The following is a 239,152-nucleotide window of genomic DNA, read 5'->3' as shown; positions in this document are numbered from 1 at the left end:
CTTTTGAATGTGTAAATATTCATTTAGTATCACACTAATATATAGATGGCCTTAAAGCTGAATTATGATTAAAAACAACAAAACTCTAATTCTGATTTCACTTTAACTTTTAGTATTTCTTTGCAAATCAACTGTACAGACTAGTCATGATGCTAATCTGTCCCTCTCAGCCAACAGTTGTTTTGTTCTAAAAAAAATAATCTGCACCAGGCTTTACTGAGCCTCTGCCAATGACCCACTTATTAGATGAGAGAGAAACAGGATGAGATGGAGAAAGGGAGAGACAGTGAAGCTAATAAAGATGAATAAACAAGATTTGTGTGTGTGTGAAGTGAGAAATACATATAAAACTTTTCTTTTTAAACAGCTACTTCGATATCAGAGGGAAATACACTATTTTGGTATATATTTGCTATTTTTCCAGTCTCTCCACTTTAAACACTTGAGCTAACAAAGAATGGACATTACAGTGAGTGAGCACCATTTTGCAGATTATTATTATTTTTTAAATCTGTGGTCAAAAAAATAAATAATAATCATAAAAAATAAAAAAGGCCAACTGTGGTTGCCAGAAATTTACCATAAAAAAATATTATTATATTACAGGCATTAATGGATGGCATTTTGGTTAATGTATATTGTCAGTTTCTAACTGTATATGGGCAGTTGATGGATAACGTTTTTTAATTTATTTATTTTTTATTCAACATCATGATTTTAGGTTACATTTTATATAAATGTATGAGAGAAAGTGTTTTTCTTAGGCCCTTGTAGCGAAGGGCTACCTTATACTGTTAGGGCTAGCTTGAATCGCAGTGAACCAGGCGTGTCGGTCAGAACACCACAGAGGGAAGTAGCAGTTTGAACAGGTTTATTTTCACAGATGCGGTATAATCAAATCAGAGAGGGGAGTCAGCCTTTACATGCACATCAGTCAGTTCCTACTAACAGGATGTGGACAGATAGACTTGAGGACTGCAGTGGGCCCAAAGTGGTGTATGTGATAGAGACAAGGAGGCCTCCTTGGAAACATCCAGAGGAATGAATACTCTCTGCTCAGTATAGGCTCTGGGACCACTGCTAATAAGCATACACGGGTTGCTGAGAATGATGGGAGGCGTGGGCCAGTTAGAGGGAGAACTTAAGTACTGTCTTTCACAGATCTTGTCTTCTTGAGAGGGCTGGGTACATATCAGTAGAAGCATGAGATGTATGATTGTGGTGGACGGTGTGGTTTCTCCTGCCAGAAACAAAGAGCAATATTCTAATAAAACCACCATTACAAGTATTATTATGCATACACAACTATAGGCTGCTCCCCTCTTACAGTAACATAATGATGTATAAACACTTAGTATAACAGTGCATCCACTATTATTAATTATCCAAACGACTTATAGCATTATAAACATTATAACTCAGAACATTGTAAATCAACAGGTGTGTTACAAGAATAGCATGTAGATAATAGAATTATCACGCAACATTGAACTGCTAATAACTGCGTCATCACTGATAAAGCCGAGCATCAATCAGTTAACATTGCAGGTTTATATGTACTCACTCTTATAGGACGCACACAACACAGATTACATCCAAACTGTGGCTGATATTAATGACGATGCACGTCTTCAACACTAGTTTAAGCAGAAAACCCGATCGCGAGCAGTGGCGGAGGCAGTCTGCCGATCTCCGAGTAATGAACAGCGTTTCTTCCGGCTATCCGCGATAAGCGCGTTTTCATGATAAATGTCCCCATACTGGCTAGCACGACAGCGCTCTGACACTCTCTTTATCGACTTTTGCACAGCCCTGAAACTGGTCACCATTTATATATTAAGTTTTTCACTATTTTATAACCTTTTTTTCCCTTAACTTGTTCATTTTAAATGCAATAATACATTTTAAAAAGTACAAATATTCTAAGTAGTCTCTCAATTTATATTCAGTTCATTAAGTGACACAGCTCTGTACTGCAGTGGTCATGCGATGACTGATCAGTGCTGATGAGGAGCAAGGGTGTATGATAACAGTGGATCATGCAGAAGGACTTGTGTTTGGATCTGTGCTTGTCAATTACTAAAGAAGAGAGACAGAGAAATTGAAAGTTATGGACAGATTGAGGCACTCACTTTATGTATATTGCCAGGGCAGACATAAATATGAATGGAGGAGTAGTAGTGTAACTCCAAGTACAAGTAAAATAATTTGAAAATGCTTCTTTCAAAGATGCAATTTAAAGTTGCATTTAAAATTTATAATAATGATTTATTATAAAGTTTATTATTTATTTGTTTTTTTTATTTATGAATTTTTAAGTGGCACTCATGGTCCTTCATATGCACTCTTACTGTATGAATGCTAGGTAGAAGGGCAAAGGTTTGGGCCCTGTTGTAGTCAACAGATTGTAAAAAAATAGCTAACATTGGTCTGGTAAGCAGGGATAACTGTCTTACTCCAGTAATCAGCTCCAGGGAGGCTAACCACACATGCACACATGCACGTAGCATTGTGTGCGTTTACCAAGAAGGAAGAAATTGTCTACATCATTATTACAACTATGGTTATTGACAAGATATTTCATGTCCAAATATTTTTTCCAAATACTGTACTGATTCTGCCAAATTCTCGGTGCTTTGTTGTCAGGTATGAGTCAGCTCTATAAGCCAGTTGTTCAGTTTGTCACACCAAGCAGAGACTTGCCCTGTGAATGATGTTGGTTGCCAAGGAAACAGGCTAATTGTTAGGTAAATTACTCTACTTGGCACTTGACAAAAGTGCAATTAGCTCAGCAGTGGCCTGAGCTGAAGCACAGTTAAAACCCAGAGGAGATTTGAAGGAGCAAAGAGGATCATGGGTATCTGACAGCTTGCTTTTTTCCTAATCTCCTTGTTGCAGGGGGTCCTTTTTTGTGTAGTTCTCTCTAAAGACATGCAGTGAGAAGGAGATAGCTTTAATTATGCAGTTTGATCCAGAATATTCTGCAAAGAACACTTCGGGCCTTACCTTGTTAAATAATGACTTCTGAAAGAACATTTCTCATAATTGTCATTTTCCTTCTTAAAATTCCTATTTCGACTTAGCTTCATTTTATTTTATTTTTCATCTGGTGATGTTTTCTCACAACCTTTCCACTATTTTTAGTCTTTTGCTTCAGTGGTTCTCAACTGGTTTTGCTTTGGACATCAAGTGCTGACCAAACACAGAACCAACATTGTTTATCCTACAAAATATCAACCAAAATGTCCTTAAAATCAAACATTGATTTTTGCACAGACCCAACAATATGCAAAATGTTTAACATGAAGCATAGAAAAATTGAATTTTTTTTTATAATGCATAAACAACAGCAGAAGTGCAATTTACCAGCCAAACATATGGAACATACACTTGGTTAAATATTGTATTACTATTAGCCATATGTAGAACAGCTTCACATCAGGCAGGAAGGAGAACACAGGGAAGCAGGTTTTTCCTGGCTCAGGTAGGACTTTTAATAGGCCACTTCAGTGCTTTACAACTTCACAAACTCATCAGCTTCACAGGCACGTAGTCACTTAAACACATCAGCTTCACAAACACAATGGATTAAACGCAATAGCTTCAGGAGCACTGTGGCCTTCTTTGTGCCAGACTCTCTCACCCTCTCTACTGGTGGTGTGGCTGCTTATATGCCGCTCTCCCCATGCTCACTGGAATTAGAGACAGGTGTTACACATAATCTAGCTCAGGTGCAAGCACCCTTACCGCTTTCTCTCTCTCTGGACGGACGCTTGACCACACCCTGCTGCCACACCATATTACCAAATGAATTTGCGTAAAAATTTCATATTTGTATTTGCTGCACTAAATTTAATGTCACCAACCAAAATATGTGTTTTCACCTCCCTTTTAAAAGTAACTATGCCTTTTTTCTTTTGCTATACACAACTATACACAACATATATCAGAACAGAACAGGGACCCATTTTTGGGTAGCAGCCCACCAGTTGAGAACCACTACTTTTCTATTTACTTTACATTGTGTATTTGCTAATTTGCCTATGTGGAATAAGTCTTTGTTGTATGAACAACTGATTGTCACCATAGCATTAACTAATGGAATTGTGGTGCATATGAGTCAACCAGTGTCAGATATTACAGTTGAAGTCAGACGTTTACATACACTTAGGTTGAAGTCATTAAAACTTATTTTTTAACCACTCCACAGATTCCATATTAGCAAACTATAGTTTTGGCAAGTCGTTTAGGATATCTATTTTGTGCATGACATGAGTAATTTTTACAACAGCTGTTTACAGATGGATTGTTTAACTTTTATTTGACTATATCACAATTCCAGTGGGTCAGAAGTTTACATACACTAAGTTAACTGTGCCTTTAAGCAGCTTGGAAAATTCTAGAAAATGATGTCAAGCCTTTAGACAATTAGCCAATTAGCTTGTGATCCGAGGTGTACTGAATTGGAGGTGTGCCTATGGATGTATTTTAAGGCCTACCTTCAAACTCAGTGCCTCATTTTTTGACCTCATGGGAAAATCAATAGAAATCAGCCAAGACATCAGAAAAAAAAATTGTGGAACTCCACAAGTCTGATTCATCCTTGGGAGCAATTTCCAAATGCCCGAAGGTACCACGTTCATCTGAACAAACAATGGTACGCAAGTATAAACAGCATGGGACCATCCGCTCAGGATGGAGATGTATTCTGTCTCCTAGAGATTAATGTAGTTTGGTGCAAAAAGTGCAAATCAAGCCCAGAAAAACAGCAAAGGACCTTGTGAATATACTGGAGGAAACAGGTAGACAAGTATCTATATCCACAGTAAAACGAGTCATATCGACATAACCTGAAAGGCTGCTCAGCAAGGAAGAAGCCACTGCTCCAAAACCGCCATAAAAAAACCAGACTACAGTTTGCAAGTGCACATGAGGACAAAGATCTGGTTTAATGAATTTAACTGTTTGGCCATAATGACCATAGTTATATTTGGAGGAAAAAGGGTGAGGCTTGCAAGCCGAAGAACACCATCCCAACTGTGAAGCATGGGGGTGGCAGCATCATGTTGTGGGGGTGCTTTGCTGCAGGAGGGACTGGTGCACTTCACAAAATAGATGGCATCATGAGGAAGGAAAATTATGTGGATATATTGAAGCAACATCTCAAGACATCAGCCAGGAAGCTAAAGCTCGGTTGCAAATGGGTCTTCCAAATGGACAATGACCTCAAGCATACCTCCAAAGTTGTGGCAAAATTGTTGAAGGACAACAAAGTCAGGGTATTGGAGTGGCCATCACAAAGCCCTGACCTCAATATGATACAAAATTTGTGGGCAGAACAGAAAAAGTTTCTGAGAGTACCTGACTCAGTTACACCAGTTCTGTCTGGAGGAATGGGCCAAAATTCCAGCAACTTATTGTGAGAAGCTTGTGGAAGGCTACCCAAAATGTTTGACCCAAGTTAAACAATTTAAAGGCAATGCTACCAAATACTAACAAAGTGTATGTAAACTTCTGACCCACTGGGAATGTGATGAAAGAAATAAAAGCTGAAATAAATCATTCTCTCTACTATTATTCTGACATTTCACATTCTTAAAATAAAGTAGTGATCCTAACTGACCTAAGACAGGGAATGTTTTCTAGGATTAAATGTCAGGAATTGTGAAAAACTGAGTTTAAATGTATTTGGCTAAGGTGTATAGGGATAGTTCACCCAAAAATGAAAATTCAGTCATTGTTTACTCATCCCTGTGTTGTTATAACCCCATATGACTTTCTTTTTTTTTATCACTAAGGGAGAAATTATTATTGGGCTCAGTGTCATACAATGGCAGTTTATGGTAACCACCACTTCAAGCTTTAAGAGGACACAAAAGTATAACTCAGAAGTCTAATAAATTATTGTATGTGACTCATGTCTTGTTCTGAATGAATATGAGAGAAACAAACTGAAATCTAATTGATTATTTAGTGAAAATCTTGACCAAATTTTGGTCTCCTGTGTGCGTTCATGAGACAGACTGCACACAAACTTTAGAGCTCCTTTCATGAGAGCAGTGCACTGTAGCCTCTCGTGAGATGGGCCGTTCAAGCGAAAACTCATTTTGTTTTGCTTCAATAGGTCCACCAGCGATATTAACAACAGAAAACACAACATAGCTGCACACAAACCAGAGAACAGAACTTAAAACATGTCTGAAGATTTTGTAGTCGAAAAATAGATAAATTTCTAGTCTTATCAGTCAATCACTCCATGTCCTAACCAGATGCCAGACGGCACATAATAAAAGTTATCTTTTCTATGTTAATCATAGTTTTTGTCCTAAGCAGCTGCAACGAGTGACGGGACATTCTGTCGATCCCTTGGTTTTTATATATGCCGTTGCGCAGTCTGCTATGAACTGGAACTGGTCCAAAATCATTCTTATAAAATTTGATTTAATCCTGCATCTCACTTGCCGGTTAAAACTACTTGATTTTGGCCGAGTATGTTACCCCTACTGACTGTTTTCTGCCTCATCATGGTGCATCTATCATTATGAGGACTCTCCATAGACATAATGATTTTTATACTGTACGAACTATAGATTCTATCCCCTAATCCTACCCCTAAACCTAACCCTCACAAAAAACTTTCTGCATTTTTACATTTTCAATAAAACATCGTTTAATGTTTTTTTTTTTTTTTTTTAAGCGATTTGAATTATGGGGACACTAGAAATGTCCTCATAAACCATATTTATAGCATAATACCCTTGTAATAACCAGTTTGTAACCTAAAAAAAAGTCCTCGTAAACCACTTAAACCTGCCCACAACACTGGATTGTAACACAAACACACACACACCAGTATTTGATTTTCAGGGATTTTTTATTTTATTTTATTTTTTTAACCATGTACAACATAAACTGTGTCTCACCTGTTTGTGTCAAATATGTTAAATTAACAAATTCATTAATATAAATTCTCAAGATTAAGAATGTATTAGCTATATATATATATAATATAAATTTCTAGGGAATTTTTGCCCCAAGCCCCCTTGAATGGAATGTTGCGTGTTTAATAAAATTTAAGCTTAATCAACAGTATATGTAGCATAATGTTGATTACCACAAAAAATAATTTCGACTCGTCCCTCGTTTAAGCAAAAGTTGTGGTTACAGTAAGACACTTACAATGGAAGTGAATGGGGCCAGTCCATAAACTTTAAAATACACAGTTTCAAAAGGAGAACCACAAAATGTAAACATTATACATGTTAACATGATTTTAGTCTGATAAAATCTCTGTTCTTAATTATTTTAGTTTGATAAAATCACTTACAGGATTTACGGGTTAGTTAGTAAGTTAGTAAGTGATTTTATTGCACTAAAACCATGTTAACACATAGAATGTTTGTGTCTTGTGGCTATACTTTTGAAATAGTGTGTATTTTAATGGTTTTGTACTGGCCCCATTGACTTCATTGTAAGTGCCTTACTGTAACTGCGTTTGTTTATTTATTTGTTTGTTTGTTTTTTAATTAATAAGGAATGAGTCAAAATCATTTTTTTTGTGGTAAAACATTATGCCACAAATGCTGTTGATTGAGCTTAAGTTGTATTGAACGTGGAATATTCCTTTAATTTCTGACCCAGTAGTCAATGTAGTGACATATCACTGAGTATTCATAGAGGATTTGAATGTAGTGTATGTATTGAGGAGAGACAGTTCAGCAAACTCAAGTGTGATGAAGAGTGGTGTTTGAGACAATTGTATTTAATGATGCTGCTGTCGAGAACAGTAGTAAACAGAGGGAGGGCTTTATCCAGCATGAAAATGCTGTCTTAGCAAAAATGCACTGTTGTCAATTTTCTCACAGAGGTTTATTTAATCTTCCTCTCTCTTTGAAGGAGGAAGAGCGAGGGAGGCAATGAGAAAACAAGACAGAGCCAGAGAAAGAGACCTGTTAGAATTCTCAAGAGTCCTGATTAGAAGGAAGCCTCACAGACAATCCTGTTAATACTGAAGATACATCTGCCCACACACATTGGCTACAAAATCATCACAGACAAGACCACAGACGATTTGAATTAATCCCGTAAACCACCTCGTTTCTTCTGTACTATGGAACGTCTGTTTTTTTTTTTGTTTTTTTTGAGTCACTGTTTAATGGTTTTCAAACACTACTGTGAAATCCTCATTTGCTTCAAGTTTTGAAGTGTTCATAAGGGAGAAACTTCATAGGATAAAACAATTATTCTAGTTTAAGACATTTTATTATTTTCGGTTCTTATGGCAGTGATAGCATAGTGACAAAAGATCTAAGCTGCAGACAACAATAAATAGATGAAGAAATTGGAGGATCAGTTCCAAAGTGGTAATAAAATGTTTGAAACAATAACTGGAAAGTGTCTTCCTGTGTCACCATTGTACTCGAGTGAAAGGTACGTAACTCCAGGTTTTGGAGGACTGACTTTCCCTGTTATGTGTGTAATGCTACTCTCCTAAATTACAAATGATCAGTTGTCTCATATACAGTATATACTCAATATGAGTCTAAATGGTGAAGCATAGTTCAACAATATTTTTGTCTAATGAATGATGACCATAGGTCTGTATGGTATAGGGTGTAGAGGTGATCCATAAATCATTGTAGACTACTATGATGTTGTAACATTTCAATCACACAACTGTTGTCTTGTTTCATTATGTATAAGTAATTAAGTTGTAAATACATGCCATAAATGTAAATTAACACACAACGAGTCACTTTTGACACTCCTCATTTGATCAGTATTATCTTATGAAACCTTTTTGAATGAGTGGGACTGAGGGAAAAAATGCATAGCTGAAGTTTTACACTCAGCCAAACAGCTTGTCAGCAGAAGATGCCAATGTTATTATATAGCAATTTACTTAGGATGTAAGGAAATATTTCAGGCTAAAGCTCCAAATACGTTCAGAATTTCCATCCAAAAGAGTTTTCAGCCAATATTTTGCTACGTATGCTTAAAATATAAAAATAAGAAAATAAAATGTTAAAGAAAGTTTTTGCAGTGAAAGCATTCTGCAGTGACATACATTCTATTATAAGGCTTGGCTGCATTTAAACTCTTGGTTTGAGATGAAGGAATTAGAGTTAAATTTGTTTTTATATCACAAAACACATGGCCATTTATTTGGAGAGAAAAGTGCTCTTTTAAGTATCCTTCATACTTAAAAATATCTGTTTCCTTACACAGTAACACACCTAACAGAGTACTTTGAAAGTGGCCACAGAGTTCAGAAAAGTTAATATGCCATGATGTGAAAGAGCACTGAATATTGTGCTGTCACGTTAAAGTCAATCAATTGCACAAATCTTTAATTTTCTTCTGGCTCAGTGTGACTCCAGTCTATAGTGTAAGAGATTAGTTTGGTATAAGCTAGCATAGTATATTCCATTGCATGCTGTTATATATTGGTCCACATGACCTGCAATGCAGTGATGAGTGTGTTCTCTAGGAAAGTTTACTTGTCCATGTGGGTGTGTGTCTTTGTGCCCATGCACTCACATGTGTTCATGCTTGTGTTTGTGTGAGAGAGAATCTTCTCATTTGAGAGGCTGAAATGTGTCTGTGTGCTAGAGCGGTGAGATCTCATTAACGGAGAGAGTGAGGCAAACTGGTTGAGGCACTCATCCAAACAGTCTCAGAGCAATCATCCTCCCCCAACTGCCTGCAGAAGCTCACAGCAAATTAAAACTCTAATGGATATCGATCAGATACCATCTAATAAACCCACTGCTATCATCCTATCAGAGCCTTCTTTTGCCTTTCTCACACATACACAGTGTTTATGTGTGTGTGGTCAAGATTAGCCTACATTGCAGGGACCAAATGATCCCACAAGAATAGTAAAACCAAAAATCACCCACACTGTGTGAAAAGTTGGCAGGAAAATGGCTTAATTAATATACTAAATAACGTCTTAATGAAAATCTATGAAAATTTGCAAGGGACTTACTATGTCTTTAACCTTTCCTTGTTCTTGGCAAAAAAGTACCACTGTTGCACTTAGCGGGTCAAACTGACCCGGCTTGTTAAATTACAGTTTAACAGTCACAATTTGCACATTTTCTCCCCAACAACTGTTTTATCATAACTAACCTTTCACTAATTTACAAATGCAAAATATACTAATTTTATACACATTAAATGCTCCAAATGTGTTTGTGAGTATGAGTGTACTTATAAATAACAATTTTAACCAGTTTACAGCTTTCTCGTAAGTCTTAACATGAACAGGGTCAAATTGACCCTTAACTAAATATTATGTCCTTTTTTTTTTATAGTTTTTTGTTTTGTTTTTTTTTACACAAGAAAAAAATAAATAATACATTGTTAGGTGCAGATCATATCTGTGTTGATATCTCATGAAGTTTCAAGTCGAAAAGTTGAAGTGAAGTTAATGTTTATCAGTTTTAAAATAAAAAAGGTTCAAACTGAACTTGAGTTCCAAGTAGGGGTTAAAGAAGTCCAAAAACAAGATTTGTAGGTGAGTAAATAAATAAATAGAAAAAGATACAAAAAGCCTGCATGCTATAGCAGCAAGAAGAGACATATACCATAGGTGTATGTTTCTTGTTATTACTATTTTAGGGGATAGAAAATATCATTAGCTCAGTATAAAACCAGTAGAAGTCAATGGAAAATTCCCATCATGATATAAAAACGGTCCCTATGAAGAAAATAGCTTAATAAACATACTAAATAATGGCATGAAAATGAACATTTTGAGGTGTAGGGTTAGGGGATAAAAAAATATTATTAGCTCAGTATAAAAACAATATAAGTTAAAAGAAAATTTTCCACAAGAATAGAAAAACAGACATGTGTATGCATTTACATGCACATAAAGTACACTTGCTGACGCAGTGGCAGACCAGTGTATCAAGCCGTTATGTGTTGATTTTGAACAACAAGCTTGAAAACAATATTGGAAAGACAGAGAATACTAGAAGAGGGATCGGTAGAAATGAATATTTTTTCCTGAGCCACAAAGGTGGACTAGCTCTATAAAAGGCAAAGAAAAGGCTGGCAGATTTCTAAAGCTTTCCATCTTGTATTCACAATAGGAGCTTCAATTTGAATGGAAGATTCAGATTTCCCAATTTTCTTATTCAATCAACTGAGCATAGGGTCGTAATGATTTTTAGAGGTGAGATGAGTCATGAGAGCAGTGAAGAGCAGTTTTACCAGTAAGTTAACGATTGGGATTAACGGGGTAAGAGGGCAGCTTTGGGTCAACTTGGTCAGCCAGAAGCCTTGATGTTTAACCCCTGACTTACAGAAGCTTCCCAGGAGTCTGGTGTAACGGTCAAGCATTAATTACACATATCAGTGTGTCTAGCCAGAAAGGTCAAAAGGTAAGGATACTTTGACCCATCATGTCCCATTAGAACATGCAGATAAAATAAAGGTCTGTGGCAGAATGGTCATTATTGTCTCAGAGGCAGATTTGAAGTGATTCTATGATGTATTGTTCAGAGTGATTTTTTTGGATGGGTTTTTGTGCCATACATGTCCATGCTTTTAATTTAAAATTAATTTAATTCTGAGGAAAAAATCTATAGCATAATTTGTTTGCAGACGACACTCGGTTTGATATTTTGTCTCTAATGCAATGACATCCATACATTTTCAAATGGAGTAAGTGCTCATTTATATTAAACAGATATGTAAAGTGGGCTATTTTTTTAGCTGTCTAGGGAACTAAAGTCTCCATTGCCTGAACATAAGATTGGCATGCGTGCCTGCACCAGAACCTGCAGTCACTTCAACATTAGAGAATCTGGAATAAAGCTCTTTGATTGGCATCTCTTAAAGTACAGCTTATTTGGACTTGATTGGATGGCTGCAAAATTGTTCAGGCATCAATTGCCAATCAGGGCTTTGATGCTTGCAAAAAGAATACTATGCTCCCTACCCTACAAGTGCTCCCTATTGCCTCTCCCTGCTTTAGAAGTCTTGAAGCTATATGTTGATGATGGATAGTCACTTCAGATGTTGCGACAGCCAATTCACAGATGTGTTATTATTTAAGCTCTGTCTAATGAACCCTAGTAAGCATTCTTAGTTAAAGGCATCCGTAAAAGCGCAATTTAGATTGCCTTAAAACGCACAGTTAGTAGGCCATGAAAATGTGAGCCTGCTTGTAAATTGGTCTGCATTTTTCTAAACGTGCGCCTACCATTTTTGCAAGCCTTAGTTCATTATTCACATTTACATGGCTTTCAGAGGAATCTTTTATCAGCTTTTAATTTAATTTTGTGTAGTTTGTTGTGCTTCCCTAAACACTGAAATTGCAGTTACAACTACATTTATCTTGGCCTGGCTTTGTATTCAATTTCCCAATGGCCTCGGTAAAACTAAAATTAGCAGACTTTGCAAAGCAACTAACTGTCTGCTAACTGGAACTCACAGCTTGAAAACCATCCTCTTCTCTTCTCTTTTTTCTTCTCTTCTCTTTCTTATTTTATGTTACTTGATATAGAATATCAACCTGACATAAATGGAATCCACATCCATTAAACTGAATGATTTATTGAATGATATGTTGTTCATATGCAGACAGTGAGCAATCTCTGCTTCCAGAATTATTCAGTGAAATTATTATTGATGCATGGAAAATAATCTTTGGGATTTTGCTTAAATGTTAACTAATGAAATTTCTGCACTGCACAAAATTATTTTCTTATAGTAATAAATATTTTAATCTTGTTTTCAGTTTTACAGTTTGTCATGTTTTCATTAAAAATATCAATACTAAACATCCTTAAAACAATAAACATTTACTTGAGAAGCCAGAGAAAAGGGAAATATGACTTGTTACATAGCCTATATGTGGAAATAATATTATTTTGCCTATATTACCAGACTGACGTTCTCACATTTTCTTAAAACCAAAATTTTGGCTATTATTCTCCTTGTAATATGTCCCTACCAAACCTACGCCCTTGCTTGGAACAAGATACATTTACTTGAGAAGCAAAATGGTATAAGATTTTACAGTAAGTCATGTTTTCTGAAGGTTAATGCTTTAAAAATCTGCCAATGGGGTAAGAAAAATAAACGTGTTTTCTCTTTGAATTAAGTCAGATTTTTCTTAGCCCATTGGCATATACATATATTTTTTTTTCTTGTTTTAAGCATTCATCTAACTAAACTTTGTTAGATTTCTCAGAAAACAAGACTTACAATCTTATACCATTTTGCTTCTCAAGTAAATGTACATTGTTTCAAAGATCTTTAGATATTATTAATGGAAAACAATATTGAGAGAGAACATGATGATAATTTCTGCAGTTAGTCTTCATATTAAAGAAATACTGTATTTCACCCAAAAATAAGGATTCTGATATTTACTCACCCTCATGTCATTCCAAACTGGTATGCTGCTATTTTTTCTGTCAAACAAAAAGATACATCATCCTTTTAACTTGTGCACTCTATTCTGAAGCCATAGAGTTGTAATATAGCTCTTGAGTCATTTGGACTCCATTTATGGTGTTTTTATAGTTTTTTGTTTTTTTTTGGGGGGGGTGGGGTTTGTATAGATTAAAGCTGACAATTACAGTACAAGTCTGGAATGACATGAGGGTGCAAGGTGAATAAATAATGACAGAATTTTCATTTTTGGGTGAAATATTCTTCAGGTTTTACTCTATCATCTGGTCTCCAATGCAGATGGCTACAGAGAGATTGAGAGCTATAAGCACAGCTTGCTCTGTGGCCTGTACAGCAAACTGCTATTTGTTCAGACTGTCTCCTGGAGGCGTGTCGCTGCATTATGTTAATTGGATTATCTGAGACAGAAGTGCTCTACCAGACTTGACACAAACCAGCTAATAAAATGTGTGTGGGAATTAGGCATATTATTTGTAGGGGAAAATAAAAATATATTAAGTATAAATTAAGTAGGTACTACCCATTGAGAGCTAATAAAGATCGTTCCTGTGCTGTGTAACAGATAAGTCAACCACTCCACTGTTCAGCCATGCATTGAGAAACCTGAATGTTTTCCAGAGCAATCAGATAATAAACTATATGGGTTGTTGTAGCTAGGGTTAAAAAAGAGTATTGTATTAAATGCATTTGCAACATTGTCATATTAATACATTTAATAATGGCCATAAAATAAAATATAACATAAAATAAAAGCAGAACACATTAGATGCCATTAAAAAATAATAATAATAATTCTACACTTCACACTTTTCAGTTCTCCTGCTGTGCCCACCCTAAAGATCAAATTTTTATTACAAACTCTCCTTTGGCTGAGGCTTTGTGCTCGTCACATAATATTTTGTATGGATAGATGGAAGGGCCCTTTGAGAAAGTATTCATTTTCTCACTTTCATTTGGAACAACCAGGGATGGATTATAGTCCTGGGAGGCCCTGGGGCGCCAGCTTCCTAGAAGCCTTCCTCTCTCAACATATGCACCATGCATTGGATGAAATTTGAAGCTAATCTAGAAATTCCATAAACGCTGCGTTTTTGTGTTGCATTTCCCAGTGTTATTGCATTATGTGACACTCCAAATTAACTCAGACCATAATGAAAAATAAGGACTGGTGGTTTTATTCCTTTAACGCTGCGTTTTTGTGTTGCATTTACCAGTGTCATTGCATTATGTGACACTCCAAATTAACTCAGACCATAATGAAAAATAAGGACTGGTGGTTTGATTCCGAGAGCCTTAAAAAAATTAGTGAATGTAACAAATTGAGGACAGAAAGAAATCACTATTGCATAATGTAATATAATATTTTGTTTGACTGGGATCCAAAAGCAACAATGTAAATGTACTGTAAATTTCACCAAGGCTAAACTTTATCAAAAAGAGAGAGATATTAAGCATTTGGAAATAATGTAATAATTATTAGTGTATATTTTCAATGTTTTTAAAGCCTTAAAGGAAATCATACAGTATACACCTATTTTATCATGATTCCAATAGTAAATAAATAAATATTAATAAATTACTTCTTTTGTGTGTATTTTTTTTCTCCCCTTTTTCTCCCCAATTTGGAATGCCCAATTCCCACTACTTAGTAGGTCCTCGTGGTGGTGCAGTTACTCACCTCAATCCGGGTGGTGGAGGACAAGTCTCAGTTGCCTCCACTTCTGAGACAGTCAATCCACGCTTTTTATCACATGGCTTGCTGTGCATGACACTGTGGAGACTCACAGCATGTGGAGGCTCATGCTACTCTCCGCGATCCACGCACAACTTACCACGTGCCCCATTGAGAGCGAGAACCACTAATCACGACCACGAGGAGGTTACCCCATGTGACTCTATCCTCCCTAGCAACTGGGCCAATTTGGTTGCTTAGGAGACCTGGCTGGAGTCACTCAGCACACCCTGGATTAGAACTCGCGACTCCAGGGGTGGTAGTCAGCATCAATACTTGCTGAGTTACCCAGGCCCCCTTCTTTTGTGTGTATTAAGCACACATACACCTGTATAACAATTTGATGGTTAATCATCATATAACAGTTTATCGTCATACTGTAATTGTGAAAAGTCATAATACAGACAAATCCGAAGAATAGCATAGGATTTATAGACAGTTGGAAGAGTTTTTTGGGTAGACCTGACCTGCTAAAGAGAGACGGACTCCATCCCTCTAGGAAAGGTGCCACTCTCCTCTCTAGTAATTTGGCTCTTAGACTTAATAGTGATAGTATTTTACTAACTGGGGCCCAGGTTAGGAAGCAGACAAACTGGCTAATCTGAACATCTACTAGCTGCCTTGAGATGTCACACAGGTCACATAAACTACAACACATAGAGACTGTATCAAGTAGACATCATATAGAGACTGTGTCTGTTCCATGAACTACCAAACACAAAACTCTCACTAAATTATTTAGAAAAAGTTTGATTAAGGTAAAACTTGAAAATAACAAAAAAATTGAAGATAAACATCATATAAAGGTAGGGCTACTAAACATTAGATCTCTTTCAACCAAAGCACTAATTGTAAATAAAATTATTACAGATCATAGTGTGGATGTGCTCTGTTTGACTGAAACCTGGCTTAAACCGGATGAATATATTAGTTTAAATAAATCTACTCCCCCATGTTATTGTTATAAACATGAGCCTCGTCTGAAGGGTCGAGGAGGAGGTGTTGCTACAATTTGCAGTGAAGTTTTTGGTGTTACTTAGAGGACAGGATATAAGTTTAAGTCTTTTGAACTAATAATGTTTAATGTGACACCATCAGATACAAATAAAAAATCTCAGTCTATTACAATGGACTTCAGAGGATGAACTGATGCCAGCTCCAACCACAAGACATGGGATACTTCATATGCCACTGCCTGAACATTGGACTTAGGTTAGATCTCGAAATGACCGGCCGGTTGAACTGCGATGCACCTCACTCATCTCTGCCTGCATCACCTTGGTCTAATGATGGACTACACTCCTGAAATGGAATACATAGACTATCAATTAATTGCCAACAAAGCCTTCATCAGCCAACTAGCAAAGGACAATTCATCTATGTAAACTTCTGCAGTTAATCCAGGATGAACTTCAAAAACATTAGTCATTAATCTTACAGTTTATACAAAATCTTTGTTTAAACACTGGCCCTTAACACTTACTTAATTTACTCATTTTAAACCATGACTTGCACTGCACATAAATAAGTAATATTGGCATTATATTCATGCTGTCAGCCAGAGGGGAACTGGCCCCCACAGTGAGCCTGGTTTCTCCCAAAGTTATTTTTCTCCATTAACTAACATCTTATGGAGTTTTGTGTTCCTTGCCACAGTCACCTTTGGCTTGCTCACTGGGGTTCTAAATACAATGATTTATTTTTATACAAAATTTACAATCATATTTAATCAAACTACACAATGATGACTCTAAGACTTTATAGATATTACAGTTTCATTTTCTGTTAACGCATGATTTTCTGTAAAGCTGCATTGAAACGACGTGTGTTGTGAAAAGCGCTATACAAATAAAAATGACTTGACTTGACAAATCGTTAATTACTTGTATGACCATTAATAAATTAATCATCAGCCAAATTTCACAACTGTCACAGCCCTAGGAGAACTCAAAATAAAGTAGATAACACTGAAAGCAGATACTTATATGAACTACAGCACAAAATGTCAAAAACAGATTTTAGCGGGGGACCTGGGTAGCTCAGCGAGTATTGATGCTGACTACCACCCCTGGAGTCGTGAACTCTAATCCAGGGTGTGCTGAGTGACTCCAGCCATGTCTCCTAAGCAACCAAATTGGCTAGGGAGGGTAGAGTCACATGGGGTAACCTCCTCGTGGTCACGATTAGTGGTTCTCGCTCTCAATGGGGTGCGTGGTAAGTTGTGCGTGGATCGCGGAGGGTAGCATGAGCCTCCACATGCGGAGTCTCTGCGGTGTCATGCACAATGAGCCACGTGATAAGATGTGCGGATTGACGGTCTCAGAAGCTGAGGCAACTGCCACCCGGATTGAGGTGAGTAACCGCACCTCCACAAGGACCTACTAAGTAGTGGGAACTGGGCATTCCAAATTGGGAGAAAAGGGGGATAAAAAAATAAAAAAACAGATTTCAGCATTCAAATTAGTGTTGTGTTCTAGTCCACCTAAATCGAGTCTGAGTCAAGTCCGAGTCTTTAAACAATCGAGTCAGAGTCGAGTCTGAGTCCAAAAGGGTCCGAGTCGGACTCAAGTCCGAGTCCATAACAGGCCGAGTCCGAGTCCGAATGAATCTGTTCATGAATCTGAATAAATACTGTGACCATAAACTCAACATCAATATTTTAAGGTTATTTTTACCTTCAAAACTAAGAAAAACAATTTGTCAACATAAATGCAACAAAAAAACACCTCAGTTGCATTTCATATATACACATTATGATTAGTATCCTGCTGAACAAACTTACTGTATACTTATAAGCATACTGTATGCTTTAGGTGTATGAAGACAAAACTGTCCTTCAACACACTTCTTATTGCATTCTGTTGACATTTAAATAATTTGTTGCTTTTTCCCCTCCACACAAACATAGACTAAAGAAAGTGAAATCTGCATTAGTCATTACAACCAGAGTTATTATTATTTCAAATTTTAATTTAGTTTTTATTTCTACATAATTTTCAATTTGTCCATTCAGTTTATTTTAATTTTATCTAATATTATGTGTGAAATACATTTAATGTAATTAAATAAATACATTGAATGTGTTTAATACATTTAATAAATGGTAATATTAAAACATTTAATAATGCCCATAAAATTAAATACAACAACATAAAATAAAAACATAAAGGTTCAGATACCATTAAAATGTATTTTTATACTACTACACTTCACACTTTTCAGTCCTCCTGCTGTGTTCAGGTGTAGCCTACTTCCCTAATGTGAAGAAATTTTTTTATGACAAACTCTCCTTGGGCTGACGCTTTGTTCTTTTCACATTATATTAAGTATGGATAATAGGTGAATAGAGACTTTTCCCCTCACTTGTATTATTCATTGTATTTTCTGACTTTTTTGCCATTGAAACGCAAGTGCCAGCTTTACAGGTTACACAAAGAGGTTGCGCTACAAATATGTGAGGAACTGAGTAGTGGTACAATTTCCATCATGGTCTATTTTATCCGTCATATTAGTTTAAATAACCCTGATACGTAAATTTGATTTTGTCTCGATATAGTCAACATTTTCAGTTAGAAATGACTTTGCGTAGTAAGCGTAGAGTCTGATAAATCATGTGTTCTGTTTAATATTTTGCAGAGTTGGGGAACTTACTTATTATAGTTTAAGTTATTGAAATTTCTGGATGAGAGTGAAAGAGCATGTCTGGCAATCTCTGCGCTGCCGCTCTCAGCCAGAATAATCACACACATAAGGACATATACACGTGAAAACTGATGCGCAGTATCAAATACACAGAATGTATGAAGACAGAGCCAAATCCCAGACATTTAGAGGCAATTTTGAAATCGCGGCCAGACATTTTTTTTCAGGTCTGAAAAAGAGGACATGTCCAGGTAAAAAGAGGATGTATGGTCACTTATTTTTGTTTGTTTGTTTGTTTGTTTGTTGAACTCGAGTACCCCAACTCTAATCCAAATGCTTTCCTTCTGGATGCACCATTAATCCAGCATTTGTGATCCATTTATCATGTTAACAATTTATTTTACTCTGTGCAAGGGATAGCTAATAACTAACAAATGGCACTCAAACTTTAGCAAATGGCCACCACACATTTTTTTCATGTAGAACTCTTAAAGGGGGCTTTTAAGGGGACTTTTATTTAATATTATCATAAAAAAGGGTCATCATACATGACCAAAACACACACAGACACACATTCACATATATTTGCATATCTGCACTTGGCTTGCTTACATGCATGAGTGTCAAATATGTAAGGAAGGCAAGTGCAGAAATGCCAAAATACCTGTACGTAATTGTTAGTCATATATGATAGCATTATATATATATATATATATATAAAATACAAATCTTTTATTAGGGTCTCTGATTAGGGGCCCAGGGAGAGTTAACATGGCTGTCACACATTAAATTCACTGTTTGTCTATTTATGTCAATTTTCCATTTGGAGTGCCTTGTTTCTGAGTGTCGCACGATCGTGGGCCTATCAGCCTGAGGCCATGCGAGCCACCAGGCAGCCTCAGGCACTGGCAACATTGGCCGGGTTCATAATCTGTCCATGGGAACAACACTTCAAGTGACGTCCCCTTCCTGCAGTGCCCTTCAAGGATGAACACTTCCCAGGATCATCGAAGTGGTGTTGCCTCAGATGAGTAACAAGTCAGATAAAAAGTCTACTCTATGTATTGTTGTATAAATTCATTAAAAAAATAATAATACTCGATTGCTACCGCATTTCCGACATTGCACACTTGCACTGTAGAAGTCAAAGTCAGTTTACTTTTTGTTTAAACAAATAGGCCATTAGATTAATCACTTTGAAAAAATACCATGCCATATTTTGGACATGTACTGTAGGCTACCATGAAAACCATTCAGAACCATTGTATTACTTTCTTGACACCATTTGTACCATGGTCACAGGTGCCGATTTATGTTTCTGCCCGTGGGTGCCCTAACTGCTGGTATAGAAGAGGCGTCTCACGAACTGCTCCGTTTCTATGCTTTATTGCCAACTGCAGTACAGTAATACAACATGGGGCGCATGGCTATCACTGGGCTCACTCAGACTGTTTTCCTGTATCTACTGTGCATTTCATGTATGGATACACGTCACTCTCTGTTATATCAATACAATCTAAATAGTCTCAAATACATTACAATGGTTTTACTATTTTACTATTTACAATTTCAAAAACATGGCATTACCATGGACCATGTCTAAAAACATAGTAATACCATGGTACTTTTTATGAGAAAGATAACAGAACAGGATAAAATTTGTGATGAAGGAAATAATGGAAAAATGTGGATATGTATATAATAAAAGAAAATGCTTAAATACTGTAAAAGCAAAGAAATAAGTATATGCGTATAAGTACTAATCACTCAAAAAATATCCGTGCCCTTTTTATTCTTCCGCCCCAGCCCCAGCTGAGGTCTGTGCATGCCACTGAAGAGGACGCATGGTCACGATAAACTAGAGGTATAAATTTGATTCAATTACGATTCATAAATAAATGATAAATTGGATCATAGTCATGATTTTCTCCAAATCAATTATTATAGTATGATTAAAGGTGATGTGTGTAATTTTTAAATACTTTAAATACATCAAAACCATGCTGACATAGCAACATTGGCTCAACTAATTGCATGAATTTGGGACGGGACTATCTGTCTCTCCAACCAATGGAAAAGTGTACAGGAAATCCATTTGAAAATGGTGGTTATTTTTGCAGTTCTGTTTGGTGATGCTAGTGACACAGAAATAACACACTTAATCTTCCATAATTATTTTAAAAAATGTGCTTAAGTCACAAAAGTAACACGAGGGACAATTTACAACTTAATTGTTCATTTTTACATCTGAAAATGAAAATAATGCTATTTATAACTATTTATAACTCATCCAAACATCCTGAACACAAAACATCCAGATTTTTGTCAGCCTGAGGCCTTTTCTGTCATTCACTTGTCAATTGTGTGCATCTGTGAAATGAAGAGCTAGTTGTGTGTTGCATTTTTTAATCCATGTGGGCATTTTGTATAATATTGTCAGCAGTAGGCCATCAGTCGTGGAAATGCCTTGCTGCAGATACATTAAATCACCCCAGTTCTGTGTGCGATGTGATAGAGCATTAATTATTGTACAACTTCACAGCGCCTCAGGGAGTGGATGTTGCTGCTGTATAAACGCACACATGGCCGATGCCTAGAGAGGCAGGTGCCACAAGCACATACACAAACAAGGACCTTTACTTTTACACACATTGGTAATTGACACATAACGTGTCCATAACTTATTTTTATGTACCATCACCAAGACTTTAGGTTATTTTAGCTACTCTTACTGGTCACCATTAATTTTACCCTTTGCCTTTGCTATATCATTTTAAATGGGACTACGGTGTGACAAACAACATCCTTTTTGGGTGAACTATTCCTTTAATTGAAAGACCATATGGAATATTTGAATGTAATATATTCATTTGTGTGTATGTATATATATATATATATATATATATATATATATATATATATATATATATATATATAGATATATATATATATATATAGATATATATATAGATATATATGTATATATTCAAATGAGATCAAACTGCATGCTTAATAATTACAAATTAATTAGCAAAAAGCAGTTCAAAATAGATTTAGATTGAGTATAGCATGTCACACCACAGGACATGTCAACTTCCTAAAAGTATTTCATATCAGCTACCCATTTACTGAATCTAGGTTCATTTCCACAAGCAACCTATTTTACATTTCACACTTTACACACACTTTCCCCACGAGTAATCCTCAGTTCTCCTTGACCTTTTCTCTGTGCCTTTGGCAGAGCTGTAGTCAGACTGGGCACCACGGCTGCGGCATATACTCGCTATCGTTCCATGATTTATTCACCAGCCTGACTCTGTCTGCACAGCCCCCAATCCCACACACACTCCATAGTGCTTTCTGTCCACAAGGGCCTGCACGTACACACACACATAAACGCAGATGGACAAACACCACACTAAATCTCTCCCCTCCTCCTCTTTTAGCAAGCAGACAATAGATCACGTCACCACTATGCTCAGCTTGGGTTATTTGCATTTCATTAGCTGAGCAGGGGGAGCAAGCGCTGCAAACAGCATATGCAATCAGACACACACACACAGGTTAAGTATTTGCAAACCACAAAGAGTAAACACATAAACTGTGGCATACATGTGCGAGCCACACTAGTGCCAGTGTTTAACATTCAAAGCAAACATGATCTGATCCATGTTACTGTTTTTGTATCTCATTTGTGTAGCTGAAGACTGCAGACAGTACATGTATACCCACCTCTATGAACTTGCCAAATATAGCCATGATTGTCTGTATTTAATTGACTTGGTGTGTGGACTGGGAGTCCAAACTCCAGTTCAGGGGCGGATCTAGAATTTTTTTTTTTATGGGGTGGCAAGGGGGTGGCATGAAGACTATGAGGGGTGTGGCAACACCAAAGCAAATGCCCATGCATAGTTTTTATGGATTAAAATGTCAAGCTTCATTGCAGCAAGTACTAGTTCATTTATTTAAGTCACCTATTTAAGTCATTTATTTAATATCAAATTACAAATGTCCATGAATTTGCGATACAGTTGCATTTCCACAAAGAACCCCATAGTAACCATTTTTTTACTGATTTGTAAAAATTTAAAAATGCATTTTGTTAATGGAATTACATTTGTTTACATTAAAGTCTTTTTTATTTTTATTTATTTATTTATTGGCATTTTTGCATAACAATAAAAAAGAAATAACAAACTATCTATCTCCAGAGCACCAAGACATTGTCTATTAAACACAGCAACAAATTCTAAATGTTCCTTAGCTTGACATATAGAACTGTCAAACTTAAGTCAATGAATAGATCACACTTATTAGGAGTCACTGGGGTAGTAACAGGGAAAGGCACAAAAAGAAAAACAAACAATGGCGCTTAATAATGACAGGTTATTTAGAGCGGGGTTTTTAAAAGCATGAAATGGACTTTCCCCTGTCTATTGCCTTTGAAGGCACAGCTCAGGATAGTCGCAAGAAGAAGAAGAAGTTTATTTCATATAGCGCCTTTCACCTTTAGTCGCAAGTGAAAGTCTTGTAACTGTGCAGTCTTGTGGTGCCATTAGCCTATAAACATTGTAATTTTCCTCCAGTTTCAGAGTGATTAGTCACATGCCATTTATGGCTCAGGTGATTTGCTCAAAAAAGGTTTCTGGAACTGAGTATGGCAGCATGCTAGTCATGTTCTTCCAGGGCTGCATGCACCAGCCGAGCAACTGCAGTTGAGATGAAAAGGAATGCTAATGGATAGCTCTCTCGTGGTATTATAAACCTCCTTTAGCATAACTAAACCACTCAACATGGCTGGCAGACATAGGACAATGGTAATAAGTACTTAGATTCAGAATTGATTATGTATAATTTTATTTTAACATGTTTGGCAGTGATTGGACGATGCTGGCCATTACTTGTATCAGCATTAATTATGCTAATTTCTGATTAGTAAAATGCTTCAGCACTGGTTATCACTTGTTTGTTTGACAGAGAGAACATTGAGATTTTGTTTTCAAAGTAGAAAAAAAAAAACATTGTAACATAAAAGTCAAATCAAGCCAAATAATATTTATTTGTGTAGTTTCTCTTATTTGTGCTTTTCTCAATATGCATTGTTCCAAAGCAGCTTTATAGAAAATCAGCTATGTCTGTAACATCTTAAAAAAACATTAATAATCAACACTCCTAGAAACATAATAAACAATTTTGAAAAAAAAGTTGATGTTCTATAGTTTGGTTTCATTTACAGTTTTACAACTTAGTCCCGCTGTCCCTATATGAGGTCATCAATTTTTAAGAAAACTCTTTGCTAAAATTATTTTAGTTTTATTTTATTTTTTTGCATGTTTATTAGGTGCTACTAGTTACAAATCAAAAAGGGAAATGAAAATGCACACAGCAGTCACGCTCGGGTCTCAGGAGGTTAAAGAACTGTTGTATAAAATCCTCCTGCCTGTGGCCGATACACTGTAAATATTGTTAATATAACCTGACGATAAGTAAGTGACAGATGACCACAGCTTGATTTAACAACCTCACTGCCTGAATGTATTAGCTGTTTTGTGGTATCTTGGTTCTTGATTGGATGCTGTGATACTGTTTGGGGTAAGGTGCTTGGCATGTAAAGAATCATGATTGGTGTCCTTTAGGATATACCTGGTCTTATGAAGACATCTGACTGAGTAAATGGCCTAGACGTTTCATAGCCCACAGGCAATAATGAGCTTCTCTAAATTCAGCAGGCACTGTGGTGAATCGGCTCATCACTTTGCTCATCAGGGCAAAGCGACTCTCATACCAGGCTGTGATAGTGCACTTGTAGAAGTTGGTCAAATTATGTGATGGCATGCCAGTCATCTTTAACCTTTAGAGACCAAAAACATGTGGCAGTGCTTTTTTGACTGCAATGATGGTGTGATGAGACCAGGTGCTGTGATGTTAACTCCCAGAAAGTTAAAACTGGTGATCCTCTCTATTTCAGGCCCACTGATGTACAATAGATAGGTTTGTGGTATCCTCCTTGATGTTGCCTATAGTCATCTCATTGATCGTATTGCTGTTCAGAGAGAGTGAGAGACGCACTATACTGCCAGAGTTTCAACTTCTTCTCTGTATGCAGCTTCCCTCACATTTGTCATCAGGCTAACATGTGTTGTGTCATCCACAACTTAATGACAATGCCTATATACCTATGTAATGTCAATGATTGTGTGTTGGTGATATCTAAACACCTCAATGTAAAATTTAGGAATTAAAGACCAAATTAAATTTTTTCTGAAGCAAAAATTTGATTGGTTAATAGCAGGTGAAAAAATAAACTAAAGTTAAGAAACAATAAGAGTTATAGAAATTCCCCCCGGCAAGTTACATGCCGAAGTTTAATACTTAGTGTTAGGAGTTTTTTAAAATCCTTAACACTAAGTGCAAGCAATAGTAATAATGATGCTTGCCTTAGCAAGTACCAGTAAGTAAATAAAAACATTTAAAAAAAAGAGAGCTTGCAGGATGGAAACCTACCAAGAAGGCACCATGTTGTAGAATATATGGTGTAAAGATACATTCTGTAAAGATTTTACACACCTATAGATCTCCCTTCTGCCAGCACACACACATTGAGTCTTACGGGGAACACCCTGTCAATCTTACATTTGCTGGTGACATTGATGTTTGCCAGAATGCACTCTGTTCAGATGTATGACAGTAATGAACAGAGATGCCTTTCTGTGTCACCGCTGGCAACAAAGGACCTGATGAAAGCTTGAGAGGAGGGGTGTTTGCATTTAAGCACACAAATTACACTTTACTGCTCACCCCCATTATCCTTTTAAAGATGTCAGTCAGGTCAAGCTAATGGGGCTTTTTCACTGCACGGTACAGCTCAACTCGACTCGACTCTGCTCACTTTTTGGGGGTTTTCCACTGTGGATAGTACCTGGTACCTGATACTTTTTTAGTACCACCTCGGTCGAGGTTCCAAGCGAGCCGAGCTGATACTAAATGTGACGTCAAAACCCTGCAGATCACTGATTGGTCAGAGAGAATCGTCACTACCAGCGTCACTGGATTTGCAACACGGGACATCAACCCGCTAGTTTTAAAGTTAGCAAAAGCGACAGCAATATCATTTGTTCACGCGACTTTCGAATTGTAAAAAGAAATGGCTGTGCGCAAAACCACACCGTGGTCAATAAACAAGGTGCAGACATTCCTCTCGTTAGCGATGAACGAAACAACATGAAATGAAAAAGTCTTTCAGGAAGTGTCTCAGCTGTTGGCCGCACACGGCTACCACCTGACCTACCGACAGTGTAGGGAAAAGTTAAAAAAACTTAAAAGTGTCTACATCAAGGACCACAACAGCCGGAGTGGTTCAAACAGAAGAAAGTGGAAGTGGTTCGACGGTTCGACCAAATGGACGCTATCTATGGCAATAGACCTGCCCTGGACTCAGCATTGTTGGAGTCCACGATGGAGGATGGTACATTTTGTTACGTTAACTCTATATTCTGCTTGAAAGCTTCACTTTATTTAGTTGACCAGCTACTGGAAAGCTTGCTTCTAAAACAACCAGGCCAATTTAACTGTTACACTTGTGTAAAATCACCATGCAACAACTGCTTTATACAGCACAATGAGCTAGTACCTAACAGCTAGCAGTCGTGTTATTGTTTATGGTCAGTAATGTTTGTGTCGCGTTTAAGATGATGTCACGGCAGTAGAGGCGGCGCAACTATGACGATCAGCCTATAATCCCACCCATGTTGAGGTGGCACTAAACTGCAGTGGAAAAGCAAGCTCAGAAAAGTAAAGCGAGCAGAGTCGAGTCGAGTTGAACCTTAAAGTGCAGTGGAAAAGTGCCATAAGTGACTCGTCTGATTGGAGCTACAACAGGCTCAGCCAAAGATTGATGTGTTTGAAGGTGCTTTAACTGCAACTGCATATGTGAATCAATCTAAACAAATGCATATTTAAACTCATACATTCATGGACATTATGCATGTTCGAAATATTTGAATTCTCTATAAAATTGTTACCATCAATAAGTGTGTTTACATGCGGTGTGGTGTTTGGTGCTGCTCTATATTTGTGTATTGTGTCCTTTGAGATCACATCCAAGCAGTAAACATTGTGTTACCTCCACCAGAAAGTCCCAAGAGATTGTTTGTAGGAGAGGGCCAGGTATATTGTACCTCCTCTCATCTCATCTCATCCCCTATCCTCTCCTCTCCTCTCCTCTAATCTGAAATCCTCCCAGAGGTTAATGCGTGCATTTCATTGTCTGCATTGATCGACAGTCTACAGAAGGCTTGTGATCAATATCTGGATTAGAGGAAGCGAGTGTGCCTGTGTCTGCCTCACTGTCTTGTCTTGCCTTAACTTCAAGCTTATCCCCCAGAACACAAAACCTTTCACCAGAGAACGGTAATTGGAGCAGGAAAAGAGAGTTGCATATGTTACAGTTTTTCTGAATTGCTAAAACATTAAACCCCATTATCTGAACCAAAAGCTCAGTGGCCTAAACCCATTTGTCGAATCAGTCACTCTTTTTGCAAAACTCTAAGCACATTCTCAGTCACTAAATCACATTTTGCACTGTGATGCACTTGTGTTGCAAAACAGTAAATATGGGCAGCAAAGGTTAAACACAACTACAACACTTTTGTCATCATTTACACACAACGACTCAAAATTGTTCACACTTGTTTCTAATGATGTGAAAACAGTTTGTGAGGCAGAATGAATCTCTCACTGACTTTGATTTTGCAGTTGCACAAAATTTTTGATTGAGTGTACTGTAATGTGTTTTTCATTTAGAGTGTTTTTTGTTCTTTGAGCTTTTGAAGTTGGATTACTGTATTTTTACAGTATGCAGGTGCTGAACATACAGACATTCAATATTGTTTTACTTGCAGCACTTACAGTATACAATATATTCACTGTACTACTGTAAGTTGTAATTACTATACTTTTATTGACAGTAATTGCAAAATCCATTTATTCAATAAAAATACAAATACAATTCAATACAACACGCTGTGTTCTCCATTTTCTTTCAGAGGTGAGTGTTTGATTTTGCCAGAAGAGTCAAAGGTTTTGTGAATGTAGATTGAAGATTTGGTTTTGTGTTTAAAGTTGTGAGAAAATGGGCGAAGGTTTCAAGAAATGTGTTTTAGCAATTAAGAAAAACTGTAAGATGCAAAGGAGGAATCTGCTAAATGACACGTTACAAGGCAGACATCAGTTCGTACTCTCTGTCATTGTTTAGCACTGTATTCACTCTCTCATCTCTCTTGTCTATTACTAAGACATTTACAGAACCTCCACAAACACATTTTGGCTGTCTCTATGTTCACAACCATTACTCTTTATCTACATATCTTTGTTAATTGACATGTTCAGTTTGCTAGATTCTATAGCTCCTGCCAGCCGTTGCCTAGGCTGCAATCACAGGGCCTCAGCTGGCAAGTTAGTGCTGCCCCATAGGCCCATAATCTTGCCTGCTCATTTCTCTTACCCTGACCGCATCCTTAGCAGGCCTTAATGGTCTTTGCCTTGCAAATATGTGGACTTGGAAAAGTCTGCTAATATTTAAAGACCCCATGAAATAATTTTTTTTTTGAGGCTTTTAGTCCATGTCTATTAGCTCTGATGCCATCAGGGCCATTTCTGAGCAAATGGGGGCCCTTAACAAATGCCTACTTGGAGCCCCCATCCAAGAGCGACAACAATATAATCTTAAATTTTTTTTGAAAATACAGGTGCATCTCAATAAATTAGAATGTCGTGGAAAAGTTCATTTATTTCAGTAATTCAACTAAAATTGTGAAACTCGTGTATTAAATAAATTCAATGCACACAGACTGAAGTAGTTTAAGTCTTTGGTTCTTTTAATTGTGATGATTTTGGCTCACATTTAACAAAAACCCACCAATTCACTATCTCAAAAAATTAGAATACATCATAAGACCAATAAAAAAAACATTTTTAGTGAATTGTTGGCCTTCTGGAAAGTATGTTCTTTTACTGTATATGTACTCAATACTTGGTAGGGGCTCCTTTTGCTTTAATTACTGCCTCAATTCGGCGTGGCATGGAGGTGATCAGTTTGTGGCACTGCTGAGGTGGTATGGAAGCCCAGGTTTCTTTGACAGTGGCCTTCAGCTCATCTGCATTTTTTGGTCTCTTGTTTCTCATTTTCCTCTTGACAATACCCCATAGAGTCTCTATGGGGTTCAGGTCTGGTGAGTTTGCTGGCCAGTCAAGCACACCAACACCATGGTCATTTAACCAACTTTTGGTGCTTTTGGCAGTGTGGGCAGGTGCCAAATCCTGCTGGAAAATGAAATCAGTATCTTTAAAAAGCTGGTCAGCAGAAGGAAGCATGAAGTGCTCCAAAATTTCTTGGTAAACGGGTGCAGTGACTTTGGTTTTCAAAAAACACAATGGACCAACACCAGCAGATGACATTGCAGCCCAAATCATCACAGACTGTGGAAACTTAACACTGGACTTCAAGCAGCTTGGGCTATGAGCTTCTCCACCCTTCCTCCAGACTCTAGGACCTTGGTTTCCAAATGAAATACAAAACTTGCTCTCATCTGAAAAGAGGACTTTGGAACACTGGGCAATAGTCCAGTTCTTCTTCTCCTTAGCCCAGGTAAGACACCTCTGACGTTGTCTGTGGTTCAGGAGTGGCTTAACAAGAGGAATACGACAACTGTAGCCAAATTCCTTGACATGTCTGTGTGTGGTGGCTCTTGATGCCTTGACCCCAGCCTTAGTCCATTCCTTGTGAAGTTCACCAAAATTCTTGAATCGATTTTGCTTGACAATCATAAGGCTGCGGTTCTCTCGGTTGGTTGTGCATCTTTTTCTTCCACACTTTTTCCTTCCACTCAACTTTCTGTTAACATGCTTGGATACAGCACTCTGTGAACAGCCAGCTTCTTTGGCAATGAATGTTTGTGGCTTACCCTCCTTGTGAAGGGTGTCAATGATTGTCTTCTGGACAACTGTCAGATCAGCAGTCTTCCCCATGATTGTGTAGCCTAGTGAACCAAACTGAGAGACCATTTTGAAGGCTCAGGAAACCTTTGCAGGTGTTTTGAGTTGATTAGCTGATTGGCATGTCACCATATTCTAATTTTTTGAGATAGTGAATTGGTGGGTTTTTGTTAAATGTGAGCCAAAATCATCACAATTAAAAGAACCAAAGACTTAAACTACTTCAGTCTGTGTGCATTGAATTTATTTAATACACGAGTTTCACAATTTGAGTTGAATTACTGAAATAAATTAACTTTTCCATGACATTCTAATTTATTGAGATGCACCTGTATTACCTTAAAATTTGAATATATTAATTACACAACACACATTTTTTAAAATCAATTAATAAATAATTAACAATAAATAACTATATAAATCAACAACAAATTACTATTAATAACTATATACAAAAATTTCAAATAAAAAAAACAAACATTTTAAACGACCTTTCTTTGGGGGGCCCTATCCCACTTATAGCTAGAAACAGTCCTGAAAGCCACCTGTACTAGTGTACTTTAAAAAGCTGACACGTACACATTCAAAATTTTTGGTCTCTCTCTTCTGGGAAAATTGACCAAAAATATTAATCTGGCTCTACACAGATTTTTGTCCAATCAAATGCTTTCTCATGATACCATCTAAAACCGACTAGCAAGTAACAAATCATGGTTCATGGTTGAGACGTAACTAAAGCCTATTAGCTATTCCAAACTTCCTTTTTACGTCAAGTAAGTCAACACAGAAAATAAAACTTCTCCTGTCAAGCCATTTCCTGAGGTCTTTATATAAAATATTGCAGAAGATCTCTGTTAGAAACACAGCTTTTGTGTTTAAGTCTACTCGTGTTTCTCTCTATGTAAGGCCTCTCCTTTCTTCTCTCACAGTCAGAGACTAATGTACTCTCACCTTCCCAGCTGATGAGTTCAGGGTGCAGTTACACAGGGTGGGAGCCATTAATTCCATGTTGAGTTAATAGATATTTTTTTGTTTGAAGAGGGTGTGAAAGTGTGATATGTGAAGGTCAGATCATTACTCCTTTCTCAGAGATCATTTCTCATTTTCTCAGAGATCTCACAGTCTCATAACAGGAAAAGTACTTTGCTAAAGAACTCCTGGGATTGTATCAGGGATGGTCTGGCCATAGAGAACAACGGGAATTTTGCTGATGGGTAACTTGTGGGCCAGCTTAATGAATCAAGTTTATATACACAGTAAATATACAACCATTTAAAGCAAGAAAATATTCTGACATCATTAGGCCAGCTCATTCAAACTATGGATCATGGTGTACAGTATGTAGGTGATATAAAGCAGCACTGTCTTGTCACCCCACCACTGGCTTTAGTTTATTAAAAAGTGAAGTGTAATCAGCTTGGATTCCAACCCTGGTCTTTGTAATTGGCCAGATGTCTGTAACCATCACCAGATTGTGAACTCCTTTTGAGTATTGTCAATGTAATTTGTTTTATGCTGGACAAAGTCATTATTTTTCCTGAAAGTGCTGTTCCTAAATTTCAGATTATGACCACTGGGATAAACGTAAAAAAATATGGAGATGCTAGCACTAAAGTAACTGTTTGCATTTACATCATCCTATGTAGTAGAAAGTAAAAAGGTGTCCTCTCCATCCTTTCTCTCCCTTACACACTCACACTGCACATAAGCCTCATTTGCCATATGATTATCCTGTAGGGAGAGCTGTTCAAGCGGGGTCCCACACACAGGGAGCCTAAGGCACAGGAAAGACTGAGACTCCAGCATATGGCCAACTAAACGCTTTTATGACCTAAAATGACCTCAGATTAGAACACAGACTCCAGACTACTGGCTGCTAATACATTAATAATAACTGTACCTTAAATGGAAGAATCTATAATTGAACAATAACAATAGTTTACTATCTTGCAAACTTGTAAACAAACTTTACTCATCTAGAGGTAGTTTTTGCTTAGATATAATTTTTTTTTTTTTTTTTTTGCCATTTATAGATATATATATATATAATGTATGTATCTTTTTTGGGGGAAAATAACTGGTCAAACTTGACATGATAGTGTTCATGTTATCATATTACAGTATAATTATGCATAAGTATGCAAGAGTATACTAAGTAATACTAATGAACATTGTCCAACATTTAATTATGCATTGCTTTTGCTATTGTAATTATTAAATTAACATAATACATGGAATGTGTTCTCTAACTTACTCCCCTGCTAAAAAAGAAAAGTAGCTTTAACCATTCTGGGGTGGTTTGCTGGTCTTAGCTGATTTAAGCTGGTCTAGCTGGTCTCTCAACTTGGCCAAGCTGGTATTTAGCTGGTTTCGCTGGTCGAACAATTGGTCTCCCAGCTGGCAAGTGGCCAAAACCCCTCTAAAACCTAAATTCTTTTAGAAAAACATCAGGACATTAATCAAAAACTGAATGTAAAGGAACATTTCAAGCAACTCTTGATTTATTGAGGTTTTAAGCAGTCATGTATTCAGACTTTGCTATATAGTGCCCTTGCCAATAACATGTCCTTGTCGTTACCCTACTGTTCCATGTCCTTCGGTACCTAGTTTGGTTAAAGTAATTAGTTAACATAGCGAGTAATTGTCAATGCATGAAGAGTAGGAAAGAGAGAGAGAGAGAGATGGGTGAACTGACATGCTTTGCAGAGGACTAGTGGCTAAAGAGGCTCCTCATTAGCCAATAGCTGACCCTAGCGCTCTTTTGTAGGTTGAGTTCTCCACTCTCTCTGTGGCCTTGTCTATTAAACAATCTGAAGGAGGTTGAGGAGGCTGGCCCTGTCCCCAAGGCCCCTATGTGTGTATGTGCAATTACGAGCTGGAGAGCTCATCAGCCACACAAAGCACAGAGACACTCACACGCTCTGCCTGTCTGCTGCCCATCCTAATAGGCACTTCTCTTTAAGCAATGTTCCCCTCTTCAAATGGAGACATCAAAGATAGGAGATTGAAGGATGGACAAATAGAGAGAATTGCAGAGGCAAAAATATTCAGGGTGTAAGGAGGACAGCCCTTGCTTTTATGAGGAGAGGGGGGTGTAAATTGGTTAACATTTTCACATCAGCAAAGGTTGATGAAAATGTTTTGGCCCCAGCAACCCAGCTATAGGAAGAGGTTTCCTATGAATGCTTAAGGTCAGTCTTTCCTCCAATCTCAAACATTTTACCATGGTGCAGGATTTTTCTGAGGCAGTTGCTCAAGGTCTGTTGGTCTGTCCATCTAGGATGTCAAAATCACAACATTGTTTTTCTGTCACAGTTAAAGATGAAGTCTGTAATTTCTTTGCCTCAGGCAGCACCAAATGAAATTGCAAAAATAATGAATTTTATTTTTTTTTTCCAAAACAGGTTTCCTGAATCTTCACTCATTTACTATTGGTTGGAACAACAGATACTGTAGTCCCAGCCCAAACTCACTGCATTGGTTGAGCCAATGTTGCATTGTGTAATCCGTTGGGATACTCAAACAAACAGAGCAATGTTTTGATAATGCCACAGTGTTAACTCTTAACAGGAATCAACCTATGAATTAATTACTTATAGCTGTCTCTGCATATTTAGCTGGGATGAAAGAAAGTTTTTGAACACTGAAAAAATTACCCATCTATTATTACACAGTCACCGTGATTTTGGCAAGTAGGAAATGCTCCTGGATCAACAATTTTTACTAGTAACTGCTGTTGGGCCTCATGTGTTCAGATAGAAGACAAAGGCAGGCCTAACAGTCATAAAAATATAACTCAAGCCCCCACCTTCTAAATCGTAAATCTTACTGATAAAAATCGTGCCAAAATCAAACAAAGGGAGTCCAAAACAGACTACAAATCCATGAAGCCTTGCTCACTAAAGGATCGAACTCTCAACTCCTATTGGATGGGGCACACAACAGAACGTCCCTCGAACATGACATCATCAGGAGTTGAAATACCTCTGTTTGCCTACGGAATTCGCTTCCAGCGACTTTGTTCACCGAATATAGACGTAGTTTTTTTGCTGCTCTCCGGTGCAACCTCATGGCACAAGGAAGTAATGTCCGACTTGAAACTGTAGCCATACAATCTCCATCTCGCTGGACGAGTTGAGATTACTCTGTGTTCAACCAAACACTCTAACGGATCCGAAGGAGACCGCTGAGCAATTCGCATCTTCATCCGTTTGCCTACAGAAGTGAAGAGATTAAAGATTTCTCTTCCATCTTCAATCAAGTCGACATTTCTGAGTTCTCCGCCAGCCCACCGAGAATCAACAGCCGTACCGCCTGCCGACAATCAACAACCATACCGCCTGCCGACAGAGCGAGGAAACGGCCTCCCGTCATCACCCGAGCCTCAAGGAACCGGGTCAAAGTTAAAGGACGGAGGAAAACACATTCTACCTGTGTCCTCATGCGATACAAGTAAGAGGTTTACGTCTGGGCAGAGATAGAATATTATAGCGTGTTATTCTTGTGTTTCAAGGTTTTTGCTTGTACAGTTTACGGACCGCCATGTCCGCTCATTATTAATACTCAGGGTATTAATTATCACAAATTTGTTTTGCTGTATTGTGGTCCAACCAAATTGGATTGTGCAATTTCGCCACCACAGGTGAGACAGCAACTGAGTTCATCCATTAAAGAGTTAAATAACGCGGGACTGTTTACGAGCCGTCCACCGCGTCTCTGAGCGATGAACTAAACAGCTGCTTTCTCTCCCACGATCGCGAAATCAGCTTTAGGGCTGTCACTTAATCATCTCTCTCTCTCTCTCTTACTAATCACACACACACACACACACACACCTTATGTGTTATAGGATTATTTTGATTTCCATATCTAATCATATCACTGTTTAGTTTGTAGTTGTAAGTCGGAAGTTTGTTGACTGCATTGTATTAATTATTAATTGATATTACTGCATAAATAAACTTTGTTTATATTACAAAGAGAAGTGTTTTGGTTTGTTTTGCATACGCCTGTGTCTTGCTGACGGGATGTCAGTGCTCGGATTCAAGCCTTCATTCATTGTTTTTTTTTCCCCGAAAATCGATATTCTTCGGATGCCGATTTTCCTAAGAAAACAATCTAATATTGAGACTGTTTTACTATCTGGTTATTAGTCCCTGATTTCAGGGTGGTGCCCCGTCAATGTTAATCCTTATTAATATTCTATTGATTTTTGATAATTGATAATTATCTTTGATGATTGAATTTGAATGATCAATAAGCTAGTATTAATTTTAATTAATGTTTCATCGATGTTAACAATTAACGATTATCTTTGATAACCGTTGATTTAAAGGATTTAAAAAGCTAACATTGATTCTCATCAATGTTCTATTGATTTTAATAATTAATAACTATCTTTGATAATTATTAATTATTGCTAATAATCAAACTTGCTCCTAAACGTAGAGCAATACATTTACTGGAGCCCCATATGAGGTTTTAATGAGTTAGATTCAATGAATTAATTTAAATATTAATTAATAACTACAGAAATAATTATTAATTATTAATAATTATTAATTATTTCTGATAGTAACACTGATCTAAACAACCAGTAAAGCCCTACACTGCCCTCTGATGTCATCAACATGTGCCGACCAACACTGTCACCAATCCATTTTAACAATAAAGCTGTTCAGCCTTGCTGTCAATTTGTAGGCCAACCCAGAAGGCTAATTCGCCATGGGTTCCCTTGGGAGTTTCCTATGGGATTTTATAATGGGGTTTTTAAATTTATAAATAAAATAAGGACTGTGGTAAACATTACTTGAACATTTTGTTCTACAACATAAACTACACACAGTCATACCTAAAATTTGAAATTTGAAGCCGCCGTGTTTGAAAAAAAAAAAAAAAGTATTTTGCTAACAAGTTGCTAGATGAGGATTACAAAGATAGGCACGTACATTCACATTCTTGTGGTAGTAGACTTTATTTAGCAACTTATTAGCAACATACATTTTTATGTGTAATTTATGTTGTAGAACAAAACGTCCAAGTATCTTCAAGTAATGTTTACCACAGATCTTATTTTACACATAAATCTAAAATTGCCAAAATAAAAACCCATAAGAAAATCCCGAAGGGAACATATGGCTCGAAAATGCTAAGTCTCTTCCAGGGTTTTGGACTCCAACCTGAACAGCTCTATTCCTTCCAGTCTGACCAATCCGACAAGAGGTAAGTTATCTGGTGCCCCACCCTCTCTGTAATTCTTTTTGAACCCAACAATGTATTATTAAATTTATGGGCCCACTTTATATTAGGTACCTTTAACTACTATGTACTTAAGCATTTGATACAGTGTACTTATTACGTCAAGCCGTGTGGCTGTGCTGATGACACAATTTGCGTCACACATTCTGTGCGCGGAGCTATCTGCAATGCAGACACCCGAAGTATGCGTTGGCCTTTAAACCCTACCCCTAATCTAAACCCTAACCCAACCCTAGCCTTTACCCTAAACCCTTACCCTAAACCTACCAATACCTCAACCTCAGTAGCAGCATATGTGAATCTTGTGATAATTTTGCAGAACAACATCTCGTTACACAGTAATTACATTGTACCTAGTAGCTAGTTCTATAAAACATGTATTTGCTATCTTTCTAGCTGGCTAACTTGAATTAGATTACTAACCCCTTGCAGTCTTATAAGTATATTACCAACATTATTAACCTATGAAAATGTATTTTATATATTAATAAGGTACCAACATTAGTAAGCTGAAAGTGTACCTTAATGTAAAGTGAACAACTGTTACCCATTTACTAATGAGTTACAAACGTTAGTAAATTAAAATGTGTAGTTTAATGTAAAGTGAACACCTGTGAACCATTTATTAATGAGTTACAAATGTTAGTAAATGAAAATGTGTACCTTAATGTAAAGTGACCACCTGTGAGCCATTTATTAATGACTTTCTAACATTAGTAACCTCTGAGAGTAAAACTTATAAAGTGCACAATAAAGAAACCTTTATTAAACTAGTTTGCAACTCATGCACTCCATTTATTAATATGTGACTTTTAATGCTTCAAGATTACACAATTTATCATACATAATATTCCATTCATAAATGAGCATACATAATGTAATAGAGTCTGATGAACATTAAGCCATTCTGAACTTTACGTAGAGCAAATAAACAGTATAACATGCATTCATAAACATTAAAACTAGAACAGAAAATAGACAAACTATCATTAGAAGAAAATAAACACATGCATATGTATATATGCTAAGGTTTTTTTTTTTATTATTATTATTACACTGGCCAAGCCTATATGTACTATAAATAATAGATTATTAGAAGCAAAATAAATTAATAAATAAATGTATAAAAAAAGTTCAGAACACATTTCAATCAGGTCATTGTTTATCTAAAGCATAATTAACAAACACAGTTTAGCAACTTTTACAGGATGCATAAAGAGTAATTAAATAAATATACATCCCATGTTGTTTCCAATTTCCTGCACTCCTCCAAAGGAGTGACAAGTTGCCCTTTCTATACTATAGCATTAGCATTGCTCTTTCCAGTACAGCAGTTACATTTGCACACACCATTGCATTTTCAGTCTCTTTCACAATCTGAGCACTTCCATATTAAAATAAACATTCTGCAAAGTATTATATATTTTACTTAGTAGTTCGTTCATGCATACCGCGTGTCTTTTCACATTTTATTCTTGCTTCTCACTGCAGCTCCAAAGTCCTGCATTTCTATTACCTGTGACCCTCCATTAACCATTAAACTACACATTTTCATTTACTAACGTTTGTAACTCATTAATAAATGGTTCACAGGTGCTCACCTTACAATAAGATACACTTTCAGCTTACTGATGTTGGTACCTCATTAATATATAAAGTACATTTTCATAGGTTAATAATGTTAGTAACAAATGGTTCATGGTTAACTCGTGAATAAACAACATAGGTGTATATTTTGAATTAAGGTATCCTTTCTTAGGTTACAAGGTTGATATATTCATCTTAAAGCTTTATAAGGTACAATTAAAATTAGTTCATAAATAGCCAATAAAATTAAAGATTCATGAACAATCTTTCTATAAACAATAAATTAGAATTGTCAAACAATGGTGTGTGTGAGCATGAAAAGAGTGCACACCTCTGGACCTCCACCCCTCGTACGCTGCCATGCTAATTAGATGGACGTTAAATCAAAAGCAGCATGTCACTGGAGTTAATTGATTTTTATCCAATGAATATGTAATTACATTGTTGTCTTTAAGTGGATAAACCTCCCTTGTGCCAGTACAGTACTCTGCATGCCGTTCTCAACCGAGACTCTTCAAGAGTGTCATTAATTGAACAGCTAGATGGAGGAGGATCACGTTCATTTCCACTGTAATCAAACACATAGATGCCTTCATAGTTTGATTGCTTTGTCAAGGGCTGCAGTTCATATTGTGCTATTTTTATCAAGCTGCTACATCACAGTAAAAGTGATAAGGCCAGTTTTCAGGCTGTGTTGCATACATCTCATTGAAAATGAGAATGTATCATATTTATGTACATATGTATATTAACATACTGTATGTTAATTTAAAGCTGATATGTGTAATTGCTGTGTTATACTGCAAATAATAATAATAATAATAATTAACTGAGTATTTTTTGTCTTATTTTCAAGTAAAACATTCCTTAAAACAAGAAAAAAAAATAATAATAATAATTACTCAAAGCAGGTTGGCATAAGATTTTAAATCTTGTTTTCAGAGAAATCGAACAAAAGTTGGTGAGGTTTATGCTTAAAAAAAATATTTGCCAGTGGGGTATTAAAAATAAAAGTTTTCCCTTTGAATCAAGTTGTTTTTTCTTACCCCATTGTCTTTCCCACTAAATTTGTATAGTTTTTCTGAAGACAAAATATCTTATGTCAAAACAAACAAATTTCTATAGTGCCACAGAGACACAGTATTTACAGTTTTCATGAAAAGTAACCTACAAAAATGTACACTGTAAAAAAAAAAAAAATTATACTAAAATTACAAAAAAGTTTACTAAAAAGTTCATTTGCTGCTTAAATTTGTAGAATAATTCAAAGCAGTGCCAGGTGTAAGTTACAAACTATTAAAAGTTCATTGCACTTATTCAGCCTCTTTGAACTTAATCAATAATATTGAAAATCAACTCTGAAAAATAAAAATAAAATTGAGAAGAAACTACAGAAATTGTGATGAGATTAGTGGAAACACAGATACTGTTTACAACATAATGATGACAACAATTTAATGGTATGTATATGCTGATATAAGGTTCAATGCAAATACTGACTACATGACAGTCTAAATTTTATTTAAGATTTATTGTTAAAGAGGGAAAGATAAATAAATAAGTTAGTGAGGACAGTAGACATAAAAATGTGGAATCATTATCGTAGTCCAAATACAGAAAAGCATAAAAGGCACTAGGAAAGAGAGAGAAGGGAAGTGAAGTCCAATAAAATGACTAATCCTTCCAATGCATTATTAGCTCAGGTGAAGGCCAATAAGGAGCTGAGAGATTAAGATTTATCAGCCAGTGCTCTCTGAACTGTCACTTCACTGTTTCACTCTTCTGGTTTCTACCTTCACCTCTTTCACCTCCATCACCTCGTTGCTAGACAACTGGTAGCTCTCCAGCTCCATAATCAAAGTCTCTGCAGCTCAGGAGCACTACAGCTTCCCTCACACTGAAACTGGCCTTATTTAAACCTTTAAACACACATACATACATACACACACACACACACACACACACACACACACACACACACAGACCATACATTTGTTTTCCCCTGTTATTTTTTATATATAAAGCAGAATGTTTTTATTTAGTTTTTACGTATTCATATATAAAAGCTTATCATGCCTTAAGTGAACATCATGCCATTAGTTGAGGCAGAAGCTGACATGTCATAGCGCAAACAGCAACCTTTTTTTTATTTTTTATTGGTCCTTTGAGGGAGACAAGGTTTTGTGACACTTTTCCTAAACATGTACATATTCCTTTGACATCTCTATGTTTTATTGTTTGCACTTTGCACTGCATTTTTGTGCTGTTTTAAATCATCTCACCTTATTTTTCAGTCTCATTCTTAACTTCAGAAAAAACAACCTAATACAAACAGCACAATCCAAAAGCAGTCACACATTAAAATGATCTCCCATTCTGTCAATACACATTAAAATGATTCAGCCGATGAACACTCATTAGAGCAAATGCACACTCCAAGTTGACATTTTCAATTGAACTGCATTTAATATGAAAAATGAATATGAGACAAGATGTGTTTGCTTTTAGTTAGACTTAAAATTGTTGTTGTTAATGACTGAACAGCACACACATACAAATAGTCGTGACCTGGCATTTTGTCATATAATTCCTATCTGACCAAATAAAAAGAAAGACATTTAGCTCTATTGGAGATTTTTGGGCTCAGTGACACACAACAAACGTGTGGTTTATTACATCAAGACACTAATGACATGTAGAAGTTCAGAGTGCCGCAGGGAATGAAGTGGAAAGCACCGGACTCTATCGCTCACAAATACTTTGTTTTATTCTGTAAGGACAAATAGGGACAGGACAATGCTATAGAATTTACCATGGATTCAAATGATACGTCAGATTATTTAGCCAGATAAAGCTATTTAACACTGCGCAAATATTTTTGTCTGTAATTTTGGGGGGAATTCCTGTTACATTTATGCTTAATAATAATCTTTTCATCAGAACTGATTACTAAAGTACATTCTGTATTATAATACAGTTTCTTCTGGTCCTCCAATCTAATGGGCAAGCAGTGTTCCAAGATTGCTGATATTTAGTAATAACAGCACTGGGACGATTCGCTGTTTGAATCTGCTGGTCTGCATCCACAGCGATCCAGACAGGCTGTAAGTTTGTTTGTTGACTTAGTGTGGAACTATTTTCTCGATATTAAGTTCCTTCTCATAGAACTGTTGGATGAAAGTAATATCCCAATCACAGTTGTGCTGTTGCAAAGAATATTCTGAGGTCAAATCACAGCCATACTGATATTCAGTACACAAAAGCTCTCTTGCTTTTATCTGTCAGTCCTGTCAATTGCAAGCTGTGCTATGATTTGAAACTGATCTACAGAGAGATGGCCCATGATCTGTGAAGACTCTATGAGATGATGGTTACTTAGTAAGAAGGAAATGAAATGGTCTGGTGTGAAAACGAGACCAGCAATAGTTAGTCGAATAGATGCTGTGATGGTGTTTCTGCGCATGTGTGTGCGTGTCTGGAGGTTGGCAGTCTGTTTTCCAAGAAAGACTGCAGCAGTGAGCTGTTTCGCCTCGACTGAAAAACGGAGTGTTTGTCAGAAGCATGCTGTGCGGCTTTGGCTGAACTCTGCAGGTCGACACAGCAAGCGGAACACACACATTCACATGCAAGCACAACCAGAATGCAAATACACTTTCTCTCTCTCTCCTTCATGCAGTTCACAGAAAATCTAAGTGGAAGCACAAAAGCTAAACAAAAAAACTATATATGACTTAAAATGTAGCTTTGAGGACACTGAAGTGCTGAAGGCTGAAGTGCTTTCACATTACTGATTTGATAGACAGCAACTTGGCCATTATAATTTTTTTCTGGTACGCCTATGTTATTTGTGAATAAAGGCCATGATATACTTCGTACTAAATCTAAGAACGACAGGTGTGACGTCATTTAGAACAAAATCTGGCCAAAAATAAGGTGTTTTTGAGTTCGCTTCGGTGGTTCGTAACAGCTCGCCAGGGCGAACATTTAGGAAGACTTCTTACCAGCTGCTAAACATCTTCTTACTGCCATTGGTCCATGTCAGCAGTGGGTGTGACCTGGAGCTCCACCTACTTTGAGGCTGACAGCTAATTCTGTTTACGTTCTTCTGTCAGTCAAGATCAGTCAAAACAGTTAGGTGTGCAGTTATTAGTGAGCTGGTGCAAATTTACCGACATCTGTATGATTTTTCGCGAAGAAACATTTTCCAAGACCATGTCATGCGATTTTTTTGGTTTTGTTTAATTAGTCTGCAAAATGAACCAAATACTCCCAAGTGCCCATTCACTCATGAACCAACTGCAGCAAATGCCATTCACACATCTGCCCAAAGTAAGCCTATCATCATTCTTTTGTCTGTATTTTGCACATTAACACTACTTGATACATCCATCTTTGCAGTAGTATCAGTGTCATCATAAATTAAAATAACAGAGTTTAATCAGTGCATATTATGGCCGCGTAAAGTTTTACATGTAGTCTTGTACGTCCTCATCTTTAAATGTACTTCTAAACACCTCCACACAGCGGCTGGAGTGGCTGGTGTTAAATCTTCGCAAACGGTATACCATTGCTCATATGTTTCGAACTTCTTTTTAGGTAAAGAGAATTGTTGCACTCAAATAGGACTCGTATATCCTCAGGTTCATAGAGCAAACAAATAAAATAATATCTAAAATCCACAACTTACTGGTCTGTTTTTAACTCACTGCACATTGCACTTTTTCACTATGCAATTCTAAAATAAAAAATGTATTTTTGATTGACTCTTTTGGTCTGTACTTCATTCAGTGTGCGGACAGCATCTGTTGTGGATTTTGAACTTCTTTTTACACCTGAACGAAGAACGAAGAAGAACTTCTCTGGTAGTATATCGGGGCTTTAAAGCTGTTACTCTCACTGTACTTAAAAAAAAAAAAAAGAAGTTAACTTAAAAAAATGTGCTTCATGCATATCATCTAATTTAACTGGTTTGATTCAAGTCAAAATATTATTTTATATGTCTGAATCAACCTTGTCTATATAAGCTTACACCAACAAAACAAATTTTTCAGGGTTAGGTCAGGTTTTCTCCTTAAGGTAAAAATTGGAAGTTCCCACTTTTTACAGTGTGGACCAGAAGCTGTGGGATTGCTAATGGCTTTACCCACATGGCATCTAAACACATTTTTCTAATTTGTGCTGATTGTAGGGAAAATCTATGGAATTATGTGGAATGAATTTACAGTGGTTCCAAAAGTATTTGGACACTTTAAATCACACTTAAAAATGTATGAACGTCATTCGCATTAATCACAATAGTAACCATGTGACATCTGTAAACAAATGATGCTAGACTTTTTCTCAAAACTAACTTAACTTTGCGAGCCATTCTATCACTTTTAACCAGCTGGTCCCAAGATCATTTTTTTTAAATCGATGTACACTCAAAAAATATTTTAGCCCATTTTTAAGATTTACAATTTATAAAAAATTTCTATTAAACAGAATGGACTTTTATCTTTAACAAAATTAAATGAATAAAACTTACATACTATATATTCAATTTATTTTTTTTGTTCAATATTGCTAAATTTAATTTGATGGAAATTTGTTTTCAAAATTTGTTTAATTTTTTTAATGGATATTGTCAAAGAATTCCTCAGAAATCTGTGCAACTTTCTTTGGAATTCTGTGGATACATATTCCACCGATGAAAGGGACAACATCAGCCAATGTGAGATTGTTTTGAAAGTTGGACAGTTTGATTGAAAACAATTTGATGAAGTCACAAACATTTCTGATAAATAATAACGCTGCACAGTAATCTCATACACCATTGAACATAGGTTATATGTGATTGTGGTGGATAAGCAAAGATTTTATGGAGCTGTTAGTATCATTATTATTATTATTATTATTATTATTATTATTATTATTATCTGTCACAGCTCTGGGGAGTTTGCCGCTTTGTTTTGTATGTTTTGTTATTTTCTCTCCCTCATGACCGGCGTTTCCGTGGGAACATTGATTGTTCCCGGAGGAACGATAATGCCACTGATTAGCATGCCAAACAACACCTGTTCTCCTCTAATTCACTCCCTTCTTAAGCCCTTTGTGTTCTCAGAATCTTTGCTAGATTGTTGTTTGGTGTGATGTAACTAGCCTCACTCTCTCTGCCTAGTTGGTCCTGTCTCATGTATCTGTTGGTTGCCCATGTGTCGGGTGTGTGGTTGCCTTCCAGTTCGCTGCGTGTCTGCTGGGGTTCCACGGAGGATACATCATCGTTGCCCGCGTGTCGGGAGCTAGATCGCCCTACCCTGCTGGCCGTCGTTCTGCACCTCACTAAGCTTCAACGGAGTATTCCACGAATCTATTCCTGACTTCCACAATTGCCCTTGGCACAGCCACAGCACGCGTGCTTCTCTGTCATCTCTCCCGGCTGCTGCAGCCAGTGCCTGGATCCCCGACATCCACAGTGACTGCTCACTTTTATTGTAAATAAATCCTTTGAACTGTTCTTCTGCATTTGGGTCTGTTTTTCATATAGATGCAAGGCCTGCATGCATCTATATGTCTTTGCCTTTTCACAAAGCCAATTTTCCTTATCAGTGCCACAGATGATCAGAAATGTAGAGATCTATGGAGTCATTTTGTAAATCTTATGATTTATTGTAGTGGAAGATGCTGTGTTTTATTTGCAACAAGCCACATCAACATTGCCCAAATCCTTTCAATGCATTTATTTTTTGCCTGTTGGTCACCTCCTCCTTTCTCTCCCATCTGTACACTTTTTCCTGCTTATTTTCTACACCATTCTCTCACACTAATTTTTTCATCATCTCTCTCTCTCTCTCTCTCTCTCTCTCTCTCTCTCTCCATGGTTTAAGGTGGCAGAGGTGTTTGTGGGTTGCGGGGAAACATGCCTAGGGATTCTGTGGACCGCTATAAATTATTCATGGCTCTCTGTAGAATATATATGTTCTGTCTAGAAAAAGAGAGAAGAGAGAGAGTGAAGCAGGGCAAATGAAAAAGAGAGAGATTTGTACACTAATTGAGAGAGAAATACAGGAAAGTTTCAAGTGGGAAGGCTTTATGTGTGTGTTTATGAGTGTTTGTCTCACCTTATTACTTATAGTTTTTCTCTTTTTGATAGATAATATTTTTAAAAGTGTGTAATCTCTGTACTTCTATCATCAACAAACGGAATAAAAAAAATAGTGATTGTTGTCAAACAGATTTCCTGAACCTGTGTGCCATTGGTAAAAAAAAAAAAAACAGATAGCCAAACTCATGCTAGTGGTTGCTGTGTGTTAGGCTGGTTGGCCACTCAAAAAAAAAAAAAAAACTTTTTTGATAGCTCCACAGATCCACAAGTGTTTACACTTTTTCAACTAACCAAAAAAATCAAATCAACCAACAAATGACTTATAATTGTCTCTGTATAAACTCTAACTTGGAATAGGAAAAATTATAGTAAAATTTGGTGGTAGACGCACAAAGTGGTCTTTCCTCCCACATGTGCATGCATTCAATAGATTGTTCAACAGCCCAAGCCTTTATCTATAATGGGTCCCGCAGCTGCTCATGACTGTATCTCCTTTATATCCACTGCTCTACAGCATCACATTTACCTTCACATTCAGCGCTTACATCACGCTTCGCGTCAGCTGCTGGAAAGAAGCGCTTTTTAAAAGTTAATAACGTTTAAATTATCGATTTATTTTTTACACAAACATATCAATTTGCTTCAGAAGACATTCATTGATCGAATGGAGTCATGTGGATTACTTATATGGTGCCTAAATATGACTTTTGGACCATCAAAGTGCTGGTACCCGTGTACTTGCATTATAAGGACCTGACAGAGATCTACCTTCTTCTAAAAATCTTCATTTGTGTTCTGCAGAACAAAGAAAGTCATACACATCTGGGATGGCATCAGGGTAAGTGAATAATGAGAGAATTAAAAATTTTGGGTGAACTATTCCTTTAAAATCATCACTGAGGAGACTGCTGTCAAGATGTAGTGAAAAAAGAGTCATATTTTGGTCTGTTCTCACCAAAAACCAACTAAATCTCTTCAGAAGACATTGATTAAAACACTGGAGTCTTAAGGACTACTTTTATGCTGATTTTATCTTTTTGGAGCTTTTGAAGTTCTGGGAACCATTCACTTGCGTTGTATGGACCTACAGAGCTGAGATATTCTTCTAGAAATCTTTGTTTGTGTTCAGCTGAAGAAAGACATTCATGCACATCTCGGATGGCATGAGGGTGAGTAAATGATGAGAGAATTTTCTATAAACTATGTTTCACACTGAAAGATTTTTTCTGTCCTTTACAATTGCTGCATGTCAGACTGTACAATATGACCCCAGTAAAGATGCCAAGACAGACTGTGCGACATCAACTGTCTTCTATGTTAGACTGTACGATGTACATCTTTTAGGACTTTTACTTTACGATTGACAGCGTTGACTGGGCAATAGCCATTAGTCCGTGTGACGTTATCTCATCCAAATAGACTCTCTCTCTCTCACACACACACACACACCAGGACGTGCTCCTTCCCTTCACCATTGTTGTTGCACATTGAAATTTGTCTCAGACAGCAGAATCATAGTGAAAATCGAACAGTATGAACCAGGAGCTGTGGGTTTGATGAAAATGAAAATTACTGATCAAGATTCAAAATCTCGTCACCAGCCCACTTTTCTGATGAAGTCACTCTAATTTTACACACTATTACAAATTCAACTACACGATATTACTATATAATATCATAACATATTGTATATTTAATACTTTTATTTTTGGCTTTTTACCAAACTTTTTTACCATTGGCTATTTATTGTTGTTTTTTCTTCTTCTTTTTTTCCTCTAGCGTACAACAAGAAATAAAGAGATAGTTCAGTGGAGTACTATATTAAATAAACAATATGGATGCATTATATTAGATTCTTAGATAAAAAAATATAACACTCATCATTATTCATTTTCAACCTGTCTTGTTCTGGATTTCGGTAGGTTGTAAATGTGAAGGTGGCTTGTGAATGTTTTGGGAAGCACCGGACCACAGTAGCAATGGCCATTGTTTTCTGCCTGGCCCATTTTCTTACCATCATGGTCAGTCATGCTATTGTGGTCCTTTTGTCAGCTCATTAATATATGCTTCTGCTCTCCTGCCAGCCTTCCCCGATCTCCTTCCATCCTTCCCTCCCCCCACTTCCAGAAATCAAGGTTAGGCAATTTTACATTTGGTTTTTCAAATGTGAAAACAGATTTATATCACCACTCCCCCCTCCTTCACTTCCATTTTCCCCAGCCATTGGTAGTAAAGAGAGATACCGAGTGTGAGTGTAAATGTGTCCAATTCTTTGCCTGGCGGAGAAGTTTCATAAATGTGGTGTCACTCTGCAGTGTGGCATGTGCGATTGCTTAGCCTGCTGTCTGACACAGGGGAATGCTTTTGAATGGCAGACATCTGTAATAGGGTTGCAGAGAACGCTCAGGGTTTGAGAACAATACCGAATACCATATGGAAACTGCTAATGAAGTCACCTGAAAAGCTTGTTTTCATTCAAATTTATGTCAGATTGCATTAGTCGGATATTGTTTCCACTGCACTCATTTATTACCAAATTTGTGGTTCTTTTTGCATGCTTACATTTCAGTGCGTCTGTGTGACTTTTGTGTGTTTTGTTGTTGTTGTTGTTGTTGTTGTTGTTGTTGTTGTTGTTGTTATTTTTTGTTTTGCATGAATCTCACCTACACAGTAGTCGTCAACCAATATGGATTTTTTAATGGCCGATACCAATGCTGATAGAACAGGGTGGCCAGTGGCTGATATTTAAATAATTAATAATGGAAAATTTGCTGGAATAAAACCCCACATGTTATTTGGTATACTCAAAATGGTAACACTTTATAATAACAGTACATGAATTAATACTTGAATTAATAGTTACTTCTGCATAAATTAATGATTTAAGGAAGGGACTAATCAGGAACTAATGAAGAGCTAACATTAACTACAACATAATTCATATGAATTCATGCATTATTAATGGTCACCTTAATTACATGTTAGTACATGTTTTATAGTTAATGCATTAATTAACATTAGGGAATAAACTAAATCAAACAGGCTTTATAAGAAATAATGAGAAGTACTTCACCCTTTAAATAAATGTGCATAATTTAGTATGGTCATAATTACATTTATTTTATATAACATTTGATGTCTTCAGTTTCACCACAAACATCACTGGATGACTCAGGATTATTTTGCATTATTTATATGGATCATCCTTATCAAATGTTGAACATATTAAAGGGATCATTTACTCACCCTCATGCCATTCCAGATGTGTATGGCTTTGTATCGTCTGCAGAGCACAAACAAAGGTTTTTAGAAGAATATCTCTGCTCTGTAGGTCCACACAGTGCAAGTGAATGGGGACCAAGTTTCTGAAGTTCCAAAAAGCACATAAAACAGCATAAATGTAATCTGTATTACTCCAGTGGTTTAATCCATGTCTTCTAAAGTGCTGCAATCGGTTTTGGGTGAGAATAAACCTAAATGTAACTCATTTTTCACTGTACATCTTGCCATTGCAGTCTCTAGGCAAAATCATGATTTGAAGCTCGATTACACTTTCTAGTGTTTGACGCATGAGCAGAGTGCTATGGTGCAAGAAAGTGTAATCGAGTTTGAAATCATGATGGCCAAGGAAATTTATTGTGAAAAAGGAGTTACATTTTGGTCTGATCTCACCAAAAAGCAATAGGACAGCTTCAGAAGACATGGATTAATTACTTTTCTGCTGCATTTATGTACTTTTTGGAGCTTCAGAGTTTTGGTCACCAATCACCATTTTATGTAAGTAAATGATGAGAGAATTTTAAATTTTGGGTGAACATTTCCTTTCATGATTGCCACCAATAATTATTTTTAATAATAATAATTGATTTCAACCCATTCTGTGTGATTCTCCATTCCTTTCCCTTCATACTCACCCTACCACTGTAGGTCCTACCACTCAGTTCACTCATCATCCACATGCAGATCATGTCCACAGCTCAGCTTTTACTTCATGAAAAACAAATCAAATGATGCTAAACAATATATGATCTAACTGGGATGAATACTAGTGTAGTACATGTGTAGTTGATAGTAAGTTTACAATGATGTGCCCCACCAAGTAAAGTCATGACATGATGCTGCATTAACAAGTCATGGGTTCATGGGTATTTAATAATGAGTTAAAAATGATGTGCCCCACCAAGTAAAGTCATGACATTATGCTGCATTAATAAATCATTTGATACACATGCACCAGTGAAATACAGACCAAGATTTTTTTTTAAAGATCTGCTTATTTGAAAATACAAATCCACCATATGACATTAAAAAACAAAAAAGGGTGAAACACCTTTATTGTGAAAAAAAAAAAAAAAAAAAATCAATACTGAAATACAAGTGTCAATCATCCACCAAGATGCTTTAAATGAATGAAATCTCTTAAAACACATACGGACTCAAAAGAAAAACCAAACATACCTGTTAAGACATAAAATACATTTTTTAAATGATTTATAAGGTGTGTTTTATCTCTCTCTATCTCTCCTGATGTCAAGTTGGAAATGCTAAAAATGATAAAGTTGGGGGAGTCACGTGACGCCATGCGAGGATCGGATGTTTAGTCGGCGAGCCAGGGAGTGGATTTGGTTTGAGAGATGAGGGAAATGCGGCGAGAGATGTTGCCGGCAATGCTGACGAAGGTCATTGATGACTTGGAGGATCTTGTTGTGATACGTCGATCAATCACTGCTATGGAGACTAAATTCTCTGAGGTGGTTACAAGAGTGGGGGATGTCAAGAAACAGATCAATTATCTGGAGTCATCGGAGAGGGAATTATCTGCTAATCCGCTTGTGACCAAGGAGGACTTGGAGCATGTCTGGGAGAAGTTGGAGGACATGGAGAACCGTAGCCGGCGGAATAATGTCCATATTGTCGGAACTCCTGAGGCCGACGAGGGTCAGGATATGGTCAAATTCCTGGACGGGCTCTTTCCGAATCTGCTTGACATAACAGGCCATAAGCTGGAAATCGAGCAAGCTTACAAGGTTCCTTCTCAGCTAGCTGCAGAGGGAGGCAGGTCCGATCAATTCTGGCCAAATTTCTGAGATCATCTGATAAAGATCTTGTGTTACGCGAGGTGAGGAGTAAAGGAAGGCTTTCTTGGAAAAACCACAGTATTTTCTTGTTCCCAGACTTTGCGAATTCGACAAGAGAAACGTGATCGATTCAAGGAATGCAAGAAACTTTTACATCAACGGAAGGTCACTTTTGCACTGATATTCCTGGCCAAATTGAGAATAGATGCCAAGGATGGCTGTAAAACATTCACATGCCCACAGCAAGCGATGTCCTTCATAAAGTCAATGGAGTGAATAAGTTATCTTGTGGTACTCACCTTGCAGCTGAGTGGACCAACTCACTGAACTTGACTGTTCGAGGAAACTGAGCGCCTTTTTTTTTTTTTTTTTTGTGCTGGTTCCACCTAGCGGCTGGATTTTGTTTTGTGGAGTAACACTCCTTCGGGACAGTTTTGTGGATGAATCTGCATGCTCTTTATGCTTATGCCTCCTATTGGCTGGAGTTTGTTTTGTGGAGTATTTCTTGCAAGACATTAGAGTGATTAGGTAATTTGTTGCACTCATGTTGCAGCCGAGTGGGCCAGCTCACTGAACATTCGTTTGACTGTTCGAGGAAACTCAACGCCTTTTTTTTTTTGTTGTTGTGCTGGTTCCGCCTAGCGGCTGGAGTTTGTTTTGTGGAGGAACACACCTTCGGGACAGTTTTGTGGATGAATCTACGCGGTCTTTGTGTTTATTTTGCCTATTGGCTGGAGTTGGTTTTATAGAGTATCTTTTGTTGTGTAATTCTGTCTCACAAAATTTGTATAGAAAAACCAGACTTGAGCAATCTGATGGCAAAGTTGTCACAGGGGCACTCGTAGGCATACATGGACTGTTTGAGTTTAGAGGGATGGACGCCAGTTGGTGCTGTCATGCGCGGGGTTAATGCACACCTTTTTCTTTTTTCTGTTTGTTTGGTTCTGGGGGAAGTTCGGGGTTTGACTGTGGCACTAATGTTGGAATGTGGTCTTTATCATTTTATTTTTGACACACAATCTATTTTTTCTAATATGTCGAAATGTAAAATGTTAATATGAGTGGATTGTCTCTCTTCACGTGGAATGTGAATGGGTTGGGGCACCCCATAAAAAGAAGGAAGGTTATTTCTCTTCTTAAGCATAAGAAATATGATATATTGTTTCTTCAAGAAACGCAGGAAGCGGGGAAAGAAATTTGGGGAGATATGGGGTGGACATGTTTCTTTAGTTCTGGCTCAAGTAAGAGGAGGGGAGTCATTACACTGATAAGTAAACATCTACAATTCAAATGTCTCAAACAGATAAAAGATAAATTAGGAAGAGTCATTATTGTTTTAGCTGAAATTCAGGGGCAAAGTCTTATTTTGGCTAATATTTACACACCTAACGTTGATGATCAGGGCTTTTTTATAGCTCTTGAAGGGATGTTGCAAGCCACTGGCACCCCTCATGATATAATATTGGGAGAAGACTTTAATCTTTTGATGGACTCAATCCTTGATCATAGTGAAGCAAAAGTGTGCAAGCCCCCTAGAGCAACACTGACACTTCACAGGATGTGTAAAAATCTTGGTCTAACAGATATTTGGAGACTTTTGAACCCATCTGGTAGGGACTATAATTTGTTTTCATCAATTCATAAGATTTACTCTAGAATATATATTTTTTATATCCAAGTCCCTCATTTCATCTGTTATTGTTTGCTCAGTTGGAAACATCTTAGTCTCAGATCACGCCCTGGTGATTTAGAGGTGTTGCCACATATAGAGAAAAATAAATCATATACTTGCCGCTTTAATGTATCCCTTTTGCAAAATCCTGATTTCCAACAAATGTTAAAGGCTGAAATCAATGTTTATATGGAGACCAACTGGTCCTCAGTATCCTCTATGGGCATGGCTTGGCACTTAAGGCGGTTCTTTGGGGTCGGATCATACACTATGCCTCATTCATCAAAAAATCCAAAGCATGAGAACTTGTGGAGTTGGAAGGAAATATTAAAAGTGCTGAGGCAGAGCTGAAGCGCCGAATGTCGCCTGATGGCCTCAGAGAATTGACCAGATTGAAATACAAATATAATACTATTTTGTCGTGGAAGGTGGAGTTTTGGCTATTCAGGGCAAGACAGTCATACTTTGAGTCAGGGGACAAAGCAGGGAAGCTTTTGGCTAGATATACAGTGCATCCGGAAAGTATTCACAGCGCTTCACTTTTTCCACATTTTGTTATGTTACAACCTTATTCCAAAATGGATTAAATTCATTATTTTCCTCAAAATTCTACAAACAATACCCCATAATGACAATGTGAAAGAAGTTTGTTTGAAATCTTTGCAAATTTATTAAATAAAAAACGAAAAAAAATCACATGTACATAAGTATTCACAGCCTTTGCTCAATACTTTGTTGAAGCACCTTTGGCACCAATTACAGCCTCAAGTCTTTTTGAGTATGAAGCTACAAGCTTGGCACACCTATTTTTGGTTTCTCCCATTCTTCTTTTCAGGACCTCTCAAGCTCCATCAGGTTGGATGGGGCGCATCGGTGCACAGCCATTTTCAGAGTCTCTCCAGAGATGTTCAATCGAGTTCAAGTCTGGGCTCTGGCTGGGCCACTCAAAGACATTCACAGAGTTGTCCCGGAGCCACTGCTTTGTTATCTTGGCTGTGTGCTTAGGGTCGTTGTGCTGTTGGAAGATGAACCTTCACCCCAGTCTGAGGTCCAGAGCGCTCTGGAGCAGGTTTTCATCAAGGATGTCTATGTACATTGCTACATTCATCTTTCCCTCGATCCTGACTAGTCTCCCAGTTCCTGCCGCTGAAAAACATCCCCACAGCATGATGCTGCCACCACCATGCTTCACTGTAGGGATGGTATTGGCCAGGTGATGAGCGGTGCCTGGTTTCCTCCAGACATGACGCTTGCCAATCAGGCCAAAGAGTTCAATCTTTCTTTCTCATGGTCTGAGAGTCCTTCAGGTGCCTTTTGGCAAACTCCAGGTGGGCTGTCATGTGCCTTTTACTGAGGAGTGTCTTCCATCTGGCCACTCTACCATACAGGCCTGATTGGTGGAGTGCTGCAGAGATGGCTGTTCTTCTGGAAGATTCTCCTCTCTCCATAGAGAAACACTGGAGCTCTGTCAGAGTGACCATCGGGTTCTTGGTCACCTCCCTAACTAAGGCCCTTCTCCCCGATCACTCAGTTTGGCCAGGCAGCCAGCTCTAGGAAGAGTCCTGGTGGTTCCAAACTTCTTCCATTTACAGATGATGGAGGCCACTGTGCTCATTGGGACCTTCAATGCTGCAGACATTTTTCTGTACCCTTCCCCAGATCTGTGCCTCGATACAATCCTGTCTCGGAGGTCTACAGTCAATTCCTTGGACTTCATGGCTTGGTTTGTGCTCTGACATGCACTGTTAACTGTGGGACCTTATATAGACAGGTGTGTGCCTTTTCAAATCATGTCCAATCAACTGAATTTACCACAGGTGGAATCCAATCAAGTTGTAGAAACATCTCAAGGATGATCAGTGGAAACAGGATGCACCTGAGCTCAATTTTGAGTGTCATGGCAAAGGCTGTGAATACTTATGTACATGTGATTTTATTTTTTCGTTTTTTTTTATTTTATTTTTTTTATAAATTTGCAAAGATTTCAAACAAACTTCTTTCACGTTGTCATTATGGGGTATTGTTTGTAGAATTTTGAGGAAAATAATGAATTTAATCCATTTTGGAATAAGGCTGTAACATAACAAAATGTGGAAAAAATGAAGCGCTGTGAATACTTTCCGGATGCACTGTATAAAGCAGAGAGTCTTTTTCTACCATTCCCTCAGTGAAACCTGCTGGTGGTGAAATTTTTACCCCGGCCATTGATATTAATAATGCTTTTAAAAATTCTATCTTGATCTCTATAATTCCACGTCTTCGTCTACTGATGAAGATATTAGAAACTTTGTGGAACCTTTAGAACTCCCTAAATTGATGACTGAGCAAGATCATTTTCTTGATTATGAGATAACCTTGGAGGAGCTTGACGAGGTAATTAAGGCCCTCCCTATAGGCAAAGCTCCAGGGCCAGATGGCTTTGCCGCTGAATTTTTTTAGATCTTATGCTACAGAACTGGCTCCACTTTTGTTAGAAGTTTATACAGAATCATTAAACAATGGAAAGCTTCCGCCAATCATGACACAAGCCCGGATCAGTCTGATTCTTAAAAGATCCAAGCGAGTGTAAGTACCGTCCAATTTCCCTGATCCAGCTAGACATTAAAACATTGTCAAAAATGTTGGCTAATCGATTAAGTTATGACATCTCTTATACATAGATCAGGTGGGGTTTATTCTGGGCCGCAGCTCTTCTGATAACATTAGGCGTTTCATCAATATCATGTGGTCAGTGGCGAATGTTCAGACTCCAGTTGCTGCTATCTCACTTGATGCCGAAAAGGCATTTGATATGGTAGGATGGGATTATCTTTTTAAGATTTATGGGTTTGGGAGTACATTTATTGGATGTATTAAGTTGCTTTATAGACACCCGGTAGCGGCGATCCAAACAAATGGATTCATTTCAGATTATTTTACTCTGAATAGGAGCACCCGGCAGGGTTGCCCTCTTTCCCCTTTATTATTCTGTCTTGCCCTGGAACCATTAGCAGCCATGATAAGAAAGGAGGATTTTCCAGGGGTGATAGCAGGAGGTGTGGCGCACAAGCTTCTGCTTTACGCAGATGATATTTTATTATTCGTTTCCGACCCTACTAGATCTATGCCTTGCCTCCACAGAATCATTAATTATTTTTCTAAGTTCTCAAGATACAGAGTCAATTGGTCTAAATCCGAAACTTTGGCTCTGACAGCGTACTGCCCAGTAATGGCTTTCCAGCCGGGTGCTTTTAGGGGCCCAAACAGGGCATTAAGTATTTGGGTATTTTATTCCCAACAAATTTTTCTGATTTAGTTAATATTTACCCCTTAATAAAAAAGGTTTTCAAGCGATGTGGGCAGGTGGGCTTAATTACATTTATTGATGATTGGGAAGGTTAATGTTATTAAAATGAATTGTATTCCAAAATTCAACTACCTGCTACAGTCTCTCCCTGTAGATGTCCCCCTCTTACGTTAAGCAATACAAATTGTTTTTTTTTTAATTATCCCCTTTTCTCCCAATATGGAATGCCCAATTCCCACTACTTCTTAGTAGGTCCTCGTGGTGGCACGGTTACTCACCTCAATCCAGGTGGCAGAGGACAAGTCTCAGTTGCCTCCAATTCTGAGACTGTCAATCCATACATCTTATCATGTGGCTCGCTGTGCATGAGACCGCGGAGACTCACAGCATGTGGAGGCTCATGCTACTCTCCGTGATCCACTCACAATTTACCACACACTCCATTGAGAGCAAGAACCCCTAATCATGACCACGAGGAGGTTACCCCATGTGACTCTACCCTCTCTAGCAACCGGCCAATTTGGTTGCTTATGAGACCTGGCTGGAGTCACTCAGCACGCCCTAGATTCGAACTCGTGACTCCAGGGGTGGTAGTCAGCATCAATACTCGCTGAACTACCCAGGCCCCCCCCTTATTTCAAGCAATTTGATAGCATAGCGAAGTCTTTCATTTGGAATGTCAAGCATCCCAGATTACATTTCTGTAAACTGTACAGGACGACTGACAAAGGTGGACTAGCTCTACCCAAGATTTGTTTTATTATTATGTGTTCGGTCTCAGACATTTGACTCATTGGCCGCTTCCACCTGAAAGAGCCCCTCCCTGGTTTTGTATTGAACAGGAAGTTCTTGCCCCTATTTTGCCATTGCAAAGCCTTTCTATCAAACTAACCAGAGAAGTTAAATTACACCCCATTACCTCACATTTGACTGGACAAAAGTGTCCAGAGTGTTTAATTCGGATATTTATCTTAATGTTGCCTCGAGCTTAAGGCTGATCCCCAAATGATGTATTAATAAGTCCCCTTTCTGCTGGTCAGAGTGGATTGTGAGGGGGGTTACTACACTCTGTGACCTATTTGAGAGCAGTGTGTTGATCCTTTGAAAATTTGGTTCAACATTTTGGGATCCCCAGATCTCAGTTTTTTAGGTATTTACAGCTGCGCCACTTGCTCTATACTATTTTTGGGAATAGCATACACCCCCCTAAAGCAGCAGATACTATGTGATTACTGCTTTTGGAAAAGGTCATGAGGCATCTGTGTATTACTCCCTGCTAATTCAGAGTCTGGGGGATGGAGCTTCATCCTCTCTCAAGAGATTATGGGAGAAAGATTTAAACTTGGAATTGGAGGAGGGAGAGTGGGCTAGGATTCTAAAAAACTGCATCTAGAGATGCAAGGGTGCGCCTTATCCAATTCAAGATTTTACATCGTTCTATTGGACCCCCTCTAGATTGTATAGGCTTGGTCTTAAAGACACACCCACCTGCATGCGATACCAATCAGAGGATGGAGACATAACCCATGTCTTTTGGGGGTGTGTTAAAATCCAGGAGTTTTGGTTGAAGGTTCAGAGTTTGGTGTGTGATGTATTGGGCACTTGGATATCATTTTGCCCCAGACTCTGTATTTTGGGTGATGGGGCGGTCATCGATATTGAAAATAGATACATAAAGAGCTGGGTCTTAACCGGTGTCATGATTGCCAAACAGATACATTTAAGGGGTTGGAGGTCGGCTGGAGCACCCTCATTTCAGAAGTGGTGCTTGGAGATGGGAAGGGTGGCGGCCTTTGAAGAAGGGTCAGTTAGAAGAATGGGGTAGTTTAACTTGTTAGTGGAGAAATTGGGCAGATACATGTCATTTATGGAAGTGTGATTATTATATTTTTTATTTGTTTATTTATTTATTTTGTGTGTGTGTGTGTGTGTGTGTGTGTGTGTGTGTGTCTATATAATTTACAACCACTGGTATGTTGTTGGGGGCCAGGGTGGGATTGGGGATTGGGAGGGGGAGGGGTAATAGTGGGGGTTAATGTTGATTCTGTATATATATGTTTTGTTTTTCTATGTTAAAATATGTGAATCAATAAAAACTGTTAATCTGAAAAAAAAAATTATGACAATTTTAAATATGTATGTTTGATTCAAGGTTGAAATACATCACATTCTTTCTTATAAAGCCTGTTTATTTAGTTTATTCCCTAATGTTAATTAACGCATTAACTATCAAACATGTACTAACATGTAATTAAGGTGGCTGTTATTAATGCATGAATTCATATGGTTCATGTTGTAGTTAATGTTAGCTCTTCATTAGTTCCTGATTAGTCCATTCCTTAACTCATCATTAATTCATGCGGAAGTAACTATTAATTCATGATTATTCATGTACTGTAATTATAAAGTGTTACCCTCAAAATTCACACAAAAAAATTACAGAAAATGGTTTGGATCTGGCACTTGTGTTTGTAAACCAGTGCAGATTCTCTCAAAATAACCAAATATTGTCAGATTATTTGGCCTGGATGAGATGCAGTGGCTACAAAAGTATTTTGATACAATATAGTTATTAAAAATAAGCCACGATTAAATAATGAATGAATGTCTTTGAATATCTTTAACTACTATGTAAAAAACATACAAAGTACTTATTGTGTAAATACATGTTGTTCTATAAAATTCCACAAGATTCACATTTGCTGCTACTGAGGTGAACAGGACGCGTGATCAGCAGAGTGCTCAAGCACTGAACGCACGCAGTCCTATTTTTCTAACCGCGTGTCTTTGAACGTGCAGAATGCGCATGTGCCTGGAGTTATTTGCACTAATTAATGGATCCACAAGGTGGCAACACATACATTTTGAGCCACTGCTGTCACGAAGAAGCGCTAAGAAGATGTAATCTCTGCTAAACATCCGGAGATGAAGGTAAAAACAACAGTAGTGGATGTGCAAGTCAAGAGCACTTGTGTGATGAGGCCTGGAGATACCTGCATTTGTATACCTCGAGTCTGAAGGAATATAAAGACATATTTATGGGTCTAAACTCATGAATAGAAAGTCCGTTGTCTCAAAGCAGTCTTAGCGTGCATGCGCCAAACTCCTGTGTATGCTTGCACAGTTATATGGAGTATACTTTGACAGGCTCGCTTTTGACTGTACGCAGACACTGAGCGTTCGCGTCAAAATAGAAGAATACCCAGGGCTTAAGGAATAGGGGTTAGGTTAGGGTTAAGGTTAACAGTGTATCTACAGATGTCATTAAATGCAAGTACTTTAAATGTAAGTATAATGTAACAACAACATGTATGTACATAATAAATACATTGTATCAAATGCTTAAGTACATAGAAGTTAAAGACACCTAATATAAAGTGGGTCTTTTATTTTTAAGAAATAGCACAAACACATTTCAAGCAAAACATTTCATTTAATGGTTTGGTTTGTTAGGTTTCAGATTATAAAACAATGTATTGTTCAAAATGAAGACAAAGTATTTGGACACTTGTTAAAAAATGTTATTGGAACAACCTGTGTGGACACCTGTGTCAGTGTTTGGGGAACTTATTTCATACATACACTAAGAATCCCCTTATCACATGTTGGATAAAAGTAATTGCGAAAATGAATTAAAAAGGTTAGTTCTTAGAAAAGGTCCTGCATCATTTGCAGATGCCACTTTGATTTGATGTTTACTCATTAAATGCAATAGAATTCAAATTTTTTTAAAATGTGGCTTAAAATTCCAAATATTTTGGGGGCCATTGTATCACTCGATCACTAGACAGGATGTTTTCACTGCATGCAACTGCAGCTGTGTGTGTATATGTTGGGCCTCATGTATTCAGATAGAAGACAGGGGCATGCCTAATACAGTCGTAAAAACCTAACTCAAGCCCCCACCTCCCAAGTCATAAATCTTACTGATAAAAATCGTGGCAAAATCAAACAAAGGGAGTCCAAAACAGACTACAAATCCATGAAGCCTTGCTCACTAAAGGATCGAACTTTCAACTCCTATTGGATGAGGCACACAACAGAACGTCCCTCAAACATGACATCATCAGGAGTTGAAATACCTCTGAAATGCTTCCAGGATTTGCTTCCAGCGACTTTGTTTGCAGTGTGTGGACACAGCCCTTCACTGCTCTCCGGTGCAACCTCGTGGCACAAGGAAGTAACGTCCGACTTGAAACTGTGGCCATACAATCTCCATCTCGCTGGACGAGTTGAGATTTCTCTGTGTTCAACCGAACACACTAACGGATCCGAAGGAGACCGCCGAGCAATTCGCATTTTCATCCGTTTGCCTACAGAAGTGAAGAGATTAAAGATTTCTCTTCCATCTTCAATCAAGTCGACATTTCTGAGTTCTCTGCCAGCCCGCCGAGAATCAACAGCCGTACCGCCCGCCGACAGAGCGAGGAAACGGCCTCCCGTCATCACCCGAGCCTCAAGGAACCGGGTCATAGTTAAAGGACGGAGGAAAACACATTCTACCTGTGTCCTCATGCGATTCAAGTAAGAGGTTTACGTCTGGGCAGAGATAGAATATTATAGTGTGTTATTCTTGTGTTTCAAGGTTTTTGCTTGTACAGTTTACAGACCGCCATGTCCGCTCATTATTAATACTCAGGGTATTAATTATCACAAATTTGTTTTGCTGTATTGTGGTCCAACCAAATTGGACTGTTGTGCAATTTCGCCATCGCGGCTGAGACAGCAACTGAGTTCATCCATTAAAGAGTCAAATAACGCGGGACTTTTACGAGCCGTCCACCGCGTCTCTGAGTGATAAACACAGCTGCTTTCTCTCCCACTATCGCGAAATCGGCTTTAGGGCCGTCATCTCTCTCTCTCTCGTACTAACCACACACACACACACACACACACACACACACACCTTATGTGTTATAGGATTATTTTATTTCCATATCTAATCATATCACTGTTTAGTTTGTAGTTGTAAGTCGGAAGTTTATTGACTGCATTGTATTAATTATTAATTGATATTACTGCATAAATAAACTTTGTTTATATTACAAAGAGAAGTGTTTTGGTTTGTTTTGCATACGCCTGTGTCATGCTGACGGGATGTCAGTGCTCGGATTCAAACCTTCATTCATTGTTTTTTCCCCGAAAATTTATATTCTTCGGATGTCGATTTTCCTAAGAAAACAATCTAATACTGAGACTGTTTTACTATCTGGTTATTAGTCCCTAATTCCAGGGTGGTGCCCTGTCAATGTTAATCCTTATTAATATTCTATTGATTTTTGATAACTGATAATTATCTTTGATGATTGAATTTGAATGATCAATAAGCTATTGTTAATTTTAATTAATGTTTCATCGATGTTAACAGTTAACGATTATCTTTGATAATTGTTGATTTAAAGGATTTAAAAAAGCTAACATTGATTCTCATCAATGTTCTATTGATTTTAATCATTAATAATTATCTTTGATAATTATTAATTATTGCTAATAACCAAACTTGCTCCTAAACGTAGCACACTACATTTACTGGAGCCCCATATGAGGTTTTAATGAGTTAGATTCAATTAATTAATTTAAATATTAATTAATAACTAAAGAAATAATTATTAATTATTTCTGATAGTAACACTGATCTAAACAACCAGTAAAGCCCTACAATATGTGTGGTTTAACCCCTCTCTCATTCTGTCTTTGTCCTTCAATCCCCCACAATACAGTTACGCCAAAACACATTGCATTAAAGCCAGTTTGATTACATTTGAGATTGGTGCTGGAGGGAGCCCAGTGGCTGGCAGTACAGAGTGAGTTATGCTGCTGTTACCTGAGTGGGCTGCGGCTTGCTGCATGGTGCAGAAGCTCAATTCCACTACTCTATTCCTATGACCTTGGGGGTCATTAAGCGGAACGATGCATTCATCACTGTGACGCTGGGAATGGGGGAAGGGGAAAAGGGAAGCTGTAGGCAAGAAACTGTGGCATGCTCATTACCAACGTCTACACCCAGCACTCTGCTTCACTCTCAGCTGTGTTAATGTGTGTTTTTTATATGAACAGGGCTAGTTGTGGGGCTAGCCTAGTATATCCTTTGTTACCAGCACTTGTGTTTTTATGTCATATAGTTTTATGGATTCATTCATCTACATTCACCACAAATGTAAAAAATAGTTCTGCGGAAGTTGCAAATCGATTGGACTGACCAAATTTAGATATGTAGCAATTTCTACCACAGCATTTTAAACAAAAAAATTTTTTTACCCATAATAATAAGGCAAACTTAATTTTCAAAGATGCACAAGTTGTAGATAAAATCCACAAAATCTGTTTGAATGGGTATGGTGCTTCTAAATACCACAATAATCCCATTACAACAGTTTACCTCTGCATAACATTACACATACACACTTCACCATCCATCTCCATCAATAAAGTGTAATGAATAAGAAATGGTGAGGAGGATGCACCCCCTCCCTTACAATATCAGAGTATTGATCAGGAAGATCAAAGTCATGCTCTTTCTCTGATTATTGTCCGCCAAATCTAGTCATATACTCAGTGGCTAATCGGGAAAATTCCCGCTGGGCCGGTCAAAAATTGGGCTGGTTAGGTCCGCATATTGATTGACAAACTTTCATCATGTGTTGCATAACAGTTGCCAACAGTCCGTAACATACAGTATATAAGGGATCAGATTTGCGTTCTGTATTATAGCGGACGCAGTCTGTACTTTATCATCTCACACACAAACAAATGAGGGAGCAGCCTGTGAGAGACGAAGCTGATGTTGCTGAAGCTGATTTTGCGCCGCTTCACTTGACAGCACAGGAAGGATCACAGAAAATGCATTGAGAACAGATAGGCTACTAATAGCTGAATGGATGAACGTGCTTCAGGTACAAGATCATCACAAGTTTAATACTGACTGTAGTCGGCGAGTCATGTGACGCCATGCGAAGAGCAGACGTGTAAACAGCGAACTCTGCGCACTTTGCTAGTTTTTAACTATTTTTATGTCATAAACTGGTGAGATTCAATACACCCTGCTACATATCTGTTCTTTGAAGTCAACCTGGCAAAGAATTCAAAATCCTCAGGCTCTGGAGATATTAATAGACACTTACGTGCTCAAGCTGGTGCCTTGGATGGGCCCGCAGACCAGGGACTCGGTTTGGATGGTGCGGCGGGAGAAATCCAACGCCAACTGGCGAGCACGTCTGTGATGCTGACGAAAGTTGTTGCAGGCTTAGAGGATCTTGCTGTAATACAATGATCGATTACTGCAATGGAAACGAAATGGTTACAAGAATCGGGGACATTGAGAGACAGATCGATTATCTGGAGTCATCGGAGAGGGAATTAGCTGCTAATCTGCTAGCTGCCAAAGTAGATTTGGAACGCGTTTTGGAAAAACTGGAGGATTTGGAGAATCATAGCCGGCGAAATAATGTCAGAACTGTTGGAATTCCTGAGTATGAAGAAGGCCGAGATATGGTGAAATTCCTAGATGAGCTCTTTCCGAGTCTGCTCGACATAAAAGGCCACAAGCTGGAAATCGAGCGAGCTCACAGGGTCCCGGCTCGCAGATTGACTGAGGGAGACAGGCAATTCTGGCCAAATTTCTGAGATCATCCGATAAAGATCTCGATGTGAGGAGCAAAGGAACGCTTTTTCACAGCATTTTCTTGTTCCCAGATTTTGCGAATTCAACAAGAGAAAAACGTGATCGATTAAAGGAATGCAAGAAACTTACATCAACGGAAGATCGCTTTTGCTCTGATGTTTCCGGCCAAATTGAGAATAGATACTAAGGATGGCCACAAAATATTTACATGCCCACAACAAGCATTGTCTTTCATAGAGACAATGGGGTGAGTAAACCATTTGGTGACTTTCATATGGCCCCCAAGGGAGCTGTCTCGCTGTACACACACTTGACTGTCTGAGGAAGCTGGGCGCCATTTTTGTTTCTTTTTGTGTTGGTTCCGCCTAGTGGCTGGAGTTTGTTCTGTGTAGTAACACACCTTCAAGGAACTTTTGCATTGACGAAAGGTCGCTTTTACACTGAAGTTCCTGGCCAAATTGAGAATAGATACTAAGGATGGCCGCAAAATATTTACATGCCCACAACAAGCGATGTCTTTCATAAAATCAATGGACTGAGGAAGTCATGGTGTGTCTCTCATGTGCCTCCAAGTGAGCGGTCTCGCTGAACATACACTTGACCATCCGAGGAAGCTGGGCGCCTTTTTTGTTTCTTTTTGTGCTGGTTCCGCCTAGAGGCTGGAGATTGTTTCGTGGAATAACACTCCTTTGGGACAGTTGTGGATGAATCTGCTCGTTCTTTGTGCTTATGCCTCCTACTGGTTGGAGTTTGTTTTGTGGAGTATTTTTTGCAGGACATTGGAAGGATTAGCTCATCTCCTGCACTCATGAAACAGCCGGCTCACTGAACATTCGTTTGACTGTCCCAGGAGACTGAACGGCTTTATTTTATTTTTTTATTTAGTGTGCTGGTTCCGCTAGCGGTTGGAATTTGTTTTGTGGAGGAACACACCTTCGAGATAGTTTTGTGAATAAATCTACATGTTCTTTGTGTTTATTCTGCCTATTGGCTCGAGTTTGTTTTATAGATTATTTTCTGTTATGTAATTCTGTCTCACAAAATTTTTCGGAACCATCGGATTTGAGCAATCTGACGTGGGGACTCTCGTAGGCGTACATGGACAGTTTGTGTTTAGAGGGATGGATGCCAGTTGGCGCTGTCGTGTGCGGGGTTAATGCACACGTTTTTATTTTTTCTGTTTGTTTGGTTCTGGGGGAAGTTCAGGGTTTGACTGTGGCACTAATGTTGGAATGTGGTCTTTATCATTTTATTTTTGACACACAATCTATTTTTTCTAATATGTAAAAATGTCAAATGTTAATATGAGTGGATTGTCTCTCTCCACGTGGAATGTGAATGGGTTGGTGCACCCCATAAAAAGAAGGAAGGTTATTTCTTTTCTTAAACGTAACAAATATGATATAGTGTTCCTTCAAGAAACACATCTTTCCCCACAGGAAGCTGAAAAATTTGGGAAGATATGGGGTGGACATGTTTTCTTTAGTGCTGGCTCAAGTAAGAGCAGGGGAGTCATTGCAATGATAAATAAGCATTTACAATTCAAATGTCTCAAACAGATTAAAAATAAATTAGGAAGAGTCATTACTGTTCTAGCAGAAATTCAGGGGCAAAGATTGATTTTGGATAATATTTACACACCTAACGCTGATGATCAGGGCTTTTTTATAGCTCTTGAAGGGATGTTGTAAGCCGCTGGCACTCCACATGATTTTTTTTTTTATATATCTAAGTCCCTCATTTCATCTGTTGTTGATTGATCAACTAGAAACATCTTAGTCTCAGATCGCGCCCTGGTGAGTTTAGAGGTGTTGCCACATATGGAGAAAAATAAATTATGAGTACAAAGAACTCATAATAATAACAAAGTATGTAATAACAACTGAACATAGAATGGGGGATTATGTGATCAAAATAAGCAATTGTTCCCATTGCTGGGTTAAAGCTCCATCAACATTTCAAGTATGACAGTGTAAAATGTATTCAAAGATACTCTCTTTCACTGTCTGTCTTTGTTTCAAGAGCTGTCGTGGTCAATCTTTACTGTCTTTGTACACTGTTTCCTTCCTGAAATCCTGAATGCTTGAGCTGATTGTTGTCAACATGCTCTTATGGCAGGCTCCGATCTCTTGAGACTCTACTTGTATGTGAAGGAAGTTTCCCTTGTCACATCCTGGTATTCTGTCCACACATATGTATCATAAACAAAGCATGACAGCTGTTAAAACTGCTCATGTCAATGCACGGCTGAGGTCTTTTCTCTATCATGGGCTATTGGCCTGGGCTCTTCATCATTTTATTGACACTGGGGTTTGCTTTTGTCGCTCATAGTCTGGGGTCAGATTTAATTGGGTTAAAATGAACAGATTTATTTTGAGTGCTGATGTAAGATCTGCTATTAAAGAAACAAAATGCATTATATGACTGTATTAAGTGAATCTGAATGTTTGTTTTTTTTTTGTTGAGAATGTTATGGTATTGATCTGGTTATCACCCCTCCATAAAGAAGGAGTCAAGAGATAAATCACAAAATTAACATAGGATAAAGATCCAACATAAACTATGCTGAGTGCAAATTACGGGTGTGCCACGAAGCCATTATCTGTTATTATTATTTGTACCTGTTCTTGACAAAATTATCTTTATCTGTCTCTGTATTCGAATAGAACTGGGTGTAGGCGGGGCTTAAACCGGAAGTGCGTCAAACTAAATGAAACGCCCATTTTTAAGTTACTCTTACATTTATAGTTTCTATTAATAAAATATGCCTTGTATATACCTTTTCATAATAAAAGCCTAATAATAATAATTATTATTATTATAATTATTATTGTTATAATACAATTATTAAAAAAAAATATTATTCTATTCTTTTTTCTTATCAGATGAAGCTGAATTTGAAGGCTACATTAACTGTGGAGTATGTTGTGGTTTCTCCTGGTATTTCAGATATTAATATCTGCATGAAACAGAATTTTAATTTGTCTGTGCATGTATAACAACATTATTCTGGAGGCAGGAGGTATCAAACAAAATGTGAAATGTCAAGCACACATTTTTCAGTGAATAATAAATACAAATATATAGCCTTCAAACAGATTAAAGTCCCATAAGTCTATCAGGAATTTTTACGATAGGACACCATTATTTATTTAAATAATAATAATAATAATAATAGTTACATTTATATACCGCTTTACCAGAGTTCAAGAACCGCAAATGGAGTCGAGACCGCGCCCATCCTAACTGAAATCACAACATACGCATTTTCATTCATAAGGTTTGCAATTAAGAAATATTAGCTGCACAGATTCATAAATTCGTTGTAATTTTGGATATTTTTATTTAAAATGTCCCTTTATCCTTGTGTTTTTAGGATAATCAGTCATACAAATATTTTTTATATTATTCAGATGAATCGTTTTGAAGTCATTATTCGTACCTTTCCGAATAAGGTATTAGGCTTCGGGCACATCCCTAGTGCAAATGCCCTAATATTCTTTAACTATGTACACTGTAAAAATATTTTGATATTTAGTTATATCAAGGTGCTTTTTTGAGTTGACACAACTAAATTGTCCAGCCAATTTAACATATTAAGTTGTGATATGAACATGTACCTAAGTTGATTTAACAAGTGTATTTGTCATCTCAACTCGCTTAACAAAGTTGTCTGAAAATACACAGATTTGCTAGCCCGCAGCATGTATTGCAACATGAATAAATAATGAGGTTAGTGTTGTTTTTTGCTATTTGCAGATTTTATTTGTACTGCTGTTGTTGTTTTTGTCATCACTGTTGATTAATAGTTGTGTGGTGATGTTAAAAGCAAATCTTTTATTGAATGTTTGATGAGTATCACCATTACTGAGGTTTGTGTGTAAAGGGGTGACATCTACAATATGCATCTCCTAATCAAATCAAAGATCATTCGTGTAGCTTGTGCCTCAAGATCCAGCAGTGCAAAGCTTGCAGGGTTTACTTGTCAAGTAAAGTAAGGTTCATTGAACACTAACTCTACTGCGGCAGGCCTTTTAGTTCAGTAATGTGAGGTTGTTATAACTAAATAACATTTAAGTTCAACTAACTAAGTTCAGCTAACTAAATTTAAGTTTTTACAACTACATTCAATCAGTTTGGATTACTTTATAATCTGTGAGGAAAAAAAAAAAAAAAAAGCCCATGCAAAAAAGGCACTAAAAATATTGAGTTGAATCAAAAATATTTTTTTTACAGTGTTCAAAGTGCTTAAAATATTCTACCAGTCAAAAGTTTAGACATACTTCACAGACTTTTTAAACCTTTTGATCTAAAGGCTCAACATTAAAAGTATGAAATTAGTTCTGTAGACAAATATAAATAACACTTATGTATGAATTTCTTGACAAAACTAATACTTTTGGAGTGGATAGTGGAGGAAAAGCAGCCAACAAGTGTCTAGCATACATGGGTGGCATCCCAGTTGCCCAGTGTGCAGAGCTGTAATGTAGGCAAAAGGTGGCTACTTCGAATAATTTAAAATACAAGATGGAAGATATGGAGAACAATAAAAAATAAAGAAAGAGTAGATGCAGCCAACACTTTGATGGTAGTGCTATAAAAATATGTACAGCCCTATATTCATGTAAAATTGAGCTATAAAAGTAGGTCTGCTCAGATGTATTAGAGGAAGCTCTGATTGTCTGTGTGGGCTTCTTATCAAAACTATTATTGTGACTCATTCACAGGTTTCCAATGAAAGTTAAGCGTGCAGGCTGCTTGTAGTTAATTGCTCATTTGAATCTATAAAGGCAGCCAATTATGGTTATGTGTGCTGTAAATCTGATTAACCTTGCTGCACTGCTCCACAAACACCATGGAGACCACAAGAGTTTAATGCTTATTCACTAAGCGTATGTGTATGGCAAAATAAAAGGCAACTAGTGATAATATATTGAAAATAAACATCATTATACAAGCTGAATTGCTGGATTCTTTGTTTCATTGCACAAGCAATGTTAGATGAACAGATATGGGTATACCAGGGAAGACTCTAGACACTTTTTTGTATTTTCTGCATTGATTTTGGGGGACAGTCTGACAAATTCTACAGAATGGATTTAGTTTAATTGTGTTCAACAGAGCTGAAAGTACTACATTTTCAGTGGTTGCAAAAATTATCCAAAGCAAATCAATAATTAAACAAACTGAATAGTTTAATGAACAAATAAGGGACAGGGGACGTATAGAACTGTGCAAATGACTAATTTTGCCCAAATATGCCAAGCTTTCTGCTTAGTTCTGCAATTGCAGATTCTGCATGGTATGGGTTATGGGTAATAAATAAATTAATTGTCTCCACTGTTTTGTATAGTTTATCTGGTTTCTTTGGCGATGATTTAGTTTTGTTCAAATGTGACAGTTATGTCAGAGGTATGCTCTAATTTTAACATCAGCATTTCACTTGGACATTGTGATTTGTAATGCCTGGTCCTGTTCTAGCCCTTATCTATTACAAAAGTCCCAAGGGAAATTAATCCAGCCCTGAAATGCCCAACCTGCAACCCACAAGGCATGCACACATGTCATTGGTCTGTAAATCAACACACATTCCCAATACATTCACGCACTAAAGGTAATCATGTCTTAAGTTACTCCCAAAAGAGTACACTATTCAGTGCATTGAACCTGGGTGAGCCTCTGGGTTGCCCGCTCTGCAACTCTGTGACGCTGCTCTTGTGCTGAAGAGGTGACGCTGTGAATAATGGGTCTGGACTATCGCGACTAGCAAGATTAATTGCCATCAGCCGTGATTAGCCCTCCCTGCCAAACCGAGATTTTATGCCTCTATACATACTTCATCATTAAACGTACTCAGTAATCAAGTTTTTCCACTGTCACCGCATTACATATCTCAGCTGTAATCCATATGCAGATGACATTTGGGCGGATTGTTATTTAATTGGCCCCTTGAAGGTCTGTCAGCACGTCTTTATCAACGGGTCCTTGTTTTTTAACTACCTAAAGCGACTCAGCCATCCCTTCATTTTCATCTGGCCAACAGACGCGATCTGGCTGTCATTGGTGAATGAATGCTAATAAGGGTGAGAGAGATGAGTCTTTAGTGAGATCAGGTTTTGGCCAGCTCTCTGATCATATTTGTCTTCTTCATTCCATGCTGAGATATGGCTGTAAGCAGGACAGTGGGGGATCAGTACTGAAATGTGAAATGCCTCCAGTTTGGCTGTAATAGAAGTTATTGACCATACTTGCATGCCCAAATAGTCTTTTTACATGCCTTTCAGTATCAAGAGTAATTGCCTTTGGAAAGTTATGCATGATAGTACTGGATGATGTGTCCTAAAAAGTTGGTGGGGTTTGCGGGATTGTCTGTGGTGGAGTTTCGTTTGACACAGAAGGAAAACTAGCGTTGTCAATCATTTACAAATGTCCAGACTTTAAAGCCCTTGATCCTATTTTACATTTGCCCATTTACCATATTTTTTAAAATAGTTTTAACAGTGGTTAACCAGACCATGGTAACCACAGGTAAAACCAAGCATGGTTTGTCACTACCCTGGTTAGATGTAAAATTATTTTTAATACAAATTTAAAACTATAAATACATAAACATTTAGAAACGTCCATATTTGTTATAAAAATTAATGATATTCCCTGACATGTAGCCTATTATAAATTTAATAGTAATATGATTATATTTATCATGAGTATATTTCTGCCTAAAATAGCCTACTATACTAAATACATGGTAATTCTTTAAAGGGCGCAGATGTGTGAAAAGTCTTATTTAGGCTATATCTGTGCTGCTGTTCATCAGGTCGATGGCGTTCAGTATATCGGGCTGTTTAATGTGATTTTAAACTAGTTTACTCACCAAGGGTTTTCATAAAGGTTTGCACCAGAGAAGGTGCTTAATTCAAAGGGTTTCCGCGACTCGCGCCGTGCTTCTCACAGTGCTGTGCATTTGAGAGCGCGAGACCGGATCCGCGAGTAAACGCACAATTCTGTGCTCGCGTTGTGTTTCTCATTGGTCCTCGTGGCGGTATAATAATCAACGTTTCGTGAACGCAGCTGTCTGCACTCAGGCTACTTTGTCCTTTGAGCCATGCTGATAATTGGTGCGGGTAGCGGATAGCGCTGTTTTGTTCCGATTTTGATGCGTTTGCCGTTTGCTATTTCTAAATTGAAAACGGCATCGCATAAAAGGATTCCAAAGGTTATTCTAACAGTGTATTAAATATAAAACATAAGGAATTAAACTAAAATAATAAAAAAAATAAAATCATCATCATAATAATAATAAAAAAAATGAGAGAACAAAGCAGTACGTCTATGCCATTCACTTCTTTTTTAAATGATCCGTCAGTGATAGATGAATACGTTGGAAATGGATTGTCTGTGCATATGGGCTGTAATTTTCAACTGATAAGTCTCATGCAGTGAAAGGAATAGTTCACCCAAACATAAGAATTCTCTCATTATTTACTCAATAACATGCCATCCCAGATGTGCATGACTTTCTATCTTCTGCAGAACACAAATGAAGATTTTTAAAAGAATATCTCAGCTCTGTTGGTCCATACAATGCAAGTAAATGGTGGCCAGAACTTTGAAGGTCCAAAAATCACATAAAGGCAGCATAAAAGTCACCCATAAGACTCCAGTGGTTAAATCCATATCTTCAGATGTAATATGATGTGTGGGTGAGAAACAGATAAATATTTAAGTTATTTTTTACTATAGGCCTAAATTTCCACTTTCACATTCTTCTTTTGTTTTTGGCATTCTTCGTTCATATCTCCACCTACTGGGCAGGGGGGAGAATTTATGGGGAAAATGACTTCTTTCTCAAACCACACCTATCATACTGCATCAGAAAACATGGATTAAACCACTGGAGTTGTATTGATTACTTTAATGCTGCCTTTATGTCCTTTTAGAGCTTCAAAGTGTTGTCCAACTTGCATTGTATAGCCCTACGGAGCTGTTATATTCTTCTAAAAATCTTTGTTTGTGTTCAGCAGAAGATAGAAAGTCATACACATCTGGGATGGCATGAGGGTGAGTAAATGATGAGGGAATGTTAATTTTTTTGGGTGAACTATCCCTTTAAGAGATCATTTTCAGATTGTTTCCATTTGTTTGTTGAAATTGTGCCCCCTGCTGGTGCAAGAATGTCTACAATACAACAACATTTGAGGCGAGGTAAAATGGATGCACTCGCTTTGCTTCAGGCATGCAGAACTCTCTAAAACAACGATGTATTTAATGTACATGTTTTAAAGTATTGCTGACAAAGCTTTATTTGGCCTCCATTAGACGAGAGCACACAAGAGGGGGCTGGCTGCACAGTGTTGTTCGTCAGTATGTATGCGTGTTGGGGGAGGGAGGTAGTACCTCAGTCCTCGTTGTCATAGCAACTATAAAAGGTTGAGTAATATTTTAACATAGGGGTTGGATTGTTTGTCAGTGGAAGCCACGTGACATGTCGCTGGGGTACGGGGGCACTTCCTGTTTTACTCTACTGAGACTTGAGCCGCTGTTGTCAGTTTTAACAAAATGGCTGCTGGAGCGCCGCAGACGAAAGCCCAGTGAACGCTTCACGTCAGTGCTTTATCATTTTAAATGGATGCATTGGAATTTTCCTACTCGCTAAGCATCGGTACATTTGCTCGTGTAGACTCGTTTGCATGCTTTTTAGCGAATTAAAGGCATGCTAACATATTTCCCTTTACGCACTTTATACATCCAAACATCGACTTTCTCGATGTGAAAACGTCATTCAAAATAGCTCAAACTGCCCGTGTGTGTGTGTGTGTGTGTGTGTGTGTGTGTCGCGCGCGCGCGCGCGTCTGTGTGAGCGCGCGCGTGTGTAGTTGCTCCTAAAAATTTCCGAAATGTCACAGCTGATCAACCTCAAGCTTTCTAGATGATGCGCAAAATCGTCGTTCAAAGTCCTTTTCACTGTTTGCACTGACATTTTAAAAGAGATTTCCTCCTGGATAAATTCCACTGTCTTGCATATTGAGAGGTGAATTCATCAACTGGAAAGTCAAGCTCGCCATTGCAGCTCACTGCATGAGTGAGTGTCTGACTGCGACTGAAGAAGAATATCTGATCAGTGTCAGTACGGGTATCGACAACATCCTCCTTCACCATGCAGCTCGCGCATCAGATTTGAACAGCAGACCACAATTGCTCCGTGTGCAAAATAAAGGTAAGATGCGCAATTATTGAAAACGCTTAAAATATCTCAGTGGGCGGGGTTGTGATCATTTTTGTGTACAATGTTAATGCGTCATTTTAGGATTCTCTTTTGTGCTATTTTGTTTCTGACAGCATTGACATTGAACGGGGACACCGAATGAGACGAGATCACTAAAACTTAACGTGGTCCGTTTCTATGGTTTGCAAAGGCTGCACAATTAATGCGTCGGTCTTTTCTATTTTACCAGGGCTTTTCTGTTTTGTTGGCTAGAAATAGCTTGCGTGTGCAAATGTTTACTCCCCCAAACAGCAACTTTGCCCTATATATATACATATACAGATGCAAGATAACTTTCTGTCCTTTACAGATTATAGTCGTATTTAAGATTGATACAAGCAGGTCGGATGTGGATAATGCATGGCAATGTGACCAACATATAATTATGCCTATTTTATTGCGCTTATTCCATGCTGGAGTTTGACAATTGCCACTCGAACTGTGTTGTGTAAATGCATGTGTCCAGTATTTGCATCATGTGCATCTTATAGTGCCTATGATGCTCAAAAATGTGCATCGACTTACTCGCTTGGATTTGAGACATCCCTAGTATTTCCCTGGGCGCTTGACATTGATCCGATTGGTATGGGGAATCAAGCCACAGTTCTGTCATAATATTGAGCCTTCGCCTTTTTCTTATCCAGGTCAGTGAATGGCAGGGAGAGCACCACTATGGTGTCTATTTTTGCGCGATTTCGATTAGAAATGTCACAAATTGTTAATGTACCGTCTGCTTGAGGCTCTAGCTGCAGGCACAATCGTTCTCATGACGGAAAGATTCAGATTCCCCAAACCAAAAACAACAGAAGGATTACAGTTTATAATAACAGGCGATTGGTCTTTATCAACGAAAAATGCGGCTAAAGAGTTTATTGGGTTTTGTTTACTGTAATTAAAGCTTACTAAGATAATAGTTTCCTCCAAAGTACCATACTACAATTATTGTTACTACTATAAAACGATAAAAGTCAATACGATTAAGGGGCCGTTCACACCGAGCGTGTTCTTGTGCTAATAAAAAAACCTAGACGCCACGAACGCAGATGTCTCGAGAGACGCGTTTTTAACAAAATAAATAAATAAATAGCTAAGCTGTTAGAATCCTTCTGCCAATATGTTTAATTGCTTTTATTGATGACATTGGTGACCAAGTTTGCACAGTTTTATTGTATTAACAATAACTGTAGGAACTATGGTATTTTGATGGTTACTATGGTACGTTTTTGTACTGAACTGAATAAAGCTGCTCGGTTATGCAGGATAATGCCAACACGCTTTCTATCCGAGGACGGCACCAATGTCAAACTGTACATGTGGTGCGGTTGCTAATTTGGCAGCGGTAGCTTTTGCTCCCCTTGCAGGGTCAGGGGCCCCCTGTCAGAGCAAGACCTTTGAAAGGGGCTGTGTTCTTCAGGAGTAAAAAGGGTCAGACCAAAAGGGGCCACGTAATGCTCAGATTACCATAAAGTTTAGGTCACATTGTTCTTATGAAGCCTTACCAGCGTTACTCTGGCTAGGGATTTGCACCATGTGGCTTCATATTTGGCAATTTGTAGCTGTTGGTTATTGGAGTAAAATCAATTTAGTTGACTCTGGTTTGCTATCCCTTGTGAAACTTTACCATAGTTCCTGCATAGTAACCAGGGTTGGGGAGTAACGGAATACATGTAATGGGAATATGTATTTAAAATACAAAATATAAGTAACTGTATTCCACTACAGTTACAATTTAAATCATTGGTAATTAGAATACAGTTACATTCAAAAAGTATTTTGATTACTGCAGAGATTACTTTGCATTTTATTGTCATTTGTTTAATTTAATATTTAGTCCTTTCAGATGGAAAACATTTATACATATAAATGAAAAGTGCATTTGAACAGCGGTGAAACACTTTCTTATGATGTGTTACATTCATACGAGCAGACAGAGAAGTAAGTTTGAAGTCTGGAGCAGAAGAAATAGAAATAAACCTTGTGTAAATTGTCAGCTTTACGCTAAGCTAAAATGCTATTTCTAACCATTTTACATGCACATTTTACCAGACACAATCACACACACACACACACACACACTATATATATATATATATATATATATATATATATATATATATATATTTTATTTTTTTTTTTTAATCAAGAAAATTCACGCTGGATCATAATTTCTTTTTTTCTAGTAAGACCTTTGATATTAGGGCAAAAATCTTATTCTTGATAATAATTTTTGTATTGTTTTCCTGTAAAAATATCTAAAAATCCTTAAAACAAGATCAATTTGATTGATATTGTTTTTGAAACAACACTGCATAAGATATTTAGGTTTTTAGGAGAATGTATTTTTAATGTGTATTTTGTCTTACTGTACTGGCAGAGTTTTTGTAGTCAAAACAAGTGAAAAAATATACCAGTGCTGAAGAAGTAATCCAAAGTATTTAGAATATGTTACTGACCTTGAGTAATCTAACGGAATACGTTACAAATTATATTTCATAGCATGTGTTCTGTAATCTGTAGTGGAATAGATTTCAAAAGTAACCCTCCCAACCCTGATAGTAACCATCGGCTTAACTGTGGCATTTTGAGCAAGACCATAATAACCAAAGATAAAACCATGGTTGGCTCCTCATTTACATTAGTGGATCAACAGAACTGGTTTCTATAAAGCAAACTATGTTACATGTTAAAAAATTTTAAGTATTAACAACACTTTAAAAAGTATAGCCTAGCTGGTTTTTGCCATGAAAATAACCATAGAAGCTGGCATGGCGTTAAGAAACAAACAGACAGACAGAAAGTATCTATTAACTACCTTATCATATTCATCCTTTTTCCTGATAAATTTAGTATGAATCTACTACTTTTACATACCATAGTAACTACAGTGTTATAAGGAATTAGTATTATATTGCTATAAAATAAATAGCTTAAAAGGCAACAGTGGCTTATAGGTGTTTATATCTCAGTTTGTCTATATATCCCTGTTGTCAGACCTGTTGTCGTTGTCTACTTTATTTTATTTGACTAATTTCCACCTTACATTTTTTGTTTACAGAAGAAATGGCAAGTTTGTTGCTATTTTCTGCACTTGGTATTGAAAATGCACAGCGATATGACACATAAGCATTACACTGTTTGCACATTGGACACTTTTCAGTTAGTTTAACACATCTGTATTCAGCGAATCCAAGACGCACAAGCCCCATCTGATCTCAGCACAGTCACATGCATCAAACTAGTAACTCTTAAGGAATCACATAGTGCTGGCAATCTTAACCTTAAATTTATTTTCCTTGAGGTTCTGTTTTCTAGGTGAGTGATTATGTCTTATTCAGTCTCACATTCCCTTTATGTAAGCAACCAAGGAAAGTGATTTTTATTTATTGAACAAAGGTCCCCCATTATGCCTTAAGCAGATTTTAAGCAATCATTTAAGTAATCATCACATTCAAACCATATCTTGATTGTTTTGCTCTTGATTGTCTTGTGTGCAGACCTTGGTATTCTGGCAACACTAAAGCAATAATGCTTTGATAATAATGACATTGATCCCTTGAATCAATCTGGTCCATCCATAACACAATAATTGTATTTGCTTGGATATGATACACTAACAACAATCACTTCCAAACCTAGATTTATGTTAATCTCTGAAGGTTTCAACTCGATCTGTGTCCCACTGACCCTCATCAAACTGTTTCATCATGGTATATAATATCATAGTAGCCCTTTCATCACAGTACCTTAATGTAGCTTGTGCCCAGCATTGAGATTATGAAGTCTCTGGAGACTCTATTTGAGCATGGAGAGCTGTTATGATCCCTTTATAAAGTTTTGTATGCCAGCCTCTCCGTTCAGGCATGTGCTTTGAGATTTGAGGAGGTTGAGATTTTGAGCCTTCAGGTTGTGTCTTCAGCATAAGTGTCACATTGTTCGCTGATTGGTTGAAAACTGGGGCCAAATGGATGGTCAAATGGGTCTTTCAAGGGCAAGATTCCCTCACTGCAATGAAACGTAGCAGTTCTCTGAATTTATTAACCTTTAAAGAAAGGCACATTTATAATTTAGATTTCCATATTTCACCTGCTTGGTTTCATGCAACACGACAGCTCTGTCATTAGGCCTATGTCTTAATGTAATAAATTGTGCAAGAAGAAATCAAGTTCATAACATTAAGTAAACATTCCTTAAAGTTTTTCAGGTATCTAAAAACTAATAATAATAATAATAATAATAATAATTAAATGTATATTCCAAAACCATATGACTTTCTTCTGTGGAACAATAACAAGATATTTTGAAGAATGTATGAAACGTTTTATTTTTATTTTTATACAATTCTATACTATTCAAGTTTTATATTCCACATCCTTCTACAAAGTCATACAGGTTTGGAATGGCATGAGGGTGAGAAAATCTGAAATGTTTTTTTTTTTTTTTTTTGGGAGAACTATTCCTTACATTTTTGAATGTTAAAATGATTTTCTCCTACCTAATGGTCAAAGACCGTAAAGCCATGTTGACTTGATTTTACTGAATTGTAAACTGTCTTTTTTGTGCTTTCAAAATTGCTTTGTTTGAGCATCTGACCTACCCGACATAGCAACGTTGACTCAACTAATGGCGTGTTGTGTTTATGGCAGGGTTTCCTGTTTTGTTGAACAGTGGAGGATGGAGAGATTGTTTGGGGAAACCTGTTTGAAAACAGTTCTGTTTGGCACAGAAATTGCCACATTCACACAATGCATTCATTAGGCCATCATTACCTAAAATAGTAAAATGCAGTTATTAAAAACTCTTACGATGAGAATTTTCCGTGACTGTGGTTGTTCAAACTCTATTGTTGACATACAGTACTACTAATAAATAACATATGTGGTAAAGGCTGGCTTGACTTTGTTGATAGCACTAGGGTACTAAATTGAATCAGTACTACCAATACTGCCAAAAGACTGGTATTGAAGCATTGGTACTGACTTACTGTTACATTTGACATCTCTAACCCATCCCTGAAACCGCTCTGAAAACTCAATGAAAAGCCATGGGCTGTTGTTTGTTTTAATTCTGCAAAAGTTCAAGTTGGCACTTTCCCCCCTTGATGCATCACTAATAAACTTAGAACTGATCACTCTCAATTTAGCACCCCCCCCCTTACATGAGTTTCCTCTTATGCTTAGTCCATTAGTGTGCTGAACTGTTGGATGCTTTGCATTTTATTGAGACAAATGTGCAGTCGCTGAAAGACCTACGTGATTTGAGTATAATGACAGGGGTCTTTATGGAAGGCATTTGTGTGATCTATTAGGGCAATAAATTGTCAGCAGAGCTTTGTGAAAGTGTTTTCATTAGTGACTTTGCAGGAAGATGAAAGTCATTGGCCCACTATGACAGCGAGTCAATCCACCGAAGATATTTTTTTAGAGGCTGTTTGCCCGCCAGGAGCTGAACATATAAAAAAATCACCTTTCGCTGTTTTTCATTGTCACTTCAGGCTGGTGGGAAGTTTTCTGCAACTTAATTAAAATACAATTTCAAGTCACACTTTCACTGTTTTCTTGCAGTGTATTTTAGGGCTGGGCGATAGGACGATGTAATCGAATATCGATGATATCTGACAAATACCCCAATTTCGATTGCAACAGCCATAGACAGACGATGATCAACAGTATCAGGAAGTGACAAACCATGGAGCTGAAAAGTTGACAGATATATTAAATAGTAGCCCAATAGTTGTCATGCATGTATGTTTTTAGATACTTATCAGATTATTAAACTATTAAACCGTTAAATACAATAAGGTTGCTGATATGTTCCCTGAATAGCATGAAACATTTTCCATAGTGGTTATAACCTACTCTCTAGACCAGGGGTTGGCAACCCAGAGCATGCGTGCAAGCATTGGTAGGCAGAGGGTTAATCACTGGCACACGATCAACAGACAGAGAGAGGAGTATGTATTTGATTCATATAAAGTCCCTTGCACCTGCATGTGGCATGCCAATCTACAGCTTGTCATACTCCTTCATTATAGTCACGCAGCATGTTTATTTAGTTATGAGCTTAATGGAATGCTAAACACTGTTAAAGTGTGACGAAACTGCACTAGTCAACAACAGTGACCCCTACTCTAGACTCAGACATGAACTATTGATAGGCTGCTCTATGGCTTACAACTAGATATAAACAGTACATATATGAGTAATGTCATAATTAAGGAAATACAGACATTAAAAATACATTATTATGAAATGTCATTAAGGGGACAATAATGAGAGTGACGGAACAGCGTCACTCTCATACTTTTATTCAAAAGTTATTTAAAACACGTTGCTTTGTGACATCAACTTGTAGGCTTTTCATCATCCACTCAATAAAGAAAGTTTTATGGAAATAAACTAATTTTCTTTTGAATTGAAATTATGGCATGCGTATAGGCCCTATTAAAGAACCTTATGATTTGCTTAGGGATAGCAGTTGAAAAAATAATGATGAAAATGATTTAAATCATAAATTAATATAAAAACATGGTCACCTTGAACCTAAAATTGAGTTCTATTAAAGGGATAGTTGGAAGTAGTTGATAGTTGATAACTATTTATTTAAATAAGTCCTTAAAAGTTATTTCATCCTGTATTTTATCTGTGTTGTTTTTTGAGTGTGGCTGGCTTAGTAGAGGAGATATTCATGTCATCCAGGGGTTTACAGGCATGTCAGGTCTGGTCTTCTCAAATGGCTCGGAAGTTATGGGTTTCTAATGCTCGATTGTGTTGGACGGAGGGGCTGCAGATTTCTTTCTCTGTGTGTTGCTGTTGCTAGCCAGCGTGTTCCCGTGGGCTCACCGCACTCTTGTTTGTTTTGCAGCACTGACATTTTTTTGGCTCAGTGCCCAGAGAGCGTCTAGCCCCCCCACCACCACACCTACACTGTCTCTTCAACTCACTCAGTTCTCCTCCCCCTCTCTTCTCTACCTACATACCACTGTTTCCTACATCCTATATCTCTGGCTGTGACTTGGAACACATTGCATATAAATAAAGTTTAAACCAGTCATGTTGTGGGATCTGTATCTCAGACATTCTTTACCTGTTCGTCAAAGGTTATTTAAGGTCAAAACCTAGTTGCTGTTTATTTATTCTGCTGAACACAAAAGGAGACATTTTTAATAATTATTATATTGGGGGGGGGGGGCTGGGTAGCTCAGCAAGTAAAGACGCTGACTACCAAACCTGGAATCTCAAGTTCGAATCCAGGGCGTTCTGAGTGACTCCAGTCAGGCTTCCTAAGCAACCAATTGGCCCGGTTGCTAATGTGGGTAGAGTCACATTGGGTTAACCTCCTCGTGGTCGCTATAATGTGGTTCTCGCTCTCTGTGGGGCACATGTTTAGTTGTGCATAGATGCCACGGAGAATAGCGTGAGTCTCCACATGCACAAGGTCTCCACGGTAATGCGCTCAACAAGCCATGTGATAAGATGCGTGGATTGACGGTCTCGGATGTGGAGGCAACTGAGATTTGTCCTCTGCCACCCAGATTGAGGCGAGTCACTACACCACCATGAGGACTTGGAGCGCATTGGGAATTATATTAATACAAAATATTGTAAAATGATCAACTCCCTGTTTGCCATACAATGTTGGTACTTGTTGACTAGTCAGGTAATATAACCACCATAAAAGGTCATAAAACTACCATAAAATTAGTCTGTATGACTGAATATTCAAAGTCTTCTGAAGCTATACGATACTGTTGTGTGATAAACAGACCAAAATGTACGTCATGATTCACTCTCAAAACAAATTATTCGTGAAAGTCAGTATGCGGCTCTCAAATAAAAAATGGCGCAGGTTTGACGTCATGACTTTTGGTAGGTTGGAACCAATAGATGTCCAACCTGCGCCATAGGCCGTAGTTCAACTTGTTTGTGATTAAAATTTCTGTAATTTCATTGCACAAAACGATTGTATGGCTTCAAAAAACTTGGAATATAGTGCATGAGTTGTATGAATTAAATGACGTTTTTGGAGCTATAGCCTACTGCCATTGTATGGAAAACAGGTAGTCAGAAATTATACGGGAAAAATAACAGCATATAGGTTTGAAATGACTAGAAATTGAGTAAATTGTTGGGTGAACTATTCCTTTTAACTACTTAACATGCTTCTAGCAATCTTGCGTCGATAGGTAACATTTCCAGATGCTTGTGGTTCATGTTGCATTTGTTTATCTCTACTCTAACTGTCACCCACTCATGCAGAGTTTATTAAAAACAGGTGGCATAAAATAAAAGAAAAGAGAGTCAATGTATTTATTTCTAAAAGAAATGTCCTTCTAAATTTCAAACACGTCTTTTTTTTCCTATAATTTTTATTCATGGGCATTCTTCATTGTTGGCATAAGCCCAAAGATTCATGCCACCTTTTTTTATGTAAAAAATAAAACAAAAAAAAGCTGTCTTGAAACAGTTTATTATTTATTTTTGCAAGCCTGGTTTTGAATCAGTGATTGGATTCTGGATTATTTTAACTTCAGGCATGTTGACTTTATTATGTAATGAATGTGCCGGTAAAATCAGTTATTCTATTTTGGGCTGTTTGTTGTTTTTGATGAAGCGTATTTATTTTTGTGGCTCAATCTTAATATTCATGGCAAACCAGACTTCATTTTAGTCTGTGATGCCACACAAGTTTATTACATTGAGTCTCTCCCTTCATCAGCATCATGGTATTGATATTAGGGATGTGCAAATTACCAATTTTAATAATTGATTAGTCAGTTGGTTGTTTGAAAGACTAGTTAGTGTTAAAGATAATAATGTGTAATTGATTAGGTTCTGTTATTGTCACGTGACCCCAATAAGACACCTTTAAGAGAAATATACGGACGCTAAACTTATTATTATTATTCACTTTTAAACACAGCAAGCTATAATCATGCAAAAACTCTCTCCAAGATGTTGCATCTCAATTAATTTAAGTATTGCCTCTCCCATTAAAACCACAAAAAAATAATGTTAGTTGTCGACCCCACTAATCAACTAGTAAGTTGTTGAACGACTAGTCGATTAGTCGTCCACCCATAGCACATCTTTTATTTGTTATAGGGTTTTGTTTTTCTTGCTTTATATTGGCTAAAGTAAGAAACTATGTAACACTTTTCAAGTAAAATAAGCCATGACAACATTATATAGCCTCAGCTTAAATTATTTCAGTTGGAGTGTTTCTGTGAGCGGAGTGTATGTCTTAAAAACATAAATAAAAGAAAAAAACTGGTCATATTGTGTCTAAAATGTAAGTTAATCAATATTAACATCTTTTTAAAGAACTGTTATAGAAGCAATATCACACTTGCAATCATAATTTGCTGATATTTAGAAAAATAGCACTCTGCTTGAGTGAGATGCTTAATTAGTGTGCTGCAGTGATATGCAGTTATAAACACCAATTTAAAGTGAGGTGACTGGTCAAACATCTCTGCTGGAATCATGGGCATACTTTTCCACCAATCAGCTTCAATCAGTCAGCTAAAATTTAAATAAGCTTTTACTGAAAATATTTTGTAAATGTATTGCCAAGTTTAGAAATAATTAGGGCTACGTTTTAATTACTCTGGGTTTTCCTGTCTATAGCATGCTTGAGTTATAATTTCATGAGTTTTATGAATTTTCGTAATTGGCTACAGATAAATGGCAGATTGAGTTTTAGTTTTGAGTTTTAGGATTTGACCCAAACCTTTAAAATTCTAAAACTATAATAAAGATCTGGCCAAGTCAACCCTGTGCTTGGGTGCAGTTGGTGCAGGTGTTTTAGAACTACTTTCTATTGAGAAATCAGTAAAGATGGTGCAATGAAATGCATCAAGAATCTCAATGCTGAAATGAGCTTGTCATGTTTCTTGTATTACTTGCTGTAACTTTTTTAAGTCTATGGCATAAGCTCATATAATGCTATATTTTATTGCATAACATTTAAAGATGAAAATGTTTAGCAGGTTTTGCTCTGTCGTTCCCTCTACTTGAAAGAATAGGGCTAATAGTTGATATTCTTTTACAGCCTTGGAACAAAACTAGAAACAGAAGAGGAGAACCATTTGATGGAAGAAAAGAAAAAGCAAGACGAAAAGAAAAAGGAAGCTGCTCAGAAAAAGGTGAGAGTTTCTTTCCTTTTACCCACAAGCTTTTGTTTTGAAACTTTTGCTTCTGTCGTTTTTATAAAAGCTGGTTAACAGACACCTAACTACATCTGTTATAAGCTTCTAAGACATTACAGCCACTGAACCACAAGTGTCAAATTACAGGCCTAGAGCTCACAGCAGCCTGTTGAAAATCTGGGTTTATGTACATTTTGTGCAGTGTATTTCATAGCAGGCAAAAGAAGTAGGCATTGCTGTCTTTGTAACGCAAAGAATTGAGCACCATACCAATGTTACAAAGACAGCAACGCCTACTACTTTTGCCTGCTTTATTTTACTCAGGCAACATTCATCAAGGGGACACAGGTCATATCCTATTGGTCGCTGGATTGGTTTAGCACAATATATCTGAATAATTTTGAACTAAGATCTCCATTTAACATCATTCTGAAGCAAATACACTGGATGCTGTAATGAATTTACCACATTCCAACATCCTCTGTGAGCTGAGAATGTATTTACATTATTTAAAGGGGCAACATACAGTAGGTGAATATACAGAATGGTTAATAATATACAATTGATTGTTGTGAAAGCCACTGATCATATGTTCTTACTACTTTCTTTTGTTCTGGAGTACAGATAAACATGCATTGTCAAAAGTGTTTATTTTTTTTATTTTTACAGAGACCTGTGGAAGTTTTCATGTCTAAGTTTAACTTTGTTCTTCCTTTTTCAGGCTGCTGAAGAGAAAACCAAAGGTTAGTTATGATTTTAATTGTAATGTTGCATTAAAATATGTTAAGTAAAAATGTTAATGCTTAACATTTCTGTGCTGTTATAATTGAAAATATAGGGACAATTTGACCCTACATGATGAAAGAGTCACAATCTGCTGTTTGTGGCTGATTGAGGCATGGTGACAGTAAAAGCCAAGTCAATTTACATTTTACATTTTAAAAAGCTTTTTATGTTGCTGTGTTCACATTACATCTATGGAGGATGTTGTGAAGTTTCAGACTGAAAATATACTACTACAAGCCTGTGGCAGGGCGGAGGGCGTGGCCGGGTTGTGATTCTACACACCCGGCTCCTAATCAGGCTGATTAGCCCGAGAGGGATAAAGGAGGAGGTGAGAACCAGCTTGATAATATAAATAATAGTTTAATTATAAACTGAACCAAAAAGACAAACACACACAGGTGTCGGACAGCTGTCCGTAACTCTCTCTCTGTCGCACTGCCGTCTCCAGTCGGCCTTTATCCCTCTCGGGCTAATCAGCCTGATTAGGAGCCGGGTGTGTAGAATCACGACCCGGCCCTGCCCTCCGCCCTGCCACATTCCTCCCCCGTTTTCTCATTCCGGGGAGCCCCCGGCATGATGTACATCCCCCCCCCTCTTTCCCGGGGATGGGCGTGCCTTCCGCCCCATCTGCCGACAGGTCATCCCCGTCTACCTGGATCAGGGGAGGGGACAAGGGGAGGGAAACAAAACAAAATGTGGCACCTACATGCTGTAACGGCGATCGTGCCAAATTAACAAAAACATTTAAAAAGAGAGGGAAAAGGCCAACACAGAGAGGCAGTGGGAGAGAGAGAGGAGAGAGAGAGAAAAAAAAAATTAACTTGCTGGTTCTTCGATATGCCGTAGCCTGGTCCTCAGCCACTCCTCCACCCTCTGGTGGATGACAGCCGTGCTTCCCCGGGCGGATCGGAGGCAGTCCTCCAGCCCCTGGCAGACGAAATGCCCCGCCGCGTTTTCGGTGGATGGAAGGGTCTCCCCCGCCCCTGGCAGCGGTTCTCCCGCTCCAGGCGGTCGGCCAGGAGCCCCTCCCCGCTCGCGGTCGGCGGTCTAAGACCCCGCCGCGTTTCAGCGGCTGGTAGGGGTCGCCTCCACCCCTGGTAGTGGCCCTGACCGCTCCAGGCGGTCAGTTAGGAGCCCCTCCCCTCGAGGTCGGCGGCCGTTCCTCTGCTTCCAGGCGGCCGGGTTCCTCCGTCCCCTGGTGGATGGCCACGGCTGCTCCGTTGGGGTGGATGGTAGTGGCGAGGACTCTACTACGGCGCATCCCTCCTCCTTCCCGGGTCTCGGCACCAGTGTAACACATTAATGGAAAGTAGGAGGCGAAAAACAGCTTGATAGTATAAATAATAGTTTAATTATAAACTGAACCAAAAAGTCAAACACACACAGGTGTCGGACAGCTGTACGTAACTCTCTCTCTGTTGCACTGCCGTCTCCAGTCGGCCTTTATCCCTCTCGGGCTAATCAGCCTGATTTGGAACCGGGTGTGTAGAATCACGACCCGTCCCCGCCCTCCGCCCTGCCACAAGGCCATATCATGTTGGTCGCTGGATTTGTTTAGCACAAGATATCTGTGTAGATAACAAACAAGGGATCCGAGGAAGACTTCGCTTTTTTTATTCTCTGTTGCTTCACTTTATTTCCAGATATTCCAGATTTGTTGCTGTGTTTGTTTTCTTAACTTTCTATCGCGGCCTGCAGCGGAATTGCGCTGCAAAAGTGGGGTTTCCCCTCTTACGTCAAACTCCGAGATTCCCCCAATGTACTTGAGTGCATATATGCGGACATAAGAGACAGCAGTTGATATTTTAAATTGGTGTATACATGGGTATATTTTATAATGTCAAAAGTACAAAAGTGCTTTTCCTACTGTACTCCCAGTAATGTTGAATTCTTTCCGCTATGTTGACTTGTTGATATGTTGTGTTGCTCCATCCTATGATGTAAGGTATCCGGTCTGTTCCACGCACATGCGCACTTTTAAAAAATCTGTAAAATGCCGCAAATGCATTTACATGGCCACATAAACCGCATTCTCTGGGTGAAACCTGGGTTTGTTAAACTGCTTTCTCTTAATCCCTTAAATGGCGTAAGGAAGAGGCATTCTTTTTACATGATATTTCAAAATGGTGCTTTCTGCAAAACCCCATATTCTGGAATAAGCCATTTTAAGCAGTAGTAAGTGCATGTAAACGTGGTAAATGTGTGTATCAATACCAGGGTGGGTGACATAATACATCCGATATAGTGCCAATTTAACATGTGATTAGAGCCAATGCTTATGCTTATCAGAGCCTATGCTTATGCACTGATTTTTATGCCCGAATTGACACAAAGCGTGTCTTCGCAAAGATAGTTTTAGACAAATCAACCATTTCTGTTTGCTGTTGAGGAATTCAGAAATTTGTGCTTTTTAAATATTTGAAAGTTGAATGTTGAGTGGCATCAAAAGTGTTACATCACAATGTGAAGGAAATAGAGAATGTGTCATTTTGGCAGCTTGGTTTCAACAAATGCTCTTTTTGCAGTGAGGAGGAAGTTTTGAGTTCCGGAACTTACAGTATGTTTTTATAGTACAATGACCTCTTATATGTCAAAAGATCAAGGAAAATTTGATTCCTCATGACTCCTTTAAATGAATTATTCACAAAGATGAGGTACTGTGGAAAATTTCATTGTAAACAGACACCTTTATTATTTTCCAAAAAAAATAAAATTAATTCAAAGGTACCTGTCCTGTGTTAGTCTAGTTGTTAATCGGTCATGTTTAAGTCTGGTAGCTAATCGGTCCTGTTTAAATCGGTATTTAATCTCTCTGAATGGTTAGGCAACAAGCCAAAGAGACAGTGGGAACACGGGTGGTAGATATGTGCTGAGATGTTTGGATCTAGACTTCTTGCCCCATATGACAGGTCACGTGCTCTTCATTGATACAGGGTGAGGTAAATTTTAGATGTCAGAAAGGGCTTTTTGAGGGCTGCAGCAGAGCTGTCCTGGGGCAGATGGGAGAGGTGCTTATGTCATGTGAGCGATAGGCAGTCATAAATCTCATTAGAGCATCTGCTAATGCTGTAACTTTCAAACAACAGACTTCACGCAGGAAGAAATGCTGGCCTATTTTGCGTGGATGCGTGCCACTACTCTTTTTAGTGTCTCATTTTAGTCACAGATAAACCTTCAGTTGCTAAATACTCTCCAGAATTGAGTCGCCAACTCTCTTTGTCCTTCTCTTGCACTTTCATCTTATGAATCACTGCATCGTTGAATGAGTCTGTGCAGACAATCTCTGGTTTCTTTAATCTGGGTGCACAGGGGGCATTTGTGGAGTTCTTCAAATTAGATCTAATCTGGTTTTGCTTTGTTTCATGTCTCTCTTTATCATCTGTCGGGCCACCGTACCTAAGGACAAAGATTATCTGCAGCTGATAAGGATATATATTCCATCCACGTCTAGGCTTAAAGGAGCAGTTCTCCCCCCAAAATTACAATTATGTCATTATTTACTCACCCGAATGTCGTTCCGAACCAACATGACTTTCTTTCTTTCTTTCTTCTGAGGAACACAATAGGAGATCATTAAATGCTAATTTTATTCAGTCCTATTGTTTGAATTCAATTCGATTGCAGTAGACAATACTTAATGGATGATAAAGTACTCAAAAGTGGCATATAACTGGTCCATGTGTCATTCCAAGTGTTCTGAAGGCATTAATTCTTTGTATGATGAACAGGCCATAATTAAAGTTATGCAAGAACCAGTAAGGTTTGATGTTATCGACATAATGTATTCAGTGCTGTTTTTATTTTTGGGTGAACTATTCCTTTAATCCAACCTCATGTGATTTGTTTTCTGGGGTTTATGTTAGGAATGTTCAAAATTAAGTTTTCAAAATCCACTAGTCTGTAGGTTGTCTAAACAACTAGTTGACTCGGTTTTAAGGATATTGAGTTTTAGGGTCATGTTCACCAGACACTGATGAGATGTGTTTCATAGCGATTTATGGAAGGGGTACATAGAAAATAACTTTTACCTACAGATGCAACCTCCCGTTAACTGTTAGACTGTCAGCACACTAATGGCCCCGGAGCCAAAAAGAAGTTTGAAACAGTTGAGCAGCGGCACACTGTTTGCGAGCATTCAGACACCGGCCGTGCCACTGGGGGAGGTGTTTAGAGCAGCATTTAAATAAAATATGTTCATATGACATTAAAAGAACACAGAGAGCATTACATGGAAAGTTGTTAAAGTCCAAGTCAGTTAGATATTGCACTGCCTCAGGAGTTGCTTCATGTAGTGCCTGAAGACCACCAATAAAGCATCTTATTGGGCACTCATTTACTATGTGATCAGTTGTCTGGCAAGGTGCACCACAGTCGCACGCTGGGGAATCTGCAGCTCCCCAATTATACATGAGAGAGGCACACCTTCCTTGGGTGGTGCAAAACCGGTTCAACATGACCCACTCACGCCGCTTCAGTTCACAGCCAGGCACACCACCCAAGGAAGGTGTGCCTCTCATGTATAAGTGGGGAGCTGCAGATTCCCCAGTGTGCGACTGTGGTGCACCTTGCCAGACAACTGATCACATAGTAAATGAGACTTATCCAGTTTGCTGGCTAATTGTGTGTATGCTGAACCAAAGATTTCTCACAGTTGTTTCTGCTGCTGTCTTTTTTTCCAACTTCATTCACAATACGTCCTGTCTTTCTCACTGTCATTTTATACTTGTGGTCCAATCGCCCACAACATAGTGTCAGTTCCAATATGATTGGCCGGTGGCTGTATCAGTATTTATTATGTCTTTTTTTTTTTTTTTTTTTTTTTTTTTTTGTAAAATAAAGTTTGTTTACAAAGTACCAAGCTGCTACGATAAGCACTTCTGAGGTAAGAACTAGTTACTGGATTTGCCAAATTTTGCATCATGGCACCGAATTGATGAGAGATACTGAAGAGTTTTGTTTGAGGCACTTGGCAGCAAGAAAACAAAGTATTCTCAATCACAGCTGCATATTTTGCTTTTCTCTTTTTCTATGTATGGATGGATGGAAATTCTGACCACAAGGTCTGCTTTTTTTCAACTTATTGTAAAATGTTTTTGAATGTGTAACCCCTTTACAGTATTTGTACAGTAAATTATTGAGGTATATTATCAATTTCAGATTTACCCAGCCCTAAACAGCACATAAGAAAAGTGAACTATTGTTGGTTGGTCCCCTTTTTTTCTATTTCAAAAGTTTGATATGGCAGTCAAGGGCAACTCTGGTTTGGTCCATTACCCTTCAGGCCTACATCAGGCTAAACGGCTTACACAGGTGCTATAATATATACACTACTGGTCAAACGTTTTGAAACACTTGACTGAAATGTTTCTCATGATCTTAAAATTTTTGATCTGAAGGCATATGCTTAAATGTTTGAAATTAGTTTTGTAGACAAAAATATAATTGTGCCACCATATTAATTTATTTCATTATAAAACTAAAATTTAATAAAAAAAAAAAAAAAAGTTTTTGAAATTGGACCAAATAATAAAGAAAAGCAGCCAATAAGTGCCCAACATAGATGGGAACTCCTTCAATACTGTTTAAAAAGCATCCCATGGTGATACCTCAAGAAGTTGGTTGAGAAAATGTCAAGAGTACATGTCTGCAAATTCTAGGCAAAGGGTGAGTACTATGAAGATGCTAAAATATAACACAGTTTTCATTTATTTTGGATTTTGTTTAGTCACAACATAATTCCCATAGTTCCATTTATGTTATTCCATAGTTTTGATGAATTTACTATTATTCTAAAATGTGAAAAAAAAAAAAAATTATAATATAGAATGAGTAAGTGTTTCAAAACTTTTGACCGGTAGTGTATATGCTATATTTGCAGAGTTGGTTTGTCAGTTAACACCTGCTCTGCTCTAAGGACCCACTTATTACAGCACCGTTCTATGCTATATTTGCAGAGTTAGGGCATTGTTAATTAGTGCTAATGACTCAGTCTGGCTGATCGTTCTTGATTTCCTTCATTTGCAAAGTGGAGTTTGATCCCCTGAGATTTTGGCATCCACTTTAAGAGCAATGCACAGGCTGCTCTTTGAGCCCAGTGCCATGATTCTTTACGCAGACAGCCCATCTGAGAGGGCAGCCACTACCCACTGTGTGCATGCATGTGTGTGCAGACGTGCAGGCAGGCAGTAGAAGGCAAATTCAGGATGACTCATGGCCTAGTGGGGCATGGTATTAACTTGCTTTTTAGAATTTCACTTTGTTGTTACTAAAACATGTATTATAGCTTTTTTCCAAAACCAAGTTAGCTGCCTAAGGAGGCAGCATTTTAAGGCATCATTGCAAGCTCCATGACGCGAAGACTGTTCTAAAAGGTAGGCATCTTTATTATGCTGCCTACCTAGAAACCTTGTTTTGACCTAATTCTTAGGCAGCACAACATGTATCCTTTGCAGAGATACTGTACAGAAAGATGGATATAAATACTTCTGTGTCAAAAAAAAAAAATATTTTACCAAATATTTGTGTCATGTGTCTTAATTCATATTAAATTATCGCAATGTTAGCTTAGCAACATGCTGACGTGTGTATATATACAGCCCCAATATATCAGTGACCTTCTACACCCTTACTCCCCCCACCAGAGCGCTCAGGTCTTCTGATCAACTTCTATTGAGGGTTCCTTGTTGCCGCTATAGATCTAAGAGTGACTGTGCCTTTTCTGTGATTGGTTCTAATCTATGGAATAGTCTCCCTTTCCATGTGAGGTCAGCGTCATCATTAGCCATTTTTAAATCTTCTTTAAAAACATATTTTTATTCTGTAGCTTTTGAATAGATCATTGAATAGTTTGAAATGGATAAATACATGATGTTGTATTTAAATGTTTTTATTTTATTATGTTTTATATTTAAATTTTAATCAATCTGTTTTTATATCACTCTGTCATTTTGTTAGTTTGATCTGTAAAGCACTTTGAGTTAACTTCTGTTGTTTTTAAATGTGCTCTATAAATAAAGGTTGACTTGACTTGACTTGGAAGATGAACCTTTGGCCCAGTCTGAGGTCCTGAGCACTCTGGACCAGGTTTTCATTAAGGATTTCTCTGTATTTTGCTGCATTCAGCTTTCCTTCAACCCTGACTAGTCACCCCCAGTCCCTGCCGCTGAAAAACACCCCACAGCATGATGCTACCACAACGCTTCACTATTGGGATGGTTTCCTCCAGACATGACAACTTGGAATTGAGGCCAAACAGTTTAATCCTTGTTTTATCAGACCAGAGAATCGTGTTTCTCACAGTCTGAGAGTCCTTTAGGTGCTTTTTTGCATTCTTGCACTGAGGAGAGGCTTCCGTCTTGCCACTCTGCCATAAAGCCCAGATTGGTGGAATGTTGCAGTGATGGTTGTCCTTCTGCAAGTTTCTCCCATCTCCACACATGATCTCTGGAGATCAACCAGAGTGACCATCGGGTTCTTGGTCACCTCTCTTACCAAGGCCCTTCTCCCCTGATTGCTCAGTTTGGTCGGAATGCCAGGTCTAGGAAGAGTCCTGGTTGTTCAAAACTTCTTCCATTTAAGAATTATGCAGGCCACTCTGCTCTTGGGAACCTTCAATGCAGCCAAAATTTTTTGTAGCCTTCCCCAGATCTGTGCCTTGACACAATCCTGTCTCTAAATCACAGTGGGTGGCTGTGGCTCAGGTGGTAGAGCGGGTTGTCCACTACTCGCAGGGTTAGCAGTTCAATTCCTGGCCCACATGACTCTACATGCCAAAGTGTCCTTGGGCAAGACACTGAACCCCAAGTTGCTCCCAATGGCAGGCTAGCGCCTTGCATGGCAGCTCAGCTGTCATTGGTGTGTGAGTGTGAGTGTGAATGAGACACAGTGTAAAGCACTTTGTAGAACTGCTAAGGTTAAAAAAGCCACTATTTAAGTGCAGACCATTTACAGTCCTGTCTCTGAGCTTTGCAGGCAGTTCCTTTGACCTCATAGCTTGGTTTTTGCTCTGATATGCATTTTCAGCTGTGAGACCTTGTATAGACAGGTGTGTGCCTTTCCAAATCATGCTCAATAAATTGAATTTGCCACAGGTGGACTCCAATCAAAGTGTAGAAACATCTCAAAGATGATTCAGAAAAATGGGATGCACCTGAGCTAAATTTCAAGTGTCATAGCAAAGGGTCTGAATACTTATGTCAATGTGATATTTAAGTTTTTTCTTTTTAATAAATTTGCAAAGTGATCAAAAATCTGGTTTGTGCTTTGTCATTATAGGGTACAGGGTGTAGATTGATGTGGAAAAATAAATGCTGCAACATAACAAAATGTGAAAAAGATGAATGGGTCTGAATACTTTCTGAATGCAGTGTGTGTGTGTGTGTGTGTGTGTGTGTATATATATATATATATATATATATATATACACACACACACACACAGTACTGTACAAAAGTTTTAGGCACTAGTGAAAAATGTTGCATAGGAAGGATGTCTTCAAAGATAATGCCATAAATAGTTTTCATTTATCAATTATTGTCATGCAAAGTCCAGTAAACATAAAAAAAGCTAAATCAATATTTGATGTGACCACCTTTGCCTTCAAAACAGCACCAATTCTCCTAGGTACTCCTGGACACCGTTTTTCTTGGTTGTTGGCAGATAGGATGTTCCAAGCTTCTTGGAGAATTTGCCACAGTTCTTCTATCTGTTTAGGCTGTCTCAATTGCTTCTGTCTCTTCAATTAATCCCAGACTGACTCGATGTTCTGTAGGGGGTCTGTGGGGGCCATGCTATCTGTTGTAGGGCTCCCTGTTCTTCTATTCTAATCTATTCTATTTACAAAAGTAATGTTTGGGAGTCTAACATTTACGTTTCCTATGGACACACTAAAGCTAAAGATATACATAACTATCTTAAGATAAATGTTTTTGTGAAACATCTTATGTGCTTAAGACTTTTGCACAGCACTGTGTGTGTGTGTATATACATATATGTATATGTATATGTATTTGTGATGTAAAAATATTGTGTTGTCGCTCACGATTCAATACCATATGTATCATATGATACATAAACACATTATAGTGTAATTAAAACCAAGCAACGCAACACTGAGAGCTGCAAAACAGGAAAAAAAGAACAACATAATAAACAACAAAAATCGGTAGCACTTTATTTTACAGTACTGTTCTACATTTATGTACTAAATAATTACAACAACTGTAGTAACTACAAGGTACTAACCCTAACTCAAACCTTAACCCCTATTAAGTACATATAGTTACCTAAAATTACTCAGTACTTTCTTGGGTAAATACACTGTAAGTACACGTACTATAAAATAAAGTGCAACCCACAAATCTTACAACGTAAGAAACCCGTGATTACATGACACTTATTATTCTCTGCTTATGGCGGTGAAATGTAAACAGGTATGAGCACAACACTTGTGCACGTTATATGCTGGTAATGACGGCGGTAATGTTGACATGCAAAGTGAAACGGGTGAAGAGGCCAAAACAATTACATGTGCCAATCATTTTTGCTCAAGCTACTAAGTAATATTGGATTATGTACATATATCGATTTTTTTTTTTTTTTCACCACTAAATAACATTTAAAGAAGTTTTTTACTTACTACAGTCACTTTAGCTTGATCACTGGAGGCTTTAATACATTAAGGCATGATTTTCTATAAAGCTGCTTTGAAACAACATGTATTGTGAAAAGCGCTATACAAGTACAAATGACTTGAGTGTAGACAAACTAATTTTTCTCAAGAAAAACATGAAAATTGTGAGTTCATATTAATTTTTCTCATTTCAATCAAACAAAATAAATGCAGTGCTATTGTTTAAGTTACTTCATTATAGAGCTCTCCTTTTTGTTGCTAATGTCAGACATTTATGATTTAAAAGGCATTTATGTTGAAACCTTGAATGAGTTTGAGCAAAACATTTGTGGGCCCTGTTTTTTTTAAAAAAAATTTTTATCGTATTGTATCGTGAGGTTTTGCATCGTATCATGAAATTTTTGTGTGTTTGTATATATATGTATATATATATATATATATATATATATATATATGGGCTGGAAAATTTAACGTGTTAATTTCTGTGACTAATAGTTGACTGTTTAATACCTTTGTTTTTTTTTTGTTTTTTTTACGCAATTAATGCAGTGCCCTTTTTTTGCACTTTCTGAACCTTCACTAATGGTTTCCCCACTTCCTGTGGCTAAAATTGGCATATATAAATTTCCAGGATGTACACATTCAACTCGACTGCACATCCTAGCACAGAAACTGATTGTGTGGAGCAGTGCACGCTTATTCATTACGCGTGACGCATGTCCCGGGCATAATAAACACATGAGCTTATTTACTGTACAGAGAATGGAGACTTCGCCCGCAAGTGGTGAGCCAGGTGTCAGAGAGATACGGACAAGCTGTATCGCTTTGCATTGCCCAAAAACGCTCTCAGTTTCAAACCGAAACTGTGCAAGAGAAACCCCGATTATTTATTTATAATGTATATTAACATAATATATACATTCATAAATATATATATTTTGCTATTTAAAATACATACCATGTAAACATGTAAAATACATACAGTATATATAATACAATATATAAAAAGTCAACTGTGTACAGTTTAAATAAATTGTGTATCAGGCCCATGCAGAGAGCTACAGTATTTCTGTATATTGTGTGTGTTGGAACAGAGCTCAAGTCTTGTTCTTACAAGTGCATGTGAATACATATACGGCTTTCATTGTGCCTTCTTTGTATCTGCGTGTAGGGGTGTTACATTTCTGCCTTTACATAGGGTTGTAAAAGAGAACTGTTTTTTCAATGCTCCATGACTCATTTTAATAACAGATTTAGTTTTTTCTTATTTAGTTAATTACACCAACACTTTGTGTTAGATCTAGTAAATTGCAGCCTAATCATGGGAATTTATTCTGCTGACAATGGATTCTATGAGAGCACATGAGACACGGAGACAGGTTTTTCTTTTTTGCAGGCTTTTTGTATCACCGTTCTGAGCTGATTCTGTAGGGCAGGCATTTGTTAACTTGCAAAGAACCCCCCCCCAAATAAAATGAGACCCTTACAAAGGATCCCATATTAATTGTATAATCACAGCAAGCCTATTTATTTTCTCATATGTGTGTACAGTAGACCCAGTTATATTTTTAGTTGTAGTAAAACAGCTGCAATATTGTGTCCATTTCGCTTCCAATCTGTCAAATATGTCAAATGAGGGTCTTTTTTTTTACATCATCTGTGTGGCTGTGGCATATAATTTTCTGTAGTTTTCAAGTAAATGAGAAGGCAATATTTTTAGAACAGCATTACATCATTTTCATTCCCAATATAAGTGCAATGCTAAAAATAAATCTTAAGGAATTAGTTTTTTCTTTTTATCAAAAAGTGTACACTAAGCAAACACACGCAAAGTAATCTCAGCTAATAGGATTAGTGCCCGACCGATATATCGGTTGTCCGATATTAGCCTTTCACCGATATATCGGTATCGACGTATATGTTTACCGATATGCGCAGATATGAAAACTTTTTTTCAGAACATATAATGGAGAAAACAATGCTTTAGAATTGGTGTCATAGCGTAGTTTGTCCAGCAGAGCGCGCTCCGACTCCATTGTTTACAGAGCTGAACTGACGGTGGCTCTGCAGACAGGGCGGAGTTCAGCAGTGCGGTGTTTTCACGGTAAGCTGGTAACTAGTTTGTGAAATACATACTGGAAAGTTAATAAACAATGACCCCATCATTTTCCCTTTTCAATATTATTAATATAACGTTAACCCTGTCCTTGACAACCATGTCAGTCATGTCTGTTTGCTGTTAGCCAGCTATAGTTTGTTAGTGCAGTCAGTAATGTAGCAGATTGAAAGGTAAACATCAGAGCATCTTTTTGCAGTTCAGCAGGCAACTGTGCAGTGGTGGATTGTGTCTGTTGGGTGTTGATTTCACGTTGTTATTACCTAGTTGGTGAGAGACAATGCAGGAAAGTAAAATAAACAATGTCCATCTTTTACTCTCTGTGACAACGAGCTTATAGCTAACTAGGTAATCACGTAGCTACTTTCATATAGTGTCAGCTGAGTGGAAGCTAATGTGTAAACATGTATTCACCAAACTGTTTTGTTCAGGATTCACAGTTTGATACCCCCTTCAACGAACAATTCCAGTCATTGCATTTACAAAATGTAATATTTAAAAGTCTGTTTTTCCACTGTTGAAAGTTTCCCCTGAACTTGTATAGCAGAATATGGTGTAACACTGCTGCCGCTGTTTATTTTGACTTGGCAGTATTAATATAGTCAGCATTTGACTGATACTAAGCAGTACTACTGATGTTTATTTAGCTATTTATTGTATTTTTATTTATTCTTTATTTTAATGGTCAGCATTTGACTGATACTAAACAGTACTACTGATGCTTATTTAGCTATTTATTTTATTTGTATTTATTCTTTATTTAAATGGTCAGCATTTGACTGACACTAAACAGTACTGATGTTTATTTAGCTATTTATTTTATTTTTATTTATTCTTTATTTAAATGGTCAGCATTTGACTGATACTAAACATACAGTACTGATGTTTATTTAGTTATAATTTTAATAGATTTTTTAAATGGTCAGCAACTGACTGATACTGAAAATACAGTACTGATGTTTATTTAGCTTTTTATTGTATTTTTATTTATTCTTTATTTTCTCAGTGTTCATTTCTAAAATTTGTTGACAATGTATAATAATCATTTCAAATATTCTTTGATAAAAATACTTGTTTAAGAAAGCAGCCTTCTGAGTACCTTTGCATAGTCATATTGGTTCAAAATCGGTGAAAAATCCACATAGAAAAGGTCTGTTTTCATTCCAGCTCAAAAATTAACTATATCGGCCACCATATCGATAATCGGTGAATTTTCCCTTTTTAAAATCAGTATTGGTCTCAAAAATCCCATATCGGTCGGGCTCTAAATAGGATGGATGACCTGGAAGCAGGGTCTACAATTAACACTCACAAAGCGAGTAAAATGTTAGTTACATAAGACTCTTATACATTTTTTAATGCTTGCCTGCAGAGAATACATTATAGGCCTACATGAAATCCATTCAAAATCCTTCATACGTGCAGCTTAAAGGCCATTGATTGCCTTCTCAAAGCAGAGCTGTAAACACCTTATTTGTTATTTTAGTCAGATCCCTCTGGACAACAAAAGCTAGATGAGCACCAACCCCTTGAGTAAATGCAAGGTAGCCCTGGACATGCATGGACACAGGGAGACATGACAGACAGAAAAGAAATGTTGATTGATGTCAGCAGCAGTGGAGGTGATGCACTCCTGATGATAGAGAGGGAAATTTCTGTCATTCCCTCTTTACATTTGGCTTCCCATAGAGATAATTTTGTATCAATAGGGATCATTTGTCTTATGCATTCAAAATGTGAAAATTGTGCCCCTTTGTGAGCATGTTGAGATTACATAAGATGACCGCGTGCCAACTTCATTATAAAAGACTCCACAGACACAGTTTGAATTTTCAGCGTAAAGAAACTTGGCCTACTCGTTCAGGTTTGGAACAACATGAGGGTGAGTAAATTATGAGAGTATTTTCATTGCATTTTTGAGTGAATTGTTCCTTTAACTTTATAAATAAAGGTGTGTGTTCAATAGTATATTAGTTTTAGCTGTTATTTCGAAACTGATGTCAAGAATCATTAAATTTCACTGGTATTGTAACTTGGAATTTCATTATTAAAATTTTGGGATTGTGACAACCCTACTTTAGATCATATCCATTTCTCCCTGTCTGATGATCCTTCTGATTCCCTGAGCACTTTTACGTGTCTACACATAGAACATGAGTTGGAGAGAGCAAGAGGAGCTAGGATTGAACTGCTAGCATCGTAGAAAGATGCTTCAGTGGTTTTTTGCTTCAGAGAGAGGGGTGTTGTGGCTGTGTGAGTGTGTTTGAACTTCAGGAGGTGCTGTGTGGAGAGAGAGAGAGTGAGACCCTCACTGACTGGGTCAGTATTTATAGCCTCCCTCAGGCTGTGCAGCCTACCGGCATCTTGTCTTTTTGCCTGCCATGTGTGTTTGCATATTCACACTAACTCAATCTCCCTTTAAAAGCAGTTTGTTCTTATAAGCTGTCCTTGAGTGTGTGGCCAATGTCTTTCTGCATAATATCCACACCATGGCAGTAATACAGGAATAAAGGGCAGGTGGGAAATGGAGAGAATGGCTCATTACAGAGCCTTCTGTCTTTATAATGTCCCCATCTGAATGTCACACGGTTTGGTGGAATGTAAAACGGGGAAAGAATGCAGGCAGATGTGGACCGGTAACACAGGTCAGGTGAGCTGATCTCTGGAATCTGCTATATACCGGTAGGCTGCACCTGCGCATCTCCATGCATGTTCTCTCAATCGCACTGCTCTCTCTAATAAGAAACGGCCTGGACTAATTTCAGCTTTGGGTGTCAGACGCGCCATGTCACTGTGTGGTACCTCAGTGTTTAGTAGCTAGCGGTGCTTCATCCTGGATTAGAGGCTTATGCAAATTACTTTGGTCTGAAAAGTGGCCTCAGTCCAGAGATAGCAAAGTCCTCAATGAAATGTATGGAATTGCTGTTATTTTAACTACTTAATGACTTCAAAATTAGGAATAGCTTGTTTCAGTTTTGATAAAATAGTTGGCTACAATACATGTGCAATACATGTTTACTAACAAAAAGTAGCTTGCTAAATTGAATTATCGAATTATATAATAATCAATTCAGATAATTAGAGCAGTGTTTATCTGGAACAAAATGGGGATCTGAAATTAAAAGCACTCGTATTTAAATATGCACTGTAAAAAATGTCTGTAATTTTAACAGTAAAAGACTAAAAATGCTACAGAAATAAAACATTAATTGATTAACGAGTATTAACTGTAAAATATACAGTACATTTTTTTATAAATTTAAGACAATACAGTAGTTTTTACAATAAAATGATGTAAAAATTAAATTTTTTAGATGTAAAAAGTATGATTTTATTGTATAATTAATGGTAAAAATGTACATTATGTTTAACAAGAGAGTACATGTACTTTTTACTGTATTTTATTGTTAAAATTACAGTAAAAACAGTAACATTACATTTCATTATATTTTATGGGAATAGTTATGTTTCTTCTTATTTTTAATATCAATTATGTACATTGGGGTGTTCTGTTTCATATTTGATGTAGTTTAGTTAATGTTTACTGCATTATTTAAATTTCACTTGTGTTACCCTGATGGTGTTTAGTGTTTGTGTGAGTGACACTGAGCTCTGTCTCTACATGTTTATTGGTCATTGCTCCTGGAAGAGCCACTATTGTTGAGCTTCATGTCATCATGTGCCCTTCTGTAGTTACTACAGTGATTAACAAATAACTTATAAAGTAAAAAGCAGATTTTTACAGTTCTGTAATATCAAGTTTATGATGTTTTTTTTACTGTAAATTTAACAATTTTATTTTTAATTTGTTTTTACAGTGCCATCGTAGTCATGTAAATTACAACAGTTTTAAACTGTAAGATTTGCAGGTTATTCTGTAAAGTTGTTTACATTTTTACTGTATTTTTTCATAATTATTCTGGCAACCACTGCTAACAGTTTTTTTTTACAGTGTGCGGCAAACAAAAAGAGCAAATCTGCAGTTCAGTTTCAGGTTCAGTCTCTCTCGCGCCTCATAGCGGCTCTAACTGCATTGAGAAATTCTGCTCTCAGAGTTCGTATTTATTTAGACAAACTGCTATGTCATTATTGAACTATGAAACGGGAGTCTACAATGTTGTCAGAAAAAGTGATATGATATTTCAATATATGATTGTATTGGCACAGCCCTATTACTTATTGTTAATTACTCCTCAATGCGTCATGACATTTGCTAAATGTAAAAAATAATTTTAATGTATTAAATGTAAAAAGTATCATTTTACTGTATTTTGTTGTTTAAATAGACAATGTTAATACATATGTAGAGGATCAGTGTTACAATGATTCAATCATGTTCTCTTTTACTCTTGTGCCAGAGAGGGGGATGTTCATATGAAGTGTGGTTAATTGAGGGTGACTATGGTAAGGATTCCTCTCTGCTCTGTACTTCTCCCATGAGGCCCGTCCCCAGTCGCTCCAGATTTCATGTAGAGCAGCTCCCAGTCTTCATTTTCACTCTGTCTTTTCATCTCTCCTCAAGAAACCGCAGGCTTTAAATACAGCTGCATATTTAAACACTGCTAATTAAGATCTCCAGACTCCTCTCATTCCTGCGAGGTAAAACATGGAAAACTATGAGATTAGCATGATAGGCCAGCATTATGGTGATATCCCTGCAATGGGTTACACAGATTTATGATCTCATGTGTGAAGCCTTTGAAATGTTTCGAATGGCAGGTATGGGTCATGTGTCACTCACAGTTTTGTACTTTCCAATCGCATTAGAGATAATCTCTACTGCAGGGTTTTGAACTCACCACGAGCTGGGTATTTTGTTTGACATCTAGGGTTTGATACTGTAAAAACAAAAGATTAAAGCTGCATTTGCTTGCCCTTGTATTTTATTTATTACAATTGCTAAATACTCTTTTGAAAGTAGCTGACAAAGCATGAAATGCGAGGTCCCCATAGCCAGTCAAATTGTTATTTTGGATAATCGTATAGCGCCCTATGATGTGGAAAACATGGACGGAATTGCAGAATCCAGTCATAACAATTATGTAAACTTTACAATGCTAAATGTCACAGAATTTGACATAGAAATGAACGTTTGAATGCTAGGGGTGGGTAAAAATATAGATTTTCCGATGCATCACGATCTTCATTTGAACAATCTCAGTACTGATTCTTAAATCCCAAGATCGATATTTTACACTATGCGCAGCCCTCCACTACAATGAGAGGAAATCACTTGCATTTGTAACCAAATTTCACGCTATGCGACAAAAAAATTTATATACTTGGCAACTGGCTGGTAAATGTTTAAATTTCACTTACCAGTGAATGAATTGTGTAGTACACTGATGGAGTATTCAGCAGCAAGATTTCACTGCATGTTGAGAGTAAATGTTATTCTGTTTAAAGTGTGTCCCAAGATGAGATACACGCGACCCATTTGTCACTGAATAATGTCTCTTTTAATACCCTTTTTATCTTTACAGTCAGTTGTTGATCATAAACGACAAAAAAATGAACATTTAATTCTAATCGGGCATAGCACAGATGAGATAAAGCCATTTGAGTCTCTCTCGTTAACATGCACTTATTTAAAGAAGCCGTTTACAGAAATGCAGGATTCCCTTAAAGAGAAACTACCGGTTTTTAGCACGTGTTCAATGTATATACATGCAAATAGTACAAATTAGTTTTATCACAGTACCAAAATTTCAGTAGTCGGTACCGATACCAATTTCGATACCACAGCAAAAATATGCTAATATGATAATGTGCTATTGAACACATACGTTTAGTTATTTTTAATAATTATAGATTAAAATAATTATTATTTTTCATAAAATGTTTTAAAGTTTAAATTAATCATCAAAATGGTGTCTAATCAATTAATTCTTAAAAATGTTAATAAGTGAAAATAGAACTTTTTAACATCATTGCATTTAAAAAAAAAATAAATAAATATGCCAAACGTATATTCAACAGCTGTCTTGCTTTTGATAAATTGATTGATTATTGTTATTGTTCTTATTATTATTATTTCAGAGAATATTACATTTTACCATACAGTTGTATTATTAATATATTTTTATTCAATTTGTTATTCAATTTTTTCAATTTCAAGCATCTAGCTTTTATTTTGTATCGTGCTTTTATTATGATGTGTGTTTTTTGCCGGAAGTTTCACTTTTCCAGATAAACAGTTCATGACATGGCCCAGTGTGATCATTGAAGACTTTTAAGTCATGTCTAAAATCTCATCTATTTTTAACACTGACCTTGGAGTCTGACAAATGAAATGTAGGACACAGTTTTGGAGTGTTTGTATTTTAGACTACTGGTGTTTGTGGTAATTCTGAAATGTTATTTTTTAAATTGTATAACTGTGAAGCAGTGTTGTAGTACTCGAGATCAGTCTTGGTCTCGAGACCACTTTTTGAAGGTCTCGTCTCGGAATCGAACGCATTTTTACTCGGTCTGTCTCGGTCTCAGACAAAGAGGACTTGGGATTTTATTTCAAGACCGGTCAAGACCACAACTGCGGGGATATCACTAAATTGCCTGTGCATTGTCTGATTTATTTGTTAACATTTGTTAACACATTACTGTGATTGGATGTAAAACTTCCTGCTTCAAATGCAAGCAATAACTTGACTCATTTCTAATTTGAAATTTTTGTTACTGTTAACGGCTGTCACCCATCCCTGTCTCCCTTTACACGCACTCCAAGAAAGTGAATGTGGGAGACAGGAGAAGAAACTGTGGCTTTCTGAGAGATGTCAGCCAAATCTTCTGTAATACAGTTTGGCTTCCTAAACCAGTGTTTCCCAAACACTGTGCCAATTAGTGTGCCACGAAAGATTGTCAGGTGTGCCATGGAAAATTATCAGATTCCTCAAAATAAATAAATACAGTTTTTCCCAGTATTTTAGTGAAAGCATAGACATGGTAGAAGAGTTTTTAAAGTTGCCAATTCAGTATATTTTCCATTACAAAGTATTTTATGCAACCACTTTAAATATTTTGTCCATCATAACATTATTGTTCTAACAAACTAGTCCGCTGTCAAACACAACTCCTCACATGCCCACAAAATGATGCTTCATCATCACACTTGTAGTAAAAACATTAAGTCAGTGAACCGAATGAATGAATAGAATACAACAGGTGTATTGTTTTACTCACAGACTAAAAGCTGTTTCTTTGTGCACAGCATTTAGTTACAGATGTTATGAACAGATGTGGCTTACTTGTCGCGTTTCTCTCATGAAAAATAAAAAGAATATGAGAAACTGTTACTAAAAGCAAATTCTCCTGTTTTAAAGTCCAAAAACACAGTGATACGATGTGTAGATTCTGAGGTACTGTAATCTTAACGGAGTGTGTTTGACATCTGAACCAGTGAATGGAGGCCGGGCGGCTGCTCTCCGGTCCTAGTGCCTGCCGGATCCAACCTCTGTCAGTGAGACTTATGTGTTTTGTTTTTTTTCTCTCTATCAACAACGCAATTATGACCCAGTGCGACTTTATTTCCGGAAAATACAGTAAATAAAAAAAAAAATTATGTTTTTTTGCAAGAATTAATTTGCATGAACAAATCTACAAATTGGAAAAGACACAAATTTGCTGGTTTTTCATTATTCAGTTAGCACTCTTAGCACCTGTGACCTCATTATACAGCGTACCTATGTTACTTGCATTTTTTTGCATAGCCAAATTTCAAACATTACGAGTTCACGTTACTAAGACAGACAGAAGACATGGACAAGTTCTTGAAAAGGAAAACAATCAACGATATGGGATAGTGGTGTGCCTTGGGATTTTTTAATCGTAAAATGTGCCGTGGCAGAAAAAATGTTGGGAAACACTGACCTAATCCACAAATTCATCTGCAAAAATGCATCCAAAAGAAAACACACAGCATGCCTGGGACCACGTCAAACTTTTATCGGCACTTAGAAAGTAAGCATAAAGAAAGTTAAGCTAAGTGTAAGTGATGCTAGCAAAACTAGCTAGCTAATGTTAGCAATCTGCCTCTTGCTGCATTCCATTCAACTTGGAAAGTCGGATTTTCCAACTTCCTACTGGGAAAAGTGCAATGGAACGCCACTTGAAGTTGTAATTACAACTTGGAAAGTCATGTGGAAATATTAAACTCCAAATTCGCCTAGATGCAAGTGCGTGACGTCACACAATCTTGTCAGCCATATCCTGCCCCTCTTCTCCCTCAAAGACTGATACAGACACAGATACAGACGTTATTCCGCCGGCTACGGTTCTCCATGTCCTCCAACTTCTCCCAGACATGCTCCAAATCCACCTTGGTCACTAGCGGATTTGCAGATAATTCCCTCTCCGATGACTCCAGGTAATCTATCTGTTTCTCGACATCCCCCACTCTTGTAACCACATCAGAGAACTTCGCCTCCATGGCAGTGATCGATCGACGTATCACAGCAAGATCCTCCAAATCAGCAACAACCTTCGTCAGCATTGCCAACATTTTCAGCATCTCTCGCCGCATTTCCCGCACCTCCTTGACTAAGTCGACTCCCAGGCTTGCGGCCTGCTCAGCTTGAGCACATAATTGTCTTTTAATGTCTCCAGAGCCCAAGGATTTTGAATTCTTTGACATATTGTCCTCCTAGGACAGTTATGAAACAGAGTGTATTGGATCCCAAAGGTTTATGTCATTAAAAGTATTAAAACTAGCAAGGTGCGCAGAGCTCGCCGTTCACACGTCCGATCCTCACATGGCGTCACATGTAGAGCCCGACCGATATGGGATATATCAGAAGGCTGCTTTCTTAAACAAATATTTTTATCAACAAATATTTGACATTGTTATTATACATTATACATTTTATTTAAGCTGGGCATTTTTAAGATGGGTATTTTTTAAATGAAGAGATAACAGTTAATTTGAACTGATCATATATTTTACATATAAAATATTGATCTGAAAATTAACTAGTAACAATAGCTGTTAAAAAAAATAAATGCAGTGGAAAAAGTACAATATTTCCCTCTGAAATGTAGGGGAGTGGAAGTATAAAGTATTAGAAAATGCCATGTTAATACTCAAGTACAGGACAAGTACCTCTAAATTGTACTAAAGTACAGTTTTCTTGCTTATCAAAATATCATCAGCAATATTTTGCTGTTAATGTATAACAAAACAGTCACAACCAAAATAACTCATGGTTTGCTGCTGCCGAGTCAAAAGAGATAAACAGCAGCAGTGGTGTTACACCGTATTCTGCTATACAAGTTCAGGGGAATCTTTCAACGGTGGAAAACCAGACTTTTAAATATTACATTTTGTAAATGCAATGACTGGAACTGTTCAGTTGAAGGGGGTACCAAACTGCGAATCCTGAACAAAACAGTTTGGTGAATACATGTTTACACATTAGCTTCCACTTAGCTGACAAGGCATGAAAGTAGCTACGTGATTAGCTAGTTAGCCATAAGCTCGTTGTCATGGAGAGTAAAATATGGACATTGTTTATATACTTTCCAGCATTGCGTCTCACCAACTAGGTAACAACGTAGCGTGAACTCAACACTCAACAGAACAGACACAGTGCACCACCGCACTGTTGTCTGTTGAGCTGCAAAAAGATGCTCTGATGTTTACCTTTCAATCTGCTACATTACTGACTGCACTGACAAACTATGGCTGGATAACATAGCAAGCAGATGTGATAAACATGAGTGACATGGTTGTCAGGGACAGGGTTAATGTTATATTAGTTATATTGTAAAGGGAAAATGATGGGGTCATTGTTTATTAATGTAATAGTCACTGTAATAATAATACTACTAATAAAAAATATATATTTTAGCAATATCTTACATCTGTGATGTTCTGTTGTGCAGCACTGTTTGACAAAAATACAGTGTTTGGATTGTGCCTTGAGGATCTCTATAAAAGCACTTCATTTGATAAAAAATAATGCAGTGTTATGCAGAAAATGTTGAAAGTTTTATGAATGAATCTGCTTTGCCAACATTTTGATGATAAAGTTAATCAGGGAATTGGAAAATAAAATGGAAAACAAAGAAATTGGGGAAAAAATAACTAAATTTGCAAAAAAAATAAATAAAGAGGATTTCATAGGGCCCTACTAATAGCAGTTAGGGATGGGTTTTAATGAGCGATAAGTCATACAACAACAGACTAGTTGATTTTTTCCCCCTTTTATATTTATATATATGTTTTATATATATATATATATATATATATATATATATATATATATATATATATATATATTTTTTTTTTTTTTTTTTCAACCAAACTTAAATTCATCCCCTTTAAAGCACCGTCACAACAGCCATACAGATTTAGACAGATGTCTTGCTCCATTGCGTCGCATCTTGCAATGTTTTTACCTTTTTTTTCTGTAAGTGTCCACCATGAGAGGTCCATTTTTAAGATGGAGGAAAAATTTACGTTTTTTTAAAAACACATCTGAGCGCCACTGCTATCTTCTCCATTCTGCCCAATCTAGCTGTTCTTGAAACCAAGATCAATGTTAATGGCATCAGTTATGTAAATAAAATGAGTCCAATTGGGTGAGGTGAACCCGAAACCAGCCTAATTTTACAGGGCTTCCTTATTACCAGTTAGTCGACTAGTCGTTCAGGGAACCCACCGATTAGTAAATTTTTGAAAAAGAGTTCTGGACATGCCTAATAGCACTTATCATTGTTTCCTGTGCCAACCTCTTACAGTTAAAAGTGCATAAAAAGCTGCATTCCATCTTTAACATCTGCATGCACAGTCCTGTATTTTAGACCAGTCAGTTTATTACATTTTGTGAGTCATTTGGCAGTGGAGATTGAGCTTGAGTTAGGTCTATTTCTGTTGTGAGGAAGTGACAGATGCTCTGTGATGAACACTTGGAGATGTGGGAGAAGTGGAGAGAAAAAACAAGCACAAGGTGTGTATCTCCATAGCAACAACTGTAGTCTGAGACTCGGGGATGCACAAGGCCATCATAAGGTGTCTGTGTAAGTGTCACCCTAAGGAGAAATGCTCCATGCTGTCTAGCTCCAGAGGGCATGCACACTGTACAGTCCTCAATAGACGGCTGCTAAAATGTGCTGTTGAGTCTGAGTGACATTGAATTATATTCAAAAACCTGTCCTCACTGTGTGGTCTGATTCACATCTCCACATCACAATGCTTTTGTCTCCCCTCGTAGCTCATTTGCAGTCTTAAAACGGCCTTGGAAAGTGCAGTTGATCAAAATAAACCCACTCAACATTTTTTCTGGACTCCTTTTGAAGTTGCGGCTCATCCTAGAAAGTCTGTCATTACGAGTTAGTAGCATGTGTAGAGAGTGTGTGTCTGTACTAGGTGGTGCTGTCAGTATGCTGTAATTCAGTTTAAGGTGTTTCCTCTGTATTTAGACTGGGCACAGGTCCTGTAATTTCAGCATGTTAAACAATTCTCTCGCCGTTAGCCCTATTATCTGTCCTGTGAAGTTGAAGAATCAAACCGTTAAAGCAGGATTTAATTTCTCATCAGTCAGTAAATTAAGACGTCTTTATGAAAGCGAAAGAGTGAGATCTCTGCCACAGCATTGAAAAGATGGAAAGTGTTCCCCCTGGGCCAATGTATAAAATGCTTTTTCTGATGAAATGCCTCTTAATTTTCTGGGAGTTCAATGTGCATCTGAGCTGTTTTGCAAACATGCATGTTAAATATCTAATGGCACTTTTCCACTGCACGTTACGGTTCGACTCAACTCAGCTCGCTTTACTTTTCTGAGCTTGCTTTTCTACTGCAGTTTAGTGCAGTCTCAACATGGGTGGGATTATAGGCTGATCGTCATAGTTGTGCCACCCCTTCGCGTCGCCCCATCCAGCTCTCGTAGTATCCTCTCCTCGGCTACTACCGAGAGGAATGTCTGCACCTCGTTTATTGACCACGGTGTGGTTTTGCGCACAGCCATTTCTTTTTATAATTCGAAAGTCACGTGCACAAATGATACTGCTATCGCTGTTGCTAACTTTAAAACTAGCGGGTTGATGTCCTGTGACGCAAATCCAGTGACGCTGGTAGTGACGATTCTCTCTGACCAATCAGTGATCTGCAAGGTTTTGACGTCACATTTAGTATCAGCTCGGCTCGCTTAGAACCTCGACCGAGGTGGTACTAAAAAAAGTACCAGGTACCAGGTACTATCCACAGTGGAAAACCCCCCAAAAGCGAGCAGAGTCGAGCCGTACAGTGCAGTGGAAAAGCCCCATAATACTACCACCACAAAAGAAGCTGATGTTTACTTTTTCTCTGTGTTTGTCATTTTTTTCCAAATCGCTATAGAAGAATTTTACAGGTTTAATAGAAGTGAAGCTCTGCTGACAACATTCGAGACATAATTGGTCGATTACCACTGAAAATGTTTTTAGCGCAGACTCTCAGTAAAAAAAAAAAAATTGCTTACAGTAACTCACTTACAATGGTTATCAATGGGGCCATGCATTTTAAGGGTTTAAAAACAGAATTGTGTAACTCATAATTGTGTTTGGATTTTTCTCTTAAAAGGATTGTTCATGTATTCTTGGGGTATCGTGCAAAAGGATAGGGAAATTGTCCCTGTTAAAGGAATATACCGGGTTCAATACAAGTTAAGCTCAATCAACAGCATTTGTGGCATAATGTTGATTATCAAAAAAAAAAAAAAAAAAGAATTTGACAAGCACTGGCAGTTTCCACTCGTCCCTCCATTTCTTTAAAAAAAGCAACAATAGAGATTAAAGTGAGGCACTTGCAATGAAAGTGAATGGGGCCAGTTTTTGGAGGGTTTAAAGGCAGAAATGTGAAGCCAATAATTTTATAAAATATCTTTCATTAATTCTTCTGTTAAAACCTTTGTATTATTTGAGCTGTACAGTTGTTTATATCATCATTTACTGGGATTACATGGTTTACTGCATTACGTCGTCATGGCAACAAAGTTGTAAAATCTGATATAACTCTGCTAAAAAAAGGTACGCTATTTTATCACACTAAAATAATGTTAACACGCATATTGTTTACATTTTGTGGCTATACTTTTGAAACATTGTATATTTTATTATTTATGGATTGGCCCCATTCACTTCCATTGTAAGTGCCATTAAAGTGTTTCAGTTCACATGAATCTCATAATGGTATAATTGATTGAGGATTTGCATTGTGTATCTGTGCCCAGTGTTCAGAGAGCTGGATTTAGAGGCACACACAGTCTTTCTCTCCTCTCTCCCTCCCCTTACACTCTCAATCCACCCCTCACCAATGCTGCATTGTGATTGGACGAGCACTGGCAGTTTCCACTGAAGCTTCTAGAATACATCTAAAGGCCCTGATTGCAGCCATTTTTCACAGCCACGGGGTAAAAGTGTAATTGACAGAGAACATACAGCGAACACGAGAAATTAGTCATACGTTTAGGGGTCCATATGCTTCCTGTAACACATCCATATCCAGAACAATGGGTCGGAGAGGAGAGGAGGACTGGGAATCTGTTGCAATTGGTCACCCCAGCTTGTGACAGGCAGGCAGAGCTGGACTTTATCAGTGATTGGCATCACCGACTCCAGCTTAGGACTGCGACTGCGCTGCTGGAGAGTGTCTGTGCTGCAAATATGCCATGAAGGAGAGCAAGGGGCCATAACTGGGGGAGGGACGTGCGTGTGAGAGGGAGAAAGAGAGGGGGAGAAATTGAAAGGACATGTTCATGCTAGCTCAGGATTCACATTTTCATGTAACACTGAGGCCTCTGCAGCACATAACCTAAAGTGTATGTTAGCCTCATTATTAGCCAGTAGGAAAGTACCAAAGGATCCTGGGTGACGTAGTTCACCTTATTACTGCAAACCCTGATCATTACTGCAAATTTTTTTCTTTAAAAGAAATAGAATAAAAGTTTCACTAGAAGTAACACTATAAACTTAAAGCAAAAATGTTTTATAAAAGTTGAGCTATTTTTAATTTGACACACTGTCTTGAAAACACAACAAACAGCTTGTCAAGATGCAATGGCCAAAGACGTCATCTTCAAATGTTCCTTATTTAAGTTAATTTGGCATCCCCATTGCTCTTGACCTGAATATTGATTTCTTTCTTTTTTACACGTGTGTTATGGTTATTTTGTGTGTGTTTGTATGTTTCTTATGTAACACCTGTGCAAATGAAATTTCTCCATTGGGGTAAATAATAAACTGAACTGAACTGAAATCAGCCTAGTTAACCATCATGACAGATGACGTATTCACGAAGTACACACATATTTTGTTTGTTTTTATTAACTGAGGGGCGAGTGAAAGTAATTTTCTGTGGTAATCTAAAGCATGCCACAGATGTTGTCAGTAGAGCTAAACTTGTAGTTAAACTAAAATACTCCTTGAAAGGATTCCTCTGGAAAATTTTGTGTGCATTTGTGATTCAGATTGTCTGTGCTCAAATTCACCTATTCATGAAACAAGCTTCCTCCATTATATAAGAACAATTTGCAGCTCCTGTTTACCAAGTGAAATTCATCTTTTATCTGTCACGTGAAGTTTTGTTCTGTTCAGCCTGACCCAGCTGTGTCTGCCTCTGAATAATCAATAATTTTCCTTCAATATCACTGGATTCTGTTATGAAAATGTACGTAAGTGAACAAGACCCATATTTGTAACCATCTTGATATTTTGCATTAGGAAGGCTCCTAAAATCCATACAAGACAAAACAAGCCCAGAAACCCAAAATAAACCCCTCTATTGTCATCCAAATGGAATTTGCAAAAAATAATTAGGTTTTCAAAGAGGTTTCCTAAACACTCCCCTCATCTGCCATTGCTTGCACAGACAGGTTCTGTCCAAAACTTACGCCAATGTACTATGTTGAGCTGTTTTGAAAGCAGCACAGAGCCACAGTGTTTACACTTTTTGGGGGAATCAACCTCTGAATGGTTTATTTATAGTTGTCTGCATATTAAGCTGGGAAAAACGTCATGGTTACTTGTGTAACCTCCGTTCCCTGATGGAGGGAACGAGATGTTGTGTCGATGTAATGACACTAGGGGTCACTCTTGGGAGCCCGAGACACCTCTGGTCTTTGCTAAAAGGCCAATGAAAATTGGTGAGTGGTATTTGAATGCCACTCCCCCGGACATACGGGTATAAAAGGAGCTGGTATGCAACCACTCATTCAGGTTTTATGCTGAGGAGCCGATATAAGGTCCAGCCATTTCAGCGGGTAGTTCAGCGTTGTGGCAGGAGGGACACAACGTCTCGTTCCCTCCATCAGGGAACGGAGGTTACACAAGTAACCATGACATTCCCTATCTGTCACTCACTCGACGTTGTGTTGATGTAGTGACACTAGGGGTCCCTATACGAAACACCACAATTGGCTGAACTGTGTTACGTGAAGTGGCAGTGTGTGGTGGGCAGACTACTGTGTGCCTCATAGCCAGCACACCAGGTCAACACGTAACCTCCCCCAACACAGTTATGAGTGTCAAACGGCCCTTTTTGGGGACAAGTCGACTACCCAAGAGATAGAGACAGGCTTAACCCAGTCGTGACCTCTTTTCCCCTTCTCTTTTTTCCACTCCCTAAAAAAGAAGGGGGATTATCCGACTGGGCCGCCAGGTCTAGTCGGGGGGTGTCCCTCCCAAGAGGAAGACACAGCGGAGACCACACCTCGCCCAAAGAGGGGGGGATATTTAAGTGGAAGGATACGTCACATGGTCTTTCCAACCATGTGGAGAGTCTTCAAGGTAGATCCTACCCAACGGGGGAGGAGTTACTACAAACATGGAGACTGGGGCAGAGGGGCTCTGCCCAAGGAAGACGCAGTTTTCCAACAGGGAAACGAATTAGCGGAAGATATATATATCGCATGGGGTTAGCCTTACAGGGAACCGCCACATGCGGAGCACCTACCCCAGAACAGGACTCTTAGTTAGCACGTGTACTGGGCTGGCAGCGAATCTCTCCGAACACTCGACTGCCACAGGGCTCGGAGGAAGTCAACCAGGGAACAAGCTTGTGAACACTACTGGGAATTAATGGCACATGTCTTCAGCTCAAAAGGAGGTGGAAGGCGCTATGTGCAAGCGATACACCCGGCCGGCTATCCCGGGCTTATCCGCTTGTGTTGCGTGCCACTACCTGGGAAGAAACCGGTTCCACCCGGAGGTTGTAGAACCATGCAAAGGTGTTGGGTGTTGCCCAGCCTGCTGCTCTGCAAATGTCTGTTAGAGAGGCACCTCTGGCCAGGGCCCAGGAAGCCGCTACACCCCTGGTAGAATGGGCTCGTAGCCCTACCGGGGGCGGCATGTCCTGGGCGAGATATGCCATAGTTATGGCGTCAATGAGCCAGTGGGCGATCCTCTGCTTGGAGACAGTGCTTCCTTTCCGCTGTGCACCAAATCAGACAAAGAGTTGCTCAGAGATTCTAAAGCTCTGCGTACGATCCAAATAGATGCGTAAAGCACGCACCGGACACAGCAACGACAGGGCTGGGTCTGCCTCCTCCTGGGGCAGCGCTTGCAGGTTCACCACCTGGTCCCTAAAAGGGGTGGTGGGAACCTTGGGCACATAGCCCAGTCGGGGTCTCAGGATCACGTGAGAGTAACCCGGACCGAACTTCAGGAACGTTTCGCTGACAGAGAACGCTTGCAGGTCTCCTACCCTCTTGATGGAAGTGAGTGCAGTCAGGAGGGCAGTCTGTAGACCCTGAAGAACTACAGAGATGTCCAATTAGGGAACGAGGCGCGGTCTGGAGGGATTCAGCCTCCTAGGAACCTGATGATCAGGTCGTGCTTCCCTAAGGACTTACCGTCAACTGCGTCGTGGTGTGCTGCTATGGCAGCAATGTACACCTTCAAGGTGGAAGGGGACAGCCTCCCTTCCAACCTCTCCTGCAGGAAGGAAAGCACTGGTCCGACTGCGCATCTCTGGGGATCTTCGCGTCGGGAAGAACACCACTTAGCGAACACTTAAAGGCATACAGGCGCCTCTTAGAGGGGGCCCTAGCCTGAGTGATCGCGGGTGCCAGAGGGTGCCCCGTCCCTGAGAAAGAAGGTCCTTCCTCAAGGGAATTTGCCAGGGGGGACCTGTCGCGAGGAGCGTGAGGTCCGAGAACCACATCTGGGTGGGCCAGTAGGGTGCTACCAGGATGACCTGCTCCTCGTCCTCCCTGACCTTGCACAGGGTCTGTGCAAGCAGGCTCATGGGGGAAATGCTTATTTGCGTAGGCTAGGGGGCCAGCTGTGTGCCAGCGCGTCTATGCCAAGGGGAGCCTCAGTGAGGGCATACCAGAGCGGGCAGTGGGAGGATTTTTGGGAGGCGAACAGGTCCACTTGTGCCCATCCGAATCAACTTCAAATCAGCTGGACCACATGAGGGTGGAGTCTCCACTCTCCCCTGAGGGTAACCTGCCGTGACAGCGCATCCGCTGTAGCGTTGAGGTTGCCCGGGATGTGAGTGGCTCTTAGCGACTTGAAGTGCTGCTGACTCCAGAGGAGGAGACGGCGGGCGAGTTGTGACATACAGTGAGAGCTCAGAGCGCCTTGGCGGTTGATATATGCTACCATTGCCGTGTTGTCTGTCCGAACTAACATGTGCTTGCCCTGGATCAACAGCCGGAACCTCCGCAGGGCGAGCAGAATTGCCAACAACTCGAGGCAGTTGATGTGCCAATGCAGTCGCGGACCCGTCCAGAGGCCGGTGGCTGCATGCCCTTTGCAAACAGTGCCCCAGCCCGTTTTGGAGGCGTCTGTCATGACCACGACACGCCTGGAGACCAGTTCTAGAGGAACACTTGCCCGTAGAGAGGAGAGGTCGGTCCAAGGGCTGAAAAGTCGGTGACAGACCGGCGTGATGACCACGCAATGTGTCCCGTGGTGCCATGCCCATCTCGGGACTCGAGTCTGGAGCCAGTGCTGAAGCGGCCTCATATGCATCAACCCGAGCGGGGTGGCCACTGCCGAGGATGCCATATGCCCCAGGAGCCTCTGAAAAAGTTTCAGTGGAACCGCTGTTTTCTGTTTGAACGCCTTCAAACAGGCCAGCACAGACTGGGCACGCTCGTTCATAAGGCGCACCGTCAAAGAGACTGAGTCCAACTCCAAACCGAGTCGGACAGTCCGGATCAGCCATTGCGACAGATTGGAAAGCGCGAGCCACGCGTCCAAGTTCCGTGCAAGGGGGACCAAGGGGACAACGTCGTCGGACATACCGGCAGGTGGGGCCTCGCGGTGGGGCGGAGCTCGAGGTGCCACACCACATTGTGGCCGTGCTGAGTCTAGGGACATCAAAGCACTTACCTGGCTCCTTGTGACCAACCCCGGAACAGCCTGGGATGGGGGAGGAAGAGGCCTGTCCTCAGAACCCATGGAGACTGCCACATCGGGGGGGCTGTGTGCCACAGCTGGGCGCTCAGGGGCGGAAAGGCCACCGCTGGAGCTCCAATCCTGCAAGAAAAAACCTGTGGATGGTAGTCGTGGTGACGACCGTGCACACCATGTATGTGACCCAGGGAGGAAGGAAGCCACTCTTTTGCTGAACTGTTGGGTACCGCAGCCACTTGGGCATGCGGCTAAATCAAACAAAAATGCAACAAAAGGCCCTCCACCGGGGGATGGAGTGGTCTTTTTACCAGCTCCAAGTGAGTGGGTTCCCTCGTCTCTGGGTCGCCCGTCTCAGGGATGCTTTGACGACCTCCGTGGGTTCTTAGGCGCCGGCTGTGAGACGGATGGCGTCTGCTTCCTGCGGTGGGCACCACGCTGGGGTCGGGCCGAAGGGGCAGGCTGCGGTGGAGCTGGTGCACTCACCGCAGGGGGACACCCTTGGCGATGAGCAGACGGGGTGCGTGATCTTGAGCCGCGCCGGAGCAGGATGTGCCGGATTACCTCCATCTGCTGCTTCACCGCCGAGAAATGCTGGGCAAATTCCTCGACGGTGTCGCCGAATAAGCCAGCCTGGGAAATGGGGGCAGCAAGGAACCGTGTCTTGTCGGCCTCGCCCATCTCGACCAGGTTGAGCCAAATGTGGTGCTCCTGGACCACTAGTGTGGCCATCGTCCGTGCCGTGACCTTCGTCGCTCGGAGAGCGAGGTCGGTCACCGAGCACAGTTCCTGCATCAAATCTGGGGCGGAACTACCCTCATGCAGTTCTTTCAATGCCTTGGTTTGGTGGACCTGCAGGAGAGCCATGGCGTGCAGGGCAGAGGCGGCTTGTCCAGCAGCGCTGCAGGCTTTAGCCGTCAGGGACGACGTGAGCCTACAGGGCTTGGACGGGAGCTTAGGGCGTCCGCGCCAAGGTGGCGGCGCTCTGCGGGCAAAGGTGCACCGCGAGTGCCTTATCCACCGGGGGAATCGCCGTATAGCCCCTGGCCGCCCCGCCATCGAGGGAAGTAAGAGCGGGGGAACTGCAGAATCGGGGCTAGGCAGTAAAAGGTGCCTCCCATGATTTCGTCAGCTCCTCGTGCACTTCCGGGAAGAATGGCACTGGAGCGGGGCGTGGCTGCTTTGAGCGGCGCCGTGAGCCCAGGAACCAATCATCAAGCCACGAGGGTTCAGGGGAGAGCGGAGGGTTCCACTCTAACCCGACGCTCGAGGCCGCCCGGGAAAGCATGTCCGTCATTTCGGCATCGGCCTGTGACTGGGCAATCGTCCCCGAAGGGGGAAGCCCAGTTGAGGCTTCTGCGTCCGACTGGACAAGCCTGCTCTCCGATGCTGCCCTCGAGAGCTCATCATCTTCGAGGGCTCCGAACAAGAAGCCAGACTCACCATGAGACGAGCTGGCAAACTCATCCGGAAGCCCGATTGGGGCAGACGAGCGTGCTAGGGAACGGGTGGTCCGCGGGGGGATACCCGGCGGAGACGATCCCATTGGGTCCCCAAATCGCCCCCAGTGCTAGCCGCACTTGCCTCATACCTGTAGGTAGAAGGACCGAGGCGGGGAGCCGCTGGGGTGGCTTGCTTTACGAAAGCAAGCCACGACCACAACGTTGCCATGGTCATGTTCTCACAATGAGAACATGAACCATCCACAAATGCTGCCTCCGTGTGGGTCGCGCCCAGACACGAAAGACAGTGATCATGACCATCCGAAGTTGAGAGATAACGACCGCAACCAGGAATAACATACAATCGGAAAGGCATCTTTAAAAAGAGGCGTCTTTAAAAAGATGTTCCGTGTGTGCCGCTCTTTTAGAGAAATATATACTCTTAGAGGAGAAAAAAGCTCTTTCAGAAAATATACTCTCTTGTTTTTCTGCTGAAGCGCCCAGGGGCGTTCTCTGCAGTGCACCAGTGCAGAGGAGGGAGAAGCCACTGAAATGCGCCGTCGGATCCAGCAGAGGTGAATGAACAGTAGGATTCAGCTCAATGAGCATGACCGTTCGGCTCCGAAGAGAAAATCTGAATGAGTGGTTGCATACCAGCTCCTTTTATACCCATATGTCCGGGGGAGTGGCATGCAAATACCACTCGCCAATTTTCATTGGCCTTTTATCAAAGACCAGAGGTGTCTCGGGCTCCCAAGAGTGACCCCTAGTGTCACTACATCGACACAACGTCGAGTGAGTTACAGATAGGGAACAGCATTTTTGCATATTTTTGCATCCCTTTCCAAGAGCCCCATGTGTCTAGACCAGCTTTAGTAGGTAGTGACAGGCCCATTAGTCCCCACTTATCATCCCGATCCCTTTCATAGGCATCTCTCTTAAGACACACTTCCTGTTTGCTTTCATTATGGCATGTGCTAAAATTAACTTTATCCTTCCCTCTCCCCACCTCTCTCTCTCTCTCTCTCTCTCTCTTTCTTTCTGTCTCTTGCTGTCTTTCATCTCTGTCCACAGTGCCAGACTTTGCCAAGCCCAGCCCCATCCCTCCCCCCCCCACCAACCCCAGCACCGCCATCAACCCTGTGCAACCAGGCAGCAGCACTGGTGGCAATGGCAAGCGCGCACCCTCCAGCAACCAACAACAACAGCAGCAGCCAGCAGCCCCACGCTACCCGCCCAGAGAGGTGCCCCCTCGCTTCCGTCAGTACGAACACAAGCAGCTACTAAAGCGGGGCCAACCTCTGCCCGCAGGGAGCCCAGTGCTTGCACACCCAGCCTCCTCCAGCCCAACGCCTCAGCTCTTCTCCTGCCAGACCCACCTAGGTCAGCTTCTCCTCCATGATCTACATGTTGAGTCAGACTCAAGCCCTCTGTGTCACCCATTGTTTGGTGACTATGGTTATGTGGTATGTTTTCATGTTTTATGATGTAATATTGCAGGAAGCTGTGATAGCTGGTATTGACAGTGGGTGTTAGGATGGTTTGTATGCGCTGTGTGTCTTAGTGAGATATTGGTAGGTCCACACAGAATCTTTATGCACAGAAATCTGCAGAATAGGAATGGCTGTTATTCACATGTCTGCCTTGTGTGTTCATTTATTTAATATTTATGGCTAATTTGATTGTGCTTTCTGCAGTGTAGTGCTGTCAGTTCCGTCTTTTTATGTTTTAATCATGTTTAAAATCCATTCCACATATTTTTGCCCAAATCAGTGAAGAAAATGTGAAAAAAAAAAAAAGCTGTTGATTTCATCTGGGCCTGGATTTCGGCACTTATACAGAACATTTTGTCTAAGGAGCTGTTCACATAGGACACACATTTGCGCTATTTATTTATTGTTGGTCTATGTAAGCATACTATAGATTGACATTTTTGACCATTGCGACTTGTCTGGGGTTTTTGTTTTTTTGTAATGTTTAAAAAAAAAAGAAAGGAAAATATGAATGGGAATATACTTCAGATATATTTTACACAATATTAACTTTTTCTAGGGTTGCCAGTAATTTTGGCAAATGTGTTTTTAACGAAAAATATTTAATTATGAGATTTTTCCCCCCTTTCAATTATTTTACTTCAATTAAAGGTTAGATTTTTGTGAATATTTTGAATGAAATATCAAAAGGATAAACAATACAGAAATATTTTTTACAGCCTTATTTGCTCATATTTACCAAGGGTGCCAACATTAGTGAAGGGAACTGTGTATTATTGTGTTTGGACTCATTCACATGTGCACATGCGTGTGTTATAGCTAGTTGTGGATGCTTGGTGCACGACTAGGTGGAGAGAAACAGTCTTTGCTGAGTCTTTGCTGAACTGTACTTTGCTGCTTCCTGTTTTTGGAGGTGTGTGGGTGTGCAAGAGTGTTGTAGTTTTGTATGTGGACTTGGCAGTCTTCTGCTGTGTGTCTGTGGCTTCTCGACTGCATTGGCGGAGTGAAAGAAAGCGTTCGAGAGGAAAAGTGAGAGATGGCAGATGATCAGCTCTGTGGGCAGGGGTAATTCACAGCTTACAGTAAATGTGTGTGATTCAGAAGGGGACTCCGCTGATTAGCATGGGATAGATATGGGCCGGTCTGCTAGGTTTCCATGAAAAGGATACCTATGGACTATTCTTCCCTCCTTTCAGAGTATTGATCCACTCTTGTTTATGATCAGAAAGAATCGTGAGGTACACCTGAGGTCTAGTAGTTCTAGTTAGTAGCAAGACCAAACCTCTGTTCCGAACTCTAGTGAACAGCATTCCTTGACAGCATTTTTAATAGGCAGAGATATGTTCCAAACAATAAGCAGCAAATTTGTACATTTCCTGAAGAAAATGTGAGCACTTACCTGTGCAGAACTCTCCACCACAATGCTAGGGTGTTGTGGATGTTTGCCAGGGCGTTGCTATTTGGTTGCTGAGGTGTTCTGTGTGGTTGCTTACTGGCCAAAGACAAAAGACCGCACCCCAAGTCTCTATAATATTCTAGTTAGGGCTTATGGGTATGTACAAATCCATAACCCTACATTTGAGCAATTGTAAAGCTTTCCTTAGCAAGCACCAGTGAGGTGATTTCGTCATGGAGCAGATGTTCCTAGATGTCCCAATTTACTTATCGGTCCTGAAACAATATTTTTATCAACCAATCAGATTTTAGGGTTAGATTTAGGGTTTGTGTTAGTGTTAAGGCTACCATTACCATCTAATTGAAAGGGGTAGGTTAGGATTAAGGCATGGTCACATTTACCTTTGCACTCTGAAATTCTGTGGGCGAAGAAGGTATGGGCAGAGTGTGTGAAACCAGCAAAAAAACTAATTGCCAAGCAACCCCTTTTTAATGCTGCCCTTTATACTCTGTGAAAGTAATGTTAAAAAAAGAAACTTGCCGCTAAAATGATATCCTTGTCCATTGTGAATATTCAGTGTAGCAATATATGAAGCGCCGCCCACACAGAGGACCCTGCCTAACCAAGCAACTTCCTCTTGGTCAACATGGCAAATTCGCCTGTCACTGTTCACCAAACATGAACTCCTTGCAAAATCCATGAGGGGAAATTCTTCATCACCGGAAGTCCAACGCTCAAAATTCACGATCACGCAGATTACAATTGAAATAATTGTATTTCACGCAATTTCATTTTATTCATAGGGGTTGTTTCCTACAACACCAGCATCAGAGGATTCACTGGAATCAGAATCAATCATTTTAATTTCATTGCTATTAACATTTATAATATACCTTTATGAAATGTATCTACAGAATAGCGCAACAGTTTTCTTTTCTATAGTCTCGCGTAAACGCTTGGTGTCATTTTATATAACGAAATATGCTCTAAATTTGAATAAACTGATACTTCTAAACGCCTATTGCTGCTTTAGATGCGAACACACCTGCCATTTGTCGGTCTATTTGATGACAGGTATAAAAGGGTGCTTTGATTTATAATTTTGTCTTATTCAATGAAAAAAAAAATTTGGATAGATTGGCAGAAATTTTAATTATTTAGTGGAATACATGTATTAACTGAGCTTCTAAAAGTAAAGGAAGAAAAAGAAAGCACTAAAACTGGTGCACGTTTTCTCTTACCAATTCTTGTAGAAGAAAGAGAAGAATTCTGATTTATTTTAGCAGAATGTATTAACTGACGTTCTGATGCGCGTGCTTCTCATATCTTTGTCCCTGCATGTTGATATCAAACACACTGAAGAATTTAGTAAAGTTCTTGTGCTTGTACATGTATTCGCTTTTTAAAGGTTAATGATCAGATGTTTATTTTCTTTTTAACTGCTTTTAAACTCTTGTTTTGTTAGGCAGTAATATCAGGTATAAAAAGGCGCTTTGGTTTAATTTTTGCTATTATTGTCTGTCTTATTCAATGAAAAAAAAAATGCTGTGTTTGTTTGTATTTAATCATGTGTTTAAAGTAAACAAATCTCAAAATGGTCGGAAATTCCACGGCCTTATACCACATAACTGGAAGATAAGGGATCGGCTTAACAAATTTCTCCGTACCAGACGACTGACTTTTTCCCCTTTTTTTTTAAAGACATTTCTCTGTACTGCATGTATAATAGTAAATACAAAAATACGTTTTCTAAGCACTATTCATTTTTTTATTTTGCTGTACAGATATGTCTGATATGCTTAAAATTACCCATTCATTCCAGGTTCATGATTCATGTTATGGGCTATTATCAAGTTATTGTCATTCATACTTACATTTAAATTTATTTAGCAGACTTTTACTGACTTACAGATGAGGAAAGAAACAACAAAAAGTAACAGTAATATTTTATATTTTAGAATGTATTTATTATTATTTATAAGTAACATTTATTATAATAACAATTAATTAAGGTTGTCAATAGATTACAAATTATTATTTTTTTAAATTGTTTTAATTTAAAAAAAAAAAAATGTTTTATCGTGAATGCATTTTGTTCCTTAAGCAAAGAAAACAAAGTGTTGGTTTTAACAATTTATTTGGACTAGGGGGCCTGGGTAGCTCAGCAAGTAAAGACGCTGACTACCACACCTGGAGTCGTGAGTTCAAATCCATGGCGTGCTGAGTGACTCCAGTCAGGCTTCCTAAGCAACCAATTGGCCTGGTTGCTAGGGTGGGTAGAGTCACGTTGAGTTAACCTCCTCGTGGTCGCTATAATGTGGTTCTTGCTCTCAGTGGGGCGCGTGGTAAGTTGTGCGTGGATGCTGCAGAGAATAGCGTGAAGCCTCCACATGCGCGAGGTCTCCGCGGTAATGCGCTCAGCAAGCCACGTGATAAGATGTGCGGATTGATGGTCTCAGACGCGGAGGAACTGATATTCGTCCTCTGCCACCCAGATTGAGGCGAGCCACTATGCCACCATGAGGACTTAGTGCACATTGGGAATTGGGCATTCCAAATTGGGGAGGAAAAAAAAAAAAAATCATTTGGACTGTTTGTTGTCTAATATACAATACGTGCTAGGGATATACACGGATAGTCAACATTTTGTTGACTGTTTGACGTGCCACTATTCAAATACCAAACTCACTATTCGGTTATTCTACACGTGCAATCAGGGTTGGGAAGTAATGGAACACGTAACGTGATTATGTATTTAAAATACAAAATATAAGTAACGTCTTGGTTACTGATGTAACCTCTGTTCCCTGATGGAGGGAACGAGACGTGTCGATGTAGTGACACTAGGGGCTCGATCTTGAGAGCCCCAATCACCTTTGCTTAAAATAGAAAAGAGAGGTCTTCAACCCGACCCGAACTCAATGGGTTCTAACAAACCATTGTGTTTTCCGGCCAGGTTTGGGTCAAGTATAGGGCAAGTTAAGGGCTGTTCAAACATGCTTTTGTGTGTGTATGTGCTTTTTTGCTATATACTGTTGTGACTGGACAGACGTCTTTGATTGTTTTTTCTTTCAGTGTTTAGCGCAGAATCACCACATTTTTAGACACAAGGTAAAGTTAAAAAAACTTTAATTTTTAGAAACGTGTCTCGAAACCCCTGCTTTGTGTTTCAATCATTGTGCTGCGTTCTGAGGAAGTTCAGGTTGCAAAGAGGACTTAATGTGACTGTTACACCATTAAAGATGATTCCAGGTTGTTTTTCACCAATCAAAGTTTCAGTGCTTGATATATGGTGAAACAGTGTTTTTTCCCTTTTGCTCTGGTGTACATATTTATGTACAATGATTGGACAAGTTCAGTGCTATTTGATTTTAAACCATTTAAAAATCAAAGCACCCACGAAGAGGCTTCGCTGCCTCATGGAAATGTGAATCTGCCAAGCTGGCAGAGCGCTTACAGGCAGTGACAGTTTGATCATTTTTTACTTTTAATGTGAGATTTTATCATTTGAAGTCTTATGTATTGTGCTATTTAGGCTCATGGCTAACTGTGCACATTATTTACTGTTATTTTGATTACTGTAATTTTGAGTAGTGTTTGAGGAAATTCCAATGCAATAAACATTCTTTATTCCCGCGTCCTGACTCCAAATGAAAAAAATTATTAACCGTTCGTGAAACCTTGTGGTTAACCAAATGTTAAAAATGGTTAACGTGCACACCCCTACTAAAGACAGCTAGTCGTAGATTTCTAAACAGTGATCTTTACCTTTATTACTTGCACAAAAACACAGATTCCTTATTTCTTAATCTGCATAGCAACGCGCAGAAATACAAATCTGCATTAAATAATATAAAAAATGTTCAGTTGAATGTACAGGCTGTTCTTATGTATGTAACAGATGTTTTGCTGCTGCTTTCCTCTGATGGACTTCTCATTAATGTTTGTACAAATTACAATAATTTTCGGATCATTACTGATCAAGGAGCACATCTGACTGTTGCGTGTGTACAAAACACCCTGCTGTTTTAATGAAGGTTCAGCCCAGTTATTAGAAATCAAGGCTAATGCAAAGTAAATGCCTTAACGGTGCTAAACATATTTAAATAATTTCACGTGTTAACACATTAACTTTGCCGGCTCTATAATTTAAGTTTTCATTAATTACAAACCCAAAGTCATACATGATAAACCGACGGGCGCAGACGTGAAGCTCGCATAATCAGGTTGACTAAACTATTAGAAATCAGTGTTTGTTCATAGAATGAGACACGACTGCCCCCTACTGATCATTAGGGTTGCTCCAATACCAAAATTTAGGCTTTGGTACTATATCAGCCCTGGTACCTCGGTATCGATACTAACTCGATACTTAGGCAACAAATAAAAAAAACTCTGATTTTTTACGAAATTACAAAGAAAATTACTGGACAAAGTTTTATAGATACAAATTATGCCTTTTCCCTTTATTTTTTCTGTATTCCATGTTTTAATTAAATGTTATGGTCAAATTGTGTTAAATCAAATACATAGTGTACAGCTTTAATCAAATGAAAATATAATAATTTTCAACAAATTTATTTTTTTTTTTTTTAATTTTGGTAAAAAAACAAAAAAGATGCACAACAGATTTTGTGATTATTGCGTACAGATAATAATACTAATAATATAACCATTTAATATTATATTATTGTTATTATGAGTATTATTGCAACTACTTTGAATATTTCTTTTTTATACAGTAGTAATATTTTTCTGTCGTAATGTCGTCAATTTCATGAATCCAGTTGAATAGAGCTCTCATTTCAGCAGGACTTTTATTTTGAAAGACCTTTTGAAGTTCTTCCTGTTTTTGAAGGGTTCATTATATCAAGATTTCCGTGACTCCCGAGTTGAAATCTCCGAGCTGCAATGGTGAAAAGGGTCATTTGAGATTTCACAGCCGTTTATACACTAAACACACTGCTCTGCAGATGGATACTATTGGAGACACTGCATGAAAATCAAGCATTAGTAGTGTGTGTTGCATTTGTGTGTGTGTGTGTGTGTGTGTGTGTGTGTGTGTGTGTGTGTGTGTGTGTGTGTGTGTGTGTTGTTTGTGTGCATGGCTGTGTGCCTGTTTGTGTGCCTGTTTGTGTGAAGATGACGACAGAGCAAAGCCTCTCATTCATTCTGTGGTGCTCATGTGACTGTATATTGTTTAATTAAATGACATCTTTCTGCTGTTTAATGATCACATTTGGCCATATCGAGACTTTTTATTATTTTCAAATGGTCTTTGATTTTATCTCAAAACTCTCACATTACATCACATTTGGCAAATGGCAGCATACTTTAATATGGTACTGAAATTGACAACAAGATGATATCGTATCGTTTTAAAGTTTTTGGTATCGTGATATTTCGTTAGTACCACGCAACCCTACTCATCATGTATCCCTTGTGCCGCCTGACCGCATGATACCACTTGAAATTGCAGGATCCGTTTCTCTTTTTCACACATTGTTCAAGGCCACATCTGTATTTTTCTATATGTATTTCTTTTCCTTATGCTCCTCTCCCCGTCTCGCTCTCTCTCTCTTGGTTGAGTTTGTCTTTTGGGTATGTTTTGGGCCTGCACGTGCACTGAGCTGTGGTTCCGCTGGATGTTACTTAACGCACAATGGGAGCCAAGCGAGTAATAAGAGCTACTAGCGTTCTCTCTCTCTGTGTGTGTGTGTGTGTGTGTGTGTGTGTTTTTACAGGAAGCCACTGGAATGCAGCTGAATGTCCCACAGCTCTGCTTTAAGCCAGCAGCAGCAGTAGCACAGAGGCTGTATTCATTTAGCTTGTCTCTTTTGCTCTCGCCGTCTTTCCTACAGTCATCACATGGATAGTTTAATGTAAAACGGCCCCAAGGGAGAGAAATGCTTTCCCTGCCATCCTCTGAAGTTGTAGAAGACTGTATGGTTTTTGGCTGTGTGTGGTTGTTTAGTGCATCATGTGTAGTGATAGACAGATATATCAACCAGGCTGATAAATTGGCTGATATTTAGCCATTTTGCAGTTATCGGCCGATAACCATGTTCACTTGGCCGATTAACAGAAATGTCAACTGTCCCTTATGTCAGTTCCAAAATCTATCAATAGATTTGTCAATGGGTAGTCAACACTTTCTGACTACGTTTACATGGACATCAGTGGCTTATTGCGAGAAAGCGGCTTATTGCGAGAAAGCGGCGTATTGTGAGAAACCAGTGTTCCATTTACAAGCACTGTATAAGTGGTGTACTCTTCACTCCCGTATACATGCGGCTTGGTCAGTAAGCAGCTTTTTCCACAGCAATGTAAATTCCCCACAATGCTTGTATAAATAACAAACCCGGTATCCAAGGAAGACTTCACTATTTTATTTTCTGTTTCTTCGCTTTATTTCCAGATATAATCCAGAGCTGTTGCTGTGTTTGTTTCCTTAACTTTCTATCGTGACCTGCAGCAGAATTGCGCTGAAATTGTGGGGTTTCCCTCAAAACTCCGGGGATCCCCTAATGCGGTGTTTCCCAACCACTATACCTAGTGTGCCGTGAAAGATTGTCAGGTGTGCCATGGAAAATTATCAAATTCCACAAAATAAATAAATGCATGAAAAAAATAATAATTTCAGGGATCCAAACTCCTCACCTTTCGGAGAAATTTGCCGTTTTGAAACCATAATCGGTCGCTTATGTGATTGTGAAGAGCAATGATTAGTGTGCAAAAGTGACTGATATTTATATGCGTCTTTCACATGACTCGCGTCAGCGCTGCAGAATACATTGAAGTCTATGAAGTGATGCCACTTTACACCAAAGTGTTTTTCACACACAAGTTTTTGCTTCACCAATAATGTCTTTGAGAGTAGGCTACTAAGCAACAAGAAATATTTAAAAACTGTCCAAATTTGTGAAGAGACATTTAATGTCTCATAATTTCTTTTAATTAAATATTACCTTATCGTTTATGAATATCAGAGACCCCAGTTATTGAACTAATTTAAATTCACCAAGTAAACACTTAGACCTAAACATAAACGAGTCCTTTTATTACTTTCTGCTATCAAAGCAACTGCAAGCTTTTTTTCTCTCTTCCAAATACATGTTTTCAATGTTTATTGTGCACACCTCCCATTTTTTTAAGTGGCAAACTCATAAAATCGCCCCTCTGTAATGCTTTCTGCAGCTCTTGTCATGTGGAGGGCAATGCAGCGCTTGACGCTGTCATTGAACGGAGCGTTGACGCTTCGACTCAACTCATGTGAAATTTGCTTTACAATGACGAAAGAACATTATTGAAACTCAAAATTATTATTATTTGTCTTTTATTGTGGTCTTTTCTGATAAAAGCCATGCTCAGCAGTTTAAATAGGCTACTGTAGGAAAAAGATACCGTAGATCTAAATTGTGTTTATAATTCTTATACTGAAGTCAGTAGATTTGTAGCCATGCAAGTTTTAATAAAGGAGAAGGTTGGGATGTTATTGAAACTCACTATTATTAGACTGTTATTGTTGTCTTTTTGGATGAAAAATAATGCTCAGACTGAAGGAAGACTATAGATCTGCTTTGTTCTTTTAATGCTTAAACACTATAAAGTCTCTTGGTAGATTTCGATCATGAATGACTCAAAATTATTCACTGACTCACTCATAGCACATAAGACGCTCATTTGTCGCCACCTAGTGACATTTCCAGAAGGGGTCACTGAACTAATCAGTTAATAAAATTGAACAAATTTGTGAAACAGAAGCAAGCCTCACCAAAATACTCTTTATTTTGCGCTAATTCTGCACAATTGTAAATAAAATAAATCTTAAATAAACTTGAATCATTAAAATAGCTGGAATTGGTCCTTTTAGCTTATTCTTTAAAACAAAATATCCCCAGAAAAAATTTTTGTGGACCAGTGATTGTCTTACCTTTTTTGCCTCTCATGAGTTTGCATCCCTGTAATTTGTTGTGGTATTGCAAGAACAAATCTACAAATTAGAAAAGAAGCAAATTTGTTGTTTTTCATTACCCATTTAGCAGTTTTGCCACCTGTGACCTCACACAGCGTAGCCTACCTATGTGACTTGTTTTTTGTTTGTTTTTTTTTTTTTTCGTTTTTTTGCATAGCCGAATTTCAAACATTACAAGTAAACACGCTACTAAGACGGACAGAAAACATGGGCAAGTTCTTGAAAAGGAAAAATATTGACAATGGTTAGCCTATGTGGGATAGTGGTGTGCCGTAGACATTTTTTTTTGGTCGTAAAATTGTGCCGTGGCAGAAAAAATGTTGGGAAACACTGCCCTAATGTACAAGCGCATATACGAACTGTCATGGACCGTTGATATTTTGCATTGGTGGGCATAAATGGGTAAAGTTCCCTATCTGTCACTCTCTCGACGTTGTGTCGATGTAGTGACACTAGGGGTCACTCTTGGGAGCCCGAGACACCTCTGGTCTTTGATAAAAGGCCAATGAAAATATTTGCATGCCACTCCCCCGGACATATGGGTATAAAAGGAGCTGGTATGCAACCACTCATTCAGATTTTCTCTTCGGAGCTGAACGGTCAATGTTAACTGAGCTGACTGTTCATTCACCTCTGCTGGATCTGACGGGGCATTTTAGTGGCTTCTCCCTCCTCTGCACTGGTGCACTGCAGAGAACGCCCCTGGGTGCTTCGGCAGAAAAAAGAGAGTATATTTTTCTAAAAGAGTATATTTCTCTAAAAGAGCGGCACACACGGAACGTCTTTTTAAAGATGCATCTTTTTAAAGATGCCCTTCCGATTGTGTGCTATTCCTGGTTGCGGTCGTTACCTCTCAACTTCTGACGGTCACGATCGCTGTCTTTCGTGTCTGGGCGTGACCCACGCAGAGACAGCGTTCGTGGATGGATCATGTACTCACTGCGAGAACATGACCATGGCAACGTTGCGGTCGCGGCTTGCTTTCGTAAGAAAACAAGCCACCCCAGTGGCTCCCTGCCTCGGTCCTTCTACCTACGGGTATGAGGCCAGCGCAGCTAGCACTAGGGGTGATTTGGGGACCCCAATGGAACCACCTCCGCCTGGTATTCCCCCACGGACCTCCCATTCCCCAGCACGCTCGTCTGCCCCGATCGGGCTTCCAGATGAGTCCGCCGGCTCATCTCACTGTGAGTTCGACCTCTTGTTCAGAGCCCGCAAAGCTGATAAGCTCTCGAGCACAGCATCAGAGAGCGGGCTCGTCCAGTTAGACGCAGAAGCCTCAGCTGGGCTCCCCACCTCGGGTGAGGTTGCCCAGTCACAGGCTGATGCGGAAATGACGGACATGCTTTCCCGGGCAGCCGCGAGAGTCAGGCTACAGTGGTACCCTCCGCTCTCCCCTGAACCCTCACGGCTCGATGATTGGTTCCTGGGCTCGCGGCGCCACTCCAAGCAGCCACACCCCTCTCCAGTCCCTTTCTTCCTGGAAGTGCATGAGGAGCTGACAAGATCGTGGGAGGCACCTTTTACTGCCCGGTCCCGATCTTTCAGCTCCCCCGCCCTCACTATCCTCGATGGCAGGGCGGCCAGGGGCTATTTGGCCATTCCCCTGGTGGATAAGGTGCTCGTGGTGTACCTATGCCCGCAGAGCGCAGCCACCTGGCGCGGACGCCCAAAGCTCCCGTCCAAGGCCTGTAGGTTCACATCGTCCCTGACGGCCAAATCTACAGTGCCATTGGACAAGCCACCTCCGCCCTGCACGCCATGGCTCTCCTGCAAGTCCACCAAGCCAAGGTGCTAAAGGAACTGCACGAGGGTAGTGCCGCCCCAGATTTGATGCAGGAGCTGCGCTCGGCAACCGACCTCGCTCTCCGGGTGACGAAGGTCACGGCGCGGTCTCTCGGGCAGGCTATGTCCACCTTTGTGGTCCAGGAGCGCCACCTTTGGATCAACCTGGTCGAGATGGGTGAGGCCGACAAGGCACGGTTCCTTGCTGCCCCCATTTCCCAGGTTGGCCTATTCGGCGACACTGTCGAGGACTTTGCCCAGCAGTTCTCGACGTTGAAGCAGCAGACGGAGGCTATCCGGGACATCCTGCCCCGGCGCAGCACAAGATCCTGCACCCCGCCTGCTCGTCACCAAGGGCATCCCCCTGCGGTGACTGCACTGGCTCCGGTGGGCCTTGACCAGGGGCGCCTCTCTAACAGACATTTGCAGAGCAGCGGGCTGGGCAACACCCAACACCTTTGTGAGGTTCTACAATCTCCGGGTGGAACCGGTTTCATCCCATGTAGTGGCACGCACAAGCACATAAGTCCAGGACAGCCAGCCGGGTGTGTCGCTTGCGCATAGCCCCTTTCACCTCCCCTGAGCTGAAGACATGCGCCGTTAACTCCCAGTAGTGTTCACAAACTGTGTTCCCTGGTTGATTTCCTCCGAGCCCTGTGGCAGACGAGTTTGCGGAGAGACTCGCTGCAGGCTCAGTACACATGCTAACTAAGCCCAGTACTGGGGTAGGTGCTCCGCATGTGGTGGTTCCCCATAGGTAACCCCATGCAACGTATATGTTCCGCTAATTCATTTCCCTGTTGGCGAACTGTGTCTTCTTTGGGCAGAGTCCCCTCTGCCCCAGTCACCATGCTTGTAGTAACTCCTATCCCGTAGGGCAGGACCTACCTTGGGACTCCCCCACATGGCATGCTTCCGACATAGCTCGGCAAGACCATGTGACGTATTTCCACTTAAATACCCCCCCCACCCCCACCCTCTGGGCGGGACTAGTCGACTAGTCCCCAAAGGGCTGTTCGACACTCATAACTGTGTTGGGGGAGGTTACGTGTCGGCCTGGTGCGCTGGCTACGAGGAACACCGTGGTCTGCCCGTCACACACCGGCAGTTCACGTACACAGTTCAGCAGTTGTGGCGTTTTTGTATGGGGACCCCTAGTGTCACTATATCGACACAACATCGAGTGAGTGACATCGAGTCCTGGTTACTTGCGTAACCTCCGTTTCCTGATGGAGAGAACGAGACGTTGTGTCCCTCCTGCCACAATGCTGAAATGGCCGGGACCTTGTCTCGGCTCCTCAGCATAAAACCTGAATGAGTGGTTGCATACCAGCTCCTTTTATACCCGTATGTCCGGGAGAGTGGTATGAAAATACCACTCGCCAATTTTCATTGGCCTTTTATCAAAGACCAGAGGCGTCTCGGGCTCCCAAGAGTGACCCCTAGTGTCACTACATCAACACAACGTCTCGTTCCCTCCATCAGGAAAGGAGGTTACGCAAGTAACCAGGACGTTTATAGTGTATGTGCTTTTCCCACTGTACTCCTAGAAATGTTGATTTATTTCTGCTTTGTTTACTTGTGTTGGGCTCCATCCTATGACATTTGTTTTCTGGTCTGTTCACACACATGCGCATTCTTCAAAAACCTGTTAGAATGTTGTTTTTACATAGCCACATTAAGCCGTGTTCTCCAGGAGAAGCCTGAATGTGTTAAACTGCTTTTTCTTAATCCCTTAAACTGCGCAAGGAAATCGATGTTTCAGAATGCTGTTTACTCCAAAAACCCTGGAATAAACCGTTTTCTTAAGTGCAAGTTAACGTGGTCTCTGTTTTCAAGGTTTTTTTCTTTTAAAGTTTATGCAAATTCAAGTAGATATTGCATAAAATAAGTGTTTTATTTCACTTTAATAATTATGTGTACATCTGATTTGCTATTGCTAAATTGTACTATGTTTATTTGCATTCATATCGGCCATCCTGCTCTCTAGATATCGGTATCGGCATCAGCCACTGAAATACCCATATCGATCAACCACTAATCGTGTATATTTGAATGTAATCATGGAGCGTGTCTGTATAGATGAACATTATGTTTACTGCATAAACCGTGATAGTGTGTTAAAGTACAACATGACAACAAGCGCTGATCCGCCGGTCTCCCTGTATAATCCACACCGACAATCACTTCATTTCTCACTGGAAGAGCATGAGGTACATTCACCGTCACCAGTGTAGAGGTATTTTATTAACTGTATTCACACTGCGTGTTATTATTTGACTTCATTTCAAATAAAAATGCAAGGTCTGAAATATCCAGCGATCTACAATGTGAAGTTTTAATGAACTCAAATCTGTATAAGTTATTATTACAGTTATGCATTAACAGTAAATTAAACAATTTACAGCCTGGATGTATTAAAAATACAATGAACTGAAAATATATTTAGAGGAAAATACCAGTACTTGCATTTCTTATGTGTATTGCTTTAAATTATTATTTAAACCAAGGGTGTGGGTTTAGTTGAAAGTTGATAGGGACACTGCAAGGAAGAAAATATTCAAAATTTTGGTATTACTTAAATGGGAGAAAAGTCAGTCTTGTCATTTAGGCAAAATAACTTCATTTCCTCATAGTCTAATTTCCTATTTTTCTGCCATACAACATTAAATATTAGCCTGTTTTTTTTTTTTTTTTTAAATTCTGAAGAATTTACAGGTTTAGAACTGACCACTAGAGCTGCATGATATGGAGAAAAAAAATTTGATATCCAATAAACTTGTTGGATTATGCGACAGTAAATTGCAATGCAATAAACGTTATTGTGTCAAATATAAATTACATACATATTGATATAATGTACATCGAGAAAACAATTATATCTAAGGGACATGAAGTGACATTCTGTAAAACGGATAATCCAGAATTAATCAAATGGAAATCTATACAAACAGTAGGCTAAATTAACAAGTTATATGTGCAAAATGACATCAAGATAAACAAATTATGTGAAGAAATGGAGCATTGACCCCACTTTTTTCTGCTTTCCAAATCCCCTCACTCCCACATAATCTTTTCTCATATTGTTTATTTATATATAGTTACCTGTACATTTTAATCTGAAAAAGTAGGCCTTCTGAACAAAGTTGATGCACCGATACCAATTTTCTCTTCCGATTCCGATATCTGAAATCTGAGTATCGGCCGATACCGATCCGATACCAGTGTTGTTTTTTCTTAATCAGTTTAGAAAATCTATACCTCACTGAGTAATGCTAATTATATGTAAAGAAACACAAAACTTTAACTACACATTATTTCAATATAAATGTACAAACTATTACAAAAAACTGTATTGTTAACTAGTCTACTGGATAATGCTGTAGCAAATTTAACAGTAATTCCAGTCTAAGTGTTCAGTAGAAAAGAAGGCAGTTTTTTTTTTTTTTTTTTTTTTACAAAAAACATTCAACTTGTATCTGGACTTGAAAGGATTCAGATCACTTATTTTGTTCAATTTAGTTGTAAGATATCAGCTCACTTTTCATTCACACAGTTATTTTTTGGAACCCATTAAACTTAAATATTGTTATAATTTGTAAACAAATAATAATAATAATAATAATAATACATTATTATTATTATTATTATTATTGACTTTTAGAATTTTAAATACAACAGTAATATATTTCAATCGTGCACCTTTAACTTTAAAACCCTTGGGCTTTTATTTTGACATTCTGAACTCTCCAGGAAGTCCACAGTAGTTTAATTAGCTTCTTATTCAAATTCTGGTCAAATGCACCTCCAGCACCGTTCTAAATGAATATTATAAGTGAACCGAACTATTGAGCGTCTACATCTGAGATGTTGTTCGTGAGTAGCGCTCAAATGTTGCGCAGTGCGTGAAGGTTAAAAATAGCCATGAGTGTGTGTGTAAACAGAGCAGTGCCATTCAATAACGCGCTGGTGCTGCACATGCATATTATATATTTACTTATTAAACACAGCCTTTTGTGATTCACAGAGCTATCGCACGTCTTCAAGTGGCTTTGAATAAAATGCACAAGTCATATGAACTACTTCAATGGTGTTTTTATATTTTTTTTATGGTTCTTTTATGTCATTTTTGGAGCTTGATAGGAACGAACATGACTAACACACAGTATCGGATTTGGATCGGGCTTGTCGGACCAATACCCGATCCATCTAAAAACGTCAGTATCGGAGCCGATACTGATCTAGGTATCGGATCGGTGCATCCCTAGTTTTAGGTTTACAACTGATTATTATTTAGATCACGAAGGCCTGATTTTATTGTATATTTTATTGACAAAACATGCTTTTCATATCTACCCCAAAGTTCTTCTCCAATGTGCAAAATAAAACATGTATTGGCTAAATGTATGCTATACAGTGTGTGCAGAAAATATTAAATATTAGTTAAAAAAGTAAACATTCTTACACTGACATAGACCGACTGATTTTGATGATCTGCTTGCTCAACTCTTTCAAACGCCTAATAGAAACACACTTACCATATGCGTGCCTAGTATTTTCTGCGCTCTGCATCATAATTAACTGTATGGATGGATGCATTAAAATCATACCGCAAGTTCATTTGTGATATATTGCAAAACACTTTGTATAAATACAGCTTTGATCGAAGAAAACTGTCTTGAATTTTTTTGAGTTTCAAGTTGTTCACCACTTACAGTTTACTATTGTTATTGTTAATAATTTATAGATTTTCATTCTAACGTTAACGATTGTCGATTGAGAATTTGCATCCCTAGACGTGATCAATAGCACGTTTGAGATGTGTCCGTCTTCTCCTGGTATAAATTACGCAAACAGATGTATGTGTCTTCACTCATATATTCCAGTGTCTCTCTCCACTGTAGTTTCCCTAATCAGCTCTGTGGTCTCGGGATAACCTGTACATTACAGTCCTGAGAGAGTGTGCATGCTGTTTAACAACAGCTGCTTAGAATCACTGTTGACGGCAGCCAACTACACATTGCCGGATGATAATACGCCTCTGGTGGATAATCTCTTTGCTCAAAAATAACAAACATAAAACAGGTGTAACTGGTGGCATTAATCTTTCACATGCGCTAGACGCAGCAATGTTGCTGTGGTTATCACTTGTCAGTCATCACAATTGCGGGACCAACTCCTTTATTCTGTTCACACATGGAATGAAAATTTAGGGGATTCACACCCGCAATTAAATTCGTTTGTCACTCCCGAAACTTTGTTGTGTGTACATGGCCATGACTAGTCAGTTTTTAGATTATAAGTCACCCATTGTAAACCATCCCTAGTGTATACCTTATCTTGGTTGCATTTACGTTGCAGTTTTGAGGTACATTGCTCAGTGTGACCAGATGCTTGCAGGAGTGCATTACAACTCACATGCCTGCTGTTGCAGGGGAATTATCAGCTCATTATGGGCCTGTTTGCCTCAGTGAGTCCTGTGTTCTCTTACCCCAAGTCGCCACACAGATCTTAACTCTCGCACTGGTCCCAGCCTTACAAACTTTCTATGTCTCACACTTTTTTCCTGTCACACCCAAACACACTTGCATGCATCCTACCACGCCAACACTGTTATGACCAGGAAGTGGAGTTGACCAGGCTAAGAGGGCCCAGCTCAAGGAATTATAATGAGGACTTCCCCATGGACAATGACATGAGGCCCCGCTCCATCACGAAAATAACTCTCCTGCTCCACTGGCTGCTGTTGTAATGTAATGAAAGAGTTGTAATAGGCACAGTGAGTTACTGAAAGATTTTGGCAGGGGTGGCAGGTGCTAGTTTGCTTTAAGCAGCTTGTTTTGTTTTATTGGTTTACAGATAGAGAATCTGTTTGACTGAGATATTTATACTGATATTCACACTTTTCTAATTAATCAGGTGGGCAAGGAGGTGGTGGGAACCAGCTTGAACAGTCAACGTAAGTTTTAATAACATAAATTAACTTAAATCAACGCAAACACAGACACACACACACACACACACACACAGCGGCCGCATAAGGCTCTCTCTCTTGAACTGGCGACTCCGGCTCGTCTTTATCCCCCTCCCGGCTGATTAGCCCGATTCAGTCACACTCCTCCATCGCCCGACTCAGGCCGGGGAGAGACGAGGGGAGGGAAAGGGGAGAGGGAAAGAGCAAGGTAGACTGAGAGAGAAAATTCACTTGCCGGTCCCCGGAAACGCCGTTGCCTGGTCCTCAGCCACTCCTCCGCCCTCTGGCGGATGACAGCTGCCCCTCCCCTGGTGGACGGCAGCAAGTCCTCTGACCCCTGGCAGATGGAACGGCTCCAACCCCTTCCTGGCGGACAACAGCGGTTCCTCCGACTCCCAACAGACAGCAGCGCATCCCTCCTCCTTCCTGGGTTTCGGCATCAATGTAATGGGGTAAGGTGGGCAAGGTGGAGGCGGGAACCGGCTAAACAGGCAACGTAGGTTTTAATAACATAAATTAACTTAAATCAATGCAAACACAGGCACACACACAGCGGCCGCATGTGTCTTTCTCTCTCTCTAACTGGTGCCTCCGGCTCATCTTTATCCCCCTTCCAGCTGATTAGCCCAATTCAGGGCAAGGCGTGTGTCCTCACGGCCCGGCCCTGCCCTCCTCCTCATCACACAGTTCTTCAATATTGGGTCTACCGATAAGTGCTACCATTTATTCTTACACGAGAATCACAAATCAATTTAAGCTTAACAATTTAATATATAGGGCAAAATTTGCTTTCATTTATATCCAAAACAACTTTGCATAAATATAATAGCATGAAAATTATTGTATTGGTTTTTTTTTTCTCCCCTTTTCCCCCCAATTTGGAATGCCCAATTCTCAATGTGCTCTAAGTCCTCGTGGTGGCGTAGTGACTCCGGGTGGCAGAGGACAAATCTTAGTTGCCTCCACGTCTGAGACGTGGCTTGTTGAGCACGTTACCACGGAGACATAGCGTGTGTGGAGGCTTCATGCTATTCTCTGTAGCATCCACGCACAACTCACCAAGCACCCCACCGAAAGCGAAAACCACATTATAGCGACCACAAGGAGGTTACCCCATGTAACTCTACCCTCCCTAGCAGCCGGGCCAATTTGGTTACTTAGGAGACCTGGCTCGAGTCACTCAGCACACCCTGGATTCCAACTCGTAACTCCAGGGGTGGTAGTCAGCATCTTTACTCGCTGAGCTACCCAGGCCCCCAAAATTATTGTATTGTTATATTATTAACAACAGCTACTTCAACAATAGTAATAATAATAGTAAACTTAATCATAATATGTTTAAATAGAATTATTTTTATCATCATTATAATTTTGATATTAATGAATTATTTAATGTTGTAGTAATGCATGTTTTATTGGTGTATAAATTCTGTATATTGTTGTGTAATGATTATTTATTGTGTCCAAAGCAGAGATAAAATAATTATTATTAGATGCTTAAGCATAACAATTTGATTTGTGTCATATGTAAAATATAAAAATTGGTTGATTTCCATTTACAGAAAACACACACAGACACAGGGAGCAAGAAAACAGGATTTGTCATGATAGCAGCAACCCCCATTTTTATACTCCTTTTGAAAATTTACTGTTGCTTGTTCCATTCTAGTTTTCCATTCAGTCGTGCCTGTTTTTGATTAGTTAGTTGAGCACTTGTTGTCATGTGTTAGCTCTGTTTGATTCACCCCCTGCTGTTGAGTGCTGGTGGTCTCCAGGGGTTGTCTGTTTTATGACGTCATGTCCTGTGCAGGGGATGTGGGGAGGTGTGGTGTAGTACATCAAACCTGATGGTTGTTGCATAAGACCCTCATGCACATGGCCCCCCTCCTACTCCACCACCAAGCCTCTTTGCAACTGACAAACAGCACCATCAGCAAAGCCCCCTGCTCTTAGCCCAACAATACGGCTACTGTTTATTTTTACTTACAAACTCATAAACCGGGCAAAAGAATCTTAAGGCAATATGTGGTGAAGTGTTGTACTCTAAGACACTTATTGCCCCTTAGTCATAGTGACGGAAAACTGTGTGGGACTTGCACATAAGGTGTAATACACAGCTAATGCACTGGAGGATGTAACTCTCCTCTCCTTCCTTTCAATTTGAGAAAAAAGCAAGTTCTTCTGTTCATCCCCATCTGTTTGGTTCACTGCTCATTTGGGCCCAAGTGCGGAGGACCTACTGTTTTTCTAAGGATTATTAGGGCCCAAGCACTGAAAGTGCGGAGGCCCTATTGTTCTTTTAGGGATTATTATTATTAGAGCCCAAGCACTGAAATTGCGGAGGCCCTATTGTTCTTCTAAGGATTATTCTTTTTCTTCTTTTCAAGGTTTTCGGTACTTTTGGGATACTTGACATGCGTGAAAACTCTTGAAAGTTTTCACACACATCAGAGTTGTCGGCCATTAGGGCTGGGCAAAGTTGCAGGGGGGGCTCTGTAGCACCACCTAGAAGATGGGCATGTTCGGGGGGCTCTGTAGCACATCCCTTTTGAGCTACAGTCACCAAACTTTGTACACACATAGATCTCATCAAGCCGGACAACTTTCTCGCTGACAGTCATAAGCTCCGCCCAACAGGAAGTCGGACAGTTTGGATTGTTTGAAAAATGCATGCTCAGGAGTTTGAAATACTCCTAGGGATTTCATGCTACAGGTACCAAATGTTGACGATGCTAAACTGCAAACTGATTTTTGATATATCAAATGGTGTTGCCATGGTGACGCTATAAAGTGACGTCAAAAAATGGGAAAAAGGAAGTGTCTCATATCTTCTGCCTGCATCGTGTGATTTACATCAAAATTGAGCCAAATGTTTGGCCTTGCGGGCTGATCACATTGATGTGGCAATTGTGGGTCACGGTCATAGCGCCACCAACTGGCAGAAGGAAGTGTGGCACTATTAACAGGCTTTGAAATATCCCTCTTATGTTTACCTGAATTGCTTCAAATGTTTTTAGAATAATGTTAAGACAGTACAGATTTAAAATTCTGAAGGGATTCTTGATATCTTAAACATTGTTGCCATGGCAACATTAAATTTCATTATTCCTTTTTATGTATATTCACATGTTTTTGAGGTACTTGGCATGCTTGAATTTTCATGATATTTTACACACACATCAGAGTTGTTAGCCATTATGCCTGGGCAAAAATTAACACATGGGCATGGCTGGGGAGCTCTGTAGCACCACCTTTTGACAAAAGTGGTAGGGTCAATTTCTTCTATGGTCACCAAACTTGCTACATATATTGCTCTCATCAAGCCAGACAAACTTTCAAAATTACCGTCATTAGCTCCACCCAACAGAAAGTCGGCCATTTTGGATTTAATGTGCTTTTTTTTTAAATTGCAGGCCCTGAACTTTTGAATACTCCTCCTAGGGGATTCATGTGACTGGCACCAAACTTAGGCAATATTATGGCAAAACACTGAAGATGCTAAATTGTGAATGGATTTTTGATATATTGAATGATGTTGCCATGGCGATGCTATAAATTAATGGCACAAATGTGAAACAGGAAGTTCCTTGTATCTTCCTTGTGCATTGTATGATTTTGATGAAAATTCAGCTGTATGTTTGGTAATAGGGGTTGATCACATTTCTGTAGCTATTATGGGTCACGGTCATAGCGCCACCAACTGGCACTAGGAAGTAAGCAATTTTATCAGACTTTGAAATAGCCCTCTTGTGTTTACATTAATTGCTTCAGAATTCTTTAGAATGATGTCAAGGCACTGCTGTTGTAAAATTTAAAGGGATATTTGATATCTTAAATACTGTTGCCATGGCAGCACATTAATTGTTATTATTCCTTTTTTCCTGTATTTGGGTGTTTTTGAGGCACATGGCATGCTTATAATTTCATGAAATTTTGCACACACATCAGAGTTGTTGGCCTTTAGGTCTGGGCAAAAATGAACGCATGGACGTGTAGGGGGGGCTCTGTAGCACCCCCTTTAAAATGGGTGTGTAAGACGGCCTCTGTAGCACCCCCCATTTTCACCTTAAGTCACCAAAATTGGTACATATATAGTTCTCATCAAGCTGGACAACTTTAATTATTATAGTCATTAGGTCCGCCCAACAGGAAATCAGTCATTTTGGATTTTTTGAATATTGCAGTCTCTGAACTTTTAAATACTCCTCCTAGGTGATTCATGAGAATGTCACCTCATTTAGACAACATTATGCCAAGACATTGAAGATGTTAAATTGCGAATAGATTTTGACATATAGAACGGTGTTGCCATGGAGAGGCATTAAATTAATGGTGAAAAATGGGAAATAGGAAGTGTCTCCTATCTGTGTGCAATATGTGATTTAGATCAAAATTGAGATGTATGTTTGTCTTGGGGGCTAATCACATGGATTTGACTATTTTGGGTCACATTCATAGCACCACTACCTGGCAGCAGGAAGTGTGGCTCTTGCAATAGACTTTAAAATAGTCCTCTTATATGTACTCAAATTGCTTCAAAATTGTTTAGAATAATGCCAAATGCATGTCTACCTTGCATTGTTTTCTGAAAATCACCTGGTGGAAATGGACCAGTTGTGATTGGGCCCCTCATCGCTGCTTGCAGCTATATTTTTTCTTAAACTTTTAAAAACTTTAAATTGTATATTTCACAGGAAACTTAGAAATGACAAAGGAAGACTTCTAGTCAAAGTAACAAAGGACATGATCTTTCAGTGTTTCCAAGCCAGTGCTGCAGTTTTAGACAGAATTCTAAAGGCCTATATGCACATGTAGTGTCACTGCATGTGCCTTGATTGATCGGATTGCTATCCAATTTGGTAATCAGATTCTATTTACACTTGACCACATAATTTGTGTCTCCACAAACAGATATAAATCCATTAGACGATTCCCACACTGTATGCAAATATAACACAGTTCACTTGTGTTATGATAGTAATACCAGGCAGCTAAGTTTAGCTTTGATTTCATAGATCAATTTGTTTCAATATGTCTGAGAAAGTTTCTGTTTAACGCTCTATTCACATAGATGGCAATTAGTGTTTGCGTTTCACAGTTGCTACATTCATGTGTCTTATCCATGAATGTTTGATCACTTGTAGATTTTGGGGCACCTAAATTTCTGTATGCTGAAGTAGATTTGTTTGGGAGGAGTAAAGTTTACATATGTGGCCTGAACAACCTGATGCATTTACCTTTGGCTGAGTCAACACCATTTTGACACCATTATGACCTTTTTGTATGCACCTCCTGAGATAGTTTGAGTGATCGGATTGCTATCCATCATAAAATGCATATTGGAGGGCATTTTTATTTGGTCTGCATGAAGTGAGCAAGTGTAAATACCCTCTTAGTAAGGATAGGCACAGAGAAAGTAAAAGTGGTGCCACTGTGATGAATGTTTGTAGTGGTCAATATTCATAGAGCAGAAATTAAATAGTGTGTTCACCCGCAGTTTGTCCTCAGTGGAAACTCCATCTAGACCCAAATCAACCAATAACTGTTTAAGTAGTGAAAACTAAATCCAGCATTTATAAGTTCTTGTTTGGAGTTTTCACTTTAGAGTCATTTGCAGAGAAAAAGGATAATCAATAATGAGGCTTTGATTACATCATTGCATAGTTGGCTGGAAAAAAGCTGCCATTGAGTTTGAGTATAATAAAAGTCTGTTCTCCACAGACTTTGGTGTATTGTGTGTATATAGGAGGCGCTGGGATCATTTGTAAACAATGCCCTCCTTGATGCCAGGAGCTGGTGTACTTTTGCAAGTTTTCATTCTCTCTTGCTCTCTCTCTCTCTCTCTCTCTTTCTCTCCTTGATCATTATAGCACAGGCACACACTGCAGAGACATTTAGCCCTTGGCCACCTGCCCGCCTCCAAATGAGCCTCATTTGGTGCATTTATCCTGTTTTTATGCAACCATTCAAGCATTGTTTTCTTCAAAACATACCTCTGGTATGCAGAGCTACAACTGCATACAACCACTGACTGTACTTATAATATTAAAGCAATCGTTCCCTTTTAAGGTGAAATATCCCTTTAAAAGTAGAACGTATACTTAAAAAATTAGTAAGACGGAGGTGTGTGCATGTTTCTGTGTTTGGACTCTCCTTGCAGTGCAGCCTAAGCTCTGAGACCAGGTTGCTTTTGTGCATCCATTCAACGAGTTCTATTGTAAGCAGCGGTGCTAATTGCAGCCTGAATGGTCTTGGGTAAATGTTTTGTGACAGTTTGAAAGCATGAAAGAGGAGAGGCGCACACTAGAAAAGGAATCCCCCTTTTTGTTTTGTTTTCCTCCCTCCTAATGGCACAACGAAATGCTGTTGTCGTTAATCTTGAAACTCCCATGCAACCCCTTTCCCCTCCCTCGCAAGAGATTGAGAGAGTCTGCTCTCCGAATCAGGAATAGAGGTAGATATAAATAAAGCTTGGGTGAGGGAACAGAGATGAGATTCTGCTGAAGCCATGTGGGACGAATGGGGCGGTCGCTCACGTACTGAGCAGCAGTTCCTTGGCAGCATTTCAAATATGAGACTCAGAAGCCTTGCAAGCAGCAGACATATTGTAATTGGGATGGCCAGTGCTCTGCGCGCAGCCTAGAGCTTTTCTCAGGATGGTCGGGCGACATCTCTCTTCAGGTACTTTTCCACTTCTCTGCGACCCCACCCCCTTCGACCCATGCTACAGTCCTCCATACACTGATAACAGGCTTTTGCCTTGCTTTCTGCTGTACTGCTGCTGTTTTGTTTTTTTTAGTCGTAGCATTCAAATAACTGCAGATTAAATGCAAATCCCTAAAGCTATGATATTGTGAGTTAGAGATTAATGCAGTGGAGAGGTTGGCTGTGCTCATCTGATAAAATTTCTTCACCAAGACACTGTAAGATGTTGATGGCAGCTCTAAGCTTTTTTGGCTTAGGGTTATTTCAGATTTGACCAAATGGAGTCCTTTACTACGCAGTGACTCTACAGAAAGATAGTGTTTGTGTCAGAAACACACTGCCCTCTTTCTCTCATACAATTCCTTACCTGTAGTTAAAAGTGTGTTTTGTGTGGTTAGGGACAGAAAAGCCTGGTGTGCACAAGCGCTGCTGCTTTGCTCAGATCTGACACGGACTGAGCCATGCCTGCGAATGCAAAGCCACAAAAAAAAAAACCAACAGAGTTGATCCAGTGCCAGGAAGCCGTACAGCATTTGCCAACTAATTATCACAACAGGATCGTTGTATACATATGTGGGAATTTGCACCATTTTCAGTGTTGTTATCAATGTGTCTGGTTTAGAATGAGCATATTTCTTTGAAAGCGAAGTCTGCGGTTGTAATCTGTCAGACCAGCAGAGGGAGATTGTTGTGATTTGGGGAGCTAAGGCTTTTTGCATGACAGCAGTGGAAAATTATGGCTGCAGGCTAACGCATACATGTGAACCATGTAGTCACTGGTGCATTTATTTAATTTTTGAAGTTACGACCCTAGCTATCATTTTTGAAAGAACAAAATGGAAATGCATTGCACAACCTGTCTTAAAAGGAAATCATTTTTTTTTTTTTATCAAACAAATTTGTATGTATTTTGAGAACTTGCATTTGTAAGATTAAGTTCTGCATTTCAAAAGTGATTTAATATTTAATTAACTCTTAAGTCAATTTATATTCATATAAATTGAAATAACATATGGATCTCAATGTATGAATATACAGTAGAGTGATAAAAGTATTATTTCCTTGTTGTGTCAGTGTGTCTTATGTCCTCTTATAATAATTTTTTTAATCTGAAAATTAATACACATTACAGTCATAGTATTTAATTGTTCAAATTAAATCGATTCTCTCTCTCCAATCCTTTTCTTCTGTAGAGCTGCCCCCACAGAGTGGCCTGGCAGCCCAGTATGAGAATTTACCCCCCATTCACAGTGCCATTACAGCCTCTACCAACAGCTGTGGCAGCTGGGATCCACTGATTATTGACGAGAGTGATACTGAGGCGTGGCCTTCCATTTCATGCAAAGAAAGCCACGCTTCTGCAGGATGCCCCTTGGACACTGAAAGTATCAGTGGCGTTAGCAGCACAAGAAGCATGAGCATGGCCACAGGAGCTGGCCACCAAGGACATTTCTCTGCCAATCACCCCAGCAAAGCCAATGCCAGCCACTCAGGAGGTCTGCTCTCTAGTCAGGGTGGGTCCAGCAGAGGCTGGGGCTCTGGCCCATCTCCTGCCATTGGAGGGGAAGGGAAGAATGAAGTCTCCAGCACATCAATGGGAGCCAGGGGTTGGGGCTCCTCCAACTTTAACTTGAACTTAAACCCCAACGCCAACCCCTCTGCCTGGCCAGTTCTGGGACACAAAGGGAGTGGCATGGGTGGCTGCAGCTCTGGAGGAAACAACCCCCCTCCTTCTAATCTTTGTAGCCCACCGGGCGCTCTGTCCAGCCAGGGCTCTAGCAGCAGTGGCAGTATAGGTGGTGCCAATGGAAATTCTGCAGGTAGTGGCAATGGCAACACCACATGGGGTAGCATTGTGCCCAGTGACTCCTCAGAGCTACACTCCACCCCATCCACAAATGTGTCTTTCAGCTCCGAACCTCCGAACCTTAACACTGATGGACCAAATCACACTAAGCAGGAGCCCAGAAGCCCTGGCCACAGCCTGCCTAACTGGGGGGTTGGCCCTGCAGGCATGGGTTCATTTGTTCAATCTCCAGGAGGAACCTCCCAGGTCAATGGAGAGGAGGAACCTGTTTGGGGTAATGGAGATGCCAAGTCTGTTAGTGGGTCAAAAAACTCTGGTTGGGACTCAGGGAGCAGCTGGGGACAGGGAGGGGCCTCAGGCACAGCTGGCTGGGGACAAGCTGCTTCCACTGGAGACTGGGGTAAGCATTCCAACAGTGAGGCCAAAGGATGGGATTCTTCAGGCTCTCCCATCCAAGAGCAGCAGCTCAATTCCTGGGTCCGTGGGGCCAATGCTCCAGCCAGTGAGGGAAGCAGTGACAGCATGGAATGCCATTCTCACAGGAGGGACCACTCACCAAGGGATGAGGCCCCCCCAGTTCTACCTGTCCAGGACATGGATCCCAGGGTTCTGTGCAACACGGGTTGGGGACAGACACCTGTTCGCCAGCACACCGCTTGGGAGACAGAAGAAGCTGCACGCTCCAACCGCAAGAATGACATTGGAACTGAAGCCTGGGGCTCGTCCTCAAATACAGTCAGTGCAGGACCAGTGCCATCTTCTGGTAGTGCCAACCCAAACTCTAGCACTGCATCAAGACCTGACTCTGGGGGCAAGAATGATGGCCCTTGCCCCAGTACTGGACCTGCACCAGGCTGGGGTACAGCCATGCAATCACCCCAGGCTGGCTCTGGTTGGGCAGATCCAACCAGCAACAAGAAACTTTCCAGTGGTTCTGGAAGCTGGGGCAGTACCCCACCTGGAGGTCCAAGTGGCAACCTACAGAAGAGTGGTCAGACTTGGGGTTCTGAGGAGAAATCTCCTACCTGGGAAGACAGTCATTCTAAGGCCAAACCACAGGGGTGGGCTGAGGGGCCCAAACCAACTCATGGATGGGGCAACGGACCTGGTGGAGAATGTGAGTCGGGAGGAGAATGGGGTGAACCTGGAGATGGCAAGAAAAATGGCCCATCCAGCTCTTCTTGGGAGGCAGAAGGAACAGGCTGGCATGAGGGCTCCAGAGGATGGGGTAAGCCTGCCCCGGCAGTAGGAGGAAACTGGGGAGATGCACAACGCCCCAGTGTGCCACTACAAGGATGGAATAACAAGCCTCAGCAGGGCACCAATGGCAATAGTGGCAGTGCAAGCATGGGTTCTTGGGGAGGTCCTAGCACTGTGAAGCAAAGTGGCTCTGGATGGACTGGAGGAAATGGTGGAGGTGTTAAACCTGAACACACTGGAGAGCCTACTGGATGGGAGGAGCCCTCTCCACCCTCCATCCGTCGAAAGATGGAGATTGATGACGGTACCTCAGCATGGGGTGACCCAAGCACTTACAACAAGACAGTCAATCTCTGGGACAGGAATAATCCTGGGATGCAAGGCAAACCAGGCCCTGGCAATGCCAACAATGTACCCAACAACCATCATCATAACCCCCACCATAATCAGCCTCCCATACAGACTCACAACCATGGAGGGCCAAACTCAAACAATAACCACATTTCCCCAGATAATGCTGGCCCACATCTAACAGGGCCGACACACACTAGAACAGCCCCCATGAATCCAGGTAAGAAAACTACAGGCTGTTATTTAACAAAACACAAACTTTCATTTTCTGTCACTTACCTTTAACAAGTTCAAATGTGAAGTGTCATGGAGGATTAGATTATAGTTTGGACAATTATTGCAAGACTAATAGCTGTGTATCATAAAGAACAGATCTAAATGTAAATTTTCCATTGGATCATTCAACTTCAGAACATGGATTACATCCTATCTTTGAGAGTAGCTCAACACAGTGTTTAAGTGTGTAATTAGAGTTGGGCCGCCATCTGTGCAGAGGATCACTGAGCCTCAGCAGGATGCTTGGAACAGACATAGTGCCCTCTGCTGTCAGTGTGTAGTTTTGCACTCCCTCTTCCAAAGCTCTATTTTTAACATGGCACCTGTGTCAAAAATCAGTCAGACATTTCATATTGCTGCATAGTATTCCACTTTAGGAATCCTAGATGATAACATAGGTAACTTTATTTTGTGCCCTTGTCCTGAGATTTGCAGTATTTCTCTGCAGGATGGGGGGAGATGACAAATGTCCATTCGAAACCTGAGCCCTCATGGGGGGAGACAGCCACCCCTGCTGCAAGTGTGGACAATGGCACTTCAGCATGGGGCAAACCCCAAGGTGGATGTGGAGGCTGGGGTGATAATGGTCCTGAGGTCTATGGTCGAGGCAACGGACCTCCTGGATCTGCCCCCTGCAAACCTGGTTAGTTTCAGGAATTACATTTTTATAGCCCCAATTCTATTCATTTATTTTATCACTTTAAATATCTGCTATAATGATTCATAAAATGTGCTTGGATTTCTTATAAACCCTATAAAACTCATATGTAGTTTCTTATAAAACTATTGCTTGTATGTTGTACTGCTCATTGTTGATATTATCTATTGAAGTTGTCGCTCGATATGTCGCTCTCTAATCCCATAAAACAGAAAATTACTGTTTTTTATTAATTTACATGGCTTTAGCAAAATGAAAATACCATGTGCTTACATTTCCCTGAAATATATATATATATATTTATAGTCAGAAGTTTACATGCACCTTAGCCAAATATATTTAAACTCAGATTTTCAATTCCTTACATTTAATCGTAGAAAACATTCCCTGTCTTAGGTCAGTTAGGATCACTACTTTATTTTAAGAATGTGAAATGTCAGAATAAAAGTAGAGAGAATGATTTCAGCATTTATTTATTTCATCACATTACCAGTGGGTCAGAAGTTTACATACAATTTGTTAGTATTTGGTAGCATTGCCTTTAAATTGTTTAACTTGGGTCAAACGTTTTAGGTAGTCTTCCACAAGCTTCTCACAATAAGTTGCTGGAATTTTGGCCCATTCCTCCAGACAGAACTGGTGTAACTGAGTCAGGTTTTAGGCCTCGTTGCTCGCTCATGCTTTTTCGGTTCTGCCCACACATTTTCTATCGGATTGAGGTCAGGGCTTTGTGATGTCCACTCCAATACTTTGACTCTGTTGTCCTTAAGCCATTTTGCCACAACTTTGGAGGTATGCTTGGGGTCATTGTCCATTTGGAAGACCCATTTGCAACAGAGCTTTAACTTCATGGCTGATGTCTTGAGATGTTGCTTTATTATATCCACATAATTTTCCTTCCTCATGATGCCATCTATTTTGTGAAGTGCACCAGTCCCCCCTGCAGCAAAGCACCCCCACAACATGATGCTGCCACCCCCATGCTTCACGGTTGGGATGGTGTTCTTTGGCTTGCACGCCTCACCCTTTTTCCTCCAAACATAACAATGGTCATTATGGCCAAAAAGTTCAATTTATGTTTCATCAGACAGAGGACATTTCTCCAAAAAGTAAGTTCTTTGTCCCCATGTACACTTGCAAACGATAGTCTGGCTTTTTTATGGTGGTTTTGGAGCATTGGCTTCTTCCCAGCTTTTAAGGTTATGTCGCTATAGGACACGTTTTACTGTGAATATAGATACTTGTCTACCTGTTTCCTCCAGCATCTTCACAATGTCCTTTGCTGTTGTTCTGGGATTGATTTGCACTTTTCGCACCAAACTACGTTCATCTGTAGGAGACAGAATGCGTCTCCTTCCTGAGCAGTACGATGGCTGCTTGGTCCCATGGTGTTTATGAACGTGGTACCTTCAGGCATTTGGAAATTGCTTCCAAGGATGAACCAGACTTGTGGAAGTCCACAGTTTTTTTTCTGAGGTCTTGACTGATTTCTTTTGATTTTCCAATGATGTCAAGCGAAGAGGCACTGAGTTTGAAGGTAGGCCTTAAAATACATCCACAGGTACACCTCCAATTCAGTACACCTCCTATCAGAAGCTAATTGGCTAATTGTCTAAAGGTTTGACATCATTTTCTGGAATTTTCCAAGCTGCTTAAAGACACAGTTAACTTAGTGTATGTAAACTTCTGACCCACTGAAATTGTAATATAGTCAATTAAAAGTGAAACAATTTGTCTGTAAACAATTGTTGGAAAATTTATTTGTGTCATGCACTAAACTAAATGACTTGCCAAAACTATAGTTTGCTAATATTAAATCTGTGGAGTGGTTAAAAAATAAGTTTTAATGACTTCAACCTAAGTGTATGTAAACTTCTGACTTCAACTGTGTGTGTGTGTGTGTGTATATACATACATGTATATATATAAATATACACACATATATATATATATATATATATATATATATATATATGTGTATATTTATATATATACATGATCATATAATCAGTGACAACATAAAAACCACCTGCCTAATATTTTGTAGGTCCCCCACGTGCCACCAAAACAGCGACAACCCATTCTGAGATGCTATTCTTCTCACCACAATTGTACTGAGCGGTTATCTGAGTTATCGTAGACTTTTTCAGTTCAAAGCAGTCTGGCCATTCTCTGCTGACCTCTCTCATCAACAAGGCATTTCCATCTGCAGAACTGCCGCTCACTGGATTTTATTTGTTGTTTTTGGCACCATTCGGAGTAAATTCTAGAGACTGTTGTGCGTTAATCTCAGGAGATCAAAAATCTCAGGAGATCAGCAATTACAGAAATACTCAAACCAGCCTGTCTGGCACCAACAATCATGCCATGGTCCAAATCATTGAGATAACATTTTTTCCCCATTCTGATGGTTGATGTGAACATTAAATGAACCTCCTGACCAGTATTTGCATAATTTTATGCACTGCACTGCTGCCACAAGATTGGCTGATTAGATAATCGCATGGATGATTGTTGGTGTCAGATGGGCTGGTTTGAGTATTTCTGTAACTGCTGATCTCCTGGGATTTTCACACACAACAGTCTCTAGAATTTACTCAGAATGGTGCCAAAAACAAAAAACATCCAGTGAGCGGCAGTTCTGCAGACGGAAATGCCTTGTTGATGAGAGAGCTCAACAGAGAATGGCCAGACTGGTTCGAACTGAAAAAGTCTATGGTAACTCAGATAACCTCTCTGTACAGTTGTGGTGAGAAGAATAGCATCTCAGAATGCTATTCTGAGATGCTGGTTGGCGCAGTTTTGGTGGCACATGGGGGACCTACACAATATTAGGCAGGTGGTTTTAATGTTGTGGCTGATCAGTGTGTATATATATATATATATATATATATATATATATATATATATATATATATATATATATACATACACACACACACACACACACACACACACACACACACACACACACTACCGGTCAAAACTTTTGAAACACTTGACTGACACTTGACTGATGACCTTAAAAATCTTTTGATTTGAAGGCGTATGCTTAAATGTTTGAAATGAGTTTTGTAGACAAAAATATAATTGTGCTACCATATTAATTTATTTCATTATAAAACAAAAATTTAATTAAAAAAAAAAAAAAAGTTTTGGAAATTGATGACTTGGACCAAATAATAAAGCAGCCAATAAGTGCCCAACATAGATGGGAACTCCTTCAATACTGTTTAAAAAGCATCCCAGGGTGATACCTCAAGAAGTTGGTTGAGAAAATGTCAAGAGTACATGTCTGCAAATTCTAGGCAAAGGGTGACTACTTTGAAGATGCTAAAATATAACACAGTTTTCATTTATTTTGGATTTTGTTTAGTCACAACATAATTCCCATAGTTCCATTTATGTTATTCCATAGTTTTGATGACTTTACTATTATTCTAAAATGTGGAGAAAAAAAATATATAATAAAGAATGAGTGTTTCAAAACTTTTGACCGATAGTGTATATATTGGTCAGGTGCTAGTTATCAGACTCAGCTTTATAATGTGTAACAACAGGGCCCCCTGTTGTTGAAAAATGAACTGAGTATATGTTTGTTGTTGCAGTAATGTAATGATTTAGTTTCAGTTGCAAATATTAGTCTGTACTTCTACTATGGACACTTTCAGTAATCTACGTTTTTCTCTCTCTCTCTCTCTCTTCCAGCCCCCAAATCTATGCAAGATGGTTGGGGAGGTGGTGAGGACATGGGCCTGTCTGCGGGGCAGTGGGAGCAGGATGAGGGGGACATGTGGAACAGCACTGCATCTCAGGAGAGCAACTCCTCATGCAGCTCCTGGGGCAACCCACCCAAGAAGTGCCCACCAAAGGTATAAGAGCTACAGACACAAGGAAGCTTCATTTAGGTGTCAGTCACATTGCCTGCAACAGAATCAGCTGATCTGTCTTTGTTTTTCTCTGTAGGGAAAAGTCCCAAACAAACAGGATGATGCCTGGATTATGAATCGTCTGATCAAGCAGCTGACTGACATGGGCTTCCCGGTGAGTACTGCTGCTTATAATAAAATAGATAGTACACTTATGCATAATATTGCAATTTGGACAGATGTAGAGTATGTGTTAGATATTCATTTGATTGGATTAATAAAATTAATCATGGTTATAAATATTAATGCAAGTGGTAAAAAGATGGTGTCTACTGTGTCTGTGTGAGTTTTCGTAGGGTTTGTGTAGTTTTTAATTATTATTTTTTTCATTTAAAAAAAAAAAATTGTTTTGTCTTTGTTAGTTTTCACATGTTAGCCAGTTAGAGCTGTCGAAATTAACTCGTTAACCGCATGTGATTAATTAAAAAAGTTTAATGTGTTAATTTTTCTTAATCACGATTAACGCTTTTACCGTTAATACCGCATAAACCAGCATGAACACTTGTTGGGAGGGTGGAACCTTTGCCATTTTTCTACCCAGATTCATTGCACTGACGCACACACCACAACAGCGCTTCCCTGTCAGTAATAAAATGATGGAGAAAGGAGCTCTTAGCGCTACTATTTGATGTACAAAACAAGCCCAGATGGGACTTGTGATAGAAATCATGTATTTTCAGCCGATGTAAGGCACATTTTAATTATCACTGAAGCATGGCAAATCTTAACTATCATTCGCTTTTCCCGTGGAGTTCAAAGCGACGCTTGACGCTGGCGTTGACTCTGACTCTGACTCATGAGCACATCTTCAAGCCCTGTACACACATGCAGTGACTTTATCGCTTGATGTCGCTAGTCTCTGTACTGTGAAGTCGCTAGTGGCCAATCTTACTGCTGTTGCTCTAACGTTACGTTACTGCATGTCACAGATGATCACAGATGAGGCATTTTGCTAGTAAAGCTACGATTTCATCCTAGTTTGACAATGAATCCATTTTCTTGTCCCTAAAAATGCACATTGGGCTGTGCAGAGTGTTTTTATATGAACTGCAGCAGTGTTCATTGAATCATAACATTAATAAGACGAACGGACAATCAATGTATGAATCAAACTCACTCAGACTGCCAACAATTTATTTTTCCATGCATTATTTTTTATTATATCCATGTGTGTTGTTACAGACGAATCATATAGAATAGTGAAATCGCTCACAGAAACTTCTCCTCTGTCCAGCCTGCACTCGACTCCATTACCTTAAAGGAGACGGGTGACGTGAGCTCCTCTGACACAGTCTTCACTCCTATTGGTTGTCGCTTCCGAAAGTCGCTACTCATTTGCATGAACTTAAACTTTTCTCAGCTTTGTCGTGTCGCTCGCCACGACCACATCTAGTCACCAGAGGTCGCTCATGATGCCGGAAGTCGCCAGCCTCATTGACAGTGAATGAGTTGAGGTAGCTTTCTCGCTGGAAGTTGCTGCATGTGTGTCCAAGGCTTCACGATTGCTGTAAGAAAGCTGATAGTCACAGTCTACCGGCAGATTAATATTGTGGAGGATGAGAGTTTAAGAGATTTAATGCCCATTGCAATGAATACTAAACCTATGGGGACTAAAGCCATCTTTACACAGCAAATGTGGCACAGAAGCTGCATCTGAAGTGGCAATTAGGTGTATTTTCACAGAGCAGGAATAAATGCATTTACACAGCAGCTGCAATTGCATAATGTTATGAGATGAATATTTTAAATGTAACATTTTTAATATAGAAATATGAAATGAATGAAAATATGAATGAATACTCAACCTATGGGGACTAATTCTTTCAATAAGTCAACCTCCCAATTAGACTTTGTGAAACGTTTAATATTATTTGAGTAGGTGATATTTTAGTGCATTTCTATCTTTATATTGTGGAAGGCTTTGTTTGGAATGTTACATATTGTTTTGTTTTCTTTCCTAAGATGGAAATAAATGCATTTTGACAGGACAAAAATATATATGGTGTCAAATATAAGCATTTTCAAAATCTGCGATTAATCAGATTTAACTACAAAAAAATTAAATAAAATGCGATTCATCGCGATTTAAAAAATGATAATCGACTGACAGCCCTAATATTTACTAATAATCATTTAAATAGTTTTAGGCCATTACATTTCTCAGGGCCATCTACAGTAGTTTTAACGCATTCTAGTGACATTTTCGTGTTTGATGATGGCGGATTGTAAAGGTTTAAAATTTTTCAGTAGACTGTGCTTTTAAAACTAAAATACATTTTTGGTCATTTTCATTTTATTATAGTTTAGTTTTGGAAAATGTGTTTCAGTTTAGTTTTACTTTTTCAATTATGATAGTTTTTATTCAGTTAATAAGAATATTTTAATTTAGTTTTCATTTTAGTTTTTCGTTGATGACAATAACACTTTGTTTGTCCTTGTGTTTGCCTTTGCAGAGAGACCCTGCGGAGGAGGCTCTCAAAAGCAACAATATGAACTTGGATCAGGCCATGAGTAGGCGTCACACATGCAAAATCTTAAATTCCTTAAGAGTTACTTTACCAGAAGATTGTATTTATTCAAAAATCTATTGTTTTGTAGGCGCCCTATTGGAGAAGAAGTCCGAACTTGATAAACGGGGAATGGGAATCTCTGACTACAACAACGGCCTAGTCAATAAACCAATGGGCTGCAGGCCTTCAGTCATCTCCAAAGAATCCTCCTCAGATCGTCCCCCCTTCATGGATAAGGTATCTGTTTCTCTAAATTAAAAATCTTCTCATTCTGGTCATTGCATCTAGAAGACTTCACATTATGGTGGACTTTGTTTGTATTAGTTTTTTTGTACTTTCTTCCTTAGGATACTGGGCTAGCAGATGATGCCCAAACCTCACCGTTTATGCCTTCTCCGAGCCTGAAGCTCCCAATGGGTAATGCTGCACTCCCTGGCCATAGCCTTGGAGTTGCCATGCAAAACTTGAACAACAGACAGGTAGGCTATGTGAATCAATGTATGTTCTAAGACAGAGGCCCTGTTTCCACCTGGTATTAAGATGCATTTTCGGTGATCCGATCACATGTGTTCAACCAAGATGCATTCCTGTTTCCACGGTTATTTTATTTAAAGCCGTGATGTTAGAGGTGGTGCTTCACTGCTGTCCAGGACGCATTCAGGATGGATTATTTTTCACATGTAAACTTTGCTGTGGTCGCATGCATTTTTGACTACCTCCATATGTGGTTTCAGTTATCTGATCACAAAATGTTTTGGACCCCGTTTCCACCTGTATTAAGTGCTGACCACTTGTGATCGGATCACAAAAACACATCCCAATACCAGGTGGAAACAGGGTCAGAGAGTTCGCATCATGTAAGATTATGTAAGTTATACAGATAAGTAGGACAAGGTGAATAAACATTAACAATGTGGCTAAAACTGAATACATATTTTATGTTTCTCTTCCTTTTGACCTAAAGACTTTTGCTTAAATGTTTGAAATTATTCTTGTGTACATATATAAATTATGTATAAAACATCTTTTTTTAAACTGAAGCAGCCAACTAGTGCTCCACATACATGTCATATACACTCCTTCTGTTAACAATACTGTTTAAAAAGCATCCTAAGCACCTCTAAGTTGGTTGAGAGAGTGCCTGGAGTGTGCAGAGCTGTAATGTAGGCAAAGGTGGCTACTTTCAAGAAGCTGAAATTAAGATAGTTTTGATTGTTTGATATTTATTGGTCTCTGCATAATTTCCATAATTTCATTTGTGTTATTATATAGTTTTGATGACTTAAATACTATTATAAAATGTGGAAAATAGAAGGACTAAAAATAGAGAAAGGAGTAGGTGTGTCCAAACTTTTGACTGGTAGTTTGTATCATCTATTGCATTCTGCTGGCTAGATATCAGCATCTGTATGAGCCATTGACAATAAGGTCATCCAGTAATGTAAGGTCACTGCAGCTTCAAATTATAAGGTGTTCTGTATTTTCAATCATCATTCATTTTCTCCAAACTGAAGCCTGACAGATTGTTTTTCTCATGTCCTCATAAAGTCAGATTCAGAACGAGATTGTTGTGTTTGTGTAGATGCAGAGTGGAGTGTTTGGTAGTAGCGGAGCAGCACAAGCCCGGGCCCTGCAGCAGCAGCCTCCTCCCCAGCCGTCAGTGCCACCTCTCAACTCGTCCCAGCCTAGTCTACGCGCTCAAGTGCCTCAGTTTCTCAGCCCTCAGGTGAGTCTGCACTCACACACCTAGTGATTAAGCACCTTGCTGTGACTATTTGGTGACACATACTCATACACATACATACAAGTTTTTCACCCCCTGAGTATTTTTTTGGATTGTTGAAATTATCAGGTTTATCTCATTTGATGGTTTTGTTCACTGACAGGTTCAAGCACAGCTTTTGCAGTTTGCAGCAAAAAACATTGGTCTCAATCCTGCACTTTTAACCTCACCAATAAACCCTCAGCATATGACCCTGTTGAACCAACTTTATCAGCTGCAACTGGTAAGTGCCAGTGTTTTGTCATCTTGTTGATGCTGTCATCTGTAATTAGGTAGTTGACATGAAATATATTTGAGAAGTTGCCATGACGCTGAGTACACTTGTGGCATTAAGGGGTTGCTGCTGCTCCCATTTGCTAACTGCCATTTCACAGCAAAAATTACCAATGATTGTTTGGATGGCTGGATTGGCATATAAAAAGTAGGCTTGTCTGCCGTGTTAATATTTTCACTGCACATTGTGTCCAACAGTGTTTGAATTTGGCAATCACTGAGACGTTTTAACTGTCAAAAACCGGTATACTGATATGTACTTTTTAGGGCTGTCGATTTAACGTGTTAATTCAGCGTGATTAATTACATAAAAAATAACGTGTTAAAAAAATTAATGCAATTCATCATGTCCCCGGACTGTAATAAGAAAGATTCCTTCCATACGCAGCCTTATGATTGTCAAGCAAAATCGATTCAAGAATTTGGGTGAACTTCACAAGGAATGGACTGAGGCTGGGGTCAAGGCATCAAGAGCCACCACACACAGACATGTCAAGGAATTTGGCTACAGTTGTCGTATTCCTCTTGTTAAGCCACTCCTGAACCACAGACAACGTCAGAGGCGTCTTACCTGGGCTAAGGAGAAGAAGAACTGGACTGTTGCCCAGTGGTCCAAAGTCCTCTTTTCAGATGAGAGCAAGTTTTGTATTTCATTTGGAAACCAAGGTCCTAGAGTCTGGAGGAAGGGTGGAGAAGCTCATAGCCCAAGTTGCTTGAAGTCCAGTGTTAAGTTTCCACAGTCTGTGATGATTTGGGGTGCAATGTCATCTGCTGGTGTTGGTCCATTGTGTTTTTTGAAATCCAAAGTCACTGCACCCGTTTACCAAGAACTTTTGGAGCACTTCATGCTTCCTTCTGCTGACCAGCTTTTTAAAGATGCTGATTTCATTTTCCAGCAGGATTTGGCACCTGCCCACACTGCCAAAAGCACCAAAAAGTTGGTTAAATGACCATGGTGTTGGTGTGCTTGACTGGCCAGCAAACTCACCAGACCTGAACCCCATAGAGAATCTATGGGGTATTGTCAAGAGGAAAATGAGAAACAAGAGACCAAAAAATGCAGATGAGCTGAAGGCCACTGTCAAAGAAACCTGGGCTTCCATACCACCTCAGCAGTGCCACAAACTGATCACCTCCATGCCACGCCGAATTGAGGCAGTAATTAAAGCAAAAGGAGCCCCTACCAAGTACTGAGTACATATACAGTAAATGAACATACTTTCCAGAAGGCCAACAATTCACTAAAAATGTTTTTTTTTATTGGTCTTATGATGTATTCTAATTTTTTGAGATAGTGAATTGGTGGGTTTTTGTTAAATGTGAGCCAAAATCATCACAATTAAAAGAACCAAAGACTTAAACTACTTCAGTCTGTGTGCATTGAATTTATTTAATACACGAGTTTCACAATTTGAGTTGAATTACTGAAATAAATGAACTTTTCCACGACATTCTAATTTATTGAGATGCACCTGTAAGCAATTTAAGCATGGAGTACCACCTATTTTCTCCAGGGGGCAGTAAGTGAAACTTGCTGTAGAGGGAACGCGCAGCTTATACAGACAGAGAACAAACCACACTTACTAGTGATGGGCAATACCACTTATTTTCTTTTTGATCCGATACCAATAATTTCAAGTCCAATATCATCAATACCAATACTTCTATTAAATGTATTTTTTTATTTATTTATTTATATATTTTTTTTTTTGTGATTTCTTGGGATAAAATGGGTAATTTAAAATATAATTTTTAGCCATAATTCAAGTCATTATTATTATTATTTTACATTTGTGGACCTAAACAGAAAATTCTGTTTAAACTTCTGTTTTGTTTACCCTTGCAAAAATTAACCATCTACACCTCTACAAGGCACTGATCCCTCTTGTCTGAATGAGCCTTGTGACGGCATAAGCGCTTGTCTGCTTTTGTCTTTCAGCATGCATGTTAAGATGAGCGGAAGAATAAATAGTTCCCATCCTGCATAATATTTGCTAATTAATCCATTTTATTTCACTTTGAAGCTCATGGTTATTGTTCATGTTCATAGTAACCAAATAATAATATCCCTTGTAAAAAAAAAAATTTTTAGAATCAGTATTTTTGTGTGAGGATCAATATTTTTGATGCAACATCAGTATCGGAAGTATCGATACTTTAGGATCGATCCGCCCATCCCTAACACTTACCGAGAGCAGACAACACAAGATGAGAACACGTTCTTGCGTACAAACACAGCTTGATAAAGCATAAATCTGAAGGCAGCAATCTCAAGACGTGTTTTCTAAGTTTCAAACTTCATTTAACTTCACACAGCGTTTTAAAAATGGTATGTTTATGACGCAGTGCAACCGAGACGGTCCGAAAGCGTCTGTCTGACATAGGTGTACACTGATGTGTCCTTAGATAAGCACTTATAATAAATCTCGGACTGACTGACGAATTCAATTGCAAAATGGATTGCTGTGAACTATAGGCCAGTGATAGGCTTATGTTCAATAATATGGAAATAAACAATATTCTGCATTCTAAAGCCACTTTTTGTATTGTCTTTTTTAATGCCTAACCTGTGTGCCTAGATAATGTAATGCATTTAAAATTTTGGTATTATTATTTTTTTAAATATCTGTATTTTATTTATAATTATTCAAATAAAACTATTTATAATTATTTAATAATTGTATATTGAATTATTGTTATTTGAGGGGCTTTCTCAGCAAATATTTATGTATGCGATTAATTGCGATTAATTTGATTAATTAATCGGCATACCATGTAATTAATTAGATAAAAAATTTTAATGGATTGACAGCCCTAGAACTTTTATAAATTAATTTGTCAAACCGCTGGAACATTTCAAATGAATTAGTGATTACAAATTTTATTGAAAGCCAAAAAAGTGATTAAAAATTTTGAAAAACTGGCCATTCACAAGCTAAACAATTTTCTTTATACTTTCACAAATTTTTAACTTAACATCTTGATGTTTTTTTGGAAAAATTCATATTCCCAGTTACAGAATATGTTTTGATTTGCCAAAATAAAGCCTTAAATTTCAACCTCTCAACCACAAGTCGACAATTTCAATGTCTTAAATGTCTCATGGTAATATCAGGTTGTCTTGATGATTTTGCAGGCGTACCAGCGTTTACAAATTCAGCAGCAGATGTTGCAGGCACAGCGCAGTGTTTCTGGACCCATCCGACAGCAAGAGCAGCAAGTGAGCAGTTTATTCCCACTTCACTTTTGAAGGGATAATTCACCCAAAAATGAAAATTTTGCTATCATGTTAATCCATGTCCACTTGCAGGTTGCACGTACAATCAATAACATGCAGCAACAGATTCAGCAGCACCAGCGGCAGCTGGCTCAGGCTCTGCTGATGAAACAACAGCAGCAGCAGCCGCCCACCTCTTACCCGGGCCTGCATTCCAGCACAGGCAAATCAGCTCTGGACACGTTTCCAGTCCACCCCCAGGCCTCCAGCATCTCTGTTTCCGACCTTCAGACCAAAGAACCGCAATCTTCTCCCAACTCCTTTTCCCCCTACCCTATGTGTGAGTACCAGTCTGTTATTGCTCTCTTTTTCAGCCTTTTCCTTTCTGTTTAGACCAGTGAAGTTCCAGATATTCTTCAATATTTTTGGGAATTAATTTCTTCTTTAAGATTCACAAAGCTGCCTTTGTCAAATGTTGACTCTTCCTGTATAAATTATTTATTGCTGGGAAGATGGTTCTACTTTGAGGGGGAAAATGATAGTGAGTCAGAGCACAGACAGAGTATGCGAGTTTAGTTGAGCAACAGCAATTTTTGCTCCCTGCTCAAAGGGTTCTGTAATCACTCTGCTCCAACTCCCCTCTAGGTTTTACATTTCCCTCATCTCGCTTATTTTCTAGCAACATTTGTAGCCAGTTACTGATTGAATGTAAAGTTCTGTCAATATGTTTTATCACAAACCTCAGGATATTTGATCTATGTAAGATATATAATAAAATAATAAATATGCAAATGGTTACACCGTTGAGACCATGTTGATGTTTGCATGTTATGTGTCTCTCTATAGCTGGATTGAACCCTAACATGAATGTAAACAGCATGGAGATGGGTGGCCTGTCCATGAAGGACTCTCCTCAGCCCCAGTCACGCCTGTCTCAGTGGACACACCCTAACTCCATGGATAACCTCTCTGGTAACTCCTCTCCAATGGAGCCCAACTTCAGCAAGCATGGTATGAACCAGGGGAAGCATCACTATTATGAATATCATTAAACTTTGTGGAATAATGCTCAATATGCTTCCTGAGATCAGCAGATGGGACGAAACTGATGATATCTGTTAAACAACCTTTATTTTACAGGTTCCATCTCTGGTGGTCCCAATCTGGGTCCTCCAAGCAAGCCCCCACTGGACGACTCCTACAACCCCTACAATCTGATTCCCAGCTCTGAGTCTCCTGCCAGCCCTTTGGCACATCATGATAGCTGGGGCCAGAGCAAGAACACCAATGACAAGATCTCCAATGGGACCAATGTCAACTGGCCTCCAGGTGATTGACAAAAGACTTGGTTTAACTCGCATCTCTTAACTATTTTAAGAAAATTGCATAAAACTTATAATTGAATTGAATTACACTTTTTTTAATTTAATTTTAATTACATATACAATTAAAGACCCCATGAAATCACTTGATGAATGCAGGGTTCTCACCTATGTTGATGTAATCTGTTAAAGCAGGAAGTGTGGGTGAGACATATCGAAGGGATTGTACAATTTGTTTTTTTGTTTTTTTTTAATTACTAAAATTTTAATTTTTGTTATGTCACAGCCATTAACCATCATTTGCTACTAGCTGGTTGCAGATAATTTTAGTAAGAGGTGCATGTTCATTCTAGAGAGCATTTGGTTGGACATTGTAATCTGAGTAGTGCAACATGAGTCATCAGTGTTTTTGTTCCATTTTCCTGGAGGAGAAAGACTGCAAATTTAAACTGCATACATAGGCAGGTTAATTTTGTCAACTTTTAGGATAACATTATGAAACTCCAATTTTGATTTAATGGAGTCTTTAATTGTAAGATTCTAAAATCACTTACACATGTATTAGACAACTTACTTGATCTGGTTCTTATGAAATCCCCCAGAGTTCTGCCCAGGAGTGCCCTGGAAAGGGCTGCAGAATATTGACCCTGAGACTGACCCCAACGTGACCCCAGGGAGTGTTCCCAGTGGGCCCACCATCAATACCAACATTCAGGATGTTAACCGCTATCTACTGAGAGACAGGAGTGGAGGTAAGAGCACTCATCTCTTTTCCCTCAAAGGAGACAACTTGCATAACTTTCTCTCTGATGGCACTTGAAGCTAAAGGCCTAAATCAGAGTTTAATTCCTGGAGGACTAGTGTCCTGCAGAGTTTAGCTTCAGTCCTGCTCTTACACATCTGCCTGTAATTTTCAAGTAATCATGAAGACTGTGATTAGCTGGTTTAGGTGTGTTTGACTGGAAAGCTAAATTAAGCTAAATCCCATAACACCACCTGTAGTGAGATTTTATATATACTGTATATTTTAGTGCTGTCAGTTGATATATTTTTTTAATTGCGATTAATCGCATAATTTTTTTGTAGTTAATTGTGATTAATCACAAATTTTGAAAGTGCTGAAATTTGACATTAGATACACTTCTTTTCTTGTCAAAATGCATTTATTTCCATCTTAGGAATGAAAACAATACCATATGTAGCAATATAATGCTTTATTAACATTTTCCATACCAAGCCTTCCACAATATAAAGACAGAAATGCACTAAAATATCACCAATTCATGTAACATTAAATGTTTCCCAAAGTCTAAGAGGTAGTTTGACTAATTGAAAGAACTAGTCCCCACATAGGTTGCATATTCATTGTAACTGGCATTAAATCTCTTAAACTCTCATCCTCTACAACATTAATCTGCCGGTAGACTGTGGCTATCCACTTACCTACAGCAATCGTGAAGCACCGTTCATGATTCGTGTCAGAGTGTCAATGCCAGCATAGAGTGCCACTTGGAATTCACCATGAAAAGCTCTTGCAAACAAACGTGTCTCATTCTGCATTTTGGTGATAGATTAGTCTTGACGTGCTTCTATGGTAACTAAAATGTGCCTTACATAGGCTGAAAAATACTTGATTTCTATCACAAGTCTCATCTGGGCTTGTTTTCCACCAAATATTGATCGTTACCGATCCTCTACCTGGTCATTTAATGGTTAGACGGAGACCTGGAGAGGCCTTCAAGCCACAGTGTCTCGCACCCACTGTGAAATTTGGTGGAGGACCGGTGATGAACTGGGGGTGCTTTAGCAAGGCTGGAATCAGGCAGATTCGTCTTTGTGAAGGACGCATGAATCAAGCTACGTACAAGGTTATGCTTGAAGAAAACCATTGACTAATCACAACCATTAACCATTGGCTGATTAGATAATTGCATGAATAAGTAGGTGTACATGTGTTCCTAATAAAGTTCTCAGTGAGTGTAGCTTAGCCAATAAGAAAGACTATGTTGGTCAACCAGCTTCACCAGCTAGGTTTTACTAGTGAAAATCATGGCTATGCTGGTCCACCATCTAGACCTGTACAGGTGTTTCTAATAAAGTGCTGAGTGAGTGTATATACAGCTCTGGAAAAAATTAAGAGTCCACTGCTAAATTATCAATTTCTCTGGATTTACTATTGATAGGTATGTGTTTGAGTAAAGTGAACATTTTTGTTTTATTCTATAAAGTACTGACAACATCTCTCCCAAATTCCAAATAAAAATATTGTCATTTAGAGCAGTTATTTGCAGAAAATGACAACTGGTCAAAATAACAAAAAATATGCAGTGTTTTCAGACCTCGAATAATGTAAGGAAAACAAGTTCATATTGATTTTTAAACAACCCAATACTAATGTTTTAACTTAGGAAGAGTTCAACATTGCTGTTGGGTGAATTTATGCCACTCTTGGTGCAAAAATTCAGATAGCTCGGCTTTGTTTGATGGCTTGTGGCCATCCATCATCCTCTTGATCACATTCCAGAGGTTTTCAATGGGGTTCAGGTCTGGAGATTGGGCTGGCCATGAGAGGGTCTTGATCCGGTTGTCCTCTTTCCACACCTTGATTGGCATGGAACATTGTCCTGCTGGAAAAACCAATCCTCAGAGTTGGGGAACATTGTCAGAGCGGAAGGAAGCAAGTTTTCTTCCAGGATAACCTTGTACATGGCTTGATTCATGCGTCCTTCACAAAGACAAATCTGCCCAATTCCAGCCTTGCTGAAGCACCCCCAGATCATCACCAATTCTTCACCTGGTCATCTAATGATTAGACGGAGGCATTAGACAAAACCGAGATGCTTGAATTTTTGTGCCAGAAGTGGCATAAAGTCACCCAACAGCAATGTGAAAGACTGGTAGAGAGCATGCCAAGATGCATGAAAGCTGTGATTTGAAAATCAGGGTTATTCCACCAATTATTGATTTCTGAACTCTTCCTAAGTTAAAACATTAGTATTGTGTTGTTTAAAAATGAATATGAACTTGTTTTCTTTGCATTATTTGAGGTCTGAAAACACTGCATCTTTTTTAATTTTTAATTTAATTTTTTCTGCAAATTAATGCTCTAAATGACAATATTTTTATTTGGAATTTGGGAGAAAGGTTGTCAGTACTTTACAGAATAAAACAAAAAATTTCATTTTACTCAAACACATACCTATAAATAGTAAATCCAGAGAACTACAGTGGTCTCTTAATTAAGAGACCCCTGCAGTTCTCTGGATTAACTATTTGTAGGTATGTGTTTGAGTAAAATGAATTTTTTTTTAAATATATATATATATACAGTTGTGCTCAGAAGTTTGCATATCCTGGCAGAAATTGTGAAATTTTAGCATTGATTTTGAAAATATGACTGATCATGCAAAAAAAAACTGTCTTTTATTTAAGGATAGTGATCATATGAAGCCATTTATTATCTCATAGTTGTTTGGCTCCTTTTTAAATCATAATGGTAACAGAAATCACCCAAATGGCCCTGATCAAAAGTTTACATACCCTTGAATGTTTGGCCTTGTTACAGACACACAAGGTGACACACACAGGTTTAAATGGCAATTCAAGGTTAATTTCCCACACCTGTGGCTTTTAAAATTGCAATTAGTGTCTGTGTATAAATAGTCAATGAGTTTGTTAGCTCTCACATGGATGCACTGAGCAGGCTGTATTTCTCCTGAGGTTACCTGTGGGTTTTTTTTTTTTTTTTGTATCCTGAACAATTCTTCTGGCAGTTGTGGCTGAAATCTTTCTTGGTCTACCTGACCTTGGCTTGGTATCAAGAGATCCCCAAATTTTCCACTTCTTAATAAGTGATTGAACAGTACTGACTGGCATTTTCAAGGATTTGGATATCTTTATTGCATGATCAGTCATATTTTCAAAATCAATGCCAAAATTTCACAATTTCTGCGAGGGTATGCAAACTTTTGAGCACAACTGTATATGTATAATATATATATATATATATATATATATATATATATATATATATATATATATATATATATATACTGTGTGTATGTCATTTCCCACTTACATTGCTATTGGCAAGATTACCATAAATCTTTTACATTTTTAAGATACTACTTTCTTTTCATTATATTTCTGCTTTCCATTTGAATTCTTGCCTACTCTGTTTGGGTCACATCATAGGTTCCACCCCAACTTCCTTACAGAGTGAGGCTCTGCCTCCCTGCTGCAACAGGCCAGTTTCTAGCTCTTTCAGTTTGTCTTACCCTGAGGCAGACAACACAGGTACAACTCAAAGAATCCCTTACCTGCCCTATACACTCCCCATTATACTCTTTCTAACCACCTACTGTTCAACCTCTGCCTAGCATGGGGCCTAGAACGGTGCATCTGGCTAAGTGTGGTCCTTCCCCCATAGAGAACTCTGTCCCACCTACTTTCATTCGTACATCATATTCCCTCAGTGGTGTTAGTCAGACACTGTCCCTGTGTGCAGCATGGTCACCAGCTCTCTGTGGCCCTGTTTACACCTGGTATTAACATCCATCTCGGGTGATGCGATCACAAGTGGTCAGGCGAGACAGATCGCTGTTTACACCTGGTAGTAACATGTGTCTCCTGTGACCAACTGAACACAGATTTTCAAAAGAAGGTCTCTGATTTCATAACTATATACATCGCTTACTATGTCGTTGTGTTATTACATATTGATAAAGTGCAATGAAATGAAAAAAGGTTAAACAGCTTTCAAATATCCAAAAATCCAAATGTAACTATCATCACAAATGTGATGTTTTGAGAAGAATGCTCACTGTTATTTTAGTCTGGATTTCATGTTAATTTGACTTTGTGATTCATGATCGATGTCATTGCATGTTGATAACAGGCTTCCGTCAAGTCTTGTGGGTGTACTGTATATGCAAATGCTTCTCAAAATTCTTCGATTGAATGGTTGTTGTTTTTTAAAGCCCCACTTAACCATTCAGATATAAAGCCCTTGTTTTAGCACAATGTGTGATTGATGGGTTAGTAGGCAGTCCTTTAAAATTGTCCAGGATGCATTTATACTAGGGATGTGCATGAGCAATCAAGTAATCGAGTACTCGTTCTGCACCAGCTACTCGAGTATTAAAAACACTATTCATACTTCTCATTTTCCTTTCCGTATTTGCCTGCGGTGAGCAGCGTTGAGTTACACTGTTTTCCCTCTGAATCTCTCACCAAGTCTCGCAATTACAATAGACCTTTTTCACACAGGGAAGTTCTGTTAAGTGTTGGTTGGGTATAGAAACTTCTGGTATAGCCTTTTTTAATAGTAGCGACCACAGGACGAAATTGCTGGTGCTTTTATAGTACGATTCAAAAGAAATGCTTAATCTGAACAACCCTACCTTGGAACCCTACCAATTAGGGATGCACTGATATGAAAATTCTTGGCCAATACCTAAACCAGTTTTAACAAAAAGCTATTGGCCGATACCGATATTTTGCCACTTACCTTATTTTGTCATCAGATCACTGTTTTGCTCAGGACTTATGTTTTAAAAATTTACAAAGAGCTACAAAAGCAGGGCCTGGGTAGCTCAGCAAGTAAAGATGCTGACTACCACACCTGGAGTTGCAAGTTCAAATCCAGGGCGTGCTGAGTGACTCCAGTCAGGTTTCCTAAGCAACCAATTGGCCCGGTTGCTAGGGTGGGTAGAGTCACATTAGGTTAACCTCCTCATGGTAGCTATAATGTGGTTCTCACTGTGGTGAGAACGCATGGCGAGTTATGCGTGGATGCCACGGAGAATAGCGTGGAGCCTCCACACGCGCTAGGTCTCCATGGAAACGCGCATTCCAAATTGGGGAGAAAAGGGGAGAAAATCCACACCAAAAAAAAAAAGCTACAAAAGCTTTTTCTCTGTTCAAACAATAAATAATTTCCATTGAACATGGATTGGATCTGTTGAACACATTTTTTTAAGAGAGCCACAGTGAAAGATACATAAAATAAAAAAACTTTTTTCAGTTCAAAACAATAAAACTAAAATTTTACATGTTTGTACTGTATATAATAGAACATCACAAATTCATATTATGCATAAGTTGGGCAATTCCACAGAAATGTCAACAGCATAATGGAAAAATAAAAATTGACCAAAGGAGCAAAACGCCCTTTTAAGGTTTATTGTGGTGTAATGGATAATGGAAAATGCAATCCAGACCGCTAGAGTGCTAAATGAATATATTTTGGATGGTTTTACCTCGTTATGTATAGGTAAGTGCCACTTTCAAAACTGTCAAGTCTGTAACAACAGTTTTTCTTCAATGTGAGAACAAGAATGATTATAAATTAAATATTACATGTTCTTAGGAGTGCCAGCCCTTCTACATTCTGTTGCTATTATTATTTATGGATTGTACATTTGAATTCAAAGAGTTTTTACAAATTGTGTTGATAATTAATTATAAATGAACCATCGGTTTTTCAAATCAGCTTTTTCATGCTTAAAACCTATTTGGCGCTGGTTTTAATTTGGTCAATAATTGCCCGATAAATATCGGCAGCCGATACATCGGTGCATCCCGAGTTCCGATGATTTCCCATGAATGATGAAACAAAGATTTTTATGTTATACAACTGTATGAAAGCACACATTTGTGGATTCAAGAGGGAGAGTGCATACCAGTGTAAGCAGCAGTTCACAATCTCAGTCTGACAGTATTTTTTAAATAGCGAAACATGACAGGGACATTTTACACCACAAAACATACAGTTATTTATTAAGAAATAAATGTGTACATTCATAATGAATTAACAGAATAAACAGTAAAAGCCTAATATTCGCATTGGTTTCATGACATTACTATTTCATTTAATCTCCATGTATGTTTTAAGACCAACTTTAAATTGATAAAATAAAATTAACTTTCCACCCCAGAGATTGATTATTTAGGAATCACTATTTTAAATATCTTAAATGTTGAGTTATACATTCCAGTTTGAGTGGAATGATTGGATAAGTGTTCACTGGTGACAAATATATATTACAAAATAAATTTCAGTTGTGCTTTTAAATTTGGGGGCCCTCATCTGATATGTTCTTTGATCGTAATCTTTACCATACGTGTTATTTTTCATGTTCTTTGAGTAATCGAGTACTCGTCTTTTGTGGGTTAGAGTACTTGACTACAAAATTATTTGATTATATAAAATGCCCATCCCTAATTTACACTATAACTGTTGTGTGGACACATTTTTTTTTACTACTTCTGAATATTGTTTGAGTGGTCCATTCCGAAAGTGTTTTGAATCCCATTCACATCTGTATTTAGCGATGTCCTATTGTGATTGGATCATTTGAGAATGATGTAAATACCAGGTGTAAATCTGTTATTTTGTGAGAAGGAAGGCATGAGAGGGCATTGTTCTTCACTCTTTTCTGTGAGGCATGATCTCTGATGTCACGTATGGGCCTGCACCCTCACTGTGTGCCCCTCTTTTTCCTGTCTGCAGTGACACCTCAACGACTCTGACTCTGCTGTGAAAACACCTTTCACCACCTTAGTATGTCTAATTCTGGAGCGCTCAGAATTTGACTCAGTAAATATGATGTCAGCTAGCATACTCTGTGGTTTTCCTCTTTTGCCTTTTTTTACACATTCAATCTTTCTGTTTCACAGGCAAGCTGTCTGACATTAAGTCCACCTGGTCCCCGGGGCCCATCTCACACACGCAGGCTTCTCTGTCCCATGAGCTTTGGAAAGTCCCTCAAGGACCCCGGAACACAACGGCTCCCACCCGGCCACCCCCAGGCTTGACCAACACCAAGCCCTTGTCCACATGGGGCGGAAACACTCTTGGCTTGGTGGCTGGCTGGAGCAGCTCCTACTCATCAGGTGCCGATTTCCTCAATTTAGCTGAATGGCACAGTTTAATCAGGATATGTGTTTTTGTAGAGCTATTCTTAAGTGTTGGTGTGGGTGTATAGAAATGACTGTTATGTGTGGGTGTGAACGAAGGTCAAAACTTTTAGGTAAGGAGTACAGGCTTTGGTGGTGCAGCAAATGTGCTGTTTTGTGGTTTTATGTCCCGCATGTGTTATTTCTTAGTCAACATTCCCACACTGTTGTATGATCACACTTCCTTCATGTTTAACTGCTCTGCTCTGTGGTTTGAGTTTTTGCAGTAGAAAAGCTTAATCTGTAAACATTGAAATGTATAAATATGCTGTTTAGTATAACGTTAAATATATGGATGTTCACAGAGAATGTTAACAGGTAAACATTTTGAACACAGCAATACTGCGCAGCGATACTGTTATACTTGGACTGTGTTATAGTGGGTTCCTGTAAATTCCTTAATGGAATTATTTAAATTGAATGATTATGTCAACATTAAATTGTCCAACTCATTTTACTTCCATAATCTGACAAATGTTAGACTGAAACATTATGTCTAATGAGAACAAATATCAGATGGTCCTTGATTTTATCCATCTGGAAATGGATTGTAAAAAGGGGCTGTTACATACCAAAATATAGACAGACAGTTGGAGAGGGATTAAAAAAAATAAGAGGGATTGATGAATGATAGGGCTGGGTATTGAAACAGATTTCCCGATTCGATTCCGATTTACAAGCTCTCGATTCAAATCAATTCTGATATCGATTTATATGGGTACATTTCTGTTACAATGTTCATTTTGCTTACATATGAAACAAATTCTCTCTCAGTTAGTGCTCTTAATTTTAAAGGAACCTTCTAGGTAACCCTTCTAGGTACAATTCGAAAATATAAATTTTACAAATTATATTTTATCATTAGTTTTTCACCAAATTGGTCACATTTTAAGGTTTTGAATAATGTTCAAATTCAGTCTATTCCATCAATTCATGTCTTGAAATTGCATATGTTGTTATGTAGAAGACGTGCTAAACTGATACTGTCTCTTTAAGACTAGTGGCATCTGCCAGTAAGCGCATATAACGAGAGATGACAAAGCATGCATGATTTCTATAGCGCATCCATGTGTGATTAGAATTAAATGTTTCTTTTTTGTTTTTAATCAACAACTGACTGTAAAGAATAGAAAGAGTATTAAAAGAGACATTATTCAATCACATATGGATCAGTGGATCTCATCTTTGGACACAGAACGAACAAAACCTTTACTCTCGACACGCAGTGAAAGTATCTCGCTGCTAATAACTTCTTCGCCTCTATACTGCTTAGTCACTGATGAGTGAAATCTGAGATTTGGTCACATATGTGAGTGATTTACTCACATTTTAGAGGGTTGTGCATAGAGTAAGATCGGTCATGGGATTTAAGAATCAATATCGAAATCATTTATATGAAGATTGTGATGCATCAGAAAATGTATATTTCTACCCACTCCTACTGAATGGTCAATTTTGATTCCATGTTGACTTTAAAGCATTCTCTCTCTCAGTAGGTACCACATGGAGTACAGATAGCTCCAGCAGAAGCACTAGCTGGTTGGTTCTGAGAAACCTCACCCCACAGGTACAGTATCATGATGGCAACATGTTTACTGTGATATTGTTTCTTGTGCGCAGTGTTATATTTCTGCTTCTCTCTCTGTTGTGTACTGTGTAGATTGATGGTTCTACACTGCGGACACTGTGCATGCAGCATGGCCCGCTCATCACATTCCATCTCAACCTGACGCAGGGCAATGCTGTGGTGCGCTACAGTTCGAAGGAGGAAGCTGCCAAAGCCCAGAAGTCCCTACACATGTACATATATCCTCCTTTTTATTTTCATTATGAGTTGACCTCTTAATTTGTATGATCAGTTATGATTGGCATTCTGTTTTCTCTCTCTTATAGGGATAGTTCATCACAAATTCAGCATTTACCAACCCTCTTGTTGTTCCAAACTCATATGACTTTCTTCTGTAAAACACAAAGATGATGTTAGGCAGAATGTTAGCCTCAGTCGATATTCACTTTCATTGCATCTTCTATTAACATTCTCTCTCTATTAACATTCTGCCTAACATTTCCTTTTGTGTTTACAGAAGAAAACTAACACTTAAATGCCTGTTTTTCAGGTGTGTTTTGGGAAACACCACTATTTTAGCAGAGTTTGCTGGAGAAGAGGAGGTGAACCGCTTCTTTGCACAGGGTCAGTCTCTTACGCCCACCACCAGCTGGCAGGCCAACCCTGGCACAAATCAAACGCGGCTGGGGGGCGGAGGGACGGCGGCCACGCACCCCATCGGCCACTGGAACAGCAGTAGCTTGGGAGGAGCAGCCGGGACAGGGTCCGGGGGTAAGGCGAGCAACGAGCTGCTGTGGGGGGGTGTACCGCAGTACTCCAGCCTGTGGGGGCCACCCGGCGCTGAGGACAGCAGAGTGGTTGGCAGCCCCACCCCAATCAATACACTGCTTCCTGGAGACCTGCTGAGCGGAGAGTCCATGTGACAGTGCCAAGCACTTGAAAGACAAGCAAACCCCCCACACAGCAAAATATGAAAGATTAAAACATAACGAGCAAAAACCAAGCAAATCATTTGGTGATAATCAGCGTCAGTGGAACTGTGAACCAAGAGACAGGAGGCCACATTTGTGTAGAGGCTGCTGACATTCTTCCTCTTTTTTTGACTTTTTGTTGGTGTTATTTGTATCATTAGGCTTGGGTTACAGTATTCTATAGACTTCTTATGAAACAAGAAGAATGGTGACTAAAGAAAAAGTTAACCTTTACCAAGTCTTTTCTCTAATAACTGATACCAGTGTGAAAGTGTATTTTACAACTGATGAGACAAGCTGCCATTTTTTTACATTTCTCTGGCACGAGCACATCCTGTCAGTCCAATCACAGCATATCACAACTCCCCCTTCCCGAAGAATCACACATCATTCCAAATAAACCCCCACTCCCTTTTTGTTGGACTGGATTAATGGCTTTTTCAGTTGTCTTTTGGATCGTTTGGATTATTTAACAGCACTAAACTTAGCCTTAACTGCTGATCAGTCCTCACTCCACTCTTAATCTAGACTTTCTGAAGAAACTCATTTGAGAATTGCACATTTTCTCATTTCTGAGCCAGTGGAGAGCAAAGGACTGTCATTTGATCTCACACAAGCAAAAGCCACAGCGTACACGCATTTGTCCTCCCTCTTTTCCTCAGTTGCCATCCTGTCCTCCGTACTCTTCATAGGACAGACAGGTATCTGGCCCCTCTGCACATTTGAGGCATTTGCTTTTAAGCAGAAGGACAGCTGAGGGCATGTGTGTGTGTGCTAAATATATTAACCACTGCTCATGAAAACTGTATATGAAACACTTTCAATGGGAATGGATGGACTACTTTCGAGGTTAATCCATTTCTTGTATCTCGCTTTCGTTTTCCTAAATGACCTCAGCCTTTTAAGGCCCGACGGTCTCTCAAAAGCATCATTGTCATTTGTCTGACGTGCAATATATGCCACAGACTCTTCCGTCCATCTTTACCCATTGCTTTTGCTGATAAAATGGTAGGAGCTTCTTTGGGGATGGCAGAATCAAAGACTCGTCTCCTTTCATGTCCACTAAGTGTGGGACTGAAAAGAAGAGAAGTTGTCATTTTTCAGTGTGTAAGCCCATGGTGATGAGACATTCACAAGCACTTCCTCTACACACTCAAGGACAGTGACTACAGGGGCACAGGGGCTTCAAACCAAATTAGAGGTGTTTCTTGTAACCCAGTAGACAAAGTGCTTTTTGTTTTCTGTATTTGGTACAAAAGTATGGAACAAAGACTGGTTTTAAAAGGGGAAGTTTATTCATAGCACTTAGCAAGAGCATCAAGCTCCAACTTCAATGCCAACAAATTACACATGGATGTGTGAAACTGACAAAAAAAGCAACGATGAAAAGCAATCTACAGAACTTCTCCATGCTCCTTTTTGAATTCTAAATAGATTTTGGCATTTATTTTCTCGTCTTGTCTTTCCATGGTCTTTTGACTTCAAATCTCAAAATTTCAAAAATGGTAGCAAAATGAAGGGATGTCTGATGAGAAAAAACATGAGACTGAAGCATTCACATGTTTTTTTCTTTAAGATATATATCAAAGTAAATATCACTGTTACAGTACTCCAAAATCATTAGCCTTTTTGTCTGGAGATGCTAGACATGTTGTAATGTTCTAATGGATTCTGCGGGGCCCTGCCTCCCTGGAGGCCCTGCCTACCTGTATGATAAGTGTGGCCATTGAGTGCCTATCTGCTGTGGCACCTCGGGGTGCCCACACTCTGACTTTTGATTCGCTGTGCCAGGCCAGCGCACCGGATGCCAGAACGGACCTGCCACTGTACACAGCGGCTCCTTCGGACCTGGCCAACGTACTACTGCGCCAGCACTCGACCTCGTCTCAACTTCACTCTCATAAACTCTCCCTCTCATGCAAAGATCACTTTAGCTGGAAGTGGACAGGTTCGTTTTTATGTCAATTTTATGATCGATTGGGTTTTTCCCTCCTGGAATTGCCAGTGTTTCTTAATTTTTTGTCAACATTGCTGTTGTTATTGTTGTTTGCTGTTGTTGAATGTTATTGTTATTTTGCGCTTTTATTTTTTTTAGTTTGTGTGTGTGTCAATGCAGTGGTCTCTATGGTAGCTGCTCTCACCAGCCCCTTTTGCTGCGCATATGCAGAAACACTCTGATTAAGAGGCACACCTCAGTGTAAATGACGACTGCTAATGTCGCCATGGCAATTGATAAAGAATCATGTGTAGTGACAGACATGTTATTTGTGGTTGCTCTGAAAGAGATAGTTCACACAAAAATGAAAATCTTGTCATTTATTTGGCCTATTATCGTTCCACATAACTTTCTTCCATGGAGTGCAAAAAGAGATGTTAGGGCTGCATGATTGTGACAAAAATCAAAATTGCAGATTATTTCCCTTAATATTGTGATTGTGATTATTTTCAACTAATAGAAAATACTTGAATTAAAATTTTTGGGTGAACTGTCCCTTTAAGGATTAGGGGCAGACAGAAGTGGCGAAATGAAGTGTAGGTTCAAGTGTCAGTGGTGCTCAGTTTGTTTTCTGCTTCTCCATCACTCCCCATCTCTCTCTCTCTGCCTCTCTTGTGCACTTTCCTCAACTCCGTCTCAGCCCTGCCAGGCCACACTTACACTGGTGCTTATGACAAAGGGCAGGCAGAGTACACTATTTTACCTGGTCACCTCTTCTCACAGTAATAAAAGCAAACGATAATGGAGACTCAGCTCTCTACTTCTATGCAAAGACCGACCGAGAGGTGCAGTTCACAGCCTTCAGCTCAAATCTGTAGTTCTCTCTAAGCCCACTCTTCAACTGACCAGTTCCAATCTGAGCAGGCAGCTTCCTTGTAGCGTGGCCTAAAATAAGAAACTGGCCTCACATGTTTGAACTGAAGATCAGGCCCTCTGTTTATTCTCTGGATAATCGCTTACATTATGTACATGCAGTCTCAGGGCAGCCTCAGAGAACCGCAAACTTTTTTATCTTTTAAGAGGAGGCTTCTGTTTTTTTTATAGAATTACTTGATGTGGTTTTAAAGATGCTCTAAATCCTCGAAAATGAAAAAGTGAGCGAGTATACTTGGAAGAGAAGTCTCTGTTCTTGATCTTAGAAGAAAATGTTAACCTAGAGGTAACTTGAACATTGCTTTATTTGGATATCAATTAAACTGGGACTCCATATTTCCTTACATTTCTTTTGATGTTGTCTTTACTAAGAGATGTTTATGTGAAGAGCACATGGAGATGGAGAGGTAGAATGCAGGTTGGCACCAAGACGGACGGGTAGCACCTTGTCCCAGGTATCAAATACACACCTGGGAGAACTGCTGAGAATTAAACAGGGAATACAGAATGTTTAGGTTTACTGTAGATGGTTCACATTGGGTACATCTTTTATTTAAACCAAAAAGGGTTTTGTCTCATTGTTTAAAAAAAAAAAAAAAAAAAAAAAAAGAGGAAACTTTAATTCTGTAGTACACTCTTGACTGAAGTGCTTCTCTCTGCAAGCCTTGATGCCCTGATGTGGCAGAAAGATGACTCTGGGGTTGCTGTATTGATGGTATTAAATTCTGTCCTGATCCAGTACTTAGGGGATGGTACGGATGTTTTTTTTTTTTTATTGTATCAGGGGCACATTGCCAGTTGATACCAAGTCTTAAAAGGGAGGGGAAAAAATCCCTTTCTGGAAGATATTGTTTTTCTTTTTTTACTTCAAACTCGAGTGACACTAGCAACAATCACTATTGCCTGTTTTTGAAGATATATATTTATATTTTTAACTGCCTTTCTCTAAGCTGTACCCAAGACCACAGATTGAAAAAAAAAATATATAACATCCAAAACATGTTGAAAATTCAGAGGAATGCCTGGCAGACTATAGCCAGCTAGCCAATAAATGCCCAGTTCTCCACTGTGGGCATACTTGGTCTTTATATGTAGGACTTATGTACTCCAACTCCACGAAAAAGGCTCAAATGCAACTTGTGTAGGTAAGAAGGCTGTTTTGACAGGGCCTTGGTGGAGATGAGCTCTAAGAAAAACAAATCCTCTTTCTTAGGGCCCTGGCTAGAATATGCACATGCTGGTTGATATACATGTACATCTGAAATCCTGTGTATGTATATAACTGGTTACCTTTTTACATTTACCTTAACTTTTTTCAGGCCCAAGAAACATCCACTCCCATTTCCTTCTCTCCATTAATGACCTAAATGATAAAAATCATAAACATATCAAAATTATACAAATGAAAAAAATACAAATACTTGAATCTAAAGAAGCGCCAATAATGTAATGTGAAAATTGTTTTGTAATAATTTTGTCATTCATACACTTCCAAGCTTTTTGATAACATCAGTTTAAACTGAATGAAAAAAAAAACTTCGCTTAAAAAAAAAAAAAAAAAAAAAAATGCAAAATGACATCGGTTGTGAGTGTTTGCACAAGATTGTGTGTACTGTATGAAGGATGAATGCGTTTGTTTGCCTGTATGAGTGCTGAAAGGTTCAAACCAATGTATGCTTGTGATTACAGTGGAATTGTTTGCGCCTTTAGGTTTCATTTTAAGCATCTTAGAGGTTTTTGTCTCTTTTGTTGGCTAGTCAAAAATATATTCAGATGTGTATTATTGTATTTTTTATTAGCTTTGTTATTAGAGTTGCACTGAGTGTCTGCTTCCCCTCATTCAGCTAATTGTACAACATGATATTAAAGTACTAAGGGGACAAGGGGACAATTCATGTGTAAATGTTTACTTGAGGACTTATTGAGAAAAATAATGTGTTTTTTTGTTTTGTTTTTTTTTAATCTGTAATATGATTATCTACCTTATAGTGGCTTTATTGTGGAATAATCCATGAACAAGAAATGGATTATTATGAGCATTGCACCATTTTTGTTTTCAGATTATAAACAGGAAAAAAAAAGCATAATACTAAAAAAAATGATAGAAATACAAAATGTGGGAAAAATCTTTTCGAAGAACTGTGGCCATAGATTGATGCAGAGGGCTCCCCATGTTATGCCATGGTGAGCTGGATAGACATCTAAAGAAGAGTTTCTTACAAGACTCATTTCAGAGGTGCCTACCTTTCTGGTTTTGCTTTCTTTTTCTTTTTTTTTTCATCTTTGTGCAAGGCCACCAACAGTTTACAAGCATTTCATGTTTTTCTGAAATTCAAAGAAATGAAATTTGCTATGAGAATGTCAGGAGAAAATGAAAAAAAAAGAAAGAAAAAGCCTAAAGGTCATATACTTTCATTAAATGAATAACAAGAAACACTTTACCGAATGAAGATTATTGTGCTACTTGCAAAACTCTGGGATTGATCAGTGTTGTCATGTTTTTTTTGTTTTTTTTCTTCTTCTTCTTCTTCTTACCTTGGCAATGTTACTTTCATTATCAAAGCCTGTGCTTTTTTTTCTCTTCTTTTTAAAGAAAAAAAACAAACATTTCCTTTGAAAAAAAAAAAGAGAGAGAGAAAAAAAAACAATTGTTCACTATCTTGCACACAAAAAAAGTGGATCATGTCTCAGGAAGGCAAGGGTTCCAGAGTACCAACTCCACGCCATTTAATGTTCGTTTTTAGAGAAAGAGGTTAACAGGAAACTAATAAGCACTGAAGGTTATGGATTTCAGAAGAAGAAAAATACCGTTGTTTCTAAATCCGTAGCAGTTACATATTTACCAAATAATGAACTGTTAATGAATGGAGTGCTTTATATATAAATCTATATATTGAAATTGCTTTACATTTTAAACAAAATGATCAATGATTTTGATTGTTCAAAAGACAGTGAAAGAACATACAAATGATGTATGTTGTAATCTTTATTGTATTTTCTTAATATGAGGTCCCTTCCTGTTGAAATCAGGACCATTGTGCATTACTATTTCTTTCCTCTTTTTCATTTCTTTGTCTCTTGTGGTGGGTATTTCATAATGGAAATTAAAGAAGTATGGTTGGGGGCAGGGTTTCTTTGTCAATTTGATCGATTTAAAGAGAGAAAAAAAAGCTGGTTTATAAGGATCATGATCTATGCACGGGGGTGGGGGGGTTTCTCTCATTGGGATTTTCCTGGGTGTCTTTTCATTGTGTTCATTTATGCTCTGTTGTTTCCCTCCCCCCACTAAACCCATCCATCTTATTTCCATGTTTCATGTATCTTACATACAGTACATCGTCATGCTGTGTATTCTGATACCAATGAGCGTCTCATTCTGAAGCACTGTGGGGGTCTTTTTGTAGCCTATGACTTTCAAGTGTGTGATTGTGTTGGAGAGAGTGCGTGTATTTTGTGTGCACGCATGACTAGAAAGAGTGTGGGTGGAGATACCGGGTTGCTTTTGTCTTTTGATTTTAAATGTTAAAGAATATGTCTGTACTGAGATTTTAAGAAGTTAGTGGCTTTTAATGTTTCCCTCTCCCTCTCTCTCTCTCTCTCTCTCTCTCTCTCTCTCTCTCTCTCTCTCTCTCTCTCTCTTTCTCTCTACTTCTTTCTCCTCATAGAATGTGATTGTTGATGACATGCACCGAAAAAAAATGTTTTAAACTATGGAGCTTCTTTTAAACAATTAATAAATTGCATTTTTGTTTTTGGCTGTAATGAGTTTTGTTTGGTCATTGCATAGCAGTTACATTTAGGTATAGCTATAGATACTTATCCTATATATACAGTTGAAGTCAGAGGTTTACATACACCTTAGCCAAATACATTTAAACTCATTTTTCACAATTCCTGACATTTAATCGTAGAAAACATTCCCTGTCTTAGGTCAGTTAGGATCACTACTTTATATTAAGAACGTGAAATGTCAGAATAATAGTAGAGAGAATGTTTTATTTCAGATTTTATTTCTTTCATCACATTCCCAGTGGGTCAGAAGTTTACATACACTTTGTTAGTATTTGGTAGCATTGCCTTAAAATTGTTTAACTTGGGTCAAACATTTTGGGTAGCCTTCCACAAACTTCTCACAATAAGTTGCTGGAATTTTAGCTCATTCCTCCAGACAGAACTGGTGTAACTGAGTCAGATTTGTAGGCCTCCTTGCTCGCACACGCTTTTTCAGTTCTGCCCAAAAATTTTCTATCAGATTGAGGTCAGGGCATTGTGATGACCACTCCAATGCCTTGACTCTGTTGTCCTTCAGCCATTTTGTCATAACTTTGGAGGTATGCTTGGGGTCATTGTCCATTTGGAAGACTCATTTGCGATCAAGCTTTAACTTCCTGGCTGATGTCTTGAGATTTTGCTCCAATATATCCACATAAGTTTCCTTCCTCATGATGCCATCTATTTTGTGAAGGGCACCAGTCCCTCCTGCAGCAAAGCAACTTCACAACATGATGATGCCACCCCCATGCTTCATGGTTGGGTTGGTGTTCTTCGGCTTGCAAGCCTCACCATTTTCCTCCAAACATACTGATGGTCATTATGGCCAAATAATTCAATCATCAGACCAGAGGATATTTCTCCAAAAAGTAAGATCTTTGTATCCATGTGCACTTGCAAACTGTAGACTGGCTTTTTTATGGCATTCTTGGAGCAGTGGCGGCTTCCTTGCTGAGCAGCCTTTCAGGTTGTGTTGATATAGGACTCGTTTTACTGTGGATATAGATACTAGTCTACATATTTCCTCCAGCATATTCATAAGGTCCTTTGCTGTTGTTCTGAGATTGATTTTCACTTTTCACACCAAACTACGTTCATCTCTAGGAGACAGAATGTGTCTCCTTCCTGAGCGGTATGACGGCTGCATGGTCCCATGGTGTTTATACTTGCATACTATTGTTTGTACTGATGAACGTGGTACCTTCAGGCATTTGGAAATTGCTCCCAAGGATGAACCAGACTTGTCCACCATTTTTTTTCTGAGGTCTTGGCTGATTTCTTTTGATTTTCCCATGATGTCAAGCAAAGAGGCACTGAGTTTGAATGTAGGCCTTAAATTCAGTACACCTCCTATCAGAAACTAATTTTCTAAAGGCTTGACATCATTTTCTGGAACTTTCCAAGCTGTTAATTTAGTGTATGTAAACTTCTGACCCACTGGAATTGTGATATACTCAATTAAAAGTTAAACAATCTTTCTGTAAACAATTTTTGGAAAAATTACTTGTCATGCACAAAGTAGATATCCTAAACGATTTGCCAAAACAATAGTTTGTTAACATGAAATCTGTGGAGTGGTTATATAATACTTTAACTTAAGTGTATGTACACTTCTAACTTCAACTGTACGTAATCTAAACTAATATAATTAAACAGCATTCTTTTAATTCTTGTATTAGCCATGCATTTTTTATGACCTCATTTATTTAGATTACATTAGATTATTAGATTACACGAATGCACAAGTACTAAAAAAAAAACATATCAGGACTGTTTCAATTAATGGCAAAAAAATGCTAAAAGGTGATTTAAAATACTGGGATTTCCAACACTATACTGTTAAAAGTTATAAAATTCTAAGCTGAAAATTAATATTAACTTGAAAGTCGATGTTGAAAAAATGTGTACATCTTAGTCATCAACAACCCAAGAGTCTTCGCACAAAGTTAACAAGTTTAAGAAAAAAATATTCAGAGGAAAACACTGTATCAGACAGCGAACGGACACCACACAGTATAATTTGCTTATTGTTTTCATGATGCCTTAGAAAATGTAGTCACCAGACTACACTGGGAGGAAGAAAAGGACTTAAATATTGATCTGTTTCTCACCCCACACCTATCATATAGCTCCTAACGACATGGATTTAACTTCTAAATTCGTCTGGACTACTTTTATGTTGCCTTTATATGCTTTTTGGACCTTTAAAATTCTGGTCACCATTCACTTGCACTGTATGGACCTACAGAAATGAGATATTCTTCTAAAAATCTTCATTTGTGTTAAGAAAGTCATACACATCTGTGATGGCGTGATGGTGAGTAAATGAGAGAATTTTCCTTTGTGGGTGAACTATCCCTTTAATCCTTGGATGTGTGGTTGTTACGCAGTGATATCAGACCGCTAGATGGCACCACTGACCAATCAGAATTGAATATTCCAGAGCGTCATGTAATAAAAGGTACTAGGAACCACCACAATTGCCTATAAACTTAAACATGTTCCTGGAATAAATGTTATACTAATACATGGACACAAACTGTTTATAGCTGAACAGTAAATGGATCAGAAATTGAAAGTTAAAATATTTGCCAGCATTTCAGGATTATTTTCCCTAATGCCGTCCCAAACAATTTGTCCTCTTGGGGGATGAATAATGATTCTCCAACCAATTCCTCCCCTTCGAGATGGCTGAAGCAGGCTTTTTAGGATCCTGTGGACAGACCTGTACTGCTACTTGTTCCTTGTACACTTGACATGTCTTTGTAAATTGGAATTGTAGTTTGAGGCTCTTTTTGAACATGCCTTTTTATGGAAAGAAATTTAGAACTTTAATAATACACAAGAACAGAATGTTTTCATCACACTTGTTACACGTGTTTAGCTGTGAAGTTTGGTGATCTTATGTAATATGCAGAGACAGCAATGACTGTGAGTAGGAGCAAACACACTCCTACAGAGATGTAGATGACCAAAGAATGACTGCCACAGGAACATGGTACACCTGAACCAAACAAAGAGATGGTCAGATGCAAGATTATTTTTCCATCACTACAGCCAAACATAAATTAGACTAGTATATTAAAGGGGTCATTTTTCATCATTTTATTTATTTTTCTGATGAAGTGGTGGATGCCTGAATCTCCACCTCTTCTTCAACACATATATATCCTTTGAGTGAATTCAATCTAAACTGATCAGCATTTAACCTAAAATGAATGATTTTAGTGGAACTAATCTGTATTCTTATGAATTAATTATGTATACAATGTTATAACATACATATCATATTCTTGTGAGCAAATGATTCATTATTATAGTCTCTTAATATATGTTCTCTGTGGTTTCAAGCAGTTTGAGACCATTCCATATCTGTCTTAGGCAACACTGTGTCTGCTGACTAAGAGGCCTAGGTTACGTACCCAACATACATTTGATTATGAATGAGATACTGTAAATTGGCAGAAACAATTGATTTGGCACATTTACTGAAACAAACTTACAATTGTCAAAACTCTTAAGTACAATCCTCACATCACGTGGTACGTTCAGCACACCACTCTATGTGACCTGCAAAAGGTGATTACTCAAAAATCCATCAATAAATAAATCATTGTCATCAAAACAAAAGGTTCCTTTATCATTGCTTAGACCAAGACAATCAAAATGCAAAGACATTTAAAAGACAAGTACTCTGAAAGTGTGATAGTTACCCACTATGTAAGATTGTCCAATTGCTACCATTGTATATTTAGGCAGCTGAATAGTATTGATGTCAAAGTCATGGCACATACTATACTTTCAACAAAACATTTATTCGAACATCTCATTGTATGTACACACTTTACAGCCAACCGAAAATACGTAAAGAAAGCTTGTACAGAGAAAATTTCTTTTTTTTTTAAAAAAATCAGGAACTTCAATATGTGCAAGAAAAAAGAATATATGCTGCAAGTTCATCAACCTCATGGGTCTTCCAATCTCTCCTCTCTGTCTGGCCACAACATTTTATCTACATCACACCGATATCCTCCCTTGCAATGCAAGGGGGAAAACAATATTTTGGCATGATGCAGCCACTCCCTACAACAATCTGCTGTGATAACCTCACAACCAGCATCCATTGCACCTAGTAAAGACAACTGGTCATGAGGATGGTGATCATAGACCTTCAATCTCCATGCATAAAAGAACTCCTCAATGGGATTTAGGAATGGGGAGTATGGTGGGAGAAACTCCATCAAAAAACGTGGGTGGGCAACAAACCATTCCCTAACTGTATTTGAATGATGGAAACTTACGTTGTCCCAAACTATAACATACGTTAGCAAGTAATTTCTTACCAGCCCACTCATTCTCAGGAATGACATCCCTGTAAAGAGTTTCCAGGAAATTGAGGAGACGTGTGTTATAGGGCCCAATGATGGGAATGTGGCCGAGTACACCATTCCCACATTTGGCAGCACACATTGTAATGTTCCTTCCACGCTGGCCTGGCACATCAGCAGTGGCTCGGTGACCAATAATATTACAGCCACGTCTCCCGACTTTGGTCAAGTTGAATCCTGCCTCATCAACATACACAAAAATGTGTGGGGATTCTCTATAAAAGATAGTAAAGCAACTTAGGAAATAATTTACAGTAGATACTGTAAATCATACATTTACACATATTCTACATTGTGTAACATATTCTGCATATACAGGTTGTACTTGTCAATACTGAAAGACAAGGAGATTACAGCACTGTGTGGTGTACAATTATGAATTCTTACCTGTACATACTGGTAGCTCAGCTCCTTCACTCTCACCATTCCTCTCAAAAGGTACCTTGCAGAGTTGCTTCATTGCAATCTGATGTCTATTCAGCACTCTATCAATTGCGGAGAGGTTGACGGTGTTGACATTTTGAAAGATGCCGTCATCTTGTATGACTGCACTTTGAATATTTTAGTCTAATAGCATTGTTTGCTACGACCATATTACAAATTTCAAGTTCTTGTTGAGCAGTGAAAACTGATCTTCTGTCACCACCATGGGGCAGACGCTCGATCCTAGACAGAAAATACAGCACAGTAAAGTCAATGTATTCTACATAAATTCTGAGACATGCATTAGCTAAATTTACTGGAATACCAGTGTGAAGGAATATTGCAGTACAATATTTGATTACACACATTTTCTCTCCTGAATGTCTGGACTATTGACAACACTGGGGACCGGCCCAGATTAGGCTGCACTCTCTGACCAGCCTCTGTCATACTTAGGCCATGGTTGATGACATGGTCCATAATTGTTGCCCGTATCTCATTTGAGATTTCTCTGTGCCTTTGCCTTTCTCTGGCTCTTCCTCTGTGCCCCACTCTCCCTCTTCCCCTCAAAATACCACCCCGCACTCTAATGCCCCTTCCTCTTGCACGAGCAGGCTCTTGCCCCTGTCTGTCTCCTGCCTGCTCCATATTCCACAGCTGTGAAACTCAGTCTTACCCTTGCAGTATAAATTTGTTTGAGAACTGATAGGTTATGAGTTTCACTTGCCAGCTAAATTGGACAGCGTTTGCGTTTGGTTGCTCTAAATTGTGAGGAAATTGAATTGTTCCCCATCTAGCCTAAGTCTATCCATCTGACAACTATTACAACAATACCACATAACTATTATGTATCTAATATACAGGTGCTGGTCATATAATTAGAATATCATCAAAAAGTTGATTTATTTCACTAATTCCATTCAAAAAGTGAAACTTGTATATTATATTCATTCATTACACACAGACTGATATATTTCAAATGTTTATTTCTTTTAATTTTGATGATAATAACTGACAACTAAGGAAAATCCCAAATTCAGTATCTCAGAAAATTAGAATATTGTGAAAAGGTTCAATATTGAAGACACCTGGTGCCACACTCTAATCAGCTAATTAACTCAAAACACCTGCAAAGGCCTTTAAATGGTCTCTCAGTCTAGTTCTGTACGCTACACAATCATGGGGAAGACTGCTGACTTGACAGTTGTCCAAAAGACGACCATTGACACGCTGCACAAGGAGGGAAAGACACAAAAGGTCATTGCAAAAGAGGCTGGCTGTTCACAGAGCTCTGTGCCCAAGCACATTAATAGAGAGGCGAAGGGAAGGAAAAGATGTGGTAGAAAAAAAAGTGTACAAGCAATAGGGATAACCGCACCCTGGAGAGGATTGTGAAACAAAACCCATTCAAAAATGTGGGGGAGAACCACTACGCACAGACGTATGCAAGACATGGGTTTCAGCTGTCACATTCCTTGTGTCAAGCCACTCTTGAACAACAGACAGCGTCTGAAGCGTCTCGCCTGGGCTAAAGACAAAAAGGACTGGACTGCTGCTGAGTGGTCCAAATTTATGTTCTCTGATGAAAGTAAATTTTGCATTTCCTTTGGAAATTAGGGTCCCAGAGTCTGGAGGAAGAGAGGAGAGGCACACAATCCATGTTGCTTGAGGTCCAGTGTAAAGTTTCCACAGTCAGTGATGGTTTGGGGTGCCATGTCATCTGCTGGTGTTGGTCCACTGTGTTTTCTGAGGTCCAAGGTCAACGCAGCCGTATACCAGGAAGTTTTAGAGCACTTCATGCTTCCTGCTGCTGACCAACTTTGTGGAGATGCAGATTTCATTTTCCAACAGGACTTGGCACCTGCACACAGTGCCAAAGCAACCAGTATCTGGTTTAAGGACCATGGTATCCCTGTTCTTAATTGGCCAGCAAACTCGCCTGACCTTAACCCCATAGAAAATCTATGGGGTATTGTGAAGAGGAAGATGCGATATGCCAGACCCAACAATGCAGAAGAGCTGAAGGCCACTATCAGAGCAACCTGGGCTCTCATAACACCTGAGCAGTGCCACAGACTGATCGACTCCATGCCACGCCGCATTGCTGCAGTAATTCAGGCAAAAGGAGCCCCAACTAAGTATTGAGTACTGTACATGCTCATACTTTTCATGTTCATACTTTTCAGTTGGCCAAGATTTCTAAAAATCCTTTCTTTGTATTGGTCTTAAGTAATATTCTAATTTTCTGAGATACTGAATTTGGGATTTTCCTTAGTTGTCAGTTGTAATCATCAAAATTAAAAGAAATAAACATTTGAAATATATCAGTCTGTGTGTAATGAATGAATATAATATACAAGTTTCACTTTTTGAATGGAATTAGTGAAATAAATCAACTTTTTGATGATATTCTAATTGTATGACCAGCACCTGTATGTGTGACAGGTTACTGTGATTGTTGGTTGTTCTATTTAGCATGTAGGGATTTACACAATGAACATGTGTATAATTGCATTTGAGAGTAATATCATACAATAGCAAATGAATGCAAAATAGGCTTACTCAATGCATTTTGTGCCAAAGCAATTATAAATGACTACAGTCATGTGAACAAATGACCTAATGTTCATAAAGTTACCCTTAAAGTTTGACGAAGTTTATTAGTCATTTGGCGATTGTGCCAAAGCGATTGAGAAAAACTAACAAGAATACTACTTCAGCTTTCCTGAGAGAAAGTACAGTTATCTCTATGTTTTAAGTTCCAACAGGATAAGGCCAGTATCCAACAGAAGCTTTGTAGTATATGTCCTTGAATGGAAGAAGCTGTGTGTGTTTCTCTCAAGTATTTGTTTCAGGAGTCCAGTGGAGTTAGAATAGCAGTCTAGAGGTGGACAACTGGACATCAGAGACCTATGGATGACCATAAAGGGATGACTGTCCGAGGCCTACAACCCGACTCGAACCATTGCAGCCTATATACAGAACTAAAGCTTCATGCAAATAGTCAATGAGATAAACAACGTACAAGATGACCATGTTCAGATGTGTTCTATAGTTATCTATGCTTGTAACCAATCAGAATCCTAGAAGACCATAGCCTTGATGGCAAACTGATACTGTATCTTACTATAAGTATTGATGTTTTTGGACCTGAGTTCAGTTCGTAATTTTGCATGGGTTTCTCCTGTCTACAAACTCTGAGGCTTTTGTACTGCTGACTTCTGCCATTTGATTTTGCAAACAACTTTCTTCAATAAAAACTTACACAACTAATTGATTAAAACCTTGACTCCTGGTCTTCATTCCAAGCCTACTGGTCTACAGGCCCAAGCTGTATTCCCCTACAATGAGGTCCATTCAACGTCTAACCAAGGTTTATAGAGACAAAAACAGACATAAGTTTTACATACGTTTTTCCATTAGCATTTTCTAACCTCTCACTGACTCAGAATTAAATGCAATGTTTATTGCTGCTGTGCCTTTCAGGCTTCTATTAGTGTGTTCTGGTGTTTCTTCAGAATCTTTACTGCATGTTTCTTATCTCACCATGACTGAGTGGGATGTGTTTCTGAACATCAAATAGGCATCACTGAAAATTGTGGCCTAATTTAAATGTTAGCTGTCTGGCATCATGGAACACACCATTTTTACAGTTCAATTTCAATAAATGGTTGTTTTATACTGAGGAGGTAGATCTGAGTTCTGAATATTCCTGTATGTTTTCATAGTAAATCAAACTCTTTTTTAAAAAGATCAAGGAAAATTGTATTTGTAATATGATCCCTTTAAGACACAATTCGCTGTTTAGGGTAATGACATGGAAAGTGGGACATGGCATCCTTTGCATCTGTAAAATCAATGCATATTCACCAACTTGCTGCTTTCACAAGTAGAAGGTTTGTGTTAATAGTGAGCGGTTCACATGGATGTTCTGAAAAGAAATCACAGACATAAATTCCCGTGTCTGTGTGTCTTAAATTAAAAAGAGTCACATTGACTGTGTTGTCCAGAGATCTTGATGTGTCCCTCAATCTCTGGATCTGCTCTCACTCTTTTATCTTCAGAGATATTCAACACCTTTTCTAAATGAGCAGACCTTCTCAGGTACAGAAGCGATGGTTGTGACTTTCTGTGTTGTGCCATACAAAATATGTCCACTGATTCACATTCAAGCCTCTAAATATAATGGAAATCTTGAGATGCTGAAAGGTCTGGACAAATGTAAATAAAATAAAAAAACAAAATTGTCTAACATAATCATAGCTATTTTTACAGATATAACATGAAGAACTTAAATATAAAAGGATAAAAAAAAAAAAAATTAAAAATCCAATTATCAGCAGTTGTGCTACATGTTTGTCAAATAAGGCCTGATTAGACACTTGTACAACTACATATTAACCTACTATAACTTTCATATGTCTTTCAAAGTCTAGACTGAAGTCTTCCCTAATATCACACAATTAAATGTAAATCTAGAAATAAGACCAATTAAAATCAAGTTGAAATGAATTATTTGGGATTGCATTCGGTGTCTGAAATTGAAAGTTTGTTCTTGTAGACTGAACTGATACTTTGAAAGCACAAGTAAAATATTCTAAAGGGATCTAGTTATTAGTTAAGTGTAACATACCTAAAATCTGCTCCAATACAATCCACAGGAATTAGCAGGCTCTCATGGTGTGCTTAAATATCCATCTCTCCTTTAGTTAACAGTTGTTCACTCTGCTTCACCTAGTACTTGGACTGTTCTTTTCATCTAAAGTTGAAAGTCTTTTCATCAGAGTGCTCCACCCAAGCACAGGAAATTCAACAGACAGACAGAGCAGTTAAAGTAGTAGTGCTTTGTGTATTAAGTATTGTATAGAGATGGAGAGGAAATTCCTTTAGAATTAAAAGGAAAGTGAAAGTGTGTAATTTTCTACTTTTAAACTGTTTATTGTCCTGGCTTGTAATTATGTGCAAGTTACTTTAATGTTTCAGCATTTGCATACCAAGTAAATTTCATCACTTCTCTGATTGAAAAGTTTTACTAGATTTGGCTTAGTTTATTCCAAGCACTGCATTTTCTTATTCTATTTAAGGTTCATATCCTGCAGACTTCTCTTTTTCACTGACTTCTGCAGTTGAACAGAAGCCTCATTGCTGGAAAGATTACCACTCTCTTATTTAGGCCCAAGCACTGAAAGTGCAGTTTTGTACTCTCTACTTTTAATTTGGATGATTTTTATGAATAAACCATTTAATTTTCAAAAGACACATCTGAGCTGTGTGCACTTGACTCAGTCCTATTAATGCAACACTTTCTTAAAAAAAAAAAAAAAAATCAGTTCTTTTATCAATGTCTCTTACTTTCCTCTCTGCTTGTACTTCTCTGAGCAAATATGAAACTTTATTGCAGCACTTCTCATGATTGCCTCCTTAGGACAAATCGATTATGCTTTAGCGATTATTTCAAGTCACTTTGGATAAAGCTATAAGTGTTCAGTTGTTTCTACATTGACCTTGGTTCTTTCAAGAATAACTCCAAGGATAAAGAAAACATATGATCCAATATACAAAGAACACACTGCACAGCTGGTATTTCAAAACCTATTTTATTTAAACAAGACATAATGAAAAGATGACAAGTCCATTTTTCCATGCTCTACTGGTAAAAATAAAAAATAAAGAAGAAAAAATATACATAGGCTACTGTAGATCATGGGCAATTTCTAACTCTGAAAATATAAAAACAGATCACAAGTCTATATTCGCATCATTTCCTGCCTAGACAGGAAATGAGTCATGAGGATTCATAGGATGGGAACTACATACAAGACATAAACTTACCAAAGAAACTGTCTGGAGACCAGGAAAAGAACCAGTTACATACAGCACGTAATAAAACAATGGCTCTTGGTTTTAACAAAATCTAAACACTGAAATTTACGAGTCTAGAAAAATAATACTTACTCAAACCTGTAAATGAGGTCCTGAATTACATTTTCCTTAGTAACCAAGGGTAAATAAACAAAAGCTGAACAGATAAAAGACAACCAGGGTGGAACAAAGTTTGTATTTAAATAAATAAATAAAAAGCCATTTCGAAAGACAATACCACCTGATTCCTATGCTTTGCTAGATACCAAATTAACCACTGTAGTAGTTCTGTAGATTAAAATCGTTCATCTACACAATTACCTCCCCTGAACACATCATGAAAAGAAAATCTGAGGTCCATTTCTCCAAAACCATTAGGGAGCTTACAAATATGTTAATTAAAATGTTACACCACACATTACTTGAGAGCCATTGTTCAACCACATCTGACCAATTTCTTTATTATGAAACTGTAGTACGCCTTGTCACAGAGAAAAATTAATGAATATTTCAGGTTATTTTCATTAATCTCCAAGAACAGCATCTGTGGCAGGTTGTTGATTACCACACATAATAATTTCTTCATACCTTAGTTTGCAAAAATGAAATGTGTTAATTGTAAAGCTCTTAAAATTCTGTGGAAGTGGAATTCTTCAAAACAAAACAGAAACTGCATGTTTCCTGAGCTGTGAAAGCATCTTAATTGTCCTTGTATTTCTGGTTATTTGTTACCAAAGTAATTCTTGTGAGGGCAGTATACAGAACTGAACTACACGTCACTTAGAGGAGACAGTGATGGCAAGCGTTTTTATCACACCAATGTCATGCTAACATGTAACATTTAAAAGTTATGGATACACTTTTGAAACAGTGTGTGATTTGAATATTCTAAACATTTATTCACCCCATTGCCCACTTACCTACTTGTCTTCCGTAGTATTTTCTGTACACCAGTTTCCTATTTGTTATTGCAAACCAAGGGTTGAGTTTAAATTATTGTCTGTGGTAATTGACAGCAAGCCACAGGTTATATACTCTGAAATATTCCATTCAAACATGCTGGTGTACATCTAACATGTTAGCAAAAAATATTAGTTAACGGAACTCCCCTGAGGTGAAAAAAATCAGGGGTTATCATCAAACTTGCTCCAAGTTTTGGGACATTTGTATCCAACAGCCATATAGCTGTGAGGCCCGAGTACAGAAAGTATAGATAGAGAAAATTTGAGACTTGCCTCAGCCTGTGCAGGGCAACACTGAGACTCTGCCTCAGCCAGTCCCATGGCATTGCTACAAGGAGAAGAGAGATTCTCAGTTTAGGACAACAACCACAGTGAACTACATTCACTTTCTTACCTACTACCTTTTGAAAATCACAGTCACGTATTATGCCTTAGACTGGACATACATTATTAACAGTTCACAAGGGTTACTTCACATTCTTAAGACTGTGATTTTCAGTAAGACATCTGAATGGTTGTTTTCATTTTTTTAGCAGCCTTATATCCTTGCATAAGGAGCAGTAAGTGAAAATGTTAAAGGGGTCATATCACAAATTGTTTTTCCCCTGATGTCCACTTATATAAGTTAGTAGGGTTTTTTGTGCCACAACAGTCAGAATTTGCTTTTTCATGGCCATTGTTTACCCTCTGTCTGTTTATCAGAATTAAATGTGCCTTTAAAACTGATGTAAACGGCCTCTTCATATGCGAAATGATTAACAGTTTGGGATTATTTAAAATAAATAAATAAATAAATATAGATAAATAGATTTTAAAAAAAATAGTTTAGTAATAATTTTGGACCTTGATAAGAATAAGCTTCAGCCAGGAATCCTGGCTTCAGGATCCTTTAAAACATAGGTATCCTTCTGAAGGATATGCTGAGTTGTAGGTGCTACACGCAGCCAGGACAGCACAAGAACTTTCCTGAATTTCTGTAAACCGAATAAGCTTAGCTGAAAATGGTCTTTTTGGACTAGGGAGCAAGTTTTTACTTCTGAAATTTAGAGTACGTTTACATAGTACAATAAAATTTTTGCACAAATTATGAAGAAAATGCAATTCCACACGATATGACCCCTTTAAATTAAAACTTCAACATGAAGCTTAAATTCTATTCTGGTTTCCTTGTGCTCGTAAATACATTCCAGCACACTGTAAACACTGCTTTAATTTCACAGTTTCACATGACGGCAATCATGCATGTCATTTGTAGTACAAACCTTGTGGTGTTGTCCTTTACTTGAACATGAAAAAACAGCCATTAGATTTCAATACAGTTTATTACAAATAATGTGGAACATTACAGATAGCATTCACAGGAGTTCTTTGTTGTTATTTGCCCTACAGAAAGAACACTGCAAATGTAGACAAGCAGACATACAAAAATAAACCCAACAGTAACAGCTATCTGAAGCCCTCACCGAGCAAAGCTGGGGACAGAAAGTCCAACAGCACCTATGGGTGCTGCGAAGGCTTCACACTTTTAGTACAGAAGAATATTTACAGTGACTTGCCTTGATAAAGGGTGCTGTACGAAACTCCAGCCGCTTCAAATTAATACGAACCATATTTACTACACTTCACTTCTAAAAACCTAAACAAAACATGAGAAAAAAAGCCATACTGTATGATCTGCAACAAAGGGTAGATCCAAAGAAAAAGTATTTAGTAAAATCAAACGTCCCATGCGTTACAGAGTTTGTTTATCCATCTTCTCATTGCACAAGTGTTACGGTTATAGTAACTGATCTGGATTGTAAAGCACGCCACTAGATGGTAAAATGGTTGAATCACCAAACCTAATGAAGACCACACTGGTGACACTTCAATATCGGCCTCCAGGGGACATTACAGGGGGTCTCATGCCTATGGCAGGCCGAGGGGGAGCAGCTTGATACGGGGGTACCATGGGTGGGGCTTGTCCATAGGGAGGCATCCCTCCTGGGACATATCCAGACACTCCCTGAGGTGGAGCACCATATGGTACTAGAAAAAATAAGGAATTGATTGGTCAAACTTATAACAACATTCAAAATTCCTCACATAAAAAAAAATACATACACTCACCGGGAACTTTATTAGGTACACCTGTACATCTACTTATTCATGCGATTATCTAATCAGCTAATCGTGTGGCAGCAGTTTAATGTATAAAATCATGTAGATATGGGTCAGGAGCTCCAATTAATGTTCACATCAACCATCAGAATGGGGAAGAAATGTGATTTCAGTGATTTAGACCGTGGCATGATTGTTGGTGCTGGACGGGCTGGTTTGAGTATTTCTGTCACTGCTGATCTCCTGGGATTTTCACACACAACAGTCTCTAGCGTGTATAGAGAATGGTGCAAAAAACAACCAGTGAGCAGCAGTTCTGTGGACGAAAACGCCTTGTTGATGAGAGAGGTCAACGGAGAATGGCCAGACTGGTTCGAGCTGACAGAAAGGCTACGTTAGCTCAGATAACCACTCTGTACAATTGTAGTGAGCAGAATAGCATCTCAGAATGCACAACAAGTCGAACTTCGAGGCAGATGAGCTACAATAGCAGGGTTCCACTTCTGTCAGCCAAGAACAGAAAACTGAGGATGCAGTGGGCCTACCATTTGTGTACCTCAGCAGAAATCCAGATTTGTCAGACCAGGCTATGTTTTTCCAATCATTTACTGTCCAGTTTTGGTGAGCCTGTGCCCAATGCAGCCAGTTTCCTGTCTCAAGCTGACAGTAATGGTACCTGGAGGGGTCTTCTGCTGCTGTAGCCCATCCACCTCAATGTTTGACTTGTTGTATGTTCAGAAATGCTTTTCAGCATAGAACTGTTGTAAAGTGTGGTTATTTGGGGTACTTTCACCTTCCTATCAGCTTGGACCAGTCTGGCCATTCTCCTCTGACCTCTGTCATTAACAAGCCATTTTCGCCCACAGAACTGCTGCTCGCTGGATGTTTTTAGTTTTTGCACCATTCTCTTTACACTTGAGACTGTTGTGTGTGAAAATCCCAGGAGATCAGCAGTTACAGAAATACTCAAACCAGCCCGTCTGGCACCAACAATCATGCCACTGTCAAAATCACTGAGATCATTTTTTTTTTTTTCATTCTGATGGTTGCTGTGAACATTTACTGAAGCTCCTGACCCATATCTGCATGATTTTACATATTACACTGCTGCCACACAATTGGCTGATTAGATAGTCGCATGAGTAGACGTACATGTGTTCCTAATAAAGTGTCCGGTGAGTGTATATCAGTGCTTATGAGAGACCTAGGTTGATTTCCTAAATCTCTAATACTTTGACTATAAATTAATTGTGGCAAAAGGTCCTAATAAATGTTCTGAGGTAAAAAAAGAATCTGACTGCTCACTCATGTAGCAAGACATTTCTGACTTAACTTTTAAGAGATGAAAACATCAGACTCAAAGGCACGCTACCTTGCATGGGATGCCTCACACCCGGCTGCTGTACAGGAACACCCTGCTGAGGGGGCAACACTCCTCCCATTGGTGCAACTGGCAGGGAGGTTACACGGATCTGTCCAGCACTGGGGATTTTACAATGGTAGCGAGGCAGCTGTGCTCTCAACTCCTCCTGTAAAGCACGCAATGCAAGGTGCACAGGGTGGTTAGACCAGGGTATCTGCAGGTTTGTAGTAATGAAATTTAAGACCAAGACTTTTTAAGGCCAAATAAAGAAAAATTTAAGACCAATTTAGCAATTAATTTTTTTTTTTAAAAAGACAAATGAATTAGCAGGTCAGTACAAAACCAATGAGGCTACTTGGATGTCTCTGGACATGTTTATTATATTATATTGTGCGTTTGTGTTTTCTTTTTAAATAATATAATCTCTAAATGAATTCAAGTGAAGTCATTTTTATTTGTATAGTGCTTTTCACAACACAGATCGTTTCAAAGCAGCTTTCCAGAAAATTATGATTTAACAGAAAATAAATCTTTAATGTCTTAAGAGTCTGTCATCAAACCACAGTTTGATAAAAATGTGATTGTAAATTGTGTCTTAAAATAAATATAATAATTAATTATGAATGCATGTAGCCAACATTGACCCTTCTCTTAGTAACTTGTTTCTCAGCAAGATGTGATGCAATCATGTGCTGAATTATATTGTTTTTCTTGGCAGATACCTTTAACAACTAATTTAACATTCTCCCTAACATCTCCATTTAAGTTCCACATAAAGTAGTTATACAGTTTTGCAACTGCATGAAGGTAAGTACATGATGACAATTTTCATTTGTGTGTGAAGTATAACTAGTACAAGTCAATACTAAGTTATGATACATACTGAAAACAGATTATATACTGTATCTTAATATGAAAATATATGATCAATCTTTGTCTATTACTGATATTATAATATTTATATAATTTATGTATATTAGAAACTTATTAAAATTGACTGATTCACAAGGCAGAGAAAATGCTTTGTAATAGCTTTACACAAAGCATTTTTGCTATACTGCCTTTCTTGTCAAAAGTGCTGTAAAATAAGGAAGCGCCTTGATTTTAAAGGTGTCTAAACAAGAACGCCCCAACCTCGCGTGCTTGCAAACTGCAACGTTGACAGCTTTGTTGATTATAAACATGGAGTGGTTTAGAGTAGGAGATCGTTTTTATCGCATCACATCACAAGTTCAGTACAAATGCGCTTGATTGAGCTTCCCTGCACGCACTCACACTAAACTCAAGCATGAGCAACGAAATGCTGGCTGCGAGTGAGAGAGAGACGCGAAAGGGCTGATTTATTCACTCAGATTCTGTTAAGCGTCTCCTCTATTCAGGCACCAAAAGTTAAGACCTCCACAAATGAAATTTAAGACTTCTTGTCATTTAAGATATTTAAGACTTTTTATGGCCTTATATATTAAAAAGTACATTTAAGACTTTAAGACTTAAGGACCCGCGGGTACCCTCAAATAGGCACTTTTTTGCCTCTTTCCAAGTGCATAGAAGTTTAGACAGTCTGCAAAATGTCTTTCAAAACTTAAGACTTATTTTGATAAAATTAACCACAGAAACAAACACTCCACTTGGGCACTTACCAGCGAGACATCTTCGTCAGGGTGGATCAACTTACTGGTTGCACTGGTAGTGGTGAGGGTGGCGGGCTTACTTGTAACTGGGATGGCTGGTTTGGCCACAGTGCTGCTGGTGTTGGCAGCAGGGGTAGAGGATTGGGTGTAGGCTGGGAATGTGGGTTTGGGGGCAGCAGAAGGAGGGGCAGAGGAACTCGCCGCTGCACTGGAACCAGCCTGCTGGACCTGCAGAGAGACAAAGGTGCAGATTAGCCAAGTGCAGTGAATCAACTCGAGGTGTATTTAGGGGCTGCTGCAAAACAACTTCTGTTTAAGCAGCAAAAAAAAAAAGAAAAAAAGAAAAAAAAGAAAAGAAAAAAAAACAACCTAGTTGAAAGTGCATTTTATACTGTCATGAAACTATCAAAGGGCAAAATACAGTAACTAGACCAAAACTAAAAAATTATTTACTTCAAAGTACTACAGGCTGCCTTGGTTTTCTCTGAATCTGAGCAAATTTGAAGCTAACTGTCTGTCACAGGACAGATATCTATCACTACATGTATCCTCTAGGGCTAAGTTAATTATCCTATAAAAAGGCAGCTTGATATCTGTCTGCTTTTGCATGCCATTAATAGCTTGACGAAGCATCGTTTTCACTGAGTCAGCAAGCTGCTGCATACTTGTGACAGTGGTTTAGAGGATGCTGACAAAGTGTCCAGACTGGAGGAGGCTGAGCTTGTGCTTGGAGCTCGAGTCCCCATCTGCAGCATGAAAAGAGAGCACAGAGTAAAAGACCCTTTTTTGACTGACTATGCTTATTTATTCCCTGATATGTAGAATACATTTTGTCTTAAAGGGATAGTTCACCCAAAAATAAAAATACAGTCATTGTTTACTCACTCCTGTGTTGTTATATCCCCATATGACCTTCTTTCTTTTTCTTAACACAAAGGGAGAAATTATGAAAAGATGTTTTCACATAATAATTTATTAGACTTCTGAATTATACTTTTGCTTCCTTTTGAAGCTTGAAGAGGTGGTCACAATAAACTACCATTATATGACATCACTGAGGACAACATTCACAATTTCTCCCTTTGTTTTAAGAAAAAGAAAGGAAATCATATGGGGGTTAAAAACAACACAGGGGTGAGTAAACAATGACTGAATTTTCATTTTGGGGTGAACTATCCCTTTAACTGATTAGACATTTCACCACAGTTCAATACAGTCAAAATTACCCATATTGTTTTCGAATGACTTTATACAAATAAATATTGGCATCAAAAAATATTGATTGAGTATTTTTTTGGAAATACCCTTTATGTATAACATAATATATGTTTATGGGTAATTTATTAAAAGGCATTATCAGTTCAATTCTGAATGGTCAGTAACTAATCCTGGTCTCTCTTCATAATCAAATGCCTGATAGTGAAGAAAACCTAATTTTGTATGCTGACCTACTCACAACCATATGGTCTTTTCCTTGGTATGGGAGAGTCTAATCAATCCCTGAAAGTAATGTAATAAAAAAAAAATGTGTGTCAGTTCCTTTCTCTCCAAACATGTCTATACTGATGGTTCTGCAACTAGGCTATTAATAATCTACTGAGCAAACTCAGCAAAAAGGAGAAGGGAAGGGTACCTGTCCTGCACTAGGAAACAGAGGCTTGGAGACACCTGGCTGTGGTGCGGACAAAGCAACGGCAGGCACAGCTGGCCTGGTGGTGGTGGGAGGCACCTGAGCCATGTGGGGCATGCCAGGATGATGGCCCATGGGTGGAGGCATTCCTGACCACAACAATCACACATTTACGAACAAAGCATAATTGGCATACACTCCCAATCAAAAGATTGGACACACTTGACCGATTGCGTTTCTCATGATCTTAAAAACCTTTTGATCTGAAGCTTATCCTTATATTCTTGAAATTATAGAGAAATATAATTTTGAATAACCTCACAAAACAACAAATTAAATGTTTTTTTTGTTTTTTTTAATTGGTTGAGTTAGACCAGACAATGAAGAAAAGGCAACTAACAAATGCCCAGAATACATGGGAACTCTACTAAGAATACTTTTTAAAAAGAATCCCAAGATGCACCACATCATGTTGGTTGAGAGAATGCCCAGAGTGTGAAGTGCAGTAATCAAGGCAAAGGGTGCCTATTTTAAACAAGCTAGTTAAAAACATACGTTTTTACTTGTTTTTATTATTATTTATTTATATATCATCCCCATACTTCTACTCGAGTTATCTCAGTTTGATGACTTTACTATAACTCTACTATATTCCAAATTTTAAAGCAATAATAAAGAACCTTCTGTCCAACCTTTTTGATTGGTAGTGTATTTCACCTAAATAAAATGTTTGTTTGTCTCTTCTGTGTAATGTGCAATAAATTAAAAGGTCCGGTTAGCGGCATTTCCAAAAGTTCATGTACCTGGTGGCATGCCTGGCATCATTGGGGGCATTCCATGTGTAGGTGGCATCATTCTACTCATTGGCATCATGCTATTGATTAAAAATAAAACAAAGTACAATTTCAACAAGCAACCCAAATGGAAAAAAATACACGTTTCTGACAGTGATCAATCACATTACAGATTCCACAAACTCTTACCCTGGATGCATCCCTGGCATTACAGGGGGCATCCCTGGCATCATTGGGGGAACACCAGGCATCATTGGGGGCATTCCTAATGGAGCAGATATTTAAGAAAAAGATAATAAATATACCAGGCATGACTAGAGGCCCAAAACAATAGCTTATCGCCTCAAAATGAGGTGTTCTGTACTTTTACACAGCACACCTGAGTAGCTTCCATGTGGCATCCCTGGTGCTGGGACCGGGGCCATTCCTGGCTGGGTCATAGAGGTATAGGCTGCCTGAGGCTGCGTGGATGCTGCTGGCTGTTGAAAGGAGGGTCCAGCTTCTTCGTCATCATCATCATCTTCGGAGTCATCTTGGTTCTGTCTTTTCTTCTGATTATCTGTTCACAAAAGCAGAGAAATATAGTTACTGTGGGTTTATACAAAAATAATAGATATGTAACAGAGTAAGTTAAATGTGATACCATTTGTTTTCTGATCAAGAACATGTCTCCTCTCCTCCATGTCTTTCTCTGGAATACCCTCCATTCCATAGATCTCCAATTCTATGTCTATTCTTCCAGGTATTGCATTGGGAACACCGTCAATAGTTTCTTTGTGAACCTTCAGCAAATAAACGAACAAAAGAAGAGATTTGGACACAAATCAAACAACTGTATTGATGATGATAATAATGCACAAAATTCCAACACAATACCTGCATACAGTGGATTGCCAGACCAGGACCAGTGTATAACTTCTTGTGACATATGTGACATTTAAAGTGTTTGGCTTTCTGGTGCTGAATGAGAATCTTTTCATCATCAAAATCCCTGTTGCAGTACCTACATTTGAAGTTAAAGTCATATAGCAACAACGAATCATAACAACAAAGAGAGTAAAAGCGTGAAGAACAGTATGGAGGAAGCCAATTGGAAAATGGCTTGTCAACCGTTGAGAAATCAGGAATTAATAATTCTATGCAGTTCACAATAGGTTAGAATTACATTCGATATGATTATAAGACAGCAAACCAACATGAGTATGTTATCTAATTTAAAATTGGTTGCACATTAGCTCATTTAGGCCCTAGTATGAAAGCAAGACAGTGTAGTGTTAGCGTCAAAATGGATATATGAAAACCACTACATTCGTTTAAAGAGCTGATTAACCAGCACCACTTATTCAACAACAACAATTAACCAAAGACTTGAACAGTGCCCCAAAACCTTGAGAGCTTCATACCTAAACATAATTTGGGTTTCATGGGCCCTTATGATGCGGCTTATGAACTTAACTTAGTGTGCTGCCAAACTAGACAGCATTTCTGAGCATAATAAGCGTACATGTTACCCATAAATACTGTCTAGGTTGAAAGCTCTCTAGGTTTTGAGATTACAGCATTCATTTTAAAGAAACATGCGAACAATACATTAGCCAACCGTTTACAGGAAGTGAGCCGAACCATAATAATAAACAAACAGAAAAACCCATTGAAATTATACGAGAATTTTTAACGAAGGATACCAACACCAGGGCTTCATCTGCTTCTTCTTTTTTCTGCCCATGCTTTCACTTATTTACCAGCCTATTTGCAAACACCACACTGACACCTACCAAAACATTAGCAGGAAGAAAATGGAAGAAATAGGAAATGACGACGCCTTTTTCAAGCACTGACGGACCAGTCGATGAAATACCGCCACCAACTGGCCAGGATGTGCACATCTCTGCAAAGTGGCTAACGTAAAAATTTGCTCCACGACAAATTTTGCTCCACAACAGATAAATGATGTCTTGAGTAATGTCAGCTTATCCCTCCTATTGCGTTCAAATTCTGCATACACCTTTTGCCTTTGCAATCTCCGGTGGAGATTTAAGCATATAAAACATCGGAACTCGACAAAGTCTCATCTCCCGACCTGATATTTTGATTTTTTTATTCAATAAATATATTTGTTTGACAGGGAAGCTGTGGGCAAACAGGAAAATATATGTATATATATATATATATATATATATATATATATATATATATATATATATATATATATATATTCGTTTATTTAAAAAAAAAAAAAAAAAAAAAAAGCACCCCAGAAAAAAGGGCACTTTCTCTCGAGGAAGAAAAAGGGCAGGTGCTCAAGCCCCCTTTGATGTCTATGTGTGCATGTGCCTGCTTAGGCTACACTGTAAGTTGATCAGCTAATGTATACGTTTGCAATGTTTTCATTGTTTGCAAATTATAAACCAGCTCATGTGGATTTTTTATAACTCTGTCAATGTTAGCTAGATGTATTGCTGGCTTCCATGGCTGCAGCGCGCTGTGTTTGCCTGCTAACTTGTTTCAAATCTGGTAACCCAGAGTGTCGAAATACTACTGGGAAAAGGGCAGTGGGCAGGATCACCCAGGCCAAAACACAATGGACGTTTCAAAGCAGAATATACTGGCTGTAGCATAGTTTTTGGAGAAGCCAGTATTTCAACTTAGCATGTTTCCTAAATCTCTGATAACATATTATGATAATTTTATGCTTTAGTACAGTAAATATATTACATATTGCACCTTTAAAATGAGAAATTCTTGTAATTCTCCTATTAAGTTCTATATTAATTAATTATTCATTAATGCTGAAAAACTACTCGGTAGTCAAAATCTACGCAACTAAATATTTTTTCCCCCCAACCATACAACATCAAAACAACTATATAACACAACTACACATCTAAACATCTGTACTTGTATAGAATATATTTTTCAACAAAATTTATTAAGTTTATTGCATAAACTGCTGAATGTTAATATGTGATTATGCTGCAAGCTTGTTCATTAGCAGATCAGTATGTAAAACGTGGACTTTTCTTCCTTCACCTGTGTCTCCAACTTAGTAAGTCAGTGGCATAACACAGCACTTCTATTGTTGTACTAAACTGTAAATAATAAATGCTCCCAGAAATTGTTTGGAATTGTTTAGTTTACTTTAGTTGTTTAGTGGCATACAGCAAATCTAGAATCGGTGATGGAGCGGAGACAAACGTTATATAAGAAAATTTAGCCCTCTCTTCAATATACTCTTTATTTTGTATATTTTGTGCTGAACTATATTCTGTTCATGTTTCTAGATACCATCTAGAAAGTGTAAATCCAGGGACTATAGCAAGTCTCAAAGTCGATCCTCAAAAATTCAGAATTGAATTTCAATTTCATCTGTGGCAGCGCAGTGGCGCTTTTGTGAGATGTTAGAAACAAATGGTAAGACCAGGGGTGTAGATTCCATACCCCCAAAACAGCAAGTACATGTTGGTTTTGTGTGAGAACAGACCAAAATATGACTCCTTTTTCACTGGACATCTTGACAGCAGTCTCCTTGGTGATCATGATCTCAAACTCAATTACACTTCATATAGCACCATCTAGCACTCTGCACATGTGTCAAGCACTAGGAAGTGTAATCGAGCTTGAAATCATGATTGGTAAATTGTAAATAAATGAAAAGAGCACACTTCTTTTTTTCTTTTTCTTTTTTTCTTTTCACAGTGATGGTTTTGTTATTCAGATTCTTTGGCCCATTTTAGCTGAACATAGCAATGATGACTTTTGACATTTAAATAGTTCTTGATCTTTGTTACATATTTGTAATCTAAAATCAATGTTTTTTTTGTTTTGTTTTGTTTTTTTAAGTGACCTTAATTAGCAAACAAAGAGCAGTCTGGAAAATGTGCATAGACAAAAAGTGGCCCACTTTAGCTGACGCCACCCTATGTTTTGCTTGTTAGCGATACTTTTTTGTCTGCCAAGACTAATTGTCTTAACATGAAAAAAGACCAGTTAAGTACTCAATTATGAAATATATTTTGAATGACTAAAAATTATAATAATCTGTGAGACATTCCAGTTTATTGTTCCTTCACTTTCCTTATTCAACATTTTCTTTCACATTTTATTGGGTATAACAAGTGTATAATTCTACAGAGAAAACAGACACCACAAAAACGTAAATTATTAGTTAATCAAAAAGTGAAAATTATTTTACTCACTTATGCCCTTCAAATCCCTTATTATTTTCTTTCTAAGGTGGAATACAAAGGTGATATTTTACAGAATGTCCCTGGCACTCTTTTCTATATAGCAAATGTTGTCTGTAATTTATACTGCTTGATACAAGTCTTATAAAGCCATAGCTTTGTGTGAGGAAAAGACTGGACTTTAAGTTGTAGCTGAAAATTATAAGGGCCAAAAATGGGCCTTAACTTTTGGCCTAAAGCATTCTGAACGGGCCGTAAGCACACACACCGAGCTACTTCCTTATTTAAGGAAATATAATTGTAAGAGAAACTGAAAATTAAAAAAAGTCATACAAGACTCACATAATTTTTTCTTAACCTTCATAATTTCTCACATTCATTTATTCTCACTTATATATAAAGAAAGCAAGGAATCATTGCCAGTGGAGGCTGGTTCAATAAAAACAGCATGTCAAGGCACACTACTCTCAATGCAATGCATTTAAGCAAGAAACTAGATATTTAAATTCAGTTTTAAATACAATCTCCAGAGGTAATTAATTTATAATATAATTTTAAAATTTCCCAAATAACTACATTCAAAAAGTATTTATACTTAAGACCATATGTTGTATCCAAAATTTGAAAATGCAGGCATTTGAATATTCAGAATCTGATAACTAATCTGCATTAGATGCAACTAGCTGTAATATGCCAGTCACTTAGAACATAACTGATTACTATAACGCAAACCACTTTATACTATTTTAGAACAAAATAATGTTTTTAAACAGTTGAATGTTCAAATGCTGTCTCCCTATAAGAGTCGATAACAGAGGAGGTCCACCTTCCTGCAGATTTTAGTTTCAACTTGGATCAACACAATTGAACCAGGTAATCAAGGTCTTAGGGTTTACATTTAACATTTTTGGAATTGGGTTGGAACTATGCAGGAAGGTAGACCTCCAGGAGAAGAAATCAGGATTGAGTATCCCAGTATAACATGTTGTCAGTATTAACCAATCAAAAACATGTCATTTCATTGGCCCATTTCCATGATATAACTAAACCGATTAAACATTGTAATTTGAATCTTAGAATTGTAAGATAAACAGATATTTCTCATCAACTTTAAGCATTAAATATAACAGTAAATTGTCAACACTAACGTGCTTTGCATATTTCTGATATGAAGAATTATAGCTCTTAAAGCAAGTAATTAAGACATGCAGATTGTGACAGCACTTACATCATTTATAACATGCACTACCTGTTGATTAAAAGCCCTTTGTGTAAAATTACTGTATAAACTATTTTCCAGCATTCATCACAACACATTTCTTAATAAACATAAAGCATCCAAATGTAATTCAAAACTCAACTAACATCCCCCTATCTAATGCCTTTGTTGTTGCTCCATTTGCAAGTTGCTCAAGGCAATAATTGTACTATTAAATTAATTTTGACGCTAAACCATATATTTCAGTCTACACCATAACAATGAGGATTGAAATATCAGCAAAGGCTAAAATTGTGAAAAGGTAGCAAAGCAGCAGTGGTGTCATAAAAGAACTTCACAAGATGGTTTAGACAAAGGTTTGTACATTTAAGATTTTCTTTTAAAGTGTGCAAATCCCTTTAATCAGAAAGGGCTGTTTTAGTCTAGCATATATTATGCTTTCCTCTCACTGACGTTTATAAAAATATATGATTAATATATATCTACTTTACAATATATAACTCATTCATAAATGGTGTTTGCAGCAAATATCATGAAACATCAGACAGAAGAGATTTTCAAGATATTCCATACTCCATTGTACACTCCTTAAAAATTTTGGTCAAGTCTAGGAGAGGAACTTTAGTTATCATTTAAATGATAATAATAATAATAATAATAATAATAATAATTGGTTATCCTCCTAAAATAAAATTCTTCCATCATTCACTATCATTAGATGACAATACTAATATTTAGTTCATTACCACAAATTCATCATCAGGACAACAACATTATAATCCTTGTAAAAATGAAGTACTATGTAATGCTGCTCACCTATAGTGCTCACTGTAGATGTGAAACAGCAGATAAATAGTGTTTAATAAACCTGAGTTCTCCAAGCTGCCAATCATAGAGGAACACATGCTCTAAACACAACAATTGTCCATCCTATTGAAGTATTTTTAAGTAAATTGCCCAGGGAAGATTGTGTACAATTGACTGTCTCCTCCTTAAGCCATTCTCTAGGGGTCTTTCTAACTTCATCGACCAGGCTCAGAAGTCTCACCATCCTCCTTTTAATACCATGTTTCTGTTTTTCTTTCACTCTGATTTTGTCTAGGTTTAAGATCCTACTCCCAGGGCTTTCTTCATATGCTCATAAACCACATAAGATATGCTAACAGCAGGAATGACTTTAAGGAAATTGGGGGCAATGCCTCGGTAGAGTCCAGGAACGCCTTCATGGGACACAATATATTTAAACTGGCCAACCATGGACAGCTGAGGAGCGCCATCTGCCGAGGCTACAAAAAAGAAATAGTGGAGGGAAGTTTTGTTTTTGTATTGCATTTTCATCCTTGTGAACACATTGGGTTCTTCATTAAGAATCACAAAACAAGGCACAATAATAATTGTGTGATTCCATTTAATCTCACTCACCCTGAGCCTGCATGCGTGTGCGGATTAGAGCCAGCGGGTAACTAGCCAGTTGCCCACATGTGCTGGACACGGTGCCGCATCCGAGCAGCACCAGAACCCCAGGATCAGCTGAGCCCATGCAGTACCGCTGTAGCCAGGCGTTCTTTAGAGTCTGACAGAACAAGAGAGCGTAGAGAGGGACTGAGAAATAGAACGACAGAACATAGCAACATAGAACAATGCAGAGCATGCATAAACATGTTAAAACATACACACACACACACACACACACACACACACATGGCCATACCTCATAGACGGCCAGATCAATGCCAGCATAAGGAATAATGCCAAGTGTGTTAGGCACATATCCTTTGTAGAACGCCCGCACCCCTTCCTTATGCAGTATCTGCTTGGCACAGTCTGCCATGCCAGAGTACTGTCCTGTCTTTCGAAGGGTCAGACGAGTCTTCAACACCTGGGAATCAAGAGGAAAAAAACAACAACAAAAAAAGAATAGGTTCAAACTATTTTAAAACTATTTTAAATGTTTTAAAATGCAGCGAGGCCTCTCAGTACCTCCAGTGAAGGTGTCTAAATAAATAAATGGAGATTGGAGCATCTAAATAAATTGGATTTGGTTTCCAAAGTGTGATGCTGATCTGCCTCATTAAATAAATACCAGAAGCCAGTAAAGAGGCTTGCTTTCAGCACTTTCAAGCCTACCAGGAATAGAAAAGCAATCTGGCCATATGCATCATCCAGACCCTGATCAATTTTTAAAAATGAAGAAACAAGCTTGTTGGGCATTTAGACAACATGAGTGAACAGGTAAACAACAATTAGGAGCAAATTGCTTTATTAAAGGTATAGTTTACCAGTACTCACTTTCATGCCATCCCAGATGTGTATGACTTTCTTTCTTCTGCAGAACACAAACAAAGATTTTAGAAGAATATATCAGCTCTGTAGGTCCATACAATGCAAGTGAATGGAGGCCAGACCTTTCAAGCTCTAAAAATCACATAAGGGTAGCATAAAAATAATCCATACGAATGCAGTGGTTTAATATATGTCTTCAGAAGTGATGCAGTCTTTTTGGGTAAGAAAGAGATCAATATTTAAATCCTTTTTTTTTTTTTTTACTATAAATCTCCACTGTCACTTAAAGATTGTGAAAGTGAAGATTTATAGTGAACTTAAATATTGATCTGTTTCTCACCCACACCTATCATATTGTTTCAGAATACATGGATTAAACCACTGGAGTCTTATGGATTACTTTTATGTGGCCTTTATGTGATTTTTTTAGTTTGAAAGGTCTGGTCACCATTTACTTGCATTGTATGGACCTACAGAGCTGAGATATTCTTCTAAAAATCTTCATTTGTGTTCTGCAGAGGAAAGAAAGTCATACACATCTGGGATTTTCACTTTTGGATGAACTATCCCTTTAAACATCCTCCACTGTTATATGATTACCTGGTATTTTTCCAAGTTTGATGACACTACATTAGCTGTGTTTGTGAACTACACTTTTCTTTGAAATGACTAATGGGGCTGATCATATCATAAACTGTGATCATTAAAAGCATCTCAAACCAGCACAGTCCAATATTGCACTTTTCCCATAAATCTAGTTTATATAATATCTGTAGAACAGTGATTATGACAAAAAAAACAGTAATACAAATTCATTCTTCAGCTCTTACACTCTCAACATGTCTCTCACTCTTCTCTTTCTCTCTTACCTCCATGGGGTAGATAATAGTCTGAGCTGTAACTCCTGCCAGTGAGCCAGCAATGAACCGTTCCTGAACCCTCAGAGTGGCACCCTCCTTACTGCCTTTGATCAGCCACTTTATCTACTCAAGAGCACATAGAAGACACTGAGATTTAACATTGTTTACATACATGAGAGCATCTTCCATCCAGGTCTAGTAAACAAAGAAAGTGTCTGTAAAATGGAAACGTGTACAGTAGCTCCTGGATTCTGGATTGTTTACCTGCTCATAAGCCATAAATTTGATAGCGGACTCTGGGGCAATTTTGAGCACGTTGATGCCATTGCCCCTCCAAAGAGACCTCAATCCTCCCTCCTGCACCATTCCCCGCAAGCCAACCAACAGACTTACCCCACTAGAGCCATGGACCTGTAGAAATCCCACAGAGTTCACGCTCCTTGAATAAACTATTTTTCTCAAACAACTGAACAGAAGTTTGCCAAACTATGTTACATTATATGATATGATATAATCATATTGATAATTTACTAATTTATCATTTATTAATTTTAGATCAGACTATTTTAAAGATTTATTGACTTGTTCTGGCTCAAGTTTAATTGACACAACAGTATTTTCTTGTCAATATATCAAACTCAACCTGAAGATAAACTTTAAGGCGGTCCAGGGGAGCGGTTCCTGTTCGTGATACGGCTCCTGCCATTGCCCCAGCCATCAGCTGTCTCCACACCACTCCTGTGTGACGCTCCTTCTCTGAGAACTCATCCGGCACAGTCAGCTGCTCTCCAATGTCCAACATCTAAAATATAAACATAACACAAAGGAAATTACACTATAAAAACATGAATGATTATCAATTACAATCAGGTAACACTTTACAATAAGGTTCCATTAGTTAATGCATTACGTATCATGGACTAACAATGCCTTTATTAATCTTTGGTAATGTTAGTTAATAAAAATGCAATTAGGTCATGTTAGTTCATAGTGCATTGACTAATGTTAACATATACAACTTTTGATTAAAAAAATAATAATTACTATATGTTAAAATTAACATTAATTTTATTATAATTAATTAATTAATTTTAGTTATTTATCACACATTATACATATACAGTGAGATTCTTTTTTTCACATATCCCAGCTAAGCTGGGGTCAGAGTGCAGGGTCAGCCATGATATGATGCCCCTGGAGCAGATAGGGTCAAGGGCCTTGCTCAAGGGCCTTGCTCAAGGGCCCAACAGTGGCATCTTGGCAGTGCTGGGGCTTGAACCCCCAACCTATAACCCAGAGCCTTAACCGCTGAGCCACCACTGCTGTACAAGTATTTTTCATTCTTAGTTCATGTTGACTAATGTTGTTAACTAATGTTAACAAATAGAACCTTATTGTAAAGTGTTACCGTAAATCAATATAAAAATATAAATATTAAGACTATTTAGAATGCAAAATGGAAAGTTGTGAATAAACCAGAGAGTGTTTCCAGTAGTGAACAATGCCCTCTATGTTGTGCAAGGGGTTAAACAGGAAATGGTCCCGCCACTCATTCCAGTCAATGGTCATAGTGCTGTCTCTGTCCATGCTGACACACAAAATTAAAACAGAACAGATGAAAAAAGCTCTTTCAATGCCCATCAAAATTATGTCAACACATGGGGGCTTTGCAAAAACGTCTCAAATCCCTTTGAAAGCACAGCCAGTGTGGGAAGATGAATGGTTTACATGACATAGATTAAGATAAAACATTAAAAGCTGAAGAGCTCTAACCTTTGCAGAATTCTGGAGGCCTGCTCTGTGGAGACATTCACTCCAAGGCTGCGCAAGGAGTGCTGTATTTCTGGAACATCAATGTGACCTGAAAACAAAACACTTCAATGCTCATTCCGTCCTTGGGCATTGCAAGATATATGGGAAAACATATGTGTGAAGTAGGGCTGCACAATTATGACGAAAATTATAATTGCAGATTATTTCCTTTGATATTGTAATTGCAATTATTCATTTTTATTAATAGAATTTACATTAAAATACTTATTTTGTGTAGGGCAGTTGTATACCATATTCTTTACATAGGCTTTGCATCAAAGTAATGAGCATTACTGATGTGCCTTTAGACTAATTTAAACGTGTCAGATTTGCCGTTACATTCATGCACACAATGGCCCAAAACATATGTTATAAATAGAAAATTTTGCCGCAATGGGAATACACCTTCATGGAATGCTGTAGCTGACACTTTTCACAATTATATAATTGTGACAACAGTAATTGTAATCTTTATTATTTTTCAATTGTGTAGCCCTACTGTGAAGGAAACAGCATTTCTATTTTAATTGCTTCAAATGGGGTAACACATAAAAAATGCAGAAACAATCAATTGCACAAGGGCACAGATTCATCTCACAAATACTTTGAAAGCAATCTATTTGTGGAAATTAATAATGTGTTAAAGGAATGTTCTGGGTTCAATACAAGTTGAGCTCAATTGACAGCATTTGTGGCATAATTTTGATTACCTCAAAAATTTATTTTGACTTGCTCCTATTCTTTATAAAAAGCAAAAATCTGGGTTCCGGTGAGGCACTTACAATGAAAGTGAATGGGGCCAATCCATAACCATTAAAATACTCATTGTTTCAAAAGTATAGCCACAAGACATAAACAATATGTGTGTTAACGTGATTTTAGTGTGATCAAATCACTTACTAACCTTCTCTGTGTGAAGTTATAGCCGATTTTACAACTTCGTTGCCATGACGATGTAATATCAACAAACCCTAAATCGACTGTAAAAATGCAGATTTAAACAACTTTACATCTCAAATAATACACACATTTTAACAGAAGAATTAATCTAAGTGCTTTTATTAAATTATAAGCTTCACATTTCTGCCTTTAAACCAGGGCTGTAACCGTGATATACATTGAGGGGGACAAGTCCCCCCAATAATCAGATATTGGCCAGATTGTCCCTCCAATAATTGATATCCTTGTTGCTGTTCTGCTGCAGTCCATTATGCACCGTGGTCTAATTGTCATTAAGTTGTTGCAGGAATAACATAAAGGTTTTTTTTTTTTTTTTTTAATGTTTTACCGTGCTCAGTAGTCTAACACCGCTCGTCATTGTCATTTGAGATAGCCAATCGATGAAGGCAGGACACATTATTCCACTGCTGTGCATCAGCAGTTCAGGTTAAGAGTGTCAGTGTCATGTAAGATGTAAGTATCTAACTAAACATACAAAATTTTCCCACTGTTTTATTAATAAAATGTTGTACCAACCGAAAGTAATTTCCAAGTATGCAAACTATTCACCATTTGGCGAAAATTTGCCGTTTTTAATTGAAAATATGTCATGTATGGTACGTGATTTGTATGTCATTCATAGTTTTTAATGTGAAAACATTAACGGGATGGTTTTCGATAAAGTGTGAATGTGTGTATATTGTAAAGGAATTGAATGAATGTGGTAATCTGGCAGGCTTTGAAGGAGTTTTTTAGAAAATTCACTTGACATTGTCTAAGAAAATGTTCTATAAAACACAAAGTAGAGCGTTATCACCCTCAGATTAAAACTAGAACAAAGACTTGTGACTTTAGGTTTTGGCAAGGACAGTGTCATATATTCTTAATGCAAATATTATTAGGTAATATTTTATAATCAATTTAAGATTTTCTAAATAATCTCTATGTCTTTAATTAATTCTGAATTTTGAACAGCATCTCCTGAGAGTCTTCTGTTATAAGAGACTGTTTTATTTTGAGGACGAGCCACCAGTTAAAGGAGTAGTACACCTAAAAATGGAAAAAATACTTTTACTCACTCATTTATTCACCCTTATGTTGTTCAAATCCCATATGCTGTTACAGCTCTATTCCATAGAATAACAGTTTATAGTGAGCAGGAGATGTCAAGCATCAAAAAGGGCAAATACTGTAAAGCACTATTAAAGGTTCAGTGTAAGTCACTCACAACAGTAGTCCAAATGATTTGTGCACTATATTCCAAGCTTTCTGGGGCCATAGAAAAGCTTAGTGTTTTATGGACTACATTTATGGTATTTTAATAATTATCCCCCCCCCCCCTTGACAGCAGTCATTTTACAGTTTTCGATTGATGAAACGAAATTCAAATTATATTCATCTTTTCTTTGAGACAGCACAAAAAAGAAAGAAAAGATCACTTAAACAGGCGTATTGCTAGCAAAGCAGACACAGTGTTTGTCTTGTACTGTGTGAACCTAAAAAAACATATCTTTTAAAACCAGAAATTATAACAATTATAACGTTTTTGCATTTAAAGCCTATATTCAGAAAATTATTGCATTTATTGCCTTTACAATTTTAAAGGACAGAGGACCATTATATTTGTGACCTCAACACCCACGACCCCCAAAATGGTTTGGTCCCCCCAATGTTCAAGACATGGTTACGGCCTTGCTTTAAACCCTCCAAAAATTGGCCCCATTCACTTCCATTGTAAGTGCCTCACTGTAACCTTGATTTTTGATTTTTTTAAAGAAAAGGATGGATGAGTCTAAATAATTTTTTGTAAACATTATGCCACAAATGCTGCCGATTGAGCTTAACTTGTATTGAACCTGGAATATTCCTTTAAGACCTAATTATATGCTTTTAAGCAATGCTCATTAAAGTAGCCTACTAAGTCACATTTAAAGTGATGCCATGTGATAACCTTATTTTTCTTATGGTACAAGCATGGAGAGAGTTGTTTTGTGTGTAAAGATAATGCAGACCATCGTTGTTGCGGTCCAGACTGAGGAACATGAGTCTGAGCTCTTTTTCATGCATGCGCAGATACTGTGTGAACTCCTCAATGTCCAGCTGGCCATCGTGATCGGTGTCACTCACACGTACAATCTGTGGTGGGGTGAAAGTGTTGGTTTGGTGGGGGGGGGGTGATGGGAAAGTTTGGTAAATGTGTATAACTTCACTTAACAGTACATATATGTGAGCAGGCACCATGACTATATAGAGTAAAGAATGAAGAGAAAATAACAAAAGTCTGTGTCCAATGCTTATAGATGAAAGGTTTCTGTTTGTGTGACCTGCCAGCAGCCTGGTGGCTCCAATAGCAAACACAATGAGAACTAGAACTAATCTCTCCTCTTGCATCACAGCACATGACTAACACAGTCACACAACCCAACAGCACTGGCAAAATCAGTGTCGTTCTCATCCAAGTTACATTCTTATTGGCACTTCATGGTTTTGTTGTACAACAAATGCACTTTCTTTTATGCTTATATTCTTATATGCATATGCTGATTTTCTGCCCTTATTTTAAGTTGAAAGAGTCATAAACTCACCCGATGATAACCATTATTGTTTTGGCCAATGATCAGGTTATAATATTCTGTAGCCTTGGAAAAGAGGGATTCTTGGAAACAGCATACACACAGTTAAAAGTGGTAACCTGCAATTGTTACCTTCAGGAGCTATTTCTGCTTGAGCTAACCCTTGAAAGTAGTTTTGTTGGTTTGACCTAATGTATTCAAGTTGTATTCAGTGATGTTAAAGGGATAGTTCACATAAAAATGAAAATTGTCACTCACCCTCATGCCATCCCAGATGTGTATAATTTTCTTTCTTCTGCTGAACACAAACGAAGATCTGTAAGTCCTCACAATGCAATTGAATTGTGGCCAGAACCTTTGAAGGTCCAAAAATCACATAAAGGCAGCATAAAATATTCCATATGACTTCAGTGCTTAAATCCATATCTTCAGAAGTGATAAGATAGGTGTGGTGAGAAACAGATATTTAAGTCCTTTTTTTTACTATAAATCTCTACATTTACTTTCACATTTTTCTTCTTTTGTTTTTTGACGATTCACATTTGTTGTGCTTATCATCACCTACTGGGCAGAGAGGAGAATATACATTAAAAAAGGACTTAAATATTTATCTGTTTCTTTCCCACACTTAGCATATCACTTCTGAAGATATGGATTTAACCACTGGAGTCGTATTGATTAATTTTATGCTGCCTTAATATTCTTTTTTTACCTTCAAATCCCTGGCCACCATTCACTTGTATGGACCAGCAGAACTGAGATATTCTTCTAAAAATCTTAATTTGTGTTCAGCAGAAGAAAGAAAGTCATACACATCTGGGATGGCATGAGGGTGAGTAAATGATGAGAGAATTTTAATTTTGGGGTGAACTATCCCTTTGAACCTTTCTTTGCTTGTCTCATATCGCTCATAATGCTATTTAAAGGAGCATTCAGTCATTTTTGTGTTTATGTTGTCTGACTTACAGTGACACCTTGGGGCCTGGATGCAGCATCATTTAAAATCAATAGTTTTCAGCTACAGATGCCATTGTAGAAATTCACCATTCTCAGTCAGCCATGATTAACTTAATCCATGAGTGAAAGTGTTTAATAACAGGACGGTTACTGAGATTAAGCGAGTAGTATTCGGCTGGCCATGTGATCCTAACATAGCTGCCCCCATAAAGGGGACCCCCTCGGTGTGGAATAAAACAGCTGTTATATAGTCACTGATAGGACTCTTCATCATATCTAAGTGCTCATGATTTTATACACGTTTTAAAATTACAATTCATTTTTAGGCATGAAAGATTTCCTGAGAGCACCTACAACCTGAGTGCATTTTTTTTTATTTATTTTTTATTTTATTTTTTTTACAAAAATGCATATTTTGTACATTATATGTACATAATACCACGAATTATATAAACAATATATATATATATATATATATATATATATATATATATATATATATATATATAGTGTGTGTGTGTGTGTGTGTGTGTGTGTGTGTGTGTGTGTGTGTGCATTATACAACCAAAGTATAAGGACCAAACAAAAGAGTATTACTAAATAAATTGGTGCAAAAAAAAAAAAAAAAAAAAAAAAAAAAACTTTTTTTTTCTTCTTGCCCTTGACAGTACACCTAACCAACCTAAAAATGTACTTCATGTGGTAACAACTAGTTTAAATCGAGTCAATAATTTAACATCACTGAATCAACCTGCATTCATTTGGTTACACCAACAAAACTATTTTTTAGGATCTGGTCAAGTAGAAATAGCTTCTTTAATAATTACACAGCGTATGTAATCAGTGTTATACTTGCAATCCAACAATTTAAAAGGCATCAGTCATTAGCCTTGTGTTATTTCTGATATTTGTTTACGTTATATGGTAGCCTACCTGTGACATTGTAGAGTGGTAAGAGAAGTCTAACTTTTAAATAAATTACATACATGGGATCAATTGTCGTTCGTCTAGAGTCTGGACACACCGGTAGGCTACTCTGGTTTGGTTTCACTCTTGTTAAAACAAACATAGGAAAAACTTGCTGATCAGACAACCCATTCAGTTCTTGTGAGTGCTTTTACCACAAATAGGCCTACTATTTACTGTGTTGAAATTTCATATGTTTGTTGTAGACCACATCACCTTACGTTCAGTACAGCTCCCAGAAATGGTTTATTAGCATGAACAACCATTAACATTTTGTAAATTGATTTACCTCTTCTACCTCACTGCGAACGATTCCCCGGGCGGTTAATCCGGTGCGGAATTCATTTACATCGATTCTTCCATCTTTATTCAGATCCAGTTGCTCAAAGAGTTCGGCCCATTTTTTCTCCCTCTCTGGATCTGACGCACCGTTTTCTTGACAGCGAGCCCATGTCCAAAAGAAGGGGGACCGAGTTTTCGCTTCGCCCATATATGAATCGTTATTTTTATATATCGCGATTGCAGCAAACACGGGACAAATTTGTGCTTGAGAATCAACGCTGGCACAGCCGAGTTAACAGAGTCTGCATTTTACATCCCCAATACAGGTGCTTGTTGCAGCAAACACAACTTTGAGGATTTGTGAATTGAGATCAATTTTAAAAACCGTTGTCTCCAAATGTATAGCCGTGTAATTCACCTTTAAAGAGTTCCGTCGCCACATTTATTTAAACCTGTCATTTCAGAGGTAGCGTTCAGATGTCCGCGCATGAATTTCAGCATTAATTTGCTCCACCAGTCTGTTCCGATTGCGGCAGAGTTAATCCAGGAAGTATTAAACCTCTGCCCCTCAGTCTAGAATAATAATCCCCGTAACTGTCCCATCGCATCACTCAACGATAAAGCCCAATTCCGGATCAACTCATTCTCATGAACTGTCCTGTTCCTCACATCACACATCTACCGGAGAACAAGCGCGACATCACCATCTACCGCATCAGTGCGACGGAGAGATAATCTGCATCTGTGTAAATCTTAAAATGAGAAATAGGTCTGCGGTTTAGTAGCATATAAGCAGGTAAAACAGAAAGATGGTGTATGATCCTAGCTGCTGTTGGATTTCGACATAACATCACAAACATCATCCCATTCCCTCATCACAAGACTGAGCATCACTGCTGACGCCTCTAACAGAATAGCGTACTAATCCAATCTAACGACATCACTCAAAAAGCTATCCGCATGCTCATATGAAGGTCAAATATATACGACTGTAAATATACTGAATGTCTTTTATTTCATAATTAAAGGGGCACTGTTTAGGACTTATTAGTTAAATGAAGAACACGCTTTACTGAAGAGCATTTTAAGGGTGCAGGTGACACATCCTCTGCAGTGTGAATGATGCCGTAAAATGAATGGAAACTACTGAGTCAGCACTTGCAGGACAGTGCAAGATTAGAAGGAACCATGTGAAGGATTTTGTTATGACGTTAAAGGTGTTCCAATAAAACACGCCCATGATCTTACATCTGGACGCAAAATGTGGTGTGTTCAAGCTTATATTTAAAGGTCGACTTCAACCAACCAAACAAATAGTTAAAAAAATAGTTGAAAAAAAAATATAAGGTAGCCTAACTATATGCATGTTATGTAATTTATTTTAAAATGACTATTGTATAAATTGTATTTATAAACATTAGGCTACATGATAAAGTTTATATTGGATGAATTTATTAATATTTATGATACCAGACTTCAAAGCTCATGTGTGTAATTTTTTCAAAGTAAGAATATTTTCTACTATCCCAGCTTAATATGTAAAGACAGCTGGAAGTAAACCATTCATATGGGTTTATTTCCCCGAAAAGTGTAAACACTGTGTCTCTGTGGCACTTTCAAATATTGTTCTGGTAGTTTGAGCTGCCCGGCCAGCCCGACACAACAACATTGATTTAACCAATGGCGTGAGTTTGAGGCAGGACTGTCTGTTTGAGCGACCAATGGAAGATGGAAGTTGTATTTAGAAATCTATTGTAAAACAAATTCTGCTCCCAAATATGCATACTTTTCTACTATTTAGTATGCCAGAAACAGTATACCAAGGGTGTCCAAATCCTCAGTGTTAACAAATCAGGTGAGAAATACATGGAATACCTTCTACATCTGCCAGAGATTCTGAAATGTGCTGGACACTTTACTATTCCATTATGCCATAACAGCTGAGGAGACATAATATTCAAAATGCTGCATTTAATATGTATGTACAGTATATATACAAAGTTGGGAGGGTTACTTTTGAAATGTATTCCAATACAGATTACAGAATACATGCTGTAAAATGTCATTTTTAATGTATTTCATTAGATTACTGAAGGTCAGTAACATATTCTAAATACTTTGGATTACTTCTTCAGCACTGGTAGATTTTTTTCACTTGTTTTGACTATAAAAACTCTGCCAGTACAGTAAGACAAAATACACATGTTAAAAATACATTCTCCTAAAAACCTAAATATCTTATGCAGTGTTGTTTCTAATTTATCCTGTTTTAAGGATTTTTAGATATTTTTACAGGAAAATAATACAAAAATTATTATCAAGAATATGATTTTTGCCCTAATATCAAAGGTCTCTTCTGCTCCAGACTTACTTCAAACTTACTTCTCTGTCTGCTGCTGAATGTAACACATCATAAGAAAGTGTTTCACCGCTGTTCAATTGCTCTTTGGATCACATCATTTATATGTATAAATGTTTTCCATATGAAAGGACTAAATATTAAATGAAACAAATGACAATAAAATGCAAAGTAATCTCATCAGTAATCAAAATACTTTTTGAATGTAACTGTATTCTAATTACCAATGATTTAAATTGTAACTGTAGTGGAATACAGTTACTTATATTTTGTATTTTGAATAAGTATTCCCATTACATGTATTCCGTTACTCCCCAAAACTGTATATATATATATATATATATATATATATATATATGTCAGAAAACCATGAGACGGTGGCTTTTTTCAGCTGTAAGTGCTAGGCTATATTTACCAAAAAAGTTGTTCTTTGTGCTTAAATTGTTTAACAAAACCAGTGTTAGTTATTTAATGGTTGTTGTATATAGTCATATATTCGGGTCACAGGACAATGGCCACATTCCCGGATGAAGTATGTCCAGGAATGTATTCATACTACCCACCTGCTTACCTAAAGTATGCACTTTTTTACCAGCCGAGAATTACGTTCTTCATCAATGCAGTGTATACTCTGACAGTACACGATTTTGGATGCAGCCAAAATGTATTTTTGCAATTCCATTTGGTGACACTAGTGTCACAGAAATTACACACTTCAGGTTTAATCATAATGGGCACATGGATTTTAAAATCTCTGTCATAATTATCAATGCAGTGTTAATGGCACGAAGTCAATAGTTATGCTAGTAGTGCAGCTCTTTTGATATATTGCCCAGGCAACTCAGTAATACACCATTCCAAAAAACATGCCTCACCTCCTCATGGTCAAAAGCATCACTGAACGAATCAGTCACAAGTAGCAATGCTTTGATACTGAACTAAACAAAAGGAAGCCAGTGTCTTTGTGCTTGAGAGTGCTGTGTAATCCTGGACACACTAAACTCTAAATTACAAGTGTTTAGTTGATTGTGGTGTTGAAAGCAAACAAATTGGTATGCTTCATGTGCCTTCCCTGAGGCTCAGACTTGATTCTTGGAACAGCCCAATAAGAGGTTTTCTGGGCAGGGAAATCATTTATTTTAATACTCTTCTAATCTCTCCTGACTCCCACACAAAGCCAACACCATCTGAAGGACTTCATAATCCATTCCACTTATTGTTTGATCTGTCATGTTCACACCATCACTGCCATCTGAGGCATGCTGGAACACTGTCGATCAGATGGAACACTTCACACTCCAGGTCCCATTAATAGATCAAGGGACATGCACCATAAAAGTGTCCATTGTGATGTACAGCAGGCTAGCTGGCAGAGTATTTGTCTTTTTTTTTCAGCATGTATCCAAGGAAAATATTCACTAGCACTGAATATCACCACCTGTGAGCGGAGAAATAAACACAGAGCCATTTCAGTACTCATGAATGTGTGTTAATCATTCATTGTCAATTTATGAATCTCGTAATTAAGAGTTATACAATGAGCTCCTTTGCAATCCAATCCGTATTCAGCTAACCATAGTTCAACAGTTCAAGTTTTACTTTTACTCAGCTATGGCCCATGGCCAGGTAATATATTTACAGTACGCTGTATAAATGTAATTATGTTAAATATTAATATGTAACAAACAGTTCAGTTAGACTGATAGTAAATTTTGAATTATTGAGTACTGAGAGTGTTTTCTTCATATGGAATATGGTAAGGTAAGAGGATTTAAGACAGGCCATCTTTCTTTCACTGTGTGCTATTGCGATGAAACCACTCAGAGGCCCCTAAATTCAATATGAATCTCCTGTTTGCCTGAGCCTGTTCTAGATTTATATAAACCAGAACATACTGATGTCTCACAGAAACTTACTGTCGTACTGTAACTATACCAAAAAAGCTTGTTCATTTATGGGTGTTCTGAGTAATTTTAGTCTTATATGTTGCGATGCGGTTGCTAGGGTGTTCTGAGGAATATTAGTCTAATGTGTTGTGATGTGGTTGCTAGGGTGTTCTGGGTGGTTGCCAGGGGCTTACTAGGTCATTTCTAGGGTGTACTGGCCCAAGTCAAAAGAGCCCACCCGCCAAGTCTTTTTTTTTTTTTTCACTATGATATTCTAGTCCCAAGAAATGTCTCAGGTCCCACAATGTAAGTCTATGGGAATTTATTGTCTGTTTTGTCATTTGGCAGGTGAAAATTGTACGTCTGACTGCTTAGAAAAGCAAAGCACATCTCTCCTCAAACCACACAATTAAAGGTATCATTCATGTTTGTAGCACAAAATGTTCAAAATCCCAAACCCTAAGTATGAACAATACAATTATTAATACTTGCCTTATCAAGCACCACTATTGACACTACAGCACAATAGCTAAAAGTATGCCCTCAGACAAGGCTGCAGCTGCCCTGTTTAATTGAGCTTAAAAATTTGCCTTAGCCTTAGCAACATGGCCTTACGGCACAGGCAAATTTATGCCCTTCACTCGGGTCAACATGACGTCACAGCCACTCAAAAGGTATGATCCTTTACCACATTCAAAGTGAGTGAAATTAAAGGAATAGTTCACCCAAAAATGAAAATTCTCTCATAATTTAATCACCCTCATGCCATCCCAGATGTGTATAACTTTCTTTCTTCTGCAGAAAACAAAGATTTTAGAAGAATATTTCAATGCAACTGAATGGTGACCAAACTCTGAAGAATTGAAAAGCACATAAAGGCAGCATTAAAGTAATCCATTGCCCTTTTCCAAAACTTAGTGAGCTGCCTTGCTGTATACTGCCTACATAGGCAGCTGTCTTTTATGGCAGCTCCCTTACTGAAATGATGCCTCATAAGAGAGTGATTTGGAACGCTCTACATACAGTAGGCAGCAGCTCCACGTGTCATACAAATAGCGCTCGTCGCGCACAGGCAGTGCACGTGAGACTCAACTCGCAACTGATTTCAATAGAGGTGACGCGAGAGGAACAACGCGATACTCTAATGAAAGGAAACATACGGTGCTACCTTAAAATTTGTCCAAAATGAGATATCTTATGAGGCAGCATAATTAAGATACCTACATTTTGGAACAGCCTTCGTGCCAGGAGTGTGCCTATGATGTCTTAAAATGCTGCCTCCGGAGGAAGCTCACTAGGTTTTGGAACAGACCCTATATGTCTCCAGTGTAGGCTACTGTACATCTTGCCATTGCAGTCTCTAGGCACGATCATGATTTCAAGCTCTTCCTAGTGCTTGACGCATGCACAGAGCGCTAGATGGTGCAAGAAAGTGTAATTGAGCTTGAAATCATGATCGCCAAGGAGACTGCAATGATAAGATATACAGTGATAAAGGAGTTATATTTTGGTCTGTTCTCATCCAGAATCAATTAGATTGCTTCAGAAGATATGGATTCATGTGAATTACTTTTATGCTGCCGCTATGTGCTTTCTGGAGCTTAAAATTTTTAGTCATCATTCACTTGCACTGTATGGACTACAGAGTATTAAATATTCTTCAAAAAAATTCCATTTGCGTTCTGCAGATGACAGAAAGTCATACACATCTGGGATGGCATGAGGGTGAGTAAATGATGAGAGAATTTTCATTTTTGGGTGAACCAACCCTTTGAACCTTTCTTTGCTTGTCTCTTATCGACCTTCTTAAAGCATATGAATCAATTTGCTGTTTTATCAATCCAGGTCTAATGAGATCACAGGGCCTGTGCCTATGCATTTGTCTGATTGTACAAAAACAAACTGAATGTGATAATTACCCCAGTCATCTTTATAAAGGAATATATATCTGCATTCTGCATGAATAAATCTTACATTTCATCCTTCTAGGATGCTTATAGCTATTACATAAAAATAAGTTCCAATATTATCTGCATTCTCCAACCTGTTGTTAAACACAATTATCATTTCTGTGTAAAAAGATATGGAGTATTGATCACTGTTGATCATTGTATTATCAGACCATCACAATATCTGTGTGTCTTGGCCCACTGGAAAAAGACCATTACAAACATGCTGATCATGGTGATACTGCCCGTGTGACTGAAACACCGCTTGAATCTCATATTTCTTTAAAATAACTGCAAATAATTTATTAAATGTAAAAATAAAAGCACTTTCTATATTACAAATGCCTGTAACCCACAGAAATGCAACTAAAAACTCCTATACACCTATACTTTAAACACATACACATTCAAATTTGTTTTTATATCATTGTGGGGACTCTCCATAGACTTCCATGCATTTGATGGATTTTATACAGATCTAACGATCATTTCTATCCCCTAACCCTACCCCTAAACCTAACCCTCACAGAAACCTTTTTGCATTTTTAAATTAAAAAAAAAATAATAAACTGAAAATAAAAAAATATATATATATTTTTTAAACTTTGTTTAGTGTGTTTAATAAGCCATTTCCCCTTGTGGGGACATTTGGTCCCCACAATGTAGTATAAACATGTACACACACACACACACACACACACATTTATAAGTTCCAGGTGTATTACATGAGTTACTGAGGACAAAATATGCAAAGCACAAATCCCAGTCATTATGATGTTTGCCAGAGCAGCAGAAGAGACCTCATGTTGTTGATGAAGGATGTCTTTTAATTTGCTGTACTGTTGGTTGAACAGTGCCACTTATGGCTGATCTCAATCTTCATCTTAAACAAAAAGCTCCTATATAAAGACACAAATGGTAATGTCAAAAACCTGATTTTCATCTGCTCCAAATGAGACTGTATAAACTCTGTAAATGGTTGAAGAGGTGGTTGACATGAGTACGTTTGGAAAGTTGACGTCCTGTGGTGTGACACAATACTCCATCTTAAGCTATTTTAAACAGCTTTTATGACCTCATATTAAGAGACTACTTGGAATATTTGGCTACTTTTTAGAATTCCTTTGTCATACCGCAGGACCATTTAAAATAAACTAGTAAAGGCAAAAAGCTTTAAAGAAATGTTAATCAGTTACAGGACCTACAGTATGACATACACTTTTCTTTTTATACTAAGATAAATTTTAACCAGAAGTTAACATCAGTTGTGTGTATTTGAAGATAAGAATTCTGTATACATCACAGGGAACACACTATGTAAACAATTATTTTAAGACATAAAGTGAAGCTAATGGTACAAAAATGGTTGGTAAAGATAATGAAATGAGAAGAAAAAAATCCTCTTGATCATCCACAGAGTTTTGTGTAGTTGTCTTAGCATGGGGTTCATCGGCAGACTAGATGGAGACGTTCAGACTTTCATCCAAAGTGATCTCTGAGGGAAAGAGAAGATGAAAAATTATTAGGGGAGCCTGGGCTAATCTGGAGCATCAATGAGGATATTAAGACCTGCAGATTAACATGATGCTGCCTCTCTCTCATTATCTCTCTCCTCATTTAACAGCCCTCGACCCTTAAAGCTCCTTGGCACGAGTGGGTGATAGACTGTTTCCACCACCTTGTTCTTACAGCTCTTGCTTTTTGTCATTCCATGTGTGCCTTTAAAGAGTAGCCAAATCAGGTGCTTCTGAAATATGGGTTTTGCTCACCAGCCTTTGATGGAACCACTTGGTTCTTTTCAATGCATTTACATTTATGCATTTACAGTACACTTATTACAGGGACAATCCCCCCAGAGCAACCTGGAGTTAAGTGCCTTGCTCAAGGACACAATGGTAGTGGCTGTCGGGATCAAACCAACAACCTTCTGCTTACGTGTTCTGTGCTTTAGCTCACTATGCCACCACCACTCCATAACAATTGGTCAGACGTGTTAGCACAACAGTCTTAATCAATTTGCGGTTCAATTTGAATCATTCAAACAGCTGACTCGAGTCGCTTGGAGTGTTTCTTACTCAGTAAAACATAACAGCATACACTTTTTTAATTCATGGGGGACCTGTGCAAGTAGGTATTGCTGGAGCCTGGAGATCGGCAAACGGGGGCGGAAACTCCAATTGACTCTATTCACAGCAGCGGCATCTTTGAAATGACAACGAGACTGTGAGGGATAGACCTATAGTCTCTTCAATGGGTTGTGCAGTTGTTTAAAGTGTTTTTTGATCATTCCGATGATGAAACACTGACTTTCATTGAACATCTTTCCAAGAAACTTCAGTAGACACAAACTTTTTGATAGCTTTATACAGTGCGTGGAGCGACACTTCTACCCACGGTTACAAGTAGGTAAAGCTGCAGGCTGGAGATCTCCAAACTGGGGTGAAATCTCCAAAAAAGGGCGGGGTTACTTCAAAAGGGGGTTGCGCCAACTACAAAAGAGGACGTCCACTCAAAATTAGGGTTAGAGAAAGGGTTAGGTTAGGGCACTATATGTCTTTGCTGGTGGTTTGGAGCTCGCACCCCTTTTTGAGCTCGGCCTTCAGCTATATCCTTCTCAACCTGTGAGAAATATGTATTCAATTCAAGAACTTTATTTTTCCATTAGGAACTTCATGTGTAAAAGTTGTCAGCTGCATATTGCTGCAGGCAGACACTAAAAAATGGGTGGGAGCCCCAAACTACCAGCAAAGATATAGGGAGCCCCTAACCTAACTCTTTGCCTTACCTTTGACTTAAACAGCAAAGATCTGGGGTCTACTGCAGCCAACATTGGCAAAGAACTGCCCACTTAGGCAGGGAAAGCCATCTAACTGACATGTAAAGCGACCAGTCACAGTCGGGTTTGTCGTTACATGTTTAGAGGCGGGGTTATCGGAGACCACTCATACCATAATGAAAGACCAGCATGGAAAAATAAATAATTAATATGATGCGCGCGAGTCTCCGCGAACGATTGCACAGAAAACACACGTGAAAATGTGTGGCGAGTGTAAGTACAGCACAGAACCTCACTACAGACATAACTAGGTAAAGCAGAATATGCAGCTCTGCTCATGGATATCCGCTTTACTTTCTGCTACGTGCCTCAAATCAAATGCTGAATATCTTTAAAAGAGTTTATGTTACTACCTGGCAAACTTTGGAAAATTATTTAGTCCTCAAAAGCACTCATTGTACCAACACGGAACCTTGTGAACTCGACTTGTGCTTCCACTTGGACCAGCGCAAATTAAGCTCTCGGAAATACTGTTGAAATCAGCCAATCAGATTTGGTCTGACTGGATCATGAAAGCGGTTCCAATTTTGTGTGCTATGGCATCAGACGATTAGTACACAGATTGTGGGCGTGCCGTCTGAGGCTGAGACTACCCTTTCCCTAACCTTAACCGTGAGTGAGGTGACGCCCCCTTTTGGAGTAAGCACAATCCCCTTTTAGATGAACCACACTCCCTTCTGATGTAACCCCGACCTCGTTTGGAGATTCCGAACCTATTAGGAGATCTCCGGCCTCCATCTATATCCTTCTCGACCTGTACTGCCCAGAACTGATAAAAACAATGCCACTGCCATGAAACACGAGCAAAACTAATTTCTGTGAGTAAACCGATGATAAATCCATTAGAAATAAACTGTCCCACTGATCTGAATGCGACAATTTACTTTAGAGAAATTTTTTTTTCATACTATTTTCACAGAAATTTGTTTCATGAATAAGACACAATATCAAATGCCTTAAAGTGCAATTCTGACACTAACCAAAAGGTGGCGGTAAACTGATAGCCTCATAATTAGCTCGCTTGGATACCCCCGCTTGAGTCATAATTTCATTCTGCGAAAGGGAGAAGGAGGGCCAAGCACCAGACAAACCATTAACTTGACTTATGACCTTCATTATTGACTTTATTATTTTGCATGCTGCTACAGTGATCTATCAGCAACACTTGGCGTCTGGCTTTGCCTTGTTGTCTTGAAGTTACAATGGCTGTTTTGGTCTGCAAAACCACACAGGATTTACAGCTCTGACCCACATCTAACATAGTCCAATGCCTCGGGCAGGCACAGATGCTCCTACATGCCCATCCAGAACGCACGCCAAAAGCTATGGGGGAACGAAAGAGGAAGAGAGGATGAATGTGGGTGGAAGTATGTATGCTGATCAGGACAAACAGGTGGTACCTTGGCTGTCAGGTAGTAATGCTTGGCCTACTCCAGTCTGTTTCACTTGGACAACAGCCAGTTTAAACTCTCTCTGCAGTCTCAGTACATTAAGTAAGTGTACACTGTCAAAATAAATAAATAAAAATTCAGGTAAGCTAAAATGTTCTTCTTGTTTAATTGGTTTTATTCAAGTCAAAAATAATGGAACTGAATAAACCTGACTACTTTAGATTAGGCAAACAAAAGTAATTTTTAAGGGTTGGATCCAGAGTCCTTAATGTAACAATTGCAGGGCATCAGTTTTCACAGTGTATGCATACACGATTCAGGAAGGGCAAAACGCCTGACATATTTAATATTAGTACTATTAGGGACAAAAATTCTGCATATCATAAAAGAAAGTAAGTGCAAAATCTGAGTAATACCGTCTACATTATTTCCTTATTAACTTTAACAAGAAACCATCATAACTAAATATCTTTAACCAGCGAAATTTTCTCACTTCACAAATCAGTCTGCACTGTGTGACCCAGCTTACTAGGGGATCAATAGCTAATTCACTTCCAGAAATTTTTTATCTATAACCAACTATAAATCAAAACTGACCAGAGAGATCACCATTATAAAGCAGCTGAGTGCTTTTCATCATGAATGGCATTGCATTAATGTTATAAATCATATTGAGCTATGATGTAAATGAGCAGTGCAACCAAATAAGACAAGAGCCTTTGTATATAAAAAAAAAAAAAAAAAAAATACATGTAGTTTCATAGAATTTATTTATTTTCAAAAAGTACAAAAGTCACTGTTAAATTGTAGTAAATGGCTGTATGACAGACTTACTGTATGTTTCCTGATAACCTTTGTCTTCTGGTCACTCTGTCAATAAGCACTGAATATTATTCTGAGATTTATTAGATTTAGAAAATGAGTTTTCATATCCGTAACTAATGACTGCACATAACAAGCAGAAACAGACTGTGGTTGGCTGGCTGTGGTCAGGGTTGACTGACCTTTCATCTGCTTAATGATAAAGTTTGCCTCTCCACTGTTACGATTGGTGGATGTGCTGTTTAATAAATTAGTATGGCCCACTCAGTGACAGGGAGATGAATATCAGCTTCATTGATTGATTATTTTCTCTTTCAGATGAGCCAAGATTTATAAAAGCACCACAGTAACAATTTTGTTGTATTTTTTTTTTTTAATCAGGCATCATCAATTATAATTGATTGTTGGCTTAAGGTTTTGATTGGGGGGGGGTCCGTATTATCAAAGAAATAGCTCAGTGCAGCCAAATGGAGCAGTGGTGGTGGTGTAGTGGACTAAAGCACTGAACTGGTAAGCAAAAGGTTGTTGGTTCAAACCCCACAGCCACCACCATTGTGTCCTTAAGCAAGGCACTTAATTCCAGGTTGCTCCAGGGGGATTGTCCCTGTAATAAGGACACTGTAAGTCACTTTGGATAAAAGCATCTGCCAAATGCATAAATGTAAATAAGATTGCTCACTGTTAACCAGTCAAACCACAGCCCTAAAAGATTTTGGTGTTGGTGGCTATAGGCTGAGATAGCGGGTTTGGATCTGTTGAGAGTATGAAGCCCTCTTTCCTTCAGCCTTATTGAATCCTGCCTTAAAAACATAAATACATAATTAGGCTGCAATGCTCAGAAACATGTATTGTAATCAGCTGAAATGGCATGAGGTTGGAGCTGCAGTTTATGAGAAGTGTGAAGTTATTAGTTTCAGAGCATTTTAATTAGGGATGTGCCAGGGTGGTCGACTAGTCGTCCAACCACTGACTAGTCAATTAGTGGGGTCAACTACCAACATTAATATTTTAGAGACACCAATCTTGCGGTTATGCACTTTTGAATGTGCAGCGAGGGACCATGAAATCAGTATTCAGCTCCAGTCCCAAGTCTTTTCCTTCACTAACTCATCCTCATTTACCTCATTCTAACACATTATTATCATCATCATTATCACCATGCACCATTCAATAGAGACTAGAAATAAAATGTATTGTCTTCTAAACCCTAAATATTCACATGCTTTTTCCAGAAAGAAAGAAACCGTTAAACATGTAATTTTCTCTCAAAGAGATAAGTGCTTGCTTTTCAGCATGCGGGGCCCCTTTCACCCACTACGTATGCCACAGAAGCTTTAATTTCCCATGTAATGATAGGGAAAAGTGACGCACAAACAGTGAAGCTCCTGAGAGAAGTGTTTGTAAAGACATTTGGTTTGAGCCTAATTGTCTATAGGTAAACACCTGCAGGTGCTGTTCAAATCTGTTTAATTTTACGAAGCATTAGTGCAACTGAGAAAAAGAAGGAGCAGAGTAATGTAACCTATAGCAAGCCAAATCATAGTTTTGGCTTATGATAGTCTTACTGTTATAGTACATTTAATGTTGTTACAATTTTAATTTCCTGGCTTGCAGCTTCTAAGCAGAAAATTAAATCGCAGCAAATATTAAAGCTGCTCTGTGTAATATACACTTATGGAGCACTTTATTATGAACGGTATGGTGCTAAAAAAGTACCTGACGTGGTCTGCTGTTGTAGCCCATTCACCTCAAAGTTCAATGTGTTGTGCATTCTGAGATGCTATTCTGCTCACTACAATTGTACAGAGTGGTTATCTGAGTTGCCATAGCCTTTCTGTCAGCTTGAACCAGTCTGGCCATTCTCCATTGACCTCTCTCATCAACAAGGCCTTTCTGTCTGCAGCACTGCCGCTCACTGGATGTTTTTTTGTTTTTGGCACCATTCTGAGTAAACTCTAGAGACTGTTGTGTGTGAAAATTCCAGGAGATCAGCAGTTACAGAAATACTCAAACCAGCCCCTCTGGCACCAACAATCATGCCATGGTCCAAATGACTGAGATCACATTTTTTCACCATTCTGATGGTTGATGTGAACATTAACTGAAGCCCCTGACCGTATCTGCATGATTATATGCATTGCACTGCTGCCACACGACTGGCTTATTAGATAATCGCATGAATAAGTAGGTGTACAGGTGTTTCTAATAAAGCAAGTATATTTATATATATATATATATATATATATATATTAGTGTTGCTCTGTGCCACTTTCAACATCACTATTTTATGTATTGTTTTTTTTTTTTTTTTTTTGCTGGGGGAAGTGTTTGGGAAACCTCTGTTGTAAATGTTTTTTTAATTGATTTTGGAAACTTGCTCTTTAAAATAGGATATAGCAAATAGATTAAGTTTATTTACATGTGTTGTATTGGAGATAATGTGATGTTTGAATTCATGGGATGAAGAAAATGTTCTTTGTTTAACCTATCTGTGTAAGCCATACTATCTGAGAAAGCACCTTTGAAGATGTTGATTTGTTTGATTTAATTATATTTTTTCACTGGTTCTGTATAGGGTTACTAGAAGAAACTATAAAGTTTAGGAAGTAAATTTAGAAATGTTTTATACAAGCAATAGGCTACGAAAAGACTGGTGTTAAGTTATATTGAGAGGCATTTGAATGGTTATTCTTCTTGTGGCAACTGCCATCTATTGCGCCATTCTGCTTAGTAGCGCCACAAAATAGTGCTTATCTTACAACTTTCCCACCTCCCGTGTGACGTCGCCTTAGTAATGGCTGTTTTTTGTTGATTGAAAATACAACGGCAATAGATCATGGACATATAGGCTATTAAAAGGATTATAAAGAGTATGATTTTTATAAAAGCCATCTGTTTAAGCGCCTTCTCGTTGGCTGTCTTGTCTATGTGATTTAATTTACTATATTTTTCTACTCTTATAACTACTGGCTCTGCCAATACACTGTAAAACAGTAAGCAGTTTCTTATCTGCATCTCTCATCCCCAAGACAAATTAATGTTCCCTGAAAAGTGAAATCAGTAGAGAGCTCCTCTTGGTTGTGCACTGAAAGAAGTTGTTTTCAATGCACACCTTGTTGAAAAGACCGGTTTAGACCTTAGATGCTGGTTAGTGCTGGTTTGGTGCTGGTCAAGTTAATGGACCAGAGAAATCTTGCTAGTTAAGCTAGATAAGAAGCATGGTGAGGACACTAGCAGGCCAGAATTCAAAACAGAGCATATGCTGGTGACCAGAAATGCTGGTCTTTGCAGCAGTGCATTTGTAATGTTTCCTTTTTAATGCTCATGCGCAGCACTTTGTTGAGATGACCCCTGCAAGCTGCCAGTGGGATGAATTATGACTGTGTGCCTGCGATGGATCCTGCACTGTGCTGTTATGCAGGTCTCTGGTGCGTGTGCAGACTGGGGATGACCAAATGACTGTTCATCATCAGTGCAGACAGAAGTAACAGCCCTGCAGGCCTGCCTGGATCTCTGTCTCAGTATTTCTCTCTCTCTCTTTCTCTCTGTCACTCTCACACTCTGTCTCTGTCAAGCCAAGGTTCTGTTGCCATGATAATGAATACAGATCTATCATCTGACTGTGTGCAATTGTGCCTCAAAATTGCAGAAGCTTTGTGTCAGAGCAGCACAGGCACTTGTTTCCAATCTTCCTTTCAAAAATTATAGAGATAGTTCACCCAAAAATGAAAATTGTGTCTTTATTTACTCCAAGCAAACATTCTGCCTAACATCTCCTTTTGTATTTCACGGAAGAAGAAAAAGTCATATGACTTGGAACAACATGAGGGTGAGTAAATGAATGAGAATTTTAAATTCTGGGTGTTTTGGTGAACTGTCCTTTTAAAGAGTGGCCTGCTTTTTGTCCTCTCTCTCCCTGAGTCCAAACTTTCATGTGGTACTCACTTACTATGAAACCATATTATGAATGTGTATTCCTTTCTGGGCTTACTGTCACTAGGGATGGGAAATACCACTAATTTTCTTTTCGATTCGATACCAAGTACTTTTAGGCCAAAATCGCCGAGATCGATACCAATACGATACCTCTATTAAATTGAATTTTTACGAATTCTTTGGATAAAATGAGTAACTTTATTACTACTAAAAAAATTATATATTTATGGGCCTAAACAGAACATTATTAGGCTGCTTTGTTTACCCTTTAAAAATGTGTTAGTATATGCCACATATAAAACCTCAAAAGTAACCATAGATATTATTGTATGGTTGCTATTACTAAAACCAAGTTACCATATAGATACTACAGTAATGCTGTAATAAAACAATGGTTAATTGTATCAAAACCTTGGTTACTGCCAAAAAAAAAAAAAAAAAAACATGATTACTACAGACGTGGTTACTAGTCATGGTTAATACAATATTACTACAGTAAATCCATGGTAAGTTTTCATAAGGGTATCATTTATTAATGAGGATTAAAGATCATTATCAATGCTTTAACAAGCCCATTATAATACATGTCATGTCTAGATTTGTCATTACTTAGTGTGAATAACTCCAAATACTGTTTTTCTGTCATTACCTCAGGAAAGCACTACTCCTCCTTTGAACGAGCGCTAGGACTGAAAGGGTGGGTGCTGTCTGACTGCTAGTGTATGTTAGTTCTTTTTTCTTTTTTTCACTTCAAGGCTTATGAGATACATTCATATTCATGTAATCTAAATAATAAGATCACTTGTTTAAAAAAAAAAACTTCACAATCGATATTTTTATGTGAGGATCGATATTCTTGATACCACATAAGTATCGGAAGTATTGATACTTTAGTATCAATCCGCCCATCCCTAACTGTCACTGTGCTAAGTTGAAATGATGGTTCCCATTTTAGGCAGTCCCTTGTTGCTGACATGTTTCTATATGGGGTGGCCAAGAGGATTATTGTCTAGAATTCACAGGAGGCTTAATTTCCATGAGCCCTGTACCTCCATTGCCCCTGCCGGCTAAAACCCAGGCCAGCTCAGCAGTCACAGTCCATAGACTGTATGCACTCATTGTTTTGGAACTAAAGAACTTAAAGCACCAACAGAACTCAGATTGTATCTTTGTTTCTAAAAGTTCACAGATATTGCACCTCACAGACTGTTTAGGAAGGACATTCCCTGCTGCAGAATTCAGCTTAAAGGAAGATGCATGTCCAATATAAGTTAAGCTCAATCAACAGCAATTGTGGCATAATGTTGATTACCACAAAAAATAAGTTTAAACATTATGTGTTAACATGATTGTAGTGTCATAAAGTAAGTTTGATTGAGATTTTAAATTGTAGTGTCATAAAGTAACATTACAACTTTGTTGTTATAATGACACAACGCCAGTATAACCTGTAATCAGGTACATGGTGAAACACTGGTAAATTCCCGATTTTATTACACTTAAATCCCTGATTTTATCACACTAAAGTCATGTTAATACATATATCGTTTACATCTTGTGGCTATACTTTTGAAACCGTGTGTCTTTTAACGTTTATAGACTGGCCCCTCACTTCTATTGTAATTTTTTTTTTTTCAATATTATGCCACAATTGCTGTCGATTGAGCTTAACGTATTGAACCTGGAACATTCCTTTAAGCTGGTAGCTAGGCTTTTTCACATGGAAGCTGGTTTTTAGCTGGTCCAAGCTGGGCATTGGCTGGTTGACCAGCTGTCATGTTCCAAAAACCATCTTGACCACCTTAAGATGGTATGACCAGCTGGTGGCTGGTTTTTTGCTGGCCCAAGATGGTCAGGCAGCTTGAACTAGCAAATAACCTACTTGAACCAGCTTTAACCAGCTAGAAACAAGCTACTATATTGCAAAACACAGCTACCATCTTAAACTACTGTTGATTTTCCAGCAGGTTCCACCTAACTCCAGGGGCACCGTATCATAGCTGACCCTGCACTCTGACCCCAGCTTAGCTGGGATATGTGAAAACAAATAAATTTCATTGTATATATGCAAAAAAATGATGTATAATGTGTGGCCAAAATAAATAAAGGCTTCTATTTACATTTGAAACATTTTATGACAATATGCAATCATGGATTTTATGTAATCCTTCAAAACACTAAGTGCTGGTCTTTTGTGTTCAGATGTTTCCAACAAGTAGCACACCATGAAAAGTACCTAATGACAGGAGTGCTATGCTTTTCCACCTTATCTGATATATGGATGTGTGTGATGACAAGACAAAGTGTCTCTGACCTCTCTTTACCTCCCTTTCATGTTTCTAAAATGTCTCACAGGATGTTAGCAGCATTAATCCAGGAAAAGGAGTGGTGTGTGGGCCAAAGCAAAGATAATTCAGGACTTGTAAACTGCCATGTAGAGGCATAGCCATAATATAATACATAGTGCAGGGTGTAATCAACATGGAGATTTGGAAAGAATTGCAAGATAGGAGGGTAAATTTGTGTCACAGATTGGAAATTTCAATGGGGGTAAGGAGCCCTGTGTACAGTATGCGTGTTGGGGAAAGGGGACTAACAATACACAGTTCCATATATAATGTAACCAAATAGTGTGAGTCTCGTATTCTCCTCACTAGAGGATTGTTGAGAATGTATTTTTGAGAGCAATGGAGAGGCATGACCCTGATAATACTGGACAGCAGAGAGTCACTGAACAGTGCACAGTCTCTATATTGATTACAGTAGAGTCTTCACTCAGATGTGACAGCTGACTGCCCCAATCAATCTCTCATACCCTGCTTTTCAAACAGTCAGGTCAACCCAATTACTGAAGTCACACTCTAATTGGCTGACAACCCCATTGGCCAGCACAATGAATTGGGTCAGAGACTTTGAACATGTCTCAAAGCTGTCTGGAGCAATGATGTAACTTACTGTTGCCATTTGACCATTGTGATGGTAATTGGTTGAGACTGTGTCTCCTTTTGCATAATATTGTAGTTCTCTAATTGAATGGCTTGCAGCTACTCACCATACATGTGACGAAGTGAAGCTCTTGTTTACAGTGTGGAAACCGCTCTGTCACAGAACCCGGGTTCATTTATTATGGCTCTCTGTATTTACAAGGAACCCCCTTAAACGAATGTCCCAGGTACAATATAATAGTTCAACTTAAGCTTAACTGACAGCATTTGTAGCATAATGTTGATTTCCACAGAAAATATTTTCAACTTGTCCCTCATTTATTTAAAAAAAGCAAAAAACAGGATTAGTAAGACACTTGTAAAGAAGCAAAGTGAATGGGTCCAGTCCATAAACATGAAAATACAGTCTCAAAGGTATAGCTACAAAATGTAAACACTATATACATTAACATGATTTTAGTGTGATAAAATCACTATACTACATTATTTTAGTGTGATAAAATCACGATTTTTGCTTCTTTTTTTTTATTTTTTATTTTTTAATAATTTTTCAGAATGCTGTTGTGTTTTTCTTTTTAATATTTAGTGTATGAATACACTTCGTATACCCTCTGTAGAGTCATGACAGTTTCCCTGGTGATCCACCTCTAACACTCGACTAACCATTTTTTACATGCACACTCTGCCTGAGGAAGAAAACTCTACTGTGAGTAATGTTGACTCTCTCTTTGTCTGTGCAGGTCACAGTGGTCACTGATTTGACCGGTCTGGTTTGTTGGCTCCAGGGTCTTCCTTTTGACATTGTGGATTCTAAACCCCAAAACATACAAGACTTCTTTTAGTAAAAGGTTTTCTAAATCACATGACGTGCAATCAAAGACAACAATGGATTCCAATTTCTCTTTTCTCATCCTGTTTATTGACCTATGTTAATGTGTTGAGTGACATTAACAGTCCTTATTTCAAACAAAAATCCACAGCTTTCATTTCGGGCATTAAGACAGAAGGGGCCGTAGTTCTCATTCATCGTCCGGCGAGTCGAAAAGATAAAACCCACCGACAGCAATGAATGTGAATCAGGACCCAGAGCTATGACAGTAGATGCAGAATACATTCTCTCGCTTCACTGGTCAGCTGGGACAGAGACACTACAGCAGCCATCTTGGCCAGCTCAGCAACAAAATGGACTCGCATGTGTAATCACTGGCACTTACAAGGTCCATGTGGTCAGTCTTTGTTCAAGAGGCAGGGTACACTCAACACTCGATGGTTTCTCTGACTTGCAAACTCACCGACAGCGTTGAATGTTCACTGTAACTCACTTGGGATTGACGCACATCTTGAAGGCTGCTGGAATTAAATATTCTTGAACATGCATACAACTGATTCAAATACACTTGCAGAGTGCATATACATCACATGACATAGTTCCCAAATATGTCACCCCAGCTAGTCTTCATTTATGGTTTCTATGACTTGCAAACTCACCCACAGTGTTGAATGTTCAACTTTGAATTGTTAAGTTCTGCACATGCATACAAAAAAAAAAAAAAAAATGGACACAAAAACACACCTGAAAAGTTGCAGAGGCTATACATGAGATGACATAATATTATAATTATTCCCATAAATGTCACCCTGGCTAGTCTACATTGTGTTAATAACACATCAACTAATCACTGTGCACTCACAGTGGATACATCCCCTTCCTCGCTGTGTTGGCTCAAGAGGGAAGTTTTGCGTGAGCACTGGGGGCTGTGCATAGAGATCTGGTCATATGCTCAAGTAAAGCATGTGCTGGGCTCTGCATGAAGTATAGCATGAGCTCTGTGGGGTCTATTATCTGATTGTGGGGGAAGGGAGTGGGAGCTAAGACTAACCGGGAATGGGGGGTTGCTGAACGGAGAAAAATAGAAAAATGGAAGGGGGAAGGAGGAATAGATGGAGAGAGTCGAAGAGTGGAGGTGGTGAGTGCATGTCTGGGCAAGGGATGTTGATCGATTCCAGGCTCAGCATTTCCAGACAGACTGAATGGCAAAGGTCAAAGGGTCTCATTTCCTATGAAAGAGGGGCTGTCTGAAATGTGCCTCGTCTGTTGGATGGATACGTTCGAAAACACACTTACATACGCACGTGCGAACAGACAGTACTACATGGACGCAATCTCATCACAAAACAAGTTTTGAAGAACTTCTGGAGTTTGACCGATCTATTATGTAACAACTGTTCTGCAAAGAATCTGTTCTTCAGGCCTTTAACCCTTATCGCACACCCCATGTGTGGTATGCACAAAATGAGACCTGCTGTTTTGTTTTTTGGATCATCTGCTTTGAAGGTAACCCTTTCGACCATACGAGCAGGCAAAAGTAAAAGGCTTGATGTTCATGTTTTTGCAGCCGTTTGCAATGGATGGTGTGTGAGATGCAGAAAAGAGGGGGAAGGGTCTGGAAGAAAAATAAGGCTACCATGACAGCCCCCTCACCCACTAGGGACTTGAACTCATAACCCTCTAGTCAATGAGTTCATTGGAGGTACAGACAGTTTTGTGTGGGCCCTGTAAGTTCAATGAGAAACTTTTAAAAAAGTGCCCTAAAACTGAATTTCATGATGTGGAATAAGCAATTAATAAACTTGAGTATAACTGACAAACTTACAGAGCATTTAAGAAGAATGCTATCTTTTCCAACCATATAAAACACCTCATAAAATAGAAGTTACAACAGGGTATGCAAAAACAATACAATGATAAAACTGTACCATTACAAAAATCATAATACGCAAAGACGCTGACCTCACATTTCTTTTGAAGGAAGTGAACTTTGCCCTAGATAAAGAGGCACAGTGTGAAAAATGTCTGATGGTTAGGTCATTTCAGGAAAGTGCAATTGATGGTATTTTTTGCAGATCCAAATACTTGACATGTAATTAGCTGTTGATCAAGTTTTGGGTGCGAGAGGATTATTGATGAAGATGTCTGCAGTAGAATGTGGATGGCCCTTCCCCCTCGTCTGGGTGACCGGGTGTATGTCTACCTGCTTCAGACTAAATCAATAGTTTAATCCAATTGCCATTCACTTCCATAGGGATTGATATCACCACAGCCACACACACATGCATACACAAACCATTAGGAGATCATTCTGCCAAATACACAGTAGCAGACTCTCTCCACATACTAATGTTTACAGCAAATCATTTGTCAAGTTATCAGTTGAAAATGAAATAAGGTACATTATATGTATAAATGGAAAAACTAGCCTTAACATTCAAGCACAATACTCATGCATGCCTTGGTGGATAACATCACATTAAAACCTCCTGCAGTGATGTCTGACCGCATAGGAAGCACTTGTCACATTTTTCAAATCAAATTCGTATAACATTCTAATAGCTGGAAATGGAAAACCTCCTTTGAGTTCTTAAAGCCCTCTTGCATGCATTCAAAACAGTTACAGTAAATCAGAAGGGTATTAATTTAGGGTGGTGGCAGTGATTTAAAAAGAAAAACACACTTACCATAGTGACTCTCAAAGAGAGCTCTGATGCATACACCCAGTCTGTCTCCAGTCGATCTCTCTCTCTCTCTGCCTCCCACCATACATTGAGCTCAGTCGTTCCACCCTTGCATGCCTCCACCTTCAATCTATCCCTCCCTTCCCCTCTATCCTCTTCTTTTTTTTCTCTGTTCTATTTTAAAACTCTACCTTCTTGCACAACTCACCTTCCACCCTAACATCTCTCCGTGAATTCCATGCCTTCTCACCCCTTCGGCTGGTCTCCTCGTTTTCCTCGTCCCGGCCTCTCACTTTTGCTGTGTCTCTGAAGCTGTCCTCTTGCCGCTGTTAACTTAACTGCAGATGGTCTAGTGTGTATGTGTGTGTAAGAAAGAGAGAGGGAGAAGGGAGTGCAAACCGGGACACGCAGGCTGTGTCAGTTTGAATGAAAATTGTGAATGCTCTCTGCTCCCCCCCCCCCCCCCCCTCTCTCTCTCTCTCTCTCTCTCTCTCTCTCTCTACCTCACTCTTTGCTTCCTTCCCTCCCCCTTCTTCCCCACCCTAATCTCTCTTACACACTCTTTTTCTCTCAGCCAACTTTGGGTACCTGTTCTGTCTCTATTCCTAACTATCTTCAAACATTTTCACACTCCAGACAGACATTTTTTTTATTTTTAGCCCCTTCCTCTGTTTTCACTCTCTCTCCCTCTCTCCTCCACATTGAAACACATACACACACTTTCATGCTTTCCTCCTTGTGTGCCAGACATTTAACACTTTGCTCCCTGTGAGCCACTGCCCTAAAAATAGTTTAAGCAGATTTGTGCCTTAAAACCCCAAGACTTAATCAAACACATAAAAGTAAAATGTGTGCTTTGATTATACTCACACTGTCCATACTTTATTGCCGTTGATTGCAGGTTCCTTCCGTAACAAGTCTTGAACATGGTAACTTAAAACAGCACAACAGATGTTTGACTTCTTCAAGCAAGACTAATCATATAAGTCCAACTGTAGATTAATTATAATTTAGGTTACTCATAGGTTAAGGTTTATAACCAAGTAAGCACACGTGTCCATATTGTTTGTTAAAGAGCACATCCGCTGGAAAGCATCACATTCTATATGGATAGGTAAAGTTTGTCAAGACAAACTTTGATGTTGGCTTGACAAAGCCTTGTGAGATAGATTGGCAGATGGATACATAGACAGACAGACAGACAGATTAGTGCAGGGTTGTCTACATTTGAATTTTGGACAGTCAGAGTTTAAATAGTCTTGGCTAATTTAAACATTTCGTCAATGTACTTCTATGGAATATGGGACATTGCGTGCTATGGGAAAACTGTTAATATGATCAATTAGAATAAGACCTAGAAACGAGAGTCAGAACAGTCTGAAGTTCTGTGCTGAGTTTGGTGGATGCAGCTTGAATGCTCTAGGACGAGTTACAGTCCAAATTTTTTGGTCTTGGTCTTGGGATTTTGAAACAACTCTAGCCCAAGTCTGTAGAATAACAGTATTTAGCTTAGCTTTGTCAAGCTAACATAACTATTGTGTACAAACATGTTGAAAAGAGCAGATTCACTTACATTCTTAATTAGTGGTCGATCTATACAGGTTTCTCATTTGCCAATGCCGATACTGATATCTAGAGAGCAGGTCGGCCTATGGCAGATATAAATACCTATAAACATACTACAATTATAAACTGATTTGCCAACAGCAAATGAGATGTAAACAACATTTCAAAAGTGAAACACTAATTTTATGCAATATTTACTCAAATTTGAATAAACTTGAAAAGGAAAAACCTTGAAAACTGAAAGTGTTGACTATCCATTGACAAATCTATTGGTAGATTTTGGAACTGACACAAGTGAAAGTTAACTTCTATTAATCGGCTAATGCCGATTATTTTAAATGATAATTTTAAAATGGCCAAATATCAACCGATTAATTGGCCTGGCCGATATATTGGTCTATCACTATTCTAAATCATAAAAGTCTCTAGGGCCATGTCTACGTTTTCAGTTTCCTAACATCATAGTTTTCAAAGCATGCGGTTATGGAGAGTGCCCTCAAAAGTCTCGGTTTTCAGTGCCATTCCAGTGTGGATGAGAGGTGTAAATGTTGTGAACTATGCAATTTCAAGCGAAAACATATTAGTGTGGATGTGGCCTGAAACATCTGCTAAATGTCCTATGACATCCAATTAGAGAACATTTTAGGGATGTATTGCAGATGATCAAACAGGCTAAAAATGACATCTTTTAGATGAAAATAAAATTGACATCTGGGTGACATAGATGTTTCAGGGAAGGGTTCAATCCAATCATACAATGTATTTCCCCACAGACACTTTCAGATGCTGCACAAAAGAATTCAATGTCTGGTGGCGTTGATGTGACTTTAACCTCTTCCTCCCCCTCGTTTTCTTCATCCTCTCTCCCTCCATAGTTACATATTGATCAGACATAATGGGAGGGGGTGGTGGAGTTGTGGTCATTCGGATCAGTGCTGTGGCTAGACTCCCTCACCCCTACGAATGACCCACACCCCTCTACCAAAATGTCCTCACTGACCCCAAGCTTGCACCCAAACCCCCACCCCCCGATCAGTCTCAGCCACCGTATCCATCTGATATTGGCAGCAAATGATGGATAGAGTCAATAGAGAACAGGTTGTAGAGGATGAGGGAGGCCCTGTGTCGATGGAGGGCAGGATGAAAGAATGAATTAGGAAGGAGACACTAACAGAGCATGTGTCAGACCATATTGATGCTTTAAGATTGCTCTTTTCTTTTTAGGTATTATCAATTGTACTTTCACGAGATAATGGAAAAGAGAGCTTTTGTCATTTGAGACCCAGAGATTTCTTAAAAAGATAGTTTACCCCAAAATTAAAATTCCATCATTATTTACTTCCTCTTATTTTGTTCAAAACCTGTATTACTTTCTTTCTCCTGTTTCTTTATTGCACAAAAGACGAAATGTTAAATGTTAAAGGAATGTTCTGGGTTTAGTAAAATTTAAGCTCAGTTAATAGCATTTGTGGCATAATTTTGGTTACCACAAAAAAATATTTTTGTCTCGTTTATAAAAAAACAAAAAAAAACAAAAAAAAATAAAAATAAAAAATACAGTGAAATTGAATGGGAACAATCCTTAAATGTTAAAATACAGTTTCCAAAGTATAGCCATAGGACATAAACAATATGCATGTTAAAATTGTGTTAAAAATTGATTGCTAACCTTATCTTATCATGTAGAACAGATTTTATCACACTATCATCATGTTAACTTGTATAATGCTTATGTTTCGTGGCTCTACTTTTGAAATAGTATGTTTTAACGTTTATGGACTGGCACCATTGACCTCCATTGTAAGTGCCTTACTGTTACTGCATTTTTTGCTTTTTCTTTATTTTTTAAGAAACTAGGGACGAGTTGAAATAATTTTCTGTTGTAATCAGCATTGTGGAACAAATGCTTTCAATTGACCTGAACTTGTATTTAACCGGTAACAGTTGTACAGTCCTTCCTTGAAGGAAGGACTTGAAGGACTGACGGCCTCAGTCACCATTCACTTGACAGCAGTGGCAACATTCTTCAAAATTTCTGCTTTTATGTTCCATGGAAGAAAGAATTTTAACTGGGTTTGCAACAATATGAGGGTGAGTAAATGACAACAAAATTTTGTCATGTAACTGACTTTCTACTGCATGCCATGAAATTAAAGGAATAGTTCACCCAAAAATAATTTACTTGATTACACTTCTTTATGTGCAGAAAGCTAGATGATGCTAGGAAGAGTAATCAAGCTTGAAATCATGATCGGCAAGTAGACTGCAGATGTCAAGATTTATAGTGAAAAAGGGGTTGTGTGGTTCTCACCCAAAACTGCTGGATTGCTTCACAATCCATGAATTAAACCACTGGAGTCATATGGATTATTTTACGCTGTCTTTGTGCTTTTTGGAGCTTCAAATTTTTGATCACTATTTACTTGCATTGTTTGGACCTGCAGAGCCAAGATATTCTTCTAAAAATCTTAGTTTGTGTTCTGCAGAAAAAAGAAATTCATACACATCTGAGATGGCATGAGGGTGAGTAAATGATGAGAATTTTAATTTTGGGTGAACTAATCCTTTAAGTCTATCAAACCATAAAATATAAGGGCAAAACAAATGTAAAATTGAAAAGTACCAGTTTTACCATCTTCCTCATAATTTTGCCGTTGTAAAAAGCAAACAAGACAACAGCAACACTACCTGAAAAACCATGGTGGGCTTCCACTCCATTGTTTTCTACTGCCTAGTTATCTCAGATCAGTGAGCTTGAAGGCAATAAGAAAGGCTAGGGACAGCACTTTAAAAGCACTGGGATGCAGCAGTGGTGTCTGGGCTGAGAGTGTGTCTTGTAGAGAGCAGTATACTGTTAGAAAAGCTCCTCCATTTTAGCAATCAAGCAATGTCTGGGTCCCAGTGGACACTCTGATGGACAGACAGAGTGCTTCACTACATTATGAGGATAGAGGCACATCAGATACTGCTGCCTTTGGCTAAAGCAACATCCTCCAACCAGCTGAAAATCTTTAGTGATTGTATAACAGCGGTGTGATAATGCTAAGTGACCACTTCAATATACAACAGGGAGACTCATCTATAACAGTAGAGAAAGTGAAGTTAAAAGGGGATCATTATGATTTCAGATGGCCCAGCCTTTGCCTGAAGCAAGCCAGAGGTCTTCACTCATTAATACTTATCTTGAGTGACATGCAATATTTCGGTCAGGCAGTTTGTAAATGCACACTAATGACATTATTATTTCAACATTGACCTCAGCAGTTATGTAGAGAGGGTTAAGTTACACACAGATAAGTCTCTTTAGTCTGCTGCTATTACACTATTAGAAACATCCTCAAATGGGCTTCTACGCATTCATTAGTGTATCTTAAGTGCTTTTCATATACATACAACCCTTTAATTTCATTATTTTACTTTAAGACATAATATGATACCTGCCATGATCACATTTGCCATGACGCATGTTCACATTCTTTATTGCGATAGTCCTGCATGATCAGAATGAACAATCCTCTCCAGGAGCAGAGATACCAATCAGAAAAAAAAAAAAGAGTTGAATGCAGCTCCATGAGCCAGCGAATCAATACCAACCATCTTAGAATGACTGCATGGGTGAGAGAGAGCGAGAGACTAATGGAGGAAGACAAATCAGATAGAGGAGAGCGAGGATGAGTAAAGAGATTAACCTGAAAGATGATTTCCCTTGAAAATGTATTAAAGTTACCCATTGATATAGGTCATTCAAAGGTAATGCGATTAATGGAACTAATTAAACCAAGCCTTTTTTGGGAGGCAGCAAAAACCATCAATCATTATTTACTAAGAAACTGCAACGTTCTTTTCCACAGAGAAAAAAAAAATTATATATCCGACACATCTCCACCACTGAGGTGTGCAAACTAAACTTTTCTTTATATGTGGTCAAAAACAGTCAGTCAACCCAAAACGGCAAACAGATTTTCAGCAATAACTTATAAACCTTTAAAGACAGACCTGCCATGAGCTCTGAGGTTGTTCATTGATGGTATATTCTTCTGTCAAAGCCAGCAGTCTTAATTATTTCAACTTCATTGTTTAAAAATAGTGCTTGATAGCAGAATTCATGGTAAACAACTGCATTACCAATGGTCCAGCAGAAAAAAAAACCCTTTCCAACTGCCGGTACTAAAGCCCGTTTTAGGTACTTTTCCATGGGACTAGTACTTTTCATCGCATTCGTGCCTGGGGAACTATAGTTCCTCGAAGCCATTTTAGGGGACATTTTAGCTCCTACTCCAGAGTAGGTACTTCTGGGGCATACAGTGACTGTGGCAGACTGTGGGAGGTGCTGCAACCTGTGATTGGACAAAAACCTATGACACACAAATATCTTTGAGAAACACAAGGAGTCCACAGCCGCCATTAGTAAACACACTAGCTGCTAGTCTGCTACACAGAGGATTGTGCTAATCTGATAGTCGCATCTGTACTGTTTGTACTGTGACTATACAGAAAATAAAATGATTTCTGGATTACTACATCGATTTTTTCCTGGGATGACGAATATAAATAATCAGATATTTTTTGAGAAAGGGTAATTGATCTCTATTGTACACTAAACCATCACACAATCTAGTGTAGATGAGGGAAGTACTGCGTACCTGTTACTGTCTGATTAACTTGCATCAAGACATATTTTTTAAGTGAGTATTTCAGTACAGTAATTTATGTGGTCATAAAAGCTATTATTGATATAGTTAAACCTTATATAGATAAATAGCTTTATAGTGCATTTTCCTACATGTTTTTTTAGCAGAGTTCAGTGTGTGCTGCATGGTTAAAGAGCACTTTCGCCACCTCATCTCATCTCTCACTCCAGCTGCAGGGACACTGCATACGTGCCTCACACACCCAGTTTAAACTGTAACCTGAAGACACAGGCTGCATCAGAAAACTGGAAAATGCCTTCAGAGGCTATATAAGGATGGATGAAGGCAGGATAAAATAAGGTGCTTTTTAAACTGTTCAGAGAGTTCCATTCATCCAAAAACACTCTTGTTTAAACCATTAGATGATTTGGCAGCTGCCAATGTTTTTGGATGCAGCCAAAGTTTAAAACAGCCCTAAAAAAAAGTGTAACTCTGATCCCGGCGTCCTTGGTTGGTGTTGTTGATTTTGTTGTTGTTGCTATTGGACTCAAGATGGTGCCGAGTATGGCTGCTGCGTTGCGAGCTCCGACACAACATGGTAGTGTTTTGTTGGTTTTGTTCACAATTCTTATGTTTTTTGTCTTGGATGTTGTCTGCCTTATTGTCTACGACAGACAAACACTTTTGGACATTGGTTCAGCAATTTCACACCGTAAACCGGACTTCAAATTCCTCAATGCCGACCCGCTGTTTACAAACACGCAAGCGGAGTCCTTTGTCTGGGCAGTCCGGACGCGGAAACGCAGGAGGAAAAGGGGAAACAGAGCCGACGTTCTCATCGGAGTAAGACGCCGCGCAAATCGACCCCCGCTACCCAGTATTCTACTGGCAAATTTTCAGTCTCTGGGTAACAAGCTCTGCGAGCTGAAAGCGTGGATCTCTTTCCAACGAGAGACGAGGGACTGCTGCATTATCTGCCTAACAGAAACTTGGATGTCTGCGGAGATTCCAGAATCAGCCATTGAACCCGTGGGGCTCTCCGTGCACCAAGCGGACAGAGCGAAAGACCTCTCAGGTAAAAGCAGAGGTGGTGGTGTATGTTTTATGATCAACAAATCCTGGTGTGATCAGAGGAACATACATTCTATCAAGTCTTTCTGCTCTCCTGATCTGGAATTTCTCATGCTTCTGTGTCGACCATTCTGGCTACCGAGGGAATTCACAGCGGTCATTATCACAGCTGTGTACATCCCCCCACAAGCCGACACAGACCGGGCAATCAAGGAAATGTATGGGAGTATAAGTGAGCAGGAAACCGCGCACCCTGAGGCCGCGTTCATTGTGACCTGTGACTTTAATAAAGCCAGTTTCAAATCAGTCGCACCAAAATACCATCAGCACATTAGTTTCAACACACGAGGGGACCGGGTTTTGGACCATTGCTACTCTCCCTTCCGGGATGGCTACAAATCCCTCCCCCACCCACCATTTGGCAAATCGGACCACTCTTCCATTCTGCTTCATCCCGCTTACAGGCAGAAACTGAAACAGGAAGCACCCACCCTCAGAACGATCCAGTGCTGATCGGACCAATCAGACTCTACGCTACAAGACTGTTTTGATCACACGGACTGGGAGATGTTCCGGTCTGCCTCTGTTGACGACATCGAGCTTTACGCTGATAGCATAATGTGTTTCATCAAAAAGTGAGTGGAGGACGTCGTTCTGACCAGAACAACGCGGATCAATCCGAACCAGAATTCTGGACCTCCGCTTTCAATTCCGGGAACGCGGAGGAGCATAAACAAGCCAGTTATGCCCTCCGCCCTCAGAACAGCAAAACGCCAGTACAGGAACAAGATTGAAGGACAGTTTAACACCACCAACTCTAGAAGCATGTGGCAGGGAATTAACATCATCACGGACTTTAAAGGGAATAAAAACTCCGCCATGAACACCACTGCCTCTCTCCCGGATGAGCTAAATACATTTTATGCTCATTTTGAGGGAAATAACACCGCCCTCGCGGAGAGAACTCTCGCGGCCGAAGCTACAGAGGTTAGTTCACTCTCCGTCTCTGTAGCGGATGTAACCCGATCCTTCCGACGGGTGAATATCCGCAAAGCCGCGGGCCTAGACGGCATTCCGGGCTGCGTCATCAGAGCGTGCGCGAACCAGCTGGCTGATGTTTTTACA

At 38.7% G+C, this 239,152-nt stretch overlaps 3 protein-coding genes and 3 long non-coding RNA genes across 14 annotated transcripts in view; 2 read left to right on the top strand and 4 right to left on the bottom strand.

Moving 5' to 3' along the window:
• The window catches only part of LOC127451322 (uncharacterized), a 17,307-nt gene extending 15,595 nt beyond the window's left edge, over positions 1 to 1,712 (bottom strand). The window contains exons 1-2 of the long non-coding RNA XR_007899088.1: positions 1,565 to 1,712; positions 1 to 1,240 (exon numbers count right to left, since the gene is read on the bottom strand). The exon at positions 1 to 1,240 is cut by the window's left edge and continues 1,057 nt beyond it. This is a non-coding gene — a long non-coding RNA (uncharacterized LOC127451322). The remainder of the gene's footprint in view (positions 1,241 to 1,564) is intronic.
• Positions 1,713 to 70,592: 68,880 nt separating this feature from the next.
• LOC127451447 (trinucleotide repeat-containing gene 6C protein-like) lies at positions 70,593 to 173,874 on the top strand. 6 transcript variants are annotated; one of them, XM_051716165.1, is made up of 23 exons: positions 70,593 to 71,603; positions 81,702 to 81,795; positions 82,520 to 82,541; positions 115,178 to 115,486; positions 140,625 to 143,009; positions 143,514 to 143,708; positions 147,432 to 147,595; positions 147,690 to 147,767; positions 150,106 to 150,163; positions 150,251 to 150,399; positions 150,510 to 150,641; positions 151,745 to 151,888; positions 152,049 to 152,168; positions 155,355 to 155,438; positions 155,529 to 155,775; positions 156,282 to 156,446; positions 156,576 to 156,764; positions 157,360 to 157,509; positions 160,952 to 161,053; positions 164,438 to 164,653; positions 166,213 to 166,283; positions 166,377 to 166,516; positions 166,834 to 173,874. In XM_051716165.1, exons 2-23 carry the CDS (start codon positions 81,742 to 81,744, stop codon positions 167,204 to 167,206), a joined length of 5,547 nt encoding a protein of 1,848 aa, XP_051572125.1. In that variant the 5' UTR covers positions 70,593 to 71,603; positions 81,702 to 81,741; the 3' UTR covers positions 167,207 to 173,874. The 6 variants fall into 6 exon arrangements, with proteins under 6 accessions (XP_051572125.1, XP_051572124.1, XP_051572127.1 ...); XM_051716164.1 differs by having other exon boundaries at positions 166,210 to 166,283; XM_051716167.1 differs by lacking the exon at positions 160,952 to 161,053.
• Positions 87,127 to 90,820, top strand: LOC127451448 (uncharacterized). Its single transcript, XR_007899105.1, has 3 exons — positions 87,127 to 88,955; positions 89,226 to 89,348; positions 89,601 to 90,820. It is a non-coding gene; the product is annotated as an uncharacterized LOC127451448 (long non-coding RNA).
• A 1,708-nt stretch (positions 173,875 to 175,582) lies between the features above and the next one.
• LOC127451603 (uncharacterized) lies at positions 175,583 to 183,479 on the bottom strand. Its single transcript, XR_007899117.1, has 5 exons — positions 183,339 to 183,479; positions 178,670 to 178,948; positions 178,238 to 178,497; positions 177,398 to 177,464; positions 175,583 to 176,898 (listed from the first exon to the last, which is right to left on the bottom strand). It is a non-coding gene; the product is annotated as an uncharacterized LOC127451603 (long non-coding RNA).
• Positions 183,480 to 184,286: 807 nt separating this feature from the next.
• On the bottom strand, positions 184,287 to 194,845 carry LOC127451670 (BUB3-interacting and GLEBS motif-containing protein ZNF207-like). 4 transcript variants are annotated; one of them, XR_007899126.1, is made up of 13 exons: positions 194,733 to 194,845; positions 193,924 to 194,050; positions 193,691 to 193,829; positions 193,427 to 193,606; positions 193,237 to 193,312; positions 193,057 to 193,127; positions 192,257 to 192,402; positions 191,289 to 191,369; positions 190,633 to 190,851; positions 189,002 to 189,158; positions 187,371 to 187,557; positions 187,086 to 187,165; positions 184,287 to 185,857 (listed from the first exon to the last, which is right to left on the bottom strand). XR_007899126.1 is itself a non-coding variant. In XM_051716521.1 (12 exons), exons 1-11 carry the CDS (start codon positions 194,771 to 194,773, stop codon positions 187,397 to 187,399), a joined length of 1,398 nt encoding a protein of 465 aa, XP_051572481.1. In that variant the 5' UTR covers positions 194,774 to 194,845; the 3' UTR covers positions 184,287 to 187,165; positions 187,371 to 187,396. The 4 variants fall into 4 exon arrangements, 3 of the variants coding, with proteins under 3 accessions (XP_051572481.1, XP_051572480.1, XP_051572482.1); XM_051716521.1 differs by having other exon boundaries at positions 184,287 to 187,165; XM_051716520.1 differs by having other exon boundaries at positions 184,287 to 187,557.
• A 2,258-nt stretch (positions 194,846 to 197,103) lies between these two features.
• Positions 197,104 to 209,987, bottom strand: LOC127451510 (calcium-binding mitochondrial carrier protein SCaMC-3-like). Its single transcript, XM_051716259.1, has 10 exons — positions 209,130 to 209,987; positions 206,357 to 206,480; positions 203,367 to 203,454; positions 203,070 to 203,181; positions 202,237 to 202,395; positions 201,858 to 202,004; positions 201,603 to 201,716; positions 200,162 to 200,329; positions 199,873 to 200,023; positions 197,104 to 199,736 (listed from the first exon to the last, which is right to left on the bottom strand). The coding sequence occupies exons 1-10, from the start codon at positions 209,328 to 209,330 to the stop codon at positions 199,555 to 199,557; spliced, it is 1,446 nt and encodes a 481-aa protein (XP_051572219.1). The 5' UTR covers positions 209,331 to 209,987; the 3' UTR covers positions 197,104 to 199,554.
• Between the last annotated feature and the right edge of the window lie 29,165 nt (positions 209,988 to 239,152).

The sequence above is a fragment of the Myxocyprinus asiaticus genome, chromosome 14 (assembly GCF_019703515.2).
Source record: "Myxocyprinus asiaticus isolate MX2 ecotype Aquarium Trade chromosome 14, UBuf_Myxa_2, whole genome shotgun sequence".
Taxonomy (NCBI): Eukaryota; Metazoa; Chordata; class Actinopteri; order Cypriniformes; family Catostomidae; genus Myxocyprinus; species Myxocyprinus asiaticus.
The sequence above is the reverse complement of the archived record's forward strand: the minus strand, read 5'-3'. Positions and strand labels throughout refer to the sequence as shown.

Coding starts and splice junctions, on each gene's coding strand:
- LOC127451447 (XM_051716164.1), top strand. CDS start 81,742: ATGGAAGAAAAGAAAAAGCAAGACGAAAAGAAAAAGGAAGCTGCTCAG. Junction 150,400..150,509: donor GTCCCCCCTTCATGGATAAG/GTATCTGTTTCT, acceptor TTTCTTCCTTAG/GATACTGGGCTAGCAGATGA. Junction 161,054..164,437: donor CCCTGAGGCAGACAACACAG/GTACAACTCAAA, acceptor TCTGTTTCACAG/GCAAGCTGTCTGACATTAAG.
- LOC127451670 (XM_051716520.1), bottom strand. CDS start 194,773: ATGGGCAGAAAAAAGAAGAAGCAGATGAAGCCCTGGTGTTG. Junction 193,313..193,426: donor GCCACATGGAAGCTACTCAG/GTGTGCTGTGTA, acceptor CTGCTCCATTAG/GAATGCCCCCAATGATGCCT. Junction 189,159..190,632: donor CTGACGAAGATGTCTCGCTG/GTAAGTGCCCAA, acceptor CGTGCTTTACAG/GAGGAGTTGAGAGCACAGCT.
- LOC127451510 (XM_051716259.1), bottom strand. CDS start 209,330: ATGGGCGAAGCGAAAACTCGGTCCCCCTTCTTTTGGACATGGGCTCGC. Junction 206,481..209,129: donor TTCGCAGTGAGGTAGAAGAG/GTAAATCAATTT, acceptor ACCCCACCACAG/ATTGTACGTGTGAGTGACAC. Junction 199,737..199,872: donor CACACGCATGCAGGCTCAGG/GTGAGTGAGATT, acceptor TCTTTTTTGTAG/CCTCGGCAGATGGCGCTCCT.